Genomic DNA, 271,783 nt, shown 5'->3' on the forward strand with positions numbered 1-271,783 from the left:
ACAGCTGACATGGTACTCCATATTTGGGCATGACTGACCCATCGTGACCTCATCATGACCTCATCATGACGACAAGAGGAACATAAGCAGCGCATTCTCAGACAGACATTCACATTCGTCTACACCCTACGCTGATCAACATAGTGGCCTGCTAATCTTTGTGACAACACTCTGTAGCTACAATCGCCATCTCTGAGCACAAGAGTAGACATCACTGGTTAAACACCACTGCAGCGAGTTCTGATCCCCGGCTATCAGTAATAATTCTATTACTGATATTGATATTATCCCAATATCATCCCAATATCATTTTACAGAATAATAACACAAAATGGATGACCATGAACTAGATCTGACAGAGGCACCACAGAAACAAGCCATACAAACAAAATACCATTTGGATCATGACGAGCATGAACTAGACCTGACAGATGCACAGAAAGCCACGAAAGCAAAATACCCTCCAATCAACAAGAAATATGAATATTTGGATCACACGGCTGATGTACAAATCCATTCGTGGGGGGATTCTCTGGAGGAGGCCTTTGAACAGTGTGCAATGGGCATGTTTGGCTACATGACCGACACCGAGACGGTGGAACCCATCGATACGGTTGAAGTCGAGTCAGAGGGCGACGACATGGAATCTCTTCTTTTCCACTTCTTGGACGATTGGCTGTTCAAGTTTAGCGCTGATCTCTTCTTCGTTCCCAGGGAGGTGAAGGTCGTGCACCTCGACAGGACGCGCTTCAGGATTCGTTCTATTGGGTATGGTGAAGAATTCAGTCTGCCCAAGCATCCACAGGGGACTGAGGTGAAAGCTATCACATACTCGGCAATGCAGATCTACGATAAGGAAAGACCGGAGATCTTTATGATCATTGATATATGAGGATGATGGTTGGGTGGTTGAATGGGAAAGGAAATGGAAACGTTCTAAAAACAAATTAAAAGGAAGAAAAAGGACTACAAATGAATGGAAAAGTACTACACTTCAGTGGAAAAGGACTACAAATGAAATGGAAGAGGACTGACTACAAAAGAATGGGGAAAAAGTCCACCACACGGTGCATCTGGTTTGGCCTAGCATCAATTGAATTGGTTCTCAAACTTTTTAATTTCACAGGCCATAACTCTGAGAGTGTCCAAACGGACCCTTATGGGAATTGTGTTGTACTCCAGATGAACCAATCCACACGTGTGCTTTAACCGCTACAAAGCCTATGTGCGTGTGTGGGTGGGCTTAAAAAAAGGGGGGTATACAGACATACAGAGATCTCCATATATGGGTACAGAAGACACAGACAGACAGACACATACAGTTATCTCCATATACGGGCATAAAGGGACACAGACAGACAGGTAGGCCTACAACCGGTATGCTGACAATGGGAACAGAGGTTACAACCGATACTGCATAACCGGGTGGGGCATGCATTTCCAACTTGCATTGTTCCCGACTTGCATCATTCCCAAGTAGGCCTACACCAATGGCCAACGAGTCTACTCTAATCATTTCAATAATTATTTCATCCAATTTTGTCTATTCTAAGGAGCAAGATGAATGACTCAGGAGGTGAGCAGTGAGCTTCCTTATAGCTTAATCAAAGATAATATAATGAAAGATCAAAAGGTTGTAGATTTGTTTTAAAGCCTGCTTTATTATTAGAAAAAAAGGGGGAAAAAATCATGATGGTGGAAAGAATAAATAAATAATGTTGTCTTGAAATTGGTAAGAATAATGGCCGGATATATCACACTTGTGAAATAATATGTAAAATGTAATAATTCATCTCATTGTGTATATTTATTTCATTGTTTTTTTTTTGTTTTTTTTTAATTGTGGTATTTATTATTACGTTTGTGTACCAATGGATTACTGTGGAGTAAGACCATAGGCCACCAGTGCCAGTGTGGTGCTTGTTAATAAATACAGCTTCTAGACAAAAACCTGTCTTGAATTACTGCTGTGCTTCAACTTTGAGGACAGAAATGTGGTGGCTTGGTGCCCTCTGTTGGTCAATACACTGCATGGGCATTGATTAGAGCACATGAGTTTATTCAAGAGGTAAACAGAGAAACATGTTTAGGCAATAATATGCTAGATGGTTCTCTGCCACTCATGAATACAAAAAGGACTCAAATGTGGAATGCCTGGTGTTGTACTCCATTGTTCAGACCACCGAAACATGAATAATATCATGTTGTTTAAGTAACATGCAAAAAGAAAATAACCCATATCTTTGAGTGTACATGATGGAGCCTGAACCTTGAAAAACTACAAATGTACCCATGTCTCCACATGAAGAACTGTTCTATAAAGCAAAACTGTGGCAGGGGTCATTACAGCAATATTGCTGAGCTTCCTACACCAGTTGTTGTCGCCTTTCCGACGTTAACGAACCCTATACCTAACCCTCACCCTAACCCTAACCGCACGCGGAAGCCACTAGTCGGAGTGGCGAGATGTCGGCGTGGAAGACTGTTACCGTTCTGAAAGTTGGGTCTGGGGCCAGATTCTGTGAGAGAAACAAGCAACCAGGTCTAGGAAAACCAGCCCAAAAGAAGCGACTATGGCCCACATGAGCACTTTAACGTATACATCAGCTATTTGAAAATAGCAGATCTACAAGCTCACAACGCGCCACGATGCGATGCATTGTGAGCTTGTAGATCTGCTATTTTCAAATAAAATCTTGCGGGGAAATTATAATAAGCAGATCTGGCAACCCTGGTCTGGGGACCCCCAAGGTTCCTTGAGGGTGGTCCAGGGAGTCCCTATTATAGAAAAATAAACATTTTAATTATTTAAGCCCTATTTTATACTTAATCAAAAATAGATAAAATAGCTGATCTATTGGATCACAACATGTCACAATGCATTGTGTTCTTTACTGTAGATAGGCTATTTTCCTATATGCATAAATGCCTATATGCATATAGGCATTCTATGCCTATATGGCATGCCCAAAACAGGAATGCCAGATTAAAGTGGTTAATTTAAGTCTTAATGAGAGACTATATAAGAATGAATGCCTATTCAGATTATAGGTTTCACCATAAAGAGTTGAATAATTCTTTATCTAATCTACCAACAAAAATCTTGTTTTATGGGGGTCCCTGGCACAAAATCTCCTCAAATGGGGGTCCGTGGCCTAATGCGTATCGCTTTGGGGATTCTTGACATTAAAATGTTTGAGAACCACGCCAATGACTAATCCTCCAATCATATCCTCTGATTTACAAATAATTTGATTTATGGTACTTTCATTCTTTCTATAGATTGATAAGACCCTAACGTTTACTATGGAAATACAAAGCTATTTAACTCTTATTTTAACAAGGCGGCCAAACATATCAATGACCAAAGAATTCAACTACATCACTAGTTTGCTACCCAGAGGAAGTCTGGTGTAAGACTGAACCTACTTACCTGTATGTGCACAGTTGTGTTGATGAGTTGGAAGTGCCTGGAATAACCTGGTACATTCATCTCTTTGTACAACAATCAATAAACACAATGAAACTGCAGATAACGACTGGAACATCGTATTGCATGGAATAATTGCCATTACAACACTAATAATTAACTTTTTTTATTCATTCCCTTCCACGGAACATGACAGCCTTGAAAATGAAATGTCAAATATGTAATTCTTATGTCCCTTAATTGGAGTATTTCACAGTCTCCCATAGATCCACCGCACCCGTGCACACCAAACTGCTACTGTATAAGGACTGTGTAAATACATGATCAAACCATTATTGAATTTATACAGGTTTCACATGCTCAAAATGTTCATAATGAAGGTACAATTTGTGAAAACTAACAGAGGAATACAGAGGAGCTCATCTGACCTTGTTCCCCCAAAATTCGGCTCAAACATGGGGGAGAATGCATTCTACTGGGGTGCCACCAAAATGTGGAATGCCTTATGAAAAGCCATTAAAGATCTCAACTCCCTACCCAAACTCAAAACTAACCTAAAAGAATGTCTGTCCAAATGAAAGCAGATCAGTCAGTCTATGAAATTGTCTCAAACTAAATGGAGCAGCATGAATTGACCAGTCATCTACATGTGTGTGTTGTGTTTTGCACTCAATGCAACTGTGTACTTGCACAGGCTTATGAAATAAACTCATATATTTATGAGAACACTTCTAGAGCAGGAAACTGAGGACATTATTATTCATTTTTTTTAAATGTCTGCCATTAACAGTAACATTTTGGATCATGTTAAAATGTGTTATCCACCATATCAAATGGTAAAACAATCATCAGGAATGAATTACATGTAAGCTATATAGCATTTTAAAGATGCTTGTTATACTATGCAGATGTATGTTTTTTACTTGTTCACATTATTTAGATAATGTATATACCATGGGTCTTCAACAGCGGGTCCTGGTTCCTAGAGGGTCCTCAGAGTTACTACAGGGGGCGGGGGACCAGATTTTTGTGTGATAGGAAGATTGTTCCCCCCCAAAAAATGTGGAATGTCTGAACTCCGCATTAACAGTAATAAGATGGGGATCCTAATAAACTCAATAAACATTGATGAGACAATCAGCTAAATATGGTGAGCTAGCTTTGAAAGCCTCTTATCAAGTTGCATGGAAGGCTTTCAACAACAACAAAAAAGTTTTATGCAACACAATTTTATTCAGTACATGTAGTGGGGGCCCCTGATTAATTTCTCTATCAGCTAAGGCAGTGGTTCTCGACCTTTTCAGGCCATGACCCCCCAAAATAATCATATTTCAACTGGGGACCCCCCACCCTGATAAGCACTTGGAATGTAGGAGTTGAGGCATTGCATTTAGTTTGACTCGGTTCCACAGATAAATATTGTGAAATAGCCGATCTACAAGCTCACAACGCCTTGCAACATCTATTTATTATACTATTAGACAATTTGCTATCTATAAACTATAATTATTGGTTGGCAATAAATAAATAAAATTCCCTCCGGCCCATGGACTGACAAGCCCACCAGGAAAATTCCCAAACTTCTCGATGGCAAGTCCGTGCCTGGTTCTGACCATTCATCAAGTGACTTTTAAAACAAACATGTTTACATCGTTAGAATACAAACAGTTAAAACATTTTGTTGGCTCTATAACATCTTCCCTTTGTTGTCCACGAGTGCAGTTGCTCTTGGATCTCATCTCCCGTAGAGAGTTTACATCTCACAGCCTGAGAAGATGTATCCAAAACTCAACAGATGTCAACTCATATGTCACCCGTAAAAAAAGAAAAGGCTGAAAGAAAAAAGAAAGGAAACTTCCAGAAAGGAAAATTCCAGAAAGGATACTCTTTTTGTGTCCTTACTCCAAAAACCTTGGGGAGCATCCTCTCTCCTCGAGAAGCAAATTATGAATTGGAGTGTCCTTTAAGGTTGTGGAATGCGTCGAGTTCCGGGTCAGCTGGAGGACGGAGGAGGCGGGAAGACATGAATCCCAATTTGGCCATGGTCTTTACTACCTGTTCTTATAGTCCATAGGCTCCTGTAAAAGGAAACGTTTGGTCACATGTCTTTCTAACATTAGTGTTTGCGTGTAGATACATGGAGTGCACTAGAAAGGTTTCCAACTTTCTGCCAAGCAGCATCAACTACTACAACAACAACCTCAAAGGGAGCTCCTTGTAACACTGTGACAAACATTTGGCAATTAAAGAAACGGTTTGTAAAAATAGTAAAAAAACAACAACAACTGTGTGTGTGTGTGTGTGTGTGTGTGTGTGTGTGTGTGTGTGTGTGTGTGTGTGTGTGTGTGTGTGTGTGTGTGTGTGTGTGTGTGTGTGTGTGTGTGTGTGTGTGTGTGTGTGTGTGTGTGTGTGTGTGTGATTGACCTGCAGGGTTCTGCATCCCGTTAATCATCTTATTGGCTCTGGTGGTTCGGCTAATGTAGGGGTCAGCGTTAGGAACACCTGACAGAGAGTTAACAACATAGCAAGTGAAGGGGACAAAGTGAGCCTCTTGTCTCGATCAACAAAAACAGATCCAGTGAATATAACTTTTGTGTGTGTTTACTTGGGGGTTGTCTGGACGCCATGGGCTGATGGCCCATGGCGGAGTGGCCCTGTGGCAGCCCTGAGGGAGGCATGCCAGGCTGGACGGGCATCATGCCCTGCTTCTGGAGTTGCATCCGCCTGACCTCCTCCATCTTATTCTGAAAGTGAGGTAAAGATTGGCAATGTTTCAGTCACCTTAACCTTCGTTAATTTGATTCCTAGGCATCTTAAAGAGGTGGTGCCATGGTTTTGCACTTTTTCTGTTTTTCATGTGTCTATGAGGTTGATAGAACTTCATTAAGGCCCCCGCTGGTGGTTTTATGGTGTTTCATGTCTTCTCTGACTATTTGGAGTTTTTTCCTGGAGGCTGAAACCTTGAGAGTCAAACGTGCCAATCCAAAACAGGGGCATAGTGACATCACAGAGCCCCCAGAAAACATACCCTCCCCCTCATTATCATAACACAACAGGTGTGGGCATGAGGAGGAGGAGGGACTAGGACAGGTGGGTGGTGCTAAGGTGGTGGAGGAGGTGCTAAGGTGAGAACCAGGCATACTTAATGAACTGGAGGCATGTCCACATAAAAACATTTTTATTAACAATTTCTGTACACTTTTTTTTTTGAAAAAAATCCTTACATAATAATAATACCTTATGATCAGGTTTTAGGGTTGAAAAATATCATGGCACTCCATCTTTAATTGATGACAAATCCAGCTGGATTCCTCACATAAAAGACATTTCATCTAAAATTGCCAACAAATACTGCAATTTTAAGTTGTAACTGCATTACATGCTTGGCAATGCACGGTTTTACCTTAAATGAAATACTGGAAAATCATTTGGGCCAGCACTCATCATACTAAACTGCACTGTATATTTCTTCAAAAACTCTGCACTGAAATTACATTACAGATTCTCTCTTCAAGAAATCAGCTATACTCAACAATCTATCAAGCGAATATCCTTCACAGCACAATTTGACTTCAAATTAATTCATAATCAGTCAAATCAGAGCAAAATCATAACAACACATAATGCAAGCACCAATTTCTTGTCTCACACTAGAACAGCCAACGCCCAGTTCCGTCTTCACTTTAAAGGAGCAATCGATTTTAATAAGCTTCCACCCCACTCCTTTGACCTATCTCCAAATCTGTTTAAAAATAAAGTCTAAGAACACTAATTGTTTTCTTTAAGTTTTGTTTTATATGCATGCATATTTTTGGTCTATTTGCATTTACAATGTGATCATTACAAATTATGTAAAATGTTTTCCATTTTTTCCTTTTTTTTAACTCAGTCTGCCTGGTATCTACATAACATCTGTATTTTACCGAGGCTGTCTTGAAGCTGGTGGGAAGAAAACTGAAGAAAAGCTGGATTAAAAGCAAGAATTTTGGCTAAGCTTCATTTTTTACAAAATGACAGTGATGTCACCTACAAAATCTCCACATTGTGGTAGTGCCTTTTCTTCCGTCCGTTGCAGCAGTAGTGAGTCATTGAGACGTTTTCAATATTCTATTATCCATCCTTAGGAACAGTGGTTAATTCAAAAAGGATTTTGGTCGGTCATGCATATCTCTTGGCCTGGTAAACCATCCCAGTCGCGTGAATTCACATTTCCATGTGTCTTCTGCAGAGCCATGTTAGCTAGTGTCCTCAGCGACGCTCGAAGATCATCTTTACTCTCTCCAGAGTACCAGGAACGATTAGCTGGCCTTACAAACCAGTTAATCACGGATCGCATATACAAGGACGAGAAGCATTGAAGAGAATCCAGTAATAGTTGGTTGGTTAGCACAGCCTAAAGCATATTCTCGCAGTGGATCTGGTTAACGAGTCAGCCGATTATGCAGAATACACATGGACCGGGATGGTTTACCAGGCTAATCTCTAATCCCTCCAAGGTCCAAGATACTTTTAGAGAACTTAAATAGTAATAGGCTCTATGCACAGCAGCCATATTGGAAAGAAATTGGGCCTCTTCTTACTTCCTTCACAGGTGTTACCAATGATACTAATGAAGGCTCTGTTCCATTCTGGTCAGGGTGCTGATATTGTGCATGTTGGCTCACTAGAAACACTCCATTTTGGTTCCCAAATGACCCCTTATGGTGGGTGTATAACTCTGAGAGTGTACAAATACGGGTCCATTTGGTTCCATTTGTACACTCTCAGAGTTATGTGGGTCCTTGAAAATAAGACGACCACTATTCCACACTAAATGGAACAGAGCCTTAATTAGTATCATTGGTAACACCGGTGAAGGAAGTAAGGAAGGGGCCCAATTCATTCCCAATATGGCTGCTGTGCATAGAGCCTACCACAACTTCCTCGTAGTGGTTTTCCAACAGGATAAAAGGCTGGAAGTGGATTTGTAAAGTTTAGTGCAGAAGGAGAACAGCAGTCTGAGCGGAAGCTGCTCAGACTGGGGAAGCTGCAATGACAGCATTCTATCTGGTTCTTACATGTGCCATGCCCCCATGTGCTCCTGGCTGGTTCACACCAACAGGACCAGGAACAAGACCTGAACTGGACCCAGGAAACTGGCCTGGAGGGAGGTACTGGTTCTGTAACTGGACAACGTTGTGCTGACCCATCCTCCCTGCTCCCATGCCCATCTGGAGACCACACAGCACAGGAACATGTGAGAGATTCGATTTTACGATGCTCACTTCAAAATCAGAGCTACACTGGGTTATTTGATTAGTGCCGTAGCATTGTGAATGCATAAAGATTTTTGAACATAATTATTAATCCATTATTTTTGGAAATACAGAGACCTTTAATACAGTTTCCAATTGTAGTAAAAACTGACCTGGTTCATTGGAGCGCCAAGGGGAACAGGAGGTGTCGATCTCTGACCCATAGACTGCTTATGAACAGACTGATTCATCACTACAGAAGAACAAACAGATTCATTAGTATATGGAAGACATTAATCTGGTCCATTGTTTTGGGACTGTACGCAAATATGAAGCTACAGCAGTCAACAGACTTCCCGCTTTGTCAAGGTGTGTTCCGGTTTAAAGCGTACTGGCAAATATCTGTAAAACACTAAAATGTCCCAGTTTTAAACATTCACAAATAGTCCTGGTTTTCACCACAATTAAAATAAAGCTAATACTAACATTAAACTTGTTCTCAGTGCTTACGTAGAGATGTGTGTGTGTGTGTGTGTGTGTGTGTGTGTGTGTGTGTGTGTGTGTGTGTGTGTGTGTGTGTGTGTGTGTGTGTGTGTGTGTGTGTGTGTGTGTGTGTGTGTGGACGCTGATAACAGCATCTAAAACAAATGAAATACATACATAATGAAAAACCATAACAAACATTTGAATCAAATTACGATCATCACAGATACAAATAAATATAGTGTTACATGAAACAGGTGCAGTTACTATGCAATGTGTCCTCAAGAAGTACCCTAAATGTTTCTATTGAGACCAATCGCTCCAGTTTCAGAGAGTCCTGAAGTTTGTTCCATTTGTGTGGAGCATAACCAGAGGCGTCGCTAGGTCTCTACTGCTATGGTCTCTACTAGGTCGGGGGCTTAGCCCACCAGGCAACGGCCACATTCGCGGATTTCGGCGGATTCGGGTACTTTTCCCCCATTTTTTGTTACTTTATTTCGGTTTTAGGGTTAGGGGTAGGGTTAGGTTAGGGTTATAGATATATAATTAAAAAAATAAAAAAAAACTTTTTTTTATTCGTCATTGAGCATAACACATGAAAGCATGAAAGTCTTTCCTTGTTCACAGCTCTTCCGTGGACTGGTATATCTAATGTGTGATTGTGAACGTGTTGCATGTCCAGTAACCTTTGGCTCTAAAAACGAAGATAGGTACAGAGGAAGCTTACCACACAAGGCCTTATAAATAAATAACATACAATGCTCTCTGTGTACTGCGAGAGAAGGCCAACCCACTTTATCATAAAAAATACAGCGATGGGTGAGATAATCATCACCAGTGATAAAACGTAGGGCACTGTGGTAGACTGCATCGAGAGGTAGTGTGGAGATTGAAGCATGCATGTACAGCACATCACCATAGTCAAACACAGACATTATGACAGATTGACAGTTTTTCTGCTGGTAAAGGAAAAGCAGGACCTGTTTCTGTAGAGGAAACCAATCTGTCCTCTTAGTTTTTTGATAAGGTTCTCCACATGAATCTTAAATGAGAGCTTGGAATCTAGCCAAATGCCCAGGTATTTATAAGAGGAGACCAGCTCAATTTGTTCACCTTTAAGAGTGTAAACACTCGATGAGGGATTTATGTTTGGAGACCTAGTAAATACCATACATTTTGTTTTTTTTAGAGTTCAGAACAAGCTTAAGTGAAGCCCACTGAAACCTATTGAGACAAGGGTTGTAGCTGTAACAGTGCTATGACCTGGTCTGAAGCCTGACTGTTGAGGTTGGAGTATATTATGTGTGTTCAGGAATGCACGTAGCTGTGAGCTGACTTGGGACTCTAGGATCTTGGCTAGACAGCACAATTTTGATATAGGTCGATATTTGTTTAAATCTGACTGATCACCACCTTTGTGTAGTGGTATAACTTGTGCATCTTTTCATATTGCAGGAATTGAGCCTGAGGTAAGTGTATAAAAAATATGGGCAGCAATTAAATGGTCACTGAGATGCAGCAGATATGGGTTAAGATCATCTGCACCCTTTTTAGTGCATATTTGTGCAAGAGCAGTTAAAACTTCAGAATATGTTACTGGTCTAAATGTGAAGCAAGGGTGAATTGTCAGTAAGTATGAGCTCATGGAGATCTGACTGCCCCAACTGCCCAACTTGGGTCTGGCAAACAAGAAGTCCAGGACCCAGGCACACCGGAGGATTCAATCCCAGGCCTGCCAGTTTGACAGCTAGCCTGGTGGGGATGGTGTTAAAGGCTGAGCTGTAGTCAGTAAATAACAGCCTAACGTAGCCCCCTTCCCTGTTGTTGTCAAAAGTGGGAGAGGGTGGCATGCAAAACCTGGGAGATGGCATCGTCGGTGGATCTGTTGCAACGGTTGGCAAACTGCTTATAATTATCTTGCCGTTAGCATAGTCTAACTCAGAGGTAAGCGGTTGAAGATGGATGGATGGATGGATAACTCAGAGGTGGGCAACTTTGAGGATGGAGAGGGCCACTATATTTCCACAATCACTCCAGAGGGCCACATTGCATATACTGTCGGGCAGACACCTCTTATCTCCATAATTTAACTTTTTTTTCGTAAATTAATGCCGTATATTTCGTCATTTTAGTATGTCACACAAAAACAAAAATAGCTGATCTGATGCGACGCGTTTTGAGCTTGTAGATCTGCTATTTTTGCTATTTTGTAATTGTAATTGTAATATTTTGGTATTTTTTATTTGGAATCCTGAAAAGAAACATTTTCATTTAATTTCAAATGCATTTAGTTATACTTAAGTTAACTTTATGAACTTAAATACAAATATATTGGACATAAAAAAGTCATTAAACTAATAATATATACTGAAGTACTTAAAGCGGGTCATGATTGCTTGTTTGGAATTGTAACAGCTGAAATCAATGTATCCGATATTAACCTGCGGGCCGCATTAAGTGAAGGCGAGGGCCGCATGTGGCCCCCGGGCCGCCAGTTGCCCATGTATGGTCTAACTAGTAACTACAGTGTGTTAGTTATCATCAGAGACAATTTCACCAAAATAACTACTGGAAGTTATAGCTTCAGTAACTAGCTAAGCAACTAAACAGCTCACCAATGAGATGGGTTTTTTGTTGTGTTTTTTTGTTTTATTTTATTTGGTATCCAGGAAAGAGAACAGAAGATCACATGAGTTGAAGAGTTGGCTGTCGTTATTGTCATTTTAAACTCTCATATACTCATACGTATTAGTGTGTCTTTATAAGTAGTTAAAAGTATGTGTGTTTACTTGGGGGTTGCCCAGGGGTCATCATGCCCTGCTTCTGGAGTTGCATCCGCCTGACCTCCTCCACTTTATGCTGAAAGTCAGGTAGACAATGTTTCAATGAACGTAACCTCATAAATTAGATTCCTAGGCATCTCAATTGATTACAAATCAAGATGGAATCCTCACATTAAATAAGAGATGTAATCTCTAATTACCCAAATTCCTGGAATTCTAAGTAAATTAAACTTAGTTACATGTTTGACGGAAAACAAAACAAAAGAAACATCTATCTAGCACTCATCATCACACTAAACTCATCAAGAAATGTAACCAACATTTACAACAACAATAATATTAATAATAATAAATAAGTTGCAATGGCGCATGAGTATTCTATCTAACCAAATCTGGTTCTTACATGAGCCATGCCTCCGTGTGCTCCTGGCTGGTTCATACCAACAGGACCTGGAACAAGACCTGAACTGGGCCCAGGAAACTGGCCTGGAGGGAGGTACTGCATCCTCCCTGCTCCCATGGCCATCTGGAGACCACACAGCACAAGAACGTGTGAGAGATTAGATTTTACAATCATGTGATTTTATGAACATGGTCATTAATCCATTAAACATGTTCCTAAAAACAGAGACCTTCAATCAAGTTTCGAATTAGTCAAACTGACCTGGTTCATTGGAGCGCCAAGAGGAGGGCCATGTGTCGATCTCTGACCCATGGGCTGCATCCCCATATGAACAGAATGGTTCAACACTACAGATTAGTGAAACAACGAACATTCACTATACATGAGTACAACAGGAATGAAGTCTGGTCTATAGGCTCTATGCACAGCAGCCATATTGGGAATGAATTGGGCCCCTTCCTTACTTCCTTCACAGGTGTTACCAATGATACCAATGAAGGCTCTGTTCCATTCTGGTCAGGGTGCTGATATCGTGCATGTTGGCTCACTGGAAACACTCCATTTTGGTTCCCAAATGGCCCCTTATGGTGGGTGTGTAACTCTGAGAGTTAACTCTCTCAGAGTTATGGGGGTCCTTGAAAATAAGACAACCACTATGCCACACTAAATGGAACAGAGCCTTAATTAGCATCATTGGTAACACCTGTGAAGGAAGTAAGGAAGGGGCCCAATTCATTCCCAATATGGCTTTCATGTGTTATGTGTCTGTATATGTAGAGAGAGTGTGAGTGAGTGAGTGAGTGAGTGAGTGAGTGAGTGAGTGAGTGAGTGAGTGAGTGAGTGAGTGAGTGAGTGAGTGAGTGAGTGAGTGAGTGAGTGAGTGAGTGAGTGAGTGAGTGAGTGTGTGTGTGTGTGTGTGTGTGTGTGTGTGTGTGTGTGAGCGTGTGTGTGTGTGTGTGCCCTTGCACATGCGTCTTCATGCGTGTGTTTGCTCTCGTGCACAATGGGTCTGGCATACATTTCCACATAAAGTTGCATTTTGCCCAGCCCTGCACCTGAAATGATTTTGACACCCCTGCTCTGTGAACTATTTAAGCAGTACAAGACATATTGTATTGGCTGAGTTTGTCTATGTTGATTAAAGGTAGGGTAAGTGATATGTTTTGTTAAAACAAAGTATTTTCAGTATATTCTGGTAATTGTTCCTACAGTATATAGCGTGTTAGTCCAGTAACAGGGGTGTCCCTGTCTCTCCAGCTCTCTCTCAATAAACAGAAAATACATTTTCAGGTGGGTTGCCAATTTCAACCAATCAGGAGAGAGTAGCCAGTTATCAACTTAAAATTTATAGTGTTCCAGTTTCAATTTTGTCTGCTCATTTCTTTGTCATCACTTCCAATTTCACTTATTTGCTCTCGTGCTCTCTTCCTGCACAAAATCACTTCCTGCACCTTTAAGTACAGTATGTGTACTGTATGTGTATGTGTCTTTAGATGGATTCATCCAAATGTTCTCATGTTGCTAAGAGACAAAACCCTTGGACACATGAAGTTGGCTGTAGGTTGGTTCATATTATTTTGTTGTTAGCATATTGAAACTATATTATCAAGCCGTTTAGCATAGCATTAGCTAACAATAGTATTAAATCTCACCAAAATAATGACTGGATGAGGATGTTATAGCTAGCTAGCTGAGCTTACAGCTGACCAATGAGACATTTTTTTATTTGGTATGCAGAATGGAAGCTCACGTGGGTTGAAGAGTTGACTGTTGTTATTGTCAGTTGAAACTGTCTATTATTTTTTTGTTTCATTCAAGTGGTTCATAAGTGTGTGTGTGTGTGTGTGTGTGTGTGTGTGTGTGTGTGTGTGTGTGTGTGTGTGTGTGTGTGTGTGTGTGTGTGTGTGTGTGTGTGTGTTACTTGGGGGTTGTCCGGGGGCCATGGGCAGATGCCCCATACTGGAGTGGCCCTGTGGTACGCCAGAGGAAGTCATACCAGGCTGGACGGGCATCATGCCCTGCTTCTGAAGTTGCATCCGCCTGGCCTCCTCCATTTGTTTCTGAATGCGAGGTAAAGATTGGCAATGTTTCAATGAACTAATAACCACATTCATTAGATTCCTATTGAATTTGTCTCAATTGATGACAAATGCTTGAATCCTCCCATTAAAGAGAGTTCATCTTAAATTGTGTAAAATCATAATATCATTTGGGCCAGCACTCATCATACTAAACTGCACTGTATCCAGTGGTGGAAAGTAACTAAGTACATGTACTCAAGTACTGTAATTAATAATAAGTACAATTATGAGGTTTTTGTAATTGAGTATTTCCAATTTCCAATACTTTTACTTCTACTCCCCTACATCTCAGAGGTAAATAGAATTATTTGAAAACTTTATGTGTCGCGATGCGACGCATTGTGAGCTTGTATATCTGCTATTTTCAAAAGATTTGTATACATTTCAAAACTTGAAATGGGACATTCTGCCTAATGAGTACTTTTACTTTTGGTACTTTAAGTACATTTTGATGCCAATACTTTTATAGTTTTCCTCAAGAAAATGTTGAATTCTGGACTTTTACTTGTAACAGAGTATTTCTACATTGCAGTATTGATACTACACAGCTCACACCCTTTTTTCATGAAATCAGCAATACTCAACATTTCTGACAATGATAACAACAACAACAACAGCAAATACGCTGCAATTAGGCTCTACGCTCTAAGCCACTCTTTCTGGTTCTTACATGTGCCATGCCTCCGTATCCTAGTTGGTTCACACCTACAGGAGCAGAAACCAGACCTGAACTGGACCCAGGAAACTGGCCTGGAGGGAGGTACTGGTTCTGTAACTGGACAACGTTGGGCTGACCCATCCTTCCTGCTCCCATGCCCATCTGTAGACCACACAGCACAAGAACATGTGAGAGATTTGATCATTTTAAAATCAGGACTACACTGGGTTATTTGATTAGTGCCTTGCCATTTTGAATGCATAAAGATTTTATGAATATAGTCATTAATCCATTAAATATTTTCCTAAACACAGAGACCGTTAAAGGAGTAGTTCACCCAAAAAATGACTTATTTTCTATCAATTACACACCCCATGAAGCCTTGAATTCATGGGTTTCAATAATTTGATGACCGGGTGTGTTTCTGCTAGGAGACACAAAGAGTCTACTTTGTGCATCTTTCCGCCGGTAATCAAATTATTTGCTTAGGAATGCGGGGGGAAAAAATCCATGAATTCAAGGCTTCATGGGGTGTGAAATTGATAGAAAATAAGTCATTTTTTTGGGTGAACTGCTCCTTTAATACTTATTTGAATTGCAGTAAAACTGACCTGGTTCATTGGAGCGGCAAGAGGAGGGGCGTGACCCATGGACCACACCCCCACCTGACCAAACTGGTTCATCACTAAGGAAGAACAGACAACCTAACATTCATCACACATGAGAATGGCAGACCTCAAATGTGGCAAACCGTGTGTGTGTGTGTGTGTGTGTGTGTGTGTGTGTGTGTGTGTGTGTGTGTGTGTGTGTGTGTGTGTGTGTGTGTGTGTGTGTGTGTGTGTGTGTGTGTGTGTGTGTGTGTGAGTGTGTGTGTGGCTAGAACCTGACCTGCAGGTTTCTGCATCCTGTTAACCGTCGTATTGGTTCTGGTGGGTCAGATCCTGGATGGAGAGGTTAGCATTAGGACCACCTGACGGAGACAGGACAGGCACCAGTCATCGAAATGGACTAAATGTGCATGGTTCACATAATTATTAACAAAAAGTGGAGTTAGGAGGTTTTGTTCATCATTGATAAGAAAAGCTGAATGGACCTCCAAGATTACAATGAGGTTGGAGGTCAAAAGGGGGTGGAGCCTGGAGTCAGCAAAACCAGCTAACTCCACCCCCCTTTGGTGGACTTAGCTGGTTTAGCAGAAAGTTCGAGGATCCAATGGAGTTAGCTGGTTTTGTCAGAAGCGCTTTTTAAAACTTTTCATTGGTTCAATATTTTTTAACCAACACACAGGGTGTTCAATAGCACTAATTTATGGGAAAAAAAATAGCTGGTTTCTGCCCGACAGCAACAATATGTATGCAACGGTGTCATGGTGATTTTTTTACTGGTGTTTTAATGGTGTCGGGCGCGCACGCACGGCACGACACGTGCACACCGCGCGCATTTTATTTTACCTTAAATTAGGAAACATGTTTGTATAGGAAATGTTTTTTAGCTTAGTTTTAGTCTATTTAAACTAATACAAATTCAAGGAATGCCATGAATTGTAGAGCTGAAAGTAAAAGTTTGCTTTGAACGAGTATCTTTCTCTTCTTCGACGGTGGCTGAGGCATTGCTGCATGCAGATAGGATACTAGTAGCAGCCCAACTGAAGGAATTAGCTGATTTAGTTGCTATGTGACGCCTTTTCAGCTTGTAGGCTATTTTTGCTACTTTTGTGTGACACTGTAGTATGAAGAAGTAGGGCATTACTTTAGGAAAAAACATAAGTTCAAATATGGAGATAAGAGCAATGTTATATTACTACTTAGGCCACCAAAATCCCTCCACTCTCTTCTGCTGTCCAGAATGATTTATTCATTAATGGTTTCTCATGATGGTGGAGCTGAGCATGTCGTCCAACAAAGCTTGTGAATGTTTAAATAGTGACACCTAAGGCTCCAATTCTCTACTGTATTAATGATTAATTTCATGCAATGATTAGATTCTCTCTCTCCCTCCATCTCTCTCTCTCGCTCTGTCAATCTCTCTCCCCATCTCTCCCCGCCCCTTGCTCTTTCTCTCTCTCCCTTGGCAGTGGTGGAAAAAGTACTCAAATTCTTTACTTAAGTATAAGTACCAATACTGCAATATAGAAATACTCTGTTACAAGTAGAGGTCCAGAATTAAAATTTTACTTGAGTAAAAGTACAAAAGTATTTGCATCAAAATGTACTTAAAGTACCAAAAGTAAAAGTACTAAAATGTTTGAAAATAGCAGATCTACAAGCTCACAACGCATCGAGACGCAATGTGAGCTTGTAGATCAGCTATTTCGTCATACAATAGCCTATGTATAAAAGTAAAAAAAAGGTGTTAATGTATGTTTCATACTATCATAATTTATATCTGAAAATAATAGTGACTAAAGTTTTCAAATAATTGCAGTGGAGTAAAAGTACAATATTTGCTCTCTGAGATATAGTGTAGTAGAAGTAAAAGTATTGGAAATTGGAAATACTCAAGTAAAGTACAAATACCACAAAATCGTACTTAAGTACAGTACTTAAGTAAATCTACTTGGTTACTTTTCACCACTGAAGCCCCTCCCTATCTCTGGCTTCAGTGTGGTGTTCAATTTAGTTTTAGCATCTTCACATCATGCTGTCATCTGATGCCATGCAACAGCAGACAAGCGTTTGTCACGGCTCGAGAAAAAGATTAATAATGTATCATCGTTATGCAATATAATCCCTGTGGCTGTGTTACCGACCATCACTCAACAGATATACATCACGAGATAGAGGGTGGTAATGTAGAGGATGATCCAAGCAAGGCAAATGAGGACGATATATAAGACAAGCTGATCGATGCTTTGCCACGTGTCGATAGGCTCTATTCACAGCAGCCATTATTATGAAGACATTCACAGGTGTTGTCAATGATACTAATGAAGGCTCTGTTCCATTCTGGTCAAACAGAGTCGGGTGCTGATGTTGTGCATGTTGGCTCACTGGAAACACTCTGTTACACCAGTGGGTCTACAGTTGGGGTCCAGGGACCCTCATGCAGGCTTCCAAATGGCTGTGTAACTCTGAGAGTTGTGGGGGTCGTGGAAACGACTGTGCTACACTAAATGGAACAGAGCCTTCATTAGTATCATTGGTAACACCTGGGAAGGAAGTGATGATATGGCTGCTGTGCATAGAGCCTTGCAGGATTATGCAAAGGCTAAAATGTAACTTAGATAGCATGTTATGTGGACAGATGCCAGGTCATTGTTGACATGGCATCCTATAGTGTCTATAGTTTCAATGTACAGGCTGATGATAGGTTCTTGGTTTACGTATGTACTATTAGATTATTGGTTTACTTGTGTATTACTTTATTAGATACTATCTCTATGTATTTGATGTATTATTGATTATTATGATGTATTATCTTGTGTCCTTGCTTACTGTAAATCACTCTGGATTAAGAGCATCTGCTAAATGCCCAAACTGTAAACTGTCTTTATCGGAACCCAGAGATGCCCAGGTTAGTGCGTGGTAGTTTGCAAGGATATTATAGTTTTACATTTTTTTAATTTAGTTTTGACTTTATTTTTTCCAGTTTCAGTTAGTTTTAATTTGTGTGTTTGGTAGTTGGTAGTTTTTATTTTGGAGGAAGATTTTTGTTTTGGTTTCGTTTTTATTAGTGTTCGTTTTAATTTTCATACAATAGGGTTTGAGTTAGGTATAGTTGTTTTGTACAGCCTCTGTTTTTTTAATTCAACTAAAATGTATTTTTTTCTAGTATTTGTTTTGATTAGTTTTAGTCAACTATATTAACCCTGGACAGTACTGTGAAGTCAGGCATGTCCATATTTGGGCATAACCTGGATAGACAGACAGGCACCCACCACAGACAGGCAACTTCAACATATATTTGTCCAGTCGCACGCCCATAGGTTTTCATCATCGGCAGACTACTTCTGAGGTTACATTTGAAGCAATCAAATTGAGTTTAAAATACAGCCAAATGGACCACTAGGGGCCCACATGGACCCTAGAAACCCCTTGTTAACTGAGAGTATAGCCTACAAAGAGAAGGGTCCGAATTGACTGGGAATAAGGATGCTCCTGATCTCTCCCAAATTACATCAATATATAATAACCAGTGGTGTAATGTAACTACACCACTGGTACATTTACTCAAGTACTGTACTTAAGTAACATTTTTAGATCATTTTTACTTTATTGGAGTATTTCCAGTTTTCAGTACTTTTACTTCTACTCCACTACATCTCAGAGGCAAATATTGTACTTTTACTCCACTACAATTATGTGAAAAATGTAGTTACTATTTACTTTGTAGATTTCATTATTATTACAAAACATACATTAACCACTTCAGCCCTATATACATTTCAGCCATTTGAAAATAGCAGATCTACAAGCTCACAATGCGTCGTGATGCGACGCATTGTGAGCTTGTAGATCTGCTATTTTCAAAGTGCATTTTGATGCCAATACTTTTGTACTTTTACTCAAGTAAATTTTGAATTCCGGACTTTTACTTGTAACAGAGTATTTCTACATTGCAGTATTGATACTTTTACGTAAGTAAAACATTTGATTACTTTTTCCACCACTGATAACAACACACCTATAGGTTCAGATAAAGATGAAATCATTATCATCCTGATTCAGTAGGAAAAAAAAGATCTCACCTTATCCAGACGGTTGACTTCCTCTGTCGGGTAGCGAGCACACCGAGGGTTCATTTCACCAATTCCTACTCCAACTGTTGTTGTATGGGTTTATTCCTGTTAACAATCAGAACTCTCTACAAACACACACACACTCCTCTTCACACTGCTGTTGAGTCCTACTGAAACCTCATACACGCTGCACAAGAGACAGAGAGAGGGAGGGAGGGAGGGAGGGGAGAGAGAGAAATAGAGAGGTGTGTGTGTGTGTGTGTGTGTGTGTGTGTGTGTGTGTGTGTGTGTGTGTGTGTACCAAATGTATACTGTTTAATAAAACTTGAAATACTAGATTCAGGTTCAGGGAAGTGAGTTTTATGACCCATGCCCCAGGGCCCTGCCCAGTTCGCTCATGGGCCCAGGACTCCGGATACCACACTACTCATGTTCTAAACCAGTGGTTCTCAAAGTGTGGTCCGGGGACCCCGGGGGTCCTTGAGGGACTTCCAGGGAGTCCCGAGCGAAATATATTATTATATTATATTAATATAGTATCAATATCAGTTAAAGACTGTATATACACTGTACATCTATAAGCTCACAACATATCGCAATATATAGATGCGACGCATTGAGCTTGTAGATCGGCTATTGGTTTGGAAAGTGGTTTCTACATTTTTAAACTGTACTTCGTTACTTTCCACCGCTGCTGCAGACCCACAGCCCATTTTCCGCCGTAGTCTGAAGACTGTGGCTAATCAGCTTTATACCTCTGTACATCCCTCATGTTCTTGACAATCGGTACCAGTATACCATTTCTCCACTGTTCAGGCGTCTTCTCACCTTCCAACATGTTGAACAATCTAGTGAGGCGGCGCCATAGCATAGACTAAAATTTGACTGTAGCTCAAACTCAAAAGTTTAGGTGTCACCCTGACATGATGGTCATAATGCATGACTCACAAAGTGCATTTACTTGAATACTGTACTTTTGGGGAATTTCTGGAGTATCTGTACTGTATTCGCATTTTTAGATACTTTTACTCCACTACATTTCAATGACAGTGGACTACTACATGTGTAGGAAGGGAAAAAGTACAATATTAATTAACCACTTAAGCTGTAACAGCTCACAACACCTCATGATACGACATGTTGTGTGCTTGTAGATCTTATATTTTCACTATTATTGATCAATTTGTTTAAAATGTCTAGAAAATCTTACGCTTTTTTTGGGCGGGAGGAAATACATTTAATAACAATGCATTGATATTAAGAAAAAAATGTAATTTGCACTTTTGAATGTCAGTATTTTTAAAAGCAAGTACTCCATTACTTTAATTCAAGTACAAATTTGAGAAAGCAACTTTCCCTTGTAGTTGTGTAATATTTGACCAGGAGTATCTATGCTCTTCTTTGACTCAAGTACTGGGGCTGAGTACTTTGTCTTCCCCATGCTCATTATGACATCAAACGATTTTCATTATCTCAACATATACTGTGTAAATCAACAGTATAGACACTGGCGTATCTTGATAAATCAACTTTTATTGCCACATCACAGGTTTACAGCTGTAAAACAGTGGGTGAAATTCGTTTTTGTGCATGCTCCATCGTTTTAGTTATTTTCATGCAAAAGGAGAAAGGGAAGAAGAAAGGGGGGGGGGGGGGGCAAGGGGAAGAGAGAAAACAACAGTTTATCTACATATTTACACATCTAGCCGGTGTGGTGGTAATTAGGCTACCAGAGGTTAGACATAAGGTGCGTGAGCAAAGCAGCATATATATATTCTGTAAATGATATGGTTGTTGCAATAATTGCAGGGGCAATAATTATACAAATCAGTGCGTTGTACATAGGATTAAGGTGCAGAGAGTCAGCGCGTGTCAGGTTCGACCGAATAGTACACATAACAGGTAACCATCACTGGTATCCACAGGCATAGGCACACACTCATAACAATTAACTGTGTCCACTATTTTGAGAAGGACTTCATCTTTCCCAAATTGTTCAGCTTAAAAAAAAAAGAAGCACACCTTTCGTTTAATGTGCCACACCCAAAGTGACATCCGGTGTGCAAAGTAGGTAAGCTTCCATTTTTCATACTCTTGCAGCAAAGGAAGTTACTTGCTCTGGTGTTACAAACATTTGGCAATTCAAAAACAAGTTTTGTATAAAAAGTTTTAAAAAAAATAAAGAAATACGTTTTACATTCCTACGCATGAAGTAAGTCACTGACAGGAGTCTACGTCAATAGTGCATAACAGGGAGGGGAGATGCACCTGAAGGTTCAAACTACGGCTGGGCAATGATGAATATTTCAAACTTTTACCTCGATTAAGATTAATGAATGACACTTTCTTTTTTAGCCATTAAAACCGAGAATCTGTGTCATTTTTTATTTTTGCGTTGGCTATTAAAAAATAGCAGATCTACAAGCTCACAGCGCGCCACTTTGTGCCACGCTGTTAGCTTGTACATCTGCCGTTATTGAAACATCTTGAACGTGTGAGAACTACTGATTTAGAAGGCATTTGTAGAATTACCCTCAGGTCTTAATGGGTTAAGTGAATACAGCAGATCTTGTGGATGGGCTATTTTTGTACCTCGTGACCATCACACTCCCCCCGGCTCGTGAGCATCCTCCGGGAGCCATGCCTTACCCCTCTTGATCCTTAGATCAGACGAGACGACCCGCTGAATTTAAGCATATTACTAAGCGGAGGAAAATAATCAAACAAGGATTCCTCATTGTAGAACTTAGTATAACACAGGGTTAAGTGGTTTAATCAGCCTCCATGACGTGATTGAGTGTGTGGATGTGGTGAAAGAATCACCAGGCCTGTCAGAGCCAGAGGCTCATATCTGAGGCAAAGGACTAGCATCTCCTGCCCAACATAATATTAAAAAAGAATTGGCTACTGTATATACACCACGCAACACCACAGTGATGTACTAACGCATAGGCGGCGGGTGAGCTTGACAATTGGGAGGCTGGGGGTCGAAATCCGCGCACGGAGTGCGGGTGCGCAAAAAAAGGACGGTTTCTGGGTTAGTTTCTTTTTGGTTTCTTTATTTCGGTTTTAGGCCTAGGGTTAGGTTAGGGTTAGGTTATTGAATTCTCATTTTTACCTGATTTTACTGATTTATTATCAAAACATTAACTAAATAATGCTGCGCACATATATTATATATAATTTGCACAATTCCTAGACTTTCCCAGCATAACATTTGGGAAGGCTTAGCCTACCCTAGCCTTCATTAACCGCCGCCTATGTACTAACGGTATGACCAGATTAGGAGAATTCCAGGGTTGAGAGCTTTGAACCACTCTGACCCATCAGTGTAAGAGCCCAGGTCTGCCCATCTGTGTATACCGGCCTAGTCTGGTTGTATTAGGATCAATTGTGAAATTTGAATGGAGGACGTTTGCCTGATGATTCAGCCAGTAGGGAGATGTGGCGCTCGCTTACGACCCTTCCCATGACTCATTGAAGATGGCTTCCAGGAATGAGAACCAAAAAGAGAGCTACAACCCCAGAACAACCAAGACGATGTGTTCCCCAATACTTCTATCCTGACGTGGCTGTGGTAGGAGGTTGCATCTACGTACTAGGAGGGATGGAGAGCAGGGGTCAGGTGGCGCCGTACCATCCACAGAGGGACACATGGGAAAGTGTGGAGGAGACGCCCACCGTTTGAAAGTTGAGCTGCATGTCTGTCAGGCTGCACAATGCACAGTCTCTGGGAGAGACACCCTGGAGACCCCACACTGTTGAATCAACATCAGGATGCTTTGTTCAGACTGCACCACGAGCTAGCTCTCTTAGCGTTGACTGTTGCGTAACGGACTGGCGAGTTGGCGATCGGGGTTCGATCCCAGCTAAGATCCCTAAAATATTTACAACTTATCATGGGGAACATTAAATGAGAACATGGACTCAGACCTATAAGGAAAATGTGTGTTTGAACAGCCCAAAGAAGGTTCCTGCCCTGATATGATCACGGACTACAAAGAGAACCACACCGACACCACAGTGCGTTTCATTGTCAAGATGACAGAGGAGAAGCTGACGGAGGCAGAGGCTACTGGCTTCCATAGGGTCTTCAAACTGCTTGAGCATAATTTTTTATCATGTCTTTAGTGTTTATTAATGTCCCAGCCAAATAAACTAAAGTATTTTATTTTTTACTCCTCCTGCCCAAAACTCCCTGCTGACAGGTGCCGCCCAAGCCCGTAGGAGTACGTGCAAGGGATAGATATCTCTGTCCCCGCTTGGCTTCCCTCACCCGAACACGCCAATTGTGTGAGTATAGGCGCTCGACAAAGCCGGATGCACCGCGGCGGATTCGAACCCCCAGCCTCCGCAGTGGTGGGCAGGCGCCTTAACACTGCGCCACCCGAGCGCCAAAATGTGATGCTTCTCACAAGGAGAAACTGACTGACAATTCCACTAAAGTGGTTATTGTCAGAATGTTCAATGAAGCTAATGATATTCATTTACGGCTGGCTAGATATTGCATTGTGAAAGGCCCACGTACCAAGGAGAGAGATGAGGATGTTGGACAACTGCCGGACCCCCCAGGGCTACAAGGGCCTGAAACAGATCCCACCCGTGATAGTGTTGGGACAGAACAGAGGTTACATACACTACCAGGGTCAGCCCAAGCACTGCCGCAAGTGTGGTGAGCATGGGCACCTGGCAGAGGCTTGTAAGAAAGTAGAGAAATTGGTCAAGGACAGCCTTAGTTAAAACCAGTACATCATTACTGTAGCAGCTACAGTACAATGATCATTATAATAACCATGTACAGTACGAGTCTGTATTCACAGCACGCATGTATGAATGTACGCAAGCATGCACATAGATGTGCTGGGTAGTAGAGTAGTTTGGAAGCATTAAAAAATGAAAAAAAAGCAGAGCCTGCTCTGATTTCATCCGTACACAATTCCAGTTCATGTTTTGAAGTTCTAAGATTTGTAAAGGGATTTCTAACAATCAATGTGTCCATGCAACAGCCAAGGATCCTGTTGAACAGTCCTTGAGCAAGGCATTCTACCTGTTATTGCTCGTTGACTTTGTGTTCCGGACGACTATTTTATAAATGATCAAAAGATAATGATCCAGTGTATCCAACTTGTCTTTTCATCTTCAGAAAGAAAAAGAAGAAAGTAGTAGTATTTCAAGTACATTGGTACAGTTTCACATCAACCCAAGATGCTTAGAGAGGAATGGGTCAGTATCACATAGAATCAATATCATGCCTGATCTTGCAGCAGGTCCCTTTTTCCTCACTGTATCGATGACAAAACGTGCCTTGTCATTCGCCTGCATCCCACCAGTCATCTCCCGCTCAGAGTCGGTTAACACCCTCTTCTCTAAAAGTTTGTCAAGGACACTGTTGAGTACAGGAAGTGAAACGCTGTCGATGAAGCTGCTCCGTACAGAAAACAGTCTGTCTTCCGATGCAAGTCTCAGTGTATGCTGAACTTGTTGTCTTCTTAAAGCAGGAGCTGAAAGCTGTACACAGCGTTCCCATGCACAGTCAGAGGTGTTACTGTTTCTTAGAAGCAGCCTAACATGCCTAAACCTTCCCTCTAAAATCACATCAAATGTTTCAATGTAATTGTGATAGGATGATTCATCAACTTCAAATCTTGCCTTATTTGGTTGAATTATAATGGCATCATCTTGAGATGAAGTGGACAGGGTATATTCTTGCTTTGGGATTAGTTCACAGGGAGGGTTTCCAATGTGAATCTCATCTCCATGTATGCTCCTCCTTTCGTTCAGCACCTGACGCAGCACAACGTTCCCTGGTAGCAGCAGTACTTTCAGGATCGAACTGGGATCATCATCAATGATCAATGGTGGTGTATAAAACAGTAACACCAATGCCCGGACAGGATTTAGGCTGTCGTCATCCTTGACATTACCAAAGCCCGAAAATCCAGTTACGTTTACGATAACATGCGTTTCTGTGATCACATGGGGGTGGATCAGCTCAATGCCCTCATCCATCACATGGACAACAGACAGGGATTTGCCTCCACCAGTGGAGCAAATCTCACAATGTGGAAGGTGTAACTGACACACAGATCCCTGAGGGCATTTTATGTCAAACAGTGGTCCTGCAGGCTTCTTGCCAAGCTGCGCCAGAAGCCTTCGGTTCCAAGGGACTGTCCCGTAAATCACATCTCCCTCTGCCTTAATCTTAAACACAAGGCCAGTCACAATACATTGGAACAGTCCTGTTTGGGTACAGTGGAACAAGTAGCTTTCCCTGTTTGCTACAACAATTATATCGGGTGTAATTATTTGTGTTTTGTCCAGTAGTATAACATCATTTAAGCTGTGGGACCGCTTTGCTCTGAAACTTGCCTTGTTCTCTATACACATAATTTGGCTCAGTGAGGATAGGCTGTAAGAACGAGATAGGGAGATGAATTCTCCCATCTTACAACCACCGAAGCATGAAGTTAGATCAGCTTCATCTTGGAGATGTAGAGAGGACAGTGACACTTTACCAGAATAGTCTGTGGTTGACACATTGCAGGCTGTGTCACATAACATCCTTTCTTCTGGGAAATGTTGTGATGGGGAAGACAACATGGGGCACACTGTAGCTACAGAGGGATACCTGTTAGGTGTAATTATTTCCCGTGGAGCATCTTGGGACAAGTGACCTTTAGGACGTGCTCCCTAAAAAAAGAGAACAAAGAAAAGAAAAGAAAATCATGGTTAAAGAAAAATAGACATTAACCAAATTCTATAGCGCCAGCACTTAAAAGTATCAGTCCAAAAGAGTCAGGTGAGTGCTGACTCTTGGCCTGTGTCTTAACATGTTTTCCCAAAGGCCCAGACTGCTAAGGGCGACTTTGATGACTTTTTGTGGTTTTATAAAATATTGTACTGTTCTCTATCACCCGAGTGATCACTTTCACTTTCTACTCACAATGATCCGGAAACAACGTCATCCGAAGATTTCCGCCACCGTCCACTTCCTGTTTAGCTTTTTCATGGAAACGGCTGTATCTTGAGTTGACTTTTTTTGCCCTGCATGGATTTCTCGAGACATGGCATTTTCAACGTGCTGCTAAAAGAGAAGGGGCCGTCGCGGTTGGAATGATTTTTCTCTGGGCGACACTAATACCGGGTGTGTTTACAAGCGGCTGGATGAGCGATAATTATGGATCTAAATTTTCTGTGGCCAGTTGAAAAGGTAAGAAAAGCGTGTATTTTTGCCAAGAGATGGTATATTCACATGCTGCTACAAGAGAAGGGGCCATCGCGGTTGGATAGTTTTTTCTCTGGGCGATGAACACTGATACCGGGTGTGTTTACAAACGGTCTGAAAAAGCGATCATAACGGATATACATTTTCTGTGACCAGTTGAAAAAGTATAAAAAACTAAAATGTCTGGCAGTGGGCAAACCCAGCCAGAAATAAGTCTGGCAGTGAATGAGTTAATTGTGCTCAAACAGTAGATAGCGCTCAGCCCACACAAAGCCATGTAGGTGGTGTAAGTGACTAACATATTTTGCATCGTGAGCTTGTAGATAGACTATTTTGACAATTTGGGGGGGGGTTGAAAATGTATGAACATTCACAATGATGAAGATTATACAAAATAATTGTGATTATCTCAAATAATTGCAATCAGTAATAATCTAGTCTAGTGCTACTAACCTGAGGACTGGTCATATTGTAGTCTGAGTGTGTGAATGCAGACTTGTAGGTGAGGTGACTGTAGCGGTAGTTTGGGTTGTCATTGGAAGAACCGCTGGAACCACCTAAAGTAATAAAATAAAATCATCAATATCTCATAATGTCCATTCAATTTGACCATTCTTTTATATGTTCATGCATTCCCTGTCAAATAAATTGTTTTTTCCTCATGCACTGCGTTTAATATTCTTTTTTATATAAATACAAGAGTGCGACAAACGTGTGTACGCGCATGCATGCATGCATGCGCGCGCGTGTGTGCGTGTGCGCGTGTGTGTGTGTGTGTGTGTGTGTGTGTGTCTGTACCAGAGCTGATGGTAGTGGACGTGGAGTAGTCCATGGCATATGAACTGGTGTTGGTTTCTTCGCCCGTTGTCTTTTTGAAGAAGTCGTGCTGTAGAGCGTAGAAGGGTGTGATGCGGCTCTTCGGGTCGTAGTCCAACATGCGCAGGATCAGGTCTGGATACACATTATTCACATTAAAATGACTACAGGACTGAAGTCCCAAGCCCCAAGGTAAGCGTGCTCTACTGACAAGGAATCAAGGACGGGTGCAAACTCACAGCAAACAGTCATAAGAAGCAATCCGCACTCACAGAAGAAGCGGCCTGTTTCTTAAGACACACTGTTCATTAAATACATATTTATTATAATGTTAGTTACTATTAATGTACTGCTGCTTCTATTACTACCAGCACCACCACCACTACTAGAGAGAGTGAGAACTCCACAAAGATCATTTATCAGCTTCAGTTCTATAGTGTTCCAGTCTGCTATACATCATCTTTTTGTTTGGTCTCATCCCTCCCATTTTCACTTCTTTATCCTGAGTCGAGTTCTCTCTCCTGATCGGATAAAAGTGGTACCACGGCCTGAACATTTATTCTCTGCTTACCAAAGAGCTGGAGAGACGCAGAGATCCCGTTATTGAACAAACACTCTACAGTATAGCAATGATCAGAATACAGAGCTATTTAACACAGATTTTATTTTAATTGATTTACCTTTGAACTTCAGGTAGTCACCGGGGGCGTGGCCTGCTTCACCTGACCGCCGCCCCCCTGGCCCTCCTGTCTCCACCCCCAAGATCTCATGGAGGTACCTGGTGGCTGGGGCCTTGTACTATTAACAAACACACACATTTGAAATATTTATTTATGTCCACATAAACAGAAGTAAATGGTAAATGGTGCATTTATATAGCATACATTGATTGTGCCATTAACCCATTCACACACACATTCATACACCGATGGCGGAGGAAACCATGCAAGGCACCAACCTGCTCATCGGGAGCAATTAGGGGTTCAGCGTCTTGCTCAAGGACACTTCGACACTAACTCTAGGGGAGCGCCCCAGCCCGGGATCGAACTGGGAACCTTGTGGTTTTCCAGTTCACTCTACCCGGCCACTCTACCCCTGAGCCACTGCCGCCAGATAAAGGGAAGCCAGCTAGTTACAAAGTGCATGTAAGGCAGAGCATTTATACATACAAAAATGAATGTTGGCATACTTGTCAAACACAGCGGACAACAATCATGGGTAAAGGAAACAACGCCTCCTCCAAATTGAGCAGCTTCCTATAATGGCTGATACTGAGCAGTACCTTGCTAATTGTTTAATTGTTTTTGGAGAGGCCGGCCATTTGAAGGCCCCTCACAACCAACTTGAGTACGTGCCCTAGGCTACCAAAGATAAAAACCAAAAGTTTACATACAGTATGTAGCCTAGCTGAGAGATGATCTGCTCTAGCTGATGATATTTTAGCACTTTGGTTAGGAAGGCTTCCTCTAAGCTGTAATCAAAAGTACAGCCGACCTTGAGAATGAACACCTCCCTATGGTTTTCATTAACAACAATGACATCAGGGGTGTTAGCTGAAATGTTAGAGAACACAGAATCATCACTACACAGGCTAAACATGCTCGGCTTCACAGTAGAATGCTTATACAGCATGATGGAGGACCTAAAAATAGAAGAGATATCTTTTGATATCAGATCCACTATTCTGTCATGCCTACTTATGTAGAGTCCCCTGTATACATGGCACCCGTTTAGGATGTGTGACATGGTTTCAGCTATTTGTTCATGACCATGATGTATACAGTGAGGAGCATGGTTGCCTGGAAACCAGATGGAGAGGTTAAGTTTAGATGGTAAAACATGCAACCTCGCTTTCAGAGTAAAGACAACAATGCATTTGTCTAAAGCAACATAATTTTTTAACACACAGTGAAAGACAGAATGGTCCGCAGCAGGGAGACATGCAGTCTTATTATGCAGTCTATTATTCTAGCTGCCTCCAGTTTCATAATAAGCGGCAGGGGCGATGCATGGATCAAATCAAGTCCGCTGGAGTACTCAGAAATGATTACATCGACCTGATCTCCCACTCGCCTGCCACATTAAACTTGTGACCCAAATATGTGTAAGTCTCGTGACGTGAACAGACTTTAAGGGGTTTATTGCAAATTGTGAAATCAGTTTGTGTATCACACACACACACACACACACACAATTTACTTCATTGACCGATATCCAAAAGGGGTCTATACTTTGTCCCCTCCTTTTTCTACCTCTGAACCCCCCCCCCCACCCCCCCCCCCCCCAAAAAAGAAACGTTGCGAGCTTGTAGATATTTTGGAGAAATGTCGGCTATTATGTCACGCCCAGAAACGGGACGCTAGGGTTCATGTGGTTAATGTTGATGGATGATAAAAGTATGAAGTTGTCTAGAAGACTTCATGTTGAGGGTCAGCTGAAGGTTAAGTTGCAGGTACCTTCTTTACATCCTTGTTCTTCTTAACCGTCCAAAGCCCGTCTGACAGTTTGTCAAAATACTTCCTGGCTTTAGGAGCAGCGTCAAGCATGTGGCTGGGAGGAACACCCAGGACCTCTACGAACTTATTCATCTGGTCCACCTACACACAGAAGATTGATGGAATTGGGACACCAGAGAATTCAACATTAATATTTAAACATAAAATTACTGCTGTGTGTGTGTGTGTGTGTGTGTGTGTGTGTGTGTGTGTGTGTGTGTGTGTGTGTGTGTGTGTGTGTGTGTGTGTGTGTGTGTGTGTGTGTGTGTGTGTGTGTGTGTCGTCAGTACCTCATTGGAGCCACTGAAGAGGGGTTCTCCAGTGTGCATCTCCACCAGGATACAACCCAGTGACCACATGTCAATAGCCAGGCCGTACGACATCCCCAACAGAACCTCAGGAGAACGATAGAACCTGCTCTGGATGTAGTGATAGATCTGATAGAGACAGACAGAAAGTGAGAGCATAAAATGGTATTGATTATTAATTAATCACCTACCACAGAACAACTTGCATAATTATAAGATCACATTTTGATAAACTCATCAATGTTGCTCGTTCTTTTAAAATCAATCCATATTCTGGCTTTCACCAATGATATGAAATCAAGACGTGCTCCTTGCCCTATACGTGCATGTGTACTGTATGTGTGCGTGCGTGTGAGCGTGTTGCTCACCCTCTGTCCCAGCTGACAGGATGATCCAAAGTCAACTATTTTGATAGCAGATCTTTTAGGGTTACACAGCAAGATATTCCCTGGTTTCAGATCACAGTGGATTATTGACACCTCTGGAGTGGCCAGGAATAATAAGGCTATTGACAGAAACAAAGAACATAAATATAGTAATCATTGTCATTATTGGCTCTGTGCATAACCGTAGTCGCAGGTTTCCAGGAGGTTGCATACCAATTTCCTGTTCATTTTCCCACAGTTTCGTTTGACTGACTCAGCAGTAGATTTGAATAGGAAACACAGAAGAAGAGGTCATGCGTTTCCCGTCCTAATCTGTACAAATCTTTACTCGCAAACTGTGCTCATAAATTATTGCGGTTTCCACACATATAACGTTCGGTGCAAATGTGAGCGATGTACTTAGCACTGTAGAGCCATAGGTCTCCTCTTTGGCTGAACAGCCATCCAGAAAGCTCTCCTCCCTCCCCTCTCCCCTCACACCACTGACTTGACATACAAATTGAATATGAACCGGGCCCCACTAATGGCTGACTGCCACCAACGGCGCACCAATTATGACCAATTATCAAGCACAGACACTTGCCAATGGCCCGACTGCCCAACAACACCTTCAGGCCTTAAAAGGACTATGACATGGCCTGAAAAGATCATGTATGATACTGTACGGCACGTCTCTCTGAAAACAGTTTGAAAACGGGGCGGGACGTATCACAGATTGATTGACATTTGCAGTGGCCCTGCTGCAGCTCTGAGCTGACCTGTCCTCTCGCACTCGCATCAAACAGACCAGGAAAAATTAGGAAACCTCTACATAATATGCCTTTTATTTGTAAATATGGGTATATACAATATATATTCCCTTTCAAATCTCTTAGTTATACCAACATTGTTCATGTGAATTAGTTTGTTTATGCTTATTTATTGAAATGGTAAGAATCGCTATTGTTTGTCCCCGCTGGTCAGGGGAGAAATGGAGATACACGCATGGCGGGGTCGTGGCTGTCACAGATTGTTTCTAAACAAACTATTCATTATTTTATTCATTTTCAGTCCAATTATAAATGAATGACATTCTTATCGAATATTTTATTTATTCTAACCGTGTTTTGGGGTTCATTCACGTATTCTCATTATGAAAACAAGCCCAAAATAATATTGAAAATAGCCGATCTACAAGCTCACAACGCATCTTCATCAAGTCGCTTATAATAAGCAGACATGGCAACACTGATCACCAGCCACTACAGCCAGCGCTGCAGAGTCAACGCTGCAGAGACAGTTTTAGCCCTGTCTATAATAATCAAAGTTAAACAACTACGTGACCTATTTATTAGCTGAAATGAATAATTAGTTTATAAACATGCTGCGGCAGTCCCGCAGTGCGTGTATTATAATCTCCATGACCATTTCAAACCGATCAGAAGGAGCCTCTGTATCCCCGCTCTGAGGCGACCTAAACACGGCCAGAATTCAGGCTCAGCTCCCCCAAACACCCAGTGCGCTAAATGACCATAGCGATTTTTAGAATTTCTATAAATAAGCATAAACAAACTACTTCACGTGAACAATGTTGGTGTAACTGAGAGATTTGGGTGGGGATATATATTTTATATGCATAGATCTACAAATAAAATACATGTTCATGTCAAATCTATTTCCTGGTTCGGAGGTGCGGGGCGAGGAGCGAGTATACTGGGCAGGGAGACAAAAATGTTTCTCTGTGGTGGGAGGTACACTATAAAATATAACCCAGGCCCGACGCCATCAAAACAAAAAACTTGTTTTTACCTTAGATTTTTTTTAACTACTCCTTTAAAGGGGCCCTTCACCGATTTTGCACCCAAATCCTGTTTTAATGAAGTTGAGGACATAAACATGGAGTGTGTTTTGCGTATTTTCTTTCACTGTAAAAATGAAACATGGGATCATCCCATGTTTCCTGCACTGTAGTTCCAGTCAGACCGACCCTCCAGCTGATGTCAATCACCTTGTTAATACTGCTCTAAGGTGTCAATTACCTTGTCTACCACAACCTCCACAGTGAAGGAGTAGGAGTGGCACTCCCACTATAGAGGGTATGCGCATGCTTAAAGTGAATAGCACATCGAGTGGCAAATCGAGTGGCATAGCAACATGCAAAGTGAGTTTAACGTTATTTAATGCAATCAGATAGAACTTTTATGTTTGGATGCATGCGTTTCAAGGCCAGAAAATAGTTTTTTGCCACTCAGTAGGCATTCCTGCATAACTTCCGGGTTTGATGATGATGTCATACGCATACCCTCTATAACTTCAGAAGATATGTAAACACCATCTAACAGCAGTAATATTTGCAGACACAAAAAATAAGAAACCTCTGTCTGTCTGGAACTGCATTTTCTCCTCAGTGGGTTGACTAATAGATCTGAACTTGCACAAAGGCGCAGCCAAATTTAAGCTGTTTATTGGTGTTTTTGTGAACGGTTCTCACAGACTATGGGATCTGTAGTCATGGTTGCAGTAGTCCCATAGCCCAGATGGACGGTGGGCAGAGCATGTGAGCGGAGCGACGCGATTTTGACGTGAGCGTGGAGCTGATTTATAAAAAGGTTGGATCGCTACTCGGAGCGAGGACCGCCTGCCGCTCCAAGCCGCCCCGGCGGGGGCCGCGCACCGAATGTTTGAGCATGCTCAGTCGCACAGATTGAGAGAGACACAGACATCCAGCAGTGCACAGCACACCGCTGCGCATGTCCTTGATCAAGATTTCATTAGAATTTCTACTTTCTTGGCCTGGGCCGTAGCGTGACGGTCCAGGCACCCTAGGCTGCAATGCTAGCCTGACAGCGTGTCGCGGGTTCGACTCCCGTTCCCGACGACCTTTGCTGCATGTCACCCCCCATCTCTATCCCCATTTCCTGTCAGCCTACTTTCCCTGTCCCTCTCTAAATAAAGGTATAAAAAGCCCCAAAAAAAAATCTTTAAAAAAAAAAGAATTTCTACTTTCTTTTCTCTTTTTTTTTTACTGTTAAGTGGCCCGGTTTCAGCGGAGCACGGAGCGAGAGGTGCGCAAAATCAATGTGAGTGACGGAGCGACGGGGAGCGGAGCGCGGCGTCAATGTGAGCAAATAGCGAGCGTGAAACCAGCCCCATGGAGCGCCGTGCGGCATTTCCACCCGCTCCGCTCACATGCTCTGACGGTGGGTGGAAATGACGTGAATGGACTAGTTTACCAACTAGTCCATTAAAACATATGCAAAGTAATACCTGACAAAAGTCAAACTAACAACAACAACAAAATCACTTCATACAGTTCCATAAGGTAATTGATTCATGTTTTAATGGGGGGGGATGCCAAATGGTAAGTGTTTTTTTTGCCAGCTGGAAACACAAGGCGCTCTCTTCCAAATACCCAGAGTTGAAAATATCGGTGACCAGGTAAAAACGGCTGACAGAATAGATGATCAGTGCCTCGTCATGCTGATGTCGCTTCCAGCATCGCATAAATATGTGACGCTCCGATGTAAAACAATTCAAAACAAAAACAAACGCCTCGTTGGACACAGACCGTAATGGCTTTAGATGAGAGAGGTGTGCTTACCTGTGCAGACCTGCTGTGCAAACTTCCTGGTTAGGCGGAGGGAGACCCCTCTGAAGTTGGTGTTCCTCAGCAGGCCATACAGGTTGCAACTCAACAACTCAAACACCAAACACAGGTGGTTCCTGAACATAAAGTGATGTTTCAGGTGAACTAGAGAGACACATATAAACAGAAGGAAGGGACAGACATGAGTTCAAGGGAGCAAGAGATAGATCTGGATCAGAGATGAATAAGCAATGGCTTAAAAGGTAGAGTAAGTGAAATTATTGTTAAAATAAGTGTTAAAGCTCTATATTCCAATAGTAATCTTTGCTATAGTGTCTGTTCAGTAACAAAGGTCTCCCCATCTCTCCGGTTGTTTAGTAAACAGAAAATACATATTCAGGTCAGGATAAACAAGTGAAATCGGAAGTGATAAAACAAAACAAAAAAAGATCAGACAATTGGATGTGGAACACTGTAAAACGCAATCTGATTTGTGTGTGTGTACCTATATAGTATTTCATCTCGGGGTCGTGCTTAATCATGAGTTCCAGTAGTCGTAGTTCGATCTGTGCCTGGTTCAGAAAGGCCTTTTTGTTCTTAATGATCTTAATGGCCACCCATTCCTGGGTGTGGTGGTCGTAGGCCTTCACCACCTGCAGGACAACACAGGTCAAAGGTTAAAACACTCTACATGTTCTCTGGTGGTCGTAGGCCTCAACACTCCTAAGAAAACACAGGCCAAACACTCCACACCTCATGCTGGGCCACCAAATATGCACTACATTGGGCTTTTCTCAAAGCACGGTGCTGTTTTTACCAGAAACAACACAAAGATAGTATTTTATCATATTCATTTACAACTAACAGATTCTGTTACTGTTCTCACTTCACTTCTATTTCATCTATTTTTATTTTCTATGTGTACCCATTTCTATGATGTTTTTATTTATGTATATTGGTCTGTCACTAAATGTTTTTATTAAAGGTAGGGTAGCAATTATTAAAATAATTGTAAAATGGGTCTGTGTTCTGATAGTACTCGTTACTATAGAGTGTCCTGTCCATATAAGGAGTCTCCCATGTCTCTCCAGCTCTTTATTAAACAGAAAATTCATTTTCAGAGCTCTCTCCTCCTGATTGGCTCAAGTGTTGTCACCTACCTGAAAATGTTCTATATTCTGTTTACTAAAGAGCTGGAGAGACCGCTGTGACCGAACAAACGCTCGGTAGCAATGATTACTATCACAATATAGTACTTTAACCTTTTAACAAAAACAAAAGAAATACCAAAAAATATCACTTACCCTACCTTTAATTGAGTACAAAGCACCCCTCTTATCAGACCTTGTATCGAACTGTACTTCCCTGTGCTTGTCTTTTCAAAATTTTAAGCATTCAATCAAGCAATCATCATCATCCTTCATCTCCTCCTGTCTTCACCCCCTCAACTCTCCGCCGCCCTCCTACTTCTCTCCTCTCCTCCGTCTCTTCACCTGTCCGCAGGAGCCCTTTCCAATCAGAGAGTCGATCTCGTAGCGGTCCAGCCACTTCTCTCCGTAATTGATGATGTAATCATAGTTGTCATCATCGTATCCATCGTTGTGACCAGCTTTCTCCTTCTTTGGAGGAACCCCCTGCGCCTGCCTGCGCTTGCCTTTATAAGAGACCTGACAGAGACAGATGGTTATATTATTACATTAGTATAACACACCTGGAAACAGATTATATTATAACATTGGTATAAAACAACTGAAAACAAAAGGGTTGCATTATTTTATACCATGACTAAAGACAATATTCCTTTCGGATCGGCCAGAGGCTGTGCTTCAGATAACCGTAGTATTAAAGACGGGGTGCCGTGATTTTCAGTGACCCCCCCCCCCTAAAACTTATCAGGTATTATGGTTATACTAGGGGGAAGATTTTTTCAAAAAAGTGTACAGAAATTGTTAAAATTATGTTTTTATGTGGACACGCCTCCAGTTCATTAAGTATACCTGGTTCTCACCTTAGCACCTACTCCACCACCTTAGCACCACCCACCTGTCCTAGTCCCTCCTCCTCCTCATGCCCACACCTGTTGTGTTATGACAATGAGGGGGAGGGTATGTTTTTACTATGTCACTAAAGCGCTGTTTCTCTATTGGCACGTTTGACCCTCAAGGTTTCAGCCTCCAGGAAGAAACTCAAAATAGTCAGAGAAGACTTAAAACACCATAAAACCACCACCGGGGGGCTTCATGAAGTTCTATCAACCTCATAGACACAAGTGAAAGAGAAAAAGTGCAAAAACATGGCACCAGCTCTTTAATATTTTATTCAATCTGGGAACCCATCGTCAAAAAAAAGGACAAACAGCGCCCTCTGCAGTTTTTTTACCTTTGATTTGACTCAGGGAGGAGTGATTAAGTAGAATTATGCCGACTGGGACCCAGGGTTTTGGTCTGCCCTCAGCCCTCCACTTCCAGTGGTGCGCCTATGTTTTCATTCCCACTAACAATATTTCTCCACGGAACACTAACAACATTTCTCCCAAAGAACATGGATCGTTTTGGTTATAAGCCCACTTGTCTCTATGATGAAAGAGGGAGTTAAAATGTTACAAACTTTTCGTGGTTTTGTCGGGTTTGAGGACACTATTGTTAAATGAGTTTGGGTTTGTTTCCAGTGGGAAGCGAGCGCACTGATGTAAATCCCGCCCACTACATTTGATTGGGTAAAGCGCGGCCTGCTTCCTGATCTGAAGGCCCGCCCACTTGTAGCCAATGTGCATAGGTTCTCAACGCGGCTCCCGACAGATTCAAGCGCAACTCTGAATCTGTTCTTGAGAGATTAATATTTATTTGACCCATTTAGACCTCTGTGTGTGTGTGTGTGTGTGTGTGTGTGTGTGTGTGTGTGTGTGTGTGTGTGTGTGTGTGTGTGTGTGTGTGTGTGTGTGTGTGTGTGTGTGTTACCTCATTGATGTGCTTGTAAGTTTTGATGATGTCTACAGAGAGTTTCCTCAGTGGGGTGCTTCCTGGGTCTCTGAAACAAGGCGGGATCTTCCGCTGGTGTTTAGCCATATCAGACAGCATCTATGCACACACACACAGTTAATTTGTCATGTGGTCCGTCAACACCAGTTTGCCTACCAACAGTTCATGGTGATAAACTAAAGGTAACCTATGAACACGTACACTCACATTATGGAAGGATACATTATCACCTTGGTACCTAGTAGGGATGTCCGATATTATCGGCCGATATTAGCATAAAAATTGATATCGGGAAAATATCGGTATCGTTTTTTGGAAAAAAAAAAAAATAATTTTTTTTTTGCTTTATAAATAAGTTACAGGAGTTCTTACTGTATATGGTGTGTGTGATATGAAATTTGAGCTTACCCTAATCACAATAATCCCCGCATATATCGGTATCGGTTGATATCGGTATCGGTAATTAAGAGTTGGACAATATCGGTATATCGGTTATCGGTAAAAAAGCCAATATCGGACAACCCTAGTACCTAGTTAGGAAAATTCCTATGTTACTAAGTAACTATTTTGTCCAAAAGGTTATATGGATTGAGACAAAGAAAAATGTTAAAATGAATACATACATACTTGGAGGTCCTACCTAGACATGGAAAACATTTGAGAAGCACTGCTTTATTCTATACAGCCTTCCACAACTGACGTTGTAAAAGTAGAACAAAATAGGTTTAACACAGTGAGACCAACCTGGCCGCCCAGAGATCCTGGGGTGGAGGAGAGCAGGGTGACAGGAGGACAAGTGGCCAGGCGGGGGCGCTCACACACCTCACACAGAATGCTGCTGCCCTGGTTCACCACTGTGCAGCTCTTACACTGCCACTCTGTCATCACAAGACAACACCATTCACACTCAGTTAAGCTCAAGTTATTCTCCATTGCACGATTATGTCGCTTGCCGACAAGAACTGATCTTCTAGCTTGAAGATCGGTTCTTGTAGGCAAGCGACACAGGCAGTGGAGAGTATATTGTGTGCACAAGTCACCTTTTGTTATTTTAATCCCAAAATTGAGCATTGCAATCAAAATCTCATAATAACCTTCTCACACAGGATATGACACAGATGTGACACCAAAAAACTGCATGAAGAAGGCGTTGTCTTTTATGAAGTTTACTGGTACTTAATTTGTGAAACTGTAACAACAATACAGACATTTCACGCGCGCGTGTATGTGTGGGGGGGACATGTACCTCAATGTGCATGTGTAGTGACATGTGCCTCAATATGTGTACTGTATGTGTACATGTACGGTACCTAACTATGCATTTGTGCATATGGTCAAGGTTCAGGGTTTCTTTATGATTGCATATGGTCAAGATTTAGGGTTTCTTTATTGTTACATACAGTACAAGTACATACTGTAAGGTACTCGGTTCTTCATCCATACCTCAATGTTTGTGGACATGCTGTGTGTCTCTACGAGGTGTGTAGTAGTGTTGTATATTCAGGGCTCACGAGCCACTCACGTTTTCTCGAGACCGGATAGAGCACTTGCCTTTGGGCCGCAAGGTCTGGGTTCGATTCCAGGCGGCGGCAACTCAGCATAATAGCATGGCTTGGGTAACTAAGTTGTGCGTTAAGTACTAGTGGGAGCTGATGGCAGGCATTGCGCTCCACCTCAACAATCCATCTCCCAGGGTGTCTAGCGCATTGAAAAGGGAAAAGGGGATAGACACCACCCTCGTGCAGACAATATACTACTTACTCACTCACTCAAATGTTGTCTAACATTGTACCATATAGAGAAAAAGGTTTCAAGGTGTATTCTATTGGACCAACCTGTGCTGGGGGACGAGGGGATGGACATGGACTCTTCCTGAGCGCTGGAGGTGGCCATAGCCAAACAGGGTTGTTCACAGGTCGTGCAGAGCACAGCTCGAACCTCATTCACCTTAGTACAGTGAGAACACTCCCATGGAGACAGAGATGGGCTGGACAGGCAGAGAGGAGAAACAAACCACAATAAACTTTACATTCCTGGCATTTAGTTCAGTAAGTGTTTCCCAACCGGTGAGTGAGGACCACAAAGTGGGCCATGAGATAGAAGTTCACATACAAACAATAGCTTAAAAAGAACAAGATGTGTAGTATGTTTAACTATGCCTATGTTGTATTAAAGTAAAATTACTTATTAGGCACACACATAAGGTGTAGCCCAGTGGCGTTCCAAGGAATTGTTTTCAGGGCAGGCGAGATCCCCCCCCCCCCCCCTGGGGAAAAATCGTGGGGGGAAATCTCGGGGGAAACAACAACAACACTACAAAACTGAAAAATGTTAATAAAAATAATATGCAAGTATAATCAATGTATGTATTTTGTTGTGAGGAGGTGGTGAAAGGTAGTGTCCTCTGGATGAATCTCTTCTTCAGTGGTGGTCTCTTCATGTTGTAGTTTAGTAATGAATGGCTCAAGCGGCTCTCAGAGCCCCTTTTATGCCAGGTGAGTACAGGTGATGGCCCAGACCCCCACACCTGGCACTCCTGGCACCCCATGAAGACAAAGGCATTTGCATCACTATAGGCGAGGGTCGCTCTGTACACGTATGACTGCATAGCCACACATGTCTCCAAGACCATCATAAAGTACGCGGACGACACGACAGTGATAGGCTGAATCGTCAACAACGACGAGTCTGACTATAGAGAGGGGATCAACTCACTGGCACTCTGGTGCCGGGAGAACAACCTCGCTCTTAACGTCGACAAGACCAAAGAACTGATCGTGGACTTAAGGAGGTCGCAGAGAGATCATGCGCCTATCCACATCGATGGTGCTGTAGAGGAAAGGGTCAGCGAGTTCAAGTTCCTCGGAGTACACATCGAGGAGGACCTCAAATGGGAGACACACACCACACACGTGAAGAAAAAGGCTCAGCAGCGACTGTAATGGCTCCGCCGCCTGAAGAAGTTCGGAGTAGGACATCGCATCCTCAGGCTGTATTACAACAGTTCAGTTGAAGGCGTCCTAACAGGCTGTGTCACGGCCTGGTATGGGAACCGTACTGTCCGAGAAAAGATCAACCTACAGCGAGTAGTACGATCGGCAGAGCGTATAATGGGAGGCGAGCTCCCAGCGCTCCAGGAACTGTAAAAAAGAGCAGTGCGTGGTCAAAGCCAAGCGCATCATCAAGGACAAGCACCACCCAAGTCATAAACTGTTCAAAACCCTACAACGACCGCGACAGGGCAAGGGGCCCTACCGCAGTATCAAGAGTACCACCACAAGGTTCTGGTGCAGTTTTACTCCGGCTTTTTACTCCGGCTGCAGTCTGACGACTGCTGAATGAGGCATGAGCCTTGTTCAGCAGCCTGACAATAGGTGGTACTGTCCAGCTGGTCGCAGACCTTTTTTGGCTCTTCTTGAACACACCTGTGGATTATACCAGGGACAAATGACTTGGAATTAGCTCCTCCTTGGACAGACCTGTGAACTACACCAGGTTTCTTTTTTTTGCTCTCCCTCATGGAGCTACTTGCGGATTATACCAGGGTCAGTCCACCTTAGGTGGATTATACGGTCGACACGCACTGACTTTTTTGCACCTTAATCCCATCATGTATAACGCACTGACTTGTTTTGTCTTTTGATGTGTTTTTTTTTTCTCTAAGCACCTTAACGTCCATAAGTATATCATGCACAGTATACATACACTGCTGCTATGCTCATGCACCTTAGTCATTTTTATCTCAGGTACTATTGTAAATATGTAGATAACTTGTTTGCCTTTTTGTTGTTCTCTTGTCTGATCTCCTTCCCACTTGCCCCCCCCCCCCCGCTGGGGGCAGCGGGGGGGGGGGGGAATGTCTGTAACAATACAGACATTTCCAAATGACTGTAGGCTAATACAGAAAGCATGTGACAAACAGAGCTAATCTACACTTTAGCTGCTATAAAATATATTTGTACATGCAAACATAACACAACAATAAAATAACCTGCTATCACAAAATCATACTCACAGACGTTGCTTTTAGCAAAACAACATGTAGACTAGCTGAAGACTGACTACTGACTATGCAGGCAGCACAGGTGTATTATATATTGTTCACAAGACAATCAAGAAAATAAGAAACCTTACACACAGTTACCACCGGGTGGTGCTGTTTTACACAATTAACAGACTAAACATGACCACTTCCAGAACCAGTTCACCTACATGGGCGCATGGTGTAAAAGTAACTATTACTATTACTAGTACATTTACTCAAGTACTGTGCTTAAGTAAATTTTTAAGGTATTTTTTACTTTACTAGACTAGAGTATTTCCAGTTTCAGTACTTTTACTTCTACTCCACTTACATCTCAGAGGCAAATATTGTACTTTTACGCCACTACAATTATTTGAAAAGTTTAGTTACTAGTTACTTTGTAGATTTGGATTATTATTATAACACATACATTAACCACTTCAACCCTATATACATTTTGGCCATTTGAAAATAGCAGATCTACTATTTTCAAGAGATCTTTATACATTTGAAAACTTGTGAAATGGGACATTCTGCATAATGAGTACTTTCTACTTTTGGTAGGCTCCTTTAAGTACATTTTGATACCTGGCTATACTTTTATACTTTTACTCACATTTTGAATGCCGGAGTTTTACTTATAACAGAGAATTTCTACATTGCTACATTGACTTAAGTACTTTTACTTAAGTAAAACAATGTGAGTACTTTACATTGGCGTACCGTCGTAGAATGCGTCACATTCCTGTATTTGTTTTCAACAGGCCACAGCGTAGCAGTGGCACCGGGCGCTGAGGTCAATAAAAAAATCCCTTTCACGATATTTAAAGTGGGCCCTGGCGCCTGAACCAGAAAAGTTTTGGAAATACACTCTAATACAACAACAGCCCTGATACATGACTGTCTGTCAGTCAGTCATGAATGAACTTCAACCTGGTGTTTGCACTTTCTCCCTTTTTGGCCCGTACATCTACATAAACGTTCAGATTTCAAATATAAAGTGCTTACCGCATGGACACGGATGTTACAGTTATGTACGGCCCGTCGTAAGTACCGTGTGTTCCGTATTGTTCAATAAAAAAGCATTTTAATCCGATCGATGGCAATTTTCTCCAACCACGCGACCCTATCGGTTGGGATGTGTACTGCACTCTGACACATTAGAACTATGAGAAAATGGCCACCAATCGGATTAAAATGCGTTTTATTGAACAATAGGGAAGATACGGGTACTTCTGAGGGCCCGTACATGATTGTAACATCCGTGGCCATGGGGTAAGCACTTTATATTTGAAATCTGAACGTTTATGTAGATGTGCGGACCAAAGATGAAGAAAGTGCAAACACCAGGTTGAAGTTCATCCATGACGTTCATGACAGATGAGCGTCTTGGATCCATGGCTACTACAAGAACAGACCGTCAAGTTAAAAAAAAAAAAAACACAAGCGACGCTTTAACATTAAGCTTTGTACATTATACATACTTGTTCAGGTTCTATTCCTCTGACACTTCGTAATTACTCCATTACTCCGCACACAAATGGAATCAGATTCCTGCCAAATACTCCCAACTTAAAATAAAGGTTTCAAAAGCACACAGCACATGACTGTGTGTCAGGTGGTGATGTCATTGTTTCTGTGTTTTGACATTCCATATGTTAATGTTTAATGTTAAAACTTACAACAGGATACATAAGTCAAAGTTTGAACACGGAACTGAACATCTGTGTTCCGTCAGCAACGATAGCAGCTGTGTTCCGCATAGAGGTATAATATAACTAGAGGGAGGATTGCCCCGCCCCCAGCTATCATTTCAATGAATGTGCTCAGTGGCGTTTTGAAGCACCCGGAAGCCTGCCGGAAGTAGAATTATTGAGACGGTTTTGGGTTGGCGTAAAGTTATGAGCATGCGCACTAGTGTCATTTTTGCGTTCTACGGCAGCCCGTGTGTCAAGGATTGAACGCGAGATATTTATGAAATTCACTGGAGATGCCTATGTATATGTAAATGCATATGTATTTATGTATAATATGTTTACATATTTATATCTATATATATAAATATATATCAGTATGTTTTGCTCGCGCATGTATTTCTCCCCGCCTGCAGTTCCAGCTTTGGCCACTGGGGTGGTGGCTTCAAGATTTCTCAGCGGCTCTGGGGGCTTGGTGTTCCGTGAGCAACTATAACGGAGCAACGATAAAACTTCCGGTGGACGATCTCTTCAGAATAAGAGTATCCTATAGAGCAAAAAGGACAAATTTGTGATCTTATTTTGAAGGCAACCGGAAACCTTATTGTTGCTAGCTCAAAAACCGGATGTCCTATCGTTGCTCACGGAACGGAGCTGTTGATCCTGGCAGACGTTCATCCTTCTATGACAGTTACACCACATGTCATTACCTATCGAATTCTGTTTACCCCCCTGTTGCTTTGTGTCACGCTGATTTCGGCCAGTAGAGTGCGGCACCCTACAGCCCAAGATTGTATGTCTGCATTTGGTGCAGTCTCTCTAGCAGTTTACATTTCTGAAAAAGTTTTGGAAAGTGTCTATATTTTAATACAGCACGCTTTGATATTATAACGAAAATGTACTTATTAATACTTTAATGCATTTTTAAAAGCACCTACTCCACAGTTTAACACATTGAGTGCCAAAAACGGTCCGGACCGTTTTTCATAATCCAAACAAGGTGTGCCAAAAACGGTTATATATGGCCGTTTTTTTTTGGGGGGGGGGGGGACATTTCTTTTTTTTTTCACAGCACCAGGAGATATAATTTTACGAAGATTTAGACTCCAATCCACTTCCTGGTTAACTTATGACTTCAAAAGCCTGTATCTCGGCTCCTGTGTACTTTTTGTTTTTTACTATGTATTTTCGACTATTTTCAACTGGCTGCAACTATGGAACGGATTACCGAATGTTTTTAATCTTTTTCCCCCGATTGTACGAGACCTCTATGTGTGTAATGAGGGGATCACCGTGAGGACGGTGATCACTGAAAATATTTTGTGACTACTTCAAAAAGGTTCAAAAATGGTTAAAAATCCAGGCACTCAACGTACACTTTTTTAAAACACCCCTGGCACCACCCTGGGCAAGACCTGGGATGTTGGTTGTCTAGGAAGTTGACAACCGGAAATGGTTGAATTTGACGGAAGTACCGCCCAAGGAAATGACGTTGATGCTTTACAAATCTGTTAACATTCTCCGTGAATGAAACAAGTGCCAAAATGTACCCTTCAACTTATTGTTTATGCCATAATGACATGACATCCACAGGTTTTATAGCAATTGTTCAAATGAGGCCTTAAATGTGAAATGTTCTACAAGCTGCAAGCATGTTCAAATCAGATACAGGATAGGTGGGCGCCGCACAAGGGACATCTGGGCACCTCGATGTACAATTGGCTATTTTGTTAAAAAATATATATTTGAAAAATGGTATTAAGTAATTTAAAGTATACATGATGTGAACATGCACGGTATGTCATTATTAGACTTAATGTTATCCTTCAACAAACCATTTTCCCAGAGTTATTTTCATCAATCAGCTGACTCCAAGGTCCAGCTTGCTCAACAATGACAGAGAAAATGTAACTGTTAATGAAGGAATAACAATGGCTTGGACCTCTATTGAGTGGACCTCTATTTTCATCATGATTTGCGTGCATGGGGATCTCATCTTAAACAAGCTCAGTGCTTAATGAGTCTTCCGTTTAATAGACCTTGTATTGTGAATTTGTGCTTCCATGTACTGTTGTTCTCATGTCTTACTAAATAAAGTACATCAATCAATCAATCAATCAATCAATCAATCAATCAAAGTCATTACATTCCTCACTTAATACACTGAATGGGGAGTTTTATACAATACAATATTCAATGTTTATCTGTTAATAAAATACTACTGTTTCGCCATCTTTATCAAGTCACAATCCCTGAAATCTGTTTAATCTTTTTGAAATAATTTAAAAAACAACACACCTAAGATTTCTATCTGTTCTATTCGGAGATACTAGTCCCACGGTGTCTTTCTGTGGAGAAAAATGGAATTACACTATTGAGAACATCTCCGTTCTTTTCATGATAGAATACATTGTTTTATTACATTGAGTGTGACATGGCAGTAGTTGTATGATTATTGAATTTAGCAAATATAATATTGAGTCATCTAAGGACTTAACTTGGATATTGTCATATATAGATATTGTAAGGACATAGACTATTATGTAATGCAGCCATGATGCATCCTACACCTGGGATTAGATAATGATACTCATTAGGCCATGAGGAAACATAATATCCCCAGTGGAGATGGTAGTGAGAAAACTACCATAGCCTACAGATGATTCATATGATAAGGCTACTTCTATATTTTAAATGAAATGAAAAGGTATGAGAAAAAAAGTGACATTTATGTTTTAATGTAACAACAAAAGATTAGAAAAATACGCTCTAACTAAATAGGTGACTGGAAGACAGGAAGTCATTTGACAGCGACTGTGAGCCTTCATCCAGTTATAATTCTTCCACCCAATTAAGAACGAGGGTGCTTAATGAATGAACAAGCAAAACAATATGTGGCCAGATCAGCAGAGATTCATGCAGCATTGAGCAATAATGTTTTTATGACAGAACAGCATCCTCTTGTTCAAAACTTTTTCTTCCTTTTATTAAATAATTTTAAATCATAAAACAGATCCATGGTCTCAGCAAAACATGTATCACTGTGCATACAATAAACATTTCAAATTCTTACTGTTATGTTACCTGTTATTGTTATTACACGTTAGCATAATACATTACATTTAGGATAAACAAGAAAGTACACAAATAGCCTATGTAGCAAGTTGTTCTGACATGGTCAGGGACAAAAATATTAAGAATATTATAATAAATTCATATTAATATATAAAGAATATTCTGTTATTTAATATATTGTGTTCAACTTTTATTTGTGTCCCAGTCGGGGGGACCCCGGTCAACTAAGTTTATAGAGTTTATGTGGTTAATATATTTATCACCCAAATATAATTTATATCCCTCAACATACTTTTGAAACAACACCGTCGCCATACCAAATCTATTTACTTAAAGACGGGGTGCAGTGATTTTCAGTGATCCCCCCCCCCTAAAACATGATCATCAGGTATTATGGTTATACTAGGAGGAAGATTTTTTCAAAAAAGTGTACAGAAAGTGTTAATATTATGTTTTTATGTGGACACGCCTCCAGTTCAATAAGTATACCTGGTTCTCACCTTAGCACCTCCCACTGAACCAGTCCCTCCGCCTCCTCCTACAAGACCACCCACCTGTCCTAGTCCCTCCTCCTCCTCATGAAAGGACCATGGCCCATGGCCCTTCTAGTCCAGGGGCCAACACTGATATTTTCACAAATTGGTACCACCTAAAGTGACCGTAAAGTTTTTGTATTTTTGTCTTCATACATGTCTCTAGTTTATATTTTGGTATGATAACCCTTCCAATCTTGTAGCTTAATGGCAGTTATCACTACCTACCGGCTAATGTATCCGGTAGGAGACACAAAGTAGAATCTTTGTGTCTCCTACCGGAAATACACCCGGGCATCAAATTATTGCGACAAAAAAACAAAATATATCCATGTATTCAAGGCTTCATGGGGTGTGCAATTGATAACTTCTCAGATTTTTGGTGTTTGCAAAAAGACTGCTTTCCATAAGCTTGTAAAAGTTGACCCTCCTTCGGTCTAGGGTGGTCATAGCTGAATGGGTAGAGAGTCCCCCTGGGAAACTTAAAGGAGGAGTTCACCCAAAAAATGATTCATTTTCTATCAATTGCACACCCCATGAAGCCTTGAATACATGGATATATTTTGTTTTTTGTCGCAAAAATTTGATGCCCAAAAATACAAAAACTTTACGGTCACCTTAGGTGGTACCAAAATATGGCTTGGCCCCTGGACTATTCCCAGTTGTTTATAAAATGCTCTAGAGCAGTGGTTGTCAAACTGGGGTCTGGGGACCCCCAGGGGTCATTGAGGGGGTTCCAGAGGGTCCACAGCAAAATTGGTTTAGTATCAAAATCAGTGTAACCAGTTGAAACCTATACATTGGCCAAAATAGCAGATCTACAAGCTCACAGCGTATCGCATTGCGACACGTTGTGATTTTGTAGATCTGCTATTTTCAAATATCCAACGCATATACGTAGGTTTAAGTTGGACCCTATGGGTCCATTTGGTTCCATTTATATATATATATATATATGTGTATATATATATATATATATATATATATATATATATATATATATATATATATATATATATACAGTTACAGATATAGGCAATGTAAGGGTACATTTGGTTCCTTACTATCAATCATTTTGCTCTGAGTTGAGCAAATGCATTTATTTATTTATTATTGAGAACAGAATGGATTGTTTTTTCTTTGCCGATTTTAAGTAAGAGAAAGAAAGGAACTTACCAGTATGAACTTCAAATTAAAACCTGTTTTCAATAACCACAGTACAAGCTTTCTACTATTCAGTGAGTCGTATTTTGAAAAGCAACTACAGGAAGTCTGATAGTGAATCACTGGCTAATTGTTGCTACTGCTTTGGACATGAATGAATGGATTACGTTTTTGGATCGCTCATATTAACCTTTTTACCAACGTGAACACCATGCATTATGGAAGTTGATCTTTCAATCATCTGTTGCAATGATAGTGAGTTTTGTTCTGTTCTCTCTCTCTCTCTCTCTCTCTCTCTCTCTCTCTCTCTCTCTCTCTCTCTCTCTCTCCCCTCCCTCTGTCTCTCTGTGTTTACTTTGCCTGACGCCCCCCCCTCCCCTCATGTTGCTACGTTGCTACATGTGCTTTTTCTTAGCCAAGCCCACAGTTGTGTTATGACAATGAGGGGGAGCCCGGGGAGGGTATATTTTTACTGCGTCCTCCAGGAAGAAACTCAAAGTAGTCAGAGAAGACATAAAACACCATAAAAACACCAGCAGGGGGCTTAATGAAGTTCTATCAACCTCATAGACGCATGAAAAACAGAAAAAGTGCAAAATCATGGCACCACCTCTTTTACGTTATAGATATATCAATAATATTAATATAGTGAATTACATGGGCTCTCCTAGAGTATATAATAATCTGACATGGTGAATAGCGTTCTACATAATATGCTTTGGGTGTTATATTCTTCTATTTAATCTTTTGCTGTGTCCATACTTTATATGTACCTATTCCTTTCTGCTGCTGCAATAGTTTGATGTGTCTTCTATAAGCCTAGCAGACATAGCCATTGCTTTATCTTGAACAGGCTTAACTACCGCACTACACACCTCAACCTGCTATTCACCTTCCTGTTGGAGGCGATGATGAGCATGGGACTGAGTACTGCATAGAGCGAGGAGAAAAATATACTGAGGTCCGCGATCAATGAGAACTTTCTCTCAGTAATCGTGTACAGCCAAAGGCTGTTATCGACTCCATACAGGACCACATACAGGGTCACAAGCACTACCACGATCTTGGTGGCCCGTTGCTCTGCCCCGCCGCTTCCACCGCTGCTCCGGTGCCCTGTCGCCTGCTGACTGTGTCTGCAGAGGAAGACCAGGAGGATGAAACTGGCCAGGATCATGAGGATCATGGGCACCGTGTCCCTGACCACTAGGGCCGCACCGCTGGCTTGCATGGAGTACTTGGACGGGAAGTGCAAGTAGCAGAACTGCGCCTTGATGACGAGGCTTCCGAGGCTGGAGTCGTTGCGGCTGCCTTGGGCGAAGAGGACGGCAGTGGTGCCGTACATGCAGGTGAGGATCCAGAGGGAGAGGAAGACCAGCCCCAGGTAGCGGGACACCAGGGCGCGGACAGAGGCCCAGCGGGATCCTGGAGGGGCGATGCTCAGGCACTGGTAGGCGCTCAGGACGAAGGTGAGCCAGATGGAAAGAGAGCGCGACGCGCTGTAGACAAACATCATCGACTTGCAGCCGGCGTCCCCGAAGACATCGGCCAGGCGGAAGGAGACCAGGGTCTCCGTCAAGCAGCCAACGCCCACCACCAACAGGTTGTTGCAGGCGAGGTGCAGCATGATGGCGTCGGCCGGGACGAGTCGGCTCTCCTGGTGCAACACCAGGAGGAAGGCCAAGATCACAGCTAAGTTCCCTGGGACTCCTACCACCGTGAGGGACAGATAGAGCATTGCACGAAGAAGCTCCCCGGATTGCATTCCCGCAGGGAGAGTTTGTATAGATGGATCTTCAGAGTTTAACTCACCACAGGCAGATTACGTATAATCACACAGACCTACTCTGTCTTGAAGAATAAATGAAAAGTTAAGAGACAGATGTGAGTGCAGATGATCTGGACTTATGCTTTTCCCTCTCTTCTCAGAGTAGTCAAATTGTTGTGTTCTTATACTGCTAGACAATCCACTTGTTGTTGGATCTGTTATACATGGTCCATTGACTTTAGTCTCCCATTCTCTCCGCGTCCAATTACCTGAGATCAATACAGATGACTGCACCAGCACGCACGCACACACACACACACACACACACACACACACACACACACACACACACACACACACACACACACACACACACACACACACACACACACACACACACACACACACACACACACACACACACACACACACACACACACTTACTCAACAATGACAGAGAAAATGTAACTGTTAATGAAGGGATAACAACGGCTTGGATCTCTATTGAGTGAAAGTCATTACATTCCTCACTTAATACACTGAATGGGGAGTTTTATACAATACAATATTCAATGTATCTGTTCATAAAATACTAATGTTTTGCCATCTTTATCAAGTCACAATCCCTGAAATCTGGTTAATCTTTTTAAAATAATTTGAAAAACAACACACCTAAGAGTGCTATCTGTTCTATTCTGAGATACCAGTTCCACAGTGCCTTCCTGTGGAGGAAAATGGAATGAAACTATTGAGAACATCTCCATTCTTTTCATGATAGAATACATTGTTTTATTACATTGAGTGTGACATGGCAGTAGTTGTATGATTATTGAATTTAGCAAATATAATATTGAGTCATCTAAGGACTTAACTTAGATATTGTCATGTAAGGACAATGACATAGACTATTATGTAATGCAACCATGATGCAACCTTGAACCTACACCTGGGATTAGATAATGATATACTCATTAGGCCATGATGAAACATAATATCCCCAGTGGAGATGGTAGTGAGAAAACTACCATGCAGATGATTCATATGATAAGGCTACAGTACTTATATATTTTAAATGAAATGAAAAGGTTTGAGAAAAAGGTTAAATTTATGTTTTAACGTAACAACAAAAGATTAGAAAAATACACTCTAAATAAGTAAGTAAAAAGTTACTTCTGCCAAGTAGTAGCGGCCGTCAGTCTCGAGAGACCATGGCACAAGCGCACTTGGATTAGATCAGGTGGTGCAATTACAAGATCAGTTTTAGCCAATACTGAAAAGGTGTATGTAGGGTTAGGGTTTTCTATTCTCTTCATTCTTATTCAAATGTCCTTTGTGTTTATTTTTGCACTGTCTAAAGGCTCTTAATGTTTTGTGTGAAGCACTTTGAATTGCCTTGTTGTTGTTGCAATATTCTACACAAATGAACATGCCTTGCTTTGCCTTGATGAACTGAACTATGACTGTGGTATATGTTTTCATTGGCATGGACATTGAGTCATTCAAAGACTGTAGTCAATGGTGTCCTTCACACTGTACCAAAATAATGAATGTGTAAATGTACACATAGCGAGGACAGTACAATTTGTCATAGTTAGACAGTCAGCCAAACCCCTTTCAAAAATGACATGGGAGTCATGGAAATAGCGTCTTGTCACACTTGTATTGAGTCATTCAAAGACTGTAGTCAATGATGTGCTTCACACTGTACCAAAATAATGAATGACAAACTGTACTGTCCTCGCTATGTGTACATTTAGTGTACATAGTTACTGTAGACAGTCAGTCAAACTCCTTTCAAAAATGACATGGGAGTCAGGAAATAGCGTCCAAGCTCCTGTGTTTTATTGTCACACTTGTACATCAAGAAATGGAATAAAACTATGAAAAAGAAAGAAAAAGACAGGCTGTAACAAATAAACAAGCAAGCAGGTGAACACAGCTAATCTACACACAGAGAATGTTAAATAAATCAATTATGCATGAAATACACTCTACAAAGTTGCCTACAAATCAGAAACTAGTCTCCTGTCATAAGAAAAGGTACAGATCCCACTTACAGACAATGATGTCAACGGCTCAACAACATATGGTGACATGAGGAATATCAGAGTACACACATAATCAAGAGCACATTTACACCTGTGTGCTTCTCCTAATCAGGACAATACAGTACACCTGTTGTATAAAATAAATTGAATGACCAGTAGGTTGCTCTGGCAACACTTGCTATTAGAGGGCAGAACACAAACAGTCCATACAAAGTTGCCCACCCCTGGTATAGACCAATATCCTCCATTCAGGCACAGAGCAAAGAAACATAAGTAAACTAGAAAAAGTGCTTCTCGGAGCACAGGTCTCCGCCAGGTCAGGTAGGTGAGTGTGGACCAGCAATGTTCTGAATTCGCCAATCAGGATGGAACGTGAAAAATCGGACGGATCCGTCTTGATCACTTGACTATAGAGATAATGTGTACCTTGCGTGATGAATAAAGTTTTGTAAAAATCGGCCTCCTGTTGGCGCTGTAATAGGGCAATGTTGAAAGGGTGGCATTTGTTCCTCAACGTAGTGTGAATGTGCGTGCAAAGTTTCACGGCAATCGGACACTGCGTTCATGATTTGCGGCATTTAGTTCAATACGGGCCATTCTTGCAAACTTTAGATGTCAATCGTAGCCAATCAGGATGGTTTACGAAAAATCAAACAGATCAGTCATACAAAGTTGTAAACAGATCGGTGCAGTTAAGGGTAAAAACACGAATTGGCCTGTTATAGCGCCACCATGAGGCTGATTTGAAAAAATTGAAGTGGCATTTCTTCCTCGGCCTAGTGGGAATGTACGTGCAAAGCTTCACGGAATGCTTTGCATGCTGTGTTCATGATTTGAGGCATTTTGTTCAATACGGAGCACTTCTGCAAACTTTGGAAGCCATTTTGAGCCAATCAGGATGGAATTTAAAAATCTGAAAAACCTGTTTTGTTTAATGACTATAGAGATACTGTGTACCGATTTGTGTGACGTTTGGACAAAATCTGTAGGAGTAGTCAAAAAATGTGTTTTGCAAAAAGCGGCCTCCTGGTGGCACTATAACAGGCCCATGTGAAAGATTTGGGGCAGAGGTTCTGAATTGGCATCCAGGGAGTGTGTGTGCACAGTTTCGCTGCGATCAAGCCAACGGTGCCGGAGATTAGCTGTTCACAGACGGACACACGGACGGACGGACACACACACGGACGGACGGACGGACGGACAGGGGGAAAAACATACTCTCTCGCCATGTATTTCGGCCTGGCGGAGACAATGAACACCAGCTTGATTTCCCAATGCCATCCATTGTCATGTAACCTCTGAGGTGGCGTGAATTCTCTCTGTAGAGAAACAATGTTACAGAGAGTTTACGTTTTTCTGTCAATGGATACAAACTTTCAGTACCGAAAAGGGCATACTGCTCAATTAGAAGACTGACTTACAGTATGTTAGTCTTATGACCAGGGGCAACCTAATTAGTATTTATGAACATTCATAACCCTCCCAAATCTGGAAAACAGAGAGCATAGAATATAAACTCTGATGCTGTATTGCTATATAGCCTGGAGCTGCTCCATTCATAATGAAAAAGACTTGCATAGTTGCATACAATGTTTGAAACTTTAACATCTACATTAGTGTTATAAGAATCAAACATGATTCTATTATTACAATTTATACATGATAGTAATAATACAGCGCATGATAGTAATAATTATGATTATTATCTTCATAATAATTCAACACACCGTTCATGCAAAAACTGTGACAATATTCTGTGGGGAAACTGTGGGGAATAATAGTTAATTTGCAACAAAAAATCTTAAAATGAATAAATAGTGATTGATTGATACTCCCCAGACTGTTTATAAAGTACAATATGATGTAAAACACTGCAATATGGGATATAATAATCAAAGGTTAGCTACTGAGCTGTTGACAGAAATTGTATCTCCATGAAGAAATGTTGGCACTAATGGTGCCCATAGGTGGTATAGGAGGAATGTAATGTACCCACAGGCATAACAGATCAACTCCTCTCTATTTCTGATAGTGGTAGACATACATGCACGGTATGACGATTTGAATATTCTCTTACGCAACATGTGACATAAGCAAGACATTCAAATCTTAAACTCAGAGCTATTGTCCTTTAGCTCAAGCTCTCATTGGCTCTATTTTTTTGTTTGTTTTGTTTTGTTGCCCTCTGAGACAATCTGACTCACTTTTTTGCATGCCCTTAATTCACTGCCAGACTTATTTCTGGCCGCGTTTGCCCACTGCCAGCGATTTTTCGATTTTCTTACCTTTTTCAAGTAGTCACAGAATATATATCTCCAGTATGATCGATCCCCTTGTGGTTGCTAATCACTGAGGGTTGCACTTTATGGTTTCACAATGTCAACGAGGTCATCGCAACCTCGTTGACATTTGTTGTCTGCCTTTGAAAATAGCGTGTCTGGACCAAAAATACATAGTAAAAAAAAGAATACACAGGAGGCAAGATACAGCCTTTTAAGTAATAAGTTAACCAAGAAGTGAATGGAGCAGCAAATCTTCGGATCACGATATCTTGGGTTCTGTGTGAGAAAAACGAAAAAAGAAAAAAAAAGTTACATTAATTAAGCCTGGTAAAGCCCCGGAGGGAGGAGCTTTACCAGGCTAAATTAACTCATCAAGGCACCACTCTCTTCACACTGGGTGTGAATTTTTATTTTGTTTTGACTTTGTTTTCAGTTTAGTTTTAATTTGTTTATTTTTTTTTTGAAAAGGCTTAGTTTTAGTTTGGGTTTTATTAATTTTAGTCAGGGTCGAGATTCAACAAGCTCAGTAAAAATTGTGAAATAGCCGATCTACAAGCTTTCCACAACGCGTTGCATCGTGGCGATGAAAGATCTTTGTCAGTTCTTAACAGGACTTAAACAAGTGGTTATTACGTGTCCTACTGTGTAAGCTTGCTGTTATATTTGTTTAATTCAAGTATGATTAAGTATAACTGTTTATCGTACTCTCACTTATGCATGAAGGTACATTTTCATTATCATTTGATTATTATTATTCACCATTCATTATTCATGATTCATTATATTTCCAATATTCTTTCTAAATAGGAACCAGATGTGTGAAACTGAGTAACTGAATAACTCCTTGTAAGGAATTAACTTTAGGAGTATTTCCAATTTCCAATGCTTTTACTTCTACTCCACTACATCTCAGAGGCAAATATTGTACTTTTACTCCACTACAATGATTTGAAAGATTTAGTTACTAGTTACTTTTCAGATATAAATTATGATATTATAAAACATACATTAACCACTTCAGCCCTATTTTAAACATAGGCTACAAGCTCACAACGAGTCGCGATGCGACGCGTTGTGAGCTTGTAGATCTAATATTTTCAAACATTTTAGTACTTTTACTTTTGATACTTTAAGTACATTTTGATGCCGATACTTTTGTACTTTTAATCAAGTACATTTTGAATTCTGGACTTTTACTTGTAACAGAGTATTTCTATATTGCAGTATTGATACTTTTACTTAAGTAAAGAATTTGAGTACTTTTTCCACCACTGCACATGTCCAGCAGGACCCTAAGGTCAGCTGCAGGGTCTATTGGTCATTCTCATACCAGGTTGGGCAGCAATAGTTGAATGGTTTGTGAAGTGAATGAATGGAATGCCCCTCCACAGGTCTTAAGAGCTGCAGCCTTCTGTGGACATTTTTAAGAACCACTTAAAAACACTAAACAAGCATTTGTGGAATGCCTTCTATTTTTTGGTTGCTGTTTTTAATCATTTGAATGCTTTGTGCGGTGTCTTTATTTCTGTTGTATGTAAAGCACTTTGTGAGTTGCATACAAGTGCCATACAAATAAAATGTACATATACTTACTTCACCACACTACACATTCATAACAGTTGTTGAACAAGCGTAGCTTGCCCTAGCCTCGATAACCTTCCAGGCTTAAGCAAAGGCTAAAATGTAAATTAGATGTCTAGTGTCCTAACCTGCTTAAATGTCAAATTAACATAATAGGTGTCATAGTATATTAGGTATATATTAGGTTAGAATCTTAAAATACACACTTTAAGGATTGAGAATATGCAGTTGAATCTTGCTCGGGGACACTGATGTATTTAGCAAAAACAAAATGATGTAATTTTTATGTGATTTGAACATTTTCAAATGTATTTAATTAAAAAAATATATATTTTTTTTTGCGTTTTTTGTCCTGTAATAGAGTCAAGATGTGCTTGAATCTGAATAATAACCACTTTATTGAATTCCTTTGGTCCAAATTGTATGGGGGAAAAAATATTTGGAGGTTGTTTCCTTCAAAAAGTGTTCCATTTTTTCCATTTTCTGGTTTGGGTTCAGGATATGTGTAATAAAGGGTTAAAATTAACCCCATGGGACATTATTTTAGCTTGTTACCTGGCAGAATCTTAAAATACAGACTTCAAAGAATAATACAAATCCAGGTGGTGAAAAAAAAAGGTCCACCCTATGCGCGTGGGCCCCCCTTTCCATCTAGACTTAACGTACATTTTGTGTTGCGTCACATTAACTTAATTCATCCGTTTATAACTCAGAGAGTGTACAAATGGAACCAAATGGACCCCTAAAGATCCTTTTGGTTACATTTTGTACAATCAGAGTTAAATTAATGTTGAGGATTTTACTGTAACAGAGACTGAGTGATGAGCGAGTATCTATGTTGGTTACATCAATGTTTCCCAAAATGAGATTAAATCTGTCTTCTTCTTGTTTTTATGTTTCCCACAAAAGAATAATGTAATTATTAAAGTCAATTATTATTTGTATTAAGACATATTGAAAATAGCTGATATGTAGATTGTCTTTTCACTGTTTTTGAAATAGGGCTTACGGTAAGTGGTTTTGGGAAACACCTGTGGTCAAATACCTCGGTTCTATTCAAGGAGGCAGGAACAATGCAACCTGTTTGTACAGCGATGGGTAGCTGGGGGCCAGACATTGACCCAGGGAGGGTGGTACTGTATGTGACATATACCGACTGGTTCCTCCACCTTGGTGGGCCACATAACTTCACCACCATGCCACACCCAGTGTTTTGGCACTGTTTTTGCTATATTGAAATAGAGCCAAGATATGCTTTAATCTTAATAATACCAATTTTATTGAAGTCTGGAGACATTATTTCAGCCTGGTACCTGTTAGAATCTTAAAATACACACTTTAAGGATTGAGAATATGCAGTTGAATCTTGCTCGGGGACACTGATGTATTTAGCAAAAACAAAATGATATAATTTTTATGTGATTTGAACATTTTCAAATGTATTTAATTTAAAAAAATAATGTATTTTTTGCGTTTTTTTGTCCTGTAATAGAGTCAAGATGTGCTTGAATCTGAATAATAACCACTTTATTGAATTCCTTTGGTCCAAATTGTATGGGGAAAAAAATAATTTGGAGGTTGTTTCCTTCAAAAGTGTTCCATTTTTTCCATTTTCTGGTTTGGGTTCAGGATATGTGTAATAAAGGGTTAAAATGAACCCCATGGGACATTATTTTAGCTTGTTACCTGGCAGAATCTTAAAATACAGACAGAATAATAAAAATCCAGGTGGTGAAAAAAAAGGTCCACCCTATGCGCGTGGGCCCCCCTTTCCATCTAGACTTAACGTACATTTTGTGTTGCGTCACATTAACTTAATTCATCCGTTTATAACTCAGAGAGTGTACAAATGGAACCAAATGGACCCCTAAAGATCCTTTTGGTTACATTTTGTACAATCAGAGTTAAATTAATGTTGAGGATTTTACTGTAACAGAGACTGAGTGATGAGCGAGTATCTATGTTGGTTACATCAATGTTTCCCAAAATGAGATTAAATCTGTCTTCTTCTTGTTTTTATGTTTCCCACAAAAGAATAATGTAATTATTAAAGTCACTTATTATTTGTATTAAGACATATTGAAAATAGCTGATATGTAGATTGTCTTTTCACTGTTTTTGAAATAGGGCTTACGGTAAGTGGTTTTGGGAATAACCTGTGGTCAAATACCTCAGTTCTATTCAAGGAGGCAGGAACAATGCAACCTGTTTGTACAGCGATGGGTAGCTGGGGGCCAGACATTGACCCAGGGAGGGTGGTACTGTATGTGACATATACCGACTGGTTCCTCCACCTTGGTGGGCCACATAACTTCACCACCATGCCACACCCAGTGTTTTGGCACTGTTTTTGCTATATTGAAATAGAGCCAAGATATGCTTTAATCTTAATAATACCAATTTTATTGAAGTCTGGAGACATTATTTCAGCCTGGTACCTGTTAGAATCTTAAAATACACACTTTAAGGATTGAGAATATGCAGTTGAATCTTGCTCGGGGACACTGATGTATTTAGCAAAAACAAAATGATATAATTTTTATGTGATTTGAACATTTTCAAATGTATTTAATTTAAAGAAATAATGTATTTTTTGCGTTTTTTTGTCCTGTAATAGAGTCAAGATGTGCTTGAATCTGAATAATAACCACTTTATTGAATTCCTTTGGTCCAAATTGTATGGGGAAAAAAATAATTTGGAGGTTGTTTCCTTCAAAAGTGTTCAATCTTTTCCATTTTCTGGTTTTGGTTCAGGATAGTGTAATAAAGGGTTAAAATGAACCCCATGGGACATTATTTTAGCTTGTTACCTGGCAGAATCTTAAAATACAGACTTCAAAGAATAATACAAATCCAGGTGGCGAAAAAAAAGGTCCACCCTGTGCGCGTGGGCCCCCCTTTCCATCTAGACTTAACGTACATTTTGTGTTGCGTCACATTAACTTAATTCATCCGTTTATAACTCAGAGAGTGTACAAATGGAACCAAATGGACCCCTAAAGATCCTTTTGGTTATATTTTGTACAATCAGAGTTAAATTAATGTTGAGCATTTTACTGTAACCAGAGACTGAGTGATGAGCGAGTATCTATGTTGGTTACATCAATGTTTCCCAAAATGAGATTAAATCTGTCTTCTTCTTGTTTTTATGTTTCCCACAAAATAATAATGTAATTATTAAAGTCAATTATTATTTGTATTAAGACATATTGAAAATAGCTGATATGTAGATTGTCTATTTTCACTGTTTTTGAAATAGGGCTTACGGTAAGTGGTTTTGGGAAACACCTGTGGTCAAATACCTCAGTTCTATTCAAGGAGGCAGGAACAATGCAACCTGTTTGTACAGCGACGGGTAGCTGGGGGCCGACCCATGCAGGGAGGGTGGTACTGTATGTGACATATACCGACTGGTTCCTCCACCTTGGTGGGCCACATAACTTCACCACCATGCCACACCCAGTGTTTTGTGTATAAAAGAGGACAGCTCTCATCTACACTCTATCCTCTCTGCACACCAACAGGGACTCCTTCTCCAGCACCACACACCACGACCACCAACCAACCAACCAACCAACCATGTGTATCAAGAAGAACCAGCGCATCGGCCTGTACAAGGCAGGGGTTTCAGTACCTTCATTGGCTGGTCTCTGGGGTCCTAAAGTATCCTGTACACCAAGGCGATCTTTGAACTTTACATCACATCACATCACATCACTCCTGTATGGGTCATCACATCTCTGCTGTGAAACTGTCTACAGATGTAAGTATACCAGTGTGTAAATTAACCTAGTACATTTACTCAAGTGCTGTAATTAAGTACAATTTTTAGGTATTTTTACTTTACAGAAGTATTTCCAGTTTTCAATACTTTTACTTCTACTCCATTACATCTCAGAGGCAAATATTGTACTTTTACTCCACAACAATTATTTGAAAACTTTAGTTACTAGCGCAATGTGACGCTTGTAGATCTTCTATTTTTGAAGTGAATGTGAAAGTGGTTAAGTGTGTGCGTGGGTTTTTATAAATGTTGAAAGTGGTTAAGTGTGTGTGTGGGTTTTTGTAAATGTTGAACCAATGGAAAGTATTAAGAAGAGCTTGTGACTAAATGATTACTTTGGATCCATTTCCTGAAAAGTAACAGTTTGGACTCTTTCCTCTCTAGGCCCTGGACATGTAACCACATGTGGGGAACAGGTTTGGGTTGTGAAGATCAAGGATCCAGAAGAGATCCAGAAGCCCACTGTCCCCGAGATCCCGAAGACCCCCGAGATCCCCAAGCCCACTGTCCCGACCCCCCCCGAGATCCCCAAGCCCACTGTCCCGACCCCCCCCGAGATCCCCAAGCCCACTGTCCCGACCCCCCCCGAGATCCCCAAGCCCACTGTCCCGACCCCCGAGACCACTGTTCACCATCACAATCCCAATTGCCCAGCGTGCAAGCAGTCCTTGCCGAAGACCACTGATCCAGAAGAGCCCATTGTTCTCAACCAGACCCCCGAGATCCCCAAGCCCACTGTTCTCGACCAGACCCCCGAGAGCCCCAAGCCCACTGTTCTCGACCAGACCCCCGAGAGCGCCAAGCCCACTGTTCTCGACCAGACCCCCGAGAGCCCCAAGCCCACTGTTCTCGACCAGACCCCCGAGAGCGCCAAGCCCACTGTTCTCGACCAGACCCCCGAGAGCGCCAAGCCCACTGTTCTCGACCAGACCCCCGAGATCCCCAAGCCCACTGTTCTCGACCAGACCCCCGAGATCCCCAAGCCCACTGTTCTCGACCAGACCCCCGAGATCCCCAAGCCCACTGTTCTCGACCAGACCCCCGAGAGCGTCAAGCCCACTGTTCTTGACCAGACCCCCGAGACTCCGAAGACCAAGGATCGCGACTAGACCCCCGAGCCCTGGAAGACCAAGGATCTCGACCAGACCCCCGAGACCCAGAAGAGCACCAAGACCTGAGTAACTGAAACTGAAACATACAGTACAGCAGTGTTAATAGACAGCAAAGACAACTTAGTTTTAGTCTTTTGAATAACAGTGAATAACACTAGTTTTAGCAATGCTCATTAATGTCTTCATATACTGTTAGGTACAGCCTTACTGTCTCTCCATTCATTGTATTAGCCTAACAGACTAGCGTGTGCGCGTGATGCACAACATGCTGATCATCATTGGCCTTACATGTTTTGACAAAATGGTCCTTCATGCTGTATGCTGTTGTGAGTACTGTGCAACATAACGATGGTCTGGAGAACTACTGCTCATGTAATAAAACTTCTATCTCAGAAATACAACATGTCTGTGACTTTGTTTTGCCTCGACATCTTGATGCAGAATTCCTCGCCACCTTCGTTCTCTTCACTCCATCTCATACCAAACACACCAAAGCAGGCCTGCAATTCCAACGCTTTTTAGGGCCAAAGTGGCAAAATGTCAGGGCAGGAAGGCTATCAAATAAGTCCATGGAAATAATCATTTTAATTTAATGTATAATTATTTTATTAGATGGAGACTCTTAGGGACCATATGGTTGGTCAACCGAAATCACAACAAATACTGTTGTAAAAAGATATAACATCATTTTGGTCAAACTAGGTCGATGCCTGTTGGGAACAATGCCTGTTGGGAACGATGCCCGAACAAATACCCCACCAGTTATGCAATACCCGTTGTACTCGTCGTACTCATTTTCAGAAAACTCATTGCACCTGTCTGTCTGTGTCCCTTTTATGCCCATATATGGAGATCCCTGTATGTGTCCGTCTGTCTGTATACCTTTTATGCCCTAATATGGAGATCGCTGATGTCATCAATATGACGTCATAGTACTGACATCGGTCGGATAGTTACAAAGAGGGTGCATTCCTCAGGCTGTGCATGGATCTCCATATATGGAGATCCATCTCCGCATGATAGTTCTAGACAACCACTGATCCGACCGACTTACCACTCAGATCACTCCCTCGGATTCTTGTCGAAACAGCTTGAAAACGATTGGTCAGGCGGTTCTCAGGATATGTGGGGGACACACTCACTCACGCACACTCATACAATACCACTGTTATGCATGCCCTGAGAGGGGGCGTGGCTATGGCTTTGCTGGCGTAGGTATAGCCATGGAAACGCAGAACTCCAGTCCATAAAAGGCGTGACTGCACTGGCGACACGACACAAATGACCTGTATATAACACCCCCCAGTCCTCCCAACCTGTAGTCGGTGAAGCAAAGAAATGGCGAGGTTTGGTGATTGGAGCTCTGTGCAAAGCGAAAACGTCTTTGCAGGAAGCAATGACGTAGAGTTAACTTGTCCGATTTGTCTGGAGATCTTTGATAGACCAGTAACAACACAATGCGGACATACATACTGTCAGGGTTGTCTTCTGGAGTGTCTGAGTCGCCCTGACCCCGCGTGTGCCATGTGCCGGACAGACCTACAGGGCGATAATTGGGCCAAAGCTACTGAGCTAGAGGCCCTCATCCACTCGTCCGTGGAGCCTTGCAAGGGCTGTGCAGCTAAGGTGGGCCTGACTTATATGAGAAGCCATACAGCTGCCTGCGCTAAATATCAAGAGTATATTGAGGAGGGAGTGAAGGCCACCGCACAGAGCCGGCAAGCTGTCATCAAGCCTGTGCCGAATCGTCACACCTTCACCTGCCCCTATTGCAACTCTCGGAACCTGGATCAGGACGGCCTAGCTGAGCACTGCACCGCCCAGCATGCCCGGGACGCACACCCGGTGGTGTGTCCCATCTGTGCCTCCATGCCCTGGGGAGACCCTGAATACAGGAGCGGAAACTTCCTCCGGCATCTGAAGACGAGGCACTCTTTTGCCTATGACACCTTTGTTGATTACTCAGCGGATGAGGAAGTAATGATACAGGAGGCTCTGGAGCGGTCCCTCGTGAACCAGTGAATTGTGAAGAACAATCCACTAAAGCAGGGGTCTTCAACGTTTTCAGGCCAAGGACCCCCTAGCTGAGAGAGATATGAAGCAGGGACCCCCTCTATTGTATAAAATTGTGTTTCAGATAAACTTTTGCTGCTCTTTTTTCCCCCTACACCTATAACTCTTTGCCAAAAATAGCCGATCTACAAGCTCACAACGCCTCGCAGCGCGAGGCGTTGTGAGCTTGTAGATCTGCTATTTTTTGGCTAAAGTTCTCCTCAGAAAAGGGATGCTAGGGTTGAAGTGGTTAATGTAAAAGGAAAAAATCCTATCACACAAAGATTTGGCGGACCCCCTGTAGTAACTCTGAGGACCCCCTAGGGGTCCCGGACCCCCTGTTGAAGACCCCTGCACTAAAGGAAAGACGAGAAAGGTGTCTTGGTGAGAAGGGAAAGGGGTCGTATGTCTATCAAACAGACAGTGGAATAACTAATGGCCATCCACCTCAGAGGGAATGGACATCAACCATGATCTAGAAATTGACATAGCAAAACAAAAACAAAACATTTCCAAAGTTGGCTAACTTGAGGGCAAAATGCAAATGTTACCCATTAAACTGCTGTTAATGTATAGTCTACTTTAATGGATTACTCTGTATATTTCTGTCCAAGCTCAACATCAAACTACTGATATTTTGCAGTACACAATAGATATAGAAGCTGTATCTCTGGCTGCCAATAGTTGATTTGTGTTTTCTTGTCTCTTTTGAATGTATCTTTATTTATTTTGCTTTTGTTTGGTTGGCTGTTTCCTTCCAGAGATCTACTGAAAAGAATAGATAACATGAGGGTCAAACTCTATGTTTTATTCTAACAAATGCAGTACCTGTTTGAGTATTGGAGGCCAGTCTATGACGTCAATAACCTGTGATGCACTAACTTGAGAGAGTTTGGGTATCTCCAAATACGGGCCTTAGTGTTTCAACTAATCCACAAAGCCGAGAGAGATTCCTGGATTAATAATAGATATAGATGATAATGTCTTTGTCGCTGCTGTTCTAGACTTCCAAAAGCTCCTAAGTCTTAATATTCCAACCCACCTATCAGGTGTGATGGAGAGAGAAGGGACAACAAAGTGAATGGAGGACCTCGTCCTCCAAACAGAGAGCTCATAGACCCGTTTTCATCACAACAGTGCGGTAAAGTGAGTGTAGCACCATGTTCATGAATATAAAATACAACTGGAGCATTTTTAGAATTGGGGCACTTGCGTGGCGTAGAGGTAAAACTCGCCCACCTCTGCAGAAACCTTTGATTCTAGATTGAGTTTCTTTTTCTTATTTTTTTTTTTCTTGGGTCATCTGAGGTGTAAAGGTAAAATACTCACCCACCTCCGTCTTTTTTGTCTGTGTACAAATAATAAAGGAATGAGCAAACCAGAGTACGGGTAAGAAGGCAATCAGTCCACAATCTTTATTTTTATTTTTGGGGGGAGGGGGGACTCTCATAGCAGTACATTGTTAGAATTTCAAGCCTCCAGTCCAATGCCCTCCATATTGTTTTGGGGTATTGGGGAATCTGGGTGGCTTAGAAGTAATTTGCAGTGTTCACTGTTCACGGCAGAGTCATGCAAAAGACTATAAGATGGTACCCAATGCCTCCCTGCTTGTGTCACGCGTTGGATTAGGGCTAGAGGGGAGGGGGGGCAGCCACTTTTTGAATTAAAACAAATGATGTAGAAATATGTAGAAACATATTCACACATTTTGAGAATTTGCCCAAACAGGAAAGCCAGGGTTATGTGGTTAACATACATTTTAGTTCAACTAGACCGGTGGCACCGCCACCGGCCTACTCGGGAAAGATGCAAGTTGGAAATGCATGCCCCACCTGATTATGCAATAGGATCTATGCACAGCAGACATATTGGAAATTAATTGGGTCTCTTCTTACTTCCTTCACAGGTGTTACCAATGATACTAATGAAGGCTCTGTTCCATTCTGGTCAAACAGAGTCAGAGTGCTGATATTATGCATGTTGACTCACTGGAAACACTCTGCTACACCAGTGGGTCTCAAAGTGTGGTCCAGGGACCCTCATGGTTCCTTGAGCGGGTTCCAAGTGGCCCCTTATGGGTGTGTAACTCTGAGAGTGTACAAATGGAACCAAATGGACCCGTTGGTTCCATTTGTACACTCTCAGAGTTACAGGAGTCCTTGATATTAAAAGATTTGAGAACAACTGTGCCACACTAAATGGAACAGAGCCTTCATTAGTATCATTGGTAACACCTGTGGAGGAAATAAGGAAGAGGCCCAATTTCTTTCCAATATGGCTGCGGTGCATAGAGCCTATACCCGTTGTCACTGAGATTACCCATTGTACCCGTCTGTCTGCCTGTTCCCCTTTTATGCCCATTATGTAGTTCTGTGTCAGGCATTCTCAAATATGGAGTCCAGGCCAGTCTATGATGTCAGTATATCATATTGATGGCATCAGGATAGGTGATTAGATATTTTGTGGGCGATTTGCTGATGCCACTTCCCACTTGGCGCATCAGTCCTACAGTCCTCTGATGCGATACGCACACTGGGTTTGAATTCAATTGGTCCTTGTATGAGCATGCCCATATAAGGTTCTCGACATATGTGAACTATAGACGTACACACAGACGGATGGATGGACTGAGATTTTATGCGTTTATAGTAGGATTGTGAAATTGTGATATTATCGAGCGTAATTCTCTTTGTATTGATAATACATCCAATTTTCTTCGTACCCAAAGTCGCTTTACACAGCAGAAAAAAATAAAAGACACAACTTTATTAAGAGAATAACTAGTTGAAGGCTAAAAACTAAGCAAAGAAAAACATTCAAATTAAAAGGCAGAAAGGGTCATTTGAATTAGGCAGGGAAAGTGATGAGAGTTGGGAGTCAGTTCCAAAGGGAGGGGGCTGCAACTGAGCCCTGTCACCCCAGGTGCGTTGCTTTGTTTTGGGGATGTCCAGGAGGTTGGCATCGCCAGACCAATTGAATTCAGTCTGACCAGAAGCATGGATAAAACATCCCCACCGGCAACACAAATTAATGAAAAACAGAGGCATGGATTCTCCCCCGGCAAATCGAACCTTGCCCCTTGGTGAAACTTACTGTAACCACTCATCCTAAGTCGCTATGGAGCTTGTAGGAAACCTTCTGCTTTCCTTCAAGCCTTTCCATGCCAAGGACCCACAAATAACCAGAGCCTCTGAAAGAAAAGACAAGCAAAGGCATGTATCAGTGCAGCGTTTTGATAGATTAGCCTCAAACAGACGGACACACACACACACACACACACACACACACACACACACGCACACACACACACACACACACACACACACACACACACACACACACACACACACACACACACACACACACACACACACACACACACACACACTTTGTCAAGTTTCTAATTTGGATAAAATAACCGCTGTGTTATGCCTGCCGAGGGCATGGCTATGGTGGCAATGTGCTATGGAAACTCATTATGGCTATGGCTGGTGATGTCACAACACGTCACAAATGATCTGTATATAGTGCCCCCCCCCCATCCCGGATCTAAATTCCACCTTGGTGCAGTTAGACGGAATGAATCTTGAAATACCTCAACCACGTTCACATGCCTTAACGGTATCTCCAAACACGTAAGCTTGACCGACTAAAAAAGGTATCAACACTCCACCAGAGGCGTGCCCTCCAATCAGGACGACAGTCAGTAACATGGCCTCTTATATGACAGCGGCGGAGCAGATCACCATGAAGACCAACCAAGTGTCCGACGAGTCCCTGGAGAGCACCCGGCGGATGCTGCAGATGGCGGAGGAGAGCAAACAGACGGCCGCCAACACCATGGTGATGCTGGACCAGCAAGGAGAACAGCTGAGGCGCGTGGAGGGCGTCACGGACAAGATCGCCAAGGACATGACCCAGGCCGAGAAAAACCTGAAGGAACTCACCAAGTGGAAGCTGAAGTGGAGGTTCAAGCAGTGGCTCAAACGTGCCTGGGGGAGCGGCGCCGAGGGCGGCAACGCAGTTGAAGGCGGGGGGACTATGACCTCCAAGCAGGCCTCGGGCGTTCCCAGCGACCAGTCCGCCCATCTCGACCTGTCTTCACTCTCGGGACCCTACGTCGAGAGGATAACCAATGACCGGCGGGAGGACGAGATGGAGGAGAACTTGGTCGCGGTGGGCGGCATCCTCGGCAACCTGAGGGCCATGGCCATCGACATGGGCAGCGAGATCGACAAGCAGAACGAGCAGATCGGCCACATCACGGGCATGGTGGACGTGAACAAGGCCCGCATCGATCAAGTGAACCTGAGAGCCAACAGACTCATCAGATAGACAAAAGGAAACCTGCTTCCAAGCTGCAACCCATCTACAGTACTTTGAGCCTCTATTCCCAGTCACTGAGAAGAATTAAGGCAATCACAAACTGTGCTTTGTAGCCAAGTATTTGAATTGTCTGTTGCTGCTGTATCATTTCCACAGGGCCGGTCAGTATCATATCTTAGAAATAACAGGAAGAGAGGTGGACTTTCGGTTTGAGCCGAGCCATGTGTTACCGCACGCACTGCGATGTGTCACTTCACACTGGGGGTGATTTTTTTATTATTATAATAGCCTCGATCTCAGTGGGACGATTTATGTAATTACAGTCCAGTCCAGTTTCAACTGGTCTCCATATATGGGCAAGTTACGTATGTGACTAACACGTGATGTCATAACTCCAGGGTCACAAATGTGACGTCTGGGTTTGGACAGACATGTCATGTTTGTGACATTTTTGCACACGTTAACATTACGTTTGTGATGTAAACGATTGATTGATTGAATACTTTATTAACTACTTTATTAACAGTTTGCAAATAGTACAGTGGTATGATTATACAATGGTGCTAAAAGGATAACACAAAAAGCCCAGATGGCTTGTTTCCATTGTGGTCCTGTGAATTCAATTGATAGAGAAGGTTGATATTGCATTGTTGATATCCTGCCATGCTCCCGCGTGGCAGGCGAGAATTAAACAAGCCTAATTTAATGTATTTGTTATAATGACTGTTTATTATTCTCCTCAAAACTTTGCCTCTGGGAATCACCAGGACTTTTTGAATTTTTAACTCTTTTATACTTTTGAAATATTTCAGTTTTTGTGTCAGACGCGAAGAGATCGAGCACACTTATTTACTATTATTCTCAAATCTTTGCTTTGTTCAGACTTCAAAGTGTTTGTCTCCTTTGGGAATGGATACAACACACACACACACACACACACACACACACACACACACACACACACACACACACACACACACACACACACACACACACACACACACACAAAGCTTTGTTGATTAACCAAAAGAAAATACCCATTTCTGGAAATGAACTAAGATTTATGTTACCATACATTACACGATCTATCAGAATCTGACCTTTCTAACTTTATAGACAGTCAAACAGCTGTGAGTCCTGGAAAAACAAATCACTGTGTTGATCCAAGCGCGACAATTGCACAGCGATCTCAGATTGTCTATAACTGTTCATGTTTAAAAAGCTGTGTTTTGTGCGGTCTGTGACAGTGAAGAATATGTAGCCCATAAATCCGATGCACAAAGCTCTCGTTCTAAAAAAAAATGACAAAAAAGGGCCCTCAGTGTGTGGAGCACATACATGTCTGTGTGTTGTTTCTGGAGAAACTGTGGGCTCCTTCTCACTATGTGCACACCGGCGCACAACTAGTATGAATCAGGCTGTTACCACTGTTGTTGGTAGTAGGAATACTTCATGGAGACTAAGGCTGATACCATGTACTCCATTATGTGGACATGGCTGATTCATCGTGACATTACTGGGATGATGGGGCCATAAAGAATCACCGTCTTGAGATTCAGATTCCACCAATGAACCCCACAAATCTCCAACGGTTTATCGCTCTCAAGAGTCTTGAGACGACTATCTTGAAACTCCAAATCCTACAAGGATCCTGCATCCTAATAGGATTTCAACATAATACAGGATTTAGACCCATACTCCATATTTCTGCTGTTAGTCATACAAAGATATCCCTGAATCACACTGGCAGACATCACTGGTTAGCTTCTGATGTTCTCTGGGAATAGTGGGACCTTTGAAAACATTTTGAAATCTTTTATACTCTTTGAATTACTAGAGGTTCAGGCAGCTACGCAGCCCTCACATCTAGAGTTCGGGCTGCTATGCGTCCCTCACACCTACACACCACACCGCCGATCCCGACTGATCTGCCCAAATATGGATATCTCTGTATCTGTCTGTCCTTGTCCCTTTTAATGTGCATATATAGAGATCCCTGATGTCATCAGTATAGCCTATATGCCCACATATGGGCATGCCCCCTTTTGTGCCCATAGATGGAGCTGACTGATTTGTTTGCGCCTGATGCCATGATGACACATTAAGGTTAGCACGCTCCATATTTGGGCATAACTACTTATACGGTTATGGCTGAGTCATAAGTGACATGGGCGTGATGATGTGGGTTCTCCCATTAGCCACTTTTTTTTTCACTTTCATAACAGCTATGACGTCCGTCATGTAGTATGATGCACCAACTTGGGAGAGTTCAGGAATGGATGACATCATTCTTTTTTAGATCGTCATAACGTCGTCATATGGAGATTGAGCCCACTAATTAAAGTTAAATAGGGTCCATGAACGCAGCACGAATACACTGCAGAACAATCTACTTGCTCACGTTACCGGGATACTGCTGTCTCTCTTTTAATTAAAGTCAACATTTATGCAGCAGTGTTAGCCGTCGCATGCAAAAAAGAGCGAGGAAAACAATAATGACTTCTAAAGACAAAAGACGAAAAGCCGGGAAGTCGACGAATAGCGAAACAACGGAGGATGCTCCCATCGAGCAGGAGAGTCAGTTTATCCTCAGGCTGCCCATGGAGTATGCATCGACGGTGAGAAGCATTGCTCAGTCTAGCAGCGCGAAGGACAGACTCACCATCAAGCTTCACCCGGACGGTCATCACGGAATAGTGAGAGTGGACCGGGTCCCCTTGGCCTGCAAGCTGATGGATCTGCCCTGCGTCCTGGAGTCGCTGAAAACGGTCGACAACAACACCTTTTACAAGACTGCCGACGTCAGTCAGATGCTGGTGTGCACGCTAGACGGAGACCTGAACCCGCCGACCGAAAGCGCCGCCAAGAAGAGCAAAAAGGACAACGACAAGGACAAGAGGTTTCTCTGGAAGCACGGCATCACTCGCCCCCTGAAGAACGCGCGCAAGAACAGATTCCGTAAGACGGCGAAGAACAAATACGTCGAGTCCCCCGACGTAGAAAAACAGGTGAAGAGACTGCTAAGCGATGACGCAGAGGCCGTCAGCGTCCGGTGGGTGGTGATAGCGACCGACGAGTCCAAGGAGAAGACGGACCAGCATGGCTCTCCGGACAACCTGGACTCCTCACCACCGGGCACCTCGTCGGGGCCCAAGCCGGGCCAGAGGTCTACCATCCCCATGACCCACCGTGACGAACTGACGGAGCTCTTCGGAGACATCAGCAGCAGCAGCGAGGAGGAGGAGGAGGAGGATCAAGGGCAGTGGCAGAGGACGAAGACCTGAACATCTGGAACATTGGTTATCAAAGTGGGGTCACAATCATTTGAACCCCTTTATCCATATTTTATATTTTGGCTATTCAAAAATAGCAGATCTGCAAGCTCATAGCGCAGCACCGAGTGCCACGCTATGAGCTTGTAGATCTGCTATTTTTGAAAAATCATGACATTTTTTGCAAATCTTTGAATCTAATTTTTAAAGCGAACTTTTTAACGCAGATCTTTGGTTCTGGGGGGTCCCTGGAAAAAAAATATTTTGAGATGGGGGTCCGCGGCCAAATACATATCATTTTCAGGGGTCCTTGACATGAAAAGGCTTGAGAACCACTGATCTTCTCCAGTGTGGATAAGCAGACACATTTCCAAGATGGATGATCAGAGAACCTGTGGTGGCTTGGGGCCCCGTGCCATTTATTGACGTTCGATCGGGACCCTCAAAGCTAATGCTGATCAAGGAGATCCTCTCATGTCCTGTCTAATGTCTGCATTACTTCACCTACAAGGCCCATTTACGAACCAGACTAACCAACACCCCGGAAGCTTCTGAATTTCCCATTGGTCAGGAAATCCCACTGGAGCTGGTCATAGCTGCAAACTTGGATTTAAAAAAAGAGAGAGACATGTAGCTTAAAAATCTAAAATGTTGTTATTTTAGTTTACTGAATTTCCAGCATTTCATCACTCATCAGAATCTCAAGAAGGGGAAGTGTACCGGATTGCCTGATTGAGTCATCATTATTAGGAAATGTGCCCATATAATAGGCTTTATGCACAGCAGCCATATTGGGAATGAATTGGGCCCCTTCCTTACTTCCTTCACATGTGTTACCAATGATACTAATTAAGGCTCTGTTCCATTTAGTGTGGCATAGTGGTTGTCTTATTGTCAAGGACCCCCATAACTCTGAGAGTGTACAAATGGAACCAAATGGACCCGTAAGGGTCCATTTGGTTCCATTTGTACACTCTCAGAGTTACAGACCCACCATAAGGGGCCATTTGGGAACCAAAATGGAGTGTTTCTAGTGAGCCAACAATGGAACAGAGCCTTGATTAGTATCATTGAGCCTTGATTAGTATCATTGGTAACACCTGTGAAGGAAGTAAGAAGAGGCCCAATTTCTTTCCAATATGGCTGCTGTGCATAGAGCCTATTGCATGTGTCTGTGTAGTACATGGACCATTGGTTGAGAAACAGTGGGATATAGACATGGGACGCATGCATAGCAAGTGTTACCAAAGCAATAATCTTAGCTCATATCCCGATTCCCCACCCAACACAACAGTGGTCCCCAGGTTGATTCTTAGTCAGGGTGGTGGTCCCTGGTTCACATTCAGTTGAAAACCCCTGGTTTAGTTGACTGTTTGTTATTTGATTTATTTATATTTTGAGTTACTATAACTAACAGATATGTCTGTAGACATGAAGAAATATATCAAAATGTATAAAAGCATGCAATTATTAGTAAAAAAAAAAAAGAGAGAAAAAAAAAGAGACTCAATACAAGGCAAACAGAAGGCTCGTCCACACAGCAAATAGGCAGATACTATTAGATTTAACTTAGGGATTTTAGAATAACAAAAATGGTTGGTACTGTTGTACTGTACCCGCCCAAACAAAGGCAACTATTCCCAATAATTATATTTTATATATGATATTATATTTTAATCTAACTATATAAATGGCGACCGACTTCCGCACCCTCGGTGTCGACACCCCACAGCTCTGTTATCGAATAAACAACGCACCGCCAGACCACATGTCGCCAACTGACTCGCCACGGCGGCCGCGCTGAATTTACGCCTCGCGTAGGGGACATCTCACTGTTCACTACACCTTTTCCACCGCGCAACATAATTAATTCTACTCACCAAATGTCGGACAAAACGGAAGGGGAGGCAGCTTCGTACCGTTTACCGTGCGCACGACCTCATCACCACAACAGCAGGCAGCCGCTGCGGGTTTTTTTTCCTTTTTTTCCAAACTTTTTTTTTGGTCACCATTTTCTCCAGGCACCATTTCTGGTGTAACGTCGGGTGTTTCTTTTCACCAGCCAATCACCTTTCACGTTGCCACGTCCGTTGCCACGTCGCGCTGACGTACGCTAAACAAGTGCTGCCGTGCGCACAATGCAAACGAGCCCAAAGGCGCGCAAAAATAAGCCGACCATTGCTTAGACACAAAGTCAGACCTGGCAACGCAGCCTACGCCAATCATGTGTGAGAGATCTACAAGCTATGGGGCAGAGACGCCACCGTATCTTAGCAACAACTACAGCGCTCACTCTCATTGGTCCTGTCACGCTAAAGCAGTCTCCAGACAATGGCATCGCAGACAGCTTGCTGTTACTGCTGTAGCCATCACAGGCAGTTGCAGCACGACGGACAGGGCGCTGTGATAGCTGCCATGTCGCTAACGCTAACCTGGTTGTCATGCCTGCAGCGGCTGTGCAATCACTTTGTCAACAATGCACGTTCGTGTGGTGAATGTCTATATTGCTGCTCAGTTCGTCCATTGTAGATGGTGTATGTTTGTGTGTGTCTTCTGGAGAACTATGTAGCTCCACAGCAACTACAGTAACTCACGTAATGGCAGGACCGCCCCGTGCAACGCATGTTAGGCTGCATTATGGTCATGTAGTAATTTCAGATAATTTCGCTCCGATTAGAGCAGTGTTTATCAACCCTTTCACGCCGCCCCCCCCCCCCCCCCCCCCCAAATACACTTACTTGATCTGGGACCCCCCCATTCTGTTTGACTCCGTTCCACAAGTAAATATTGTGAAAATAGCCTATCTACAAGCTCGAAACGCCTCACGTTGAGAGGCTTTGTAAGCTTGGAGATCGGCTATTTTCTACATGATTGCCTCTTTCTTACATTCTTTGCCAATGTGGCCCATGTTTTCATAGCATAGTTTATTGACTACTTCTGTTGCAGAAATGGCCATTTCCTTTACTTTCGGTTTTTTATTGTCTCCGCCAGGCCGAAAGGCATGGCGCAAGACTATGTTTCACCCCCTGTCCGTCCGTCTGTGATGGCTAATCTCTCACATCGTTGACTTGATCGCAGCAAAATAACAGCCCGATGTGGAGAGTCAGTGAGAGCTGGATAAACGACGTAAAATGTGTCAAAAGGAGTCTGTACGGCTGTCGAGAAATGAACACATGACGTCGGTGGGAGAGGAGATATTGTGTCTTTTGGACAAACAGCAGCGTGGTGCTGATGTTTGTTGTGTGAAGCAGCTTAATGTCAGAGTGTTTGTGTTGGAGCGCCTCAGTGCGGCTGCAGAGTTCATGTGCAACCTCTTCCACAGAGACACAGAGACACTAGAAACTCTGCTGGGGAAAAAAAACACTGCTGGGCATTGACTTTCCTATGGACATTGATCTACACACTGCAGGTATATCTGCTACACACACAACATCAAACTACACACTGCAGGTATGATGCAGCGTTTACATTACAGCCAGCATGCCAGCGTAGTTCCCATATGGTTTCAAGGTGGGCTAAACCATATGGACCCCATGTCAGCAATGTCAGCGGCATCCACTTCAGTCCCAACTGCGATGCCCATGCAGGCTATAAGTAGCTTCTACCTGGCCCTTAGGTGGGCCCCAACTAGCCATGTTTATGTGGGACCAAGGCGGGTCCTAACTGGGTTTGCCCATGCAGGCTTTAACTGGGTTCTACCTGGGCCCTAGGTGTACCCTAACCAACCACAGTGCAGTGTCCATCGCTCCAATTGTTGTGACGTCAGGGCTCTCAATACTGCACATTGGTGGAGGAGGAGGGGCCGCAGGGCGACCGCACACATCGCTGAACCAATGGTAGCCCACGGATGTTTCCTCTGTGGATTTACAATCTGCCCCTCTATGCCACATATCATCCGCACTACAGGGTCTTCACTGACCGAGCCACGGCCCCACTGACCCTCATGACGCTACGCCACTTAAACGTGCGGCAGCATGCGCTGGGTTGCCAGGTTTGCACAGCCTGCGCCAGAAACAAGCAACCACCTTCATGAAAAAAAAAAAAACACCGAAATGGTCCGCAATGTTCCAGGGGTGTCCCCGCGCGTCCCAACACTCCACAGGGGGTCAGTGGACCATCAGGGGGTCCGCGGACCCCCTGTGGACCCCCTGAAACATAACAAATATTATTTCTTCAATTTTTTTCCTTTTTCAAAAAAACTTTTCCACAGTTTCACTCCGGCGATTTGGGTCCCCCAATATACACACGGCCACGCTGGGCCCCGTGCGCGGCTGGGGTTGAGGGGGGCGTAGCCCCCCGAAACTCTAGTATCATATATAGGAGCTGGAATTGCTTTTTGTGGCCAAATCGTGATTTCCTAGGGAAAACAGGAGCTGTCAGTGTTGTGACACACACACACTCCAATTGAGATTGTGTATCTCCCTATATTAACAATCTTTGGATGCAACTTGCAATTATCGTCTTTTTTCATAATTATGCGCAGACCACATTTATTGGAAACTCACCAGCAATCGCTACACTGTTGTAACTTGTATGTACATTACAGGATCATTGGTCCTGTGTCGCTAGCATTGATGCACTGAATACTACACTAATGCACTGACTACTTGGTAAAGTAGTGTCACTGGCAGGTGTGGAGGTGTGGTTTGGAGGTCTGGTGATTAACGAGGCAGGCCACTGAGGCTGGTGCTGAGGATTCGAATGTGACAACGCCCACTGTTCCCAACTCTTCTAATGTAGAGTGAAAGAAGCCCCACCCAGGAGGGCCCTACTGGGCGAGGCTACCCCCGATTAGGGGTATAAAGGCTGCATGCAACAACTACAGCTAAAGTCAGCAAACATTAGGCAAGACAAGATAACAGTTGTCAGGTGGTCCATCATCATAAAACTTCCTCCTGAAACTGAATGCTGTTCTGTTATCTAAATAACATTCCTTGTGTCTGGACTCGTGAAGGTAGGTCCATGTTTTGACGTTATTCAAACTCTCTGCGTATTTTTCCTTTTTTTAAGGTGACTTCAATTTATTTAACATAACCCTCTTTCCAACCTGGGCATGTCATTTCAATTTTTGTTTTAAAAAGCCCATAATTTATTACGTTTTTCTAAAATAGCAGATCTACAAGCTCACAAGGCGTCGCGCTGCGATTCAACCTGACTCAACCTAAAATACTCATAACCCTTTATAACACTGTTTCTCAACCAATTGTCCATAATTGTCCGAAACATGTTCTTAAATAATGACTGTTAAGGGCTTGATATAATTCATTGCACGATACTACACGCAACACATGTAATCAAGCCCTTAATTAACAGTCATTATTTAACTGAAATATAATGCTAGTGGGCAGTTTTTGAGTATTTCTCTTACTTCATCCAGCCTTCTATATCAAATTCATATTAACTGAAGAGTGAGCAGACACATGCTATTATATGGGCACATTTCCTAATAATGATGACTCAACCAGGCCACAGCTCCACTTCTTGAGATTCCAATTCCCTTTTCTGTGGAAGTTCCAGTAACTGCTGTCAACAACATTGACGTGTCATCTTAGGTCACCAGGTCATTGAGTGAACTGTTTCTCAACCAGTGGTCCATGACATGATCATGGTCTAGGCTCTATTCACAGCAGCCATATTATCACTTCCTTCCCAGGTGTTACCAATGATACTAATGAAGGCTCTGTTCCATTTAGTGTAGCACAGTGGTTTCCACGACCCCCATAACTCTGAGAGTGTACAAATGGAACCAAATGGACCCGTAAGTACACACCTGTAAGGGGCCATTTGGAAGGTTTCAGTGAGCCAACATGCACAATATCAGCACCCTGACTCTGTTTGACCAGAATGGAACAGAGCCTTCATTAGTATCATTGGTAACACCTGTGAATGTCTTCATAATATGGCTGTTGTGAATAGAGCCTATTACCAGTGTAACAGAGTCGTTCGCTACCTCAGCCTGATGGCCTGAAAATCGAATATCTCCCCCGAGCAATAGGGATTTCCCTTTTTCCACGTGGGAGACCCGGGTTCGAATCCCGGGCGTTACAGCAGCACACTACTCATCGTGATGTATTAATCATTTGTTATTACGGTTGTTTTCATGACGTTGCTTCTTTTTGCATCTAAAGTGAACTCTACAAAACTAAGTGGTTACACCTTTTCACTATATTTGAGATGTTTTTAATTGTTTGGATAACGTCATGCCCAAAATAGGGACACCAGGGTTAAAGTGGTTAATTATGTAAATTATTGGAAGTCTGGAGTTCTCTGCTGTTGCCACCGGACCCGACTCCGGATAAGCGGGTGAAGATGGATGGATGGATGGACAGACATAAAATGCAATAAATGGGGATTGTTGTAAATGTGTCTGACTCTCTATTGTAGGATAATAACTGAAAGTCTCCTACTGTACATGTCTTTTTTTTTGTGTTCCTCATTTTACTAACATGCAGAATGGCTGTACTGCTGCTGAGCCTGGCAGTTCACGTGGTGCTGCTGAGCGGTGGAGGACATGCCACTGCCGTCACCGACAACTGCAAACTGTCCGTTGACACTCCGGACTCATTTGAACGCAAAGTCCTCAGTCGGCTAGAGCCACTTACCAAACAGAAGTAAGAACTAGAGGTTACGTTGGTAACCCCGGTTCTTTTAGTTCTGGAGTGAGACACTCACTATGGGAAACGGCGCCTTCTGGCGATGCAACAGAGCTACACAATACGCTCCCGGGGCCCATTCATTGGGCTAGAGGGTATGTCACGTGACCGGCTGTCCCTTCCTCCTTCCGGAAGGACATATAAGGCCCGGTCGTGACGTAGTACATCCTCTTACCACAGGTCCTCTGTTCGCAGTGGCGAAACAAAGGGGTGTTTGGTGAGTGTCTCACTCCAGAACTAAAAGAACCGGGGTTACCTACGTAACCTCTAGTTCTTCTTCGTTCTTTCGTGAGACACTCACTATGGGATCTATAAACCCCCCGGAAGTGTTAAAAACACCCAATCCCTGAAAAACCGCACATGCCCCCTCCAGTACAGGGGCCCGCACACGGCGGGGCCCCATCCTCCGGGGGCGTCCAGACCCACCGGGCCTGGACGCGGCACAAGGGATGAGATAAAAGAGACCCTGACAGACCGAAGTCTGCCCTATTCAGTTAATAGAAGACAAGGTCCGTCACCGAATAACCCTATTACAAGGGAACAGGGCCCCCTGCTCCCGAGGACCAACCGATCGTTAGCCCCACGGGATCACATCAGGAGGAGAAAAGCACCTCAAGTAGATGAGGCTGCCACGCCCAGGACTGCGTGTGCCACCGAGGAAGCCGCCACGTCCAGGCTGTAGAAAGCTGCACAGGCCGAAGGAGACGACCAGTTAGCGGTCGTGCAAATCTCCTGGACCGAAGCCCCCCTAGAGAGGGCCCAGGAAGCAGCCACTCCCTCAGTCCAACAGGAACTGGGGCCCCACTGCTAGCATAGTCGAGCCCAATGGCCTCAACTATCCACCCGGAAAGCGTCGGCTTAGCGACCACGTTCCGCTGGTCACCTCGGCCGTAGGAGACAAACAGTTGTGTTGACGACCTACTGGCCGCCGTCATCTGACAGTAGAGCTTCAAAGGCCCTCACTGGACAGAGACAATGTAACCGTTCATCCTCCGCCGAAGCGAAAGGAGGTGGACGAGACGCTACCAACTCGACCGGAGCCGGTGCCACCACCCCGGTCCTGGTAACGAACGCCAGGTTCAGTTTCAGCAGAACGGTTTTCTGCCATCACCAGAAAACCTCAAGCACTCCGACCTCACCGAGAGTGAATGCAGGTCACTGACCCTCTTAGCCGTAGACAGGGCCACCAGGAGGACCGTCTTAAGACTAACCGTTTTGAGGCTCACAGCCTCGAGGGGCTCAAAAGGAGGGAGGCAGAGTGCATTCAACACCACCGCCAAATCCCAGGCCGGAAACAGAGGCCTGTTAGTCGGCCTGGCCCGTCTGGCGCCGCCCATGAAAACGCCGCACCAGGGGATGCTTGCCAACCGTCCCGCCCTCGAAACGTTCGTGGCAGGCGGAAATGGCCCCCAAGTACACCTTGACCGTCGAGAAGGTCAAGCTCTGAGAGCCTGACCCTCTCCAAAGTTGGGCGGATCAGTTCCAGCGGCGGGAATGCATACAGCAGTTCCCTCTGCCCGCTGTGAGCCAACGCATCTAGCCTCAACGAGAGGTCCGCTGCCTCCACCGAGAAAAAGCGAGAGCACTTCGCGTTCTCTGCTGAGGCAAACAAATCGACCTGCGGTCGGCCGACCCCGGTCCAGATCAGGTTCGCTATTTTCGGATTGAGTGACCAATCCGAGTACCAAAGCCTTCCCCTGGACAGCAGAACCGCTCCGCCGTTCTGGAGGCCTGGGACGTGGACTGCACAGACTGACAGCAGGTGCGAGTCGCACCACATCGTCAGCTCGCGGGCCAGGTTGTCCAACACTCGGGAGCCTAAGCCTCCCTGCTTGTTGGCGTAGCACATGGTCGTATTGTTGTCCGTCCTGACCAGGACATGGCAACCGCTGATGCGTGCCTCGAAAAGCTTGAGTGCGAGAAACACCGCCATCAGCTCCAGGTAGTCGATGTGGGCCAATCGTAGACTGGGGTCCCACACCCCCCTGGCTGCACGGCCCTTGTGAACGGCGCCCCAGCCCGTCAGGCTGGCGTCCGCCGTGACAACCTTCCGTGAGATCACAGCACCTACCCTGACGCTTTCTGACAGAAAGGTGCGCGTGACCACAGCCTGAGTAAATCCATGCAAGTGGAGACACCAGACCTTGTCAAGGCTCCATGGTAGGCGGGATCCTGAGAGCCCGCATCCACCCTTGAAAAGGTCCCAAAATAGCCTACTTAGGCGGATCAGGTGTATGGCCGAAGTCATGAGACCTGCCACCTGCATGCACAGCCTGTAAGTGACTTTCTTTCCTACGCGGAAAGACCTCACACAGGACAGGAAGCCGTCTATCCACTCCTGAGACAGACGTGCTGCGAGCGTGGTCGAGTCCAGTGAGAACCCTATAAGGGAGGTCTGCTGAGACGGAACCAAAACGCTCCTTTTGGAAATCGACGGTGAAATCCCAACAGTAAGCGTCCCTCAGGGCTATGTTGGTCCACCTGTCCCCCTGATAAAACGTGCGCAGGAGCGCCACGGTCATCAGCATACGAAACCTGAATTTCGTAAGAGACTTGTTGAGACCCCTTAATCCAGAATGGGTCGCATATCCTCCCCCCTCCTTTTTTGACCAGAAAACATACAAAAACCAGTTGCACCTAAACTGAAAAAAACGGTGTTACCTCTAGGTTCCAATTCGTAGACAGTTTTCTAAAGACGCCCTTGCTCAGTAGAGAGAGGCCCTCTCTCCCAGAGACATGGCTGCATTACCTCTCCGCATGAGAGAAACAATATTGTGTCTGACATAGGAGGTATGTAAAGTTACGTGGAAAACCACGTTGTTGTCCAGGGGAGCTGACCGGTACAACCACAGTGTGTTACTGCTGTACTGAGCCTGACCAGTACAAAACAGTGTAACACTGACGTACCCGCTGCATTTAAGCAACACTGTGTTGTTGTGAGCGAGGCTATTTAGCCGCTAAGTGAAAACAACAGTAGCCTGACTGGGGGCATAGAAGCATAGAAGCTATCCAAGCTAGTCAAAGGCTGACTCACCATGAGCGAGGAGACGTTGGAAACCATTTCCAAGGGGATCGGTGACGACGTCACGTGATCCAGCGGGTCTGCACGCGCGGTGTCCGTTAGAGGTCGTAGAATAGTAGCGGTGGTAGAAAGCCACCGCGGTGTCGTCTCAGCGGGGCTGGCTATGCGCTGCACTAAAAGAAACCACACTGCTATGTGTCGTTGCGAGTGAGGGCAGTTAGCTGCTAAGTGAAACCTGGGAGAACAAAACCTTGTCCGACAGGGGAGGTTTCACGGTGAATTGTCGTCTGTAACCCTTCTGTATGGTGCGAAAACACCCAAGGAGACGGGTTGCAAGCTCCCCATTGCGTCATTCGCCCCATAGACCGTTTGGTTGTTACCAAGGGAACCAGTGACGTCGTTGTCTGATCAAGCGGGCCCGTACAATGGTGCCTGCTGGACAGTATAGGCGTTAAGACTAACTGGGGAATTCGGGAAAGTCACGTGACCGTGCACGAGATTCCACCCTGACGTCAAAAACCCCGTCTAACCTGCTCGTCGCCATCCTTGGCTGTCGAGTTAGAGATGATAGTCGGGCCCTCTCCCTCGGTGGAGGCGTTCTGTCGTCCTCCAGAGGCGAGGGGGGCACAGTACACAGAGGGTTAAACACGTTCGGTTCTTTCTTATTAGCGTCCTTGCTTAGGAGAGAGAGAACCTCTTTTCTCAAAGTCAGCGCCGCTCCGCCCGTCGCATGGAAGAACAAACCTTGTTCGACATGGGAGGTTTTGTGGAGAAAAGTATCTTGTAACCCCTCCGTATGGTGCGGAGACGGGTTGCAAGCTTTCCACTGTGTTAACCAGCGAGCGGGAGGGTGGGGGGGGGGGCCTGCTGGCGTCACTCGTCCCACTAACCGTTTGGTCGTTGCCATGGAAACTAGTGACGTGGCCGATCGCTCTGGTGTGACCATGCTTATGGTGCTCACTAGAGACAGTGTAGGCGTTACCTGACTGACTGGGGAATTCGAGGAAGTCATGTGACTCCGCACGCGGTACCTCCCCGACGTCAACCTCCGGTCGGAAATGGTTGTAGTCAACACCCGGTAGGAAATGGTTGCAGTCAACCCGCCTAACTTCCGTGCGGCCATCTTGTGAAACCCCTTCACTAGTGGCGTTTTGGCGCCCTCTCCCGGATGGGAGATATGGGTGATAAAAACCGACGTGACTCCTGTGCCAAGGTGCAAGGACGCCCTCTGGCGGACAGAGGTGATACTGGTTTCATTACCTGCACTGGTGTTATTAAATTTAGTGAAGCAAACACATTGGCATAATGGCGATCATTATATAAGAATAATGGAGATACGCATTATACTTAGTATCCCTTCAGTGTTTGGGAAGCCGAGAAACCGGCTCCTTCTCAATCACTGTGGGCTTATTTCAGATAGTGTCTGAACCATGCAGGGTGTGGTGAAAAAGACAACCATAATAGCACAATGACAAGCAATAAAAACAATATATTGACACAGTGAAAGGCATTATATCGTGTCCCAACCGTATTTGGAAAGCCGAGTACCGGCCCCTTTTCCAAGTACCTTTGGGTTCATTTCAACAGGGTTTGAAAAGTGCCAGGTGTCTCAAGTGTAACAGACATATTGGCACAATGACAAGCATTATGTACCACAATATATATTGACACTGATAGGCATTATATCTTTCATCCGGCAGTGTTAGGAGGACGAGCACCGATCCTTTATCTAGCATTGCGGACTCATATCGACAGGGTTTGAATAATGCAAGGTGTGGCAAGTGTAACAGACATACTGGCACAATGACAAGCATTATATACCACAATATATATTGACACTGATAGGCATTATATGTTGTATCCGGCAGTGTTAGGAGGACGAGCACCGATCCTTTATCTAGCATTGCGGACTCATATCGACAGGGTTTGAATAATGCAAGGTGTGGCAAGTGTAACAGACATACTGGCACAATGACAAGCATTTTTATATACTACAATATATTGACACTGATAGGCATTATATGTTGTATCCTGCAATGTTAGGGGGACGAGCACCGATCCTTTTCCTAGCATTGTGGACTCACATCGACAGGGTCTGAATAATGCAAAGGTTTGGTTCTTTGTAACAAATTTATTGGCACAAAAAACAGGCATTATATTTCGTACCGACCTCACAGAATGTGCGAAAAATACCCTCTTTCTCTTGGGGGGAAGAGGGGGAGAGAGCCTGGCTACCGTGGTGCTGTGGGGGCAGAGGGCCGGCCCCATAGCGGCGGTGGCTGGTCGTAGTTTACCGCGGCCCTGTGAGAGGCTAGCTCCGCTTCTCCACAGGGCCCGAGGCGGGAGGTGGTGGTAGTGGGGTTCCAGTGGGGTGCTGCGAGCGTTGAGGGCCACCGCTCGTGGCAGCTGGGGTTGGGGTGGGGAGGCGCTGTGGGAGTGTCGCTGTGGTGCTAGGCGAGCACCGCTAGCACCTTCGGCGTTCCCCGTACAGGCCCTGGCCTGGCCGTAGCGAGCTCGTAGGAACCTTTCCGAGTCCCGAAAAGAGTTCTGCAAAGGGACACGGGGTCGGTGAGCGCATTAAACGCATGGGCTACGCCGAGGCAGGCAAACATAAACATGTGGGTCGTCTCAGGTGAAGGTGGCCGAGCAGTCGGGGAGCCCGCACTGTCTCGGTGGCAGAGGGCCCCATAGAAAGGTACGCCTTTGGAGGAGGCCATCGTGTGGTGAAAGAATGCTAAGCTAACGGCTCTATGCGGGGAGTTAGCTTAGGGAGGGGTGCTGGACGCTGTGGCTGTAGCCGAGCAGCTAAGCTAGTTAGCAACTAGCGGCTAAGGGGCTAGTTGGCAGCTAAAGGTGGCTAGCAGCCAGCTCACCACGAGGCAGAGAAGTCGTTTTAAGGTCGTTTAATCGATGTCCTTGATGAAAGAGAAAACCCGTGGGTGACTGATCCTAGTCTCCGCTTTTAGGGCTAAAGCTGGTTTCTCGTTCGGGTCCGAAAGTAGAAGATTTAGTCGAAAATAAGTATTTTTCAGTTTTTAAAAGCGTGTAGCCTTGTAACATCTGCGAACAGAGGAACTGAAGAGGAACTGAAGAGGAAGTACTACGTCACGACCGGGCCTTATATGTCCTTCCGGAAGGAAGAAGGGACAGCCGGTCACGTGACATACCCTCTAGCCTAATGAATGGGCCCCGGGAGCGTATTGTGTAGCTTTGTTGCATCCCAGAAGGCGCTGTTTCCCATAGTGAGTGTCTCACGAAAGAACAAAGAAGAACCTGATTCACTGTACTGGCCTGTTTGATATCCGGGCAATTAACCACTTAAGCCCTATATACTTCACACAACAAATAGCAAAAAAGTAGCCAATCTATACTGCCCTGCCAAGGTAAAGAGCAGTAACTACGAAATCAAAAATCACTGAAAAATGGGTTTAAAAGTGATTCAACTGGTCAGCCAAATGAGACGTCGGCATATAAGTGATATTACACTAATTGTGCATCTGTTCTTGAGGTAATTGTTTATCCCCCAAAATCACAAAGGCTAATTTGACCTTTGGGATACACAAATAAGTCGGCGTGTCCAAAAACGTAGTTACTGCTCTTTACCTTGGCAGGGCAGTATAAGCTTACAAGGTCTTTCGATGCGACACGTTTTGACATATGGATGTTTTACGTATTAAACAGGCTTGGTTTTCTGGTTGACAGCTTCACCGTAGAAGAGACGGATGCTTCCAAAGAGGGCTACACCTTCACACTGCAGATATGTGGTGATGCAGGGGGCGTCCCAGGAGCTGGGGTTATTCAGGTGGACAAAGGAAAGAAGAAGACAACCGATAGTTGGCTCATATTATTCAACGCAGGCCATTGGCGGAAGTAAGTATTTTCCAAATGATAAAATTCTGATTTATGTTATTGTCATTTGATGTTCCTTTATGTTGTATGTCATTCTCTGGTTTTAAAGGACAACATAGTTTTTTTTTACAACAAGGGCTATTTTATTAGTTTGTAATGATAATAATTAAAAGATGATTGTTAATTTTGTATTCATCGTGATAGCATTGGGGTAATTGGTAAGAATGTTTTTTTTTTTTTCAAACAATAAGCCGGCTATTTTTGTCTCCCCGAATTTTTCACATCGGTCTGTTATAGCGCCACCAGGAGGCCGATTTTTGCAAAACACTTTTTTTAATATTACTCCTACTGATTTGTCCAAACATCACAGAAATTGGTACACATTATCTCTATAGTCAAGTGATCAAGACAGATCTGTCAGATTTTTCATATTCCATCCTTATTGGCTAAGATTGGGTTCCAAAGTTTGCAGGAGTGGCCCGTGTTGCACAAAATGCCTAAAATCATGAACGCAGCGTCCGATTGCTGCTTTGCACGTATATCCCCACTAGGCCAAGGAAGAAATGCCACAGAATCCAGAGAAAAAATATGTTGATTGTATGACCTACAAGAGTTCAAGGCAAAAAGATCTGCCTGTTATAGCGCCACCATGAGGCTGATTTCTTCCTTGGCCTTGTGGGTATGTGCGTACAAAGTTTCACTGCAATCAGACGCTGCGTTCATGATCTGAGGCATTTTGTACAAAACGGGCCACTCCTGCAAATCTTAGCCAATCAGGATGGAATATGAAAAATCCAACAGATCAGCCTTCATCACATGACTATAGAGATAATGTGTACTGATTTGCGTGATGTTTGGACAAAATTTGTTGGAGTAATATAAAAAAAAATGTTTTACAAAGATTGGCCTCCTGGTGGCGTTATAACAGACCGATTTGGGGCAGAGGTTCTGCCCTGACCTCCACGCCTTCGGCCTTGCGGAGACAAAAATAGCCGGCTTACTGTATATATTTTTTAATTGTATCAATTACCCGAATGCCCAGTTAAAAATCGCTATAGTCGGCCCAAGCGAACGTCGCAACGTTCGGCACGGCAACGCGCTTGCTTTAGCTCGCTCGGTGGTGCCTCGCGTGGCTCAAGTTCGCTTGAGACGGCGCGCCTCCGTCGCGGTCCAAAACTATACGGGCAAAAAAAATTGGCCGCAGTTGTTGTAGTCAGAGGCACTTCCGCGTTGGCCACAGAAGGGGGGCGTGGTTATAGCGACATACTGAAGCCTAAACAGCTTGTGCTATAACCACGCCCCCCTTCTGTGGCTGCCCCCTGTAGGTGACTGGGTGATGCTGATCTACAAAAACGGTGACAAATACGGTGAAAACTGTGACAAAGAGCTCAGGAAAGCCATTGTTATGATCTCTTGCAACAGGACTGCGAACCAACCGGTAAGACAGTTGGCGGTTTGACCGACTAAGATTTGTGTGAGAAGAGGAGGGGGGTGGTTTCAGACACATTACGGTTCTCTCGCCTTTTTTTCTTTAAACTGTCCTCTTTAAAATCTATGACTACTTGCATGTCATTCTCCCTCAACCCTCACCTCTCCATACCCATCTCCATTGATGCCTTCCATTTTGTGTGTATTTGATATTCACTGTAGCTTTTTATTTGTACTTTTACTATGTTTATCTTGGTTGTATAAAGCACTTTGGGACCTTTTTTCTTCAAACAAAATCAAGTTTGTTATTATCCTATCCCTCCTCCACTCCATCTCCATGCCCTCTCTCTACCGCTATTAACTTGTCCTCTTTGCACCCCCACCCCTCTCCTACCATCATTTTACCCCCCCCCCCCCCCCCAGGGACCGTTGGAGGTCGTGCTTCAGGAAAGGGACGGGCAACAGGACTGTTTCTACCTGTTTGAGTTGGAATCGGTCGCTGTGTGTCTCAGCAGTCCAGCTGTGGAGTCACATCTCAGCATCGGTTCCATTCTACTCATAATGTGCATAATGGCACTCAGTTAAAACAATATCCAAGCAGCCCCTCTCTACACATTTGAATTCCAGACTTTTACTTTTAACAGAGTATTTCTACATGATGGTGTTGATACTTTTACTTAAGTAAAGATATTGAGTACTTTTTCCACCACATGTGTTTATGAAAATCAGTAGTGGACTGGACCCAAGCTGCATGTTGCTTGGCAACGCAATTCCACTGAGAATGTCACTGTCATGGGTTACAGATCAAACATTGCACAGCTCTTTAACAATATTTAGGTATGCGGCCAAGTGCAAGCCTGGCTCAGGGAGTAGGACGCCCCTGCCATGCAGAGTCCCCAGGCACTTTGGATCTTTAACATCATGTCCTGTGTTTTCGAAATCATCTGTAGACAGAAACTGCAATCACAGATTACATGTTTCTCTAGAGAGATATTAATAATCTTCTTTTGGGGGTGTTGAGTTCGTAATGAAATTGAAAGTTGTCATACTAGTATAATCAAACTAGTTTATATGCCAATTTGAATTTAAATTTGAATGTATTGTAGGGCAGCAGTGTTGTATCTAAGTACATTTACTCAAGTAATGTACTTAAAGGGTCTACACCATGAATTTTAACTTTTTCTTCATTTTTGTGTGTTTTTGGTCTCCCCCACCTCTCTTCTGTTCCAAAAAATACCTGACTTCGAGCATGCAGGCTTTCATAGGCTATCTGTGTTTTTTATGTAAATTGGTCTGAAAACAGTCCGTCAGATTTGTTCCCCCTGCCTACGTCACGTCAGGGAAAAATTCCTCCCGTTTTTCAGTTCCAACCCAAAAAATATATATATAAAAAAAAAAAAAAAAAGAATCTTATTTTTTTCATATTTTTTTTTTTTAGTTTTTAGCGGCGCGAGCGGATCCTGCTCTATACCTGACTTTGTCCGTGTTCACCGTCAACGTTCTGATTGGTCAGACCCGTCAACGTTCCGATTGGTCAGACCCGTCAACGTTCCGATTGGTCAGACCCGTCAACAAAGTGATTGGTCAAGCTTCACGTGACACATGGCTATAAACACATTATAAACACATATCGATGACATAATGTATCAAAGGCGCCGCTACCTTCACACAGGGTGTGATTTTTCCACACAGAACCAGGAGATAACATGCATACAAACTGGCTCAATGGCGCCCCGTGCCAAACAGGACAATGTGGTATTGCAGGTGAAAGTGCTTTATAAGCCAGAGAGAAGTTAGTTGGAATGAGTATATCTGAGGCTTGATTTAGGCTCAAACCTTTTGAAAAACGTTTGAGGGACATAAACAATATGATATTAAATATTATTATTATTTTTTAAATTCATGGTGTAGACCCTTTAAGTACAATTTTGAGGTATTTTTTTTACTTTACTGAAGTATTTCAAATTTTCAGTACTTCTACTCCACTACACCTCAAAGGCAAATATTGTACTTTTGCTCCACTACAATTATTTGAAAACTTGAGTTACTAGTTACTTTGCATATTTTGATTATTATTACAAGACATACATTAACCACTTCAGCCCTATATGCATTTTGGCCGTTTTGAAAATAGCCGATCTACAAGCTCGCAATGCTCTCTTGCAACGTATTGTGAGCTTTTAGATCTGCTATTTTTCCAAAGACTCAAATGTGTTTGTTTAAAACAGCTGATGCCCATAGAGTTATAATCAAAGATTGTTAATATAGGAAGATACACAATCTCAATTGGAGCCACTAGAGGTGAAATAGTACACAAATCCTACAAATGGTCTCCTATTAGGCGTGGTTTGCTACTCCCTGACCCGACACTCTCGCAAGATTTGGGAAGATATCTGAAGAGTCCATCTGCACATTCTGCAGTCTGACGGACGAGACATAGAGGGCCCTGTCCCATATTTTTTTAACTCTATGCTCTGTCCCCATGAGATGTTCTAAAAGCTGATCAACTGAATTATATATGTGAATATAGTACGTAAAATCAATATGGACATATTACAAATTGTCCAAAGGACAAGTGCCCCAAAAAGTTAATGCCAAGCCTTGCTTTATGTATATTATGTCTGGATAAACTGCTATTTTCAAAAGATTTTCATACATTTCATACATTTGAAAACTTGTGAAATGGGACATTCTGCATAATGAGTAGCCTACTTTCTGCTTTTGGTACTTTAAGCACATTTTGATATCAATACTTTTGTACTTTTACTCAAGTCAATTTTGAATTCCGGACCTTTACTTCTAACACAGAATATTTCTCCATTGCAGTATTGATACTTTTACTTAAGTAAAACATTTGAGTACTTTTTCCACCACTGCTTTTTAGGCAGAAAATAAAACATGTCCACCAGACGATTTTTTATTTTATTTACTCCACTGCGCCCTCTACAGGTGAACATTTGTAGGCATCGATCGACGTGTGTATGTCTGATTGCTACTTGGATTGCTCTGGCCTGACTGCCGGCCATTCTTCAATCGATTGATTCGGTCTGTTATTATTCAGAAACCTGAACCAACATGGCGTCAACAGCACCGCCAACAAACCCCTCACAGTTGCTCCCTCTGGGTTCGTATAATAAGACATATTTATTGTTAATATAATATTTGGGGTAACGCGTGACTAGTCGGCATCGAACTGTGGTTGTATTTGGAGGAGATCAGGACGTTGTAGAGATGTAAACGTTCAGGTTTTAGTTTAGTCCTAGCCCTGAACCATGACAGTCATGGCGCTACTTGTTCCTGTTTTTTTGAACATTTTACATGTACATCCAGTACATCTACACGTTCAGATTCCAAATATAAATTGCTGACCCCATAGCCACGAATGTTACAAGTTAAAGCGCAACAAGTCCAAGTACACGTATCCTCCGTATTGTTCAATAAAAAGCTCTTCAATCCCATCGCCGGCCATTTTCTCCGAATTTTCTCTATATACTTTCACGCGCCCCTATCGGATGGGAGGTGTATTGCACTCATGATACATTATTTTTAAAATAATAAATGGCCGCCGATCGGATTAAAATGCTTTTTAGTGAACAATGCGGAAGATACGGGTACTTAGACCCGGGCGCTTTAACTTGTAACACCCGTGGCTTTGGAGTAAGCACTTTATATTTGAAATCTGAACGTGTATTTACATGTATTGGTTGTAAATGTAACATTTTCAAAAAAAACAGGAACAAGTAGAGCCATGACGCTTGTGACAGACGAGCGTCATGTGAACCATGGCTATCTGGCTGCCATGATGCACTACGTTAACGTTACATAGTTACTTTCAGTGGTGGGAAAAAGGTACTCCGATTTTTTACTTAAGTGAAAATATCAATACCGCAATGTAGAAATACTCTGTGAGTAAAAGTCCGCTAATAACATTTTACTTGAGTAAAAGTACAAAAGTTTTGGTGTCAAAATGTACTTAACGTACCAAAAGTAAGATGTACACATTATGCAGAATTTCACAAGTTCAAAATGTATAAAATCTTTTGAAAATAGCAGATCTACAAGCTCACAAAGCTTTTTTTTTATTTCAAGGACCCCCATAACTCTGAGAGTACAAATGGAACCAAATGGACCCGTAAGGGTCATTTGTAAACTCAGAGTTACAGACCCCTAAGAGGCCATTTGGAACCCCCTCAAGGAACCATGAGGGTCCCTGGACCACACTTTGAGACCCACTGGTGTTTCCAGTGAGACAACATGCACAACATCAGCACCCTGACTCTGTTTGACCACAATGGAACAGAGCCTCAATATTAGTATTATTGGTAACACCTGTTAAGGAATAGGCTCTATGCACAGCAGCCATATTATCACTTCCTTCACAGGTGTTACCAATGACACTAATAAGGCTCTGTTCCATTTAGTGTAGCACAGTGGTTTCCACGACCCCCATAACTCTTGAGAGTGTACAAATGGAACCAAATGGACCCTTACGGGTCCATTTGGTTCCATTTGTACACTCTCAGAGTTACACACCCTTAAGGGGCCATTTGGAAGCCCATGAGGGTCCCTGGACCCCAACTTTAGACCCACTGGTGTAGCAGAGTGTTTCCAGTGAGCCAACATGGTAACACCTGTGAATGTCTTCATAATATGGCTGCTGTGAATAGTGGGAATAGAGCCTATTAAGAAAGAAGAGGCCCAATTTCTTTCCAATATGGCTGCTGTGCATAGAGCCTATTACACTAATTGGGTACTCATTATTTTTATATTCCAAGCCTGATGATGAGTCATTGAAGCACATTGCTTTGGTTGTCTTGATTGAAACGTTCAACTTGTCATCATGTCACCTGATCAACCAATTAACCCTTTCATCATCTCGATGTGTTTTTCAGAGCTTGTGGACAAATGCATCGGCTCTCGCATTCACATCGTCATGAAGACGGACAAAGAAATCGTCGGCACCCTGTTGGGTTTCGATGACTTTGTCAGTATCCTTTTCAGATTCTGGTGGTCTTTTGATTTTACACGATGCGGTATCATCATTATGCCAGTGGTTTTCAACATTTTTCATGCCAAGGACCCCTAAATTGATACACATTTGGCCGCGGACCCCCATCTGAAAATGTTTTGTGCCAGAGACCCCCAGAAGCAAAGATTTGAGTTAAAAATGTTCGCTTTAAAAAAAATAACTATTCAAAAATATGCATACATTTTCAAGATTTTTTTAAAAATAGCAGATCTACAAGCTCATAGCGCGGCACTCTGTGCTATGAGCTTGTATATGCTATTTTTGAATAGCCAAAGCTAAGTGGTTAAAATGATTGTGACGCAATGTTAACCGATTTTGCTGGGGACCCCCTGGCACCCCCCCCCCCCAGGACCACTGATTATGCTAATTAAGCCCTGTCCCCACCAATGATTCACAATACAATACAACAATGTGCGTTTTATATGTCATTAAATGTCTCGATGAATTGAATACAAAGGACCACAATGGAAGTGTTATTCTTTTAGTGCCCTCGGCAGATTAGATCTGGCCCCTCTCTATAGAGGATATGCGTGTGACATCATCATCAAACCCGGAAGTTATGCAGGAATGCCTACTGAGTGTCAAAAAAATGCTTTCTGGCCTTGACAACCCATGCATCCAAACAGAAAACTCATATCTGATTGCATTAAACAACATTAAACAATGTTAAACTCATTTTGCATGTTTCTTTGCCACTCGATGTGCCATTCACTTTAAGCATGCGCATATCCTCTATAGAAATTGGATTTCTCTCCTTCCGAAGTTGTGAGGGACCAATCAGGGTCCAGTATGCAAATATGGGGTGGGTTTATCATCATTTTCTTATTTGTCTCTCGGAAATGCAGGTTCCACACAGAGATTCCAGACTAGTATCTACGCAGTGATATTAGTCTGGCCATGCCAGGCTAGCTATTTCTCGCTGCAACGTATTGTAGCGGTTTTGTTGCATCGCAAATCTTTCATGTGGACTGGGCTTTAGTACTGCACTGAATGGAGCTGTTTGGACTTTTGTAGAGACGCATTTCTTTGAGTTCCATAACTTATTATTCCAGACATGGTCCTTGAGGATGTGACAGAATTGTAAGTATGCGTCTGGTTGGATTAAGTCACATTTTGTAAAAGCAACTATATTGTCTTCATAATGAGCTTTTCTTCTTGAACTTGTGTTTTAGTGAACTCACGCCAGAAGGAAGGAGGATAACTAAATTAGATCAGATTCTACTGAACGGCAATAACATCACCATGGTATGTGATTCATATTCAGATATATTTTATATTCATCTTGTTTTTACTTGCCTGTATTTACCGGTAATGAGGATGCTACAGGAATGTATTCAATTTGTGTAAACCGGGTTTTAAATTGATATAGTCAACTTTATAGTAACCACTAATTCCTGATTCAAATTTGTAACTTCATTTTGAAAATAGCCGATCTACAAGCTCACAAAGCATCACAATGTGACTTGTTGTGAGCTTGTAGATCAGCTATTTGAATTGGGGGCTTTTTGGGGCTTTTTATGCCTTTATTTTTTTGTTTAGATAGGGAAAGTAGGCTGACAGGATGTGGACCGTCACACTACGGCCCAGGCCTGATCAGCTATTTTAGAACAATAATGTTCTAAATAGTTACCCTGGTATGTATGACATACCAGGGTAACTAAAGTGGTTAAATGTGCACATTACTTGTACTTAATGAGTATCAGTATTTTATATTAGATGTGCTTTTTGGGCGGCATTAGATCAGGGCTGGGCAACATGGACTAAGTAATTAATTAATTAACAATATTTTTGACTAAATACCTCAATTGTATTTATTTTTTCTCTCAAACATTACGACAAAAGGCGATCTACATGCTCACAATGCATCACATTACAACGCACTTTGAGCTTGTAGATTGCCTATTGTCACTATTTAAATCCTCTCGATTAAATCCAAGAAAAGACTCATTTGCCATATATTGCGATATCCAAAATCGCAGAAGATATAACGATATTAGATATATCAATATATTGCCCAGCCCTACATTAGATTATCATCTAGGTTTAGCTGTCGCGAAATTCATTTAACAATACAGGCCACTCTAATTCAACAGCAACAAAAACATGAATCTTTTTGCATTGTTTAAAGAACATAACGGTAGATAATATGCTGTTGAGCCCTGTGATAATTGTGTGACAAAGTATAAATTAAGGATGAAATGCAATGTTTGTCCTCTTCTTTTGTTTAGCTCATACCTGGAGGAGAAGGTCCTGAGGTGTAGAGGAGGAGCAGCGCTGTGCTCATGTTTTTGTTTTCGGTTGTGGATACACGTCTCATTCCTTACTTTGTTCTCCTTTGTTTTTTATTTGTGGTTTAAAAAGAAATTACTTTTGTATCAGGTTTGCTAATTGAGCATTTGTGTTAATTGTATGCGTAAACCACAATATGAGACTACTTTTTGTTAAGAATAAATCGTGAAGATTGACACAGCCTTACAGTCCCTGCTTCTTTCAAAACGGCACAGATTTTTGTTTTACATTGTATCACATGTAAAAACTATACAATTCAGCTTTCTATTTCATATTTGCACCAATTACTGGACACCAGGGGTGGAAAAAGTTCTCAAATTCTTTACTTAAAGGACGACTTCACCACTTTTCAACCTATCTTCATATAATTAGGTCCTCACTAATGCTCATGATAAAATGATACTTTTTTTTTTCCTACTTGGTCTCTGTCTCATAGGAGGGCTGTGGACAGTCCAGAAACGCGTCTGCCAGTGACATCATCGTTAGGCAGGATTTTTTTTCCAAAAAGATTACAATTTTTGAATTCAGATTTTTATTAAGGCGAGAACAATGGGATCTATTATTGCATTGCAACTTTCCAGGAATACAAAGCCTGCAGTTTCTATTAGCTTGGATTCCCCATCGATGATGTCACTGGTAGACGGGTTTCTGAGACGGACTGATTAGAAAAAAATGGTGCCATTTTATCATGAGCATTAGTGAGGACCTATTATATGAAGATATGTTAAAGTGGTGAAGTCATCCTTTAAGTAAAAGTACCAATACTGCAATATAAAAATCCCTAATTAAAAATGTACTTGAGTAAAAGTACAAAAGTATTGGCATCAAAATGTACTTACAGTACCAAAAGTAAAAGTACTAAATATTTGAAAACAGCTGATCTACAAGCTCAACGCGATGCGTTGTGAGCTTGTGGATGTGCTATTTTCAAGTAGCTAATGTATGTTTCATTATATCATAGTTTATATCTGAAAAGTAACTAAAGTTCTCAAATTGTAGTGGAGTAAAAGTATTGGAAATTGGAAATACCAAGTAAAGTACAAATACCTCAAATGTACTAAGTACAGTGTACAGTGTAAATGCACTTAGTTACTTTCCACCACTGCCGGACACCATATACAAATATCTAAATACAACCTAAAGTATTTCTATTGGCCAGCAGCATTTAGCACATTGAGTGCCAAAAACAGTCCGGACCGTTTTTCATAATCCAAACGAGGAGTGCCAAAAACGGTTATGACCGTTCTTGAAAAAAAATATGAAAAAAAAAGCACCAGGAGATATCATTTTTTCGAAGATTTAGACTCCAATCCACTTCCTGGTTAACTTATGACTTCAAAAGCCTGTATCTCGGCTCCTGTGTACTTTTAGTTTTTTACTATGTATTTTCGACTATTTTCAACTGGCTGCAACTATGGAACGGATTACCTAATGTTTTTCCCCCGATTGTACGAGACCCCTGTGTGTGTAATGAGGGGATCACCGTGAGGACGGTGATCACTGAAAATATTTTGTGACTACTCACTACTTGAAAAAGGTTCAAAAATTGTTAAAAAACTGGCACTCAATGTGCTGTTAGCATAGCACAAGCTGCATGAGTTTGCAACGACAGAATATACTTGACTCCATGTGTATTGATTGGATTGGATGTGTTTATTGTCTTAAACAGATGCAATTTGAAAGGAGAAAAGTGTTATAAGACTGCTTCACACTGGTTTCAGAAAAAAACGGTTGACTGATGTGGTGTATACAGCATGTGTCAGCTGTGACTTGTTTAGTAATGAAGGTTCATCTGTCATAGTTGTACTAACAGGATATGGGACCATCCCCGTCTCCTAGTTCAGTACATGGAGGGCTTCTCTTCTCCTTTCGGATTGGTCACTTTTTCAAGATTCTTATTGATGATGTCATAAAGCTCCGCCTATAGCAAATGAACGAGAACACAAGGTTAACGTGATGACAAGTGAGTTTTTGGCTAACATGGCATTTTCAGTACTTCTGATGGCTGATACTCTTTAACCCATTTAGACCGGGAACGCATCTGTCACTTTTAGATTTCTTTGGGCTATTCAAAAATAGCAGATCTACAAGCTCATAGCGTGGCACCATGTGCCGTGCTATGAGCTTGTAAATCAGCTTTTTCTTTAAAAAATCTTGGAAAATGTGTGCAAATCTTTGAATATATATATTTTTTAAGCAAACATTTGTAAATCAAATCTTTGCTTCTGGGGAAACATGTTGCTATAATATCAGTGGTTATCAAAAATGATATGTATTTGGCCGTGGACCCCCATATCAAAATGTTTTGTTCCAGGGACCTGCAGAAGTTGTAACAGAGTTAAAAATGTATATATTCAAAGATTTTCACAGATTTTCACAATAAAAAACATTTTTGCAGATCTACAAGCTCGTAGCACGGCACTCGGTGCCGCGCTATGAGCTTGTATATCTGCTATTTTTGAATAGCCAAAAAAATCTTAAAAAGACACATGTGTTCCCGGTCTTAAAGGGTTAACAGAGTGACTCAACAAACGATTCCACAAAATAAGCCTAAGTTCAGAGTATAATGCTACAAGCAGCCAATAGAGCAAGGGTTAGAGCCACAGTGATTCATGGACGAAGGAGGCAGAAAAGATATAATTGGAATCTGGTTATTTTTGTTCATAATGATCCTCAAAGATGGAGGCATGGGGGGTGAGTGTGTAACAATATACCACCCTGTTTAACCACTTGAAGGCGATGCAAGTCATAGTTGTTAAAATTCTATTTCGATAGTAATCATTGCTGTATAGAGTGTTCTATTACAGGGGTGACGGGTCTCCCCGTCTCTTTAATAACAGAAAATACATGTTCAGGGAGGTTTCAGGATAAACGAGTAAATTTGGATGTGATGAAACAAAATGGGCAGAAAAAAATGGAACGGGCACACTATACATTAAAAATGAAGGTTGACTAATGGGTTCTTGCTTGATTGGATAAAAGTATTACCCCAAATTGAAAATGTATGTTTATTAACGTGCAGGGGAGATGGGTAGACCCCTATAACTGAATAAACGACAGCAATGATTACTATAACAATTTTGTAATAGTAATAAAAACTAATAAAAATAGTAAAATAATGTGAACCACGTTCAGTTTATATATCAGCTATATTCACAGATCAAAATATGATTACACAAAGTGTAACTTACATAGAAGCCGCGGATGTCCAAGATGATCACTCTCATCTCACAGTAGATGGCTGCATCCTTGTCGTGGACGAGTGAACGATAGTCCATCTGTGGAAGAAAGCGGATCACAAGCGTTGCATTAAGCGGTGTTGAACGTGTGTCGTTACATTTTGGTGGCTACAGAGTCGCCATGTCTTACCACATGAGTTTCTTTGGACGCTTTGGCAACAGCATCTCCTCTCTCTAAGAAGTACCTGAGCAAGAAATGTAAAAATGCTTTTAATAAAAAGGGATAAGAAAATTAGAATATTTTCTTCCAAAAAATGGCAATAGGCCATCTACAAGCTCAGAATGCATCACATTGCAATGCATTATGAGCTTGTAGATTAGCTTTTGTCCCTATTTTTGACCAACAACTGAATGAAACCATTCTGTTCTGAAGCTTACTTGTTTATGTTGACCTGAAAGCCATCCACCTTTGTCTTCACGGCAGTGATCCTCTCCAAGATCTTCTCCTGTGGTCAGAATAAAATCATATGTTAACTGCATCAGACGTCTTGACCAGAGTTATTTTCACTCAATAAGTGAAAGAATAGAGACAATAAGGTTCATGTCCATGTATTCAATAAACCTAAAAGTATTATCTTGAGTCTCTTGAACGTTACCTGGATAGCAACACCAAAGTCATTTCCATCTTCTATCTTTGGGATCAGGTGCTGAATCCAGCATGACACCTAAAATAACATATTCATTAGAAACATTATTGATCCACAAGGGGGATAGAACTGATTAAAATACCATTATTAATGTTCCATTATCAATTTTCAGTCATGTGTATGCACCAGATGGCAAAGTACATGAGTTGAGAACAGGAGAACTGTTGCGCCTTTTCTTTGTCCTTTTGGTGAAGATTAACTGCAGGTGCGGTGGTCTTGAAAAACATAAGGGTAAACTGACAGAAGGAGACCCTTCAGTCCTCCCAGGACCTTCCGTCCTGGGAGGACTGAAACGTTTGCTTTTTAATCCACTGAGAACCGAGCACATTATGGGCATCTCAAAATAAAGAAAAATGTTTTTCTTTAAGTCTTGTTTAAGGAGTTTTTCCTTAACCTCCATGCAGTGAGCGAGTCTCCTTCTGTCAAAGTACATGAGTTAGAATAAAAACACAGCAGGCTAAAAGAGGCAAAGTCTCAAGTCTAGAGAGAGAGTCCAAAGCCTAATTCATACTGTCATATAACAGTGTTGCTCACAAAATTAACACATTTTCAAGTGAAAAACTTGATGCAATCACTTGAAAATGTGTTATTTTCACCAAGCAACACTATAAATGATCTGATACAACAGATTCAGGAGTAGCCATTCTTAGCATGCAGTACTACAATCTAACCACATGATGTCTCTACAGTATCAGTAATTTATACTCCTCGTGTAGAGCTTAAAAATCCCTCCAACCTTGATTGTTTTTAAAGAATAAGATTGAGCACAGACTTCTGTGCCATTGGGGCTCCCGACTTCTTACTTACAGTGATGATGGTCTCTCTTAGTGCAGCGATCTCTGGTTTCACTCTGTCCAGCAACTTCACAATATTTTCATTCCCCTTGATGAAGCCACATTTAGGAGCTGGGCAACAGAGAGAGAGAGGAGAAATTAGTTGTTGAAAAGAAAAAAGCTGTTCAAACACTTTTCACCTTTCTGGCTTTGTGAAATGATTTCCATACAGTGTTTTTCAAGTATTATCATGTGTTGTGTACAGATACACATGGTCTCTGCTATTTGGACTATAAGCTAGTCAAGTGATTTTAATGGTGGGGTCCTGGGACCGTTTTAGTGTAGTCTCCAGCCAAATGAGAGGTTGTTTAATTGTCACCACTATCGATCTATTTCTCATGTATAATGACATTTAGACGATTTAATCTAAACCAAAAACATATGGCCTAATACAAGTTGGTCCATGACAATTATGAACAAGGAGTTTGTTTATACTGTGCCTTGATGTAAACCAAACATCAACCCAACTTTAAAGTGAATGATCCCATTTGTAAAAGCAAGTGTTTGGAGTTTTCTTTTAAACTCGTCGTTGTTGCGTAATCAAACTACACCTGGCCTGACCTCCCACAACGCAAACAGTGACACGTTACCTTTCTTCTTTTTCTTCCCATCTTCATTTTTGTCTGTCTCCATTTCCTGTCAAGATGATAATCCATGAAAAGACAGTCTGGTGCTTAATTTATACTTTGTATGGTGTTGCTTACAGAAAATGTCCGTTCTATAAGCTCACAACGCATTGCGACATGTTGTAAGCTTGTAGATCAGCCGTTTTCAGCCAGTGACACCATCGTACAATACATTATACATCAGGTTTACAATTATGGCTATGGTATTAGTATTTCAAAACATTGAATTTGCGGAATAAAAGCATGTTTTGTAATTATGATAAATTGGGTGGACAATAAACCAAGATCGCCAGCAAACTCCTTGTCTGAATCTCACACCTGTTCATTCAAGTGTTTCTGAGCTAAATATAAGCAACTACATTTCCATGTACTTTTCAAATAGTGAAGTGGGTCATTTCAACTCTAGCATGTGATTACATTACATAATATTGTTGCTGTCGGGTGGAAAACCTCTTGGTAATACTTGTCATTTATAAAACCCACAGTCAGACTTAACCATTTTCACTTTAAAATAAATTCAAAAATGGCAGCTCTACATATTTGCAACGAATCACATCGCAACACCGAAATAGCTTGTAGAGCAGCTATTTTGGCTACTTTTGTGTGTTACTGTAGTAAGATGAAGTACGGCATTAAAGGGCAAGGCCACTTTGGTAGAGGTTTGGGTTGTGTAGTTACCTTGCCATGATGTAACACCAAGGTGGACAAGAAATCATTGTACAGTGAACCATTTGTACCGTTTGTTTTTTTAATACAAATGCCAACTTCCTGTTCATTTTGCTATTTTTATTAGGAAGAAAACCCGGACTGGATCCGCGGATCTTGAAAAAACAGGATATTTAAAAAATGACATATTCTGTATATATGAATGGAAACTATTCTGATTCTGCAAAAAAATAATAATAGTGATTAATATCTCAAATAATTGTGATTAGGCGATTATATAATTGTGATAGGCATACTGGAATCTAGTCTCACCTCTTCCTCTGGAGTAGGAGGGTCTGGGATGGGTATCTCCAGAGGAGCCTGTAGTGATGTCATATCTGTGATGCTGAAAGCATTCTCCTGACAGAGAAAAAAAGAGAGTGATTGTAGTGATAAGACCTGATGAGATGAGGCAGAAACTATGTCTGTTTTTCTAAATAAACTATGTGAGATAAATATAAAGTCATGGTTTATTTCACATGGTGCGATGGAGAGTAAGGGCTCAATTCCAAAATGTTTGTAAATCTATTTGGGGAAAACAAAACAACTCAATTCTATGTTACAGAAGATTCAGTCTTATGTATTATGCATGAACACATGAGCCATAGCTGAATAGCCGAACTATAAGCTCACAACGTGTCGCTATGTGACTCGTTGTGAGCTTGAATATCGGCTAGTTTAGTGTATAGGGAACTAGAAGGGCGCCTGTGAAGTACAGTATATAGGGTTCAAGTGGTTAACCATAATGTTATGCAATGGGTTCCTTTTGTGAGAATGTATGTAAATGGTATCTACTTTTAGAATGAATATGTCTTGTTAAATGGTAGATATCTACTCTGAGAATGAAAATATTTGAATGTTGCCTATGTGTAAAGCTGTATGCAATGAATGAATGTTGAAATCCTTTACTCTCAGCAGGCCATCCAGCAGGACAATCTTCGAGGGGATGTAGTTGGAGAAAAGATTATCTGCCTGCAGCAGGGAGAAGATAAATAAATGCAGTGTTTAGCATAACGCCTGTGAAAATAATAGGCCTTCTGTTTATGCGTCTGATATAATTTCTTCCAAGGCACAAACCTCTTGATATAGCGACTGGCGGAAGTTGTCCACCTGTAGAAAACAAATAAACACATTACATTATAAGTCAGTGGTTCTCAAAGTGGAGTCCGAGGACCCCAAACGATCCATGAATAGGTTCCAGGGGGTCCCCAGCAAAATTAGTTGATATTATCAGAATTAGCCACTTTAACCCTAGTTAGATCGGCTCGATCTACACGCTCACAACACGTAGCACGCACTGTGAACTTGTAGATCTGCTATTTTGAAATACTCTTGAAAATGTGACATTTTTGGAATATATAAAAAAACTAAACATTTTAACAACACAAATCTTGTATTGGGGGGGGGGGGGGGGGTCCCTGGTAGCCTTGGATCAAGACTATCATAGATGTATTTTATCGAGTCTGACTTTTACTTATGCAAATGTCAAGATCGATAAAACACATCTATGATAAGTCTTGATCCAAGGCTAGGTCCCTGGCACAAAATATTTACAGATGGCAAATACATATTAATGTGGGGGTCCTTGACATTAAAAAGTTTGAGAACCACTGGTAGTCATAATATAAGTCAGTGCTTCTTAAACTTTTTCATGTCAAGGACCCATAAATTGATATCTATTATTTGGCTGCGGACGCCATCTGAAAATGTTTTGTGCCAGGGACCCCCAGGAGCGAAGATACAAGTTAAAAATGTTCGCTTTTAAAAAATGCATATGCAAAGATTTGCACAAATATTCACGATTTTTCAAAAATCTCAATAAGCTTGTAAATCTGCTATTTTTGAATAGCCAAAGTATAAAATATGGTTAAAGTAGTTCAAATGATTGTGACACTGCACTAACTAATTTGGGGTCCCCGGACCCCACTTTGAGAACCAATGCTATAAGTCAGGGGTTTACAACCAGTGGTCCAGGGACCACCTGTGGTCCTTGAGGGGGTTCCAGGGGGTCCCCAACCAAATTAATAGTTAGCAACCAAATTGACCCTTATTTGTCTGTAACTCTGAGAGTGTACTCATAGTTAAATTAACACTGATAATGGTGATACAGTGTAGATTGGGACCCCCAAGAAATTTAAATGGTTGAGTCCCTGGCATATCTTTTCAAATTGGGGGTCCCTGGGCTAATATTTGTCAATTTGGGGGTCCTTGATGCGAAAAAAGGTTGAAAACCACTGCTATAAGTGACACACATCAACATTCAGGATCATGATAAGTCCCTTATCATGCAGGGTCAGGAGGGCAGTTTAGTAATATGACCTACTTTCGATTGTAGAAGGAAAGGGGCTTCCCATCATAAACCTTACCTCACTCACACACCGTCGTAAGCTGGTGAGTAGCTCTGGTCGAAGAGCAAGTGTTGCTTGCCGAGAGGAACATAATCTACAAGCTATTAGCCTTGGATCCTATTGTATCGAGTCTGACTTTTACTTTCGTATATTGGGCTTCACGCCACGTCACTGGACATCCGTGCGGAAAGCCCGTACTTCTCCGTACATGTGCAGAATAATTCATATAAAGTGCTGACCCTGTAGTCCCGGGTGTTATCTCGACATTCGGAACCCGTGTTTACTGTATTAGACCGTATTTTTCAATAGATATGCGTTTTAATCCCGTCTGTGTCGGATTCTGTCGATAGTGACGGGGGCGCATCAGGTGAAAGCCGGAATTACACCCAATGTAAACAGGAAGTAAATGAGGGGGGGAATGGCGTTCAGGCACAGACAGGATTAAACACATTTATTGAAAAATACGTACTAACAGAGTGCACACAGAAACTCCGAATACCGAGTTAACATTTGGGGCAACCGGGTAAGCACCTTATATTTTGCATTTGTACATGTTCGGACAAATACGGACTTTACTGGTGAAAGTCCAGGGCGCTCTGGGGGGTGCAGCCCAAGACCATCTGCAAATGTCAAAATCGATCAAATACATAATTTGATCTTGATCCAAGGCTATCTACAAGCCATTGAAGCCAACAAACGCATCATTAGTTTATCGCTTGTATAATGTGTCCTTCTCAACAAGCGACACCGTCGTACGACGGCTAGACGAAACACCGTGGTTTCGTACGATCACCACGCGATGCATTTTCAAATCATTGAAATCATTTCAACATATTATTATTTACAAATAATACCAACGCGATCGACTTACCTTCACCGCGTTGTCTTTCCGTATCTTCAACACGGCCGCTTTCGACATGGTTATTAATGAGAATTAATCTGATCTGAATGAAGAGAAATCAAACTTTAGTGTCTAATGCTGCTGCAGCCGTTTACTGTTTCCTGATCCGTTTACTTTCGATTCCAGCAGATTAGATTGACATAATAAATAAAGGACACACCTCCCCTTGTCTCTCCTCAAACTTTAGGTTATTTCCAGTCCCACGAGAGAGACGTAGCGGTGAATACAAACAAAGAGTGGTGGAAGGGGAACCGGAACACTCGCCCCAAAACACGCTCGCCCCCAGCGGTTCTTGTATTCTTTGTTTGTTTGTCATTTGTTTTACTGAGGATAACATAAGGTTAGAAATAAGTTTAGGGTTGGGCATAGTTTGACTGAGGTTAAGTTTAGGTATAAAGTTAGGTTTTGGCACTGTATTACTGGGGTTACGTTTAGGAATACAACTTCCGAGGTCGCCGGATTTGCCCCGAGGCGACTGTGTTTTGGGGCGAGCGTTTTTGGTATTCGGTGGAAGTACTCAAAATGTTTTACTTAAGTAAAAGTATCAATACTGCAATGCAGAAATTAAGTCCGGAATTCATTCAAATGTACTCGAGTAAAAAACTACAAAAGTAAAAGTACTCATTATGCCAATGTCATTCCAAAAGTATTATATAACAATATATATAACATATATATATAACAATCTTTTGAAAATAGCCAAAGTAAAGTGGTAATGTTTTGTAATAATAATAAAAATCTGCAAAGTAACTAGTAAAAATTGTTGTACATGTACTTTACTTTACACCACGCTGTTTGTAACAAACATTATTATTTTCAAAGAGAATGAACTTGATGAAAGCACACAAATAATGCAAGAAGCGGATCATCCATTTGCAAGAAAGAACTAAAGTGACTTTAAATAAAAAAAATTACCAGTATAAAATTACCTCATAAAATGTCATCAACACAAACTCCCCGACAGCACAGACAGTGTGCGTTAAAAAAAAACAGACAGCGCGCGTGCGTGTTGTGCGTGATAAACCGCCCCGCCCCCGTGGCGCGACGTCATCTTAACTCCTCCTCTCACGTCCATTGGCAACATCGTAGCCAGTGTTGCCATGTCGGGCTTATTATAAGCGACTTTGGGCTTATTCTTCTGTAAAGTTGCTTGTAAAAATCTTGTTTTCTTGCTTATTTAGGCTTCTTTCCAAAAATGTAATTATTATTTCAACCAGTGGCTCTCAAATATATTTTTTATAAATGTACAAGGGAGCATTTGTTGTTAGAAATATTATATTCCACATTGTATTGCAATACTTTTTGAAAATATCTGATTTGCTATTTTCAAATAGCCAACGCATATATCTTTATAAAGTGCTCATGTGGCTTAAAGTTGCTTCTTTGGGGGCTTGTTTTCCCAGACCCCGGTTGCTTAGTTCTCTCACAAAACCTGGCAACAATACACTGTACGTTTACAACTGGAGTTCCGTGTTCAATAACTGTATGTGTGTGGTAGGCTGTGTGTGTGTGTGTGTGTGTGCTTTAACTTAAAGTTAACATTGTGTCTATGTGTTGACAACAACATCAAACACATGGAATGGAAACACACAGAAACAAGTGTCTCACAGTGAACTGAAAGCTTGAGGACCAGAGAACCTGCTTTAACAGCAAGTATGTCTTTCTACTTTGTGTTGTTGTGTCTGACTGTTGGTCTTATGCTTAGTATAAAACAACACAGTGTTGTAGTACGACTTCTGTCGCTTGTGTAGATCAGTTAGATCAGAACAGATTGTATGTGACTATGCGTCATCATCCGTTGGGTATTGAGTTTCGTTTTCAACTTTGGCATTTTTGTAAGTCCATATTCTAGGGGAGTCTCTCTCCCCCTCTCTCTCTCTCTCTCTCTCTCTCTCTCTCTCTCTCTCTCTCTCTCTCTATCTCTCTCTCCCCCTCTCCTCTCTCTCTCTATCCCCCTCCTCTCCAGAGAGAGAGAGAGAGAGAGAGAGAGAGAGCAGACTGCCACTTCTAAATTTGTATTAAGTATTTGGGAAAGGTTTTAGTTATCATCTTTGGAGATCATCACCTTGTTTGTTGGTTGACTAAAGGTTCAATTCAATTCAAAGGGCTTTATTGGCATGAGAAAACATACGTTTACATTGCCAAAGCAAAAAGCACAATACAACAATACAGCAATACAATCAAAACAAAAAATGTACATTTGAAAGTCAGAATCTTCAATAGATCAATTTCTATGTACCAAGATCACTGGGTGCAGGTATAGTGCAGGAATATACACAATGAAGGTTCATGCCTATACTCTGCTTACTGGACTCTGATCTTGGAAGTCTGCTAAATGCCTAAATGGTTAACCACTTAAACCCCATATGGTTGAGTGGAGTCCCTCAGGGCTCTATGCTAGTGTATTTTTTATTTATTTATTGATTGATTGATTGATTCAATACTTTATTTAGAAGAGAAAAAAAGCACATGAAAGTACAGTTCATGCAAGGTCAGCTTAACTAAATAGTTTATTTTTATTTTTAAAGCGAAGCCTATGGCTTGTTTCAATTGGGGTCCTTCGTACTCAATTCATAGTGACATTAAATGACAGACAGATGTACACTACTACGCAGGGGGGGTAGGGGGTAGGATATGACTTTTACAGGGGCCAGTTTGGAATTGCAGCCTCCTGACGGTACTCTTTTAAGGCAGTTTTGAAGGAGAATAGGGCTTTACTTTTACACTCCTTCACTACTTTTGGTAGGGCATTCCACATTTTTGTTGCATAGCTTGAGAACGAATTCAACCCCTTGTTTGTGCCAAATCTGGGTTGAACGTGATCAGTGGAGCTACCTCTGGTGGTGTTGTGATTAACAGTTTTCTGTTATTGTGGGGAAAGCTTTTGCTGAAAATAGCCGGTCGATCTGCTATTCTCTGCGAAAGCAGAAAAAAGAGGTTATAATCACCCTATCTTATGCTGTTGTAATAACAATGATTAATCTTTATTTGTAAATGCACTTTTCAAAACCAGTGTTATAATGTGCTATCTATCTACCCTAGCGTAAAACAGTGTTATAATGTGCTCTACCCTAGTGTAAAACAGTGTTATAATGTGCTATACCCTAGCGTAAAACAGTGTTAAGATGGAGAGAAAAACAACTAAATTGTGTTTCCTTGTCTGGTCAGAATGAGCAGTGAGGTGATGACCCACCTGGATGAGGTGAGGAGGAGAGCGGTGTCTCGCCTGTCGTCCTCGGGGTCGGCCCAGGACGTGCGGGCCGACGTCCAGCTGATGGTCAACATGCCCCTGTCACTGTCCGACAAGTACCGCCACATAGCGGCAGAGAGCATGGTGAGAGACAACGCTACAGGAAGCAACAGACTGGAGGTGAGACCTTCTTCCCTTTCACCTTTCACCCATTAAGACCGGTAAAGCATCTGTGTCATTTTTTTTATTTATTTGGCTATCCAAAAAATAGCAGATATACAAGCTTAAAAGCGCTATGAGCTTGTAGATCTGCTATTTTAGAAAAATACTGAAAATGTGTGCAAATCTTTGTTTGAATACATATGTTGAAAAAAACATGTTTCTATATCAGTGGTTCAATTTGAGTTAAAAATGTCCGCTTAATGAAAAAAAACATATATTCAAAGATTTGCACACATTTTCATGATTTTTCAAAAAATAGCAGATCTACAAGACCGGTGCCGTGCTACCAGCTTGTATATCTGCTATTTTTTGAATATGATGAATGGCTACAAGCTACAAGCTCATAACGTGTTAATGCAACACGTTGCAAGCTTTTAGATAGCAGATCAGCTGGAGCAGATTGTCTATTTTCGCACAACACCTTCGTACAACAAAGTATAAAATAGGGCTTACATTTTTTACGTCAACTAGAACTGAAAATGAAATATAAAACTGAGCCCGAGCCATCAAACAGCCTCCTTGTACTAGAGAGGACCAGCAAAACACACACACATCTTTTTATATGCTTTTTGTGGACATTAAATGAACACATTTTTGTTCATCATAAAAGGAAATAAACAGGGCTGTGCACACACACCGGCCTGTGTTTGTGAGTGTGTTTACAGTACATAATCTCATTCAGTTGTATGGGTCGTCCGTGAGATGGCTGCAAAATACACAGACCTGTATGGTATAGTTCAAACTAAGGTCAGTATGAACAAGCCGAAAGGGCAGAGTAAAGAACTTTTATTCCTCAAGGTCAGGACTGCAGTGTCCTGAGTGTAGATGTAACATAAAGCTGCTCTCACTCCTTCAACAAAGGGATGTTTGTCTATCTCACACTCCTTCCCTCATTCATATAAGATCATCACTTGTCTTTCTTTACAGCCTTAGGAGACAGCGCCTGCCGAAAGGAGACCTACTCATGTTCTCTCTCTCTCTTATCTCTCGTGAAGTCAACTTTGATCAGATAGGGATTTCTGTGCCTTCCGTCTGAGATCTAAGTTCTCATAACTGGTCTGCCTTCATACCAAGTACCTTACAATATGAATTCACCCATTCATTGACACACAGACAGCAGGGGCAACCATGCAAGGCACCAACAACCTACTGATCAGGAACACTTACTAGGGTTCAATGTCTTGATCAAGGATACTTGAATATAACACCCCTTAGCACTCCTCTTTCCTTGTATCCCTTCTCGTCGTTTTTTTTTATTCTGATAGACGCTAGTTTCTTTGCAGAAATATGTTGATCTTTTGTTCACATCTTTATTTAGATTAGTTCCGCTTGACGACAAATGTTAAGAATGTTGTTTCGGGGGCACGGTGGCGCAGTCGGTAGCGCTGTCGCCTCACAGCTAGAAGGTCCTCCTGGGTTCGATTCCCGCCGGGGACGCTGTGGGCGTCAGTGCCCATACCCTAGGTGGGGTTGGCGAAAGGGCCTTTCTGTGTGGAGTTTGAATGTTCTCCCCGTGTCCCCTAGGGTAGGTACCGGGGCGCCTGATGGAGGGGAAAGGAACTGGTTGGAATAACATGTTCCTTCCACGCGCTACGTCCTACCAGGGAAACTCCCCCCTGTCAGGTGATAAGAAGTGGCCTGCTACTGTAGCTCCTCATGCATTGAAGGAGGCATGAGCTCAGTTCTGGCCTCTCCCTAGGCTGGCAGAGGTAGCACCCAGGATTACATAGGCAATTGACACTGGGTGCAAAAATGGGTGACAAAATTGTGGGATAAAAAAAAAGAGAATGTTGTTTAGATAGCATTTTGTTTAGAGATGCTAGGTTTGATGTTTACCTGGTATCCCATTTGCTTTGAAGGACTACATTGTTCTCTTTGAACTCGGTTTGCACTCGTAAGTCGCCCTGGATAAGAGGGTCTGCTAAATGTCTAAATTGTAACCACAAAGCCAGGAATCTAATCAGGTACCTGCCGGTCCGCAGACAGCCGCTCTACCTCCTAAGCCACTGGCTGACTACACATACGTTTCTTATGATTAGAGCAGTCAAGTGACATGATGAGTTTGTCTCCCCAGGTCATGGAGTCACTGAACAGACTGGTCAAAGCCCTCAGCATCCTGGAGAAGTATGGTTGTAACCTGACCCTTCCCAGCAGGCCCCGATACTGGCGCAGCGTCAAGCACAACAACCCAGTCTTCAGGGCATCTGTGGATGCCATCAAGGTGAGGAATGATGCTTTTCGTTGTATTATTTACACACTGTAGAGGGACAGGAGACTATGGGCAGAGAGGTGGAAGGACATGATGCAGCAGCAGCTGGAGTCGAACCGGTGATGTTTCCATGGTGAGCTCGACGGATTATCCGGTCATCTACTGCAGTGGTTCTCAAACTTTTTCATGTCAAGGACCCCCAAATTATTTATTTGGCCACGGACACCCATCTCAAAATATTTTGTTCCAGGGACCCCCCAGAAGCAAAGATATGAGTTACAAAGTTACATGTTTAAAATGTTTTAAATATTAAATATATATATATATATTCAAAGATTTGCGCAAATTCTACAATACGATACCAGGGTTGTGGCTCTTTCGGAGCGTGAACTTTGGGGGGTGGGAGGGGTAACATACATTCATTGTTTTTTTTAATGCCTTTATTACTGACCTGTATGTAAAAATATAAAATAAAATAAACCTTGAACAAAAAAAAAAAAGATTTGCGCAAATTCTGACGATTTTATAGCAGATATAGCAGATATTTTATAGCAGATATAGCAAATATAGCAGATCTACAAGCTCATAGCGCTATGAGCTTGTATATCTGCTATTTTTAAATAGCCAAAGTATGCAATAATGGTTAAAGTGATTAAAATGATAGTGACGCTATATTAACTCATTTAGCTGGGGACCCCCTGGTACCCCGCCAAGGAACCCTGGGGGTCCCCGGACCCCACTTTGAGAACCAATGATCTACCGAGCCGACTGAGTCTGTAATTGTTGCCTTGTACTGAAAGTATGATAAGTAATAGATAATACACTGGAACAAGTTATTGAGAAAATACACCCACTCGACAGGGCAGATATTTACCCCCCTGAAGTGCAGCTTGCCTGTTATACCTAATCATTAAACTTCACCATCTCTAACGTAATGTCTTAAGTTAACCATCTCTAACCTAATGTCTAAACATAACCATTTTAACCTCATACCTAAACTTAACCATCTCTATCCTTATGTCTAAACATAACCATTTTAACCTCATACTGTACCTAAACTTAACCATCTGTAACCTAATGTCTAAACATAACCATTTTAACTTAATACCAATCTTAAACCATTTGTAACCTAATGCCTATAAACACAGCCATTTTAATGTAAAAACTGATTGTTCACACAATGCATTATGTGTACAATACTTCCGGTTCAGTATTCACTTTGTATATTCAGGTTTTTTATTATCATCATCTGTAATCATTAACTTTCTGAGGAATATATTGACAGAAGGTCTAAAGGTCCCATTTATTATCTCAGAGGTTAAAAAGGAGGGGGTCAATTACAGACCTCTGGGGGACCCCGCTGAAAGTTACCTTGACAGCGGCCAATACTTAAACGGAACAAGATAACAGAAGGATGGGGGTAAATTGTAGAATCAAATTAATAAATAAGGTTTTACAGTATTGACATATTGTAACACCTTGTTTAGTCCATAATTGTTATGATATGAAATGATATGTTGCCCACCACTAACTGTGAGTGTCTGAAACAGGATGGACGGGCGGTTCTGCATCTGTACGGATACACCAGTCAGCAAATAGACGGCCTCAGCTTTCCCGATGATGTCACCGACCCAGATGTTCCCAATGTTTCAGCGGTGACCCTAGAGGTCATGACCCTGCGCTCAGAGATGGACATGCTCATTAAGGTGAGAGTTGAGCATGGGTACTGACTTCTTTGGAAACATGTAAATCAGTAGTTCCCAACCGTGGTTCTTCACACTCTGTTGAGCTTTACATCGTCACAGTTCTGATTTGCATACCATAATCGCAGCCGGGCTGCGATATTAAGCATACCGTATTTTCCGCACTATAAGGCGCACCGTCAGTGCGCCTTATAGTGCGGATGCGCCTTATAATCCGATGCGCCTTATATATGTATCAATATTGGTTCCCTTGGTTTCCGCACTATAAGGCGCGCCTTATAGTGCGCCTTATAGTGCGGATGCGCCTTATAGTGCGGTGCGCCCTATATATGAAAATAATACATTTATTGAAGGTGCGCCTTATACTCAGATGCGCCTTATAGTGCGGAAAATACGGTATATAGCTTGATGCTAAGCAGAAATGGAAATGTATATATTTTTTTATGAACGGAAGTGCCAGCTTTATAGCATTTAGAGATTGCGGAATAGTTGTCTGGCTATGCGAGACTACTGTTACACCAGCTGCTGCTCTGATAATGACGTTTTTCCACATGTTGGGTTTGAACTCAACCCTACGTTTGTTTCCTGTGTATGTTGTTGGTTTCAGGCAACACATCCACATCCAGAGTTGTTCAAAGACATCGTCCCATTGGTGATACAACATATGCAACAGGTATCTGCACACTACTTGACTGTTTACTCTTACTTAAAAACCAAAAGTAATAATATCAGTATTTGCACATTTTCAAAAGAGGGTTTACAAAGTTCTTTCACAATCAAACAAAACATCATTTTGGCCGTCTCCTTTGATTTGTTTCCTCTGATCCCTCAGACTGTTGGGTTGACTGTTAAATAGGAGGAGACAAACATTCCTTTGTGTTGTGCAAAATGTTTAGTCTACCAATGAAGTTGCATGGGCAGAGACAGAGTTTGGCTATTATCTCTCAAGCCAGCCTGCCTCTTCCCAAAACCTTCTCATAATCAAGAGATTATGTAGAGCTTCTGTAGAGTTACAGAGACAGTCTGTTGTAGAGTTCCAGAGACAGTCTGTTGTAGAGGTCCAGAGTCTGTACAGTTCCCGCTTTGAATCTGAGGACAAACAGTAGTAACACATTTGCGTAAATACTGGGAGCGTTCTAGTAGCTACTGTAGCCTGTGCCACGGCTGTTTTGTTTCCCAGTACAGCTTTTATATCGGTGCACAACGGAAACAGACAGACACAGAAATTGAATACATCGTACATTGGCTGATAGGAGGGAGGGAACCTAAACTATTAAGAGTCAGACAGGTAGGCGGGAGCATTTAGACAAAATGGCAGCCAAAGTTTCGGTCTTGACAGAGTAGTTTGATTGCAGACTGGACACGCACACACACGCAGACAGACTACAGTCGTGCACGCTCACACAACTCCAGCCTTATCCCGGCTCAGGCCAAGTGTTCAAGCCCAGCCCGGCCCGTGCACGCACGCACGCATGCATGCATGTTTCATTTTAGTGCTGTAACAATAAGAATGATAGTATGGTGTTTTTGTCTAAGCCCAGTGTTAAATGTTTCAAGTTATTTGATTTGTTTCAGGAGGAACTGGCCTGTGATGCTGTGGTCATCCCCCCAGAGGAAACCCAGGGGTCCGGGGTCTCACCTTCCACACCCAGACCCGCTGAAACGCAACAACAACCCAATAAAATATCGACAGGTGAGCCGATGGCACGTCCTGTGACTGCAAGAGAAAATAGTAGATGCCACAAAACACACCAAATACTCATACAACGTTCTCTGTACACGAATCTCACTAATTCTTTCACTTTCATTCTCACTCATTTTGTTATCCTTGTATTCTTTCACTTTCATTGTCTCCCCTCTTCTCTTTCTTTCTTTCTCCCTCTCTTTTTCTTTCTGTCTCCCTCTCTCCCTTTCACCTTCTCTCTCTCTCCAGTCTCTCCTCCAGTCAGTGAGTGTAATCTGTGTGGTGGTACGTCCACTCTGCTCTGTATCGCCTGTGGTCATCTTGGTTTCTGTGACGCGTGTGATGATCTCTTCCACCGGCATCCAAACAGAGCCGTTCACCAAAGAGACGTGATACGTAAACCCAAGCAGGGTAGGTCCGCTCTGATGCCCTGTAGCATAGTAAATAAATATGAAGTCCCGCATTTTTATCCCAATAGTGCACAGCAGCCATATTGGGAATGAATTGGGCCCCTTCCTTACTTCCTTCACAGGTGTTACCAATTATACTAATTAAGGCTCCGTTACATTTAGTGTAGCACAGTGGTTGTCTTATTTTCAAGGACCACCATAACTCTGAGAGTGTACAAATGGAACCAAATGGACCCTTACGGGTCCATTTGGTTCCATTTGTACACTCTCAGAGTTACACACCCACCATAAGGGGCCATTTGGGAACCAAAATGGAGTGTTTCTAGTGAGCCAACATGCACGATATCAGCACCCTAACCAGAATGGAACAGAGCCTTCATTAGTATCATTGGTAACACCTGTGAAGGAAGTAAGAAGAGGCCCAATTTCTTTCCAATATGGCTGCTGTGCATAGAGCCTATAAGTCATTATGCTAACTCCCAGTTTGCCGCGAGGGAGATGTAGACGAGCATGCGTCCCCTCTGATACTGGGGAGTTTGATGGGCAGAGCATAACGGATGCAGAGGAACATGCTATCCCTCCCTGTTCTGCTCCCTGCTGAACAGGCTCCACAAAGAACGTGTAGGATTCGTATAGATATTGATATTGTAGGTGAGGATAACTTGGCTCAGGGCTACATGGTAATCTTTAATATTACGGTGTTTTTTTTTTACTTGCACACAGGGTCCTGTTCCATCTGTGGTATTTCCTCAGTTTCTGTACACTGCTCCACATGTGGACAGAAACTGTGTGTTAAGTGTGACAGACTCTACCACTCGCATCCTGACCGCACAGCGCACAACAGAACCACCATCACACCTGCCAAGCCTTCCTGGTGAGACCACACTGCCATACAGTATTGCAATCTGATTAGTCTTGTTCTAGTCATGTCATATTATTATAGGCAAAATGTTGCTGCGTGACACCATCGTACGATGAAGTATAAAAAAGTGAATGTGCTCAATGTCCTCAAAGTCACGCATCCAAAATGCTTTGAACTGACGGACGGCGACAAACTAAATATAATAGTATAAGCTTTGAGCTGCATCCAATACATCCACTGCCATTTCCGTTAGGCCGCTAGGGGCAGTTGAAATTTATTTTTTGGGGGTACTAGATTTTTTTTTTTTTCTTTTTTTTTATTCAACATTTTAAACAGAACACCAAGGCATCTCAGACGGCACGCTAAAGGGCAGTTGGGAAACGCTGCACTAAGCTACGGCCGCCTACGCCACTTTTAGGTTCTAACCCACGGGTTGAGAAACCCTTAATTACTAAACTAAATGTGTATGTGTGGTGTTGTTTCTCCCTCTCTTCCTGTCCAGCCCATCTCTCTCTCCATGGGAGTGTTCTCACTGCACGACGGTGAATGAGGTTCGGGCTGTGCTCTGCACGACCTGTGAGCGACCACGCCTGGCCACGGCCACCTCCAGCGCTCAGGAAGAGTCCATGTCCACCCCCTCGTCCCTCAACACAGGTTGGTCCAATAGAAAACCCATTGCCTTTCTCTCTATATGGTTAATCTGACGTATCCATCAGAGATCTCCGCCTACCTATCCGCCTAATGATTGCCGACATCTACGTTTGATGTTGGGGGCGGGGCTAAGACTGTGATTTAAAAAAAGAACTGTGTTGTAAGAACCAGTGCAAAGACTTTGTAGGGCTGGCCTTCGTATTGGGTTGGTGATATTTGATTTCAAAGTAGTAGGAGTAGGTATGTTACCATCGATTGGAGGAGATGGCAGATTATCTGGCTGGAAAAAGTACTCAAATGTTTTACTTAAGTAAAAGTATCAATACTGCAATGTAGAAGTACTCTGTTACAAGTAAAAGTACGGAATTCAAAATTTACTTGAGTAAAAGTACAAACGTATTAGTATCAAAATGTACTTAAAGTACCAAAAGTGAAAGTCCTAAAATGTTTGAAAATAGTAGATCTACAAGCTCACAACGCGTCGCATCGCAGGTAGAGTCTGAAGAGGTGAGTTTTCCGACTGGTACCTTGTGAACGAGACAAGGTGACTAACTGAGTGTGAAGTTAGTGACACCCACAGTCACGAAACTAGAGGGATCGTAAACAACAATCTGGTACCACCCACCCATAAAACAAACATGGGCAAATTCTCCTTCTACAGCACGGACACCAAGGTATGGAATAGTCTAACCCCATCCCTCAAAAAAAGCAGTTCGCTGGGCTCATTTAAAACAGCCCTAAAAACTCATCTTTCTGGAGACCATAACAGGAGGTTGTACCAGTTTCCCGGTAGACAGACGACCCCCCTCCCCTTTTTTTGTATATATTTTGTTTTTTATATGTTTTTTTTTTTGTACATAGTGGTATTTTTCCTCTGTATTTTTATGTTGATTTGAACTGTCTGGTTGCTACTATATATGTCTATGAAATTAATTCAAGGACCTTTTTGGTCGGACCTTTTAGAAAAAAGTATTATAAATGTAACTGTTTTTGTTCTTTTGCCTAATTTCAATCAATCAATCAATCAATCAATCAATGGTGGTGTGTTGTGTTGCGATGACAGAGTGGCAGTGTAAGAGCTGTACAGTGGTGAACCAGGGCAGCAGCATCCTGTGTGAGGTGTGTGAGCGCCCCCGCCTGGCCACTCGTCCTCCTGTCACCCCGCTCTCCTCCTCCACCCCGGGATCTCTGGGCGGCCAGGTTGGTCTTCTTCAGCCTCTTTTGTTGTACATTCTCAATGTTTACAATAGTGGAGTTCCATGACTTCTAGGATATGAGCTATATTTTTGAACCCTTGTTTGTCTAAAATTGTTACTGATCATGAAATGGAAAAAAGAACCTGTGTTCCAATGGATCCAATGTAGTTATTATCTAGTCACGAGATCTTGTTAGTACTTTTCATTAGTTTAATATTTATAAAATCCATAGACACACTTAACCACTTTCAAATTGGCCTCCCTGTTTTGGGCATTATAGTTGAAACTATAAAATAGCAAATTAGCTGATCAACATGACACAATGACACATGAGCTTGTAGCTGAGCTATTTTCCCTACTTTTGTGCGACACTGTCATACGATACGAGTATAAAAATAGGTGTTGGTGACAGGTATAGACAGCTATATTGGGTTGTTAGGGTTTTTTAATTGATTCATTGATCATGCCATTCACAAAGAGGTCATGTGGTGTTGGTGCTACGTCAGTCAGTCAGTGATGAAGTCAGCTGCGTTTTTTTATGAATGAAATGGAGAGGGGGAGAATGGGAGACGTCCAACTTTGCTGACCGCACGATATAGCGCACGCAAACGCAACGCTATGATTCACTTTGTCATGATGTCGCTAAAATGAAATGTTTTTAACTTTAATAAAATGAACAAAACGCAGTACCCGGGAAAAGTGGTTTCTTAACAGAGAAAGCGCCGTGTCTGGCAGGTAAACGTTTTCCCCGATTTAGCCTCTCGGTGACTAAATGAGTTTGTTTGATAGTCGCCATACAAAAGGGCATGCATTTATGATAAAACAATGAAATGTAGAGATACAAGGTTTCTGTCATACACAATAGAGAACTTCAATGCATTCTAATGATGAGGACTTCTATTCGGATCGCGTTCTAAAGCCCTTTGTGAGCCGCTCACTCTTGTCTCCTGTGTTAACAGTGGATGTGTCAGGAGTGCACGTACGTCAACCTCAAGCCGGTCCTGCAGTGTGAGATGTGCGCCTCCCCCTGCAAGGAGCCAGCAGCGGCAGCAGCCGCAGCCTCCTCCTCCGTCGTCCAGCGCTCCTCCTCCAGCAGGGAGAAGGAGCCGCCGACCGCCCCGCAGCCCAAACCCAGAGTCCTCCTCCCGGACCTGAACAGACAGAAGCTGATGAGGGACGACGGCCTCAAACTGATCAATCAGATAAGAGTAGGATTCACATTGAAAATATATTGATCAACAGGAAATTAGTCTTATTAACGCATTCAAATATTTGCACACATTTACACGATTTTTCAAAAATAGCAGATATACAAGCTCATAGCACGGCACCGAGTGCCGCACTATGAGCTTGTAGATCTGCTATTTTTGAAAAATCGTGAAAATGTGTGCAAATATTTGAATATATATATATTCTTTTAAAGCAAACATTAACTCAAATCTTTGCTTCTGGAACAAAATATTTTGAGATGGGGGTCCGCGGCCAAATTCATATCATTTTGGGGGTCCTTGACATGAAAAAGTTTGAAAACCACTGATATAGAAACATACGTTTTTCAGAAAACCGTATGTAGTTTAATTTAATGGACAGAGATCTCCGTCAATGGCAGCCAAGCGTTGGATTTGAAATGACGGAGATCTCCGTCAATGGCAGGGAATGTGTTAACAACTTAAATCCTATGTACTTAGTTGACTGGGTTTCCCAAGTATGTGAGTATGTGCTATTGTTTGTGACCGTTGACCCTCAGGAAGCAGAAAAGAAAGGGGTCAGTCCAGAGGAGTTGTACGCCGCCCTCTGCGTCTGCGGAGGAAGTGACACCAACCCCTGTGATTGGCTGACGTCGGAGCTGCCGCACCTGCTGGACGAGATCTGCGCCATGGCGATTTCGGTCCAGCAAAACGACAACGCAAGGGATTCCGGGACGGAGGATACCGTCGAGAGGGATGGAGGAACGTTGGCGCCGTGTGGTCCAGACATTGCCCTCCAGCTGTCCAGGGCTGAGGCCAAGCAGGCGTGGCTGGCAGTGGGGGGCGACACTGAGAAAGCAGTGACGCAGCTGCTGAGAGACAGACAGGCCAAGGTAACAGGATCTGATGCTACTATACTGTCTCATGTGCTATTAACCCATTAAGACCTGAGGCCGATTCTACAAATGCCTTTGAAATGAGTAGTTCTCAAACGTTTTGCAATGAGTGCAAAAATCTAAATTTACACAGATGCTTTCCCGGTCTAGGACTGTGACTTTCTTTCTTGACTTTCTTTCTTAATATATCTCTTTCTTTCTCTCTCTCTCTCTCTCGCCTTACATTACAGTAGCCAAGATCATATAAAAGAAAAGTCTGTATTTATGTTGGAGAGAAACATTAATCTGTGTGTCGTGTGTGTGTGCGTGTGCGCGCGTGTGCGTCAGATGAGAGAGCTGCGCGCCCTGGGTTTCCGGGAGACGTCCCAGTGCGAGGAGGCTCTGCGGCTGAGCGGAGGTGACATCAGAGAGGCGCTGTCTCTGCTCCAGCGCCCCCTCCTGGAGCCCTTCCACCAGCGCATCTGGAGCGAGCAGCCGGAGGCTCCATTCGACGCCAAACATCCTGACAAACAGGTTAGCCAGTCTGGTTGATTAAAAACACCACAAACAACCCCCCCCCCCAGACCAATTCATATAGGCACTCAGTTAATGTCACATGTACGAATATGCGTGTGCATGCATGCGCACGCTCGCGAAACCACACAGAGAACGCTGGTGGTATACGGTGGTATATAAATGCACCATCTATTCTCTGTTCCTCTCCACAGAGGCTGTGCAGACGGCTGCTGGCGCTGTACGAGCTGCCCAGCTGGGGGCGCTGTGAGCTGGCACTCTCTCTGCTGCAGGAGGCAGAGGTGTCCTGCTCGCTGGAGGACGTGGTGCAGGCCGTGAAGGAGTCCCAGGACCGAGACTTCATCAGACGACTCCTCAACAACGAATGTCCCTGCTGCATGAGCATCTTCCCCCGCAGCAAGGTGTGTGTGTGTGTGTGTGTGTGTGTGTGTGTGTGTGTGTGTGTTTCTGAAAAACTTAGGTCAAAAATTACAAAAAATGTATGTTGCTATATATTGTACATAGCAACAAAAACCCCAAAAGGGGTTCCCGTCCTGAAAGTTATTGTTGCGTATGGGGGTTCCAGGTCTAAATCGGTTAAAGGAGGAGTTCACCCAAAAAATGACTGTACTTATTTTCTATCAATTACACACCCCATGAAGCTTTGATTTCATGGATTTTTTTTTTTTTTGTGGCATTCCTAAGACAATAATTTGATGACCGTGTGTATTTCCGGTAGGAGACACAAAGTAGATACGTTAGCCGGTAGGAGACGGGAATCAAATTATAAGCTTAGGAATGCGACAAAAACAAAAAGGAATCCATGGATTCAAGGCTTCATAGGGTGTGCAATTTATAGAAAATAAGTCATTTTGTGGGTGAACTCCTCTTTTAAGCAAACCTTTCTGTTTCCCAGTATGGGAGTACCAGTATGACAGGAGACTGTACCTTTGGACTATAACAAAGTCACATACAAATGCATCACATAACTACCTATAACTACGATTTGATTTAACTGCAGAGCAATATCAGTTGTCTTTTTGTTGGCAGAGTAGCCATGTGTAAGCCACTCTGTGCTGTGAACAAAACAAAAACAATTCAGCCGTTTCCCCCCCCACATGCATGCACTGTATAGGCTCTATGCACAGCAGCCATATTGGGAATGAATTGGGTCCCTTCTTACTTCCTTCACGGGTGTTACCAATGATACTAATTAAGGCTCTGTTCCATTTAGTGTGGCATAGTGGTTGTCTTATTTTCAAGGACCCCCATAACTCTGAGAGTGTACAAATGGAACCAAATGGACCCGTTCCATTTGTACACTCTCAGAGTTACACACCCACCATAAGGGGCCATTTGGGAACCAAATTGGAGTGTTTCTAGTGAGCCAACATGCACAATATCAGCACCCTGACCAGAATGGAACTGAGCCTTCATTAGTATCATTGGTAACACCTGTGAAGGAAGTAAGAAGAGGCCCAATTTCTTTCCAATATGGCTGCTGTGCATAGAGCCTTAAATAGTATTTTGTTCAAATGGCAGTGTAGAAGAAGAAGTCTCTATACAAAAACAATTTAATTAAAATGTTCTTGAGAATGGAATGAAACAACACATGGAACAAGCAGTTTGGTAGGAATCCTCCTATCTGCCCAGGTTCATTTCAAAACACAAATATATCAATGTATGAGTTTCACATGACTATACTGGTGGGCCATAAATAATACATTTTAGGAAGGAAGCTCCAATTCACATCTGCCGTTGTGCCACGATTGGCCCCCAGGCCGGACTTTGGACATGCCTGTCTGAGATAGTAATGTACGACTGTTTGTTGTAGTACCGTATAGTTTGGTTTAGTTATTTGGATATCGTTGCTGTTGGTTGGAAACTGTGTATGTCCAAAACTGTTACTTTTCAGGAATTTAAAAAAAAAAAAGTTCCATTCAATGTTCCAATGAATCCCATGTAGTTATTAGTCACAAGCTCTTGTTAATACTTTTCATTGTTCAATATTCATAAATCCCACAGACACAATTAATCACTTTCACTTTAACTGTTAAAAAAAAAATAGCAAAATGCGAGTTATGAGCTTTTAGATCGGCTATTTTTGCTACTTTTGCGTGACAATGATGGACAACAAAGTAGGGTATTGATTTTAGAAAAAAAAAAAAGAAATACGGAGATACAAGGTTTCTGCCCGACAGCGACGATAAACACCAATAATAATAACCTTTTTATTCAATCAGCCGCCAGTCAGCCGACCTGCAACAGGGTGATTCAGACCACTTCAATCTTTCCCTGCAATGTTTAAATCCGTCGTAAATCTTTGTTCTGAACTACGCTGCCCTGCCAAGGTAAAGAGCAGTAACTACGAAAACAAAAAACACTGAAAAATGGGATTAAAAGTGATTCAACTGGTCAGCCAAATGAGATATCGGCATATAAGTGATATTACACTAATTCTGCATCTGTTCTTGAGGTAATTGTTTATCCCCCAAAATCACAAAGGCTAATTTGACCTTTGGGATACAAAAATAAGTCGGCGTGTCCCAAAACGTAGTTACTGCTCTTTACCTTGGCAGGGCAGTACGGTTTTACCCATGAAACTGACACTGTGTGTGTGTGTGTGTGTGTGTGTGTGTGTGTGTGTGTGTGTGCACTGATAGATGCAGTGCCTGACGTCGTGCCAGTGCTCAGTGTGTCACGAGTGTTTCTCGCAGCACTTCACCATCGCCGTGAAAGAGAAGCACATCAGAGACATGGTGTGTCCTGTATGCGCCGGTCCAGACATCAACGATGCCGAACAGCTGGACAGTTACTTCTCAACCCTGGATATACAGGTAATTAGCTACAATAAGCTAATAGCCTTTGGGAACCCAATGGTTCCCAAGCCATGGAGCAGGAGCGTAACTTCTGTTTCTGTGGCGTGAGGCGGCTTGATGCTCAAGTACATCCCCCAGCCATGATGTACAAGTACCCCCCCCCCTCATCAGGATTAACGTTTGTTAACTCATTCAGTGCCACTGGACGTCTAAGACGTCCGCTAATATAAGCCCTGAGCGCCACTGGACGTCTAAGACAAGAAAAATCTAAAACGTTTTTTTGGGGGGAAAAAAATGTTCAGAACCCAAGATATCATGATTTGAAAATATTCTGCTCCATTCACTCTTTGTTTAACTTCTTACTGAAAAAGGCTGTATCTCGGCTCCTAAGCACTTTTTCTTTACAATGAATTTTGGCTGTGGCACTCAGAGCCAAACTGCCATAAATAAGCCGGGCACTGAATGAGTTAAAAGTGCAATATTATTGCTCTTTTAACAAACAGTTTTATCACCATGTTTCATCAAATTGTTTTTTGTTTTCTAATTCTAAATAATTCATAAAAAATGTGTCCGGTTTGTGTCGGCTAAACATTCCCTGGGTCGGCCAGATTATTATTACTATTGATTATTTCATATTTCATAAAACTGAACTATGTGAAATTAATATTATTAAATTCAGTGATGTTCAATACATACAAGGAGTTATTACAGTTAAGGCAATAATACAGGAATTAGTTCAGGCTGGTCTACAAAGTGAAGCGATTGCACACACACACGCACGCACGCGCACACACACACACACACACACACACACACACACACACACACACACACACACACACACACACACACACACACACACACACACACACACACACACACACACACACACACACACACACACAGAGAGAGCAACAACTAGACTCCCTCTTACACGTGTTTTATACCTCATGACAATGTCCTCATCAGCCTCCAATGTTTCTCAGCCATCTGACATGTTTTTTTGCTGAGGTCAGTAATGATAACAATGTGTGTATATATGCTTTATTTATTAGCACTCCGTTCATATAGTGTGTGAATCATGTTCTTTCTCTCAGTCTCACACGTCAGAATTGATAAGTGATAATACAGTGTGTGTTTCTGTGCTATTCATGTTTTATAAGACTGATTGACACCTCCCTGATCATTCTATTTCTCCTGACCATCGATGTCTATTATTTATGAATTATGTAGCCTTCAGTACCTCCAAAGTTTTCTTAAGACTCTTAAATCATCCACTGCCAGCGATTTTTCGATTTTCTTACCTTTTCAAGTAGTCACAGAATATTTATCTCCAGTATGACCGATCCCCTGATGGTTGCTAATCACGGAGGGTTTCACTGTGCTTCTGCGGAAAAAAAATAATCACAACCTCCCCTTCACTTGTTATATGCTGTTGAAAATAGCATGCCTCGCCAAAAATACATACTTTAACCAGGAAGTGAATGGAGCAGTACATCTTTGGATCACGTTATCTCCTGGTTCTGTGGGGGAAAAAAATAATTAAATCGTCCAAAGTCGTCCTTGGCAGTCTGGGCCTTTGGAAAAAAAGTCGTCAAAGTCGTCCTATGGCAGTGAACAAGGGATGTCATGTGTAAAAATATTGTAGCTATTGTGATATCGCAGTAACAAAAATGTCTCAATATTATCAGGCTTAAAATTGTATTGTTTTGTTTGATCAGCACAGCGATGAGAGTGTAACAGCCTGACTATACTTTGTAGTGACTCTCTCGCAGATAGCTTGGTTATTTAGCTAAATGTCTAACCCATTGTTGTTGGTTGAGCAACATAGCCTTGCCATTTAGCTTAGCAGCAAACTTAGCTTTAGTCAAACACTGCTGCCAGCTCTGTACCAAGAGGCACAAGCTGAAATAGCACACAGCCTCAAAGAAGCAGCATAAAAAATCGTATCAAATGGGGTCTGTGGCCTAATGCATATTTTACTGTGGGTCCATGCAATTGAAACTGTTGAAAATCACTGATTTTATATGATGCTAAATGATAGGACATGATTTATTGATAATATTGCTTTTTTTTTTGGATAGTTGAAGGCCTGTCTGGACAATGATGTCTACAACCTCTATCATAAAAAACTGACGGAGCACACTCTGATGATGGACCCCAAGTTCCTATGGTGCTGCCTCGTAAGTGTGCTAGCTGATTCAACATGGCATTATCATTTTAAGTGTGTTGTTGTGACGTAAGTCTGCTACGTGTATTGTCTAACGCTGGGAACCCACCAAAAAAGCGTCTGGTCAATGCATTTCAATGAGAATGCACGCGGAAAAACTATTTTTTCCGCCCAGAGCTTATGGTGGGTTTCAAGCATTAGACTTCTAGCTGATTCAACATGCCATTGTCATTGTCTTCATATTTCTAGAGCCATGTCTTCCTTCTTCCCTTCTCTAGTCTGAAATCAGATAATGTCAGATAGCAAAAGAGTTAAGATGAGTTGCTCAACCAGCTAATAAATTGACCTCATAACCTGCAAACATCCAGGGTTGAAAATCAAATACTATCGGAGAACCTTTCTCACACATTGCCTCCCCTCTCTGCCTGCACTGTTATTTTTGGCAATGTTGTGTGTTGTGTAACTGTGTGATTGTGGAACAGGGTGCTACATGCTTGGCAGTCTACCCTGTATGAATAAAAGTTTAAAAACAAGACTTACGGCCAAATTATACTTTCCGCATCCGCTTAGCCGTGAGAGGATCCGCTAGGGTCAGTGTGATTTAAATGTCCTCGCCATCTCATGGCCACTTGGACATCCGCGTGCATCCCAGATGTTGTGTCAACGCATGTGCTGACAAGTACGCTGACTGCACAAATGCTAGAACCCAAACCCTCTGTTTGAGGAGAGGTTGAGTGAGGAGATCCTTCACTCCCCACTATATTATTTCTTTCTTTTCTTTTTTTTCCCTTTATTTATTCAGGGAAGCCCATTGAGAGCAAGCTCTCTTTTTCAAGGACGCCCCGATAACAACATATAAAATACATATATAATGAGAAACAATAACAAACATTTGAATCACATTACAATGTCACCGAAGCAAATAAACATAGTGTTACATGAAACCGGTGCAGTCACTATGTAGTGTGTCCTTAAGAAGCACCCTGAATGTCTCTATTGAGACCAATCGCACCAGTTTCAGAGAGTCCTGAAGTTTGTTCCATTTGTGTGGAGCATAATACATGAAAGCAGTCTTTTTTTGTTCACTGCTCTTACGTGGACTGGTATATCTAATGTGTGTTTGTGAACGTGTTAAATAATATATTTTTATATTGTGTGACAATAAGCAGCACAGAAATAATACAACATAACCAGGACCTCTACTCACAACGGCCTCTTGTCATGGCACAAGTCCTTCAGTTATCTGATCTATTCTAGTCTTCACTAGTAAATGATCTGTATGAATATGTTTCATGTGAGGCCCTCTATATGCTGTGACAGTCTTTCCAAGCACCACTTTTTCTTCTGTGATATTTTGTCATATATACGTTTGTTTTTATGTTTGCTGTAGTGGTGTATGAGGAAGAAGTTATATGGCTGCTTATATCTAACCTTTATATTATACCATCACTTATAATACTTCTACGATACAGCTTGTAAGAGCCTAAATGTCTCCACTAGGCCTAATAGCTATTGTTTTTGTACAGCCTATCTTGTTATGGTTCAGTTTGTCCTTCAGGCAGCTAACAGTATAACTATGATCTCTGCCCTGTGCTCGAGGCAGAACTACCGTACCACTAACATGAGTGTTAATGTACTTCTGACCACGATATCATGTACATAAAGCATAACCACCACCACCTAGAATATTGTCTTGACTCCTTATCGACAGGCTCTATGCACAGCAGCCATATTATCGCTTCCTTCACAGGTGTTACCAGTGATACTAATGAAGGCTCTGTTCCATTTAGTGTAGCGCAGTGGTTTCCACGACCCCCATAACTCTCAGAGTTACACACCCGTAAAGGGCCATTTGGGAGTGTTTCCAGTGAGCCAACATGCACAATATCAGCACCCTGACTCCGTCTGACCAGAATGGAACAGAGCCTTCATTAGTGTCATTGGTAACACCTGTGAATGTCTTACAATATGGCCGCTGTGCATAGAGCCTATTGCTGATTGATCCAGAAAGAATTCCACGTCATGTAGTACAGCGTAGGAATAGAGGATAGTGTGACACGGCTCAAAACCATGATGTTGCATTTATGCATTTCTCACCCTCACTGGTTGATTCACCAGGAGGTGCTGTTTCCACACTGTACTCCTGTGTTCACACCGTGTGTATATGTGTGTTTGTGTGTATGTGTTGTTCTCTCTGTCTCTCCCAGTGCACGTTTGGCTTCATCTATGACGGAGACCAGTTGAAGGTCACCTGTCTGTCCTGTAACAAGAGTTTCTGTGCTCGGTGTAAGAAGCCCGTAAGTACGACCAACCGGGTTTTACTCGCCTTGTCCTCAAGTCTGTTCTTAACCCATAAGGCCCGGGTAAAACATAGTTGTTTTAGATTTGAACCACTTTAACCATTATTTTACACTTTGGCTATTCAAAAATAGCAGATCCACAAGCTCATTTCTGAGTATGAGCTTGTAGATCTGCTATTTTTGAAAAATCATGAAAATTTGTGCAAAACTTTGAATATATATATTTTTTTTTTAAGCGAACATTTGTAACTGAAATCTTTGCTTCATCATTTTGGGGGTCCTTGACATGAAAAAGTTTGAGAACCACTGATATTATAGCAACATACGTTCCCAAAAACTGTTAGGATTTAGAAGACATTTGTAGAATCCCCAGAAGCAAAGATTTGAGTTAAAAAATGTTTGCTTTAGAAATATATATATTTGAAGATTTGCACACATTTTTCAAAATGTTTTAAAAAATAGCAGATCTACAAGCTCATAGCGTGGCACTCGGTGCCGCGCTATAAGCTTGTATATCTGCTATTTTTGAATAGCCCAAAGAAATCTTAAAATTACACAGATGCGTTCCCGGTCTAAATGGGTTAAAATCGTACTCGCTATTGTAGATCTGTTAGTTGAAGCTCTTGTCATGTTGTCATCATTCGTTTGTATTGATTGTGTTTAGTGTTGATAGTGTTATAATAAATGTAACGTTGGTTCGCCTCCTCTCCCAGTGGGAAGTCCAGCATCAGGACGTGACCTGCGATCAGTTCCAGCAGTGGAAGAGAGACAACGATCCCGAGTATCAGAAGCAAGGCCTCGCCGGTTTCCTCAGAGACAACGGCATCAGTCAGTCCCTATAATTAATTACGCCGTTCTATAGTGCAGCGGTTCTCAACCTGTGGGTCGGGACCCCCAGGGGGGTCCGCTCCCCACTTGATTTTAGGGGGGGGTCCCCAGATGACAGTGAAGTGACTATTTAAGGGAGAAAAAAAGATATTTGGGGGGCTTTTCTAGCCTGGGACCAGACGAATCTGCGAGTGCAAAATAAAATGTGCACTCTGCGATTTGGGTCTGGCACCGCTCCATAGAGAATCCATTTCCTGTTCCAGGAGACGTGGGGAACCAATCAGGGCTCAGTATTCGAATATGGGAGACTGTAATTGGTAGTTGGTTGTAGGTCTAACCAATTGCGTCGAGGGCTATTGTTTTGATCCCGCCCCTTGGGAAGAAAAACGTCCTCATGGAAGCACCAGACTCATATCCACGCAGTGATATAGTCTAGCTACGCCAGGCTAGGGCTTTTCTGCCTTTATTGATAGTACATAATGTAGAGAAACAGGGAGAGAGAGACGGGCAGTGATACGCAGCAAAAGTCATTGTGATCGGGATTCGAACCCGCGACCCGCTGTCAGGCTGCATTAGAGCCTATATGTGATATGCGCCTGGACCGCTAGGCCAGGACTTATAAGACCTATTTAATACCTCAAGAAAAAAGACCATTACTGCATCAAAAGTAATCAACAAACAACTATACTATAAAACAAAAACTGTTCAAACACTGTCCAAATTGTCAAATAGAATAAGACAAAAATTGTGTTGCGAGGCGTTGTGAGCTTTTAGATCGTCTATTGTATCTGTTAAAAATGTATCTGTGGAACCGAGTCAAACTAAATGTTGCATCTCAACTCCTACAATTCCAAGTGCCTTTCAGGGTGGGGGGTCCCCAGTTCAAATGTGATTATTGTGGGGAATCACGGCCTGAAAAGGTTGAGAACCACTGCTATATTATACCTGTAGAAATAGAAATTATAGCGCCGTACATCATTCCTCTTAGTGTGTCACAGTTCTATATTGTACCTGTAGGAGTTACAGTTAGTACATCAGACACACAGGTCAGTGGCAGTGCAGTTCTCAGACCTTAAGATCATCAAACATGTTCATCTAAATCAAGGGTTTTCAACCCTTTTCATATCAAGGTCCATAATTTATTCGGCATTTGAGCCACGGAACCACCGTTTGATGAGATTTATACTCTCAGACCCAACACTTTGAATATTTTGTTATCGTTGGATAAGATTTTGTCCACAATTCCATGCTGTATGGATGTTTGTACCATAGGAGAGATAACAGGCACACGTCGATCAACATAACAATTCTTTAATTAAGTATTGCAGACGTTTAACAATAATTTAACTCTTGAGAGTGTAAAATGAAACCAAATGGACCCTTACGGGTCCATTTGGTTTCATTTTCATTCTCTCAAGAGTTAAATATCTATAAGGGTTCATTTGGTTACCAACACTCATTTAGCTGGGGACCACCTGGAACCCCCTGAAGGACCACTGGTGGTCCCCGGACCACTGGTTGAAGACCCATGATCTAAATGGTTGACACCAAACTGTGTCAGATTTACCACCACACCAGAATAAAAGGGGAGTAAGAGACCACATGTGGAGATTAGAATTACAAGGTTAGAAGGAGGTTGCAATGTACGCACAAGTTGGCATGCAACTGTTACGAAAGAAGTGTGGTCAGGTCATTTGCAGGATAAGCAATCTGTAAATGCATACGCGAACATTTCACATCCAACCATCAATTCGATGATGCCTCATTCATACAGGTTCATGCTTTTACTCGTGGTGAAAAATGATTTGTCACTCGGGATGAAAGAGTCAACCAAGAGGTTAGCATGTACTGTAAATGGAATACATGGACCTGTTGATATTAATTTAACTACTGTCTCTCTCTCTCTCTCTCTCTCTCTGTCTCTGTCTCTGTCTCTGTCTCTGTCTGTCTCTCTCTCTCTCTCTCTCTCTCTCTCTCTCTCTCTCTCTCTCCAGCATGTCCTCATTGTAGGTTCCAGTATGCATTATCAAAGGGAGGATGCATCCATTTCAGCTGTTCCCAGTGCAGATACCAGTTCTGCAGCGGCTGCAACAACCCCTTCCACACTGTCAGTTCACATGCTTATTTACTTCATTACTTTATGATTTACTCGCATACAATGCAAATGAACCAGTACAACCGATTATCTTTTTTTTCCTCTGTAAATAATAACTCTTATACTCATGTATTAGAATTGTTAACTGTGACTCTGTGTGTGTGTGTGTGTGTGTGTGTGTGTGTGTGTGTGTGTGTGTGTGTGTGTGTGTGTGTGTGTGTGTGTGTGTGTGTGTGTGTGTGTGTGTCTCAGACGGCATGTAAGACAGCTCAATGTAAGATCACAGGCCTTCATGCTCATCACCCACGTGACTGTCTGTTCTACCTCAGAGACTGGGAACCAGCCAGACTACAGGCCCTGCTGCAGGTACAAGGCTTATGCTGTAGCAGTGGTGTAAAGTTACTAAGTACACTCACTTAAGTACTGTACTCAAGTAAGATTCTGGGGTGTTTGTACTTTACTGGAGTATTCCCAATGCTCTGTACTTTTGCTTCTACTCCACTACATCTCGGAGGCAAATATTGTACTTTTACTCCACTACAATTATTTGAAAACTTTAGTTACTAGTTACTTTGTAGATTTTGATTATTATTACAAAACCACTTCACCCCATAGACATTTCGGCCATTTGAAAATAGCAGATCTTTTCAAAAGAAGAAAAAATTCTGCGTAATGAGTACATTCTACTTTTGGTACTTTAAGTTCATTTTGATACCAATACCTTTGGACTTTTCTTTCTTGGTCTTTTACTCAAGTACATTTTTCATTCCGAGCTTTTACTTGTAACATTTTTCTACATTCAAGTATTGATGCTTTTACTTAAGTGAAGAATTTGAGTACCTTTTCCACCACTGATTACAGTACATATGTGCGTCTTAATGAAACTTGTGGTCTGATACTGAGAGGGTCTTTGTGTAGAGGGAGTTGAGGATTATCTTAGATGGAACATTTCCTGCCAGACATCACAGGAATGTCAAGGCTACAGCGTAGATAGAGCGGTCCTGTGTCCCTGAGGACGCACATTCCGCTATTTATCTCTCACTCCACACTGTATAATCCTCAGTGTCAATATAACTCTGAGAGAGTACAACGTAAACTGCAAATGAATGACCAAACAACTAATTATGTTTTGTTTCCTCTGTAAATTGAAGAATATAACTCTTCTATTAATATATTAGAATTATTAACTGAGTCTATGTCCCTCGCTCCTGTCACTCTTCTGTCTGCATTCCTCTGTGTGTCTGCATTCGTGTGTGTGTGTGTGTGTGTGTGTGTGTGTGTGTGTGTGTGTGCACGCGCGCATGTGTGTGCGCATGTGTGTGTGTGTGTGTGTACGCGTTACACTGTGTACTCCTACAATATGAGATGTACCAAAACACCTCTTGAATCTTACATCTCTGTGTGTGATGTAATCATGTGTCTTGATGTTGTTTCTCAGAAAAATGTTGTGGAGTTCAACATTGACCCTCCTAATGGAACACAGACCGGTAAGACAACTTCCTGTATAGTGTATACACACTACTTCATTTACTTTATAGTATTATTATTATTGAAAATATGTCTTTGGGTATAGATTCAGTTTAAGTCACTGACAGGGTGAGCAGGTAATGGTCACGGGTCAAGCTGACTAATTAAGGAGGAAGCGGAGACAGAGGTCAAGTTCAGCCACTTTGTGGCATATTTATTGAAGCCAAGTTAGGGCGTGTGGATGTTTGTGTGCTGTACAAAAGGAAACAGAAATATACAATACTTGGGTCAATAAACATATCCAATAAACTAAATAATAAATGGCAAATTCTATCCTGCTATGTGCTGTATAATATTATGGTCCATTGCACCTAAATATGTGTTCTCGTTAACCCCCGCTGTGTGGGGGAGAACAAACAAACTCGGCTAAACAATCCACTCGCGCTGCACTCCGTGCAACTCGACTACATCCAGACTTCAATGGAGTTTGAGATCAAAGGAGTTATGTTGATTCTTGGACGCCCACAGTATTTGAGGGCTGCAGAATGGTGGGGGTTCGGGAGGTTTCGGTTTCGGGAGGCGACGGGTAGGAAAATTTGGCTTGGTGATCTGACCATGTGGAAATGAGTGCCTATCTAAATAACCTCCCACACCTGTGCGTGGCCGTGGCGTGAATGAGCAGCCATTCACTCAGGATTAATTGGGTGTCAGTGACTCTCCATGAGCCTTTTGCTTTTCTGCAGATAATTTACATTTTACAATTTTTTTTAAGCAAATAAACAAAACAAAAAAAGTAAAATAAAAAAAAACACATAAAGAAAAAGACACAACAGAAAAACACAACAGAAAAGAAAGATAAACAGGACAATTCGGCAGATTACAGATCCATGAGCCTTTTGACAATTATTATTATCGTTATTATTATTATTATCTATGTGTCATAGAAATTGTTTTTGTATTGATTGATGGATCCATACATTCCTTTGCTTCAGAGTCCCATCTGACTGTATCTCACTCTGAACAGTTGTCTGATCCTGAGCAGTTTTTTTTTATCACTCTGAATATTAGTTTGAACCGTTTTGTTTTCCCCGCCCCAGACGCCTGTGGTGTGATGGAACAGAAGGATGAAGGTGGCCAGCAGTTGGACTCTCCCTGTGGGATCAGGACCCAGCCAGACCAAGCAGGCCTCTGCGAGTCAGTTCACATTTTCATTTATTAATTCTATTCAAAATCCTCGTCAACGTACATCTCAGTGAGACTGTGTCCCATGTAGGAAATATACTGGATACTCTGTATATTTTCTCCCTTAGAAATATTTATTAGCAACGTTTGGACACATACATTGGTGTTGCAGCCAGCTAGACATTACCATCTCATTCTCTTCATCGTCATTTTGTTCAGCTCTTTTACAGGAATTTGTCATCCATATAAGAGCACAACAGACATTAACCCATTCAAACCGGGAAAGCATCTGTGTCATTTTAGATTTTCGCGTTGGCTATACAAAAATAGCAGATATACAAGCTCACAGCGCGTCACTTCATTCCACACTACGAGCTTGTACATCTGCTATTTCTTACCATTTTTGAAAAATCTTTTAACTCTTTGACTGCCAGATCAATAGTGTAATAGTGTGCCACTGCTGCCAGCAAAAACACAGATTTTACTGTACCTTTGTAAAATCATGGAATATTCTCTGTGACCGCCGTCCTCACGGACATCGGCGCATTACACGCACAGGGTTGTTGTAGTAGAGGGAAAAAAATGTCTGGTAGCGATCCTCCATTCAAGAGCTATGGCCGTTTCAGTGAGGATTGTTTTGCCGTAAAGCAGGAGGAACGGAGATCTAGCAGAGATATGGCCATTTCACCTCTTCACTCCACCTCACCCCCCTAGCACTCCTCATTTCTTGTATTGCTTCTTGTCACCTTTTTTCTTTTAAATAGATTCTAGTTATACAATGTTATTTCCAGTATTTACGGGTCCATTTGGTTTCATTTTACGCTCTCAAGAGTTAAATTATTGTTAAACATCTGCATTACTGAATTTACAAGAAGTCTACACAATTAGAGACTGTAGAAGGATTTTTTGATCAACGGATCTTGATATGAAAAGGGTTGAAAACCACTGCTTTAGACAGATGCTAGGTTTGATGTTTATCCGGTATCCTAGATGATTTGTAGCACTAAATCGATCATCTATCTGTCATTTGTTCACTGGGGGCCAGTTACTCTGATTTTGCACACAGGTATGTTGCCCTGGATAAGTCCATGCCTGAATTGTAGACTATAACAGACATTTAGAACGTATCAAATGTCACTTCCTGTGTTTTCACAGGAAGCACTACAAGGAGTACCTGGTGAGCCTGATCAACAGCCACTCCCTGGACCCCGCCGTCCTCTACGATCCCCAGGAGCTGACGGTGGCCTGCGACCGCTACCAGGTGGACCGACAGAGAGCCGAGAACGAGGAGGACAACGTGCACGCCGCTCGACTGCTCAAGGTGAGCCTCGCAGCGTGTCGCATCGGGACGTACGCTTAACGTTACGAATGGGGAGCTGGGGAGTTGGATTTGGTTGGATTTGGATTATTATTGTACTTGACTGAAACTTAAGCAATAACTTAAAGGGAATGGGATAGACTAGTTCACCCCCAAAAGGACTTTTTTTCTATCGATTACCGTAGTCACCCCATGGAGACTTGAATTCATGGATATTTTTTAGTTTTTGTCGCATTCCTAAGCCAATAGTTTGATGACCGGCAGCGGTTCCGGTAGAGACACAAAGAGTCTCCTTTGTGTCTAGGGATGCACCGAATATTCGGCCACCGAATCATTCGGCCGAATATGGCCAAAAAAAGCATATTCGGTATTCGGCCGAATAGATTTGAATACCGAATATCGAATGTATATATATTTTATAACTGATCTCAATATGGACCCATAGTGATTATACGTTTTGCCATAATCAAAAATAATTATATATATATATATATATATATATATATATATATATATATATAATTGTTTTGTTTTTTCTAAATCATCGAATCGTATTCGGTTTCGGACAAGAATTTCCCATTCGGTGCATCCCCATTTGTGTCTCCTACCGGAACCGCTGCCTACCGGTCCGCTGGTCATCAAATTATTGGCTTAAGAATGTGACAAAAACTAAAAAAATATCCATGAAGTCTCCATGGGGTGACTAATCAATAGAAAAAAAGTATGGTTTTGTGTGAACTATCCCTTTAAGCTGCAGTTAAGCTGCAGTTCAGTGGGTAGAGTGTATAGACGGGTTTCCGAGCGACGTCATCACAGAGCAGAATGCGCAATCTGCGCATGCCTGGGGGTAAGGTAAGGGCAGGCGCGTTCGAAAATACAACCCTGAGCGGCAGTGAGCGCACTGGCCAATACAAACTAATAGGCGAGTGTGCTCCGGTGCGTAATTTCCAAACGCACCCATAGGCTTCCCCCCGCAGCTGCGCGGTCATATTCCTCTCATGTTTACTAACAGGAAACCTCCCTATACGTGTCGAAGTGTCCCCGAGTGCTCATCATGACCATCTGAGCCGCCATCAGCTGTGTGAAGCTGAAACAGAACTTCCCCACCACGGGATTAATGAAGTTCTACCTTTTTTTGTTGTGACAGAATGGTAAATAAACTCTTCTGGATTCTAACATGCTGTAATGTTTCAGTAAATTTGTACTTTTTCTCCCTAATTTGCAGAAACTAATGGAAGTTCCTCTTGGAGAAAAGGTTCCTGGACGCAAATGAAGAAAACTCAACCTGATCGGTTTCTAATCTACCAATCATATTGTGAAGCATTATTTAATCATAAATATTGTCTAATTTTATTTTTGGACATTCTATCAACCTCTGATCTATTTTTCTCTACAAGACTTGTCAATGGCTGTTCCTTATAAATGTAATTCTTGTTATTATTTTTTGAAGGAGGGGATATTTTTGGGGCACTTTATGTTTTATTCAGACAGGACAGTAAACAGAGAGACAGGACAGTTGGGGGTGACATGCAGGAAAAACCTTCGGGGCCGATTTGAACCGCGATCATGCAGGTAGGACTATAGCCTTATTTATGTCACTCTTAGTCCCCAATAGGCTCTATTCACAGCAGCCATAGTGTGAAGACATTCACAGGTGTTACCAATGATACTAATGAAGGCTCTGTTCCATTTTGGTCAAACAGAGTCAGGGTGCTGATATTGTGCATGTTGGCTCACTGGAAACACTCCGTTACACCAGTGGGTCTACAGTTGGGGTCCAGGGACCCTCATGGGCTTCCAAATGGCCTCTTACAGGTGTGTAACTCTGAGAGTGTACAAATGGAACCAAATGGACCCGTAAAGGTCCATTTGGTTCCATTTGTACACTCTCAGAGTCATGGGGGTCGTGGAAACCACTGTGCTAGACTAAATGGAACAGAGCCTTCATTAGTATCATTGGTAACACCTGTGAAGGAAGTGATAATATAGCTGCTGTGAATAGAGCCTAGGCAAAGATTCTGTGAAAATAAATGATCTACAAGCTTCCAACGCATCACTGTAGGTGGGGAAAAAAGGAGAGCCAGATCCCTGTGGTACCCCGGTCAACAAAATGTATAGGGTTTAAGTGGTTAATGTAATTCTTTTGCAAAGATTATCTCTACAGGACTCTAAATGAAGGTAACTAATGAAAATGGTTGTTATTGTTCTTAGTTTATCTTCAAATGTTTTGTGATGATAATAAAAACCTAAAAACAATATTTTCCCAGTGCCGGGTGTTTTACAAGGAACTGTTAACATAAATGTATTAGAGGAAGACGGAAGTGACAACGAAGCAACAACATGAAGAACGATCATTATCAACTGACGAGCAGTGGTGTAAAGTAACTAAGTACATTTACTCAAGTACTGTACTTACAGTAAGTACAATTGTGAGATACTTTTACTTTGCTGGAGTATTTCCAATCGTCTATACTTTTACTTCTACTCCACTACATCCCAGAGGCAAATATTGTGCTTTTACCCCACTACAACTATTTGAAAACTTTAGTTACTAGTTACTTTGCAGATATAAATTATTACATTATAAAACATACATTTACCACTTTAGCCCTATTTTATACCTAGGCTATTTGAAAATAGCCGATCTACAAGCTCACAACGCGTCGCATCGCGATCTGCTACTTTCTAACATTTTAGTACTTTTACTTTTGGTACTTTAAGTACATTTTGATACCAATACTTTTGTACTTTTACTCAAGTACATTTTTAATTCCGGACTTTTACTTGTAACAGAGTACTTCTACATTGTAGTATTTATACTTTTACTCAAGTAAAACATTTGAGTACTTTTTCCATCACTGCTGACGAGGCAACAGGATGGAAGAAATCACTGCTCGGGGTGAAATACAGAATTGTGCTGCGTTGCCCCCTAAATATGTGTCACATCCCGCCACAACAAAAGAGACAAGAAGGTCATAGGCATAATAGTCAGACAAATACCATGTTCTTGTCAGACTCACCATTTTGTTGTAATAATGTAATTATGATGGTTATTATACACTAATGACTGTCTTGTATTATCCCTATACAATTAGAACCTCTTTGTTTTATTTTAAAATCATTACATTTTCTTTTTAACGTCACCTTGAAATGCACCTTGAAATTGTACCAATACTTAGTAGCTGGTTTGTTGGTTGTCTGGCTGGCTAGCTGGCTGGCTAACTAACTAGCTGACTGGTTGGTTGACTAGCTGTCTGGTTAACTAACAGGTTGCATTTTCAACACTAAATCACACTCTATACATAATAGGCTGTACACTCACACGTGCACTTGAACCTTCATATCGTTGCTGTCCGGCAGAAACCAGCTAACTCCATTTTGACGCTTTTGCATTTTTTTCCATAAATCAGTGCTATTGAACACCCTTTACGTCTGTGTGTTGGTAAAAAAAATATTGAACCAATGAAAAGCATTAAAAAGCGCTTCTGACAAAACCAGCTAACTCCATTGGATCCTCAAACTTTCTGCTAAACCAGCTAACTCCAGCAAAGGGGGGTGGAGTTAGCTGGTTTTGCTGACTCCAGGCTCCACCCCCTTTTGACCTCCAACCTCATTGTGAGCGTGGAGGTCCATTCAGCTGTTCTTATCAATGATGAACAAAACCTCCTAACTCCACTTCTTTTTTATTTACTGAAAAATGAACATTTTGGGGTTAGCTGGTTTCTGCCGGACGGACAGCAGCGATGTGTGAATACACACTTGCACCTGCACTGATGCTACACATAATCCTATCATATAGGCATACATTTGTTTTGTAATGTTAGAGTATACCCACTTCTCCAGACCCCATTACACCCTTGATTACATGCATGTGTTTGGGAGAGTCAAATTCACTGCAGCTTCTCTCTATAGGCTCTATGCACAGCAGCCATATTGGAAGGAAATTGGGCCTCTTCTTACTTCCTTCACAGGTGTTACCAATGAAACTAGTGAAGGCTCTGTTCCATTAAGTGTAGCACAGTTGTTCTCAAACCTTTTAATTGCAAGGACCCCCATAACTCTGAGAGTGTATAAATGGAACCAAATGGACCCTTACGGGTCCATTTGGTTCCATTTGTACACTCTCAGAGTTACACACCCGCAAGGGGCCATTTGGAACCCTCTCAAGTATTTCCAGTGAGCCAACATGCACACTATCAGCACCCTGACTCTGTTTGACCAGAATGGAACAGAGCCTTCATTAGTATCATTGGTAACACCTGTGAAGGAAGTACGGAAGGGGCCCAATTTGTTTCCGATATGGCTGCTGTGCATAGAGCCTATTATAGACATATCGACATCTCTGACTTCTGTAGGGAGACGTATTGACATTTAAACAATGTTTTCCTCTAACTCACTCTTGTGGTCAGCTATACAGACCATTGCGACCACGCCGCTTGCCTCTTCTCGTCATCTTGCACCTTGCTGCCAGCTACAGAGAAACCACATGTGTACGTGACACAAATGAACAGTTATATTAGACAGGAAACTTGTTCAGTGAGGACAGAAATCTAGATCATAGCACCCTCACCCAGCAGATGAACTTGAAGCTACAGACAGATATGGATAAAATAGTCATTCTAATTTTCACTTTGGTCTGCAGTTCAGGTACAGTAGGATTCTATTTTAATGACACTTGGTTGTTGGTTGAAGTCTGTGTGAAAATACTACGGCAGATGACAACATGCCATTTAAATACAAATGGTGATTGCTGGATGCTTTTACTGCATGTTTCTATATAAGACTATGTGTGACGTGAGGTTTAAAAGATTCCGAAAATGTAAAACATGTTTTTGAGGTGTCCATTTAAGGTCACCCTAGGCCTACTATTTTATTAAAGACTTTACTTCACCCATTTTCAACCTTACCATCACATTATTAGTCGTCACTGATGCTCAATATAAGTTGGCACAATTTCTGTCTACTCTGCATCTCACCGGTGTGCTGTGGACTGTTCAGAAAATACAATGACATCTTATATAATTAATGACACCGTCTCTGTCTGTGCAGATTCTAATGATGTCAGGTTGGTGGGAGGATCCAGACAATGTGCCGGGAGACTGGAGATGAAACACCAGGGAGAGTGGAGACCAGTGGATGGCTTGTCTGAGTGGAACCAGAACTCATTAGCCGTAGTGTGTAGACAGCTGAGCTGTGGCTCTGCTGTTTCAACGGAAACCAGATACAGTTTGAAAGAAAATGTATGGGAGATTGCATCTCCCTGTGTTGGGTCCGAGTCATCACTGAGGGAGTGTGGAATAAAGGAGTCTGAAAGGTCCTGGAGGAGACTGGAGGTGATCTGTTCAGGTAACAATGAATTCAACAATGACAGTAATAGTGTCTTATTTTATCTATATAGCCATCAATCTATCTATCCACCCGTCTTTGTCTTCCTCTCTGTCCGTCTGTCAGAGGATGTTTCACAATTTGTCTTTTTCTCTATAAATTTAATTGATTTGCATGAAATATTTCAGGATCAACACCTCTATAATAGAGTGTGATTCACATTGTGTAATTCACAATGATAATGGTTTCATTGAGAAATACTGTCATGTGTTCAGGTAACTACCAATCACCTCTGTCTTGTCACAGATCTGCTGTTTAAACCAAACATCACCATCTTCCCCTCCATAAACGGGGTTTCCGAGGGCCAGCAGCAGGGGCTGCGGGTGTTCGAGGGTTCCAACTTCACCATCGGCTGCTCCATCCAGCCTCAGTACCCAGGAGGATCCTTCCACCTCACCTTCACTGGATCCAACATGACACACGACCACACACAACCAGCTGTCAATCACTCTGCCAACTTCCGGTTTGCTGCTGCAGCAGACCACACCCACCAAGGGAACTACAGCTGTTCTTATCACGTCTATGTTTTTTCTCAGAACTTCTCCTCTGAAAGTGAGCTCCTCTCTCTCACTGTCACAGGTAACACGAATGAAACGAAAGGCAAGTGATTTGTTTGTAGCAAAAGTAGCAAAAATAGCAGATCTACAGTACAAGCTCAAAACGCGTCGCAGTGCGACGAGCTTGTAGATCTGGTATTTTTGCTATTTTGAATTGGAATCCTGAAAAATAACATTTTGATTTAATTTCAAATTAATTTAGTTATACTTATGTTAACTTTATGAACTTAAATACAAATACATTGGACATAAGAAATACAATAGAATTGTAATACTAGTCATTAAGCTACTAATTAAATTAATAATTAAAGAATGTCATGTTTGCATGTTTGTAATTGCAACTGCTGAAATCAATAATATATCAGTATTCCGATTAACCTGCGGGCCGCATTAAGTGAAGGTGGGGGCCGCCAGTTGCCCATGTATGCTATAGTGCGTTTGTTCAGTAACAGGGGGTCTCCATTGTTTTGTGTCATCACTTCCTATTTCACCCTGTTATCCTGTATCCTGTATTAGTTCTCTCTCCTGATTGGCTTAAATTGATATCCTGGCCTGAAAATGTATTTTCTGTTACTATAGAGCTGGAGAGTTGGGGAGACCCATGTTACTGAACAAACACGCTATAGCAATGATGACAATATCATATACAGATTTAACAATTATTTGACCAAAATAAATAAGAACCACAGCACCTTTAACTACAAAAGAACATGAATCTCAGTCAAACAGGCAAACGTGAAAGTGAAATACATCCAATTGAACAAAGCTTTTTTGAACTGAGAAATGTTCTTTACATGATGTTTGGTGAGTTTTTAATTGGAAAAGAGAACGGCGAGCACTCGTCAGTTGAATAATTCACAGTTTACATGTATCGCGTGCATGGCTCTGTTGAAGTACTGTACTTAAGTACAATTTTGAGGTATTTTTACTTTACTGGAGTATTTCCAATTTTACCAAGTTTCCAAGTTACCTCTACTCCACTACATCTCAGAGACAAATATTATACTTTTACTTTGAAAGTGAGTTTGTAGATTTTGATTATTATTACAAAACACACATTACCCACTTCAGCTCTATATACATTTCAGACATTTGAAAATATCTGCTATTTTCAGACAATAAATGACAATAAATAAGAGATCCTAAAAAGGGCCAAGTAGTGCTGGTGATCTTTTCGAAGTTGATGTTTTTTTATTGAACATAAATGTATCTCTCATATTACAGCTAACATCTTCAAAGCTTCTCCTCCGACGGCGTTCATCATCAGACTTACAGTCATAGTGTTGGTGCTGGTGATACAGTTCGGCGTCCAGTATCATCTCTGGAAGGTAATACTGTTACTGTATGCAACATTATTCAATACAAAACAGAATGATCTAATTCAGTGGTTCTCAACATGATTTTTGGTGGGTCCCCAGATGACAGTGAAGTGACAATTTAAAGACTTATAATACCTTTTTAATTTTACAAAAATTACAAAATTGTCAAACAATATAAGAAAGAAGCAACATTTTTGAAAATAGCCAATCTACAAGCTCACAACGCCTCGCACTAATAGATCGGCTATTTTCACAGCTTGAGAACCATTGTTTTAGGGCACACAGCGATATGTGGAATATTTATCCTACATTCCAAGTGCTTATCAGGTTGGGGGTCCCCAGTTGAAATATGATTATTTTGGAGGGTCCCCAGTTGAAATATGATTATTTTGGGGGGTCCCCAGTTGAAATATGATTATTTTGGGGGGTCCCCAGTTCAAATATGATTATTTTGGGTGGTCCCCAGTTCAAATATGATTATTTTGGGTGGTCCCCAGTTCAAATATGATTATTTTGGGGGGTCCCCAGTTCAAATATTATGATTATTTTGGGGCGTCAAGGCCTGAAAAGGTTGAGAACCACTGATCCGATTAGACTGTCGAGACAGATTTGATCTTATATTAAAGTTTGGTGCTTTCCAGGCATCCGGACAGCAGAAAGCGAGAGTGGAGAACATTTAGATGGATTCATATATAACCTATACCTTGGCTGGTTCCAGTGAAGAGGCAGGAGTCCAGGACCCAAAAGGGGATCTCCAACAAGCTCATCTCACAGTGGTGTAAAGTAACTAAGTAAACGTACTCAAGTACTGTACTTAAGTACAATTTTGAGGTACTTTTACTTTACTGGAGTATTTCCAATTGTCTGTACTTTTACTTATACTGCACTACATCTCAGAGGCAAATATTGTACTTTTACTCCACTATAATTATTTGACAGCTTTAGTTACTAGTTACTTTGTAGATTTTGATTGTTTTTACAGAACATACATTACCCACTTCAGCCCTATATACATCGGCCATTTGAAAATAGCCGATCTACAAGCTCACATTGTGAGCTTGTAGATCTGCTATTTTCAAAAGATTTTTATACATTTGAAAACTTGCAAAATGGGACATTCTGCATAATGAGTACTGTTACTTTAAGTACATTTTGATACCAATACTTTTGTACTTTTACACAAGTACATTTTTGATTCTGGACTTTTACTTGTAACGGAGTATTTCGATATTGCAGTATTGATACTTTTACTTATGTAAAAATACTACTTTTTACTTAGTACTTTCGTCGTGGAGAGCCACAGAGAACACACATATTCCCTGTCAAATAGGCTTGTATCATTAGTTTTTGTTAACATACTGTCATCAAGGGGGCAGGGAGTCTTATCCTCACGATGCTGAATGCATGTTGATAGGGAATTTTCCACTTGTTACCATTTGCAGTCCACGTGCACTGCACACACGAACGTGCACGCACGCACGTACATACTAATGTGCACACACACATACGCACATACTCATTATAGAGACTTAGACATTTTGTCTCCAAGGACATGCTCTCTGGACATGAAGCTAGTCAACCAGTCAATAAGATAAGATATGAGCCAGGTGCAAGCTACAAATACAGCCATAATTTGCTGGTCGTGACATCCCGCGCTAGGAGGATTGTGGAACCGAGTGGGGGGCTTGCAACCTTTGACCTCCAAGGCTGTAGGTCTGTGAGGCCCTCGCAGACCCTTCCCCTCTCACTTTAGTTTGGCAGACAGAGATCTCTTTCACTGAACAATGTTTGTATTAAAGTATAATTATGTTTATCATTGTTTTATTTTGTACATTTTGTAACACTGAATCCTGGACACTATACTGGGAAAAAAACAGCGTTCCAGTACACTTTTTGATACACTTTTGCTGAGGAGTTTTGCATAGAGGAAAACTTGAAGGCAATTGGGTTTCAGTTAAACCTGCCACCCTTTGTCAGCTGTAAGAAGTAAATGCCAGCTGGAGATGTGCTCACAACAAAGCACATTGCAAAGCACCGGGTGCATGTAGAGAGGGTCATCGCCAAAGTTAAGAAGTTCAAAATTGTGTCAGGCAGAATACTAGAATACTAGGTTAGGGAACATAAATCACATCTGGTATGTGGTGTTGAGCATGTTGGTCATGTGGGATTTCAGGAAAATGTGCATAATCTCATGTACTGTACAAGTCCTGGGTAAAGTATCCTTTTGGCCCCTGGTGACCCAAAATACATGGAAGTCAATGGAGTGACATTCCAGAAGTTGTGTAATGGGGATTTCTGCCTTGTAACGCATGAGCCTTGTTCAACAGCCTGATGACAGGCAGTGTCGTCAGGCTGGTCTCAGACCTTTGCTCTTCCTTGGACCTACTTGCGGATTATACCAGTGTCAGTCTACCTTATGTGGATTATGCGGTCGACACGCACTGTCATTTTGCACTTTAATCCCATTACAACGCACTGACTTTTGTCTTTTTTTGGGGGTCTTTTTCTAACACCTTAACTAACGTTCATAAGTAAATTATATCATGCACAATATACATCTGCTGCTAATGCTCACGCACCTTATATCTTATCTCAGGTATGTGTAAATATGTAGATAATTTGTTTGTTTTATCTGATCTCCTTTCACTTTTACTCTAACTTTTATGTACTGGATTCAATATTTAATATTAATTTGATTGTAAATCAGTTGCAGGCGTTCACACTACAATTGCTACATGGTGACACACACACGCACGCACGCACGCACGCACGCAGGACTTGTAGACCTGAAGGTGTCTTCATTCATTAGAAAGACAATCAGTCACCAGAAGCTGAAGGGTGTTTTCAATGAGTCTAACGAGGTTAATGTGAAGTTGGAAGTTGAATGGACATACATACTGTAGGAGGGGGGCGTATCAGATCAAATTCATATCAAATATCTAAATATTGAATCAAACTACTTAAAAGCTTCCTGAGGTGCACACAAGAGTCAGAGTAGACATTAAAATGACCCAAGAAGTGTTTTAAAGTGAGAAAGTCGCAATGCAACGCAGTGTGAGCTTCAGATCTGCTATTTTCAAAAGATTTGTATCCATTTTACATTTGAAAACTTGTGAAATTTGACATTCTGCATAATGAGTACTTTATACTTTTGGTACTTTAAGTATATTTTGATACCAATACTTTTGTACTTTTACTTAGGTACATTTTGAATTCCGGACTTACTTGTAACAGAGTATGTCTACATTGCATTGATACTGATATTGATACTTTTACTTCAGTAAAGCAAGTACTTTTCCCACCACTGATGAAACCTTACCACTGTCCTCAGAATGAGATTTTCATCCTAGTGGTACAGTGTCGCCCCCTGGCGTTCATAACACGACTCAGTTCTTCAAAGTCACGTGATTTCCTGGAAAAGGAGTGTCTGGTGTGAGCAGCAGCATTTCAGCAGCGTTGCCAGGTCTGCTTATTATAAGCGACTCCATAGTTGCTTGTAAATATTGGTAGTAGTTGCGGGTTGCCGTTTTTTGGGGCTTATTTCTAACGTGTAGTTGCTTATTTGGGCTTGTTTGTTTCACAACGTTTAGATAATTTTAACCAGTGGTTCTAAAATATTTTTCTTTTACTCAAGTTTTTTGATTGATATGCTCTATGCACAGCAGCCATATTATCACTTCCTTCACAGGTGTTACCAATGATACTAATGAAGGCTCTGTTCCATTTAGTGTAGCACAGTGGTTTCCACGACCCCCATAAGAGTGTACAAATGGAACCAAATGGACCCTTACGGGTCCATTTGGTTCCATTTGTACACTCTCAGAGTTACACACCCGTAAGGAGCCATTTGGAAGCCCATGAGGGTCCCTGGACCCCAACTTTAGACCCACTGGTGTAGCAGAGTGTTTCCAGTGAGCCAACATGCACAATATCAACACCCTCTGTTTGACCAGAATGGAACAGAGCCTTCATTAGTATCATTGGTAACACCTGTGAATTTCTTCATAATAGGCTGTTGTGAATAGAGCCTATTGATTGATTGATTGATTGATTGATTGATTGATTGAATACTTTATTTATAAGTTTGCAGAGAAAAAAAGAATAGAATAGAAAAGAAAAAAGCACATGGAAGTACAGTTTACAATACAAGGTCAGGGATTAAAAAAGCCCAGAAAAGCAGCAATGGCTTGAAGTACATGTTGAAGTACATTTGAAAGTACATTTTGAATTCCGGACTTTTACTTATGTATTTCTACATTGCAGTATTGACACTTTACTTAAATAAAAAAGGTTAGTAGTTTTTCCACCACTGGTGCCCTATAGTTGCTTCTTTTGGCTTGTTTTCCTAGACCTGGTTGCTTACTTCTCTCACAAAATCTGGCAACGTTGGCAGTGGGCAGCAGTTCAGTGAACGGGCAGAGAGCGTCTTTTTGTCTCTGTCTGTCAGAGGAAACCAAGACTGATCAGGTAAACGAAACCTAACAAAGCTAACAAAGGCAACCAGTTATAGGTTGAACTGTTTATTTTTTGCTTTTGCATGAATGAAGTTGCTCATATTATATTGTTTATTCTTAAATCATAAAAGGTTCATCATATTTTAGCTGTGGTTTTCCCCCAAAGGCAGCAGAGATATATAAACGATCGGGGGATAGAAACTAGCTGTTGAACTTGAACTTGAAAAAAATAGTGTTGCTTTTGATACAAATACCCAATTAAAGGGATATTTCACTTTCAAATAAAATAAACAATAAAACAAATACTTACAAAATAAATGAAAAGGGTAATGGAAAAATCTATAATGTTGATTTTTCCTTTACTTTTTTTTTTTTTTTTTTACATATTATTTAATGTTTATTTTATTTGGAAGTGAAATATCGCTTTAAGTTAAAAAATAACAATAACAACACGAGGGGGTTTTGGGCGTGCTCCCATGCATAGCTGAAAGGCTTATGCATGGATAACAACAACACCAAACAGGATGGTTTATTATATTACATTCTATGGCTGATATAGACTAATGTGTCTTGGACTAAAGCAGGATTGTGTATACAGTTCCATAGATTTCATTTGTATGTCATCATTTGACAAGTGATTGAATACTTTATTAACAGTTTTCACAGGGAAGTAACAGTTCAATACTGTCTGTTATTAGAGGATTTTAAACCCAAGACAGCACTATGGCTTGTTTCTATTGAGCAGTGGTGGAAAGTAACTAAGTACATTTACTTAAGTACAGTACTTAAGTACAATTTTGAGATATTTGTACTTTACTTGAGTATTTCCAATTGTCAGTACTTTTACTTCTACTCCACTACATCTCAGAGGCAAACATTGTACTTTTACTCCACTACATTTACTTGAAAACTTTAGTTACTAGTTACTTTTCAGATATAAACTATGATATAATGAAACATACATTAACCACTTTAACCCTATTTTATACATAGGCTATTTGAAAATAGCCGATCTACAAGCTCACAACGCGTCGCAGTACTTTTTCCACCACTGCTATTGAGGTCCTTTGTTAAGTGTGTGAGGTTTCAGCCTGCAGGCAGAGAGTCAGAGTCAGTGTCCACAAGCATCTCAACAGGGGGTCCTGGACCCCTAGGGGGCCCTCAGAGTTACTACACGGGGTCCGCCAAATCTTTGTGTGAAATGATTTTTTTTTATTTTTTTTATCTTAACCACTTGAACCCTAGAATCCCTTTTTCTGAGGAAAACTTTAGCCAAAAAATAGCAGATCTACAAGCTCACACGCTGCGAGGCGTTGTGAGCTTGTAGATCTGCTATTTTTTGGCAAAGAGGCTTGGTGTAGAGCAAAAAAAGAGCAGACCAAGTAAACGAAAAAAGTTTAATCTGAAACACAATTGTATACAATATAGAGGGGGGGTCCCTGCTTCATCTCTCTCAGCTAGGGGGCCCTTGGCCTGAAAACGTTGAAGACCCCTGACCTATAGTGTTTCAGCGCGCCTGGTGCGCTCTGTGCGTTATGACCGATTATAACTATGGCATGAGACGCATGGAGTCTGCCTCCATCAGTGGTGGGAAAGGTACTCTCATTTTTTACTTAAGTAAAAGTATCAATACTACAATTTAGAAATACTCTAGTAAAAGTCTGGTGTTCAAAAATGTTCTTGAGTAAAAGTATAAAAGCATTGCATCAAACTATACTTAAAGTACCAAAAGTAAAAGTACTCATTATGCAGAAATCTTCCATTTCATGTTTTCAAAATGTATAAAATCATTTTGGAAATAGCAGATCTACAAGCTCGCAAGATCGCACTATTACATTTGTTGTGTGGCAATTCATCTCAAGTAGGCTACAATTTCATGATGGTGACAGCCCTAACTGAAATCCATCATTCTGCGGGATGTCCTGGGGGAACCACGTCTGCACAACTGCTGCTCACTGCTTGCCAACATACAAGGGTGGCCTCATTCAAGGGCCTGACCTTCTGTAACAGCAATGTTGTTCATGATGAGTTTTGATTGATTGATTGATTGATTGATTGATTGATTGATTGATTGATTGATTGAATACTTTATTTAGAAACTTGCAGAGAAAAAAGCACATGGAAGTACAGTTCAAGAAAACAAGGTCAACTAAATAGGATTGAAAAGCCCAGAAAGTGTGATTAGACTTCAGTGTGGCATGGTTAACTTACAGGGTAGTATTTGGACGTTTTGAATGCTTTTTTGAACGTGCTGATGAGCAGTGGTGGGAAAGTAACTAAGTACATTTACTTAAGTACTGTACTTAAGTACAATTTTGAGGTATTTGTGCTTTACTTGAGTATTTCCAATTTCCAATACTTTTACTTCTACTCCACTACATCTCGGATCCAAATATCGTACTTTTACTCCACTACAATTATTTGAAAACTTTAGTTAGGCCTATTGGTTACTTTGTAGATTTTGATTATTTTTACAAAACATACATTAACCACTTCAGCCCTAGATTTCGGCCATTTGAAAATAGCCGATCTACAAGCTCACAATGCGTCGTGATGCGACGCATTGTGATCTTGTGGATCGGCTATTTTCAAAAGATTTTTATACATTTGAAAACTTGAAGTGGGACATTCTCCATAATGAGTACTTTTACTTTTAGTACTTTAAGTACATTTTGATACCAATACATTTGTACTTTAACTCAAGTACATTTTGAATTCTGGACTTTTACTTGTAACAGATTATTTCTACAGTGCAGTATTGATACTTTTACTTAAGTCCAACATTTGAGTACTTATTCCACTACTGCTGATGGGCGTGAGTGACTGTTGGCTGTAAATTAGATTTAGTCCATTAACGGTTGGGTACAACAGCTCAAACTCCTCAGTGATGGTCAAGATGCATTAGCACGCTTAATACATCTTACCAGTTGGGCTTCATGAGTCCTGCTGGTGCTTAGAGAAAGCAATAAATGACTCCTCTTTTAATTGACTGTAAAAATCTCCATGATTTCTCTCTCTCTCTCTCTCTCTCTCTCTCTCTCTCTCTCTCTCTCTCTCTCTCTCTCTCTCTCTGTCTCTCTCTCTCTCTCTCTCTCTCTCTCTCTCTCTGTCTCTCTCTCTCTCTCTCTCTCTCTCTCTCTCTCTCTCTCTCAGCCTTAAGGAAAGGAGCATATACATCACATATGCCCTGTAATCAGTGGTGGAAAAAGTACTCACAATCTTTACTTGAGTAAAAGTATCAATACTACAATATAGAAATACTCTGTTACAAGTAAAAGTCTGGAATTCAAAATGTACTTGAAGTACCAAAGTAAAAGTACTCATTATGCAGAATGTCCCATTTCAAGTTTTCAAATGTATACAAATCTTTTGAAAATAGCAGATCTACAAACTCACAATGTGTCGCATCGCGACACATTGTGAGTTTGTAGATCGGCTATTTCCAAATGGACAAAATGTATATAGGGCTGAAGTGGTTAATGTATGTTTTGTAATAAAGAAAAAGTAACTAGTAAGTAAAGTTTTCAAATAAAGTCTCTGAGATGTAGTGAAGTAGAAGTAAAAGTATTGGAAATTGGCAATACTGAAGTAAAGTACAAATACCTCAAAATTGTACTTATGTACAGTACTTGTGAAAATGTACTTAGTTATTTTCCACCACTGCCTGCTGTAATAGAGATCGCCTAAGGCTCGTATAAATAATGAGTTTTTTTAACACTCGCAAGGGGGCAGGGAGTATTATCCTCACAATGCTAATGATGCAATGTTTATGTTTTGTTACAGTTATCGCAGTCATGCCATCTAAGATCCGCTCCACACGCAAACTGTGCACCTGGATCGTAGAACAGGTGAGTTGTGTGTGCTGTTGACCATTGAATGGGTCAACCATTCAATCCGGGAACACATCTCTGTCATTTTAGATTTCTTTGGGCTATTCAAAAATAGCAGATCTACAAGCTCATAGCGCGGCACAGAGTGCCGTGCTATGAACTTGTAGATCTGCTTTTTTTTTTTTTTTTTTTTTGCAAGTCTTTGAATATATATATTTTTTAAACAGAAGCAAAGATTTTAGTTACAAATGTTTGCTTTAAAATGTATACAATCAAAGATTTGCACACATTTTCTATGATTTTTCACAAAATAGCAGATATACAAGCTCATAGCTATGAGCTTGTATATCTGCTGTTTTTGAATAGCCCAAAGAAATCTTAAAACGACACAGATGCGTTCCCGGTTTGAATGGGTTAATTAAATAAAGCAAGGAACAGCAGTTGGTTGAACCAGTGCTACCATCCTGCCAATACTGAAAACAACAGTTTCAGTACAAATATATATTTATTTAATCTATAAAATAGTAATTAAACAAGAGTTTAATAGGTGTGCTAAATTGTATAATTGATCTGTTTGTATGTCTATCTTTAGTATTTATTGGTGTTGATGGTGGTGATGTTTATGACTCCAGGTCAACAGTGAGAAGTATCCAGGCGTGATATGGGACGATGAGTCCAAAACGATGTTCCGTATTCCATGGAAACACGCTGGCAAGCAGGACTTCCGCAGCGACGAGGATGCAGCCTTCTTCAAGGTAGAAAAGAAAGAAAGAAAGAAAAAATATTCCCGGTAACACTTTTCTTAAAGGTCTAACTTTCGACCTCAGGGACAGCATGCATGCCTCAGAACAACATATTGTATCGGAGCATAACGTCCTCTAATGTACGGTGTCTTAGACTATAGACATGAGTCATACGGTACATTTGTATTTGGCTCAGTTTTTACTTCATTTTTAGATAGCAGAGAGTCAGGAAACTGAAGTCAGGGAGAGGAAACAAATGGTCTCCAACCGGAAACATCCCGCTGTCACGCACTATCCGGTCATTTGGAAACTTGTGAACTAGGAATGGAAACCATTTGAAGGACAGCTCTCCTACAGTATATCCAAAAAGCACCTGACCAAAGTTCATCACGTTCACATCAGCTGGTGTTTGAGCGCTCTGCACATATGATCTTATCTGCTGCTACAGTAGCTTTTATGATCCTGCAACTAAGAAACGTCACACCAGTTACTGTAGGTATTTCAATGACTTGTTTTTTTGAGCTAGTAAACTTAAGTACAGGGTAAACTGTTGCGTCCTTCTTTGTTCAGGGTTGACTGCAGGTGCGGTGGTCTCGAAAACATAAAGGAAAACTGGCACAGCATTACACATGAAAATGCTGTGTAACCTTTTTGTTCTGTAATGTTATGTAAGCCCACGCCCCACCATTGCCATGGCGATATCCTTGAGTAGTGATCCTCAGCACCTGAGCTGATCTAGAGCCCTGTAATCCACTCACATAGCACTGACGAAGGTCCCAGGATCGAAACGTTTGCTACTTTTTTTGCACCCCTCACTTTGAGCACAGTGCACTTTATGAGCATGTTAAATAAAATCAATACCATTTTCATAGTCTGTGTCGTAAAGAGTCTTCCTTAATAGTTAATGTTAATGCATAGTTAATGCAGAGACACCAATATTGAAATGATATAGTGGCTATATGTGTGTTGTGTTTTTAAACATACACTGCATGGACTGTAAAGTCCTTTTTTTACTCTCACATGTTATGTTTTCTTTTACAACTACTATACATAACATTTTGCAACTAAATGCATGTGCACAGTATTTTAGCTTACATCTGGTTCTATTGGTTCAGGGGTGGAGGTGTTAACTGGTGGTGTTACTATTGGTTAATGAGCGTTGCGCATGGCACATGCACAGAGCTAGTTCAGTCAGGGAACTCGCTGTGCGGCAAGTTCCCTATTGGTAGGGGAGATGTAGTGTGCCTTCTCAGAGTACCTAAAAGCAGATACATTCAGTGGTGGAAAAAGTACTCAAATGTTTTACTTAAGTAAAAGTAAAAGTAACGTATGTGACTATAATATCCATGATAGTGTCCCCCCCCCCTTATCTAACTTAAAGGATCCTTTCCCCATTTCTCAGCATCATCTCTATGCTGTATTATGCTCACCATGTGTGAGCTTCACCATTTCTGCCTACATGCTCTGTGTCTCAGAGGTGGGCTGTGGATGGTTAGAAAATGGGCCTACTGATGACATCATCAGTGGTCATTTCAAACAGGATTTCAACGTGCTAACTTTCCAGGAGGAGAATAGGCTATAGTTGAAGTTAGCTTGGAACAGAGCCATTCAAGGAGAGTTACGTCACCTCTGTCCACTTATTCGGCCTTCTATTGGCAAATAGTGACAAAGCCCGGAAACGGAAGTTTACGGAATGCATTGGAGTCTATGGGCGTTTGTAACTATTTCCTGTTTACATGAACCACGTGACCGACGCTGTTTCTGTACCCTCAGTGGCTGAACTCTCTAATATAGGGCTTGGAATCCCCGCCGATAATGTCATTGGTAGACAGGTTTCTGAATTGTCCACAGGCCACCTCTGTGGCGCAGAGCGAGTAGACTGAAATGGTGCCATAATAATGAGCGTTAATGAGGACCAATTATATGAAGATGAGGTTGAAAATGGGTGAACTGTTCCTGTAACTCAATTCACCACTGCATGTTGATTGATAATTGACAGCAGCCTGTGTCTTGTCTCAGCAATATGTATGTATTGGTGTGACTGTGTGCGCTTGCCTCTCACATTAATCCATTAAGGCCGGAAACGCATCTTTGTAACCACTTTAACCATTATGTTATACTTTGGGCTATTCAAAAATAGCAGATATACAAGCTCATAGCGCGGCACCGAGTGCCGCGCTATGAGCTTGTAGATCTGCTTTTTTTGAAAAAAAAATGTGGGCAAATCTTTGAATATATATATTTTTTAAAGAACATTTTTAACTCAAATCTTTGCTTCTGGGGGGTCCCTGGAACAACATATTTTGAGATTGGGGTCCGCGGCCATATCCTACATTATCATTTTGGGGGTCCTTGACATGGAAAAGTTTGAGAACCGCTGATATTATAGCAACATACGTTTGAAAAAAATAAAAACTGTTAGGATTTAGAAGACATTTGTATAATTCCCAGAAGCAAAGAAAAACATCTTCTTTAAAAAATATATATATTCAAAGATTTGCACATATCTTCACGATAAAAAAAGAGAAAGCAGATCTACAAGCTCATAGCGCGGCCCTCTGTGCCGCACTATTAGCTTGTAGATCTGCTATTTTTGAATAGCCAAAGTATTGACCTTCGCAAGTAAGTAAGATAATGGTTAAAGTGGTTAAAATCTAAAATGACATGCTTTCCCGTTCTTGAGCAACGTCTCCCTCTTCTTCATGAGGGCAAAACAAGGAGCACGTTGTGCTGCAGTATAATAGCAGCCATTATCAGGGTTACAGAGAGACAGAAAAAAAGAGAGAGACACACATGTACAGTTTACTGCACAAGTAACCCCCCCCCCCCCATCTTTCTCCTCCAGGCGTGGGCAGAGTACAAGGGAAATCCCAAGAAACGTTCTGTTTCTGACACGGCAGCTACCTGGAAGACGCGAATGCGCTGTGCCCTCAACAAAAGCCACGAGTTCAGTGAGGTATCTGAGCGGTCGCAGCTGGACATCACTGAGCCTTACAAGGTGTACCGCCTGGTTCCCCTCAGTGAACAAGGTGAGATCAAAGCCCATGGGCTCCTTTTCTTTTGTAGCACTTGGTAAGCCTGTAGAAAGCACTACGCTTGAAAAATAAACTCCAAACATGCATGGCATGGAACATGTGGAGCATGTTGCTCCATAGGCCTCTAGCTCTATATTGAGAGTATGACACAACCATTATGACTTAATGGCTCTACGGAAGCCTTATGGGTCCATACAATATTGGTATTAATGTAGAATGTATAAATATGGCACCTCGTACAGTCACCACTAAATCCACAGTGAGGAAAGGTAAGCAAGGAGAGTTTAATTGGAGAGCACATTTCATACACAGACGCAATTCAAAGTGGTTTACTGTACATAAGGTATCAAAACAAAAAGACTTAAGGCTTTTGAAGATAAATAAAGATACAGTATGGGAGTCAAACCCAGCGCACACCTGTGTTGATGAGGTGCTGGCCACGGCAGGTAACAGTATTGACAAAGGATGAGTCCGCACAGCTCTTTGCCACGATGCAAAATGTTTATTTTAAAATTAAACCAAAGTTTAGACAGTGAAGTCTTCCTCAGGGTTTTAGTCAAACCCACACCACCATATGAGTAGATATGCAGTTTTCATAAAACAAAAGAAAAACAGTACAAAAACTTGACAACACAAGCAAAGAGTGCAGTGTGAAATTATGAAAAGGCCCTTCGACCAAAGCAGTCAATGACAAGAGATTAACAATCAAAACAGTGAGAGAGGCACAGATAATCTGCAAACCACATCCTGATGAAAGAGCGGGCATAACATGTGATTGTTTACTTGCACCACCATAGACTACGGGTTTCACACACCACTGCATATGCCAGGAAACCATGGCAGCAAAGAAGAACACCCTTGGGCGTCTCTCCCGTTATATAAGTCCACTGATACACACCCTAACCGCCCAAACGGGAGACACCTCAACACTTAATCTGATTAGTGTTGCAAAATGTACATGTTTTACATGAAAGGTCCGTATGGACTTGTCTAACTTGTTTGATGTGAACACATATTATGAACACAATGAAACGGCTATGGCCTGCGGAGCAAACATTTCAGCGAGACAGAGAAGCACCTGACCAAAGTTCAACACATTCACATCAGCTGGTGTTTGAGCGCTCTGCACATATGATCTTATCTGCTGCTAGCTTTTATGATCCTGCAACTACAGTAAAAAACGTCACACCAGTTACTGTAGGTATTTGAATTTCTTGGTTTTTGGAGCTAGTAAAGTACAGGGTAAACTGTACTTTACTGTGCGCCCTTCTTTGTTCAGGGTTGACTGCAGGTGCGGTGGTCTCGAAAACATAAAGGAAAACTGGCACAGCATTACACATGAAAATGCTGTGTAACCTTTTTGTTCTGTAATGTTATGTAAGTCCACGCCCCACCATTGCCATGGCGATATCCTTGAGTAGTGATCCTCAGCACCTGAGCTGATCCAGAGCCCTATAATCCACTCACATAGCACTGACGAAGGTCCCAGGACCGAAACGTTTGCTACTTTTTTGCACCCCTCACTTTGAGCACAGTGCACTTTATGAGCATGTCAAAATAAAATCAATACCATTTTCATAGTCTCTGTCGTAAAGAGTCTTCCTTAATAGTTAATGCAGAGAGCGAGTCTTTTCTCTGCAAGTTTTCCTTGGTCCAACAATATTGAAAAGATATATTGGCTATATGTGTGTTGTGTTTTTAAACATACACTGCATGGACTGTAAAGTCCTTTTTTTACTCTCACATGTTATGTTTTCTTTTACAACTACTATACATTACATTTTGCAACTAAATGCATGTGCACAGTATTTTAGCTTACATCTGGTTCTATTGGTTCACGAGTGGAGGTGTTAACTGGTGGTGTTACTATTGGTTAATGAGCGTTGCGCATGGCACATGCACAGAGCAAGTTCAGTCAGGGAACTCAGTGTGCGGCAAGTTCCCTATTGGTAGGGGAAATGTAGTGTGCCTTCTCAGAGTACCTAAAAGCAGATACATTCAGTGGTGGAAAAAGTACTCATAATGTTTTACTTAAGTAAAAGTATCAATACTGCAATGTAGAAATACTCCATTACAAGTAAAAGTCTGGAATTCAAAATGTACTTGAGTAAAAGTACAAAAGTATTGGTATCAAAATGTACTTAAAGTACCAAAAGTACTAACATGTTTGAAAATAGCAGATCTACAAGCTCACAACGCGTCGCAATGTGAGCTTGTAGATCTGCTATTTTCAAATAGCCTAGGTATAAAATAGGGATAAAGTGGTTAATGTATGTGTTATAATATAATAATTTATATCTGCAAAGTAACCAGTAACCAAAGTTTTCAAATAATTGTAGTGGAGTAAAAGTACAATATTTAGCTCTGAGATGTAGTGGAGTAGAAGTAAAAGTATAGACAATTGGAAATACTCCAGTAAAGTAAAAGTACCTCAACATTGTACTTAAGTACCGTACTTGAGTAGATGTACCTAGTTACTTTACACCACTGCCTAAAAGCAGATACATTCAGTGGCAAAACTAAATAAATGTATTGCTAATTTTATATTCATTAAACAAAGTGGTTCTGTTGGTTCTGTTGGGTCAGGAGTGGTGGAGCCTCCTCAGAAGAAGAGCCACCAAAGGGCAACCAAACAGACTCGAAAGAGGAAGCTCAGCGAGTCGGGAGGTCAGGAACCTCTGCCCTTTGTCAAACACATAAAGGAGGAAGCGCTCACCCCTCAGCTGGTGAGTCATCCTTCCCCACCGTGTGTGTGTGTGTGTGTGTGTGTGTGTGTGTGTGTGTGGAAGGGAGGAGTGTATGGTTGTGCCCGCGGTGCTTAAGGGTTAAGCAGTTAAAGAGGAAGTGTTCACTTGTCAGAACTTGTGTGTGTGTGTGTGTGTGTGTGTGTGTGTGTGTGTGTGTGTGTGTGTGTGTGTGTGTGTGTGTGTGTGTGTGTGTGTGCGTGTGTGCGTGCGTGTGTGTGGCTTAGTTTGATTCATGTGACACCGTGGAAAACCAAACGAGCGCACGCACGCATACACACGCACACGCACACACACACACACACACACACACACACACACACACACACACACACACACACACACACACACACACACACACACACACACACACAGACACACAGATTTGTTGAATGTTTATTAGTCACGCTCCTGGTGTGTAAGATAAGAACACGGTTATTGTATTGAATATAATAATAATAACAATAATAATTCAACTTGTATAACACTATACAAAAAAAGGATCTATAAAAACCTATAAGAAATGCAATTTATATAAATAATTCTAAAAGGGTAAAAGTATACATACATTGATGTTTCAGTAAAGTGTTGCTGGTTTGATTGCAGTGCTTTGAGGAAATCCAACTGGGAGGAGAGGTGACAGTGGAGACACAGGAACCAGCCCAGCAGATCATCACCTTGCAGACAGGAGGACGTACGTTCAACCATCCCCTATCTCTCCCTGTTTTTTAAAGATTGTTTTTGGGGCTTTTCTGCCTTTATTGGATAGTACAGGGGGGCTCGGGAAGCAAACCCAGGACAAGCTGTCAGGCATCAAAGGTACCACTTGGCCATTGGCACCTCTAACCATCCTCTCTCTAAAACCCTGGCCGGTCTATCAGCACCCACCCCCCTGAACACCCATGACACCTGATTCTATGTTTTGGTAACGCACCGAAAATAGCAGATCTACAAGGGTCAGAGTGCGTCACATTGTGAGCTGGTAGATCTGCTATTTCTGATGTGCGACACCGGTGCGCAACTGAAGGTCTTTTACACACCAGCGTGACTATTAAACGTTGCAAAAATGTGTCTGCAAATATGTTGCATCAATACAGGTGGATGCCTTTTATTTACGGTGAAAATTGCACCTCGCTTAAGAAAGAAAAAACGAATAGATCACTTTATCGTTGCATAATAATCACCTTCTGTGGAAGTACTCCTAAATGACACAAACTGTAATTGGATAATATATCTCTGCTGTCCGGCAAAAAAAGTGGAGTTAGGAGGTTTTGTTCATCATTGATAAGAACAGCTGAATGGACCTCCAATAGGGTGACCATATGTACCGTTTTGTGCGGGACAGTCCCGCATTTCAGTGACTTTTCAAGCGTCCCGCAAATTGAGACGCTGTCCCGCATTTTGATTGATAGGCTCCAGTTTTCAAATATGCGTTTAAAATCTTGATTTTATCAATTAACTGGCTGTGCGCAGCGCAGCGGAGCAGTGGAGCCTGTCATCAGGGGGCGAGCCGAGTGTGAATGTGTGTGTGTGTGTGTGTGTGTGTGTGTGTGTGTGTGTGTGTGTGTGTGTGTGTGTGTGTGTGTGTGTGTCTGTCGAGACGAGAACGCTGCCCCAATTAAAACACTCGCCCCAAAACACACTCGCCCCTATGTTTTTCGCCGACCGAGGCCGCCAGATATACCCGGGGCGAGTGTGTATTGGGGCGAGTGTTTTTCTTTGGACGAGGCGACCGCGGCCGCGTTGTTGTGAACGAGCAGTGAATTATATCACGTGTTGCTGGTGGAATACAAGTCGGAAAGAAAATAATCAGCAGACAGCAGCTCAACAACATATAAGAGGATACAAGAGCTATCTGTGCAAAAGCTGCAAAGTGTGCATATTTAAGCAAGTACTTTAAAACAGTGAAAGCTACAGAGGAAAAAGAAAAAAAAAGTAATAGACCCGGGGCCCGCCAGGACTCAAACTAGTGACCACGTTGTGAATAATTAGAAACAAACAACCTCCTGGCGCTTGCTTCCAAGTTGGGGGGTAAACCGAAGGTATTGAAGAGGAGAATGTTATGGTCATCAGAGATCAGAGGATTTAGCAGCTGCCCAGCCATTCTGATAATGTTAGGAGCAATGGACCTGCCAACAGTGACACTATACGAGCAGGTAGGGTCCAACCAAGTGTTTCTAAATTGACTGCAGTCTGAACCCTATCCATCAGATCCAAGTTTTTATTTGCATAGTAGTTCTATTATAGTTATTATTATCATACTCCTATTACAGAGAAGATTTCATACCCCCCACTTTTTGCAGAAAAAAAAAGTTTTAATTGTGTTTAATGTTTTTGATAATAAATCGGTCAAATCAAGCAAAAATAAGAATTAAATAACATAACCCTAACCTAACCCGAATCCTAACCCTAAAACCGAAATAAAGTAACCAAAAACTGGTAAAAAACGAACCCAATCCGCCCAGAACCGCAAAAAAAAATCGCTTCGCGCGCGTGCGGGAGGGGGTCTCATGCACGCGCGCGCACGGGTTCATCTGTCCCTCATTGGCCCTGTTTGGATCTGGTCACCCTAACCTCCAAGCTCACAATGAGGTTGGAGGTCAAAAGGGGGTGGAGCCTGGAGTCAGCAAAACCAGCTAACTCCACCCCCTTTGGTGGAGTTAGCTGGTTTAGCAGAAAGTTTGAGGATCCAATGGAGTTAGCTGCTTTTGTCAGAAGCGCTTTTTAATACTTTTCATTGTTTTTTTTTTACCAACACACAGACGCACAGAAGGGTGTTCAATAGCACGGATTTATGGAATAAAATGCAAAAGCATCAAAATGGAGTTAGCTGGTTTCTGCCGGACAGCAACAATTACATTTTGGGTCAATGAAAACAAACAAAAAAATTAAACGTGTGTAAGGTCCTTACGCATAATTCAAATGCGTAATTATGCTTAATAATTCAGTAAATATACTGCCCCCCTTTTCTCTCTCTCTCTCTCTCTCTCTCTCTCTCTCTCTCTCTCTCTAGTTAATTAATATTGTTACAATTAAAATATGATTTGGATGTGTGGTATTAAAGCCATACTTTATTCTGTAAACAAGTAAGACGCGCGAACGCTGGAAGCGAACGCAGCTTGACTGTAGCTGCTATATTTCATCCACACTGTAGTAGTGCACTCTGGCGGCTGCACACAGGCAGTGCAGCTGCTATATTTCAGCCACGGAGTTTCGAGTCACATGGGGGCGCGAGCCAATGACAGCGTGAGTCACATGGGGGCACGGCTGCACACAGGCAGTGCACCACAGAGACGACACACACGGACAGAGACACACACAAGCCGAGCAGGGTTTCATAGTAAGCTGCACTTGGGCGGAGGCTCCTTCCGCGTTCGCAATGACTCTCTCACTCTCTCTCTCTCTCTCTCTCTCTGCAGTGGTGGATGATGAGCTCCTGTTCGACATGCGGCTGGAGACTGCCCCACCCCGTGCAGGAGGTAATGACATCATAACAATATAGCAGAGCTGTAAAACGCCACCAATTCTGATAGCTGCTGCCTAGCAATATCATACACATGACATGACATACCTCTCGACACAGCAGTAAGATATCACAGTAACCTAGCCTTGACAACATCATCATGGGATTTCTCAGCTGTTAATAATTAATAATTAATGGGTACGTGGGTCATGTTGACTTCCACGCTGTCAAGTTATCAACGTTCCTGAATTCTTTGTATTTCTTTCTCTCTCTTCCTTTCTCTTCCTAACTCACTCTTCTTGTCTCCCTCTCTCTCGTATCTCTATATCCCTCCCACTCTCTCATCGCTTTTTCTCGTATCTATGTCTCGTCTCTCTCCCACTCTCTCCCCGTCTCTCCCTCCCTCTCGTCTCTCTCTTTGAATAAGACCTAATTAGCCATCAATTATTTGAGTTGCAGCTGGTGCCTTATACAGTACCCATGTTGTTTATCTGCTTTTAAGTTGTTATCTACATTGGACATCTTATTCATGTATTTATTATTTCATATATTGTTCTATCTCTGCTACACACGCCCCCCTTCCCCCCAACACGTTGCACTCAGTTTGCACACACATTCTCACTCAAAGAACCAAAAAAATAAGCTCTCACGCCTTTTTATGTTTTATCCTTTTAACAGATATATACAAATATATGGTCATGTATCGTTGCTGTCGGGCAGAAACCAGCTAACTCCAGTTTTGAGCTTTTTCATTGCTTTCCATAAATCAGTGCTATTGAACCCCCTTTACGTCGGTGTGTTGGTTAAAAAAATATTGAACCAATGAAAAGCATTAAAAAGCGCTTCTGACAAAACCAGCTAACTCCATTGGATCCTCAAACTTTCTGCTAAACCAGCTAACTCCACCAAAGGGGGTGGAGTTAGCTGGTTTTGCTGACTCCAGGCTCCACCCCTTTTGACCTCCAACCTCATTGTGAGCTTGGAGTCAATGAAAAATTAACATTTTGGAGTTAGCTGGTTTCTGCCCGACAGCAGTGATATGAATTTTATTCAATAAAAACGTCACTCTCTCTCATATGTCTCCCTCTGTCTCTCCCCCCCCCCCCCCTCCCTCCAGTAGTCCAGGACTCGTACCAGGTCACGGTGAGCTACATGGGCCAAGAGGTCGTGCGGCGGGACATCCCGGGAAGCGACGTCCGCGTCGCCTACGTCCCTTCCTCGTCCGCCCCGCCGACCCCGGCCCACCTGGTGGCTGGCGGGTTCCCCCGCGTCGCCCTCCCCGAGCCGCGCCCCGCCCCCCAGGACTCCAGCCCCGCGTTCAGGGTCCAGCTCCAGGACCTGTCCTCGTTGCTGTCCTTCATGGAGAAAGGAGTGGTGCTGACCACCTCGGCCCTGGGCGTCTACGCCACGCGCTACTGCCAGGGCAGGGTGTTCTGGACGGGCCCGCACACGGACACGCCGGGCCTGCACAAGATGGAGCGCAGCGAGCACTTGCTGGTCTTCAGCAAGAACGCCTTCAACCGGCGTGAGTCGAATTTATTCAGACTACTGCATGTCAAGAATGATTTTAAACCACTCAAGGCCTATTTTATACTTTGTCGTACGAAATTGGCGGAAATGGCAGATCCTCAAGCTCACAAAGCGTTAAAGGGATAGTTCACCCCCAAAATGACTTTTTTTTCCTATCGATTAGTCACCCCATGGAGACTTGAATTCATTGATATTTGTTTTTTCGATTTTTTTTTGGGCGCATTCCTAAGCCAATAATTTGATGAACGGCAGCGGTTCCGGTAGGAGACACAAAGAGTCTCCCTTTGTGTCTCCTACCGGAACCGCTGTCTGATGGTCCGCTGGTCATCAAATTATTGGCGAGTGCGAGAAAACATGTGAGAAAACATATCCATGAATTCAAGTCTCCATGGGGTAAACTATCCCTTTAATGCTAATTATTTTATAAAATAATGTTCCTTTACTTTAAAAAAAAATTGTCATTAGGGTTATTGTACTGTATATACATCACAACAGTATGAATTAACTCATTTACTTGCATATTCAAATATTTACAGGAGGTAAAATGGAATAAATTGTGAAATAAAAATAAATCGGGAAAAAAAAACAATTCAGTATGATAATAATCTAGTTTGATTCCAAATGAGAAAAATAAATAACGGAATGAATAAATAAAAATAAAAACAGGAAGGAGGGGGTTGGGATTGGGGTGCAAAAAGACAGAGCTTCAACCTTTTAAAATTGTTGAACATTTTTGCCTACAATGACATGGCCAGGTTGAGGGTGGTTAATGGTTGCTGGTGGTGTTTTGTGGTTTGCAGAGCTGGAGCATTTCCGTGTGCATGGTGGTGAGCCTCCTCAGTGCAGCATCACTCTGTGTTTCGGCGAAGGGTTGAGCAACACAGAGGACCCGTCCAGCAAACTGATAATCACTCAGGTACTACACACACACTCACTCACGCATCCACCGTTGGTTCCGATCCAACTGCTCTTAAATCAGATCAGTCAACAGAACAGCATTGAATGCAAAGATGGCTATAAACACATTTTGAGTTGCTTGCATTTTGTTTGCTGTGATGCTTTGCATATGGGCACTCTTACAGAAGGGAGGGGAGATTGTTTCTCATTCATTTTTCCCCTCCAAATTTTCTTAACTGGTCCAGGAATCTAAAAGGATCACTTTTCAGACACAACATAGCTTTTCTAACCATGAGGCTGTCATTACTCAAAGATAGATAGATACTGTAGATGGATTATTGTCCTCAGAGTGCACACATTGACAACATGAAGCTGTAGCTCAAACAGCGGTTCACAAGAGGTCGGGGAGTGTTGTTGAGGTACTATATTACTAATCCATTTGTGTCTCTGTGTTGTAGATCACACTGCCGTGGGCTCAGCAGCAGGTCCAAGAAGCACAAGGAGCCTTAGTTCTCTTTCAGTGCCTGGCGGCCAGCCCGCTCGGAGAATTCACTCTCAACCTGGTCCCGTGCCCCTGAGAGGCCAGACTTAACTGATTTATACTTCATCAAACGACCATGTCATATTACAAAAATGAGGTTAGAAGATGTGTGTGTGTTTGCAGCTAATCTCACAACATGCCTTGATTGATTGAATACTTTATTAACAAGTTTGATAACAATACACAACGTACAGTCAAATGTTATGCTAAAAGCATAACACAAAAATCCCCGGGGGGCTCGTTTACATTGTGGTCAATTGTACTCAGTACGTGAATTGTATCAGCCCCATGCTGCTAGTAAGCCAAGGAGAGTAAATCTCGGAATATTTTTCACATATTGTGAATTTCCGTGTGAATATTTTTCACACTTAGTGGGAAGCCACGTCGTTATTAGATACCGTCCTAGTTTCAGTTTATGTAATTCATTTTTGTCGTATGACACGGTCATATGACAAAGTATAAATCGAGCCTTCAGGCATTGCAGAACGCTACATCAGTTCATCTCACTAATTATTAGCTCATCCCTCTTAGGTTGAGGGTGTGCACGTGAAGTCACCAGGTATAGCTGGGTATACCTGGTGCAATTAAAACTTTGCAATCACTGCATAGGTTTTAGTCAGTAGACAAGCACTACCCGTAAGCTTTCGCTCTCATTTAGTCTTCCTTCGTCATGCATCAACAACTGACCGGTTTCATTGCTGTTGTTATTCTGTTCTGTTCTTATTACTAAAGAGCACTGAAGTCGCGTTTTTTTCCCCCCCATTCTGAATTCCCATAGACTTAATATCGCGTCAAATAAGAACTGTGTTCCAAACATAAACAAATGATCCCGGTGGTTTGACTCATATGGATATGAAGCATCAACTGACGGTGAGAAAACGCTGATGTTACTTCCGCCAAATTAGTTAAATTTTTGCCAGAAACAGACTGTATCAAATATAAGTGACTGACTACCGTAGACGATACAGAACCACCTCCCCACAATTCTTATATGAGACGATTCTAAGATGACTCAATGTTATTGTCCATAGAGAAATTACTTCCACGACCCAGGGGATGAACGAGTGACATCAGGACGTCGGTACTCTATAGCACTATATTAGAATCCGATTGATATGGGAGTCTGATACTTGTCAAAGGTGATTTTTCACCACCACTGCCAGTTATGCAAATATTTCCTTCTGGAACAAATTATGCTCAAAATTAATCTTTTGCGATACACACCGCGCTCAGAACAAATCCGCCAATAGCACAGAGCAGGTCACATAAAGGGAAGTACCCATCAACTCAATATACACGGTCATGTTGAACATTCAAACTATGATAGCTTTTCATTCTGTTTTCATAACATTAACTTTCAAATATGTCTGCTTTAGCACTTTGAGGAAAATGTGCCATACCGCCATATACGCCATATACGCCATATAACACCATAACATATTCTCATTACATATAACATATTGTCATTATCAGGTCATTGTAATCACTTCTCATCTGCTCACCTGTTTCTGTGTCTCGACATAAGAGAAAGAGATCTGTTCCAAAATAAATGATCCACTGTGTTCACACACGTACTCTCTGACGGATGTCACAAATATTACTTTTTAAACGACAGTTAATTCGCCGGTTGAATGACAACCATTTCAGAGACAGATTTCAAGACACTTTTTACGGAGTGGCCCCTTGGCTGTCTTTGTCAGTCCGCGACTAATATCACTGGACCGATCAGCGCCAAATTTAGTTTGCACCAAGGCCAAGGAAGTAAAGCCCTGAATATTCAGTGGTGGAAAAAGTACTCAAATGTTTTACTTAAGTAAAAGTATCAATACTGCAATGTGGAAATACTGTTACAAATAGCATTCAAAATGTACTGTAGTTGAGTAAAAGTACTTAAGTACTGAAAGTAAAAGTACTCATTTTGCAGAATGTCCCATTTCCCAAGTTTCCAAATATATAAAAATGCATTGAAAATAGCCGATCTACAAGCTCACAACGCGCCGCAAAGCGACGAGTTGTGAGCTTGTAGATCGGCTATTTTCAAATAGCCCAAGTATGCATAGGGCTGAAGTGGTTAATGTATGTTTTGTAATAGTAATCAAAATCTGCAAAGTAACTAGTAACTAAAGTTAAACTAAAGTATTGAAAATTGGAAATACTCCAGCAAAGTAAAAAATCGTCAAAAGTGTACTTAAGTACATTTGCTGAGTAAACATACTTAGTTACTTTACACCACTGATATATATATATTTTTATCATCCATAATCTCAAATCAACTGTCAGTCCATGTTTTGTGCAAAACTGACAACTGCCAAGAGTTCCACAGGGAACTCAAGCCGTAATTAGACCCTGTCTTGTTTTTCATTCAAATATTTCCCCCCTGAAAGTGGACATGCAAATTTTGGAACACATCTCTGCTTCAGTGTTATACAGATCTACCCAACAACAAACCACCTCTGTGCATGTGGATGTCATTATGTTTTAACCACTTTGAACCCGAGAGTCCCTATTCTGGACCAAATACTCGGTAAGAATAGCAGATCTACAAGCTCCACATTTTGAACTTGTACGTCGGCTATTTTCGGTAAAGAGATTTGGTGTAGAGGGAAATTCCTGTGGACAAATATAGGGTTTAAGAGGTTTTATAAAACCATTGTCTTAATCCATGGAAGACAAGAATGTGACATGTTTGTTTGTGGTGGGTTTGATAATATTAACTGTCAGTATCAACTGTCAAATACGTCTGTTTAAATACTTAAGAGCTAAATGCACCATAGTGCAGTGTTGTATTCTGCACTCTTACAGTAGCAGCAGCAGTTCTCTTAATAGATTTGTAGAGCTCAGCATCATTCCATAGCTTTCAAGTTACTCTCATAACATATGCATCATTATCAATTCATTGTAATCCGCTCATATCTCATCCTTTTCTGTGGCTCGACATAAGAGAAAGAGAAGTGTTCCAAAATAAATGATCCACTGTGTTCACGCGTACTAAAAATACACATTCACAACAATGACTTTCAACCTGGCATCCCTATTTTGGAGAGAAAGATTTTCAAAAAATTTGTTGAGAGCTTGTAGATCGGCTATTTCCGCTATTATTGTGTGACACCGCCGTACGGAAAAAAACTGTTTTTGGCTATTCAAAAATAGCAGATATACAAGCTCATAGCGTGGCACCGAGTGCCGCGCTATGAGCTTGTAGATCTGCTATTTATTATTTTTTTAAATCGTGAAAATTTGTGCAAATCTTTAGTTTGAATATATATATATTTGAGTTACAAATGTTCGCTTTAAAAAATATATATTCAAAAGATTTGCAAATATTTTCACAATTTTTCAAAAATAGCAGATCTACAAGCTCATAGCGCGGCACTCAAATTCAAATGTTTTCCCTCTGAAAGTGGACCAGCAAATAACTTTTTTTTTGGAACACATCTCTGCTTCAGTTTCATACAAATGGACACAACAAACTCTCCTCCATGTCTGTGGATCATGTCATTAATTAAGTTTTAATTCATTCAAAAAAATCATCATTTTAATTCATTTAAAACCTACAGTACACACGCTGGAGGAATGTGAAATGAGACGCACTGGATGTCCTACGCATGGATCAAAGTTCTCAAATCGCCACGACCGATTTCGGTCATTTGGAAGCATGTCACGCACCGAAAATAGACGATATACAAGCTCACAACACGGTCGCACTGTGGCGTGTTGTGAACTTGTAGATCGGCTATTTTCGGTTATTCGTTATTTAAAAGGGATAGTTCACCCCAAAAAAAACTTTTTTTCTATCGATTTGTCATCCCATGGAGACTTGAATTCATAGATATGTTTTTGTCGCATTCATAAGTCAATAATTTGATGACCAGCGGACTGGCAGGCAGCGCTTCCGGTAGGAGACACAAAGGAGACCCTTTGTGTCTGCTATCGGAAAAATATCCATGAATTCAAGTCTCCATGGGATAAGTAATCGATAGGAAAAAGTCATTTTGGGGGTGAACGATCCCTTTAAGGGCTCCTCTCATGCTGTTTCACAAATCACAGATTAAGACTTGGCCTCACAAAAATGTTTTGGTCGTGAGATTTGATCTAGCTTTTAATCCATGCGCGTGCGTCCTGTGGCGTCGTGGGTAGAGAAACGGTGTGTCTGCCAAACTACCAAGCTGTAAATATTTGTATTGTTATTTATGCATGTACTCTTTTTCATGTCTGTCGAAAAACACAAAAGGCATTAAAAATAAATGTCATATTTCTCTAACCTATGTTACACGTGTGGTGTATAACGGTTAGTGATTATCTCAGAATGTTTGTACATCGGAGAAGACTTCTAAGTTAAATAAATCTGGGATTCATTTTACAAAGCTACGCTAACTAATACTTCCTCTACACGTTTCCATTGGCCGGCGACGCCAGCTCCGCTATCTTGTTATTCAGCTTCTGATTCGTCCAGTCCTTTGTGATGTCGTCCAGGTGAGTGTCAAAATCCACCAATAGCGTGTGATCTCCGGACTCCAGCATCTGATTGGCTACGGCTCGGGTCTCCTCCCACTGTCTCAGCATTATCCTGGGGGGTTCACATGACCACAAGTTAAACACCCCCCACAGCATCATCAGTAACATATAACAGGACAGAATTGGACATTAATTTGACTTAGACTTAGACGTAATTAACCACTTTCAACCTGGCATTCCTATTTATATCATTTTTTCTCCTCTCCCCCGGAGAGGGAGACAGAACATGCAGAAATTCTGGACTGTGAAGAAATATGTAACGGCATCCTAGAAGAACTTTGAGCTACTTTGTATTCAGTAAACAGGATTATCTAAAAGAGTAATAATGTTGTACTGTGACGAAAAATAATAATGTTAAAGGGCAAGAGCACTTTGGTAGAGGTTTGGGTTGTATTGTTACCTTGCCAGGATGCAACTCCAAATGTGGATAAGAATTTAAAAAATATTGCTCCATTGATTAGAAATTGATTGAAATCAAAATATGCTCCTCATTGACTTGCATTGTACGGTGAAACTAGCACATAAACAAACACCGCTGATTCAGACAATATAGAACATCACCAGTACGTTTTTTTTTTTTTTATAAAAATGTCAACTTCCTGTTGATTCGCTATTTTTATTAGGAAGAAAACCCAGACTGGCTCCGTGGATCCGGATCTTCAAATAGTAAAATCAACAGGAAGTTAACATTTTTATTTAAAAAACAGTGGGTTTGGTGATCTATATTGTCTGAAACATTTTTTTTGCGGTCGTTTACGTGCTAAAAAAGTGACTTTGAGAGCTGTTTCACTGTACAATGTAAGTCAATGAAGAGCATATTTCTTGTCCACCTTTGGAGTTCCATCATGGCAAGGTAACTACACAACCCAAACCTTTACTAAAGTGTTCTTTCCCTTCAAGACATTATATATAATCTAAATCTATTTTAGATGTGAACAGGGCTGACTACACTTCAACCTGGCGTCCCTGTTTTGCCATGTCATCACATGCAATGAAAATGTAAAGACATGTAGGAATTCTCAAAAGATAGCAGGTCTACAAGCTCGGGCACTTGTAGACTAATCTCTCAAGAACAGATTCCGACCTGCGGTGGAATCTGTCGGAGCGGTTCGTCCTAACCAGTGCGCATTGGATACAAGTGGGCGTGCCTTCAGATCAGGAAGTGGGCCGCGCTTTACCCAATCAAATGTAGTGGGCGGGATTCACGTGTCCATCCACCATGATCCACCCTCCCCCCCTCGAAACTAGCCGAAACTAATTTAACAATAGCGTCCTCGGAGCGGACAAAACCACGGAAAGATATTCACATTTTAAATTACTCTTTCATCATAGAAACAAGTGGGCTTATAACCAAAACCATCCATGTTCTCTGGGAGAAGTGGTGTTAGTGTTCCGTGTAGAAATATTGTTAGTGGGAATGAAAACATGGTCGCACCAACCGGAAGTGATGCGCTATAGGCAGACATGAAACCGGTGTTTCCCTGCGCTCTAGTCTAACATTATACTCCTGCCAGACTCCACAGAATATCAGAAAAGCAGAGGTCGCTGTTTTTCATTTTCTGTGGGGTCTGGCTACGCGAGACTACTTGTAGACTGGCTATTTTTTACTATTTGTCCTCTGAGGATATATATAGGCTTAAGTGGTTTTACGTGACGTTAGCTCTTACGTGTGTTTGTCTTTGAGGGTCCATCGTGTATCTTTGCGCTCATACATCACTATAGGAGGAGACCGATCGTCTGGAGACATTTTCCCACCGTCAATCTGAAAGTGAAATACAGACGGTCATGATCAATACTGAATCTTAAAATAACTGTCAGGACTGAGAACTGGTGTTCTCGGTCTGTGCTACTCGCGCGTGCGTGCGTGTGTGTGTGCATGCGTGTGTGTGTGGTTCTCACCATTAACAAAACAGCGTTGCTGAACTGCTCAGATATCTTGTCGGCTATCTTCAAGGCACAGGGCGTGGGGCTTCAAGGTCAAAAAGGAAGAAAGAGGAAGATTACAAACTTTTTAGGATTTTTAACGGATAACACAGAGTGACACCACAGAGTAGGTAGAGAGGATGCAACTCAAAAACCTTTGGGCAGGGCTTTGACAGAAGTTGCTAATGGATGGGCATCGAACCTGCAACCTCTTGGTTGGAGTTAGCGGTTACAGGAGGACGCTCTCTCTCTGGCCATTAAACCTGCAATCCATCACTTATTCTACTGCTGCAGTGGTTGTAGTTTGTCTTAACTGCTCTTCAGTGGTGTAAAGTAACTAAGTATATTTACTCAAGTACTGTACTTAAGTACAATTTTGAGGTATTTTTACTTGACTGGAGTATTTCCGATTTTCAATACTTTTAGGCAAATATTGCACTTTTGCTCCACTACAATTATTTGAAAACTTAATTACTAGTTACTGCAGATATACATTAATACATTATAAAACATACATTAACCACTTTAACCCTATTTTATACCTAGGCTATTTGAAAATAGCAGATCTACAAGCTCACAACGTGTCGCATCGCGACGCGTTGTGAGCTTGTAGATCTGCTATTTTCAAACATTTTTGTACTTTTGGTACTTTTTTATTTTTGGGGGCTTTTATGACTTTATATGACAGGACAGTGGGCTGACAGGAAATGGGGAGAGATGGGGAGTGACATGAGGCAAAGGTCATCGGGATTGGGAGTCGAACCCGTGACACGGATTACCAGCCTAGGTGCCCAGACGGTTACGCCAACCGTCCAGGCCAACTTTCAGTACTTTTAAGTACATTTCGATACCAATACTTTTGTTCTTTTACTCAAGTAAATGTTGAATTCTGGACTTTTACTTTAAACAGTACTTATACATTTCAGTATTGATACTTTTACTTAAGTAAAACATTTGAGTACTTTTTCCACCACTGCTGTTGCTCCTCTATTTACTGTAGATCCTGTGGTTGGGTAGTGACACCTACTGGTCGACAAGTGGTACTGCATGATTCTCCAAACCACAATATTATCCTCTGTCCAAAAACAGGCTTTCTGTTTTAGCTCAGCAGTAGACATTTCGTCCGCTTGAGCGGGGGGGGGGGGGGGGGGGGGGGGCGGGGGTTGAATATCCTGAGTAGGAAATGGAAGCTTTAAGCCACCCCTGTTCTATCTCACAACGTATAGTTACTGTAGTTACTGTATACCTGCTGTCTGCTATACAGGCGTTGCCTTGGTAGTAGCCGACTATCCTCTGCTGGGTCTGTGAACACCACACGTCCACCTGAGATGCAACACAACAACACAATACATGCTATTGACTAAATACGGGGGTTGAGAGAGAGAGGGGATGAGAAGGAGTCACGTCAAGAATATTACAATTAACCCATTCAATCCGGGAACGCATCTGTGTCATTTTAAGATTTCTTTGGCTGTTCAAAAATAGCAGATCTACAAGCTCCAGCGCGGCACAAGCTTGTAGATCTGCTATTTTTGAAAAATCTTGAACATTTGTGCAAATCTTTGAATATACATATTTTTAAAGCAAACATTTGTAACTCAAATAACTCATTTGCTTCATGGGGGTCCATGATTGTTTTCTAAATCCTAACAGTATGTTGCTATATCAGTGGTGCTCCAACTTTTCCATGTCAAGGACCCCCAAAATGATATGTATTTGGCCGCAGACCCCCATCTCAAAATATGTTGTTCCAGGGACCTCCAGAAGCACAGATCGGAGTTAACAATGTTCGCTTTAAAACATAATATATTATATACTACTAGACCATACCCGTCGGGGGATATGAGGACCCAAAGTGCAGTTTGGGTTATACGCTGAGCACAGACAGTATGTCAGGGATGGAAAGTGACTGTTGGTACCTGCAACAGTTCCAACCCACATGCGCGCGGCGCATCCACACACACACACACACACGCACGTGCACGTCCCGTCGGGTATGAATAGACGTTGTGTGCGCATACAAAATACTGAGTCCAAGTCTACAGTATGCAGAAAACCTCTCTTGCAGGTAGTAGAGGGAGTATTTTGGCAACAAAGAGAGATTTTGTAGGAACAATTATAAACGTGATCCTTGAACCTTGATATTGTTTGCTGTTCTTACGCTCAGTGTTATAGTCTGTGTTCTCCGAGTCCATTCATAATTTTATAGCATTAGCTACATTAACATTTGTGCGTTTGAAATTGTTATATTCTGCTTGAGATCAGATAAGAATGGACTACTTTATTGCCCATTACATTCACATGAAATAGAAAATTATCTTCAGCATTCTGAAACATGTACATGAACATGGAAATCTATGGGATATTAACTTAATACCTGGAACGCATCTGTGTCACTTTAGATTTCTTTGGCTATACAAGCTCATAGCGCGGCACCGAGTGCCGCGCTATGAGCTTGTAGATCTGCTATTTTTGAAAAACCGTGAAAAAAAAAGGTTTCCAAAAAACTATTAGGATTTAGATTTTTTTTTAGAAGTGGCCTCAGGTCTTAATGGGTTAACGGGTTAATTGTGGGAATGGGAGTGACTACAAGTACATTCACATGAGCACATTTCAACGGGAGAGTCTCTTTTCCAGGTGTTTCGCCTAGGTGGACAAGGTTTTGAGGTTAGGTTTAGGCATCATTTCTGTGAGGTTAGGGTTAGGTTTAGGCATAGTTTTGGTGAAGTAAAATGTTAGGGTTTAAACGCAATCAAGGCGAAACACCAATGAAAGACCGATTTCTCCACCACAACGTTATTTATGATGAAAAAGAGGATTTTTTCAAACATCTGAAGAAAAGGCAGAACAATGTCTACGCATCCATTTAGAGTCCAATTACAGATGACCCGTGCTACTGGAAGGTGGTGTCCACACAGCCAGTGAGTGCCTGTGGCTATATATTCTTTCTTAGGATAGGGAGTCGGGACTGAAGGGGAGCACTCGGTTTTGTTACCTAAGCAAGGCAGGCAAGCCTTGGTGGACGCAATCGTTTATCACGCTAAGAAAAACAAGCGCCCCCACCCCATTTCAGCCTATCACAAGCCGAGTCCTCATTCCCTATCCCAAGGAATTTCTTTTTAAAGGAAGAGACGCTGATGTCATTTTCTGTATCCTGCAATTCCAGCCGGCAGATTCGTCGCACTGGGTGGCAGACTCACACCGGAAGTTCAGTGAAATAACATTGGAGTGGAGTCTATGAGAGCCAGCTGGACAGCTTATGAACAAACTTTCTGAACGATTTAGACCTTTTAAAAATACTTGTCTCAGGAAAATAAAAGAAGACATATCACACATTGTTTTCTGCTGTGTTGCTTTTCGATTGTGAACACTGTATAATTTTATAGAGATATCTAAAGAGCACAAAGTACGTTTCTGAACGGCCAAAGTGACTGTCCCCCATTTCCTGTCTGGCGACCAAATCTCGCGATACCTCCGAGACAGAAACGACACCTGCCTCTGTTTAGATGCCTCAATAAAATGATGTACTGTGCACATCGAAAAGCAAGTGATTAGAAAACAACCTGTGATATGTCTTCTTTTATATTCCTGAACCGATTTTATGACAAAGGTCGCAATCGTTCAGAAATAATGTTTGTTCATGAGCTGGTTCAATTTTGCAACCCCATGTTTTCACCCAGTGTCAATTGTCTAAGTAATCCTGGGCGCTACACTCCCTCTGTCAGCTTAGGGAGAGCCCAGAGCCGAGCTCATGCCTCCTTCAATGCATGAGCGCTAGCAAGCCTTCTTATCACCCGACAAGGGGGAGTTTCCCCGGTTGGACGTAGCGCGTGGAAGGAACACGTTATTCCAACCAGTTCCATATCAGGCGCCCCGGCTGACCAGGCAGTATAGAGACCAGGATTACTGCATGCTTTTGTGAGGGTGACACGGGGAGAACAAGCAAACTCCACACAGAAAGGCCCTTTCACCAACCCCACCTAGGGTATGGGCACTGATGACGCGAAGGAGAGGACACGCCCCCAGCGCCCACAGCGTCCCCGGTGGGAATCGAACCCAGGACCTTCTAGCTGTAAGGCGACAGCGCTACCGACAACGCCACCGTGCCCCCCTGCCACCCATAAGTGTCATGGCGCATCCCCGGCGTCCAGCACGTCTCTCTTCCTTTCAAAAGACTCCTTGCCCTATCCTAGGAAACAAAGGATTGGCGTACCTGTGTGAGGGCCAGCTGAGTGATGGGAGCCAGAGACAGGTGAGAATGAAGGAGGGGGACGCAGTCGGTGACCATGACGGCGCCACTCTGCGAGCCGGAGGACAACAGCAGCCCGTTGATGCTGCACCGCGGGAACAGAGAGGCGTGGAGGTACATCTTTACGTAGGCGCGACAGGACAGCTCCACCTCACCCATGGCTGAGAGACGCAAGCGACACACACAGCTCTGTAAACACACACACACACACACACCATCGGCTATTTTTGAGAAATCGTGAAAACGTGTGCAAATCTTTGAATCTACAAATGTCTTCTAAATCCAGTTTTTTGAAAAACTTATGTTGCTATATTAGTGGTGCTCCAACTTTTCTGTGTCAAGGAACCCCAAAAACTCTAGATTCCAGATAGAATCTAAGAGTTGTTTGAGGCTAGTGTGTATGTATATGTAGCCCTAGAATGTCTGTGATGGGGGGCGCGACTTGAGTGACGGACCCACACAAGTAAATCGGTCCGTCACTCAAGTCGGCCCCCCTAGCGCATCCAGACAGTCGTCCGTGTGAAGCTCGTGGAAAAGTGGAGATATTTGACTAAACACACGTTTTCTGCCAGAACTTTCAAATGGATATGACACTAGAGGACAAAAAATGACTCCAAGGCTTAGGAATTAATTATTGGGTGAGTACAGACGGAGTTTAGAGCACTTTTACGGCCGCGCAGATCGTCACTACACAGCGCGCCTACGAGGGGGATCTATGACTGTGTATTTGGAATACTTGAAATGTATGTAAGATCACAGACATTCTAGGGCTAATGTATATGTAGCTCTGGTCCATAGTGTAGAGGGAGTTCTGGACCAGAGCTAGTATGTATGTATGTGCAGTATGTAGCCTATATGTATGCATGTATGTATGCATGTATGCATGTATGTATGTATGTATGTATGTATGTATGTAGCCTTTGATCAAGACAGACTATCATAGATGTATTTGATAGAATAGATGATTTTTACATTTGCATATCTATCATAGATATGCAAATGTCAAGAAATACATCTAAATACATCAATAGATCTATGATCAAATAGTAATACATCCATGATAGCCTTGGTCCAACCCATACACACATAGTAGCTCCGTTTGGAACCTCATTCTATCTCAGAGAGTGAGGCTCCAAACGGATCTACATCCATACATACAGCATCATCATAAACTGAATCAAAGCACAGAGCTAGCCGTTAGCATGCTGGCTAACCAAGCAGGACTGTTTTTCATATTCTTACCTCAAAAGTATAATTGTTTGGATTTTTATTTTACAAATACAGCCTCCAGAAATGACCGGTCTGCTCTGCTGATGTTACATCAAATATAATAATTATTATTAATAACGATAAAACACTGAATGATGAGGAATATCTAACGGGTCAGCTCTTCAGTCTTTCTACCTGTCAACTACAAGCTACTTCCCTTTCCCCGCCCACAGTGGCTGTGATTGGTCACCACGTCCTCGTTTGGACATTCGATTGGAGGGTTCGAGGTGTCAGTCATTTCCTCTGCTTGTGTCGAGTTTTATTTTTGTAATAGTGCTCCTCCTGGTGGACTGAGTGTGAACTGCGTTTTTGGTTCAGTGAAAAGAGGTTTAATAAAAGTAGTGCAGCCAGTGGAATATAATATATAACAGTGGTGTAAAGTAACTAAGTACATTTACTCAAGTACTGTACTTAAGTACTATTTTGAGTTTTTTTTTTACTTAACTGGAGTGTTTCCAAATGTCAGTAGTTTTACTTCCACTCCACTACATCTCAGAGGCAAATATTATACTTTTACTCCACTACAATTATTTGAAATGTTTTGTTACTAATTACTTTGTAAATTGAATGTTAATGAATGAAACGTTTTCCAACAAAAAATAACCAAATGAACACCATGTTGTCAGTATATATTGTGATTTATATAAATAAAAAAGTGTAATGTAAACTCCTGTGATATTCAAATTCTTTCTTTCAAATATAATACCACATGTCAATAGTCTCCTTTTCCATCTTACAAAAGCTGCAATCTTACACTTGCTATCAATGTGAATGTATCAAGTCAACCAATATGTTTGGCAAACAAACCCTATTCATTTACTGTGTAACAAACAAATAAGGGGTTACTAGCAGTGTATATTCATATTAGCCTATATTATATGAGGCTATATTATATTATACTATGATATGAACTTACAGTTCTAATATAACTATAAGTGTGTGTATGTTGCTGCTCTATAACTGCCTCGTTTCATTGCCTTTCTCATCTCACTGCCTGTATGTATATTTATTTTTCTTCACTAAACTAGAACTTTTAAATGTGACCTGTTTCTATCCTGTTTCCCTTTCTCTACTTTCTATCTCTCTACTACTCTATTCGAGTGGTTTTCAACCCTTTTCATGTCAAGGACCTCCAAATTGACACTTATTAGCCTGCGGCCCCCCATTTGAAAAGATATACCAGGAACTCAATCACAAAACCCATCTAACCCCTGCTCATTTTGCTAGGAATGGATGGCTTAGGGTTGAGGACAGAGTACAGCAACTTGCTATGGGCCTGGTCTTCAAGATACACCACAACATTGGGATCCCCCTGTATTTGTCAAAATACTTCCTAAATGTTAATGAAGTCCACGATCATAACACCAGAGGCAGCTCCACAAATCATGTTCAACCCAGATTTGGCTAAACAAAGGGAATGAACTCTTCTTCTTCTGTCGTATGTCCTTAGACCTTCAGCTCCGTTGCAGCAAGCCAGTCCAGTGTGTCATTGTCTAGGTCAATTAAACCACGATCACCATTAGGTGGCCGGTATTTGGGGCAGCTGGTCATAACGTGTTCCACAGTCTGTTCTGGATCCCCACATTCACAGTGGGCATTGTCTGCGAGACCCCACTTGTGCATTGATGCATTGAAACGCCCAACACCTGTCCTCAGTCGATTGAGGGTTGTCCACTCCTTTCGTGGGAGGTGCTGGCCAGGAACATCTGCTGGGTCCTCGATGTATTTGTGAAGCCTGGATGGTTCTGCTGCCTTCCACTGGTCCCTCCATCTTGCCTGCACCCAGGAAGCCTTGGAGGTGTCCGCTAGTGTTGTGCGGAGCAGTTCCTGGGCCTGTGTGGCAAAGGGGTGCCGGGACTTGAGGCGCACGTGCTGTGGTGTCTCCATGACGACTTTGTGGAGGAGGTGTGAGTCACTCATCTGTGCCTTCCGAGCGAGGGCCAGCGTGGCGGCTTCTCGTCTGACCTCTGCTGGAGCGATTCCAGCGAGGACAGGTAGTTGGTTTGATGGAGTGGCTCGTAGACATCCGGAGACGGTCCGTAGGGCGGTGTTGAGGGCAGCATCCAGCTTCTTCACATGGGGGCTACGGCTCCAGACTGGGGCACAGTACTCAGCGGCGGGGAATACCAGTGCCTCGGTGGAGATGCGCAGTGTCTTTGTGGTGGCTCCCCACATAGTACCGGCTAGACGGCGTATCAATGCGGCACGGGCGGTGGTCTTTCCCTTGACACTATCCAGGTGTTGTTTGAATGATAGTGTTCTGTCCAGCTTCACCCCAAGGTATGTCGGGGAGGACTGGGACTGTAGCCGGGCATCTTCAACCATGATGTTTATTTCACGGGTTGCTTCCTTGTTGTAGAGGTGGAACATTGTTGATACGGTCTTCTCAACACTGAGCTTCAGGCGCCAGTTCTTCAGGTATGAAGACAGTATGTTCATGTCCTCAGAGAGGCCCTCTTCTACTGCTTCCCAGGATGGCTTGCTGAGCAAAATGGCCAGGTCGTCTGCGTAGCCGTACTTCCTTGATGTTGTTGTGGGTAGGTCGTGGATGTAGATGTTGAATAACATCGGTGCCAGCACTGATCGCTGCGGGACACCGTTCTTGAGCTTTCTCACCCTGCTGCTTTGGCCGTTACTGGTGTGTAGCCGAAAGCTGCGGTTGCTCAGCAACTCCATTATGAAGCTCACCATGTGCTTGTCTGGGATGGTCTCCAGAAGCTATGTAGCCCACGCAGCCAGACAGTGTCGTAGGCAGCCGTGAGGTCTAGGAAGACGGCACCCGCCTTCTCTCCTGCCTGGAAGCTGTCTTCTATGTCGTGGCACAGAAGGGTCACCTGGTCTGTTGTTGACCTACCGCTTCGAAAGCCAGCTCGTTCTCATGCTATTCATCAAAAATGTGGAATGCCCTACCAAAAGGAGTAAAGGAGTGTAAAACCCTACTCACTTTCAAAACTGCCCTAAAGATACACCTTCAGGAGGCTGCAATTCGAAAATGGCCCCTGTCTAAGTCTTAACCTACCCCCCTACCCCCCCCCCCCCCCCTATTTATTTTTCTTCTTATTTTTTTTCCCACTCTTCATACCAGTAACCTGTAAGCTGATTGTATGACATTCTGGATAGTAGTGTGTAATGTGTATATCTGTCTGTCTCTTATATGTCATCATGATTTGTGTGCATGGGGATCTCATCTTAAACAAGCTCAGGCTTAATGAGTCTCCCAGTTTAGTTGACCTTGTATTGTGAATTTGTACTTCCATGTACTGATGTTCTCATGTCTTACTAAATAAAGTACATCAATCAATCAAAACCCCCATAAGAGAAGATTTTTACGGTTCTAGTAGTAGAATAATTCTCCACCATTTTAATTTCAAGGACCCTCAGTTTGACATGCATTAGGCCAGTGATTGTCAACCTTTTTGGTGCCAAGGTACACCTGGCTTAGCCAAAATATCCCAGGGTACACCTAGATATATGGTGCGTATATATATATATATATATATATATATATATATATATATATATATATATATATATATATATATATATATATATATATAATATTTACTCTCATGTACACAAGATGTGTACCGATTTATTTTTGGAAACATACTTGGAAACAACTTGTTTTGCTTTGATGTCATAATAAAGAAACCTTGAACTAAAAAACAGCACACACATGTTCAATTTGGCCTACAAATATATAAACTTGTCATTGCAATGAACAGAGGAGTTGGATTCACCTTCCCAAGAAAAATACTTTAAAAACTCAAAAAGATTTTTAAAAAAAAATATAGGAACAGTCTTAGTGTGAAACTGTTTTAGAAAGAAAAAAAACACTTTTAAGCCAGTACAAATGTCTTTGTTTGAAACTTGAGTCCTTTTTAGAAACACTGAATATAGCAACATGCCTTTCATTGTTTTCAAGGCAAAAAACAAACCATGTCACTCTGCCTTTCATGAATATTCAAGGCAAAAAAGTACCATATGTCATTGCTATGCGCTAACTGCTAGCATCAAACTCCGCTGGAATTGATAGTTTTAAACTCTCTAAAATGGATCTAAAATGTTGTGCTTACCTCGACAATAAGTGTTGTCCCTATCTACTTCAATGGACTACTTTATAAGAATCCAGCTGTTTGCTGGATTCTTTTTTTTTTAACGAGGCACAAGAGCGTGCGCGCACAACGAGCGTGCACACACACACACACACACACACACACACACACACACACACACACACACACAGTCACACACACAGTGTCACACACACACACACACACACACACACACACAGTCACACACACAGGCTGCAGGCTACCCTGGCAGTGGCAACATATTTGCATTCCTATGGGTGATGGTCGCTGCACTGAAAGGACTCGGCCGTGGCTGGGTGTGAAACGGATGACGGCCGTATCGATTGACGGACGCGCTATTGTTCTCGAGGGGCTGGTTTCACACTTTCTTCAAAGCTCATGGTACACCTAGCAAGTATCCGCGGTACACTTACTGTACCATCTACCGCGGTTGACAATCACTGCATTAGGCTATGGACCCCCATTTAATGGCATTTCTATCTCTGGGACCCTATTTTATTTTGCAAAATCTATGTTAATTTAACTCAGAGTGTTCAAATGGAACCCTAACGGGTCCATTTGGTTCCATTTGTTCACTCTCTGAGTTACAGGCACATAAGACCCTTATGATAAGGGTCCATTTGGTTCCTAAATATCTATCATTTAGCTGGGGACCCCCTGGAACCCCCTCAAGGACCACTGGTTGAGAACCACTACTCTATTCTCCTTCCACTTTCCTGAAAAAACAGCATGCCTTGGACTCTCCTTCTCTTCTTATATGCTTTCTATGGAGGAAATTCATTTAACTCTGTTTGCCAGAGTACAGCATTTCTAAGGTGTAAACCCAGTGGTGGAAAGTAACTAATGTACTCAAGTACTGTACTTGTACAATTTTGAGGTATTTGTACTTTACTTAAGTATTTCCAATTTCCAATACTTTTACTTCTACTCCACTTCATCTCAGAGGCAAATATTGTAGCCTACTCTACATTGCCGTATTGATACTTTTACTTTTACTATTGTAAAACATGTGAGTACTTTTTCCACCACTGTGTGATATAATTTGACACAATGAAGCTGATTCTGATTCTCATGTTGCAGTGGACCTGAGTGAACACGTGACTGTCAGCCAATGAATGTATAGAAGAGGAGCCCTCGTGGCTGTCAGCCAATAAGCTCATAGAAGAGGAGGGGCTCCGCGGCAGTCAGCCAATGAACGTTTAGCAAAGGAGGGGTTTTATAAACTCAACGACCCTTTGCCTGGTTGCAACTCTCTCATTCATCAGAAGGAGCCCACTTGACTTTCAGTCCAGACTAGTATTTTCTACTTTTGGTATTTAAGTACATTTTGATACCAATACTTGGTATCAAATATTGTTGTATTGGTACTTTTACTTTACTTTTTTACTAAGTATAAAATGGGAGTACTTTTTCCACCACTGGGTGGAGGAGATACATAGTGTTCTCTGATTGAGACACTGCCCAGGAGGTGACAGGGTTTATTTGATTTGATAATATAATAACTCAAACGATAACGGGATTTGTTGTAAAAAAAAAAGAAAGAAAAAAAAGACCCAGATATGATTAAACACAAAACATCACTCAAGAGTTGTCAATCATATAAATTGATATTGATTACAATCCAAAACAAACCTATAGAGGGCTTGTTGTTCGGAAACATGTTTTAATACGCAATGTGACATATAGGACTAAATGAAGGATGTTTTGATGTCAATTGTTTGGTTATTTATAGGTCATAATAATCATTGTTATTGTTATTATTAAATAACAAAGTAATACATAATAGGCTAAATGATCATCAGTTAATTTAACTCTGAGGGGGTGCAAATGGAACCAAACGAGGCCGTTGTTTCCATTTGCACCCTTTCAGAGTTATATTGACAACAGAATGTGATAATGTCTGTACATTTTAATGTTTTGTACATTAATAAACGTGAGAACAAAGGGAGAGAGAGTCTCCACATGTCCCCCCCCCCCGTTCCAGGGCCCCTGAGCCAGCGCGGGCTGCCATTGGCCGACCCCGCTATACGATCCGGCCAACCGCGTGGGCGCACAGTGACACTCCTAAGCAACGGCGCCGCCGATTGGCCCAACCGTTTGGCGCTTGTTGAACGCAGCCTCGCGTCACCGGGCTCCCCGCAGTACCCGCGGGAAGCCTCGTTTCCATTTGCCATTCGGCACCAGCATCCGGTCTAGAGCCCGCCTACCGCATCCGGGTACATTTTCACGCACACACACGTGGCATTTGTGCAGACCATTTCCGTATCCGGTCCGAGGCCAGAAGTGCCACTCGCAAAGTGAATCGACCCCAGTCTAGTTGGAACGTGCGGTGGTCAGAGAGAGGAGGCAGAGAACACACACTCTTGCAAAGGAGGAGAGAGAGGTTTGAATACTTACCGAGGCGGAAATAATATTATAACAATTACATTAAACATTTATTTAACCGGGGGGGTTGGGGTAGTTAATAAAAAACGCGTTTGAAACCCGTTTAAACCGGGGTTGACGCCGGTTGAGCGGAGAAAGGAGAGCCGAGGTGGAAGGAGAAAGAGAACAGACCCGGGTTCTGTTGTGTGTTGTGCCGGCTGTTTGAAGAGCCACCACAAGAGCTAGCACACATAGCTAACGAGCTAACAGTGTGTTCACTAGAACAATCAGTTAATTCATCCGTGTTGTGACATTGTTGTTATTATTATTTACATTGCCGAAGCGGTGCGTTGGATGAGGACCGAGTGTCTCTTCAAACGTAAGTGAATTTTGTGTCTGGAACACAGCGCGCGCGCGCGCGAGCACACACACACACACACACACACACACACACACACACACACTCTTACTTAAGACTATTTTTCAAATATTTTACTTTTTAACATTTTGGTCAGAATAGCCAATTTTACATAGAGGTGCCCTGATGTCCTTAGTGCCCATCTATCCTGGACAGGATAGATGTCAGACACACACACACACACACACACACACACACACACACACACACACACACACAATATATGTTATAATGCATCTGTTGTAAAAAAGCATTGTCTCTCTTAAAGAAAGGGCTCATGAAATGATGTCTATTTCAGTGTAGGTTCACACCTTACTTTGTGGTGGTGTGATTGTTTTATGTTTTGATGATTGTGTTCATTTCAAAGTATTTCGTTTTTTAGTCACATGTCAAATTACTTACTATTTGGGGACTTTGAGTAGGGCCTAATACGCATGCATTAAATATACAAGACATGCATGACAGGGGGGAAACCCCTGTTATTAACAGGGGTTTTCCCCTTTTATGTATGTCTTGTATATTTCATGTTCTCTTTGTGGGCTCCTGTCTGACAACCTGATTTTAAAGTACTTGCCTAGTTTCTACCTACCTTAATGTAACTCTGACAGTGTACAATTAGAACACTGATCATTTTACTGTGTACATAAGGCATAACAAAGCTGTTTGAGGAGAAATATAGAATACAAACGTGATTAAATAAAGCAGAGAAATTGAAAAAGAAAAGCATATCATGACAGAAGGTTTACTTTTTCCCTCTCAGCCAAGTTGAAGCCTTTGTACAGTTAAATACATGTAAACTATGTAGATACATTCAAACATTGAAATGACAGTAGTACTGTGTTCTCTGATAAGGCTGTGATCACGTGTTTCTCTCAGTAATAATAACCTCAAGTGTTGTGTTTTGTAAAGATAATGTATCCTTCTTGGCTTCTTCACGACATCATTGCTGTCTTGTGACTGTGAGTCTGAAAGAAAGGTTAATTGTTAATGGTTCAGTCTCAGTTAAAGGTAGGGCAAGTAATTTTTTTGTGTTAAAATAAGTATTAAGTAGTTCTATATTCTGATTTATCTGTTTATTCAGTAACGGGGAGTCTCTCCTGCCCTTTAGTAAACAGAAATTGTATTTTTGGATCAGACTCAGGATAGATACAAATTGTATCCAATCAGGAGAGAGAACTCGCACAGGACACATATTAAACAAGTGGAACTGGAACAGTATACCATTTACAGCATTGGTTCTCAAAGTGGGGTCCGGGGACCCCTAGGGGTACTTGAGGGGGTTCCAGGGGGTCCCCAGCTAAATGATGGACAGGAACCAAATGGACCCTTATGGTTCTGAGTGTACAAATGGAATCAAATGGAGGGTCCATTTGGTTCCATTTGTACACTCTCAGAGTTAAATTAACATTGATTTTACAATATGAATTGGGGTCCCAGAGGTATAAATGCCATTAAATGGGGGTCCGTAGCCCTAATGCATGTTAAACTGGGGGTCCTTGAAATTAAAATGGTTGAGAATCACTGCTAGAGAGCCATAAAAACCTTCTCTTATTGGGGTCCCTGGCTTATCTTTTGAAATGGGGGTCCGTGGGGTAATAAGCGTCTATTTGGGGGTCCTTGACATGAAAAAGTTTGAGAACCACTGATTTACAGTAAGCTGATAAATGATGGGTACTCTCCCTGATTGGTTGAATAATTGCAACCCCCCTGAAAATGTATTTTCTGTTTAGTAAAGAAGTGGAGAGACGGGGAGACTCCATGTTACTGAACAAACACACTATAGCAATGATTACTGTCAGAACATAGTGCTTTTAACAACAAACTTTTTGTTTTTAACCAAAATATCCCTTACCCTACCTTTAGCCACTTATAACCTTATAGTATACTTTGTTGACCGGGGTTGACCCCCAGCGATATTTATTAGGTCCTCTCCTTTTTCCACTCAACACCAAATCTCTTTGCTGGAAATAGCCAATCTACAAGCTTCACACAATGTTATTTTCGGAAAATGTTTGCCCCCAGAATAGTGACGCCGGCGTTCTTCTGGTTAAAGGCACAATCTGTGATCCAAAAGTAAACAAACAGCCAAAAATAACACATATGGAGACATGTTTGCATTCCGTTTTTGTCCTTGATTTACATTGAGCTCTAGTATTAGTACTTTAATTTAGTTTTTAATTGTTTTGCGGCAGTAAAAGGTGTATTGATGTTGGCAATTAATTGATCATTGTAACAACACTGGAATATGATATACCTATATATTCCCATTTAAGAAAGTTTAAAAAAAGGCTGACCTACCATGAAGCGATGAAACTCTTTAAGGTTGTGTGTGTGTATGATGTGGATTGGGGCTCAAACTACTAGCGTCCCAGCTGGCTGTTTGACAGTTTGATAGGGTTGGTTGACTGACTGACAGTAAGACTGTACATGTTGAGAGAAATAATGACAGAAAGAAAACAATAGTCTACCTGACAAGTCTCTAAATGTAAACTTTTACCCCAGGTGACATTATCGTTACGTGAGATGAGCATGTGTGACAGAGTTGAGTTGTAGCCTGGCTCACTAGGCTGGTGGTATAAATATACTTTTTAACTCGTTGACACCAATGTAGACTAGAGTGTGCCTATATATATATATATATATATATATATGCACGCACGCTAGTGCTGCACGATTCTTGCTCAAATGTGAATCACGAGTTTCCTCCATAAGAATTGAGATCACGATTATCTTGTAAATATATAAAAAAAAATAAAAAATATTTTTTTTAATATTGAAAAAATAATTTAAAATCGAGATTGCATAGGTGTCTGAATCGAGATCACAATCTTTTTTCGATTAATTGTGCAGCACTAACGCACGCACACACACACTCTGTTAGGTGGTGAGAATGAAAATTGTGTGTGTGATATTCGGTGTTGTGTATCTGTTGTGTTGATAGCACTTGATGTTGAGTTGGTCAACGCCACTATCATGCTGACAAGTTGTAGGATTAATGTTGTGTTAGGTGGAGAGAGAGAGAGAAGTGGACAGTAAACATTCAATGTATGCTCTTGTAAAACATCTCCCCAAATGCATATCCCTACAAGCCATATGGGGACAATATTCAGATACCTGCTCTACAGTATACAAATGGATTTTGGTCAGTCTGTCGAGTAAAGTTCATCTTCATCTACTTATTATTGTCACATCACAGGTTTCCACGCGTAAGAAAAATAGTTTTTCTTTCTGACTAAGCTCCCATCATTTGTAGTTTTCAAGCCAGGGAAGAAGAATAGAGAAAGAAGAAAGGACAAGCAAAACTGGTCAGATTGATATTGTTTGTCAAATATTCCTGACATGAGTAGAGTAAGATTTATACATGCATGGTGAGAGAAGAAATGAAGAAATGGCAATGGAATGATGCAGTTAAACTAGCAGCAGATACGTGTATATACATATGGTGCAGCAACAGATAGAACATAGAGCTTTTGTGCGTACAGTCTCACGTGCAGATAGCAGCAGCTTGTGGTTGATGAGAGTAGTTAATAATCTTCAAATGCAAGACCGGCTATTGTGCCTGCCTAAGGACTTCAGTTTGATAAGTGACGTTAACCAACTCCAACCCTTCCCCTTTTATCTGCACTTGCTTGATCCGAAAGTAAAGGTTATCTAACCTTTACTTGTATTTAAACAAGACGAAGAAGTGCCACCTCGCTATAGTTGGTGATGCGTTTTCTGTAATTTAATATATTGATCGCCCACAGCAGGAGCATGTATGCATGACAGCCAGAAAGCCCCGTTATACTTTAGGACGGGACTTCACTTTCACTTCACTTTGCAAGTTTGTATTTTGGTCATCAGTTCACTATGCAAACAATATGCTCCATTCGCATGAAACAACAACAATATAAATATGACATAGTTGTGAGTGACCAAAAAGGTATAGGCTGAAGCTAAATAGCTTATTCTGCCTACCCTGTCAACATAAAGTACATACATGACAAATAAAGAATACAATTTAAGTTTCAAAAAAGTAAAAACAGGAGAAATAAAAAGAATACAGAAAAACAGAACGAAGGTTTTTGCTTCATAATCCAAAATATATTTATATAAATACAATGCATGATCACATGTATTGTTATACATGTGAATACATGATTTTTTGAATATTCTGTATTTTTTTTTTTTTTTTTTGTTTTATTTTTAAACCCATAGATCGAACTACTAACTAACTAAACACATAGATCGGGACACGTTGAGAACAGAGAAAAGTTAGAGTAATGCTTCCTGTTAGACTTGTGAACCAAGTGAAGATATAGTCTCAAAGTGTGGGAATTCCCCCAGTCTGGCATTATATCATACGAGTCATTTTTTGCAATGTGAACTTATGGGAGCAGAAGAAAGATGTGATTTAAACTGAGAATCTGTCATTATGCCTGGCCTGGGCGTGGTGTGTCTTGTCTGTCACCACAGAGCGGTACATTAATTAGATGTTCCCTGAGCTCATTGTGTACAGTATTCCCAACTGTAACAAGTGGAATGTGATTGGCTTGAAAACGTTCTACTTTTTGAATCGGTAGTTGTGATGTTTATGAGGTGTGCGATGCTCAGGGAAGGGGGCAATTAAAACCAGACACTGACCAAATCCTAGCAAAATTCTTTAACTTTAACTCTGAGTAAAAATTAAAGCCAGGGTCTGTTACACTCTCACAGTAGTTAAAGTAACATTCAGGATTTTGTAACATTCAGGATTTTGTTAGTAGACAAACTAAAGTTTGTCTACTCAACCACCCTAACCCATCCTAAAGGGCATTTTGTGGGACAAAACAGAGCCAGACCGATTTATCGTTTTGGTCGATATATATTGACTTATTTTACAGTTATGTGTCCTGACTTTTAAATGATTATAATAGTTTTATTTTATTACATGTGTATTTTATATTTTACCTGGTTACTTGTTTTTTAATCTATCAAAAAGTTATTTCTGTTTATTTTAGTTTGTTTTCTCATAAATAAAATAAGTTAGAAGTTTAACAGTTTTGGACACAATATAGTTTTGGTAAAAATATCTGTAATTGGTGGGTGACTCCAAATTATGAATCTGTGACATAATGTAGTGACAGATGATTTATAAAAAACAGCCTCTTAATATATCCATTCACTCATATTTGTTTATTTGTTTACCCGCTTCTCTATACTTGGGATGATGAAATATCTGACAGACTCTCAAAAACAATATGCTGGAGCGGCAGAGATTCTAAACAGGCAAATGCTCAGTCCATTTGTAGCTATGCGAGTGTACGAATGTATGTAATCAAATGGTTTGGTTACATTTGTACTCTCTCCAAGTTAAATTAACTGTGTATCCATCCACGCACCCATGATTCTGACGCCCCCTTTGTGTGTCCTCAAGGCGAACATGGTGCTGACAGGGAAGCGTTCAGAGAAGGGGCCCAGCTGCTGGAAGAGGAGGGTCAAGTCAGAGTATATGAGGCTCAGGCAGCTCAAACGCTTCAGACGGGCTGACGAGGTCAAGGTGGGTAACCTGAGACACACATTCACACCGATTTTAACCACTTGACCCGTAGCATCCCTATTCCGGGGGGGATAACATCCGGTGAAAATGTTCAATCCACAAGCAACGTGTCGGCGTCGCAGCGCGGCAACATTGTGAGTTACGTTGTAGACAACAAGTCCATGTAGACAATGATTTGTAGACGATAAATCCATGTTGAAATCATAGAAAAACAACAGCTCAATGGTCACAATGACCAAACAGCTGACTGCCTTTGAGTTTAGAACATTAGACAGAACCATGGTATACTGTCTCTCGTCTATCTAAACAAGACAAAACACACTCCACATTCATAACATGACTGAAAAACTGCCGATTTTTTTCCCTGCGATTCAAATGAAGTGATTCTTTTTGTCAATGTAAACATTGAGCTGTTGTATTTCTTTATCTTCGGCACAGTAACTGTATCTTTAGTTTTATGCATCATGTCATTGTATAATTGTGTTTCCTTTGCTTGATGTTCTTTGTAAAGCACATTGTTGTTGAAAATGTATCCGTCCATTGTGAATGCACCTTGAAAAGGATTAAACGCCAGAGAAACGACAACAAAGCATGAGTGACTTAGACAGGTAGACGATGAACTATTGCAGAGTTTAACTGGCTTTTGCATCACTGCATCACTTTCAATGCAATATATATGTGATGAGGGAGGGACACTAGGGAAGCGAGGCAGAGACGGAGGGGGGAGACAAGGATTTCTCTTTTCTTTTTCTTAACGCTGGTACGCATTTGATGATAATTCGATATAGGCCAAGTATTCCCATTTTTTTAAAATTTTGGCCAAGAACCTTCATTACGGTGCATCACTAGGTTTAAGTGGTTCATCTATGGACTTGGGAAACATTGCTTTTACACATAATATGCTCTCTCTCTCTCTCTCTCTCTCTCTCTCTCTCTCTGTCTCTCTCTCTGTCTCTCTCTCTCTGTCTCTCTCTCTGTCTCTCTCTGTCTCTCTCTCTCTGTGTGTCTCTCTCTCTCTCTCTCTCTCCCCCCCCCCCCCCCCCCCCTTTGCTTTCTCCTGTTTATCTTTCCTCTCCCTTTTCCTTTATTTCTCTTTCTTGTTTGTTTGTTTCTCTTCTCTCCTCCATTCCCCCTGTCCTCTCTCTTTCTCTCTGTCTTGGATTTGGATGAATTTGAGATGCACCGCTTTGCACAGAACACGGTATCCTCTCCATGACCTTCTCTCCTCTTTCTTTCCTCTTGCTGTCTCTCCTCTTTCTTGTCTCTTCTGCTTCACTCTCCTCTCCACTTTTACTATCCTCTTTCTCTTTTGCCTCTCCCTCCTCCTGTATTTGTTTCCCTTATTTATCTTATTCCAATCCTCACTTATCATTTTTTTCTTTCTCACTCTCCTCTCCCCTCCTCTCCTGATGTTGTGTTGATGTTTCAGAGTATGTTCAACACCAACCGTCAGAAGATCTTGGAGAGGACGGACATATTGAACCAGGAGTGGAGGACCAGGAGAATCCAGCCTGTTCACATCATGACGTCTGTCGGCTCCTTACGAGGAACCAGAGAGGTCAGCCCTGTCCCTCGATCAAACACACACACACACACACACACACACACACACACACACACACACACACACACACACACACACACACACACACACACACACGTTCTGCAATGTCAATGTTAATTAAAACCTTTTTTTTTGTGCTACTGTGTCGGTCTGTCTGTAGTGTACTGTGGACAGTGGATTCTCAGAGTTTAACAAGCAGGTGATTCCGCTGAAGACTCTGAACGCTGTGGCATCAGTTCCTGTCATGTACTCCTGGTCACCGTTGCAGCAGAACTTCATGGTACACACACACCCCCCCCCCCCACACGCGCACGCACACACACACACACACACACACACACACACACACACACACACACACACACACACACACACACACACACACAGTGTAATGACCTTTTATGTCGACTTGTTTGCCCTTTACAGCTTAACAACATTCTGGGGGAAAACATTTGTTGTTGAACAGCCAAGCTGCAAGCTTACAACACATAGCAACACAACACTTAGTGGGCTTGTAGATTGAAAAGAAACTTCCAAAAATGTACTTAAGTACAGTACTCAAGTAAATGTACTTAGTTACTGTCCACTGATAGCCACCCACTTTGTTTGGGGACCCGACGACGGTGGTTGCTATGGATACAGGTCTCTGCATGGCGTGCAGAAGCGTGTCACAGAGCATCAAATCAATGCATTGATTACTTGCAGCTCTGCGACACAGACTTGCAGCTCTGCGACACACAATGAATGGAAAGGTTTCCATTCCTGTGCTCATTACACACTAACGCTCATTTGAGTGGGTGCAGATGCCTGCTCAGTGCTGAGGTGACTTTGTCCAAGGTTTCTTTCTTCACACCACTTTCAAAGTTGCACACGCACGCACGCTTGACTATAAAATAATTGTGTTGATCCATAAGTAGAAAAAGTCATTATATAGAATATATTGTCACCTTGCTAAACTGGCTGAAGTCATTTTTTGAGTCAGCTCCTCCTGACACTGACCACCTTTGGTAAAATCGCCCATCTCCTAATTAAAAAGGATCGGGCTGTTCCCTCCCCTTTTAGTATAATGGCCCTAGTGTGACTTAGGCCAAAATAGGTTTAATCCTATTTAAACCTATTTAAATCTCTTATGTTACATAACTGACACAGTGTTATTTTTATGTTAATAGTCATAATTTAAGTTATAAACGTTTTGGGTGAAATATCATGTAGTTTTGTTTTGGATCAGTTTTGTATTTTTTCTGAAAAATAAATAAATACGTAGGCCATTATTTTAGCAAGGTGACGAGATATATATATATATATATATATATATAGCAAATATATAGCTAAGAACATAATCAATTGATAACTGCAGCCCTACAAGTAGGATTACAGTGATGTGTGTGTGTGTGTGTGTGTGTGTGTGTGTGTGTGTGTGTGTGTGTGTGTGTGTGTGTGTGTGTGTGTGTGTGTGTGTGTGTGTGTGTGTGTGTGTGTGTGTGTGTGTGTGTGTGTGTGTGTGTGTGTGTGTGTCCGTCAGGTGGAGGATGAGACAGTTCTTCATAACATTCCCTACATGGGAGATGAGATCTTAGACCAGGATGGAACCTTCATAGAGGAACTCATCAAGAACTATGATGGCAAAGTTCATGGAGACCGAGGTAAGAGATGCTCTCTCTCTCTCTCATATTTATTTGTTTCTTATATCGCTCTCTCTCTCATATCTCTGTTTCTTATATCTCTCTCATATTTCTTTGTTTCTTATATCGCTCTCTCTCATATCTGTTTCTTATATCTCTCTCTCTCATATCTCTGTTGATTATATCTCTCTCTCATATTTCTTTGTTTCTTATATCTCTCTCTCTCTCATATCTGTTTTTCATATCACCCTCCCTCTCTCTCATATCTCTTTTCTGTCTCTAATTATCTCAGTTTCATACTGCATACATGCTTTATACCCCCCCCCACACTTTCTCTCTCTCTCTCTCAAATCTCCCTCTCTTTCTCTCTCATATCACTCTATTTTTCATGTCTCCCTCCCTCTTTCTTTGTTTGTGTGTGTGTGTGTGTGTGTGTGTGTGTGTGTGTGTGTGTGTGTAACAGAGTGTGGGTTCATCAATGATGAGATCTTTGTGGAGCTGGTGAGCGCTCTGACTCAGTACAGCGACAACGAGGACGAAGACGAGGACGAGGAGGCAGACTTTAAGATGACGGGCAAGATGGAGGACCACCCCTCTGATGAACACCACATCATCAGCAACGAGAGTACGTACACACACACACACACACACACACACATACTGTATGCGCTAGGAAAGTGATTAATCAACGCTATATTAATCACTGCACAGCAGTGTTTCTGTATGCAGTGTGCAGAAAAACAAATAACACACATCCTTCGTTCTTTGGTGCTGAGCTTTAACTGTATGTAACAGTGATACTGAAACAAAAATAGGGCTCGCAAATCACTTTTATGCTCCAAAGTTTCATTCAAACAGACAGCAGCAGATACAACGTTTCGACCCTTTCGGTCTTTTTCAAGTATAAAAAGTAATATGTAATAAATAATAATAATAAGAATCTTTTGGAAAAAGGAAAAAGACCGAAAGGGTCGAAACGTCCCATCTGCTGTTTGTTTGAATAAAACCTTGGAGCCGTTGCGAGTCCCTGTTTTTGTATGCAGTGTGCACCACTAAGCTCATCACACACATTTGTATACATTGATGAGACACAATGGAAGGGATAAGGAAAACCCTTAAAATGTGCATCCCCCACACACACACACACACACACACACACACACACACACACACACACACACACACACACACACACACACACACACACACCATCAGAGGGAGTAAGCACACAAGCAGCTGATGTAAGTTGAAAGTGATGTGTGTGTGTGTGTGTGTGTGTGTGTTACTGCAGGTGGAAGCAGCAGTGACGGTTCCAAGAAGTTTCCATCAGACAAGATATTTGACGCTATCTCGTCGATGTTCCCTGACAAGGGCTCTACAGAGGAACTCAAAGAGAAGTGAGTGACATGGGCAGATATTGAGATTATTAGGAGCTTCAGGTAGTGCTACTGGCCAACCAGTAGACTCCAGTAACTAAATGAGTAGGGAGACCACCTCCACCCACTGTATGTGCTAGTTATACTGTATTGACTCTCATACAGCAGGCTGACAACAGTGAGGGTCGGCAGTGATCCCTTTAGAAATCTATACATTTTCAGATGGAGCACATCCACTGGACGGATGGGCATTACATCATTACCACAGCAAATCACCATTTAACCAATTAAACCCTATTCTTGGTTGACCGGAGACCCTCAAGGCTCTACACTAGTGACTTTTCTGTTTTTGCTGTACACTAAATATCTTTGGTGAAAATAGCCGATCTACAAGCTCATAACGTGACGCAACGCGATAGGCAATTGCCAAAATCTCTGTAATGTTTGCGCTGTGTGTTTATGTGTGTCAGGTACAAGGAGTTGACAGAACCGCCGCTCCCAGGGATTCTGCCGCCGGAGTGCACGCCGAACATCGACGGCCCCAACGCAAAATCCGTTCAGCGGGAACAGAGTCTGCACTCCTTCCACACGCTGTTCTGTAGACGCTGCTTCAAATACGACTGCTTCCTGCACCGTTAGTGTACACACACACACACACACACACACACACACACACACACACACACAGACACAAACGACTGCTCCTTGCTTCCTTCCTTGTTAGTACACACATTGTTACTAGTACTACACACATTGTTCTGCTGTAGATGAACGACTGTTAAATGACTTCCTGTCAGAGACCAGCTGTCTGTAATTAACCAGATCAAATCTGTCGGTATAAGATGAGAGGGAAGAGAAATGAAACTGAGAGAGAGAATGAGAGAAAGGTACATTTTAATAGAATGAGTGTTACGGATTAAGTTCATTACACACTCTGAGCGTGACGAATAAACTATCCGAAATTTTCATCCAACTATTAACACATCGGGTGCCAGAATTTTATAATAACAGATTACGTTCGGTGCCAGAAATCTCACCGTCTGCAACGCTGCGCTGTTTAGAGCTGTGGACTCCACGGCGAGCACACGCACGTAAACAATGCATGCGTGCACAGCAATGGATGGTCCTGGCTAAAGCCTGGAACAACAACATGTCTCATGCGAGTCACCATTGCGGAGCGATCGCGCATCGTTTTGCCCACTGTAAAAAGTTAAGGAGATGCAGAGGTTTTTAGCAAGGAGATAGAATGGAAGCGAATGGTAGCCAGATTTTTTGGCACGGTGATCCATCTGTCCCTTACTTCTTCATGTTCATGGGTGATTCCAGTGCTGCGCTAGCCCCCCCCTTGTGGAAAAAAAACGGGGAAAAAACGAAAACACTTAAAACACGGTCTGAATCGGCACCAAAGCGCTACTCTTTGAAAACGCGGTTTGAACCGTGTTTGGCACCCGATGTGTTAACTTCGCGTTATAATTTTTAGAATAATATTCACCTCATGAGTGGGTGTTCTCATGAGACAAACCGCAGTTTAAATTAATGCAAATTAATTGCACAAAATAAACGCTCCCGGTTGGGATCCGGAACCGGAGGAACCAACGTTGAGGAACAGGAATCGGTTCCGTCACATTTGAAACCGTTTTCCGGATTAGCGGTTTAGCACACTTGTCAGAGCTGCTATGTGGACTTAAAATTACAATACCGGTGGTTCTCAAACGTTTTAATTTCATCGCGTGGCGATGCGACGCGTTGTGAGCTTGTAGATCTGCTATTTTCATATAGCACAGATATAAAATGGATTTTAAGTGGTTAATGTATGCTTTATAATGTAATCATTTATATCTGAAAAGTAACTAGTAACTAAAGTTGTCAAATAATTGTAGTGGAGTAAAAGTACAATATTTGCCTCTGAGATGTAGTGGAGTTGAAGTAAAAGTATAGACAATTGGAAATACTCCAGTAAAGTAAAAATACCTCAAAATTGTACTTAAGTACAGTGCTTGAGTAAATGTACTTAGTTACTTTACACCACTGAAAAATTCTAATGAAGGCCAAAATGATATAGGATCCCAACCCTAATCCCGGTGTGTGTGTGTGTGTGTGTGTGTGTGTGTGTGTGTGTGTGTGTGTGTGTGTGTGTGTGTGTAGGGACCTTTAAGGCCAAATGTTTCTGTGTTTTCTGTTGTTAAATGGTTCTCTGCCTCTCTCTCTCCTACAGCGTTCCACGCCACTCCCAACACGTATAAACGTAAGAACATGGAGAACCTGGTGGACAGCAAACCATGTGGCATCGACTGCTACATGTACCTGGTCCAGGTATGGAACCAATATTGTCGCTGTTTGGCAGAAGATCTTTTTATCTACGTATTTCAAATGTGTATGGTTTGTATAGCCAATGTACAAGCTAACACTGTGTTTGTAAATCTGAACATTTTGGGGGGAAAAGCTAAAAACTAAATTGAAAGTGAATGTGATTAAAGGTAGGGTAAGTGATATGTTTTGGTTAAAACTAAAAGTTTTTTTATTTACTACATCTAGTACTATATTCTGATAGATTGCTATAGAGTGTTTGTTCAGTAACAGGGGTCTCTCTGTCTCTCCAGCTCTTTAATAAACATAAAATACATTTCAAGTGGCTTGAAAAATGTCAGCCAATCAGGAAAGAGTACCCGTTTATCAGCTTTATCAGTTATACGGTACGTTTTAACAGCGGGCGACTCTCGGGCGATGCCGGGCGACATCGTCCAAAAGATAAAGAAAATCCATCTTTCATCGCCCTGCCGCCCACTTCGCCCGATCGCCGGCTCTCATAGACTTTCTTTATCTTTTGGACGATGTCGCCCGGCATCGCCCGAGAGTCACCCGCTGTTAAAACGCACCGTAAGTGTTCCAGTTCCAATTTTGTCTGATAATTTCTTAGTGCCATCACTTCCAATTTCACTTGTTTAATCTGTATTCTGTGCAAGTCATCTCCCCTGATAGGATAAAATAGGTATCCCGACCTGAATGCATTTTCTGTTTACTAAAGGAGGAGAGATGGGGAGACTCCTGTTACTGAACAAACACTATATGTCAATGAGTACTATCAGAATATAGTTCTATTCAACACATTTATTTTTACCCAAAAAAGAGCCTGTGAGCCTTCAACACAGGTTATCTTTTCCATTTCCTGAAAAATACCCGTTTTGGGCATACAAAGTTTGTACTAATACTAATATGAATACTATGAAGAGGCTCTATTCACAGCAGCCATATTATGAAGACATTCACAACACTCTGTTACACCAGTGGGTCTACAGTTGGGGTCCAGGGACCCTCATGGGCTTCCAAATGGCCCCTTACAGGTGTGTAACTCTGAGAGTGTACAAATGGAACCAAATGGACCCGTAAGGGTCCATTTGGTTCCATTTGTACACTCTCAGAGTTATGGGGGTCGTGGAAACCACTGTGCTACACTAAATGGAACAGAGCCTTCATTAGTATCATTGGTAACACCTGTGAAGAAAGTGATAATATGGCTGCTGTGCATAGAGCCTATTGAATCCAACATTAAATTATGAAACATTTAAAAACCCTGAGCTCTGATTGGTCAGGATGGGATGGTGAGAGAGTACCCTGGCCGAGCGACCCAGGACGGCGAGCGACCCAAGACGCCGTCGAAGCGTAGCGTGGGCCGTCGCCCGCGCGGCCGGCAGCCCAACAGCAACGGCAACAGTCGCCCCAGCACGCCCACCACGGTCTCCTCGGAGACCAAAGACACGGACAGCGACCAGGAGGGAGGCAAGGACGACGACGGAGACGACAAGGATGACGCAGACGACAAGGACGGAGATGACAAGGATGAAGACGACAAGAAAGATGACAACACCAGCAGCTCAGGTACACACACACACACGAAAAAAAGTAGTAGGATATGCACATCCCCACAGTTTCTTTAAACACGGCGCTGGACCCAAATAAAGGAAAACTATGAATTGAATACCAAGGACCTCATTGGAAACGAGACCGCAAGGACCTTTTTGAACGGACCTTTTAGACAAAGTCTTTTTTTTTTTTTTTTTTGTAACTTATCTTTTATTGTTTTTCAGTTAGAAAATTCAACAGTCAAATAAACAAATATGAGATTGACACATAGACAGAGAAATAAAATGAAATGAAAATAAATAAAGTACTATTGTGGCCAAATCCAAATTTAATCAAAACTTGGTATGAGGTCCGCAATATTCTTAAGTGTAGAACGGACTTATCTCCTAGAACTCCACTGAAGAAAAATGGGCTTCTACCCATGTTTGTGGGCAATAGAATTCTGGAGTCATGGCATGACAATGGAATAAAACTCCTGGAACACTGTTATAAAGATGGACAGCTCATGACTTTTGAACAGTTGAGGGGGAAATATGACTTATCAAACAGGCATTTTTTCTGTTTTTTGCAACTGAGGGATTCTCTCAGAAGGACTCTGGGACCGGAGATGACTTTACCAGTGTTTACTGATGTGGAAAATTGGTTACACAATGGCCCATGTTCATACAGATTCATTTCCAATATGTACTTTTTGTTGCTGAGTCAATGCCCGAGAGTAGGCTTACACAAATCTAGAGAGAGATGGGAGTCTAATTTAAATATTACTATTGATGAAGGTTTGTGGTCTGATTTTTGTTGTGATAGCCTCTCTGCTACTATTAATTCTAGATATAGACTGACTCATTATAATTTTCTCCATCAGCTTTATTACACACCTCAAAAGTTGCATAGCTATAATTCTGATATATCAGATTTATGTTTTAGGTGTGGTACAGAAGAAGGCTCCTTTTTGCATTGTACATGGCAATGTATAAAAGTTAAAACATTCTGGTATGATTTCTGTGACACACTGGCTAAAATTATAGAAGCTCCCGTTAGATCCTGAAATTTGCCTCTTAGGCAACTTCACTGCTATCAGTGCAAGACTAAGAAAACACAAAATTAAATTTATAGAGGTGGCACTTGGAGTGGCTAGGAAGTGTATTGCAATAACATGGAAGTCTGACTCCCCCCTCGATATTGCGAGATGGTTCTCAGAAATGAACAGTTGTGTCCCTCTTGAGAAGATTACCTATAGTTTAAGAAATGGGTTTGACTCCTTTTTGAAGATTTGGCAACCTTATTTGGACTATATTGAAACATTGCCCTTACCTCAACCTGTATCAGAGATGGTATAGGTTATTTGTTATCTACAGCTATCTCGGTCTAGTTCTATTATTTCTCAAAGCTGCTTAATGTTTTTACAACAGATTTGTCTCTTCTTGATGTTCCCTTTTTGTTTTGTTTTTTGTGTACCTTTATTTTTGTTTATGTTTTGATTATTTTATCTGTGTTATCCTTTCTGTATATGGGTTTGTATGTGGGGAGGGGGGGAGGGATCTGGGGGGGTTGTATGTTTATTTTGTAAAAAAATAAAATGAAAAATAAAATATAAAAAAAATAAAAAAATAAATAAAGTAAAAACAAACAAAAATGCATACAAAAATTGTGTTGAGGTGGGCGTTATAACACAAAGATTAACATATTTATGGATTCCAGTATTTTCTTTTTTAACAACAATCAGTCAATGAATTACATTTCTCATCAAACAGTAAGAAGTCCATTTCTTCCATTTCTTCATATATTGATCCGTTCTCAGCCTAAGAAAGAAGGTCAGATCCTCCATAGAGTCTATCTCACTGACAACCGTAGTCCAGTCTTCCTTGGTAGGTGGTATGGCCTGTAACCATTTCCGAGTGATGGCTTTCTTACAGGCAACCAAAATGATTTTGTACAGATATAGGTCCTGGCTCATGAGTTCAGCAGGGATTTTCCCCAGATAAACTGTAACAAAAGAACAATCCATTTCTATTCCAAAAATTTCACTAATTTCTTTGGTGACCTCTTGCCAAAAGGGTTGAATTAAAGGACAGTCCCAAAAAATGTGGAAATGATCTGCCATCACTTTACCACATTGCCTCCAACATTGACCCTGTCCTTGACAACCTCGAAAATTACTTTTCAGTTTTGGGGTGATAAAGTAACGTATAGTATTCTTCCAGGCGAATTCCCGCCAAGCCCTTGAGTTAGTTGTTCTTGTTTGACCTTCCCATATACCAATCCAATCCTCCTCAGAAATCTCCAGGCCTGATTCCTTCTCCCATTTCTGTTTGACTTTCATAGTTGAATGGACTTTAGAAGTTTGTAGTCTGTTATACGTTTGTGATATGAGGTGTTTACTATCTTTATTTTTGTACGCATTCGTAAATAAATTAACCAGATTGGGTTCTGTACTCTCTACCTGTTTAATTTCCTTATTAACATAGTCCCTGACCTGGAGATATCTGAAAAAGTCATTTTTCCATCTAGGTGTAAAGTGATTAAAATTAAAAGTTTAAAAAAAAAAGGGACAAAATGTTTTTATGTTTTTGTTTTTTGGCCAAGTCTACACCTGCAACCACACGTGACTTCCACTTTATTCTTCTTCCTCGTCTTTGTATTGGTATTGTTTGTGTTCGAGCGCCTCAGTGCGGCTGCAGAGTTCATGTGCAAACTCTTCCAGAGAGAGATGGAGACACTAGAAACTCTGCTGGAGACACAAAACAAACTGTGTAGACTTGGCCCTTCAAAATAAAATGTGTATATAAACACATTTTTCCGGTTATCCATTAATTAATCGGTAAGGCCTAACGGTAAACGGTTATTAAAATGTCTCCATTTGCCCATCCCTAGTTTCGACACTGCCGGTCCAATACCCAACCCCATCTCCTTCGACCTGTTACCTGTATCGCCATCGGCTCATCACTAATGTTGACATTATTTTGACATGCCTGATAAGCCTGTCTGGGCTACCAGCCACCATGGCAAGTATTCTGCTAGGTGTGTTGGAGGAAGCCGAGCCAACGTGTTGAACAAACATGCCCGTCGACTGCAGTTGGTCAAGTTCAAACCAATCTGTAACTGTGTGCTGTTGAGTTTTAAGTAGGAGGAGGGGGGGGTGGGGGAGGGTGTAGGGTGGCGTACCAGAGAAATAAAATCGATGCTACCATGGATACCTTACAGCAGCCGAATTGTAATAACCTCAGCTGTTCTTTTTTAGACTACACTGTCCCAACGGAATTCTTCTCGTTTTGCTAAATGTTGGCTTGTGATTGCTGAGGCCACGGGCTGGATGTTTATCCTCGTAGACTGCCCACGTAGACTGCAAATGAATGTGAATGAGGTGCGGACCTGTCAGTGCAGTGTGTGTTTTGCGGGGGGATCGCTGCTGCTGACGTTTGCCTTTCTTAGTCGGGACCCCCCTGCTGTTGTCAGCCAAGAGTCATGTACATGGATTTGTTTGTTAGTAGAGCTGTACTGATACCATTTCTTCTTTCCCGATACCGATTCCGATACCCATAACTTGCATGTCGGTCGATACAGAGTACCGATCCGATAACCAGTGTGTAATTTGAACAAATCTTGGACAGTGGTTCAGGGACCCTCGGGGTTCCTTCAGGGGGTTCCAAATAGACCATTGCAGGTCTTTAACTCGGAGAGTGTACATAATAATGGACCCTAAGGGTCCATTATGGGGGTCCTTGAAATTAAAAAAGTTTGAGAACCACTGATCTAGGAATAAATACAAATTACATTAGTAATTGTTAACACATTGTGTGCCAAAAACCGTCCGAAAAATACTTGAATACTGTAACTGACATAAATGATGTGCTATCGGAATGGCATAGACCCAGCATTTTAGGCAACTCTACTTCTTAGCAGCAGATGGCTGTATGTTACTATAATCCCTCTCCTGTCTTTGTGTGTGTGTCTGTTCAGAAGGGAACTCGCGCTGCCAGACTCCAGTGAAGTTGAAGCTGAACTGTGAAGCCGAAGCGGTGGACTGGAGCGGCGCCGAGGCGTCCCTCTTCAGAGTCCTCATAGGAACGTACTACGACAACTACTGTGCCATCGCCAGGCTCATAGGCACCAAGACATGCAGACAGGTGGGCACCGTCCGGAATCGAACACTAAATCATTTTTTATTTTTTTGGAATGTGGAATGGATATTGTGTGATTTTTGATCAGGATATATTTATCTGTATTATAATTATCAGATTGACTTTCAAATGGTACTGAATGCCTGCACAGATTTCAGTGCAAGCCAGGTCCTCCTAATACATTCGATCCATTTCCAGCTCTGGTTATTATATTCTAATGCTGATATTATCTTGTTGTTTTATACAGTATATGTGGGTGGCATCACTCGTCTTCAGAATTAGAGAATTTGAGAAAAGTGATGCCCTTCTTGTGCAACAGTTACTTATGGTGGACTAAATATAACAACGTAATTATCTAGTGTCTGCCAATTTTTATAAAAAAAAAAAAAAGTGCTTATCTGTGTATCTCTCTCTCTCACTCACACATATATATATGTGTCTGTGTGTGTGTGTGTGTTTTGGTGGATTGAACCCAGTTCGATTCCTGCATTTTTTTCGGCTGCCTTAAAACCCGTCTGACCAATAAAACATTCCATCAGACTCGGTGTGAAAAGGCCTTAAGTGTTGATCGTCCTCTTGGCAGGTGTATGAGTTCAGGGTGAAGGAGTCCAGTATCATCGCCCGCGCTCCCACCGAAGATGAAGACACGCCCCCCAGGAAGAAGAAGAGGAAACACCGCCTCTGGGCCACTCACTGCAGGAAGATCCAGTTGAAGAAAGGTCAGAGGTCACTGCAAATGGCTTTTAGGCTTCGTAAACAGGTTTCTGACTGTGCAGTAAGTATGGGCTGTCAATACAAGCCTGTCAACCAATTATTGTGATGACAGCCCATACTACCCAGTGAGAAACGTACTCTGTCCTCTTTAGATACCTACGTGAAATGATGTTAGTTAAACATATTGTTTATTCATAAGCTGGTTCTCAACCGACTCTCATTGACTTAACCCATTCAACGCATCTCGTGTAATTTTAGATTTATTTGGCTATTCAAAAATAGCAGATCTACAAGTTCATAGCGTGGCACCGAGTGCCACGCTATGAGCTTGTAGATCTGCTATTTTTGAAAAATTGTGAAAATTTGTGCAAATATTTAAATATAAATATTTTAAAGCGAACGTTTGTCAAATATTTAGTTCCAGGGAATTGAATGGGTTAAATGCATTCCATCGAACTCCCGTCTCCAGTTTGCCTCCCTGTGCGTCTGAGTCCTTTTTGAAGCCTTTTAGTGAAACCAGTTCTTGTTTGGAATCAATACGCACCGTCACTAACAACCATACCGTATTTCCCCCCCCCCCCCCCCCCCTTGTAGATGGTTCGTCCAATCACGTGTATAATTACCAGCCATGTGACCACCCCAGGCAGCCGTGTGATTCGTCCTGCCCCTGCGTCACTGCCCAGAACTTCTGTGAGAAGTTCTGCCAGTGCAGCTCTGAGTGTAAGAACACACATTGTTGGGTTGTTTTTGACGTTTATGTTGGTCGCGATATGACACGTTGTGAGCTTGTAGATCGCCTCTTTAGAAAAAAAAAACATAAATAGTTGAAATATGGAGACACAAAGTTTCTATCCGACAGCCACAATATGCTATTCAAATCAGGATATTGGAAGTCATTTTTGTCATCTTTTAAAAATCACTTAAATCTTTACAGGTTAGCTTTTAATTCATTTTCAGTTCCCTTATTGTTTTTATGGCGTTTTTTATTTATCTGTTTTGCTTAGCCACTTACAGGGGTTTGGGCATTATTATATGCAATAATACTAAAACAAAAAGGAGGTCTATAAGCTCACAACAGGATGCCACAAGTTTGACCTTGTAGATCAGCTATTTTCGCAGTGTGACACGATAGGCTCTATGCACAGCAGCCATATTATCACTTCCTTCACAGGTGTTACCAATGATACTAATGAAGGCTCTGTTCCATTTAGTCTAGCACAGTGGTTCTCAGATTTTTCAATTTCCACAACCCCTATAACTCTGAGAGTGTACAAATGGAACCAAATGGACCCTTACGGGCCCATTTGGTTCCATTTGTACACTCTCAGAGTTACGCACCCGTAAAGGGCCATTTGGGAGTGTTTGCAGTGAGCCAACATGCACAATATCAGCACCCTGACTATGTCTGATTAGAATGGAACAGAGCCTTCATTAGTATCATTGGTAACACCTGTGAATGTCTTACAATATGGCTGCTGTGCATAGAGCCTATTGTAACTATGTTTACCTATTAAACTATGTTTGGTTATATAAGTAAAGTTTGTTATTATACGTAGTTATAAGATTGTAATTGTGTGTGTGTGTGTGTGTGTGTGTGTGTGTGTGTGTGTGTGCGCGCGTGTGTGTGTGTGTGCGTGCGCGCGTGTATATACGCGTAACAGGTCAGAACCGTTTCCCGGGCTGCAGGTGTAAGGCTCAGTGCAACACCAAACAGTGTCCGTGTTACCTGGCGGTCAGGGAGTGTGACCCTGACCTCTGTTTGACGTGCGGAGCCGCAGAGCACTGGGACAGCAAGAACGTGTCCTGCAAGAACTGTTCTATACAGAGAGGAGCCAAGAAGGTACACACACACACACACACACACACACACACACACACACACACACACACACACACACACACACACACACACACACACGATATGAGTTCAAACCAGTTTTGATTTCGTCGACTAAGTCGAACTAAGCTATGATGAGTAAAACTAAGACTAAATGTATTGAAAATGTTGTCAACAAATAAAAACTAGACCGAAATGTTAGGGAAGGACTAGTGGAGAAGAGATCCAGTAGAACTAAAAGACGAGTCATTTTTATGTTTGTTTGCACTCGGGTGTTGCACTCTGAAAATAGCAGATCTACGAGCTCACAACGCGACGCGTTGTGAGCTTGTAGATCGGCTATTTTCAGAATGCAACCAACTGTAAAATCATCCATTACGACGCCATCAAGGCCCGCCAATTTTTTTTTGTCAAAAACTAAAACAGTTCAGGTGACTGAAATATGACTAAAACTAAATGCAATTTTATGACTAAAACTAAATGGAATTTTATTCAAAAGACTATGACTAAAACTAAATCAGAATTTGCTGTCAAAATCAACACTGACACACATGCATGCGATATGACTTCAAATCAATATCACGATTATTTTAAACATCAATCTATCTCTCTCTCTCTCTCTCTCTCTCTCTCAGCACCTGCTCCTGGCTCCATCGGATGTTGCTGGATGGGGAATCTTTATCAAGGAGGCCGTTCAGAAGAATGAGTTTATCTCTGAGTACTGTGGCGAGGTAGGCTTCAGCTTGTACTCTTATCAGTGTTGGGATACCTCTGCCGGTACTCTTATCAGTGGTTGGATACTTCTACTGGTACTTGCTTTGTTTTTGATGTATAACAATTATCAACGTTTGTACCGTTGTTTCATTAGATTATCTCCCAGGATGAGGCGGACCGCAGAGGGAAGGTCTACGACAAATATATGTGCAGCTTCCTCTTCAATCTCAACAATGGTAACACACTAATGATCTATCTGATATTATTGAACTATGGCGGAAATCCACAGCAATCCACAGCATTGTTCAGAGGTGATATTTACGTGCTGATCTCCTCTCCTCAGACTTTGTTGTAGATGCCACAAGAAAAGGCAACAAGATTCGCTTCGCCAACCATTCTGTGAACCCCAACTGCTATGCAAAAGGTGAGATAATTCTGTGAACCCCAACTGCTATGCAAAGCAAGTCTTTGCTTACAAAATAATTACGTTGTTATCAATTAGTCATGTATAGTAATAACCAAAACAACCATCATGATAATTAAGCAGACAAGAATTCTTTTGGCCATACCCTGGAAATTATCAGAAATGTCTAACCTGAATGTCTATTCAGGTTTTCTCAAGTGAGGACAGTCAGGACACATATCTCATTAACCACTTTGAACCTACACAACACTTTGTGTAATTTGGGCATACAAAATAGCTAAACTAGCCAATCGACAAGCTCGCAGTGAGCTTGTAGACCAGCTATTTTCGTGCAACACGGTCAAACAACGAAATACTTAGATGTAAACTTTAAGCTGGAGTTAGATCCTGTTCACAACAGCCAGTCGCTTACCACCATAAAGAGCAAAGGAAATCATGGGCTAACTAGAAAAAGTGCTCCTCGGAGCACAGGTCTCCTCCGCCTATAGAGATCATGTGTACCGATTTGCGTGAAATTTTGATAAAATCTGAAGGCTTAATATCAATTTTTTTTTTTACATAAGTCGGCCTCCTGGTGACGCTATAAAAGGCAAATGTGATAACTGCACCGACCGCAGATCGGTGCAGTTATAGTTACAAATGGAATATGGAAAATCAGACGGATCCGTGTTGAACACATGACTATAGAGATATTGTGTAGTGATTTGCATGATGTTTGGATAAAATCTGTAGGAGTAATATTTTAAAAAATGGATTTGCACAAATCGGCCTCCTGGTGGCGCTATAACAGGCCCATGTGAAAATTTGGGGCAGAGGTTCTGGTCTGGCATCCAGGGAGAGTGTGTGCACAGTTTCGCTGCGATCAAGCCAACGGTGCCGGAGATTAGCTCTACACGGAATGACAGAATGACACACGGACGGACACACAGGCGGACGGACGGACGGACAGGGGGTAAAACATACTCTCACCATGCCTTCGGCCTGGCGGAGACAATAACAATATGAAAGATAGGACAGATTTATTGCAGCTAATCCAGCAATAAATCCAGCACTGTTGACTTTTCCACTAACATGAAGATTTGTTAGTGGAAATGTAAACTGCTGGATCAAATTTGTGTCGGAAAAAAAAGTTTTTTGGAAAAAAATCGGGGAAAAAAATGTTCAAGATTTTTCAAAAATATCAGATCTACAAGCTCATAGCACGGCACTCGGTGCCGCGCTATGAGCTTGTATATCTGCTATTTTTTAGCGGTGCCAACCGCTCTATACGTGGCTTTGACTCGGTGTCTGTGTGTGTGTCTGTGTGTCTGTCTGTGTGTCTGTGTGTCTGTGTGTATGAGCCCGGGATGAGCACGGCAAAGAAGCAACACATACAAACACACGCACACGCACACACGGACTTGGAGATTGCCTATGCCATCTCTCCTCTCATTTGCCACACGTGCCACCGGTTATCAAAGAGGGGTCCAGGGACCCCCAGGGACGTCCGCCCGTATGAGCACGGGATGAGCACGGGATTTTAAACAGCTATAACTCCAGTTTGCAGCATGCCACCAAGTCCAAATTTGGTATGTGGACTTAGACCACCAATATGGGCCGAGCATGAATTGCTCAAGCCCCTCCCCCTCTGTCTTCCCGTTGGCTGGCCTTTAAACAGCCATAACTCAAGTTCGCAGCATGCTACGGAGTACAAATTTTGGACATGGACTAAAACCACCAATAGGGACAAACTGTAATTACTTAAGCCCCGCCCCCTCTGTCTGCCCATTGGCTGGGCTTTAAACAGCCATTATTCCAGTTTGCAGCATGCTACCAAGTACAAATTTGGTAAGTGGACTCAGACCACCAATAGGGACGAACTGAAATGAGTTAAGCCCCGCCCCAAAGGCACCGCTTCCTTCACACAGGGTGTGATTTTTAATAGCCAAAGAAATCTTAAAATGACACACATGCGTCCCCGGTCTTAATGGGTTAAGTGTGCGAGTCCTATTGTTCGTATTGGTAATTAATTTTTTGGACTCCACACCGTTAATGCTGAATTCACGCCATGACCGTAAAAAGGAACAATCAGTTAGTTTGTGTCTATAGTATACTACATAAATGTGTTACCACTAATAATGAATGGTGTTAATAAGTTGACTATGTGTTGATTCTCTGCTGTGTAGTGATGATGGTGAATGGAGATCACAGAATAGGGATCTTTGCTAAGCGAGCTATCCAGACTGGAGAGGAACTCTTCTTTGACTACAGGTCAGTCAGCTCTCTGCACGCTTTAAACACATTCATGCTGTATGTAACTGTATGCATTTTTTTTTTTAAACTGTGCAGCTTATATGATAAGGATGCTGATTTTGTGCATTTATGTTGACAATGTGTTACATTTCAGTCTATATTTCTGTGAAATGTTGCGATATGTAAGTGCATGTCAAAACGGTTTAACATGTAGAGCCCTACCGATATATCGATTTGGCCGATATGTTGGTCAGTATTTGACTTTTTTGACATCGATATTGGATTTTAACCACTTTAAAAATAGCATCCTTACTTTGGGTATGTTTGGGCATAGGAGAACATTTTCAAAAGCTTGCAAAAATGTTCAAAAACAGCAGATCTATAAGCTCAAAATGTGTTGTGTTGTGAGATGGTAGATCGGCTATTTTTGAACTTTTTTTTAGGGCTTAGGTGGTTAAATAAATTCTAGTTGTTTTCAAATACAAACTTTAATCAAATCTAAGTTTTTCAAACTGATTAGAACATTTTTGCACTTTTTGTTTTTCTTCCAAAATATCGGTTAATACAATGGTAATCAGGCTAGGGCTCTCAACAATCGGGATTGCATCGGACCCAAAAATCTGGCCTCAGTCAGGCTCTAGTAACATGTACAGTACAGTCGACCTGGTTACGCACAATCAATATCAAATACATTTTGTGATTTTGCTGCCAACAGGTACAGTCAGGCGGACGCTCTGAAGTACGTAGGTATTGAACGGGAGCTGGAGATGAATGCCTGATTCTCACTTCTACCTCCTGTGGAACAACTACTCAAAGGCCTTACACACGCACGCACGCACACATGCAATCACACACACACACACACACACACACACACACACACACACACACACACACACACACACACACTTCACATCAGTTCAGGAATAACCAGTTGACTCGTCAAGATTACGAACCTTCAGGAATCTCTTTCTCTTCCAGTTTTTCCTGTTTGTGCTTTTTCTACCAACACACTCAGTTTTTCTATGGTTATAAAGCCTTTCCTTGGTGTTTACAACTGTACTGTGCAAACTCCACTTTTGATGCTACTTTTCTGTATGAGGAGAATGGATAAAGAAATCTACCGTGTCGACTGGCGGTTAAACAAAACTAAACAGGTTTTTTGGGAAACTGGAAGTTCCAGGGACCAGCATTTCACCAGCTCTTTTCATTGAACACACACACACACACACACACACACACACACACACACACACACACACACACACACACACACACACACACACACACACTCTTCATCTTTGGTTGTACTCCAGTGTGCAGCGCAGCCCCTGTACAAACTGTGCGCTTAACATATTGGTGTGTATTGCATGAACAACACAACTGCACACACTCTGCGTGCCAGGTCACTCTCCATAGAGCAAGGGCCACAGAGCAGGATCGACCAATCGAATCGTAGAACGGAGGCCTGGCCTTGATTCTTTAGTGGGCTGTTTCTCAACCGTTGTGTCAGGACCCAACACTGGGCCATGATATGTTCTGATGGGGTCGCAAACAAGATATTGCTGCTGTCGGGGCAGAAACCGCCATATTCTTTTTCTATGGTTTATATCCCCCCGTAAATGAATACCCTACTTCGTCACACTATAGTGCACTGGTTCTCAAACCTTTTCATGTCAAGGACCCCCAAAATGATATGTATTTGGCCACGGACCCCCTTTTCAAAATATGTTGTTCCAGGGGCCCCCAGAAGCAAAGATTCGAGTTACAAATTTAAAAAATATATATTGAAAGATTTGCACAAATTTTCACAATTTTTCAAAAATAGCAGATCTACAAGCTCATAGCGCGGCACTCGGTGCCGCGCTATGAGCTTGTATATCTGCTATTTTTTAATAGCCAAAGTATAAAATATGCCATAGTGTCACACAAAAGTAGCAAAAATAGCCGATCTATTCTACAACCCCACAACGTGTTGCATCGTGATGCGTTGTGAACAGATCTGCTATTTTCTGAAACATTTTGAAAAGTGAAAGTGTTTAAGTGGGGTTTATGAATATTGAACAAATAAAATGTATTAACAAGAGCTTGTGACTAAATATCTGCATTGGATCCATTGGGAATGTTGGTTATTTTTTCCATTTCCTGAAAAGGAACTATTATGGACATCCAAGGTTTACGTCCGACAGTGACGATATTAGAGTTAAAAAAAAGGTCCAAGTGCCAAACGAGTTGAGAAAGTCCAGATGAGGACAGAATGCCATGTTGGAACAGACCAAAACGCAAAGCCTCATTACTGTGCAGGGTGTTAATATCATTATTAGGGAGGAAGATGCTGCAATACAGATTGGATCGCTGCTTAAATACTTGTACTCGGCAGCGGAGCGAATACCTGAAATTATGCCTTGTGGAATTATTCCCATAACCTGGAGGGACGCCCTCGTGTTTCTAAAGGGCCTTGTTCCCATTACCGCGAGGGACACGTCGGCTGTTTATATCCCATAACCCAGAGGGACAGTCACTTTGTAAATAGCTACTTTGTTGTCAAACAACCACTGGGCAGAGTCTGTTCACTCTGTTGGGCCATAAGTAATGATTGTGTAGGATCATTTTACGGCGAATTAATGCTATTTCAATGGGGAAATCCTGCTCATTATAAATTTAAGTTAAGATCTTAAAAAGAAATGCATTTAAAAAATGCAATATTGTTTGGTACTCAACGAATCAACGGATACTCAAAGTACTACTCATAGTGGAATCGGTGCACCTCTAGCAGTAACGTTACAATATTTTGTTGTTACTCCTCCAACATGGCAGTCTTTAATCTTCCTCAAAAACATCGCATGACAAGCCTCTTTAAAAAAAAATGCATCTCTGAAGAGAATATTTGGGTTTTTGTGGCATGGTACCTACGTGGGGTCCTTCCACAAGAGACTAGTTGCCATATTACATGACATAAAAATGAGAGATGGTCCTTAATGACCAAGGCCAGGCTTTGTATACCTAGCTGGGCAACCATTTATTTCTGCTCTGTCCGTGGCTGTAACACAACTGTCCTCTGCAAGAGGCCTGCAAGCCAGCTCTCTGGCTTGTGGAAGCCTCCCCCAGTCTTACGAATATATCGGAACTTATGACAGCTCATACCATCTACTGGTAGATTAACATATTCTGAGTTTAAGAGGAAGCGGTCCTGCTTTGTGCTGCCCCCACACGCATACACACACACCCCTAGTTTGCTTCTGTTGGGTGCTAATTTGAAAAACGTCTCAACACAAAACCAGCACTACCGTGAACCAACAGGGCAGGAAATTGACTTGGTCCAAATAAATGTAGCTGGTATGTGTGGCTGCAGTCTTTTGCGTACACTGGACAGTTAACCAGTGTTTGGACAGTTGGTCGTAGTCTGTTAGGAGCCACATGACTTTGTTGGCTGCGGCTGCTGAGTTTTACTCGGCCACTAGTAAAATTGTCTTTTTTTTTCTCAAGTCAGCATGGGTGGTGCCACTACTTCTATGTTGGGTAGAATAGGATTTATTATGTTTTATTTACCTTATTTTATACTTTAAGCGTATTTCGATTGTATGCTCACACAACGCGTCGTGGTCCCAAATAGCAAATCTATAAGCTCACATTGCATCACATATGAGCTTATAGATTTGCTATTTTGGAATAGCACAAAGCGCCAGGTTGAAAGTGCATAATTTGATTCCTTTCCGTCTTCCACAACAACTTATTGATATAGTCAGGCCTTGAAATGGCTTGAGGGGATATTTTGTGAGTCGCCCATGCCAGTGGACGAGAGTTGGTTTCCTGCCCTGACAAATACTACAACTCCTCCTCAGTGAGGCAAGGTCTTCACCACAAACTAGGGCTGGGCAATATATCGACATTAGAACGATATTGTGATATAAGACTAGATGTTGTCTGATATTGTATTATTGTGATATGGCATAAATGTTGTCTTTCCCTGGTTTAAATCATTTAAGCCTTATTTTGTTATACAAAATTGTCTAAAATGTTCAAAAATAGCTGATCTACAAGCTCACATGTGACATGTTGTGAGCTTGTAGATCTGCTATTTATGCTTTAAAAAGTTATACAAAATAATATTTATAATGTCACAATATCGATATTCGTCCATATCTCCCAGCCCTACAACAACCAACCAAAATCAACAATGATCCTATTTGACTTTTTCCACTGAATGTCTCCTCACTGATGATATGTCTTCTGTTTGTGTGTCTGGTTTATCTCACCAAATTATACAGTGCTGTACTCATACTGGTGCACTAGACTTGTTTCTGGTTCTCAGGTCAGTTTGAGTGCTTTTTTTTGGAGGCATGCTTTCATAAGCACCCCAAACATCCAATATCTGGGACCTATCTCCTCTCAAAAGGCCTGCTGGGCCAAAGAATGCCCTCGCCAAACGCGAAAGCAAGACATCACAAAGGCTCTATGCACAGCAGACATATTGGAAAGACATTGGGCCTCTTCTTACTTCCTGCACAGGTGTTACCAATGATACTAATGAAGGCTCTGTTCCATTCTGGTCAAACAGAGTCAGGGTGCCGATATTGTGCATGTTGGCTCACTGGAAACACTGCTACACCAGTGGTTCTCACATTGGGGTCCAGGGACCCTCATGGTTCCTGGAGGGGGTTCCAAATGGCTCCTTAGGGGTGTGTAACTCTGTACAGTCAGAGTTATGAGGGTCCTTGAAATTAAAAAGTTTGAGAACCACTGTGCTACACGAAATGGAACAGAGCCTTCATTAGAATCATTGGTAACACCTGTGAAGGAACTAAGGAAGAGGCCAATTTCCTTCCAATATGGCTGCTGTGCATAGAGCCATAAATCAACTCATTCGTATAGTCTAGCCTCGAGTGGAACTCCCCCAGTAAGGCCAGTACGGGTACAGCACTGTACTGGTTGGACTGTGAGAAAAACGTCTGTAATCACAGTGTGACGGTAATCCTGGACTGTCATACTTCCTGCTGTGCCTTGAGTCCTTGACGGAACACTGAAATAGTCTATTTGTAGAAGCCCTCCCACCCCGCCCCCCCAAGTGTCTGATTAAAGATGACTATTTTAAACCTCTTCATCAATGTCTGCATGACAAAGTATTCTGCTTTTTTCTGTTTGTGTTTTTTTTGGCAAAACAACCAGCCAACTCCCCAGGGGAGACCTCCTTCGGCTGTCCCTGTACTGTAATTATTGGCGGTGGAGCTGCATTTTTGCTGCGTTTTTGGGTGTTCCTGAATCCATTTTAAAAGCGTGTTTGTTGACCTCCTTCCCTTCTGTCAAGGTGCTCTTAAGACTTTGTTAGTGGAGGAGGAGGTGTTTATCTCTTTATTTTGTTTTTGTGCAAGGCCTGCTGGTTGCTTCTGTTGTTTTTAGACTAGTAAAACGATGCTCAGAGCATGGGTGGTGCTTATATTCTAGAAACGAGATGTTTTTACTGTACTGCCTATTCCATGTGATGTCCAATCAAAATATGATGATCTGTCTTTAATAGTTTCTGAGCATTCCTCTGTCTTTCTTGTCAAATAGGCCTCTGTTTTTTTTTTAAACAACAGATGTAACAACAATCATTCTGTTATACCCTTTTTTCCTGTTATGTTGTGAACCCTGGTGCTTGCAGAAAACGGCACATTCTCAAGAGCGGACCTCTGCCTGACTTGAAGCAATAATTACCAGCCTTTTCATTAAGTAGAACTGCCTCACACTTCCCATCTCGCTCTCTCTCTCTCTCTCTCTCTCTCTCTCCCTCCCCTCTTCTATGCTGAGGCTGTTCCTCTTGATCTCCAGTCCTCTGCACCAGTGATGCTCAGCTCTAGTCCTGTGCGCACGCACCACTGCTGGTTTTCACCATCTACCAGTTAGTTAAACCATTGGTTCTCAAAGTGCGGTCTGGGGACCCCCAGGGGTCCTTGGGGCAGTACCAGGGGGTTCCCAGCGAAATGTGTTAATTTTGCATTCAATTCAGTTTAACCACTTGAGCCCGATATACAGTACCTAGGCTATTTGAAAATAGCCGATCTACAAGCACACAACGTGTCGCTTTGCGACACGTTGTGAGCTTGTAGAGCTGCTATTTTCAAAACAATCGTGCAAAAATGTTTAACATTTGAAATATGTTTTAAACATTAACACAAATCTTGTATGGGGAGTCCCTGGCACTAAATATCTTCAGATGGGGGTCCGCGACCAAATAAAATATCAATTTGGGGTTCCTGATATGAAAACGTTTGCGAACCACTGAGTTAAACCCATATACTTAGTTGTACATTAAAATGGCAAATCTCACAAGCATCGCAAGCTTGTAGATCCTCTTTTCTCGCAGATGTTTCGGCCATTTTTGCTGAACATTCACCTATTCTTGCAGAATTTGTCTTATTATGACATGCCCAGGATAGGGAAGCTAGGGCTCATGTGGTTCACTGGTTGACTGATTAGACAGCCAGAATGACTTATAAAGAACCAGGTAGGATGGAAAACCAGCAGTACCAGGGTCTCAGAGGACCACGATTGAATATCCCTGCCTTTGTAAAGCTTATTCTTCACTAGCCGTGATACAAGTCATATGACTGTCTTGATCCAAGGCTAGTTCTTCACCGGACAAGTAATGTTGGTGTTACTCCCAACCCACCTCTGTTGTCAATCCTCCCAACGTTGAACCAGGACCATTATCATCCTCTGATCACAAAGGTGCTGATTTTTGTAATGTTTACAGGGAATTTTGTTGTTGAAAAGTAATGCAGAATAAAAAAACATGTCGGAAACAGTTGTGCTGCTAGTTTTTAAATGCCCTCCCCCCTGCTCTAATTGATGCCATATACAAAGTGTATAAAATGTCCTTGGGTTGCTTTTCTTTTGGTCCTGTTGAAAGCAGGATGGCTTTCTGGTAAGACAGGCGAGAAGTCTTTGAACTATTGAAACCTGTAAGCATCTGGCTTTGCTCAATACTGTCAGAGCAGTGGATCCCATGCACAACTGGACACATCAAGGGGAATAATGATTATTGCATTATTTCTTTTTTTGCATAATGGCAACAGAACAACATGGCCAACAACAACATAAACAGATTGTACAGACGGCTGAGATTGAAAAACCCTGTGGTTAATCTCACATCATTTATAACAATACATATAGAATATCTCTGCTGTCCGGCTAACTCCAAAATGTTAATTTTTCAGGAAATGACAAAAACAAAACAAAAAGTGGAGTTAGGAGGTTTTGTTCATCATTGATAAGAACAGCTGAATGGACCTCCAAACTCACAATGAGGTTGGAGGTCAAAAGGGGGTGGAGCCTGGAGTCAGCAAAACCAGCTAACCCCCCCCCCTTTGATGGAGTTAGCTGGTTTAGCAGAAAGTTTGAGGATCCATTGCTGATAAAAAGCCAAAAATATATATTTCGGTATTCAAGTTGTCTGTTACTGAACCAAACAGTGGTGTAAAGTAACTAAGTACATTTACTTAAGTACTGTACTTAAGTACAATTTTGAGGTATTTTTTACTTTAGTGGAGTATTTCCAATTTTCAATACTTGTACTTCTACTCCACTACATCTCAGAAGAACATATTGTACTTTTACTCCACTACAATTATTTGAAAACTTTAGTTACCATTACTTTTTAGATTTTTATTACTAAACATACATTAACCACTTCAGCTCTGTATACATTTTGGCTATTTTCAAAAGATCTTTATACATTTTGAAAACTTGAAATGGGACATTCTGCATAATGAGTACATTTACTTTTGGTACTAAATACATTTTAATGACAATACTTTTGTACATTTTTAATTCTGAACGTTTGCTTGTACAGAGTATTTCTATATTGCAGTATTGACACTTTTACTTAAGTAAAACATTTGAGTACTTTTTCCACTACTGTCTGTTTACTGAACTGAACAGTAGATATAGATGTAGAAGTTAACAATACTGACCAGCAGAGGGCAGCAGTCTTATCAGATCCAGTCATACACACAGCTCCCATCAGTTTCATCATTTAATATTTATTATTCTGCATTGTTCACAATAGACAGTAGTATAATATTGACAGAACTAAATTCATATATATCAAGGTAATCCCACTTGTTATAACCTGGCTCAGGGAATGTAACAAAAGGGAAGACTGTTTCTGAAACATTGCAGTGGAAAGTAACTACAGTAATTACTTGTTACTGTAGTTTAGCCTTTTCTTGTACTTTCATGTACCTTGAGTCAATTCTACAGTAGCCTCGGAAACCCAGCCTTTTTTTTGTTTCAAAAGAAAAAAGGTAATTCTACAGTAATTCAGTAATTCATTCCATTAAAGGACAACCTCATTTTCAACCTATCTTCATATAATAGATCCTTACTATTGCTCCTGATAAAATTGTGTCATTTTATTCTACTCAGTCTGTGTCTCATAGGAGGGCTGTGGACACTTCAGAAACCCATCTACCAGTGACATCATCGTTAGGAAGTTTTTTTTTTCTTCAATATTTTGATTTTTATTAACGCAAGAACAATGGCTTCCATTATAGCATGCTAACTGTCCAGGAGTAGAAAGCCTGTAGTTTTTGTTTTTGTTTTTTTACATCTTTATTTATAATCTCATGAAATACAATACTAAACAAACACAAACAACATGGATTCCCCATCGATGATGTCACTGGTAGGCGGGTTTCTGAACTGTCCACAGCCCTCCTCTGAGACACAGACTGAGTAGACAAAAATGGTACCATGTTATCATGAGCATTGGTGAGGACCAATTATATGAAGACAGGTTGAAAATGGGTGAAGTCGTCCTTTAATCAAGCCTACTTTGGAAGGGCAAGGACTACTGAGTATATGCTTACAGATTTTGCTGTTATCAGCTGTTATTCCATTTGTTTCATTTAGTTTAATTTCCAGCACATAAGTCAATCTTTGAGAAAGCTTTCTTTTAAAGGGAGTAGGCTCCCCACTTTGGAGAGGGATTTAATTGGTATGACATATTAATAATGACATGTTTACAGTCAGGATGTGACCATTTGTCACCTGACTAACCATCAGTGCTGGGAAAAGTACTAAAATGTTTTACTTAAGTAAAAGTACCAATACTGCAGTGTACAAATACTCTGTTACAAGTGAAAAGTCCGGAATTCTAAATTTACTTGAGTAAAAGTACAGAAGTATTGGCATCAAAATGTACTTAAAGTACCAAAAGTAGAAAGTAGGCTACTCGTTATGCAGAATATCCCATTTCACAAGTTTTCAAATGTATGAAAATCTTTTGAAAATAGCAGATCTACAAGCTCACAATGCGTCGCATTGTGAGCTTGTAGATCTGCTATTTTCTTGTAGATCGGCTATTTTCACTCTACACCACTGCTAACCATTTCAATATGAAGATGTCCTACCAATCCATCCCTCTTGTTAGTTAGGCTACATGGATCTACAAGAAGAGTAAACTGTGTGGGACTAAACAGTGTGGGACCCTCTATGTTACATTGGCTATTTCTTTCCAAAATGCAAAAGCATAATAGGCTCTATGCACAGCAGCCATTTATCACTTCCTTCACAGGTGTTACGCTGTTACCAATGATACTAATGAAGGCTCTGTTCCATTTAGTGTAGCACAGTGGTTTCAACGAACCCCATAACTCTGAGAGTGTACAAATGGAACCAATAAATGGTTCCATTTGTACACTCTCAGAGTTACACACCCGTAAGGGGCCATTTGGAAGCCCATGAGGGTCCCTGGACCCCAACTTTAGACCCACTGGTGTAGCAGAGTGTTTCCAGTGAGCCAACATGCACAATATCAGCACCCTGACTCTGTTTGACCAGAATGGAACAGAGCCTTCATTAGTATCATTGGCAACACCTGTGAATGTCTTCATAATATGGCTGCTGTGAATAGAGCCTATTATAAAAAGCCTATATACATGATTTGAAAATGCACAGTGCATCATTATCAGACCTACATTTACCCTTCAACTTCTTGTTCATGCCCATAATGACTGGATATCTACAGGTTTTGTAGCAATATTTGGCCTTACATGCCAACTGTTCAAGCATGTTCAAATCATGTGTATTTTACATCATAAACATGTTATTTTTTTTAATTTAAATGTTAAATCATAATAAATGGCGACAGTAGTCGTCAAAAGAGCTACCTTTGTATGTACTTATTGTAATCTTACACACTCAAAGTACTCATTATGCAGAATGTCCCATTTCACAAGTTTTCAAATGTATAAAAATCTTGTGAAAATAGCTGATCTACAAGCTGTAAGTTAGATCTGCTATTTTCAAATGGCCGAAATGTAAATGAGGCTGAAATGGTTAATGTACCTTTTGTATTATAATCTAAATCTACAAAGTAACTAAAGTTTTCAAATCATTGTAATGGAGTAAAAGTACAACATTTAGAGGCAAATATTGTGCTTTTACTCCATTACAATTATTTGAAATGCAGTGGAGTAGAAGTAAAAGTACTGCAAATTGGACATACTCGAGTAAAGTCAAAATACCTCAACATTTTACAGTACTTGAGTAAGTTGAGTAAATATACTTGGTTACTTTACACCACTGATGATTAATAAAACAACCTCTGTGTGCAACTAAATCCACTCTAAACAATCAAGCTTTTTTTATTTTATGTTTTCTTCACTTTTTGAGGCTGTTTCACTTCTATGACAGTTCGCGTAGGGTACTTTATTGCCTTAACATTTGCTAAATTTGCTTTTCGATATAATATTGTATGTAATTCCCTTCGATAATAACTGTGAAAATGATTAAACAATTACATGACCAAACGTTTATGTTAACTAATTTTATATTTTCGACATCAGCGTTCAAGAACTCTAGCCCAGTATATCTTCACCACAATATGCCTGATTTCTAAGCTTGTAGATCTGCTATTTTCCATATTTTATTTATTAAAATATTTGTTTATGATTTTCGGGGGAAATAATTTAGTCAATAATGACATACAGAAATTAGGAACGCCAGGTTGAAAGTGGTTTAACAGTTCAACACGGCTGACACATAGTCAGTGGGGGAAAGTACATTTACTCAAGTACTGTACTTAAGTACAATTTTGAGCTATTTTTTTTACTTTAAAAGTATTGGAAATTGGAAATACCAATACTCCAGTAATGTTACTCCACTATCTCAGAGGCAAATATTGTTTGCTTTTTAAAGATATTTTTTGGGCTTTTTGCCTTTATTGATAGATGACAGTAGACTGACAGGAAATGGGGAGAGAGATGGGGGGGTGACACGCAGCAAAGGTCGTCGGGATCGGGAGTCGAACCCGCGACACGCTGTCAGGCTGGCATTCCAGACTAAGGTGCCTGGACCGCCACGCTGCGGCCCAGGCCACAAATATTGTACTTTTACTCCAATACAATTGTTTGAAAACTTTAGTAACTAGTTACTTTGTAGATTTAGATATTTCAAAACATGCATGAACCACTTCAGCCCCATTTGGTTATTTGAAGCTAGCAGATCTACAATAGCAAGTAGATCTGCTATTGTTTAAATAGTATTAAGCTATTGTTTGTAGATCTGCTATTGTTTAAATAGTATTACACTATTTAAACAATAGTATTAAATAGTATTAAAGTACTTTTCCCCCACCACTGTGTAAACAGTGGTGCCTTGTGCTTAAGGCAAAAAGAATTACCCCGTGCATGGAAGGCGGACGAAGCGGAAGAGACGTCCAGTTGCGTTGGATTGTGTTCCTGCCATAGATTCACCACAACACAACACACACACACCAGATCTAAACATCTGATCTACAAATCATCACCCACACACCTCTCTGCCATGGAGGCTCATGGTAAAGAAGACAGGGGTCCGGTTCTGCACATAGTGGTGGTTGGGTTCCACCATAAGAAAGGCTGTCAGGTAGGTCTAGGAGATCTAATAATAATGTCATGGTAGGTCTGTAATAGCCTGGGAAGGCTAGTTGGTCTGCTGTCTGTCTGTCTGTCTGTGAAACTATGAATCTAATATCTGATCTACAAGCATAGAGGTGTAAATAAAACCTTGGATCAAGACTATCCAGAGATGTATTTGATCGATTTTTAAATCGATCAAATACATCTCTGATAGTCTTGATCCAAGGCTAGTTAGTCTGCTGTCTGGTCTGTGAAACTATGAATCTAATATCTGATCTACAAGCATAGCTTGTGTTGTGGTTTGATGTGATCAGCCGTATTGCTGAGGTCGTGTGAGGTGTAAATAAAACATGGGGATCTTTCTTTCATTATGTCACACCAGGGGTGGAAAAAAGTACTCACAGTAATTACTTTAAGTAAAAGTATCAGTACTGCCATGTAAAAGTACTCATTATGCAGAAATCTCCCATTTCAAGTTTCCAAAAATGTATAGAAATCTTTTGAAAATAGCAGATCTACAAGCTCACAATGCATCAGCTTGTAGATCTGCTATTTTCAAATAGATAGAAAACATTTTTTTAGGACTGAAGCTGGTTAATGTATGTTTTGCAATAATAATCAAAATCTACAAAATAACTAGTAACTAAAGTTTTCAAATAATTGTAGTGGAGTAAAAAGTACCATATATTTGCCTCTGAGGTGTAGTGGAGTAGAAGTAAAAGTGTTGAACATTTTAAATGCTCAAGTAAAGAAAAAAATACCTCAACATTTTACTTAAGTACAGTACTTAGTAAATGTACTTAGTTACTTTCCACCACTGTTTATGATGGGAAGCTCAAATTCACAATCATAACATCTCTCGAGTCTGACATAAGTGATATTATTAGCCTTGGATCAAGACATAGACTCATTTTTGATCGATCCTGACATATAGCCTATGTCTGGAAGAATCAATAAAAATGAATCTATGACATTTCTGAAAAGTATTTTATACTTTGGCTATTTTTGAAAAACTGAAAATGTGTGCAAATCTGTGAAAAAAAATAAAATAATAATAATAAACTATTTTAGAAAACATTCGTAGAATCCCCAGAAGCAAAGATTTGAGTTAAAAAAGATTTCACAAATTTTCCACGATTTTTCAAAAAATAGCAGATATATACAGGTGCACGCTATGAGCTTGTAGATCTGCTATTTTTGAATAGCCCAAAGAAATCTTAAAATGACACAGATGCGTTCCCGGTTTTTATTGGGTTAATATGGTAATTCATTATTATTGCTCTCATGACACCAAAGAGGAGTGCACTGAGAGGAGACGGATCATTGGTGTGGTTCATTGTGCACGCTGTGTGCACACTGCTATGCACTGAACAACACACACACATACATTATTGTCTAATGATTAGACATGTTGTCTTCAACGTGTTTCAGGCCAAGGACCCCTTAGCAGAGAGAGAGAGAGATTAACCAGGGACCCCCCACACTACATATTGTATAAAACTGTGTTGCAGATGAAACTTTTCCATATATTTCATAGATGTCTTCATAGACTTGTTTGACATGCATTATATTTTCTATTAATGTTGGATTCGTGTTAATGTGTATTTTCAGACAGTTAACCTTTTAAAGGGATAGTTCACCCAAAAAATTACTTATTTTCTATCAACTACACACACCCCATGAAGCCATGAATTCGTGGAGATGTTTTAGTTTTTGTCGCATTCCATGAATTCAAGGCTTCATAGGGTGTGTAATCGATAGGAAAAAATACATTTTGGGGGTGAACTATCCCTTTAAAACCTCAATATAGTCAACTTGACTGTTGGCTCTGTACTTTTTTCCTCCACACCGAAAATAAGCCGATCTACAAGCTCACAACGAGAGCTTGTAGATCTGCTATTTTTGTCTAATGTTCCCCATCATCACACAAAGATTTGGCGGACCCCCTGTAGTTACTCTGAGGACTCCCAAGGTGGTCCCGGACCCCCTGTTGAAGAGGACAATGCTGTGCACAACACATTAAGACAACTGGGCAACGCTCGAGTGCACACACAAAGTGTTTTCCCCCGAGCCCACTCACACACACACATACAGTTATGTAAGGAGATGTTTTGGCACGTTCATCTATTCACCATAAAACACATTGTTTTGATTAGAAACACGAGCCGGCTCTTTTAGCCTGGATGTGAACAGTGAAGACTTCACATTAAGGCCTTTAAAAGCCCTTGATCAGTTGTTGTTTTTTTTCACTGGCCTAGTGGCCTTAATTAATATACAGCCGGCCATTGAACAAAAAAAATTGAGGTTTACTGTGTAATTATGTCTGTAAAAGCTGCTTTCCAAGGCTTATAGTTTAACTCTAAAGTGTCTCCCTGTCAAGTGAAGCAGAACCCCGAACAGATATAATGACAGAGACAACGGCCGTGTGTTCACCCCTGGGTAATTAGGGAAAGTGTGTGTGTGTATGTTTATTGCATGTGTTTTATATCCGGGAGTGTGGTCCATCAAATCCTGTGTTCTCTCGGCGAGGGCTGGCCAATATCACTTCAAATCAACATCATAACTATTTAAAATGTTGCTCTCGATTGCGATTTAATGAACGATTATATAATAAATATAAAAGCAAAGAAAAACAGTGAAAATGGCAGATCTGCAAGCTCGCGACGCATGCGTTGTGAGCTTGTATATCGGCTTTTTCACCTTCTTAACAGAAACAAAGATTTGAGCTTTTAAAAAATATATATATATTCAAATATTTGCACACATTTTCACGATTTTTCTAAAATAGAAGATCTACAAGGTCATAGCGTGGCACTCGGTGCCGTGCTATGAGCTTGTAGATCTGCTATTTTTGAATAGCCAAAGAAATCTAAAAATGACACAGATGCGTTCCCGGTCTTAAAGGGTTAAAGGCCAGACTGCACCAATGCAGCTAGTCGCAACTCCTTGCGACACAACAGTTTTAAGGCCAGTCCACACCAATGCAACTACTTGCAACTGCCTTTGGGGATAGTGCTGTAGTTGCATGTTGCAAGGAGTTACGTCGTGAATCACTGTGGACTGGCCTTAAAGGGAAATGCCACTAATTTTCAACATTGAACTATGTCTTTAATTAATACACCTTAGAGCTGTTGTGTGGAAATAAGAAAAAAAGTCCCCACCCCCTTCTATGTTGCCTATAACTGGATAATTGAGTGAGGTCATGTGATCAATGACACACGCAGGGTGTACTTTTGGCTGAGGGGGCAGAGCCAAAAGTATCCCCAAAAAAATCAATTATCCCGTTCTAAAGTTAAGTGGGTTATTGGCTCTAAATATCGGTTGTGATATATTTTCGGGTTAATTGCTAACCCTGAGAGAAGTAGGGGTAGGGCTGAGGGAACATAAGGCTGATGCCTTCACATCCTATGGATGTAGGCCCTATATTAGCCCTATTTCCTATTATAAGTAGAAAAAAATAGCCGTCTACAAGCTCACAACACACGCCGCGGTGTGACACATTAGTTCTTCTATTTTGGAACACTTTTGAATATTTGCCCAAAATAGGAATGCCGTAGTTAATGTGGTTTTAACTGTATTTGTTGCTGAATCACGCAGGATATCGTCAGTTCGGTTTTATCTTCATCTTTATCTCTTATCTCTTGTCCCCAAAGCAAGACAAAAGACACTGTCCTCCTTTTGTTGCGGCTCTCCACCTGTCTGTGTTGTTAACAGATGGAAGAGACTGTGTTTCAGAGGCTTTTCAATGCTGCTTGAAACGCAGCTGTTGTTCTTTGTCCGAGATAAAAGTGCCATTATTTAGGAGTGCCCACCCAGTGGCCTTACTGGCCTAGCACTAGCAGCCCCCAAAAGGGTAGTTTGGTTGACCACCACACATGCTCCTCTCCACTGTGAACAAAGTGGAAAAGCCCTCATCTTCAGAGAAGACGTGGTATTTTATGATATCTCGAATATGACCCGTGGAGCAGTCTGCTGGCAGCGTTTGGAGTGGCTATCATCATCATTTGGCTTTTAGGTTCAGGTAAAATAGTCTGGTTCCCCTCCGGTGACGGACGTTATCTGATATCTGCCAAATGGCCTCCTGTGTGTGAGGTATCGCAAGATTGGGTTCCTGGGCTGGCGATGAAATCTCTCTCTCTCTCTCTCTCTCTCTCTCTCTCTCTCTCTCTCTCTCTCTCTCTCTCTCTCTCTCTCTCTCTCATATTTCTAATTTCCAATACTTCTACTCCACTACATCTTGGATCCAAATATTATACCTTTACTCCACTACATTTATTTGAAAACTGTAGTTACTAGTTACTTGTAGATTTTGGTTGTTATTACAAAACCTACGCTAACCACTTCAGCCCTACATTTCGACCATTTGAAAATAGCCGATCTACAAGCCCACAATGCGTCGCGATGCGACGCATTGTGAGCTTGTAGATCGGCTATTGTCAAAAGATTTGTATACATTTGAAAACTTGAAATGGGACATTCTGCATAATGAATACTTTTACTTTTGGTACTTTAAGTACAATTTGATGCCAATATTTTTGGACTAAATTTTGAATTCCGGACTTTTACTTGAAACTGAGTATTTTGCAGTATTGATACTTTTACTTAAGTAAAATAACTGGCTACTTCTTCCACCACTGTCTCTCTGTCCCCTGCTGCCTATCCTTCACAGACCCCCCAGAGACAGTCTTACATATCCCCTTATATAACTACAGTACATATAGCGTGTACGTATGATGACAGACATGCTGTCGAGATGTGACATGTGTTGATGTTACATGACAGTTGAGTGCTGGATGGTTAGACTTGATTTAAAAAGAACACAACATAAATTGTATATTATTTGCAGTGTATCGTTATATTGCTCACATTTATTTTAAAACGCGTTCTAGCAAGTTCTAGCACAAAGCCTGTTCACCCATTAAGACCTGGAACTCATCTGTGTCATTTTTTTATTTGAGCTAAAAAGCATTGTTTTACACTTTGGCTATTCAAAAATAGAAGATATACAAACTCATAGCGCGGCACCGAGTGCTATGAGCTTGTATATCTGCTATTTTTTTTTAATCGTGAAAATGTGTGCAAATCTTTGAATATATAGATATGTATTCTCAAATCTTTGCTTCTAGTGGGTCCTGGAACTAAATATTTTGAGATGGGGGTCGGTGGCCAAATACATATAATTTTAGGGGTCCTTGACATGAATACGTTTCAGGTGTTAATGGATTAAATCATATTTAACAATTCACGGTTAAAGAATATCTCCTCAAGTAGGTTGTAGACTGTATTCCAACACGACAGACTCTCCTATATAGCCCGAAAGATCATAAAAAACAGTTCAAATCCTTTGGGAACTTGTCTTGAAATAGTTAAAATGCATATATCGTTGCTGTTAGGCAGAAACCTTGTATCTCCGTATTTCAACTTTTTATGTTTTCTTTCGTGAAGTAATGCCCTACTTCATCATACTAACTACAGTAGCATACAGCCGATCTACAAGCCCACAACGGCAATGTTTTGCTATTTTAGAAAAATGTTATAAGTAAATGTGAAAGCGGAGAAAGTGTCTCTGTGGGTTTTATAAATATTGAACCAGTGTAGATTATTAACAATAGCTTGTTGTGACTTAATAATAACTACAATGGATCCATTGTAACACAGGTTCTTTTTTCCACTTCCTGAAAAGTAACCGATAAACGGTTTCCAACCGACATCGACAATAATATGATATCAAAGTTAGGTGTCTCATAAAGCATCCACAACAAATCCAAGTGAATAAAACCAAAACAAATCTAGTTTATAAAAACAGCTCATTTTGCAACGTGTCGCGTTGCGACGCATTGTGAGCTTGTAGATCTGCTATTTTCAAATATTTTAATATATTATTCAAATAGCCTATGTAGAAAATAAAGCTAAAGTGGTTAATGTATGTTTCACTAGACTAGTTTCAACTAGTAACTAAAGTTTTCAAATGATTGTAGTGGAGTAAAAGTACAATATTTGCCTCTGAGATGTAGGGGAGTAAAAGTATTGGAAATCGGAAATACTCAAGTAAATACCTCAAAATTTTACTTAAGTACATGTACTTAGTTACTTTCCACCACTGCTTCCTATCCAGCATTAGGGTGTGGGGTTCTGCAGTTTTGCTAACTCCGCTGTTCATGTTTTCCCTAAACCTCTAAAAAGATAAGAATGCTTATTATTTTAGGTACAAGAGCTTGGGACAGTTGAGAGATTGGAAATATTAAGCGCAATTTACACTTCGTCGTATGGCGGTGGCGCGTGCCGAAAGTAGCCGATCTACAAGCTCACAGCGCGTCTCATCGGTGACACGTTGTGAGCTTGACGACCTGCTGTTTTGGGTGCGCGACACCATCGTACGGCTTTAAGCGTAAATTAAGCATGAGCCTGGCTATTGTTTCTTGAGTCGAGGACTCCCAGTCACATGATGTAGGAGCAGAGAGCTGTGTCATCTGTGGCCCTGTTTAACAGCTGACTGTCTCACATTCACTGTCCTGTCTCATCCGCTTTCACTGTATTCTCATTTTCAACAGGGGGTGTAAAGTAACTCCATTTTGAGGTATTTGTACTTGAGTGTTTCCAATTTCCAATACTTTTACTTTTACTCCACTACATGTCTTAGGCAAATATTGTACTTTTACTCCACTAATGTAGTTACTAGTTACTTTGCCGATTTTTATCTTTTTTGCAGAGTATTATCACAAAACATACATGAACCACTTTAAGCCCTATATACATTTCGGCCATTTGAAAATAGCCGATCTACAAGCTCACAATGCGTCGCATCGCGACGCATTGTGAGCTTGTAGATCGGCTATTTTCAAAATATTTTTCAATTTTTAAAAAATGTTATACACTTGAAAACTTGAAATGGGACATTCTGCAAAATGAGTACTTTTACTTTAAGTACATTTTGATGCCAATACTTTTATACTTTTACTCAAGTACATTTTGAATTCCAGACTTTTACTTGTAACAGAGTATTTCTACATTGCAGTATTGATACTTTTACTTTGTAAAACATTTGAGATTTTTTTTCCACCACTGATTTTCAACGTGGCAGCTCTGGGCTTGGTCGGTATGCAAGGTATTTAGAAGTCCCGAAGGTATGATTTTCAATACCGTAGGCTCCTCTCTGTTAAAACGGATAGAGATAGTCTGTATTGAGGTGATGTGTTGAACGCATGGGCAGGCAGTGCCAGTGTCATCAGTTCCTCCAGCAAGGTGTGCTGAATCCATGGAAGAAGGCTGCTTATTTCCTAATCCTATCTATCCATTATTCTATGGGCCATTAAACCCAGCATGACTTGTCTAAGTAGGCTAATTGCATATTAGACACAGCATGGTAGGCTAGACAATCAATGTCATACAGAATCAGAATCAGAATCAGGTTTATTGTCACATCACAGGTTTACAAGGTAAAAAAGTGGGTGAAATTCGTTTTTGTACAACACTCCCATCGCAACGTTAAATTCCGTAGAAAGAAGAGTGGGGAGAGAGAAAAAGAACATGCTACAATGACATGCTACATTGAACATGCTACAATGACATCTACATCTAGCTCAGTATTTCTTTTATTCATTTGTTCCTTCTTTTTGTTTTTACACATACAGTATACAATGGTGAAATGTCAGGGAAATAACGGATCCAAGCAAGGATCCAATATTTACATTACCATCTCATCTGTCTTACATGTAGTTCTTCCCATCGATCAGAGCATTAGACCTAGTTTTAGGTTGAATCAGAGCATTAGACCTAGTTTTAGGTTGAATCAGAGCATTAGACCTAGTTTTAGTTTGAATAAGAGCATTAGACCTAGTTTTAGGTTGAATCAGAGCATTAGACCTAGTTTTAGGTTGAATCAGATTATTAGACCTAGTTTTAGGTTGAATCAGATTATTAGACCTAGGTTTAGGTTGAATCAGATTATTAGACCTAGGTTTAGGTTGAATCAGAGCATTAGACATAGTTTTAGGTTCAATCAGAGCATTAGACCTAGGTTTAGGTTGAATCAGATCATTAGACCTAGTTTTAGGTTGAATCAGAGCATTAGACCTAGTTTTAGGTTGAATCAGAGCATTAGACCTAGTTTTAGGTTGAATCAGAGCATTAGACCTAGTTTTAGTTTGAATAAGAGCAATAGACCTAGTTTTAGGTTGAATCAGAGCATTAGACCTAGTTTTAGGTTGAATCAGAGCATTAGACCTGGATTTAGGTTGAATAAGACAATTTGACCTAGATTTAGATTGAACTTGTTTTGAAAGGAAACCATGCAGATTCCGTTTTAGACCTGTGTGTACATGTCACCCTCATCCACCCTCAGCCGTATCAATAAATCTTATCAATACAAAGTGACATGATAAAAACGGCAAGCTGTGCAGGCGAGACAGAGATGGATTTGGAAATACTGGAAAAACGAGAAGCTCTCAACAACTCCTGGGGGAGAAATGGAGCTCTCTGGTTTAGTGTCTGTGGTCTAATGCTTCACTCTTACTTCCTTTACTAATGCCTACAGGCAACTTCTCTTATCATTATGTCATCAGGCTAACGTAAAATACGAGGTGTGTGAGTGTGTGTGTGAGTGAGTGGTGCATTTGACTTTTGAAAGCCTTTCTAAACGGTGTCATGTTTTTCCTCCTCAGGTGGAGTACTCGTACCCGCCTCTCCTTCCAGATGAGGGTCATGACAGTAACTCTGTTCCAGATGAGTGGAAGTACCTGCCTTTCCTGTGCCTTCCTGACGGCGCCCACAACTACCAAGAAGGTACAACAACACTGTTACTGATGATCACTACAGGGGTGTCTCAATGGTGGCCTTCAGCAGCTAATGCACAGATCACATAACTGCAACTTTATGGGTTTGATCCTTTGGTCTTTGGTACAGGCTCACACACAATGTGTGAATCAGTCACTACAACCACCCAATGTTGTATCTGATGATAATAGCAATGGTTCTAATGTTCTGTATACTGTATGTCCATGGTGCATGCAGCTTGGCCGAGCGTCTGTGCTAACACAATAGGCTCTATGCACAGCAGCCATTTTGGAGATAAATTGGGCCTCTTCCTTACTTCCTTCACAGGTGTTACCAATGATGCTAATGAAGGCTCTGTTCCATTCTGGTCAAACAGAGTCAGGGTGCTGATATTATTGTTCGTGTTGGCTCACTCTGCTACACCAGTGGGTCTCAAAGTGTGGTCCAGGGACCCTCATGGTTCCTTGAGGGCGTTCTAAATGTCCCCATTTGTACACTCTCAGAGTAATGGGGTTTCTTGAAATTGAAAGGTTTGAGAACCACTGTGCTACATGAAATGAAACAGAGCCTTCATTAGTATCATCATCACAAATACAAATAGTGTCATCTCTGAAATACATTTTTTACGTTGAGTAAAAGGGCTCGACTGCAGTCAGTGCACTGACAGGCTGCGGTGTTGTTGCTGCTGACAACCTTATTGACCCTTTCAGTCTAAAATGAACGCTTAGACGGTTAAAGTCAAGGGTTACAATTGAAACCGTGGCCGACCGTGTTTGAACAGATAAGACACAGGCTATTTTTGGTTCACGGCACCAGCGTGCAAATGTGTAGTTTAAGACGGTTATTTGGATCTGTCACTTGCTGGAATGTTGTGGCTGTCACAGTCAGCGTTCATGTGACTGTCCTGTGGTATAAGTCACTACTGACCTTGGATCACGTCACACAGTAACCCATGTATGGAATTGATAATGTACACGAGTGAAAAGGCCAGATAAAGACCATTCATTGTTTACATTTGGATTTATCTGATCATTCTCATCCAGTGATTTCCAGTGGATATGACAGTAGGAACAGTAAAGTACTCGACAAAGATATGATGTCTTGTGATTTACCCCGTCCTGTTTTCCTCCAGTGGCCCCCTCCCATAAATATCGAACGGTCCACAAGAGCTATTATAGGAAAAGACAACTGTCAGCCTATAAAATCTTTCCCAGTTTTATCTCCATCGAATGAGAAGATAGATTTGCGGAGAATCCAACTGCGCTCCGACTAGGCAACGTAATAATGCTCATTCCATAGCCTATAGAGCCCTATAGGCTATGGAGTAAATATTTTTCACAGCAGCTATATTGAAAAGAAATGTGGCCTCTTCTTACTTCCTTCACAGGTGTTACCAATGACACTAATGAAGGCTCTGTTCCATTCTGGTCAAACAGAGTCAGGGTGCTGATATTGTGCATGTTGGCTCACTGGAAACACCAGTGGTTCTCACATTGGGGTCCAGGGACCCTCATGGTTCCTTGAGGGGGTTATAAATGGCCTCTTACGGGTGTGTAACTCTGAGAGTGTAAAAATGGAACCAAATGGACCCGTAAGGGTCCATTTGGTTCCATTTGTACACTCTCAGAGTTATGGAGTTCCTTGAAATTGTAAAGGTTTGAGAACCACTGTGCTACACTATATGGAACAGAGCCTTCATTAGAATCATTGGTAACACCTGTGAAGGAAGTAAGGAAGAGGCCCAATTCTTTTCCAATATTGGCTGCTGTGCATGGAGCCTATTGGGCTATTTCGTCATTTCATCCTCCCAGGTGTGCACTGTAGATCCTCACAACATGCGCCTTTATCAGATGAGTGTTGTATGAATGTTTCCATTTCTCTTGCATTGTTAATAACAGCCGTTACAAACACACGTCACAGACGTCACAGATAAATCGCATACCAGTAGGGGGCGTGGCCAGGAATAGCGTGTATAGTAATCTCTCAAGAACAGATTCAGAGCTGCGCTACTGAATCTGTCTGGAGCCCCGTTCAGAACGTGTGCGCGTTAGCTTACAAGTGGGCGTGCCTTCAGATCAGGAAGCAGGCCACGCTTTACCCAATCAAATGTAGTGGGCGGGATTTACATCAGTGCTCTCGCTTCCCACTGGAAACAAACCGAAACTCATTTAACAATAGCGTCCTCGGAGCCGACAAAACCACGGAAAGTTAGTAACATTTGAACTTGCTCTTCCATCATAGAAACAAGTGGGCTTATAACCGAAATGATTTCACAAATGGCAGAATTTGTAAATCTCAATTAGAAGTATAAACACCTCACTCGGCTCAACAAAAACAAACATTAGACTGCTCAGTGGTATGGCTGCTAATAACCCTACACTACTACATGTAGATAATGTTTAAAAATCGTGCTCAAAGCCACGGCAGCACGATGATGTCTATCACAAGTATCCCTGGAGCCACTGGTAATGTGTTCCCATCACTGCAGCCGTGTGAGGCCTGGACTGAAGGCTGCTTGACGCATGCAGTCCACACACTGGGTCTTTTCTATAATCTGACTCATAAAAAGCAACACCAGGAACCTCCCTCTGCAGTGCGGTTGTTTGCAGAGACAGCAGGCAGTGACAGGAACAAGGAGCATGTCTGCTTAAGAGATCGTGAGAGATCGCCGGGAGCTGTACAAGAAAGGGGGGGTTATAAGGCCATACTTCTTGCTGTATTTATTAAGCGCTGCTAGCCACTTTTGTATCTGACTTGGTGCTTGTATGCAGTGTTGTAAAGTAACTAAGTACATTTACTCAAGTACTGTACTTCAGTAAAAATGTTGAGGTCTGTTTACTTTACTGGAGTATATCCAATTGTCTATACTTTTACTTTTACTCCACTACATTTCAGAGGCAAATATTGTGCTTTTACTCCACTACAATTATTTGAAAACTTTAGTTACTAGTTACTTTTCAGTTGTAAATTACTACATTATAAAACATACATTAACCACTGTAGCCCTATTTTATACCTATAGGCTATTTGAATATAGCCGATCTACAAGCTCACAACGTGTCGCATTGCGGCACGTTGTGAGCTTGTAGATCTGCTATTTTCAAACAGTCTAGTACTTTTACTTTTGGTACTTTACGTACATTCTAATACCAATACTTTTGTACTTTTACTCAAGTAAATTTTGAATTCCAGACTTTTACTAGTAGCAGAGTACTTCTACATTGCAGTATTGATACTTTTAAAATGTACATAATACAAGCAGAGGTGGAAAATGTTGTACATACAACATTTTCCACCTCTGCTTGTATGTTTGTAATGTATGAGTATGGCATAAACTGCTTCAACTATTACACTAGAGAAGGATAGAGACAGCAGTAGCCTGTTTTGATCTTTAATTAGCAGTATTTGCAACACCTGGGTGTACTGTAAGGCACTGCTTGCTTCACACTGGTTGTGACATTATCTTTTTTTACTATTGGTATTAGTCACACAGATACAGTAACTCTCTCAGTAACTACTTAAGCCCTATATCGTCGGTGTCCAGCCGGGACCAGCTAACTCCATTTTCAGTTTTTTTTTTTTTTTTCATAAATCAATGCTATTGAACCCCCTTTACATCTGTGTAAAGTTTTTTTTTTATAATAACCTATGAAAAGTATTGAAAAGCGCCTCTGATGAAAACTCCCAACTCCATTGGATCCTCAAACTGTCCGTCAAAAACAAACAACTCCCCCCTCCTCTCATGCTCTCCACTGCTGCATACTATATATACAGGGTTTTTGCCAATTGTCAAATATAAATACTACAGATTTAAAAAAACGTAATTCAGACTTTTTTTTTTTGACCAATTGTCAGATATAAATTTGGACAGTTTTCACTGTGTAATTTCAGCGTTAAACCAATATGCAGGATGTGACTGAATATCACTCATGTCAGACTGCATTTATGCTTTACCCTCCACCTTTAGCAGAGACTTTAAGTGAACAGTCATTTGCTCTCGGCTCTGGTCACCGTTTTGCGGGGTGTTTTCACCAACCCAGTGACTGGAAGGTTTAGGCAACACACAACACACAACAGTGTAATAATAAAATGTTGATGGATAGATGAAACTGTGGTTGTTATTGTTAGTGCAGTAGGCTACAGATTTGATAGGCTACAGATTCTATTATTCATGAATGTATTTTTTTTATTGATATGCCATTTATTTATTGTTGGTGTGCCATGATTGCTTTTGTTAAATACATTTAGTATTGAGTATTGAGGCAGAATTGTTTGTTGTACTCAACTGTAGAAGAACAACAGTGGTAACAGTTAGATCCATGGATGTTTCCAATGCATGTTAAAATAAAAGTTGTTTAAGTACAGTATTCAGCTTGATCTATACTTAGTATATGAGGATGGCGCACACCATAAATAGCTGATCTCCAAGCTCACAATGCGTTGTGATGTGTTGTGAGCTTTGAGATTCATTGTCAGCTGTTCTTATCAATGATGGACAAAACCTCCTAACTCCACTTGAGCTGGATTTGGGTAAAGTGGTGATAATATAATGACACATGCAAGTATCTGATAATATATAAAGTCACAATACCAAGTTTGATGAGGCAGTATTGCTTTGTTTTAAAAATATAAGGTTTTCTTCATTTTCTGAAAAAAATATATTTTGTTTTTCATTTCCTGAACAATTACCATTTTGGAGTTAGCTGGTTCCGGCCGGACAGCAGAGATATAATGAATATATCATAACAGTTTTATTCTAACATATCATTTGTCGTATGGCGAAGAGAAATGGCAGATCTACAAGCTTGGGCATGTACATCTGCTGTATATCTTGCTTTATCTGCTGTAGATCATGACTTTAACCCATTAAGACCTGGAACTGTGTCATTTTTAGATTTGAGCTAAAAAGCATTATTTTACACTTTGGGCTATTCAAAAATAGCAGATATACAAGCTCATAGCGCGGCACCGAGTGCAGCGCTATGAGCTTGTAGATCTGCTATTTTTGAAAAATTGTGAAAATGTGTGGAAATCTTCGAATATATATTTTAAAGCGAACCGTTTTTAACTCAAATCTTTGCTTCTGGGGGTCCCTGGAACAATATATTTTGATGAGCACCACTGATATAGAAACATACGTTTTTCAGAATACTGTTGAGATTTAGGAGACGACATGTAGAATCGGCTTCAGGTCTCAATGGGTTAAATGAATACTCCACTCCACATTTTGCTGTATTGCAAAATATCTCTGGGCCTGGTAGCTGCATGTGCGTAGCATCCATAGGAGCCTGTAACCACGTTACAAACCACTCTGCCAATGTCCTCAACCCGAACCCAATGTGTGTACTCCATTTCCGCTCCACAGAGGCTGTTAGCAATGAGTCTGTGTGGGGCCGTTCCTGTCTTTAATGGGCATGTGTGTGTGTGTGTCTGTGTGTGTGTGTGTGTGTGTGTGTGTGTGTGTGTGTGTGTGTGTGTGTGTGCGTGCGTGCGTGCGTGCGCGTGTGTGTGTATATTCCGGTCTTTAATAGTCATCCTTCGTTCCACAATCAATTCTCTAATAAAAGTCTAAGTATGTTAGTTGTGGCTCTGTATTTAACCATGCTTAAATTCACAGCAGCTCTGTCGCGTTAAGATAGTGTGTCTGATTAGAATGTTTGCATGCTTCTGTTTGCAATTGCATTGTAATTCATTGAGACAGACAGTAGGAAATTTGAGAGACAAACAGTGTGGGAGAGAAGGTGTAGGAGAGACGGACAATAGGAAATCTGAGGATGATCTCAGATCTACAGATATGCATCTTTCTTATTAAAGATTCTGTTGTTTCTATTTGATGAGCGTCAGATCATAATGGCTTGTTTTGTTTATTTTTTTATTGATGTGGTTGTTCTGCAGACACTGTGTATTTTCACCTTCCCCCTCTGACTGAAGACCTGAAGTGTGTGTACGGAGTGTCCTGCTACCGACAGATAGAAGCCAAGGTTGGTACCCAAACCAATGTTCTCCTCGTCTTGCATGTCATATATTGCTTTTTAATATCATACCAAAATATTAGTAATATATTAATGATAATATATTTAACCACTTTCAACCTAGTGTCCCTATTTTGGGCGTGTCTTTATAGACAAAATATTTAAAAAATGCAACAACCAAAAACAAACAAAAAATGGACTCATTGTGAGCTTGTAGATCGGCTATTTTCGTGCGACACCGTCATACACCAAAGTATAAAATGGGACTTATGTGATTCATGTAATAATAATATTAAGAATAGAGAGCCCAGAACTGAGCTCATGCTTCCATCAATGCATAAGGAGTGAGCAGGCCGCTTCTTATCACCTGACAGGGGGGAGTTTCCCCGGTAGGACGTAGCGCGTGGAAGGAACATGTTATTCCAACCAGTTCTTTTCCCCTGCATCAGGCGCCCCGGCTGACCAGGGGAAGGCAGTATAGAGACCAGGATTACTGCATGTTTTTGTGAGGGTACCTACCGTAGGGACACGGGGAGAACATACAAACTCCATACAGAAAGGCCCAGACTTGCCGTGTCTTAACTACTGTAGGACTTACTGATATGAGTTTATGTAATACTCCAGCTGAGGCCTAATTCCTCTTTGGCTGGCTGGTAGACGGTTGGTTTCCCTTGCAAGAGACCCGAGTTCAAATCCATGTGGAGACACTAAGAACAACAACTAGTGCACCTGTGAATAATGGCAGTCATCATTATCATTAACAGAAAACTAACAATGTAAAAATCACTAAACTAACAGCCTTCATTGTTCTGTTTACCTTTTGATAAGGCATGTCATGAGCTGAATTTAGCAGGATTTAGAAAAACATGGCCATGCATTCATCTTCAGTAGACTTGACTACTGTAACGGTGTCTTTATAGGTCTCCCCAAAGAAAATCTATCCAGAGACTGCAGTTGATTCAGAACTCTGCTGCTCGAGTCTTTACTAATGCCAAGAAAGTGGAGCATATCACTACAGTTCTTCAATCCTTACACTGGCTCCCTGTGGGTCAAATAATTGATTTAAAAATACTGCTGTTGGTCTGTCTATAAAGCTTTGAATGGTTCAGAATCAGAATCAGGTTTATTGTCACATCACAGATTTACAGAAGTAAAAGTGGGTGAAATTATTTTTCGTTCCCATCATAACGTTGTTTCCATAGAAAGAAGAAGGGGAGGAAGAAGAAGAGGGGGGGGGGGGGGGACAAGTGGAAAAGGAGATCAAACAAGAGAACAAAAAAAAACTACATATTTACACTAGTACCTGAGATAACATTTAGGGCCAAATCTTATCGGTTATTGGTTTAGGGCCAATATTAATTTTCTGCTCGTACGATATTGTGAACCATCCAGATCTCTAAGGTCATCTGGGAAAGGTCTGCTTTCTGTCCCAAAAATAAACGTGGGGAAGCAGCATTTAGTTTTTATGCACAAACTCCCAGAAAAGTGCAGGTCTGCTGCCACCATTTTTCTTTTTCTTTCTCTTCTGGACTGTAAATGTATTTATGTTTTACTACTTTTGTTTGTTGTGTCCTAATGTCATTTTGTAATTGTGTTTTCCTTTGCTTGGTGTTTTGTGTAAAGTACATTGAATTGCCTTGTTGTTGAAACATGCTAAACAAACAAAATTCCCGTGCCTTGAAAGTTCAAAGACTGACGTGAGTCACGCGCGTCACATGCGGTACTCATGATGGCTTTTTTTTTCTCCTCTTCCTCCAGAGCCTGAAGGTGCGGCTGGCCGACGTTACCAGGGAAACGGTGCAGAAGAGCGTGTGTGTCCTCAGTCGATTGGTGAGTCACACGGAGGGGTCAAGGAGGGCCATGTTTGCGTTTGTTGGCCTTTTACAGTGACTATTAGTCAGTGGTGGGAAGTAACGGAGTACATTTTCTCAAGTACTGAATTATCAATACTTTTACTTCTACCCCATTACATCTCAGAGGCAAATATTGTACTTGTTACTCCACTACAATTATTTGAAATCTTGAGTTACTAGTTACTTAGATTCAGATTATTAGAAAACATGCATTAACCACTACAAGCTATATATACTTCGGCTATATGAAAATAGCAGATCTACAAGCTCACAACGCGCCGCATCGTGGTGCGTTGTGAGCTTGTAGATCTGCTATTTTTGAAAGATCTGTATACATTTTGAAAATTTGTAAAATGGGACATTCTGCTTAATGAGTACTTTTACTTTTTGTACTTTAAGTACGTTTTGAAGCCAATACTTTTGTACTTTTACTCAAGTACATTTTGAGTATGTCTACATTGTGGAATTTATACTTTTACTTTAGTAAAACATCTCAGTACTTCTTCCACCACTGCTATTAGTTCAAGCTCACATCGCCCCAGTAGTGGAGGACGAGTAGAGAATTTCACAACAGTGTGAGAGATATTTAAGATTAAGATATCTAAGCAATATCACTCAAGGTGGAGTGCGGTTTGTACTGAATATCAGGACGGCTGTGGTTATGCTTGGCGCTCGGCCACAGCACGACCTCCTCGAAGTGTGATATTGCTTGTATGTAACAGTTCTACAAGCACCATTTATTTAACAGCAATAAGCAACAGCGGATAATGATTTGTTTGTTTGTTTAAGCATTTGGCTCCGCCAACACAAATAGTTGTCGGACTGGACTGTTGCCAAGCAACGCATAAACATTTTCCTGCACACCAGCTTGCTGCTTTGTATCTACTATGTTACCACAGGACAGCTACTTTGTCTGTATGTTTACATTAATTGTGCAAACAGTGAAATAAGAGTCTGTTGTTGACAGTCAGGTTGGTGGCATGTGTGATTCTAAATCTTGTGACACTGAACAACCCGAGATGGCAAAGCATCGTTCCCGACCTTTTCACCCACACTTTGAACATTCGTCTGGAACGGAAGGGGAATATCACTCATTTTCAACATTGAACCATGTCATAATATACCTTAGAGCTGTTGTGTGGAAATAAGAAAAACATTCCCCCTTTCTATGTTGCCTAGAACTGAAGAATTGATTGTTGGGGTCATGTGATCAGTGACATACGGCCGTAGTACTCTTTGGCCCACCAATCTCACTTCCAACTGGAACAGTGCGACTTGAATATAAAGTTAAGACTTGTTAAAGCATTTTCAGCCAATTGATTTATATTATCTACAAGTACAATGTCTTGTGAAATGTGATGTATAACCATATGCCATTATAAACTAATACAAGTCACTCTGTTTCAGCTGGAAGTGAGATTCCCCATTCTAGTGAATGAGGCAGCCTAGATAGTCCATGAGCCAGACAAGATTTCATTATCAAACGAGTGGGCAAAACCATACCTGTATTAAATTGTTTATAGGGTCAATATAAGTAAGTTAATATATGATAACCTTTCCACAGGAGTAGCGTTTTCATATTTATCACACATTTTGTTATTTTCACCTATATAAATGATAAGTGAAAAAGTTAAAGAAATAGTTATCACCATGAAACTTCCCCAGTTGATTACTTACATGAAGACAATGCTTTATCGTATTACAAGTTTTCTGAAATTGTATATTTAAATATGCAAATTAGGCATTATATAGGAAAATATGCCCGAATTTGCATACATTTCCAGAATCAACATTGGAACATTGGACAAAGCCAGAGTCAACATTCTTATTTCATTGTGTTAAGATGTTAGTCAAAGGTTTTTAACGAGGGAATATTAAATATCTATATGTATCACTCCATAAATAAGAAAATACTGTGAGCAGGCATAAAAGAAAACATTTTGGTGGCCAGATTCTAGTTTTGTTTTTGTTTGTTTTACCTTCTTATACACCAAGTCAAAATTAACTTATGAGTTTGTTTCATATGACAGAGAGAGTTTGCAGGACCAAATGATCAGTTTATCAAGTAAGATGAGTTAGTTATGTGGAAAGTGGGGACCCAGAAGGCAGACGGAGGCTGTTGTATTGGTGAACATTTCAGTTTTACTTTTCAAAATAATATAGAGACCGATAGTACAAAGGAGGAGTGTATGAGAAGGCCAAGGGAGGGATATGTCAGGGAGAAGGTTCAGGGGTTCTGGGACACATCAGGGGCCAGGCACAGCAAATTCAGTCCTCTATATCCGAGTCAGTCAAGTCTGCCTCTGTGATAATCAGGTCCTCTTGTTTTTATAGACATTAGGAACATGTTGGTTCTCAGCATATACTTTCAAATTTAGGATATTTTCAAGACTTATTTGCAAATTATTCGATTTGTGTGCAAAATCTTGCATTAAAAAGCCATTTAAGCATATATGGAAGTATTTAATAAGTAAAATAACCTTTCCAATCAATTCCCCATACTTTAATTAAAGAAAGAGTTTTTTTTTTTTTCCCGATTCAAAGTCGATTTGTACCCCGATTCAGCCCAGAACTTACCTCTTCTCAAAAATGTCATTATACATTTTTTGTTTTGAGAATCAATTCTGTCCAACATGAGAATCGCGATCCGTATTCGAACCGATTTTTTCCCACACCCCTAGTAATCAGTAAACTAATTTATGTGCATGGTTCAACTGACGTAGCATGACTAAAATATTCCTAGTGCACAGACTGGACAGACTCATACAGGCTGCTGGAATTTTTTATTGAATGAATGTTAATAAGCATGGTCCTAATTCCAGCTGAGCATCACAAAGCTACGTTATAATTTTCCCTCCTGTCAGATGAGTCATTAATTCAGACAGATAAGAGTCTTTATCTCAATATGCCCAAACATGGATTACTGATGTCATAGTACTGACAACATTCTGATCCATAGATTTTGCTAAAATAGACAGAGTAACATCATTAGCTATTCCATATAAAGATGTCATCATGCAATGACATCACAACATCATTATTGCATCAGATATAATTGTCCTTTTAAATGTCGTTATTGTATTTTGCAACACAACACCATTCAGCAACTTCTGGAAACAAGTTACCCTGCCTTCTAACAACCTCTTCTGTAAATGAGTTGCACTGATTCACAGTGGTGCTGGTGTGTGAAATGTTTCACTGGACGATACATTTGAAAGGAGGTTATACGAATTACTGGCCAGCTGCTGTGGTAGTCGAACACAAGCTGTACTCATTTCAAGGATACGGTAACAAGAACAATAGTGACCAGATTGAAGTTCACATCTTCAACACAGTGTCTCTACGCTGGAGGAAGTTGCCCCCATGGACAAATGGAAGAGGAAAACGTCACCTTGAGGTTCCCTGCGTGCACAGGGGCCACACAGCTGTTCTGGTAGAAGATATTGTCTACATCTGGGGGGGACATCCTTACTGTAACATTCTTTATTCATTTGATGTTGACAACCACAGATGGTCAAAGCCCAATATTTCTGGTACTGTTCCAGAGGAGAGGTGCTACCACTCAGCCTGTGTCTTGAGGAAGGTCATGTATATTCATGGAGGAATCAACACCCAGCTGACTGTATACACTAATGCCATCTACAAGTTGGACACCAGCACAATGGTCTGGTCTTTAATTAACACCAGAGGAACTCCACCACCTGTTTCACATAGTCACTCTGCCACCATCATCGGGACAAATATGTTTGTATGTGGGGGTTATGGGGGCCCAGGGGTCATCTGCAACATCGTCAGAGTGTTTGACACAGAGACCAACTGCTGGCTGAGCACACCTTCTGCACAGCTTCTTACAGGAGAACGCAGGAGTCATTCAGCCTTTGCCTACAATGGAGAGCTGTACATATTTTGTGGCAACATCTGGAACCAGTTCTTCAATGATCTGTGGAAATTCAGTCAAGAGACCTTTTCCTGGAAGCAGGTTGAGCCCAAAGGGAAGGACCCGTGTAGGATGTCTGGGGTGGGCTGTCTCATGGTGGGAGATCGTATCATCATCTTTGGAGGATGCAAATCAGACTACACACCCGCTGATGACCTGTACATATTAGATTTAAGTCCTAGCCTGAAGACATTATGCAAGCTATCAGTTATTCATTATGGTCTGGAGCAGTCTGAACTCCCACATGACATCAAGTGGGAACTGGCAACCATGACTACCAACAGAAACAGAAAACCGACTGCACGGTAGCGCTGTCGCCTCACAGCTAAAAGGTCCTGGGTTCGATTCGACGCTGTGGGCATTGGGGGCGTGTTCTCTCCTCCGCGTCATCAGTGCCCATACCCTAGGTGGGGTTGGCGAAAGGGCCTTTCTGTGTGGAGTTTGCATGTTCTCCCCGTGTATCCTAGGGTAGGTACCCCCACAAAAACATGCAGTAATACTGGTCTCTATACTGCCTCCCCCTGGTCAGCCGGGGCGCCTGACGGAGGAGAAAGGAACTGGTTGGCTTGCTAGCTCTCGTGCATTGAAGGAGGCATGAGCTCGGGCTCTAGGCTCTCCCTTGGCTGGCAGAGGGAGTGTAGCGCCCATGATTACATAGACAATTGGCACTGGGCGAAAAAATGGGTTACAAAATTGTGGGATAAAACTTTAAGAAAAAAATAACATAGCCCGCACGCGCGCACGCACGCACGCACGCACGCACGCACACACACACACACACACACAGTGAGCCCACTATAATAAGTAAATAGATACATAAATAAATGAATACATGAATAAGTTAATAAATGTGGCAACAGGGTCCAAGCATGGAAAAAGATGATTATGTAGAGGAAGATGATGAAGATATAGATGATGGCTCCCAGGAGATGATGGAGACACATACACATACATATATACGTTGGTCACAGTGAGATTTGAACTCACAACCCTACATATCACTGCATCAGCATACAGTACATCAGCATACAATAGGCTCTATGCACAGCAGCCATATTGGAAAGAAATTGGGCCTCTTCTTACTTCCTTCACAGGTGTTACCAATGATACTAATGAAAGCTCTGTTCCATTCTGGTCAGGGTGCTGATATCGTGCTTGTTGGCTCACTAGAAACACTCCATTTTGGTTCCCAAATGGCCCCTTATGGTGGGTGTGTAACTCTGAGAGTGTACAAATGGAACCAAATGGACCTGTAAGGGTCCATTTGGTTCCATTTGTGCACTCTCAGAGTTATGGGGGTAAAATAAGACAACCACTATGCCACACTAAATGGAACAGAGCCTTAATTAGTATCATTGGTAACACCTGTGAAGTAAGTAAGGAAGGGGCCCAATTCATTCCCAATATGGCTGCTGTGCATAGAGCCTATTAGCATGTAAGGGTCCACACGTTCAACGCATGATAACTACCACTAAGCTACAAGTCTGCAATGGTTATCATGCCAAACTGTAAACTAGAGATGTACAGCTAGTCAAAAAATCAAACCTGGATTTGCCCACCCATTTCATAATCATGGCTCAATTTTGGGGCTCTGGCTCATGGACTATTATTTAAGAGGGCGGTCCAAAGAGTACACCGGCCGTATGTCACTGATCACATGACCCCAACAATCAATTCCCCAGTTCTAGGCAACATAGAAGGGGGGGGGGGTGCTTTTTTTCTTATTTCCACACAACAGCTCTAAGGTATATTATGACATGGTTCAATGTTGAAAATGAGTGGTATTTCCCTTTAAGACGACCAAAATCACACTGTCTGCAGAGTTTACAGACACCTTAAACCATAAAGCTCACACACACACACACACACACACACACACACACACACACACACACACACACACACACACACACACACACACACACACACACACACACACACACACACACACACACATAAGCTTTGATCCTGACTGTGTTGGTCTTCATTTTCAGCCTCTGTACGGCCTCCTTCAAGCTAAACTCCAGCTCATCACACACGCCTACTTTGAGGAGAAAGACTTCTCTCAGATCTCCATTTTAAAGGTGAGAAGAACCTCTATCATTGTTCCTTTTTTTTCTCCTTACTGGTCTCACTTCCAGTGGTGTAAAGTAACTAAGTAAATTTACTCAAGTACTGTACTTAAGTACAATTTTGAGGTACTTTTACTTTACTAAAGTATTTCCAATTTTCAATACTTTTACATCTATTCCACTACATCTCATTAGTGGCAACTATTCTACTTTTACTCCACTACAATTATTATTAACTTTATTTACTAGTTACTTTGTATATTTTGATTATTAGTATAGAACATAGATTAACCACTTCAGCCATATATACAGTACATTTCGGCCATTTGAAAATAGCCGATCTACAAGCTCACAATGCGTCGCATCGACGCATTGTGAGCTTGTAGATCGGCTATTTTCAAATGATTTTTAGACATTTTACACATTTTAAAACTTGTGAAATGGGACATTCTGCATAATGAGTACTTTTCAATTTTGAATTCCGGACCTTTACTTGTAACAGAGTACTTCTACATTGCAGTATTGATACTTTTACTTATGTAAAACAATTTGAGTTATTTTTCCACCTCTGGTCTCACTTCCTGCTTTGTCCTCTTGTTTCCATAGGAACTGTACGACCACATGAACGGCTCCCTGCGGGGGTTGACTCTGGAGGGATCACAGCTTTACCTAGGTGAAAATGGCCGCGCCATTTGATCAGTCACCAAGCGGTTCAACAACACTTTTCTCGATCAGGGTCCACTTGAAAATCTTGAAAGCACTCGTGGCCCAAACATCTGACCACTTAACACATTGGGTGCCTGAATTTTTTCATAACAACTTACCGTGGGTGCCAGCATTCTCCCCATTGACTGCGCTTTGCTGTTTAAAGCTCTAGACTCCACGACGAGCAAATCCATGTAAAAAAAAGCATCCATTCATGTAGCGCCATGACCCTGGCTACATCCTGGAACAATAACATTTCACTCGCGAGTTACAACGGGGGGGGGGGTCGCGCATGACCGGTTTTCCCCACCGTAAACAGATTTGGAGATATAGACGTTTTAAAGAAGGAAATAGACAGGAAGCGGATGGGGATCCGGTTTTCGGTTTCCGGTGATGTATCTGGCCTATCCTTCTCAGGATCACAATGGGTACTCCCAGAGCTGCTCTAGCCCCTCCCGTGCGGAAAAAAACAAAAAGACACCAAAACCGCTTAAATCCGGTTTTGGCACTCCGGGTAACTTTTTGCACCTTTTGCAAAACTGTATATATATGGTTTTGGCACCCCATGTGTTAAGTGGTCACATGGGTGGGCATTTTCAGAGTGTGGCCAACATAGTATTCGTTGCTGTCGGGCAGAAACCAGCTAACTCCCATTTTTCCGCTTTTGCATTTTTCCCCCTTAAATCAGTGCTATTGAACGCCCTTTACGTCTGTGTGTTGGTAGAAAAAATATTGAACCAATGAAAAGTATTAAAAAGTGCTTCTGCTAAACCAGCTCCATCAAAGGGGGTGGAGTTAGCTGGTTTTGCTGACTCCAGGCTCCACCCCCTTTTAACCTCCAACCTCATTGTGAGCTTGGAGGTCCATTCAGCTGTTCTTATCAATGATGGATTTCTTTTTTTCATTTCCTGAAAAATGAACATTTTGGAGTTAGCTGGGTCCTGCCTGACAGCAGAGACATAGTACTTTAAGTGGCTATTTATCTGTATCACAATGAAAAATCTTTTTTCAAGGTCTTAAAGAAAGAATACCATGACATTTTGTTTTCCTTTTTTTAAATGTTGTATTAATGTTATATATTATTTGGGGGCCCGTTTGCAGTATCCTCAGGCCCAACAATTCCCCACAATTTAGGAATCGCCGGTCTACACAACACTGAGCATCTTGCTACGTTTGCATGTATCCACAGTATGGCTCTCATCTAAAGCATTTGTCAGTCAGAGACAGAGGCAGGGGGGACAGTGTCTCTTCCGCAAGGACATTTGGACAGGGTGGGGAGGCAGGGTCACTCAGCTGTGATGTCAGTGTAGGAAGCAGTAGGAAGCTGTGCAGCAGTAGGAACCATTGCATGCTGGGACGCAAAGCATTTTTTTCCTGGCTTATGTTGTCATTTTGCCACTTGGGTGGTGCAAGGGTAACGTATATCTGTTTACCACCATGGAGTCTGGGAGGTTCAAATCCAACGCATATATACCAACACAATAGGCTCTATGCACAGCAGCCATATTATCACTTCCTTCCCAGGTGTTACCAATGATACTAATGAAGGCTCTGTTCCATTTAGTGTGGAATTTAGTGTGGAACCAAATGGACCCTTACGGGTCCATTTGGTTCCATTTGTACACTCTCAGAGTTACACACCTGTAAGGGGCCATTTGGAAGCCCATGAGTGTCCCTGGACCCGAACTGTAGACCCACTGGTGTTTCCAGTGAGTCAACATGCACAATATCACCACCCTGACACTGTTTGACCAGAATGGAACAGAGCCTTCATTAATATCATTGGTAACACCTGTGAATGTCTTCACAATATGGCTGCTGTGCATAGAGCCTATTGGACATGTTTGGGGGAGGGAAGCCTGGTGGGGAGGGTGATATTTGTCGCTGCACGTGCGTACTCCTTCAGGCTTGGGCGGCACCTCTCATAGTGCGGGCCACTAAGTCCATTTTTATGTTACAATAGTTCAGTTTGTGATACAAGCGCCAAATTTGGCATGAACAATGCCTAGGACCTACTTTTGCAGAAAAGCCCGTTAGCCACGCAAAAAAAAACAATATGGCTGCCATTTTCCAAAATGGCTGCTGGCGAAAGACATTTTATGTGTATTTTGACCTGGATTGTGATTGGATTTTGATTATATTGGTATTAACATATAGTTTTGACTCCCCCCGCCCCCTCCCCCCGTTAGCTATGCGAAAAAAAAGCAATATGGCTGCCATTTTCCAAAATGGCTTAAGGCAAAAGGCATTTTATGTGTATTTTGACCTGGATTGTGATTGGATTATCCAATTTTGATTATTTTGGCATCAGAATATAGTTTTGACTCGCCCCCTCCCCCCGTTAGCCACGCAAAAAACAAAACAATATGGCTGCCACTTTCCAAAATGGCTGCTGGGGAAAGACATTTTATGTGTATTTTGACCTGGATTGTGATTGGATTTTGATTATTTTGGTATCAACATATGAGTCCCCCCCCCCCCCCAATGTCTGGATCACAAATTGTTCTAATCGTCACATTTGCAGGCACTCAGCTGTGTGCACTGAACGCCAAAGCGGTAGCACTTGCATCTACCACGACGTTCAGTCTTGCACCGGCTTTTGTCAGTTGTTCACAAATCTGGGCAATTGTAGAGTGTCATCCACGCTACTTGCCAAATGTCATCTTCTGCTCGCCATCCCCAGCTGGCAGGGCTCTCTGTATGACATTTGACATACAGTTACCTGGCTTCAGACAGGGGCAACTTGATAAGTGGCATGCTTCACATGATGTGCAAGAGATGCCCTTGTAGGTGGAATGGCATCATAGGACCTCTGCTTCCATGCAAACAGGTAAAATCTTGCATCATCAACCCCATGACCAGTGCTGTTCTTGTCATGCACTGTTACTGGTGGGTATTGACTGAGCTTCTGGAAGACATGAGACACTTCAGGCCACACTTACCGGGTTTCTGTCTTTTTGCCTTTTCCCACGAAAGGTTGACACGACATCACATCCAGTGAAAGTGTGAAAGAAAGGATGCCAATGGATTTTTCAGGGCCTAGATTCTTCACTAAATCGTGAACTGGTAACCAACAACAATACAATACAGTACAGTACAGTGCTGTTCAATAACAATACAGTACAGCACTGTGCTGTGCTGTACAATAGCAAAACAGTATAGTACTGTGCTGTACAATGACAGAACAGTACAGTAGAGTAAAGTACAGTGATGTACAATAACAGTACAGTACTGTTTTGTAATGTGTTTGTTTGTCCTGTTTTAAGTGGTTACTTAGTTTTTACTTTACTGTTGTGTTCGTTTTATTTTGTTGCAACGTTTCCTGTCTTGTCTCATTACCTTGTGATTAGTTTTATTTCTCCACCTGTGTCCCGTTAGTCCCTTAGCTCAATGGTGCGCATTCTGCGCAACCTTTTTACAGTACACCCTCAGAAAACATTTGGATTATCCAATCACAATACAGGTAAAAAAACACATAAAATGTCTTTCGCCGGCAGCCATTTTGGAAAATGGCAGTCATATATATATTTTTTGCATGGCTAACGGGGGGAGGGGGTGGGGGGGGAGTCAAAACTATGTTCTGATGCCAAAATAATCAAAATTGGATTATCCAATCACAATCCAGGTCAAAAACCACATAGCATGTCTTTCGCCGGCAGCCATTTTGGAAAATGGCAGCCATATTGTTTTTTTTTGGGTGGCTAACGGGCTTTTGTGAACAAGTAGGTCCAGAAGAAACTTTGTGGAAAATGTGGCGCTTGTATCACAAAGTGAAGTATCGTGTCACTAACAGCCCCTACTATCAGTGGGGAATGTTGAACGGGAGGTGTAGGACGGTGCTGAGTCCTCCCGGTGGCGTATATCCATAATGCAAACAAGTTACGCAGAGATCCGCCCTTGAAAACGCCCGCCTGCCTCTGATTGGCCAGAGCTCGTTGCCTTGTCAACAACTAATTAACTAAGATGGTGGCGCCGCTGTCATCGCCCATCGCGTTACTTTTAAAAAATAAATTACATTGATGTTTCAATTAAGTTATCTTTGATAATACAAGGGTTGGAGAGTAATATGAATAAGACTAATAGGCCACATGAACACTTTGTGTGTTCATGTGGCCTCAGATATATATTTCAATCAGATAGTTGAAATTAGCAGATCTACAAGCTCACAACTGAGTTTGTAGAACAAAATATTTTCATATCTGTGGCCAAATATATATTAATTTGAGGGTCTTCACAACTGAGCTTGTAGATCTGCTATTTTCAAGAAAAATCTTGAATAATAAATGTTTGAAACATTTTGAATACACAAAATATATATTGGCCAAATATATAATAATTTGAGGGTCCTTGGCTTGAAAATGTTTGAGAACCACTGATTTGAACATTAGGAAACAAGCCCAAATAAGCATAAACCAATATAATATACTAAAAGGATAAAGATGAAAATGTGCCTTTTACAGTACAGTCTTGTTGGCGGCCATTCAGAGGTAGCCAGGGCGTTTCAGAGGCAGGCGGGGCGTTTCCAAGGGCGGATCTTTGCGTAAGTTGTTTGCATTATGGATATATACGCCTCTCGGTGGGGGTTCCTCACTGGCAGGTGAGCCAGTAGGGTACAAGAGCAGTGGCAACACAGAAATGCTTGGAGAGGATTAATTTGGCATTAAGACTAAATTGGCTGAACAAGATTTATATTTGACCCATTGAGACCTGAAGCTGATTCTACATGTCTCCTAAATCTCAACAGTATTCTGAAAAACATTTGTTTCTATATCAGTGGTGCTCAATCTTTTTCATGTCAAGGACCCCGAAAATTATATGTATTTGGCCGCAGACCCCCATCTGAAAATATTTTGTCCCAGGGACCCCCCAGAAGCAAAGATTCGAGTTAAAAATGTTCGCTTTAAAAATATATTCAAAGATTTGCACACATTTTCACAATAAAAAAAAAATAGCAGATCTACAAGCTCGTAGCGCGGCACTCAGTGCCGCGCTACAAGCTTGTATATCTGCTATTTACTTGTAACACTGGCTATTGAATAGCCAAAAGTGTAAAATATGGCTTTTTAGCTCAAATCTAAAAATGACACAGTTCCAGGTCTTAATGGGTTAAAACAAAGATGTCTCTTGCTTCCTTGTTGCCTTGTATGTTTTGATCCTGACCTGATCTGTTCCATGTCTCTCCTCAGGACTGTCACCCAGAGATTTAATACTGCACTTTCGACACAAGGTAGAATATCTCATCATCTGTTTTAATATTTGAAAGCAGGACAGTTGCAACATTGTATGTAGAAATTCAACTTGAAGGAACTAAAATATGGAAAGACAAGCAGACATGACAGAATACCACTACCAAAGTACTTTATAGCCGATTTATCAAATAAAATTAAAGTATTGTAGTGTTGTTTTCAGGGGTCAAAAGACTGCTGGAATTTTCTACTCAAGTATAAGTATTGACTTAAGGATTACTCGTTAAGTATGATTACTTGTGTTGAAAACTACACAGGTAAAAGTAGTTATTAGACTACTCTCAGTAACAGTTATTTGGATAATGTAGCATCCTGACTGTTACCATTCCAGTATAAACACGACTAGTCAATCTCATATGTTGTATTATGAGAGAAAATCACTTCGGTGACAGTAGAAGAATCACTAAAAAAAAGTGCAAATACGTGAAAATGCTATTCAGTTACAGTAAGGAGAGTAATGAGTTACTTTTCACCCCAGGTTTAGGATAATTAGCATCGTCCGTATTTGTCACTTTTTGAGGTCTTGTACTCTTGGCAGATGAATATAATTCTCCGCTTTCATTTCCTTCTAGATTCTCATCCTCTTCAAACTCATTCTACTTGAGAAGAAGGTAGGATCAAATGTGGGATTCAACTTTAATAACTTGTGCACGTGCTCGCGCGCACATGTGTGTGTGTGTGTGTGTGTGTGTGTGTGTGAGTGTGAGAAGCAGTGGTGTAAAGTAACTAAGTACATTTATTTACTCAAGTACTGTACTTAAGTACAATTTTGAGGTATTTTTTACTTTACTGGAGTATTTCCAATTTTCTGTACTTTTACTTCTACTCCACTACATCTCAGAGTCAAATATTATACTTTTATTCCACTACAATTGTTTGAAAACTTCAGTTTCAAGTTACTTTTCAGATATGAATTATTATATTATAAAACAGACTTATACCACTTTAGGCCTATTATATATATATAGGCTATTTGAAAATAGCCGATCTAAAAGTTGTGAGCTTGTAGATCTGCTATTTCACTTTCACTACTTTTGGTACTTTAAGTATATTTTTACCAATACTTTTGTACTATTACTCAAGTAACATTTTGAACTTAGGCCTTTTACTTGTAACAGAGTATTTTTACATTGTGGTATTGCTACTTTTACTTAAGTAAAATATCTAGTACTTTTTCCACCACTGGTGAGAACTGAGCTGAAGTGTGTTTCATTTGCATCCCCCCAGGTCTTGTTTTATGTGTCTCCAGTCAACAGACTAGTGGGAGCTCTCATGACGGTCTTATCACTGTTCCCAGGTCAGTAGAACCTTCACAAAGATGCATTATGCTCTGGTATATTTAATTTATCAATCAATGAGTCTGTCTGTCTGTCTGTACTGAGACACTGTTTTGACAGGAAAATATCCTTGCTAATGTAAGTGCAACCATAGCTTGATCTGTGTATCAATCGATCGCAGTTCAGTTGGCAAAGATCTTCTTTGCCTTTTTGTCTCAACATTGTCAAAAGGAATTCACTCAGTAGACCACAGACCTTTGCCGTATAGTATTACCGTATTACTGCAGCAATACAGTAAGACAGTTTACTATTGCTATAATAATACTGCAGTGATGCAGTTTACTATTACTACAGTAATACTGACGTAATACATTTGACTATTACCACAGTACTAGTAATTCTGTTCCATGCTGCGAGGACATGGTGATCACTGAGGCGTCACATGTCATATTGTAGATAATAGCAAAAGTTGACCTACAAGCTTCAACAAAATGAAAATGTGTGAAAATGTTCGCCTATAATGACATGTCCAAAATGTCAGGATGCCAGGTTTTATATGTCTGTGTGTCAATTAGGGCTGTAACTATGAATTATCTTCTGTTTTTTTCGATTAGTCAAATAATTGAGGAAAAAAAAAATCATTCTTTTTTTTATATAACCACAAATCAATTACCACTTATGTGTTATTTTATACTTATAGCATAACATTTTAATTTATATTTTTCTTTGCCTAAGGACATGCCTCAAAAAGTGATAGAATATAAATCAGTTATTGTATTAAATGATGGATTATTGATTATGTTTTACCAATAGGCTCTATGCACAGCAGCCATATTATCACTTCCTTCACAGGTGTTACCAATGATACTAATGAAGGCTCTGTTCCATTCTGTTCAAACAGAGTCAGGGTGCTGATATTGTTGCATGTTGGCTCACTGGAAACACTCTGTTACACCAGTGGGTCTTCCAAATGGCCCCTTACGGGTGTGTAACTGAGAGTGTACAAATGGTCCATTTGGTTCCATTTGTACACTCTCAGAGTTATGGGGGTCGTGGAAACCACTGTGCTAGACTAAATGGAACAGAGCCTTCATTAGTATCATTGGTAACACCTGTGAAGGAAGTGATAATATGGCTGCTGTGCATAGAGCCTATTGATAAGTTCGATTAACTGTCGCAGCACCCCCTAGTGTCAGTAACACGCATAGCGTGGGTTCCGTCTCTCTCTCTCTCTCTCTCTCTCTCTCCAGGTATGATAGAACACGGCCTAGCGGACTCGTCCCACTATCGGCCGCGGGGCAGCGTGTCCGAGGAGGTGAGCGTGGTGCTGGCTGACGCCAGCACGCCGGGGGCCGAGGAGTTCATCTCTGTCTCCGTCACCGACATCGACGGCGCCCTCGTAGAGCTGGTGGGGGAGGGTGGCGAGAGGGATACCCTCCAGGGATCGCCGGCAGAGGTTGCAGAGACCACCCCCCTCTTATCCGGGACCACCACACCGCAAGGTTATTATAGACCGAATCACTATTTCTGGAAGAACAGGACACTTATGATATTGTTATTGACTATTAGAAATATATTGCTTTGTTCTGAATATCCACAGGACAAACTAGACATAGATAATGTTCTGGACACTACATTAATTGTGTAAACATCCGTAGACATTCTACCCGGAAATACCGCTCTACACGGTTGTTTACAAACAATTTGATCTGTTCTATAGTTTAGAATTTTTCATTACTTTTATTTTAATTTTGTAATGGCGTTATGTTTAACAATTTCATTTGGTTTTAATTATTTTCTTGAAGTGGGTTTGCTAGTTTAGTAGTTTTTAGTTTATTGTATTGGGTGAAAATGTTTGGTTTTTGTTTAGTTTTTATTTGTTTCAGTATTAGTTTTTGTTGGTATTTGTCAGTGGCGAGATTCAAAAATGTCAGAAAAAAGTATTGTGAAAAAAATGAAGTAAATTTTCTCTATGATTTTAGTTACTTTGAGTTGGTTTTGTAAACACACAATACCGTTTCTGTTTTTTGTAAAGCCTCATCTAATTAGTTAACTAAAACATTTCTCAATAGGCTCTATGCGCAGCAGCCATATTAGAAAGAAATTGGGCCACTTCTTACTTCCTTCACAGGTGATGCTGATTAAGGTTGTGTTCCATTCTGGTCAAACAGAGTCAGGGTGCTGATATTGTGCATTTTGTCTCACTGGAAACACTCTGCTACATCAGTGGGCCTCAAAGTGGGGCCAAGGGACCCTCGTGGTTCCTTGAGGGGGTTCCAAATGGCCCCTTACGGGTGTGTAACTCTGGGTGTGTACAAATTGTACACGATCAGAGTTATGGGGGTTCTTGAAAATTAAAAACGTTTGAGAACCACTGAGCTACACGAAATGGAACAGAGCCTTCATTAGTATCATTGATAACACCTGTGAAGGAAATAAGGAAGGGGCCCAATTTGGCTGCTCTGCATAGAGCCTATTGTAGTTTTCGGTAATTTAGTTTTAATTTTAGTTTACTATAATAACCTTTTTGCCCGCAGCGTCCGTGGGGGAGAACAACAGCCACCATCTCAAGCCTCCTTCCCGCGGTTCCCCGGAGTCCTCGGAGAGTGACTGGGAGACGCTGGACCCTGGCGTCCTGGAGGAGGACGCCGGAACCAAAGAGTCGAGTCCCGAGAGGAGGGAGGGCGAACAGCACCCGGACCCGTTTGACGGGCAGAGCGAGCAGAGCGTCCCCATCACGGTGCAGCCCCAGTCGGCGGGCGGGGTGGCCCAGGGTCTGGTGTCGGGGCTGGAGGAGGACCAGTATGGCCTGCCCCTCGCCATCTTCACCAAGGTAACGCTATCCTTACGGGGGAGGAGGTCAGGGGGATGATGTTATAACATGTTATTATAGGTGAAACCAAAATAGATTTTTTTTAAAGCAAAAATAGTAAAATTGTTTGCAGAAAAAAAAGTTTGAAATAACCAGTGGTGGAAAAAGTACTCAAGTTTTTTTACTTGTAGATCGGCTATTTTCAATTGGCCGAAATGTATATGGGCCTGAAGTGGTTAAAGTATGTTTTGTAATAATAATCAAAACATTTTTATCCTTTGCCCAAAATAGGGACGGCAGTTTTAAAGTGGTTAAAGGGATAGTTCACCCAAAAAATGTAATCGATAGAAAAAAAGTCATTCTGGGGGTGAACTATCCCTTTAAGTGCTCTGTTGTATGATTGCACACAGTCAAGGAAACTGGAACAATAATAACCCAACCTCCCTCTTATCAAATATCCCAATATTGACAAATTTGTTTTGGATATTGATAGACTTCATAATGTACACATAAAATGACAGGGCAAACATCTCCAAACTAAACAGTAACTGCCATCTGTCCGTTCTCTCCCTACGGCCTGAGTTATCTACGCTGATCTACAAGCTCACATCGTGTGTCGCGCTGCAACGTGTTGTGAGCTTGTAGATTGTCTATTTTCTGTGCGCAACCAAGTATAAATCCGGCGTAGGTGTTGTTTATTCTACATTCGCGTTGATAATAACCCATTCAATCCGTGAACGCATCTGTCATTTTTAGATTTCTTTGGGCTATTAAAAAATAGCAGATATACAAGCTCATGTGCCGCGTTATGAGCTTGTAGATCTGCTATGTTTTGGGAAAATTGTGTAAAATCATGGGTCTTTGAATATATATATATATACAGTATGTGTTAACATTTGTAACTCAAATCTGTGCTTCTGGGGATTCTACAAATGTCTTCTAAATCCTAACAGTTTTTTGAAAAAACATATGTTGCTATCATTTCTCAAAAAATATTATGTATTTGGCCGCAGACCCCCATCTCAAAATATGTTGTTTCAGGGACCCCCAGACGCAAATGTTCACGACTTTTCAAAAATAGCACTATATCTACAAGTTATGAGCTTGTATATCTGCTATTTTTGAATAGCCAAAGAAATCTTAAAATGGCACACTGATGCGTTCCCGGTCTTAAAGGGATAATTAAAAACCCAATGATGTTTTACTGGTTGTTTTCCATTGCTGGCTCTCCGGAAAGTTTCAGCAATGAAAGCATTTAGTTAATAAATCAAAGCTAAAAATGACAAAATGTCTCCAAGAGTAATATCCCTCCTCTGACATCGTGGCCCAGATCCGTCCAGCTCGGCCGTAAATGGCGAACACAGTCGCCAGTAGTGGAACAAGTACTCAAGTATTGTTTTATTGAAGGAAACTTAATAGCAATACCATACTATAACATACTCTGTTATGAGTAAAAGTCCTGTACAAGTACAAACGTATTTACATGAAAATATACTTATTGTAGCAAAGTAAAAGTACTAAAATTGTTTCAAATAGGCCTTAATGGGTAAATGTGCTATATGTTTTGTAATAATGATCTTAATCTAATCTAAATCTAAAAACTTGTAACTACAGTTTACAAATAATTGTAGTGTAAGTAAAAAAAGTACAATATCTTCCTTTGACAAGTAGTAGAGTAGAAGTACATTGAAAAATGTAAATGCTCAGGTAAATTAAAGGTACCTCAAAATTGTACTAAAGTACAGTACTTCTTGAGTAAATGTACTTTGTTACTTTCCACCACCTTCCAGGGTTATCTGTGCCTACCCTACATGGCGCTGCAACAGCACCACCTGCTGTCCGATGTGACGGTGCGCGGCTTCGTTGCAGGGGCCACCAATATTCTCTTCCGGCAACAGAGGCATCTGAGCGACGCCATTGTTGAAGTAAGCCCTGTGTGTGTGTGTGTGGGTGTGTGTGGGTGTGGGGGGGGGGGGGTGTGTGTGTGTGTATCTCTTATGTGGACATAAATGATTATGTGTGTGTGCTTGCGCATGCGTGCCCGCGAGTGCATGCGTGCACACTGGCCCTCATGTATCAATGGAGTGTAAAAAATGTTTTTTTTTGCCTTAAATTTGCCCATAGGCCAAAGTCCAAGTGAGATTTATCAAAGGATCCTATACAGCTGACCGTTGAAACCGAGCGTCATTTAAATAACACACCCTTAAATATTCTCGAAACGCCGCGATTTTACGACATGAAGAACCAGAATACGTTAAAAAAAAAAGCATGGAGAAGAGTTTCCCCCGTCCGCCTCACTGCCTTCATGTATTCCGTAACGGTACAATCTTTGTCAAGTAGGCTAGTAGCCTACATGAATGAAAGTCTGACTGCCTTACATTACGTTCAAGTTGGTTGGTGGTTTGGTTTTCATAAAGGGCAATAACACCATGCACTTATACTCTAGCGAAAAGATTCCTCCCTTTTTCTTTATAAGGATGCATAAGAACTTAATTATGCTTTACTCCTATAATAGCAATTGATGTGCCATTTTCACAATGGTTCTTCTATGACAAATTTAAGCAGCCAAAATGTCTCCTACGGCATAGAAATAGGACATACTACGTACTGTCATACATACTTGTTCTTATTACCTCTTCATTTAATAATCATACATTCCTTGACTTATATTGCCAGCTGCCTCGGCCATTCAAAAATTATGTTAAATTACATTAGAGTCTGGCCTACATCCAAAGTTAGAGGGTTGTTGTTGTTTGGGTATTTGTCACACTACATAAGTAATTGATCCGAGATTAAATTGATTGATCTGTCACCACCCCAGCGTTTAGGAGGTAATCCCTCAGGGGTAATTGTGTGTGTATGTGTGTGTGTTTGTTTGTTTCCCTGCAGGTGGAGGAAGGTCGTATACAGATACACGACCCTGAGCTGCGCAGGATCCTCAGTCTGACCACGGCTGACCTGCGCTTCGCCGACTACCTGGTCAAACACGTCACAGAGAACCGAGAGGACGTGTTCCTGGACGGGACGGGCTGGGAGGGCGGAGACGAGTGGATCAGAGCTCAGTTCACGCTCTACCTGCAGACACTGCTGTCCTCTGCCCTACAGCAAGGTAGTGTTAGGGAAATGTTACTAATTAACCACTTTGGTGAGTTAAAGCAGCACTATGTAGTGACCACACAGCATATTGTGCATGTCATATAGACTACATCCTGCTCCTCTTTTAAAGGGGAATACCCCTCATTTTCAACATTGAACCATGTCATAATATACCTTAGAGCTGTTGTGTGGAAATAAGAAAAAAGTCCCCCCCCCTTCTATGTCACCTAGAACTGGAGAATTGATTGTTGGGGTCATGTGATCAGTGACATACGGAAGGTGTACTATTTGTCCCACCCTCTAGGCTGCCTCGTTCACTAGAATGGGGAATTTCACTTCCAGCTAAAACAGTGCGACTTGAATATAAAGTTAAGACTTGTTAAAGCATTTTCAGCCAATTGATTTCTATTATCTACAAGTACAATGTCTTGTGAAATGTGATGTATAGCCATATGCCATTATAAACTACTGCAAGTCGCCCTGTTTCAGCTGGAAGTGGAGATTCCCCAGTCTAGTGAATGAGGTAGCATTGACGTAGAAGGGGGGACTTTTTATTTTATTTCCACACAACAGCTCTAAGGTATATTATGACATGGTTCAATGTTGAACATGAGTGGTATTCCCCTTTAACTACTCCCATGAGCATACCTTGAGCAGCCTCACTGTCAAGGTATAAGACACTCATTGAAACAGGATGTGAAACCGTGTGTGGTTAAGAGAAGGATAAAACACAATCGAACTAGATTCCTAGAAGAACGTAGGGTGTTAAAAGGCAGTCTACGTGGGCCTGGAGAGAGTGTGTGTACATGACAGGACATACATCCACATGCACACACAGTTGTCAGATCATAAGTCAGACAAAACATGAGGTCAACAGGCAGAGTACAGTATTTCCATTTCAGTAATAATAATAATAATAATAATATAATAAACTTTATTTATATAGCACTTTTCAAAAACAGGTTTACAAAGTGCTTAACAATACAAATACAATATGTGCACAGGGAATATAAAAACAATTCAATGATGGAAAATTTACAAACAAAGGAACCATACAAAAATAATATCAAGAAATAAGACTGAAAGCAGAGAAATAGCTGACTAATTCCTTCTAGCTAAAGGCCGTTCTAAAGTAATGAGTTTTTAAAAGGTTTTTAAAAGTGGACACCGAAGTAGGAAGGAGACACTACTGTCCTCTGTCCTACAGCAAGGTAGGAAGGAGACACTACTGTCCTCTGTCCTACAGCAAGGTAGGAAGGAGACACTACTGTCCTCTCTGTCCTACAGCAAGGTAGGAAGGAGACACTACTGTCCTCTGTCCTACAACAAGGTAGGAAGGAGACACTACTGTCCTCTGTCCTACAGCAAGGTAGGAAGGAGACACTACTGTCCTCTGTCCTACAACAAGGTAGGAAGGAGACACTACTGTCCTCTGTCCTACAACAAGGTAGGAAGGAGACACTACTGTCCTCTGTCCTACAACAAGGTAGGAAGGAGACACTACTGTCCTCTGTCCTACAACAAGGTAGGAAGGAGACACTACTGTCCTCTGTCCTACAACAAGGTAGGAAGGAGACACTACTGCAGTGGTGTAGTCTAGTTTTTTGCAGAGGGTAGATTGTGATTCCCTCCCGCACACACATATACTGTACATACAGTATAACCTCTTAACTCATTCACTGCCAGAATTATTTCTGGCCTGTTTGAACACCGCCAAGATTTTTCATTGAAAAAAAAAAGTACTCAGGAGCCGAGATACAGAATTTTTAAGTTTTAAGTTAACAAGGAAGTGGATGGGAGTCTATATCTTCGAAAAATCATATCTCCTTGGTCTTTGGGTCAAAAAAAAAAAAAAAAATCTAAAAAAAAAAAAAAAAAAAAAAAATATTTTTTTATTTTTTTATTTTTTTTTAAAAAGTCGTTTTAGTCGTTCTTGGCAGGCATGGCTTATGGACAGAAGTCGTTTTAGTCGTTCTAGGCAGTATATGAGTTAAATCTCTCTCTTCATGTTAATTATTAGCCCACAATAATATACATAGAATTGTATTCTCTATGTAATATTACACTATAGTAATAATAATATAATACATGCAAGTCATGCATCCACACATAACTGAGAGCATTCAACCAGTTTGGAGCTGCTTTTAGCCTTAGATGTTTTGCCCCCTAGAGCACATGTTCATCAGCCGGTAATTTTCAATTCAAAACATTGATTATTACCATTTAAGAGTGCAAGAGTGTTATAAATAAATGCTTATCAGTTATAAAAGCAGTATTAGCAGTGAACATTCCTGCAGTTCTGTCACAATTCAAACACAATTCAAACCAAATTGGCATTGAACACAAACAGGATTCAAGATTCAATATTTGTTTATTCACATGTGAATTGTCAACCTCTCTGTCTCTCTCTTTTTCTCTGTCTCTCTCATCCACAGTTGGTCGTAGCTAATAGTTCATTCTGCAGCAGGAAGTCTTTTTCCAATAATTATCGTCAGAGCTATAAACTTCCCCTCACACACACATACAGGCAGCTGATCATTACATGTGATCAACACACATTGGAGTAAATTAGTTCCACTGCTTGATAATCAATAATAACAGTGGCTTTCACCCTCTGCTTCTATGCATCTCTTGTTCCAGATAACGAGAGGCTACTGGCTGATTACGGCGTTCCGTTTGTCACCGCGTGGAAGATTTCGCATAACTACCGCGTGTGGTTCAGCAACAAGCATCCTGCGGTGGCTGAAATCACCCCAGGGTAGGTGCTCCACCATTGAAAACAGAATAATATACCCTTGGAATCACAGGCCGTGGTGGACAAGTACTTGAGTTTTTTTTGTTGTTTTGTTTTTTTGTTTACTTTTGACTTTCACTCAGTGGTGTAAAGTAACTAAGTACATTTACTCAAGTACTGTACTTAAGTACAATTTTGAGGTATTTTTACTTTACTGGAGTTTTTCCAATTTTCAGTTATTTTACTTCTACTCCACTACATCTCAAAGGCACATATTATACTTTTACTCCACTACAATTATTTGAAAACTTTAGTTACTAGTTATTTGTAGATTTAGATTATTATTACAAAATATACATTACCCACTTCAGCCCTACAGTATATACATTTCGGCCATTTGAAAAAAGACGATCTACAAACTCACAATGCGACGCATTGTGAGCTTGTAGATCTGCTATTTTCAAAAGATTTGTCTACATTTGAAAACTTGAAATGGTCCATTCTGTATAATGAGCACTTTTACTTTTGGTACTTTAAGTACATTTCGATGCCAATACTTTTGTACTTTTACTCAAGTACACTTTTAATTCTGGACTTTTACTTGCAACAAGAGTATTTCTACGTTGCAGTATTGATACTTTTACTTACTCTCAAAGACAAATATTGAACTTTTGACTGCACTACATTTCCAGGAAGGGAAAATTATGAATTAAGCCCTATTTCAAGTGTCAAGTGAAAATTGCAGATCTACAAGCTCACTACGCGTCACATTGTGTGATGTTGTGAGCTTGTAGGTCTGCTGTTTTCACAATTTTTGCTTTTAGTATTTTTACTTTTTGGAAAATCTTGTCCATAATAATGGAATATGTTTGATAGATGAATTGTTGATCTGGTCTCTTGCAGACATCCGTTCCAGGGCCAGTACAGCGTTGCTGATGTGAAATTAAGACTCTCACAGTGAGTATCATGTTTCAACTGTCAACTTCTTCAGAAGCAAAGAATCTCAATGCGCTTCACAGGGAACACGTACAGAAACGCAACGAAAGAAACATTCAAAATGACAGAATACACAACATGTAGTGGGTCAGAAGTCAAAATGGGTTCTTTAAGACCGCGGTTCTCAAAGTGGGGACCCCCAGGGGTCCTCGAGAGGGTTCCAGGAGGTCCCGAGCTAAATGATTTACAGTTGTTAGGAGCCAAATGGAATCTTACAGAGTCTGTACAACCCCCATAACTCTCAGAGTTATGGGGGTTGGAATACGAATCGGGGGGTCCTTGAAATGAAACCATTTCAGAACCACTGCTTTAAGGAACTCATGACCTAGTCTTTTTTGACAGCAGTTGTATTGTAGACAAGTTACCCACCAAGTCCAATGTTGCCCTCTGGTGGTGATTTATGGAATCTTAATAACAACATCAACATTAGTACAGACAGACAGACAGACAGACAGACAGACACAGACAGACACAGACAGACAGACAGACAGACTACTAATAATTCAGCAAAACAAGTACAGTATTAGGAAGCCACAGCTAAGCTGTCCACGTGAGCTGTGAGTTTTTCTTTAATTGATTGAATACTTTATTAACAAGATTGTTAACAGTACAGGTAGTACAGTCAAAGCCAAGGTTTTGCTAAAAAGATAACATATTGTTTCTATTGTCGTCCATTGTACTCAATTAATCAGTAATGCATGTAATATATACAATACAATACATATTGGAAGAAAACTCGGTAGCGTCATTGTATATTTACAGAGAAAGGAGGGGTGGGGACAGAGGATGCTGCTACCAAGGTGTTCAAGGAGTTAAACTATGCTCAATAGGCTCTATGCACAGCAGCCATATTGGAAAGAAATTGGGCCTCTTCTTACTTCCTTCACAGGTGTTACCAATGATGCTAATGAAGGCTCTGTTCCATTCTGGTCAGGGTGCTGATAGCGTGCATGTTGGCTCACTAGAAACACTCCATTTTGGTTCCCAAATGGCCCCTTATGGTGGGTGTATAACTCTGAGAGTGTACAAATGGAACCAAATGGACACGGGTCCATTTGGTTCCATTTGTACACTCTCAGAGTTATGGGGGCCTTTTAAAATAAGACAACCACTATGCCACACTAAATGGATAGTTATCGGTAACACCTGTGAAGGAAGTAAAGAAGGGGCCCAATTCATTCCCAGTATGGCTGCTCTGCATAGAGCCTATTGTATTTTAAGGTCAGCCATTCTTTAATAGCCTCGCGTAGCCAGACTATATCACTGCGTGGATATGAGTCTGGTGCTTCCATGAGGACGTTTTTTTTCCCCCAAGGGGCGGGATCAAAACAATGGCCCTCGACGCAATTGGTTAAACCTACAACCAACGACCAATTACAGTCTCCCATATTCGAATACTGGGCCCTGATTGGTCACCCACGTCTTCTGGAGCAGGAAATAGATTCTCTATGGAGCGGTGCCAGACCCAAATCGGAGAGTGCAATTTTTTTTTTGCACTCGCAGATTCGTCCGGTCCCAGGCTAATTCTTCTAGGTTAGTTTTGAGTTTGGGTAGGGAGTCGAGATCTTTAATGGGTTTTGGTAGGCATTTCACATTTTGGTGACAGCATAGATGAATGCATTTTCCCCCATGTTTGAGCTGAACTTTTTTTTGCCCATTGACATCACTCTCTCTAGAGAAGTAGTTTGACAGATATCTGGGAACTGATCCTTTGAGTATCTTAAAGGAGGAGTTCACCCAAAAAATGACTTATTTTCTATCAATTACACACCCCATGAAGCCTTGATTTCATGGATTTATTTTTGTTTTTGTGGCATTCCTACGACAATAATTTGATGACCATGTGTATTTCCGGTAGGAGACACAAATAATCTACTTTGTGTCTCCTACCGGATACATTAGCCGGTAGGAGACGGGAATCAAATTATTAGCTTAGGAATGCGACAAAAACCAAAAAAAGAATCCATGGGTTCAAGGCTTCATAGGGTGTGCAATTGATAGAAAATAAGTCATTTTTTGGGTGAACTCCTCCTTTAAAGACCAGACCCATTGAGAGATGTCTTGCAAAGTGAGCTGGAGAAGGGTGAGTCCTGGGGTTGAGGCCTAGTAGTAGTCTTATTAGTTTGTTTTTAGAGGTCTGTAGTTTTGATTTGAGTGTCATTGAGATGTTGGTGAACCATGAGGTGCGAGCATAGTCGAAATGACATTGAATGAGGGCTCCATCATTGCATTCTTGTTGATAAAAGAGGAGATCCTGCCCAAAAATGTTCTTCTATGGTTGACTTTCATAATCACTGTTGATGACATTTTTTCACCGGAAGGTTTGTCATCCATAAATGCAACCCAATAGGTTTCCTCCTCTTTACCTGTACATGGTCTTGGTCTACATGGTCACCAATGCAACCGTAAACTATTCAGACTTAATGAGGTACATTCGACCCAAAAATAATGGATTCAGTTGTACCCAGGTGTAAGGACAGCAGTGGTTTAAAGTGCATTTACTCAAGTACTGTACTTAAGTACAATTTTGAGGTACTTTTACTTTACTGGAATATTTCCAATTGTCTATAATTTGACTTCTACTCCACTGCACCTCAGAGGCAAATATTGTACTTTTACTCCACTACAATTATTTGAAAACTTACTAGTTGCTTTGAAGATATACATGATTACATTATAAAACATACATTAACCACGTCAGTGGTTATTCTATACCGAGGCTTTTTGAAAATAGCAGATCTACAAGCTCACAACGCATCGCATCGCGTTGTGAGCTTGTAGATCTGCTATTTTCAAAAAATGTTGTACTTGATACTTTAAGTACATTTCGATAGAATCGATACCAATTCTTTTGTACTTTTACTCAAGTAAATTTGGAATTCCGGACATTCACTTGTAACGGAGTACTTCCACATTGCAGTATTGATGCTTTTACTTAAGTAAAACATTTTGAGTACTTTTTCCACCACTGCATGACAGTTAGTTATCATGGCTGAGTGTGCAGGCACTTGGCAGGTGTCTCATATTAGCGGAGGCCATTAATTATAAGGGAGCTTCATTCTCAAAAGCAGAGCTGTCGTCTTCAGTGTAGTGAGAGGGGTGGGGGGAGGGGGGGGGGGCGTGCTCTGGTTTCATTCCAGGAAGTACAGATGAAAGTCGATACCCCCTCCCCTCCCCTCCCCGTCTGTCCACGCTGAGTGTCCCCAGTCCTGACTGTCACTTCTAGTGTTTCTCTACACCACCACGCTCACACCTCCCTGTGTGTGCGTGTGTGTGTGCGTGTGTGCGTGTGTGCGTGTGTGTGTGTGTGTGTGTGTGTGTGTGTGTGTGTGTGTGTGTGTGTGTGTGTGTGTGTGTGTGTGTGTGTGCCCTCGCCCTCGTTGCTAACTTAGCTCTGCGGTGAGAAGCGCGGGGTAGCTAGGACCAGCTTGGCTGAGACACTGGCAACCTCTCGAGTTTCCTCTCCGCTATTTTGTAACACGGCCTCTGTGAACTTTATCGTAACTCCTTCGTAAACAAACAAACAGGCCAAGCGTTGTTGAAAATCCTCCCTCCCTCCCATTCTCACAAGCGCACACGCACGCGCACACACACACACACACACACACACACACACACACACACACACACACACACACAGATGGGAAGGCTGTTTTGTAGGAGGCTGAATATGACCTGTATTCCAAGTGAACAGTGTTATCAGAGAGATGCAAGTAGGGCAGGAAAGTAACACTTTCACCAGTTTAGCAGCCAACCGGGGTTGTTGTTTTTGAGGCCGAGTGGCCACCCGCTCGGCCTCAAAAACGGAGTGTAGCGATGCAAAAAAACAGTGCGGGGTGGAATGGCAGTGGCAAATAAAGATTAAAAGAATGGACTGAACATTCTCACACTGTGAAGTTGTTCTTCCAATTGTATTGACCAACCCCAGTTGGAGTGGTGGAACGTAACTAAGTACATTTACTTGAGTACTGTACCTAAGTAAAAGTTTGAGGTATTTGTACTTTACTTGAGTATCTCCAATTTACAATACCTTTACTCAACATAAAAAATAGCAGATCTACAAGCTCGCAGCGGCTTGAATAGCCAACATATGAATGGATAAAGTGGTTGAAATGATGCTCTATTAACTACTTTTCCTGGGGACCCTCTGGAACCCCCCCCCCAAGGACCCCACTTTGAGAAGCACTGGTATAGAGAGGAGGAGATGTTTGGGGGCTGGGAGAGCCTGGCAGGAAGCTTGGCACCCGGCCACCCCGAACCGACTGAGGGAATATACTTCCTGCCTCAGCTCTTTTGTATCAGAGGGGGGGTGGGGGGGTGTCACACTGAAACAGAAGGCTATTCAGCCTCTCCACAAGACAAGTGCGCGTGTGTGTGTGTCACGCGTGTTTGTGTGCACGTGTGTGTGTGCGCGTGCGTCTGTCTTTGCCAAGGCGGCGAGCGAGGGCATGGCGCGGCAGCTGCTGGAGAGCTGTTTATTGGCTGGTCTGTGGCTCCGCCCCCCCCCCCCCCCCCCCCCCGCTTCTTCCACCCTGCATCTGAGTGTGCGCTGAAATGTAATCGGCGTGGAAACGGAACTCTTTGATGGATGTAAAGATTGACCTTCAAAAATAGCGTAAAATAGCAGATCTACATGCTCAGCAATTTGAGCTATTTTCGGAGCGTGTTTTCGACAAATTGGATAATTTCACACGGGCAATTGTGTGACACACTTTTTGATATTGAAAGGCTGTCACGATTACAAATTTATGTTGACGATGAATTGTCCCTAAAATAATTGCGATTAGCGATTTAATTGTGTGTTTGGCGTTGAACATTGGAACATAATATGAATACAGAAAATATTTGTTTGCCTTTTAGGCTTCGTGATCAAAAATTGCACAGGTCGGATATGACAAATAACTTAAATATACAAAGACATTATTGACACATTTAAAGGTAGGGTAAGTGATTTGCTTTGGTTAAAATAAGTGTTAAATAGCTCTATATTCTGATAGTACTCATTGCTATAGAGTGTTTGTTCAGTATTAGGAGTCTCCTTGTCTCTCCACCTCTTTATTAAACAGAAAATGCATTTTCGTTTCAGTTTCATTTCCAATTTTTTTTTCCAGGACAGAGAACTCAATCAGGATACAGATTAAACAAGTGAAATTGGAAGTGATGACACTAAGAAATGAGCTGACAAAATTGGAACTGGAACACTATACAAATTAAGCTTAAAAATGGGTACTTTCCCCTGATTGGCTGAGATTTTGACACCTACCGAAAAATGTATTTTCTGTTTATTAAAGAGCTGGAGGGACATCTGTTACTGAAAAAACACTCTATAGCAATGAGTACTATCAGAATATAGTATTTTAACCTTTTAACAAAATACTTTTTGTTTTAACCAAAAAATATCACTTACCCTACCTTTAATAATTTTATACATTTAAAAAGTGCAGAAATAACTGATCTACAAGCTTTTTTTCAACATGGAAACGATGATGACGATTATTCAAAAATAATTGCGATTATCTCAAATACTTTAGACGATTATGTAATAATTGTGACCGTCCTAATTGAAATACAGTATAATAATACCACTTATAATAATACATTAATACATTAACTATTATAAATGTATTCAATGGGTTCGATTTCCAACCTCTAGACCTGTGTTGTCTAATATTATTAAACGTGTAATTAAGTTACAGTGTAACTGGGGGAGGGGCTTCCTTGACCCTCCCTCGAATAAATGTGTAACTGTTACACATTTATTCGAGGGAGGGTCAAGGAAGCCCCTCCCCCATCCTCACATGAGGATGAATACTGGGCTCTTAACTATTTATAGTCTCTAGGCCTGCACGCTTCACTGCCTCCCTCCTGTGTGTGTGTGTGTGTGTGTGTGTGTGTGTGTGTGTGTGTGTGTGTGTGTGTGTGTGTGTGTGTGTGTGTGTGTGTGCGCGTGCTTGTATTAGAATTCTTGTGAGGGTCACATGTCCCCACCAGTATAGTAGAATATGAGAAATGTAAGGTAACTGTACATTTACTCAAGTACTGCACTTACGTACAATTTTGAGGTTTTTTTTTTCTTTACTGGAGTATTTCCAATTTTCAGTACTTTTACTTCTACTCCACTACATCTCAGAGGCAAATATTGTATGTTTACTCTACTACAATTATTTGGAAACTTTAGTTACTTTGCAAATATTTTCAAACATTTACTTTTCTGGTACTTTAAGTACATTTTTATACCGATACTTTTGTACTTTTACTTAAGTACATTTTGACTTCCGGACTTTTACTTGTAACGGAGTATTTCGACATTGCAGTGTTGATACTTTTACTGAAGTAAAAGATCCGAGTACTTTTTCCACCACTGGTTTGGATACGATGAGGAGCTGTTGATCTGGGTCAGACAGTGAGAGCCAGGGCTAGCCTGGAGCTGCGACAAGACGCGATGCTAGTTTAAGGCCAGGTTCTGGCCAGTGCATCCACCGCGAGACGGAGAAGGGCCTGAAATAGGCTCTATTCACAGCAGCCATATTGCGAAGACATTCACAGGTGTTGCCAATGATACTAATGAAGGCTCTGTTCCATTCTGGTCGAACAGTCAGGGTGCTGATATTGTGCATTGTTGGCTCACTGGAAACACTCTGTTACACCAGTGGGTCTACAGTTGGGGTCCAGGGGCCCTCATGGGCTTCCAAATGGCCCCTTACGGGTGTGTAACTCTGAGAGTGTACAAATGGAACCAAATGGACCCGTAAGGGTCCATTTGGTTCCATTTGTACACTCTCAGAGTTATGGGGGTCGTGGAAACCACTGTGCTACACTAAATGGAACAGAGCCTTCATTAGTATCATTAGTAACACCTGTGAAGGAAGTGATAATATGGCTGCTGTGCATAGAGCCTATACCTGCCGGCGGGACTGCCCGAGTGCCCTTTGAGCAAGAAAGGACTGCTGAAAGACATTTGGTGTCCTCTAAGAAGGGATATGTGAAGATGTATTTCAGTTGTCCTTTGCAAACCAACCACACAGTAATACTCTTTTATCTATGTGCAACAGAAACTACTTTAAACCCAGTGGTGGGAAAAGTACTCAAATGTTTTACTTAAGTAAAAGTATCAATACCGCAATGTGGAAATACTTTATTGCAAGTAAAAGGCCTGTGTTCAAGATGTTACTTTAGTAAAAGTACAAAAGTATTGGCATCAAAATATACTTAAAGTACCAAAAGTAAAAGTACTAACATGTTTGAAAATAGCCGATCTACAAGCTCACAACGCATTGCATCGCGACGCGTTGTGAGCGTGAAACATGTGAATGGCACTCAATGAGTTAAGTACCAAGGGCTAGGGCTTTTGTATGGCCTGGCTTTTGTAATGCAAACAATTCATTTGTTTTATTTTGAAAAGTGTGATTTTAAAACCTGTTTGGCCTAGCCTGACATTAAGCCTGAATTTTCATTTTGTGTCACTCCATTATTCAGTCTGAAAGCCCTCTCATTGTAGCCAATTTCTGAGATGGGGGCGTGGCCAAAGTTTTTTTTTTCAAATACTCTTTGGCGATTGGTTCATACTGGATTATCCCGATCCCGATTCGTCGTACAGATTTTCAACCGAGAAACACCCGCCTTCGACAGCGTCACCAGACCCTGAATGCGAGGCAAACGATTCAGGGGGTGGAGCCAGGCTATGTTTGGCCATGCAATAAGAGTGAATGGTATCACTGCATTAGGTTTCAAACTTTGTCACGTGAAAGGACCCCCAAATGATTATGTACTCGGGAACGATGCAAGTTGTGAATACATGCCCCACCCCGATTTTTGATACCCGTTCTACTCGTTGTCAGGGTACCTGTTGTACCTCTCTGTCTGTCTGTGTCCCTTTTATGCCTATATATGGAGATCCCTTGATGTCATCAGTATATGCACATATACCTGCTTGGGCATGACCATATATGGGCATAGCGGTCGGATCGGCGGCTCTGGACAACCGGATCTCCATAATGCGTATATGGACGTATCGGTTAGATCGGGGTTTTAGGACAATCGACACTCAACCCCTGTGCACTCAACGACCCGTAAGGGTCCATTTGGTTCCATTTGTACACTCTCAGAGTTATGGGGGTTGTGGAAACCACTGTGCTACACTAAATGGAACAGAGCCTTCATTAGTATCATTGGTAACACTTGTGAAGGAAGTGATAATATGGCTGTTTTGAATTGAACCTATTGTGTTGATTCGTTGATGTATAAGAAATTGTCCATTGTGCCGGTTATTGTTATTCTAAATATCGGTTTCCATATATCTTCGGGTAAGAGCCCAGCCCTGTTGTGAGGCTCTTTGGTTGAATCCAGCTGGTGTGGTGTGTGGCCTGGCTCTGTGAGTCAGAGATGCCACGCTGGCACACAGTCACCCATTCCCCCCAGTCAGTCCACAACCGTGCCTGTGTGTCGGCATGTCACAATTACGACACAATTGCTTGATCACAATTATTTTTGCATAATCATCATAATCATGTCGAACTTGAGCTATGGGAATATCAGAGGTGGAAAGTAACTAAGTACATTTACTTAAGTACTGCACTTTGACATTTTGAGGTATTTGTACTTTACTTGAGTATATCCAATTCCCAATATTTTTACTTCTACATAATCTCGGATTTGCCTATGAGATCTCGGATCCAAATATTATGCTTTTACTCGACTATATTTATTTGAAAGCTTTAGTCACTAGTTACTTTGTAGATTTTGTTTATTATTACGAAACCTACATTAACCACTTCAGCTCTGCATACATTTCGGCCATTTGAAAATAGCCGATCTACAAGCCCGATCTTGTAGATCGGCTATTTTCACAAGATGTTTATACATTTGAAAACTTGAAATAGGACATTCTGCATGATGAGTACTTTTACTTTTGGTCTTTAACTACATTTTAATGCCAATACTTTTTAAATTCCGGACTACTTAAGTAAAAACAATTTAGTACTTTTTCCACCACTGGGGAATATGAACGGGAACAGGAAATAGGTACGCCACCTACACTTTTTGCACATGAGCCTATTGCCCAGCCCCGACCTCCCACCCAGAACAACAGATTCCGCAGCCATAAAGGAATCCCATTCAGCTCAGGGTTTATGGGTTACGGCGGGCCAGTCGCACTGAATGTTATTTTCAGATGAACAATCATCGGTCCATTATGAGCCTAAGCAGGTTGGCAGCCGTCAGTGGAAAAGGGTGCGGGCACTGCCAACGGCAGGGCACAACAACAGAGCAGCTTTGACTGACAGGCAGTGGTGGAAAAAGTACTCAAATATTTTACTTAAGTAAAAGTATCAATACTGCAATATAGAAATACTCCGATACAAGTCCGTATATTCCGTACTTTTAAGTAAAAGTCCGGAATTAAATATTTACTTGAGTAAAAGTACAAAGTATTGTTATCAAAATTTTATTAAAGTACCATAAGTAAAAGTACTAAAATGTTTGAAAATAGCAGATCTACAAGCGCACATCGGCTATTCTCCAATAGCCTAGGTATAAAATAGGAATAAAGTGGTTAATGTATGTTTTATTATGTAATAATTTATATCTGCAAAGTAACTAGTAACTAAAGTTTTCAAATAATTGTAGTGGAGTAAAAGTACAATATTTGCGTCCGGGATGTAGTGGAGTAGGAAAGTAAAAAAGATACCTCAAAATTGTACAGTACTTGAGTACATGTACTTTACACCACTGGCCACAACAACAGAGCACAGCTTTTGACCGACAGGTCTCTGTGCATGCCATCTGGCCGTCTCTGTCAGTAGACGGGATGTTTTCGACGGCGTTTGCAATCCAGGACATGACACGGGGAGCACAAAGGGTCTGAGTCTGGCTGAAGGTCGGGTCACCGGAGATGTGTGTTGACACGTCCAAGCCAGATAAACAAGGACGTTGATGTCCGTTGATGTAGTTTGTTTAACCCATTAAGACCTGGAACTGTGTCATTTTTAGATTTGAGCTAAAAAGCATTATTTTACACTTTGGGCTATTCAAAAATAGCAGATATACAAGCTCATAGATCTGCTATAAGCTTGTAGATCTGCTATTTTTGAAAAATCGTGAAAATGTGTGCAAATCTTTGAACATAATATATTTTTAAAGCAAACATTTTTAACTCAAATCTTTGCTTCTGGGGGTTCCTGGAACAAAATATTTTGAGATGGGGGTCGGCGGCCAAATACATATAATTTTGGGGGTCCTTGACATGAAAAAGATTGAGCACCACTGATATAGAAACATACGTTTTTCAGAAAACTGTTGAGATTTAGGAGACATGTAGAATCGGCTTCAGGTCTCAATGGTTTAAAGACGTGAGATCAAGGCAGGATCAGCGTCATCTCTGCATCTCTCCTGCACTGTCTCCCTCTCACCTTTCCTACTGTCTCTCTCTCGTAAATTAACTCCTTCTCAGCTTTCCTACTATATTGAAATGTCTTTATTGGGAATAACCCCTTGAGATGAACCATCTCGTTTTCAAGGGGCTCCGCAGTTACAGAATACATAATAATACATCCAAACCCTGAATACTTTGAAATAACATTTATCAAAAATACATTGTTTATTTCCTAGGAGGGAGAGAAAATGGGTTGTGAGATTGACTGTAGATAATAACAATAAGATAAGTAAAAAGATAAGTAAATACAATAGGAATGACTGTGTTATACCTTCCTGTATACTAAACATACTGTATATATTGTTGTGGGCTGGGGTGGTCCTTAAGGATTGTTCGAAACATGCTAGTGGTATAGAGCTCAAAAAAGGTTGAGAACCACTGGTTTAGAGAAACCTAGAGGACTGCTCAGTGTTACAGCTGCTAATGGAGCATTGGCTACAGCAGGTGTAATGTTGTAAATCATGATAATATCCCTCGAAGCGGTAAAGTCATTGTGATGTACCTTTTTTTTAAAAAGCTCTGTGCAGAACAGCGAGCGAGGAAAGAAGCTGGGCAACGCCATGATGACCACCAGTCGTAGCATGGTTCAGACCGGGAAGGCAGTCGGTAAGCACGGAACAGCGTTCAGGCTTAAACGCTGGCTTAAACAGCGTTTTAAGCCTGAGTTGCATGTCGTTTCGGCCGGGTTTTGCACACCGAAAATAGCTGATCTACAAGCTCTCAACACGTTGCGATGCGACACGTTGTGACCTTGTAGATCAGCTATTTTCAGTGCACGACACCGGCCTCAATGCCCCCTTATTTTTTAGAACATAACGCCAATAGGCTATATGCACAGCAGCCATATTGGAAGGAAATTGGGCCTTTACAGGTGTTACCAATGATACTAATGAAGGCTCTGTTCCATTTAGTGTAGCACAGTGGTTCTCAAACTTTTTAATTTCAAGGACTCCCATAACTCTGACAGTGTACAAATGGAACCAAATGGACCCTTACGGGTCCATTTGGTTCCATTTGTACACTCTCAGAGTTACACACCCGCAAGGGTCCATTTGGAAGCCCCTCAAGGAACCATGAGGGTCCCTGTACCACACTTTGAGACCAGAATGGAACAGAGCCTTAATTATTATTATTGGTAACACCTGTTAAGGAAGTAAGAAGAGGCCCAATTTCTTTCCAATATGGCTGCTGTGCATAGAGCCTATTTATACTTTTACTCATGTGATTTGGTTAGAAATGATGTTATTTTAATGTTATTCGTTATTTAAATACATTTTTTCTATTACGTTTTTTTCATTACTTATTGCATCATTCTTGTCTTCTCTTCCTCCTCACCGTTCACAGGTCAGTCGGTGGGCGGGGCCCTGACGAGCGCCAAGTCGGCCATGTCGTCCTGGTTCTCCACGCTGGCCCAGCCTCCAGCTGTCACCGCCTCCGCCTCATCCGCTGAACTGGACACCGAAACCAAGCCTTGACCACCACACCCCCCCCCTCCTGAGAAACCCGTCCAACCGGCCCCTCTCCTCTCCTCCTCTCCGGTTAAATATCCACCCTTCCTTCCTTCCTCCTCCTCCTGTCCCCTGCCTTTCGCTCCTGTGACAGAATGCAAGTTCAACAGGAGCTGGGATTGGTTTTGGTTGTGTTGGGTGACCCCCCCCCAAACACGGTTTATATGAAGGATTGATCCCCCCCCCCCCCCCCCCCACCCACCCTCGACCCCCCCACACCAAACAACATGTGGGCTAAAAAAAAACGATAATCTCTCGTCTCATTCGGAAATGAACAACACTTTCGTATCCTGCCGCTCTGAAATGTTTGAAAACCATCAGCGACATCTTCGGGGTTTGACATCTAAACACCCCTCCCCGCTACGTCCTTTTTGAGGGACGGTGTTACCATCAAAGCTCTTTTAGTGGATTCCTCCTTACCACTCCGTCCTTGGTGGAGGTCGGTGCTGATGCGTCACGTATCCAAGCTGAGGCGCGTCAGACCCGCTGATCACGGCAGATCTGCTGCGGAGAGAGAAGCGGCTGCGATGTTTAAAAAAAACAAGTCTCGAAAAAGAAAGGCTTCGGTGGCAGCTGTCGGTCACCGGTTGCAGTTCAAACGCGCGCCATCGCCGGACGCGCTCCGATCACGCGCGATTGGTGCTGCCGATGGGTCGTGCTCAGTCCGCGACACGTTCCTGCAGTTTGTGTACTTCGGTAGTGCACTACTGTGTTTAAAACATGAATTCCAGCATTTTCTATGTGTTTCTATGTGTTAGCGTTGAGCCCTGGAGTACTGTAGATGGATAAGAGGACCTGAGCTGAACTGGGATATGTTCACAATCTACATTCACAGCAAGGCATCTAGCCATCCCGAACAACTGTGATTTACACTGAGAGAGCCGATAGCGAGGAGGTACAGTGTCTTGCTCAAGGGCACTTTTGACAAGACATGTTGGCTGTGTTCTGGCAATTGAACTTGTGACCTGTCTGTTATGGGACGGGCCGTATAATTATGACATCATACTGTGTGCCCCCACACTACTTAGCTCAAATGTCTGCAGTAACATTGGGGCTCTCACATTATTTTGATTCATATCGTCATATTAAGGGTAATTCCGACAGCAGTAACGGTTTAATGCTCAAACGGTATTATCCGCCATATCACAGTTGTTCGCCGAGAATAGCTACAAGCTTGCGACGCATAGCAACTCGCATCCGCGACGAGTTGTGAGCTTGCAGGTCGCACAACACCGTTGTACGACAAAGTATAAATCGGCTTAAAACGCTTGCAAATCTTTAGTCTGACATGGGCATTAATTACATAGTAGCACAGCTAAGCATTCTTTGGTTTGATCAAATTTCAGGTAAAGGGATTCTTCCCCTTCTTGAGTTTTAACTGACAGGTGCGTTGCAATTCACATTTTCACTTAGTCACAAAAATAAGTGCAATGATTTTGCAACCATTTTCCTAAGAATGTGCCCAGTTTGGTAGAGAGCTCCATATTATCGTCAGAAGTTAATATCCAGTAGTGCGTTTGCCAGGGTCTAGTACCACTGCAGCAAACCTGCTCAAAAGATCTAAGTGATCTAAGCTCAAACTGGAGCACACGTATGTCTATAAAAGCGTTTCTCAATTGATGGATCGGCAACCAAAAGTGCAGCGCAAGATGTTCTGGCAGAGTTGCAGACAAAGGTTACTCTAATTGGGGAATAGTGTGTCAGGATTTCTCGTTGGTCACTGTCGAGGACCTCAGGCGTGGGACCACCTTAGCCACTCTTTCAAGTGAACAATCCGTTTTTTCCAGCATGAATTTTGGACGAGGTGTTCAGTCATCCCTCAGAACGCTACTGGCTACTGTATACGATTGCCTTGGGAGATATTTAATGACAAAAAAAGTAAATGCTGACGGTAGCTTATGTATCAGGTAACTTATTTATTTGTTGTGTGTATAGTTTTAACTCTTATATAGTCCTTGGAACACTGGAACAAGTCCTCTGTTGGACCACTTACAGTATGTGTTCACACATAGCCACCATTCTCTTTCTGCGTACCTACATTATGCTGTATCATTTCTGTGTACTTGTTTATCTCGTGTAATTCTCATTGAGGTTGAGGTGCTTACTGGAAACTCTTTCCTTCCACAACTTCCTTTTATATTTGACAGTTCTGTTTGAAGTGTTGAATGGCAAAAATGGCAGACCGACAAGCTCAACGTGTCACATTCGCGACATGTTTTGAGCTTGTACGTCTGTTATTTTCGTTGTGCGACACCATCATGCGACGGAGCATGAATTAGGCTAAAGCATGCGCTGTCTACTCTAGACCATCTTTACAGCTGTGATGAAGTGGCATCTTTTTTTCTCTTTTGAACTAGAATCCGACCGATACAATTTTCTGGGGCTGATAACAATATTAGTCAGTAACGAATTTGGATATCAATATATCGGATCAAATACTTTTCTGTATGCACTGTATAAACATATATATTTTGCTCTGATCCATCCAATGTGGTTATTAAACATAAAGATATGTAATGGAGGCTGGATATTTTACAGTTTAACACTAAACTTTAACATCAGTGCACTGTAACGATAAACATTAAATATCTTAGAAAAAAATAACACAAATAGAAGAATTTCGAAATGAACTTTTTCTGCATCATGTAAAAAAGAAAAAAAAATCATATCGGCACCATATGCCCCACCGATATGTCACCAATATATTGGTGGAATTCTGAAATTATATTTTTACATTTTTACTTTTTTATTTTTTTCATGCTTTGTCTTCAGCCTAATTTATACTCTGTTGTAGACAGTGTCGCGCACCAAAAATAGCTGACCTACAGCTATTTCCGACTCGCTGACTGTATGTTGCTCAAGAAAGGCTCATCAAGTATAAGAGGATTTTGATTGTTCCAAGCTGGTTTTCTCTTTTTTTTTCATTTGTTTTTCATTTGTTTTTTTTGTCAACTGACAATATAATGTTTTAAATGTGTATTTAAAAAGAAAAAAGACATGAATGTTTTGTAAATTTGTGAATTCAAATTCACAAAAAAAATATTTTCTTGACAGATTCTTTTAAAGCATTTGAGAAGAAAGTGATATCACACAATATTGCTGCATAAAATAAAATGCATTTAAAAAACAAAACAAACATACTGAGACTCTCATTCATCCACATTTGTGTCGCTGGGAGCTTGTTGTTGTCGATGTCAGGAGGAGGATGTGTGTTTAAATGTAGGTCAGTCCAACAAAGAGCTGGGTGAAGGGGGGGGTTGCTGTGGGGGTTGCTGTGGTTGGTGGTAGCACATGGCCAGACAAAAACACACCCACGTGCTGCTCCGCACACACACACACACACACACACACACACACACACACACACACACACACAATGCAGCAGCATCGTTGGGACACATGAACCGAGGGACCTCTGGAATGACTTTCACACTTTTTTTTCCTGAAGCCCACAGCCCCCTGGAGTGGGAGAGTGGGTGGGGTGGGGGTCTCCAGTTTCTTTACACCTACTGTTGGCGTCTGATGGAATGTAGTAACCACTGCAACAGTGGTCTTCAACATTTTTCAGGCCAATGACCCCCACTACATTGTATACAATAGTGTTGCAGATTCAACTTTTTCATAGATTTCATAGATAGCTTCTTCATTGACTATCATCAGTGTTGTGTAAGTTATTTTATTTGTATTTTTTCCCCCAGATATTTACCACTTAAACCCTCAATACGTAGTAAACTTGACCTTTGGCTCTGCTTGCATTGCTCCTTTTCCCCTCTACACCAAACCTCTTGGCTGAAACTAGCCGATCTTCAAGCCTATCTACAAGCCTCAGTGCAAGGCATTGTGAGCTTGTAGATCTGCTATTTTGTGGCTAATGTTCCCCTCAGAATAGAGATGCTAGGGTTCAAGTGGTGAATGTAAAAAAAGAGTTCCTATCACACAAAGATTTGGTGGCCCCCCTGTACTAACTCTGCGGACCCCTAGGCATCCTTGAACCCCCTGTTCCGGGATCCCTAGGAGCGATGCAAGCGTTGTGAGCTTGCAGATGTGCTATTTTCAAAAGATCTCGAAACATTTTACCCCTTTTTCTCCCCAATTTAGTCATTATGCCAATTTCTACTCCCCACACACATTTGTGTGTTGTCTCTGCTGTCGTATCCTACTGACTCACCTGGCAGTGAGGAGCCCCCACCGGGAGGACGTAGAGCCTTCGTCCTACTCCTCCCGCCCAACACTCCCTGCTGACAGGTGCCGCCCCGAGTATGTGCAATGACAAATATCACCCTCTCTTCCCAGCTTATCTCCCCCGAACACGGGCCAATTGTGTTTCTATAGACCAGGGGTCTTAAACAGCGGGTCCGGGACCCCTAGGGGGTCCTCAGAGTTACTACAGGGGGTCTGCCAAATCTTTGTGTGATGGGATTTTTTTTTACATTAACCACTTGAACCCAAGCATCCCTTTTCTGAGGAGAACTTTTGCCCAAAAATAGCAGATCTACAACGCCTCGTGCTGCGAGGCGTTGTTAGCACACCTCTTTTTGGCAAAGAGGTGTTTGGTGTAGATGGGGAAAAGAGCAGACCAAGTAAACAAAAACAGTTAAATCTGAAACACAATTTTTATACAATATAGAGGGGGTCCCTGCTGCATCTCTCTCTCAGCTAGGGGATCCTTGGCCTGAAAACGTTGAAGACCCCTACTATAGACGCTCGACAAGCGGGATGCTTTGGTAGATTCGAACACACAACCTTCGTGGTACACAAATCTTGTATGTGAGTACCTGGCACAAATATTTTCAGATGGGGGGGGCCTTGATATGAAAACGTTTGAGAACCACTGGTCTAGTGGTTTAGCAATTTCAGATTTGTAAAAATGTAAAGTGTGTTACAAATAAAATGTGTTATTGTCTATGTATCCAAAGGCAATATGGACTCAGTGGCTGATTTTCTTAATGCATAAGTCAACTTACTCAACAAGCTTATCTCATATGACTTGAATAATTCCAAAAATATCTACATTAAAAGTGGTATAAGTGGGCATGGACGGCTGCCGTGGCGGTCCAGGCACCTAGGCTCCGAAGTAGCCTGACAGCGCATTGTGGGTTCAAGTCCTGATTCCGACAGCCTTTGCTGCATGTCACCCCCCCCCTCCCCCCCCCCCCCCCCCCCCACAAAAAAAGTGGTTTAAGTGATATTTTGGGGTAAAACAAAAGGTTTTTTGTTAGAAGGTTAAAGCTCTATATTCTGATAATCCTTAACCCCAACGAAAACTACGGTATAGATTGAGTATAGTGTTTGTTCAGTAAGCCTGTGTTGGTTAGTAACCCTAACCCTGTGATTAATTACCCCAATCGCAACGCACCTGTCAATTGTGTGCCCCATACGTTTGTGCTCCCCAAAGGAGGTTTTGATATGTTCAGTCCTGCACTCATTCCAGGCCCCTCGCCCGGAGAGAATGTCGTCCGCGTGCAGCTTGTGGAAAAGTGGAGATATTTTACTAAGCATGTTTTCTGCCAGGACTTTCAAATGGATATGAAACTAGAGGACAATATCTGACGTGTATTTGGATACATGAAATGTATGTAAGATCACAGACATTCTAGGGCTACCATCTCTCCAGCTCTTCAATGCAAGAAAATACATTTTCAGGCGTGAAAACAGTTTCATAAATCAGGAGAGAGAACCCATTTATCAGATTTAATTTCACAGTGTTCCAATTCAGATTTTCTTTTCTTAAAAATGTTATCCCACGATTTTGTAACCCATTTTTTTCACCCAGTGCCAATTTTGCCTATGTAATCATGGGCGCTACTCTCCCTCTGCCAGCCTAGGGACTCCCTAGGCTGGCAGAGGGAGAGTAGCGCCCATGATTCTAGGGAGAGCCCAGAACTGAGCTCATGCCTCCTTCAATGCATGAGGAGTGAGCCCCTGGTTAGGAAGGAACACGTTATTCCAACAAGTTCCTTTCCCCTCCATCAGGCCAGTGCCATCTATTAGAGAGTTACGCCAACTCCGTTCACTTCTTCGGGCCAGGTCTTCTACATACACATACATTGGCGAATAGTGACAAATCCCTAAACCGGAAGTTCATGGAATGCATTGAAGTCGACGGCTCCTTGTCACTATTTCCAGCTACATGTACCACGTGACCGACGCTGTTTCTGACCCCTCATTGGCGCAACTCTCTAATAGAAGGCTCTGCATCAGGCGCCCTGGCTGACCAGGGGGAGGTAGTATTCACCTGTTTCCTAGGCTTTTCACTTCCTGTGTGTGTGTTCCACTTCCTGTCGATTTGATCCAATGAAATCCAATGAAACTGGTCAGATGACTAATGATATCCAATGAAATCCGACAGGAAGTGGAAAAAACACACAGCCTAGGAAACAGGTGGATAGAGACCAGGATTACTGCATGTTTTTTGTGAGGGTACCACTACCTACCCATAGGGGACACGGGGAGAACATGCAAACTCCACACTGAAAGGCCCTTTCGCCAACCCCACT

General features: G+C 41.6%; 15 protein-coding genes and 1 pseudogene across 20 annotated transcripts; 11 read left to right on the forward strand and 5 right to left on the reverse strand.

Moving 5' to 3' along the window:
• Positions 1-442: 442 nt before the first annotated feature.
• LOC311039436 (protein archease-like) lies at positions 443-892 on the forward strand (the record flags this gene model as incomplete). Its single annotated transcript, XM_084049318.1, has 1 exon — positions 443-892. The coding sequence occupies exon 1, from the start codon at positions 560-562 to the stop codon at positions 890-892; it is 333 nt and encodes a 110-aa protein (XP_083905444.1). The 5' UTR covers positions 443-559.
• A 3,667-nt stretch (positions 893-4,559) lies between these two features.
• On the reverse strand, positions 4,560-20,905 carry LOC311038730 (histone lysine acetyltransferase CREBBP-like). The gene is made up of 13 exons (XM_084048322.1): positions 19,760-20,905; positions 15,961-16,042; positions 15,684-15,757; positions 15,085-15,234; positions 14,255-14,393; positions 12,595-12,680; positions 12,334-12,456; positions 11,937-12,006; positions 8,838-8,917; positions 8,488-8,640; positions 6,036-6,174; positions 5,855-5,932; positions 4,560-5,508 (listed from the first exon to the last, which is right to left on the reverse strand). The coding sequence occupies exons 2-13, from the start codon at positions 15,974-15,976 to the stop codon at positions 5,492-5,494; spliced, it is 1,125 nt and encodes a 374-aa protein (XP_083904448.1). The 5' UTR covers positions 15,977-16,042; positions 19,760-20,905; the 3' UTR covers positions 4,560-5,491.
• A 5,790-nt stretch (positions 20,906-26,695) lies between these two features.
• LOC311039003 (dual specificity tyrosine-phosphorylation-regulated kinase 1A-like) lies at positions 26,696-43,275 on the reverse strand. Its single transcript, XM_084048637.1, has 14 exons — positions 43,032-43,275; positions 39,359-39,510; positions 38,268-38,401; positions 37,503-37,622; positions 36,039-36,212; positions 35,051-35,198; positions 34,561-34,710; positions 30,963-31,099; positions 30,577-30,723; positions 30,248-30,388; positions 28,472-28,589; positions 27,774-27,926; positions 27,429-27,532; positions 26,696-26,834 (listed from the first exon to the last, which is right to left on the reverse strand). The coding sequence occupies exons 2-14, from the start codon at positions 39,414-39,416 to the stop codon at positions 26,712-26,714; spliced, it is 1,707 nt and encodes a 568-aa protein (XP_083904763.1). The 5' UTR covers positions 39,417-39,510; positions 43,032-43,275; the 3' UTR covers positions 26,696-26,711.
• A 5,346-nt stretch (positions 43,276-48,621) lies between these two features.
• On the reverse strand, positions 48,622-49,775 carry LOC311038952 (olfactory receptor class A-like protein 1; the record flags this gene model as incomplete). The annotated part of the gene is made up of 1 exon (XM_084048585.1): positions 48,622-49,775. The coding sequence occupies one exon, from the start codon at positions 49,773-49,775 to the stop codon at positions 48,873-48,875; it is 903 nt and encodes a 300-aa protein (XP_083904711.1). The 3' UTR covers positions 48,622-48,872.
• A 12,148-nt stretch (positions 49,776-61,923) lies between these two features.
• LOC311038595 (E3 ubiquitin-protein ligase RNF114-like) lies at positions 61,924-62,607 on the forward strand (the record flags this gene model as incomplete). Its single annotated transcript, XM_084048168.1, has 1 exon — positions 61,924-62,607. The coding sequence occupies one exon, from the start codon at positions 61,924-61,926 to the stop codon at positions 62,605-62,607; it is 684 nt and encodes a 227-aa protein (XP_083904294.1).
• A 3,741-nt stretch (positions 62,608-66,348) lies between these two features.
• Positions 66,349-66,972, forward strand: LOC311038596 (synaptosomal-associated protein 23-like; the record flags this gene model as incomplete). The annotated part of the gene is made up of 1 exon (XM_084048169.1): positions 66,349-66,972. The coding sequence occupies one exon, from the start codon at positions 66,349-66,351 to the stop codon at positions 66,970-66,972; it is 624 nt and encodes a 207-aa protein (XP_083904295.1).
• Positions 66,973-69,458: 2,486 nt separating this feature from the next.
• On the forward strand, positions 69,459-70,291 carry LOC311038597 (transcription initiation factor TFIID subunit 7-like; annotated as a pseudogene). Its single transcript has one exon. The product of its transcript is annotated as a transcription initiation factor TFIID subunit 7-like (transcript).
• Positions 70,292-76,763: 6,472 nt separating this feature from the next.
• LOC311038598 (cation-dependent mannose-6-phosphate receptor-like) lies at positions 76,764-85,772 on the forward strand (the record flags this gene model as incomplete). Its single annotated transcript, XM_084048170.1, has 4 exons — positions 76,764-76,846; positions 83,613-83,780; positions 85,085-85,197; positions 85,611-85,772. Exons 2-4 carry the CDS (start codon positions 83,633-83,635, stop codon positions 85,770-85,772), a joined length of 423 nt encoding a protein of 140 aa, XP_083904296.1. The 5' UTR covers positions 76,764-76,846; positions 83,613-83,632.
• Positions 85,773-88,245: 2,473 nt separating this feature from the next.
• On the forward strand, positions 88,246-92,681 carry lsm5 (LSM5 homolog, U6 small nuclear RNA and mRNA degradation associated). The gene is made up of 5 exons (XM_084048319.1): positions 88,246-88,311; positions 90,080-90,175; positions 91,269-91,296; positions 91,389-91,461; positions 92,445-92,681. The coding sequence occupies exons 1-5, from the start codon at positions 88,263-88,265 to the stop codon at positions 92,475-92,477; spliced, it is 279 nt and encodes a 92-aa protein (XP_083904445.1). The 5' UTR covers positions 88,246-88,262; the 3' UTR covers positions 92,478-92,681.
• Positions 92,682-94,137: 1,456 nt separating this feature from the next.
• psme2 (proteasome activator subunit 2) lies at positions 94,138-102,775 on the reverse strand. Of its 2 annotated transcripts, none has more exons than XM_084048420.1 (12): positions 102,734-102,775; positions 101,775-101,847; positions 99,633-99,665; positions 99,465-99,527; positions 98,829-98,915; positions 97,815-97,860; positions 97,199-97,296; positions 96,341-96,409; positions 96,123-96,190; positions 95,875-95,929; positions 95,697-95,783; positions 94,138-94,426 (listed from the first exon to the last, which is right to left on the reverse strand). In XM_084048420.1, the coding sequence occupies exons 2-12, from the start codon at positions 101,820-101,822 to the stop codon at positions 94,346-94,348; spliced, it is 735 nt and encodes a 244-aa protein (XP_083904546.1). In that variant the 5' UTR covers positions 101,823-101,847; positions 102,734-102,775; the 3' UTR covers positions 94,138-94,345. The 2 variants fall into 2 exon arrangements, with proteins under 2 accessions (XP_083904546.1, XP_083904547.1); XM_084048421.1 differs by lacking the exon at positions 102,734-102,775 and adding an exon at positions 101,965-102,032.
• A 489-nt stretch (positions 102,776-103,264) lies between these two features.
• Positions 103,265-132,494, forward strand: LOC311038883 (E3 ubiquitin-protein ligase RNF31-like). 2 transcript variants are annotated; one of them, XM_084048507.1, is made up of 24 exons: positions 103,265-103,457; positions 104,973-105,174; positions 107,291-107,437; positions 108,976-109,131; positions 109,736-109,801; positions 110,704-110,821; positions 111,062-111,223; positions 111,946-112,096; positions 112,587-112,738; positions 113,799-113,935; positions 114,891-115,139; positions 115,679-116,011; positions 116,342-116,527; positions 116,722-116,928; positions 119,170-119,343; positions 121,410-121,508; positions 123,703-123,792; positions 124,509-124,623; positions 126,618-126,730; positions 126,971-127,084; positions 128,157-128,205; positions 129,283-129,379; positions 130,523-130,688; positions 131,911-132,494. In XM_084048507.1, exons 2-24 carry the CDS (start codon positions 104,974-104,976, stop codon positions 131,956-131,958), a joined length of 3,330 nt encoding a protein of 1,109 aa, XP_083904633.1. In that variant the 5' UTR covers positions 103,265-103,457; position 104,973; the 3' UTR covers positions 131,959-132,494. The 2 variants fall into 2 exon arrangements, with proteins under 2 accessions (XP_083904633.1, XP_083904634.1); XM_084048508.1 differs by lacking the exon at positions 111,062-111,223.
• LOC311038600 (uncharacterized protein) lies at positions 132,252-136,678 on the forward strand (the record flags this gene model as incomplete). The annotated part of the gene is made up of 4 exons (XM_084048172.1): positions 132,252-132,257; positions 135,206-135,332; positions 135,735-136,031; positions 136,317-136,678. 4 exons carry the CDS (start codon positions 132,252-132,254, stop codon positions 136,676-136,678), a joined length of 792 nt encoding a protein of 263 aa, XP_083904298.1.
• Positions 136,679-142,346: 5,668 nt separating this feature from the next.
• Positions 142,347-162,420, forward strand: irf9 (interferon regulatory factor 9). 2 transcript variants are annotated; one of them, XM_084048991.1, is made up of 10 exons: positions 142,347-142,413; positions 146,184-146,248; positions 146,863-146,985; positions 149,819-150,002; positions 152,595-152,734; positions 153,359-153,446; positions 156,172-156,231; positions 157,333-157,740; positions 158,546-158,661; positions 159,101-162,420. In XM_084048991.1, the coding sequence occupies exons 2-10, from the start codon at positions 146,195-146,197 to the stop codon at positions 159,218-159,220; spliced, it is 1,293 nt and encodes a 430-aa protein (XP_083905117.1). In that variant the 5' UTR covers positions 142,347-142,413; positions 146,184-146,194; the 3' UTR covers positions 159,221-162,420. The 2 variants fall into 2 exon arrangements, with proteins under 2 accessions (XP_083905117.1, XP_083905118.1); XM_084048992.1 differs by having other exon boundaries at positions 157,336-157,740.
• Positions 162,421-162,673: 253 nt separating this feature from the next.
• emc9 (ER membrane protein complex subunit 9) lies at positions 162,674-171,286 on the reverse strand. Of its 2 annotated transcripts, none has more exons than XM_084048994.1 (6): positions 171,113-171,286; positions 169,835-170,031; positions 166,868-166,944; positions 165,598-165,667; positions 165,366-165,460; positions 162,674-163,750 (listed from the first exon to the last, which is right to left on the reverse strand). In XM_084048994.1, the coding sequence occupies exons 2-6, from the start codon at positions 170,027-170,029 to the stop codon at positions 163,570-163,572; spliced, it is 618 nt and encodes a 205-aa protein (XP_083905120.1). In that variant the 5' UTR covers positions 170,030-170,031; positions 171,113-171,286; the 3' UTR covers positions 162,674-163,569. The 2 variants fall into 2 exon arrangements, with proteins under 2 accessions (XP_083905120.1, XP_083905119.1); XM_084048993.1 differs by having other exon boundaries at positions 169,835-170,059.
• A 6,309-nt stretch (positions 171,287-177,595) lies between these two features.
• Positions 177,596-203,816, forward strand: ezh2 (enhancer of zeste 2 polycomb repressive complex 2 subunit). Its single transcript, XM_084049308.1, has 19 exons — positions 177,596-177,976; positions 183,411-183,533; positions 184,963-185,091; positions 185,258-185,377; positions 186,620-186,740; positions 187,183-187,344; positions 188,011-188,116; positions 188,566-188,729; positions 190,311-190,408; positions 191,686-191,971; positions 195,914-196,080; positions 196,658-196,793; positions 197,383-197,508; positions 198,450-198,628; positions 199,261-199,356; positions 199,494-199,575; positions 199,683-199,763; positions 201,929-202,013; positions 202,711-203,816. The coding sequence occupies exons 2-19, from the start codon at positions 183,417-183,419 to the stop codon at positions 202,772-202,774; spliced, it is 2,319 nt and encodes a 772-aa protein (XP_083905434.1). The 5' UTR covers positions 177,596-177,976; positions 183,411-183,416; the 3' UTR covers positions 202,775-203,816.
• Positions 203,817-213,728: 9,912 nt separating this feature from the next.
• On the forward strand, positions 213,729-268,398 carry avl9 (AVL9 homolog (S. cerevisiase)). The gene is made up of 17 exons (XM_084048850.1): positions 213,729-213,884; positions 222,538-222,658; positions 228,545-228,630; positions 230,380-230,451; positions 236,406-236,495; positions 237,090-237,156; positions 242,375-242,415; positions 243,007-243,045; positions 243,662-243,731; positions 244,962-245,213; positions 246,249-246,544; positions 248,314-248,448; positions 249,413-249,632; positions 252,260-252,377; positions 253,257-253,310; positions 264,296-264,384; positions 265,123-268,398. The coding sequence occupies exons 1-17, from the start codon at positions 213,804-213,806 to the stop codon at positions 265,251-265,253; spliced, it is 1,962 nt and encodes a 653-aa protein (XP_083904976.1). The 5' UTR covers positions 213,729-213,803; the 3' UTR covers positions 265,254-268,398.
• The last annotated feature ends 3,385 nt before the right edge of the window (positions 268,399-271,783 follow it).

This window comes from Gymnoscopelus microlampas, assembly GCF_963454915.1.
Source record: "Gymnoscopelus microlampas genome assembly, chromosome: 22".
NCBI classification, from domain to species: Eukaryota; Metazoa; Chordata; class Actinopteri; order Myctophiformes; family Myctophidae; genus Gymnoscopelus; species Gymnoscopelus microlampas.

What these genes read in the sequence shown, in the direction of transcription:
- emc9 (XM_084048994.1), bottom strand. Translation starts at nt 170,029, where the DNA reads ATGGGTGAGGTGGAGCTGTCCTGTCGCGCCTACGTAAAGATGTACCTC. An exon ending in GCAACGCTGTTTTGTTAATG is followed by an intron (nt 165,461 to 165,597) that starts GTGAGAACCACA and finishes TTTCACTTTCAG; the next exon opens with ATTGACGGTGGGAAAATGTC. An exon ending in ACCCTCAAAGACAAACACAC is followed by an intron (nt 163,751 to 165,365) that starts GTAAGAGCTAAC and finishes TGAACCCCCCAG; the next exon opens with GATAATGCTGAGACAGTGGG.
- psme2 (XM_084048420.1), bottom strand. Translation starts at nt 101,822, where the DNA reads ATGTCGAAAGCGGCCGTGTTGAAGATACGGAAAGACAACGCGGTGAAG. An exon ending in GGAAAGACAACGCGGTGAAG is followed by an intron (nt 99,666 to 101,774) that starts GTAAGTCGATCG and finishes TGTTTTCTACAG; the next exon opens with GTGGACAACTTCCGCCAGTC. An exon ending in TTTCAGGTCAACATAAACAA is followed by an intron (nt 95,930 to 96,122) that starts GTAAGCTTCAGA and finishes TTTCTTGCTCAG; the next exon opens with GTACTTCTTAGAGAGAGGAG.
- LOC311038730 (XM_084048322.1), bottom strand. An exon ending in TTGCCGCTCCAATGAACCAG is followed by an intron (nt 15,235 to 15,683) that starts GTCAGTTTTACT and finishes TGTGGTCTACAG; the next exon opens with ATGGGCATGGGAGCAGGAAG. An exon ending in CACATGGGGGCATGGCACAT is followed by an intron (nt 6,175 to 8,487) that starts GTAAGAACCAGA and finishes CCTCACTTTCAG; the next exon opens with AATAAGATGGAGGAGGTCAG.
- avl9 (XM_084048850.1), top strand. Translation starts at nt 213,804, where the DNA reads ATGGAGGCTCATGGTAAAGAAGACAGGGGTCCGGTTCTGCACATAGTG. An exon ending in ACCATAAGAAAGGCTGTCAG is followed by an intron (nt 213,885 to 222,537) that starts GTAGGTCTAGGA and finishes TTTCCTCCTCAG; the next exon opens with GTGGAGTACTCGTACCCGCC. An exon ending in TCAGACCGGGAAGGCAGTCG is followed by an intron (nt 264,385 to 265,122) that starts GTAAGCACGGAA and finishes CACCGTTCACAG; the next exon opens with GTCAGTCGGTGGGCGGGGCC.
- ezh2 (XM_084049308.1), top strand. Translation starts at nt 183,417, where the DNA reads ATGGTGCTGACAGGGAAGCGTTCAGAGAAGGGGCCCAGCTGCTGGAAG. An exon ending in ACAGAGGAACTCAAAGAGAA is followed by an intron (nt 188,117 to 188,565) that starts GTGAGTGACATG and finishes TATGTGTGTCAG; the next exon opens with GTACAAGGAGTTGACAGAAC. An exon ending in GCTACATGTACCTGGTCCAG is followed by an intron (nt 190,409 to 191,685) that starts GTATGGAACCAA and finishes CTGATTGGTCAG; the next exon opens with GATGGGATGGTGAGAGAGTA.
- lsm5 (XM_084048319.1), top strand. Translation starts at nt 88,263, where the DNA reads ATGGCGTCAACAGCACCGCCAACAAACCCCTCACAGTTGCTCCCTCTG. An exon ending in CTTGAGGATGTGACAGAATT is followed by an intron (nt 91,297 to 91,388) that starts GTAAGTATGCGT and finishes CTTGTGTTTTAG; the next exon opens with TGAACTCACGCCAGAAGGAA. An exon ending in ACGGCAATAACATCACCATG is followed by an intron (nt 91,462 to 92,444) that starts GTATGTGATTCA and finishes TCTTTTGTTTAG; the next exon opens with CTCATACCTGGAGGAGAAGG.
- LOC311038883 (XM_084048507.1), top strand. Translation starts at nt 104,974, where the DNA reads ATGAGCAGTGAGGTGATGACCCACCTGGATGAGGTGAGGAGGAGAGCG. An exon ending in GATACGTAAACCCAAGCAGG is followed by an intron (nt 111,224 to 111,945) that starts GTAGGTCCGCTC and finishes ACTTGCACACAG; the next exon opens with GGTCCTGTTCCATCTGTGGT. An exon ending in GACTACAGGCCCTGCTGCAG is followed by an intron (nt 127,085 to 128,156) that starts GTACAAGGCTTA and finishes GTTGTTTCTCAG; the next exon opens with AAAAATGTTGTGGAGTTCAA.
- irf9 (XM_084048991.1), top strand. Translation starts at nt 146,195, where the DNA reads ATGCCATCTAAGATCCGCTCCACACGCAAACTGTGCACCTGGATCGTA. An exon ending in AAGCGCTCACCCCTCAGCTG is followed by an intron (nt 152,735 to 153,358) that starts GTGAGTCATCCT and finishes GTTTGATTGCAG; the next exon opens with TGCTTTGAGGAAATCCAACT. An exon ending in TGCCCCACCCCGTGCAGGAG is followed by an intron (nt 156,232 to 157,332) that starts GTAATGACATCA and finishes CCCTCCCTCCAG; the next exon opens with TAGTCCAGGACTCGTACCAG.
- LOC311039003 (XM_084048637.1), bottom strand. Translation starts at nt 39,416, where the DNA reads ATGGCCACCTCCAGCGCTCAGGAAGAGTCCATGTCCATCCCCTCGTCC. An exon ending in CCTGTCAGCTGGGACAGAGG is followed by an intron (nt 30,724 to 30,962) that starts GTGAGCAACACG and finishes TGTCTCTATCAG; the next exon opens with ATCTATCACTACATCCAGAG. An exon ending in AGAACAAGGATGTAAAGAAG is followed by an intron (nt 28,590 to 30,247) that starts GTACCTGCAACT and finishes GTTTGTTAATAG; the next exon opens with TACAAGGCCCCAGCCACCAG.